The following is a 288,358-nucleotide window of genomic DNA, read 5'->3' as shown; positions in this document are numbered from 1 at the left end:
TACTTCTTTGGGAAAATTTCACTTAGGTCAATTCTACTTGCAAAAACCTAATCAATCCACTAATTCGTTTCTATTTATTCGCCCAAAATAATCTACAACCAAATCACATACTTACCATGCTTGCAAAAATGACTCTCTTTGAAATGTGGAAAATGGCCTTTGAGGGTAGAAAACTTGCAGCGAAGAAACATATTTCCAATTTTCCTTTTAAGCTTTCACTTTTACCTTGCTGCCTTAAGTACTTTATTTTAATCTTCAGGAAACATTAAGAGAAGTTGCTCGAGAAAAATGGGGCCCGCTTAGGTACTTTACTTCTCTATTTGGGCTTTTGTGGAGATTTGCCTTTGGGGTGTGAAATCCGCCAGAAGAGAAGTTTTTTTTGAATTTTTGGACACTATTTATTCTTTCCTTCTTTAAGCCTGTGGATAGCATTTATAGATTGCTACGGAGTTTCACCTTCTGGCTGTGACAACTTGCAATGAATAAGAGGAAACTTGTTTTCCTGCCAAAGCCAATTGTTTATTTCCTTTGCTCCATTCATTTTATTTTAAACTTTTGGAAAACACAAAGCTGACTTCAAAAGTTAGGGGTGGGACCCATTGGCTTCTGTAATTCCTTTACATATATCTCTTTGGAAAACTGAGAACTAACTTCGGAGTCCATTACGGAAAAGCTTTTTTATGGTTTTTTGCCAATGTTTATCCTTATCATTTTCCAAGTTTTTAAATGGCTCTCGCTATGAAATCATGATGTCACTTGAACGATCTTTTCTTAGCATGATTCACTTTACTTCAAAGAAGTTTACCAATAGCATTTACCAGTCTTGTAGAAATTTACCTTTGGGGTGCAAAAACCCGCCAAGGAGAAGTCAAAACTTAATTTTCCACCAATGCTATTTTCTATGTTTCCAACTTAAATGGGCTGTAGGAAAAATGAACAATGTAGCACAAATCAAGAATCTCCATCGAGGATGACTCTAAACTACCCCTAAGACTCATGATAATGAAGAAAATACCCACCCAGGCCATATGTGATATGGGAGAAGGGAAAAGATGAAAACCCAATGGAGAAACTCAGCACCTAAAGAAGAAAGACCTATTGACCCAACTTGACAAATCATGACTTTAGTTTACTTTCCACTTTGCAAAACTTGCATATGCTGAAAAGTGGGGTAATAGTTGGCTCTGACTAGGGACTTGGGTAGAGTATACCCAAGCAAGGAATTCAAAATCTCTGGTTTCACAAAAGAAAATAAAAGGTGGCAACACAACCAAAACAAACAAAACAAGGAAAGTGAGGGAAAGACACCGGAAAGGAAAAAATAAGAGACACACAACACTAATTCTAACTATAGTACATTACAGGGGTTACCTATTTTCAATTTGTAACTTGGTAGAGCTTGAGATCCTAACCATTATAAGTTAGGGGCAGTTCTTCACCATCTTCATATGCTAATTTGAAAGAATTATTTTCAAATGCTTTTTGAATTCTGAAAGGACCTTTCCATAGAGTATCAAACTTCTTATGTATTCCTTTTGGAGCCTTTCTTATGTCCCAGAGTAACACCATATCTCCTGCCATAAATTTCTGAGGTCTTGTTTTCTTGTCAAAAATTTCTTTTACTCGCATTTGGTGTTGTATGATATGATCAACAATTTCCATCCTTTCCTCTTCCAGTTTATTCAGATACATGATTCTCTTCTCTAGACCATCCTTATAGACATCATCTTCAATTATTGTTCTGAGTTTTCTTGTAGCCAAATCCAATGGTAGAGGTAGATTAGCTTCAGTTCCATAAACCAATTCAAAAGGGGATATACCAATTGCTCTCTTGGGCGTCACTCTGTCTGCCCAGAGTGCCTCATGAATCTTTTTGTGCCAATTCTTCTAGTTATCTAACACTAGTTTCTTTACGATATTGATCAAGTTTTTATTGCTAGATTTTGCCTGGCCATTCCGTTGAGGGAAATAATTGGATGAATGACTAACAATGATCCCAAACTCAAAATAGAAATCAGTAATCTCAATTGAAGAAAAATAGGATGCATTATCCATCACTAATTTAATGGGAACGACAAATCTGACCAAAATATTTTTTTTAATGAATTCACATACCACCTTAGAATTAGTCTTCTTTGTAGCCTTAGCTTCTACCCACTTGGTGAAGTAGTCAGTTGCAGTTATAATGTATTGATGACCAGCAGTGGATGCAGGAGTAATTGGATCGATGAAATCAAGACCCCGTTGTTGAAAAGGTCCTTCAATTATAACAAGTCTGAGTGGTAGTGCAACTAATTGAGGGCGTCCAAAAAACATTTTACACTTTTCACACTTTGCTACCCATGAATATGCATCTTTGAACATCCCAGGCCAATAATAGCATTGCCTTAGTATTTTGAAAGCTGTAACTAAAGAAGAGAAATGTCCTCCACAGGCCTCATCATGAAATGCTTTCAGTAGCTTTTCTTGTTGCGGCTTATCCACACACCTTAGGAATGTACCATCAATAGCCCTTTTGAAAAGCTTGCCATCCCAAATCACATACTTGGTTGCTTTTAATCTAAGATCTCTTCTTTGTTTTATATTCAAACCTTCTAGACATTCACCATATGTTAAGAGGTAAGAAATGTTCTCAAACCATGAATCATAGAGCCCTACTGCCAGCACCAGTTGCTTCTTATTTGATTCTTCTAATTCATTAGTGATTTTGTTTTCTGCAATTTCTCTACATAGAGCATTCCCTCTTATCAGCTTGGTACGTTTAATCTCAATCTCATATTCCTGTATCTTTGCCACCCATGTTCCTTTGACATTGCAACCTAATTCTTGTTGTGTTAGTACACTTTTTAGTGCTGTGTTTGGGACGAAGACAATAGAGTGTGAATGTAGAACATAAAAATGGAAATTCTTAAGTGCCTTGACTATTGCATAAGCATGCTTTTCAATTTGGGAATATTTCAATTCGTGATTTTTCAAAGGTATGGTCATAAAAGCAATGGGGGCTTGTATTCCTTCACCATTCTCCTGCACAAGAATAGCTGATAATGTATGTTCTGAAGCATAAAAATAAGTAATTAAATCTTGCTTATAATTTGGGTGACATAACATTGGGGCATTAATGACAGTAGTTTTTATATCTTGAAAAGCTCACTTTCCTTCCTCACTCCATTTAAAACTTGAATTTCTCTTCATCATATCGATTATATGCTTAGTAGTTTCTGCAAAATTGGGAACAAACCTCCTAAGGAAATTTACCTAGCCAAAGAAAGATTTAACCCCTATTTTGTTTATAGGAAAACTTAGTCTTTGGATGGACTCTACTCTGTCAGGATCAATTTTAATGCCCTCTTGTGACACTATGTGTCCAAGTAATTTTCCCTCAGTTACACAGAATACTGACTATTTTGGATTGAGGGAAATTCCATGCTCCCTGCATCTTTGTAACACTCTTCTAAGATCTTCCATATGATCTTTCCTTTTCTTTGAGAACACTACAAGGTCATCCAAGTATATGACTATTATTTGATCTTTCATATCAACGAAGGTCTCACTCATACATCTTTGGAACGTAGCTCCAGCATTGATCAGTCCGAAAGGCATCTTGTGATATGCAAATGTACCCCAAGGAGTTGTGAATGTTGTTATATGTTGATCTTTCTTTTCCACTTTGACCTAGTTATATCCTAAAAATCCATCGAGCATAGACATCATCTTAGATCTTGCAACTATTTGTAACAAATGATCCATGTTCGAGAGAGAAAAATTATCTTTGAGAGATGCCTGATTCAAATTACAGAAATCTACACAAATCCTTATCTCTCTGTTCTTCTTCCTGATAGGCACTATGTTGGCCACCCAGGTAGAGTGATGGATAGGGTAAATGATTCTTGCTTTTAACATTTTATCAACTTCTCAAAAAATAGCATCTACAAACTTTGGATTATAATTTCTTTTCTTTTGCCGAAAAGGTATTGCATCTGGTTTGAGAGGAATCTGATGTTTCACCTCTCCTCCTCTATAGCTCTTCAAGTCTTCATAATTCCAAGCAAAGACATCTCTATATTCTTCAAATAATCTCTTTGCAATTTCTCTCTCTTCAGGAGTACAACATTTTCCAACATTAATCATTTTGGGACTATGGACATCTCCAATATTCAATCTATCATATTCACCCATGGTTGGTCCCTTTTCTATTCTTTTCTGCTTAACATAAGCATCATGTCTGTTAAATAACTTTTCCAGAGCTACAAAATATGGGGGAATAATATTGCTTTTTAGTTGAACCTTTCTACTTTTGTTATGTTCATCATCCTCACAAGACTCAGTTTCAAAACTAGCCTTATCATTTTCTAGAAACAGTTGCAAACTCTTATCATCCTTAAAGACTTGCCAGGACTCTATATTATCTGGTATAGAAGATCTATTTATAATTTCAACTTGATATTTTTTATCCTTAAAATTCGGGTGAGGGAGTAACAAGGAAGCAGAGACTACCAATGGGTCAGCCTTTGTATTAATTTCTCTTGGCACGACTCTAATGGAGAAGGCGTCTAAACCTTCTATCTTATCCCACACCCTATTCTTGTAATTTTTTAGTTTATGTTTCTTCACAAAGTACTATACTTTGATTTGTCTCACAATAAGCTCTACATCACCTTGGGCCTTTAAAACTTTTATCCCTCTTTCTTTTGCAGTAAATATCCCCAATATTAAAGCTTCATATTCTGTTGTATTGTTTGTGTTACCAAACTCCAATTTGAAGGCTAGGGGCTCAGTTTCTCCTTCTGGGCATATCAACACTATGCCAGCTCCAAAACCTGGGGAAGAAAAACTTCCATCAAATTTGAGTTTCCATATGTCAGAAGCCTCTTTTTTTTCATTAGGAACCTTCTCGGCTTGATTCTTGTTCATTTGTTTACCTAAATCATCTTTAGTAAATAACATATGATTACCGAATTCTAATTCCTGATATAAAATTTGAGCTTTGGGATCATCTGATTTCAAGACTGTGAATTTTGCTTTTTCTTCAGGTTCCAATTTGACCTTTTTATTACTAATAGGTATCATAGCTTGGGACTAGTCTAGCTTGATTTCTCCTCCTAAGTCTCGGCAGAAACTTTTGCTTAAAAAGAGTCCATAACTTGCAAGAATATCAGCTACCAAAATGGTTAATAGGAGCTTCTTTTCTGGATATGAGGCTAGAGCTACTTGCGCATCTTTAATTTGTCCAAGAAAAGGGATTTCTTTGGCATCCATAGAATAACATCTCCCATGCACTTTAGTAAGATTCAATCCCAAGGATTTGCCTACGGAGTATGGCATAACATTATCTGATGTGCCTGAATCTATTATGCTAAGTTTACATCCATTAATATACCATAAGATATAAAAAGGTTTAGGCTTTTGTCCAGGGGAGGTTGCTAAAATAGTAGCATCTTCTTGATTAAACAAGCCAGACGTTAAGGTTTCATCTTCAATTTCAATAGTCACATTATGATTCAAGTCTGAGATACCTCCTTTACATTTATCTACTAACCTCTTTAGTTTAGAAGGATGTGACTTTAAATAATCAATAGTAGAGATTTGAACCTTTGACTCTTCACAAAATTTGATGAAATCAAAAGATTTATTGTCCTTACCTATTTGTGAAGTGGATATTCCTTGATCAGTATGTATCTTACTCATAGAAGGACCAGAGTCATCTCTATGAGTATGACTAGAGGTTTGATTCTTCATTCTTTGTCCATGGGTAAGTACTTTGTATGAGGTTCCATCAATAGTTGCATAACATTCACCTTTTGATTCAGAGTCTGATTCATATTCCAAAAATAAATTTCCAGAGTTGCCGTTTGAACAGGAATCAAGTTCTGAACATGGAGTTGTAATATTCAATTCATTAGTAGATAGAAATTGCATCATACGAATAGTCTCCAAAAAATTCTCACTGTCATGATCTATACCAAAAATTTGCAGACCTTTGATTAATCATTAAATTTCATACATATAGGATTCGAGAGATGACTGTTACAATAGGAATATCAATCGGTTCATCTTCTTAGATGACAAATGGCAAGATGCCAGTTTGTCAAATTTCAAAATTTACAAAAATTTATAACATTTACATCAGAAAATAGAAAAGGAGTATTGAATAAGTCATTTAGACTTCTTTCCCTTTTCATTTTTTGCCCTATATGTTCTGGCAGCCACTATAATTGGGATCATCTCCTCGTGACTAGGCACATGTACATTGGTGAATCTTAAGAGCCACTTTGAATGCTCCTAAGCCAATTCCTTTATTGCACCCAGCTGACTTGTCAATTCTCCAGCAGCTGCATGTACGCATCCGCCAAGTGTTTGCAATTCTACCACTCTATTTTGACTACTTGAAATCATCCTAGACAGATTATTCAAGTATGTAGAGAAGTTATCCTTCATTACGTCTATCCCAATGAGAGCCTTTCCTTGCCTGCTACTTTGTGGATCTATGTGTAACCCTTGCATGAGCTCAAATGCTCTATTTTGGATCTTCTTCACCTTTTCCTTTGTTTCTTTGAGTCCTTCCTCTACCTCTTGAATCATTTCATGCTTGAACTGCATGTTCTAAAGCCATTCGAATAGAGGTTCAGTCCGCTTTTTCAAAATATTTGCTTTGATTGCCTCTTTTGCCTTCATTTTAATGACCATATTTAGGAGAGAAACAGATTCCTCACACCTTGCCTTTTTTGCAGCTAAAGTGTTATGATTATAAGTGATATTATCCTTCTCAATTTCTAACTGAAGGATAACATTTCCAATCTGATCAATCAGAATAGCTCCATCTATTCTAAGCTTCTCAATCCATTCTTTTTTGATCTGGCCATAATGTCTATCCTTTTGGAGTTGTGAGATGAAGGCTTGCACCTCCTCTGCAATAGGGTTCTCAGTAGCAGGCACACCAATAATGGTTACCAACGGAACAACTAGTTGCCCGATGAATCTTTTTAATTCCTCAATCTCTACTTTCATTCTAATTTTTGACAATTTGAGATCCTCCAATTGTTCCTCTATCACCTCATTAGTCGATCTCCATAGGTCTTCTTTTGTATCATGCCTGGCTTCCCTGAGATCAATTGAATGCAGAGTGAAGTCTTCTGGCGTCATATCTTCAATTCGCCCTGCCTTGTTTTGCTTCACTACCTCCAGAGTTAAATGTCTTGTTTCTAGAACTTGTCCTAGAATTGACAAAGTCTTTTGCTTCTTAGCTTTCACCATAGCAGATCCTGAGCAAACCGCTTGGGATAAAACATCTCTCGAAGGAACACCTTCATCTTTCCTTTTTCTCTTCTTTTCCAAAGTATCCTCGAGCCAAAATGCTGTACTAATGACTTTGGAGGCTATTCCAAGTGACTCAATGCTAACCATCTTCTTCTTCACTAGAGTCGTTGTTGCTATAGTATAAGAAAAGGGGGTCTTTGGATCTCGAGAAATAAACTGAGATGAACCAGGGGCTTTCTCTTCTTTTTGGAATTTCTTTGCAACTTCATCGGAATCAGTAGATTCACTACTACTACTTTTATCATCTTCGACCTCTGCTATTTGAATAGGAGAACTAGTGGGATTTAGAAGGGGAGCACTTATAGATGGTGTAGAGCTACGATGAGGGGATAAAATAGGGGTGACATGAGGAGATGTTGTTGGAGAAGCTTGAGGAGATGGGGGTAAAGCAGTGTGTGGAGGTGAGATCAGAGCAGGGGATCCATCTTTTTGTTCTTTCATTCCCTTCTCAGCTTCAACTTGAGCCCCAAAGACTAGTAGTGATCCACCTTGATAGGTTGGGGCTATCAGAACATGCTTCTTTGGGGGCTGATCACGTCCTCTTGTAGATTGGGTTGGTCCTTGAGTAGTCGTGGCAGTAGCACTAGGGGTGACACTTTGAGATGAAGTAGGAGTAGCTACAGCTGGAGAAGCTTGAGTAGCTTTGCTCTTGCTTTGGCCTTTCTTAGATGTCCATTCAACCCCCTTCCCAGTTCTTTTGACAATTCTTGCCATCATGACATCAAAATTTTCTTCTATGTCAACATATGGTTCAAAGCTAACTGGAGTATTCCTCAATTTTGTCAAATATGTATTACTGTACATATTCTAACCATCATCCTCCAACCCTTCTACATCTAAATTTATTCCATATGTCTTTATTTGATGAATTATAAATCTAGCAAAGGCACGGTCTTGGCTCTCTAGCTCATCCATACAATCTGCCCAATAATCTTCCATGGTTGTTACATGTTTGATCACACTCCCAATCTGGAGTACATCCCTAGCATATCCATTAGGATCAAATAGGGGCCTTACTGCTTCATACTCTTCCAATTTGTATTTACTCTCAAATGCTTTGAGTATATTCTTTGCATCTGATCTGGTTTTGCAACTGTATGCTCCAAATTTTATAGGGAATTCATACCCTTTCTTCTTAAGACTAGAGCTCAACATGTTCACTTGTACTGCTTGCCTCACGATCTCCATGAGCACAATCATATCATTTGGATACTTGGGCAGCTTCAGTGGGAATTTGTCGAACGCTGCAAGATGAAAATAAGAAAATGATGAGAACAGGATGAAGTAATTGCCAAATTGGTTGATGACCACCATCGCCTCTGGAATGAATCTCCGCTCTAAGCATCCCTGTAGTTCCCTGCAAATCCTCATGGTCAATGTATCATTTACCCAGATGTATTTTGCATAACTATTCTATAATTGCAAGCATGGATAAAACTCATAACTTTTTACATTGTTAGGGAAATCCTCAATTCTAGGAATTCTTGGCCACAATTGAAGAGAAGCCAATATGTATATCAAGAATGAGGACATATAAAAAGAATTATAAAACTTAGCTACACTAAGAGCCCTAGAAAGTTGTTCACTAACCTCATGTGCCCAGTCAATATACTGTGTGTTTAAGAAAATAACCTGCACCAAAAAGAAGTATTGTTCTACAAAATTAAAAGCCTCTACCTCACCTTTAAGTTGATGCAATAGAACCAAAATGTCAACCATTTCTAGTTTGAGGTCTGTGCCAAAAAGAGTTTTAGGGACTTTACTCTTAGCTCCCCTTAGTTTCTGAAACCAAGACTGCATGATCTCCTTCCTCCAAACCATCTTCTTCAAAGAGTACTCAGACATGCCTCCACTCACTATCAAATCAAAGAACTCCTCCTATTATATAATCTACAAGCAATTCACTACTGATTTTCGATTGATTGAAATTAACACTGTCTGATCAGGCAATAAAATCTGCCTTGTATTCGGGTTGTAACAATTGATACATTCTAGAATCAACTCAGGGGCTTGTACTGCTATAGGGAACCTAGCCGCTTTAACTAATCCACTTCCCTAAAGTTTTTTCGTTATGGGATGAATTGGCTCTGATCTTAACCTCCTTTGAAAGTCTTGCATATCATAGAAGCGGAGCGAAGTATTCATGAATGTCGACCACTCTGACCTAATTCCACCCAAACTATCGAAACCCACAAATCTTGTTGCCATTTTCTATTATGTATGATAGCAATAGCTTGAACAATTACAATTGATATGAGGAGAAAACTCTGTAATTTAACAATTACTTGAAAGCACTATTTAGTACAACAGTATAACAATAAGATAGGAGTTTGAAACTCTATTACTTCCCTCTTTATAGAACATCCTAGATTTGCCCGTTGAATTTCATAAGTCATGCCACATGAGCGAAATTAAGGGTAAATTTGTTGGATTGGTGGATGCAGAAGTTCCAATGGATTTATCTTTGTCTTTTCACTGTTTATGTTGGCTCAATGGTAACTCTCATTAATTACCTATTTACTTCCCGTTTCTTTCATCTTTCGAAAGAACAAGAACGAAGTACTTCTTTGGGAAAATTCCACTTAGGTCAATTATGCTTGCAAAAACCTAATCAATCCACTGATTTGTTTCTATTTATTTGCCCAAAATAATCTGCAACCAAATCACATACTTACCATGCTTGCGGAAATGACTCTCGAAAATGGCCTTTGAGGGTAGAAAACCCGTAGCAGAGAAATAGGTTTCCAATTTTCCTTTCAAGCTTTCACTTTTACCTTGCTACCTTAAGTACTTTATTTTAACCTTCAGGAAACATTAAGAGAAGTTGCTCGAGAAAAATGGGGCCCGCTTAGTTACTTTACTTCTCTATTTGGGCTTTTGCGGAGATTTGCCTTTGGGGTGCGAAATCCGCCTGAAGAGAATTTTTTTTGAATTTTTGGACACTATTTATTATTTCCTTCTTTAATCCTATGGATAGCATTTATAGATTGCTTCGAAGTTTCACCTTCTGGGTGCGAAAACCCACAATGAATAAGAGGAAACTTGTTTTCCCGCCAAAGCCAATTGTTTATTTCCTTTGCTCCATTTGTTTTATTTTCAACTTTCAAAAAACACAAATTTGAATTCGAAAGTTAGGGGTGGGGCTCATTCGCTTCCTCAATTCCTTTACATATATCTCTTCAAAAAACTGAGAATTGAGTTCAAAGTCCACTACAGAGAAGCTCTTTTCTTGTTTTCTGCCAATGTTTATCCTTATCATTTCCCAAGTTTTTAAATGTCTCTCGCTGTGAAATCATGACATCACGTGAATGATCTTTTCTTAGCATGATTCACTTTAATTTGATGAAGCTTACCAATAGCATTTACCAGTCTTGCAAAAATTTATCTTTGGGGTGCGAAAACCTGCCGACGAGAAGTCAGAACTTGATTTTCCACTAGTGCTATTTTCTATGATTCCAGCTTAAATGGATTGCAGGAAAAAAAAATGATGTAGCAAAAATCAAGAATATCCATCGAGGATGACTCTAAACTACCCCTAAGACTCATGACAATGAAGAAAATACCCACCCAAGCCATATGTGATATGGGAGAAGGGAAAAGATGAAAACCCGATGGAGAAACTCAGCACCTAAAGAAGAAAGACCTATTGACCCGACTTAAAAAATTGTGACTTCAGTTTGCTTTCCAATTTGCAAAACTTGTATATGCTGAAAAGTTGGGCAATAGACTAATCTCATCATGAAATTTTTCACAAGGGGTCCTAGGTGTAGGGCCCATTTTTCATTGCACCAAAAGCCATGACTGTTAGTGAACATGGAACACCACATAATTAACCACCTGTGGGCAGGGGAGCACGTCGTATCACCCAACAATCTCCCCCTCGACGTGCATACCAGGTGCTTACGCAGGTCGGGAAGGCACCGGAGAGATTTGAACCCATGAACAGGCCAAAATCATGCTCTGATACCACTTGTAGGGCCCATTTGCCATTGCACCAAAAGCCATGACTGTTAGTGAACATGGCAAACCACATAATTAACCACCTGTGGGTAGGGGAGCATGTCACATCACCCAACACTAGGGCCCCTAGGGACAAATAGTAATCAATGATATTGGTCAAATGGGGTTGTAGGCTAACCTATGACCCCCTTTGAACTATCTCATCCTAACATATATCACTAGTGGTCCTAGGGCCATTAGGGACATATGGTAATTGATCATATGGGTAAAATAGAGTTATAGGCTAACCTATGACCCCCTTCAATCCCTCTCATCATGACATGTGTCCCTAGAAGTCCTAGGGCTCCTAGGGACATATCATAGTCAATTATATGGGGTCAGCCTACAACCCTTTTAGACCTAATTCATCATGACATGTATTCCTAGGGGTTTGGATGACCCTAAGGACATGTTTTAACTAATCATATGGTTTGAATGGGGTTTTCATTATGACATGTGTTCATAGGGGTCTTAGAAATCCTAAGGACATATGGTAATAAATCAAATGAGTTAAATGGGGTCTTACGATAATCTACGACCCCCTTCGACCCATTTCATTATTACATATGTCACTAGGGGTACTAAGACCCCTAGGAGCATATGATAATCCATCTTAAGTATCAAAGGGGGTCATAGGCTAACCTATAACCCCTTTGACCCTTTTCACCATGATATCTATCCCTAGGGGTCCTAGGACCATTAGGGACATATGGTAATCAATCATATGGTTTGAATGTAGTCGTAGGCTAACCTATGACTCCTTTTAACCTATTGCATCATGACGTGTCTGTAGGGGTCCTACATCCCATATGGACATATCATAATCTATGATATGGGTCAAAAGAGGTCGTAGACTAACCTGCAACTCCCTTTAACCTATTTCATCATGGCATCTTACCTAGGGGTCTAATCATATGGGTCAAAATGGAATATACTCTAACCTACAACCCCCTTTGATCCATTGAATCATGACATATGTCCCTAGGGATCCTAGTTCCCCTAGGGAGATATTGTAATTGATCATTTTAATTCAAGAAGGTCACATGATAACCTACGACAACCTTCAACACATATCATCATGACATGCATTACCGATGGTCCTAGAAAAAACTAGGGACATATGATAATCGATTGTATGGGTTGATTGGGGTCATAGGCTAACCTATGAACCCCTTTGACCTATTTCATCATGGCATGTGTCCTTAGGGGTGCTATGATCCTTGAGGACATATGGTAATTGATCATATGGGTGGAATGGGTTCATAGGAAAACTTATGACCCCCTTTGACCCATCTCATTATGACATATGTCACTAGAGGTCCCTGGCCCCTAGGGACATATGGTAATCTATTATAAGGGTTGAATTGGATCATACACTAACCTAGAACCCCCTTCGACCCATCTCAACATGACACATGTTCATAGGTTTCGAAGGGCCCCTAGGGACATATGGTAATTGATAATATGGGTTGAATGGGATCAAAGGCTAACCTACGACCCCCTTTAATCCATCTCATCACAACATGTGTCTGTAGTGAACCTTGGGCCCTTAGGGAGATAGAGTAATAAATAATGCATTGAATACATATGTATTTAAACCTACAACCCCCTATGACCCATCTCATTGTAACATGAGTCCATTTGGGTCCTAGGGTCCCTAGAGACATATCATAATCAATCCTATAGGTTGAATGGGGTTGTAGGCTATCCTAAACCCCCTTTTGACCCAATTAATAATGATGTATGTCCCCAGGGATCTCAGGGACCCTAGGGACATGTCATAATAGGTCATATGGATTGAATGGGGTTGAATGCTAAATAACGACCACCTTTGACCCTTTATATGCGATGTGTTCTTAGTAGTCTTAACACCCCTAAGAACATATGGTAATCAATTATATGGGTCAAATGGGGTCATCGACTAACTAAGACACATTTTGACCCATTTCAGCATGACATGTGCCCTAGGGTTCCTAGGACCCCTAAAGACATATGGTAATCATATGAGTTGAATTGGGTTGTAGGCTAACCTACAATTGCCTTTGACCCATTTCATCATGACATGTGCTGCTAGGAGTCCTAAAATCCCTAAGGACATATGGTAATCTGTCTTAATTATAGAAGAGTGTCATAGGCTAACCTATGACTCCCTTCAATGCATTTCATCACTGATATGTTTCTCTATGGGTTTCATGACTCATAGAGACATATGGTAATTGATCATATAGTTTGAATGGTTTTGTTGACTAACCTACAACCCCCTTTGAAACATTTCATTGTGACATATGTCCCTAGGGGTCCTAGGACCCCTAGGGACATATTATAATCAATCATATGGGTCAAATAGGATCATAGGATAATCTACAACACCCTTCAAACTATTCCACCTTGACAAGTGTTCGTAGGAATCCTAGGACCCCTACGAACATATGGTAATCCATCTTAAGAGTTGAAGGATGTCATAGGCTAACCAACAACCCCCAAGGACAAATGGTTAAGAAAGAGAGATTCCCTAAGAAGATCCTGCAACCCCATGAAAAAGTGTCATCCCTAACCTTCCAAAGAAAATTCTCCCATTACTAAGCATAAGTAGAGAAATAAAAAAATCCAAAGAGGCTATACATCTATCGAAACTTAGGACTAGAAAGGATAAGACCATCCAAAATGGGTGACAAAAATGACAATCAAGGTGACCCAAACAACTTGAAAGAATAGAGCACTTGATCCAAAAAATTAACCCTCTTGAGTGTGAAGTACACAAAAGTACTGAAGGGAAACAAAACAATAAACATCTTTTGGAGAAAAAGAAGTCCTTGACTTGGACATCCAACCCTTCACATATACTAGAACACCCAAACTTACCTCCAAAAATTTCCAAAAGAAATCCATAGAGATTAGAATTAGTTAATATTTAATTTAAATTTTATGAAATCTAAACATAAATATTAAATATCAAATCAACCTTTACAATTAACTTTACAATTTAAAATTTATTTTAAAAATAGTTAATTTTGTAGATAAAATTTTTGTCATAATATGTGATATAATAAATTTGAAACTAAAAATATATAAAAATATGTTAAATTAATTTTTCTATCAATAAAGAGTCAAAGCCAAAATAAATTTTATTTAATTTTTAAAAAAATTACATTTACGAACTCTATTCAGTGCATGTAATTGTAGGAAGGAACAAAGTGAAGAAAAGTTGTAGTCTTCTATTAGGACTTGTGAAATATTAAATATATGACTAAAGTACACATTTAACAATGTATCTAACCCAACCTTGTTTGATAATTTTCATTATCCTTACATGTCCAAAAAAATCTATGAAAATTTTGTGTCTTTAAAACAATCTTAATTTTTGAGGAATATCATATGAGATGACTGATTAGGGTTTGTGTCTAATTATGGTGGCAAGGTGGAAGACAGTGCAATCTATGTTATTGATGGCATTGGGAAGTGGTGTGCAAAGCTTGGTTTTCTCATTACCCATCCACTATTCATTCTCCCTCTAAACTTTTTTTTACTGATAGTGATTAGCTGTGATCTCTCCAACTATTGGATCACTTGTCACTATTCATAGAGTGAATAGGGTCATTTTTAGAAGTAACTTCATAGTGACAAATATTTTCACCAACAAATTTTTAGTGACTCCATTGAGGAAACAAGAATAAAGATTAATAGTCACCTATAATGAAGCGTGATGGTGCTTCCCCATAAGAACTTGTTTCTAGTTCCCCAACTGAATCTTGGTTTCCAAGATACACAAGAATATATTATTTCACATTTGAATACTTTAGCCTAGATGTGTATAAAAAGTTCTCAAAAATTTCACCACATGAATTTTGTTCTAGAAGAAAAAGAAGAGTTTGTGGAAATTTTGAAAAGAGATCCTATTGGTCAAATCATTGTGGTTATTGAAAGAATAGCTATTATTATAAGAAGGAACTAGAAAAATATTGGTCACATTCAAGATCAAGTCAACAATAGTTAATTTTCTACCTAATAAAAGGTACCTTCCTTGGAATGAAGGTTGGAAATTATATTTCAAAGATAGAATATTGGCAACTCTATCAAAAAGTGTAAATTTAGAATCATGGTTTGGTACATAGGAAAAGTTGAAAGTGATAGTGATATTGATAGTGATGATGAATATTTTGCATATCCAAAGAAGTAGACTCCTTATGAACCCACATAGGTAGATTTATGGAAGAGATGTTATGGTGGCTTATGACTTGATCCAGAAAAGATTCATCCATCTTCACTTCAGACTCTACAAGAGGTGGAAGAAGAAGATGGTAAAGATACTTAAATTTTCTCTTACAAATCAAGATCATTTCCACAAAGAAGTTCTCCATATGAGCATAAAGAAGACTTCATTCAAAATTATGATTCATACAAATAAAAGTTGGATGTTGTTGATCAAAAAAGTAGTTCAACACTACACTAATTTCTCAAAAGAATCATATTTCAAGCGATTCTAATCAAGTTCACTTTTTGAAAAGATTTATGATAATAAAAAACTTGCTTCAATAATTGTAGGATATTGAAAAAGAGATAAATGTGAGAATCACTTTCTTGTTGATGAAATATCTTATAAAAAAAATGTTGAGATAGATTCATCAAAAGATGCATGCCTAGAAGATGATCAAGAAGAAGTAAGTTAAAAAGAAAAAAAAATATTTATTGAGCCCTATGATAGGGATTACAAAGATCTTGAAAATATGATAGAAGTCATTCATGAATCTAAAAGCAAGGATCTTGGTGAGGAGGCATCCAATTTTTTACATATATGCTTACACCCAAAATTTGAAAAGAAGCACAAAGAGAGGGAGTGTCAGAAGATGAATCTTAGGTGGTCATTATTCCTAATTCATATCTTGATGCTCTGAATGATGAATTCTTATGTGGAGATGATCTTCTAATTCATCCATCATGAGCCTTTGAAGATGAGACAAATATTGATAAAAGTCAAGGTATGATATCATCTATATATTCCCCAAGTATGTTACTATTAATGAAATTCATGATGATCTTGTTGAAGTCAAGGAAAATATTAGAGAATTATTTTATCATAAGGAGTTAGAAGATATTTTTCCACTACAGTCATCTAAAATTATACATCCTAGCATTCGAAATAAATCTATAGATTTGAACAATGCTACTATCAAGGATGAGGAAGTTTTGTAAAGGATACACTCTTTTTCTACAACTAAATATATTGAAGACCATATCAAGGATTGTGATTAGAAAATTGTGAGTGTTGATAAGCTCGAAGAGGGTTGTGATAATTCCCAAAGCTATTCAATATTCCCCCTTGATCAAATTCCTAATGCTTCACAAAATGACTCCCTTTGTAATTCTTCTCAAGTTGTTGATCATGATAAGATTCATCATATAAAAAGGTACACACATTGAAAGAGGAATTTACTCCTAAGGGTACTATACAAATTGAAAAGAACCATGCTATTTTAAACTATTCACATTGAAGAGATAGTGCTATAGGAGCCTCACTTTAATTTTCACAAAGGTCAAAATTTCATGAACTATGTCCAAATAAAGAAGTACAAAAATTTGAAGATGAACTAGATGAGAAACCCACCCTCCCACACCCATAATAAAATTGTGAAGAATGATATCTCATCTTAGGTTTACATGATCTTGAGTCTTGACTAATGTGATTAATATACAAGGAAGATGTATCTTTTAACCTAAAGAATTCCTTAGTATTTTCAACAAGGACCATGAAAATTGAAAAAGAAGGCCTACATGTATCAAAAAAGAGCCAAAGAATTCTTGATGATGGACCATAGGAAATCCAAGAAAAGGGATTTTGAGATGGAGAAAAAGATTAAAATTGCATTCAAAAGCTTCATAATCTAATTCTACAAATCTTTCAAAATGAAATCATTGATGACATGCAAAAAGAAGATGATTTGATCCTAGATGTAGATATTTTATATGAGGCAAGGTTATTTGGATACATTCCCGTTTCTAAAGAAATGAAGAATGTTAGGAATCAAAAAATTTGAATCCAAGGAGCAAACCTACATTGGATTTCATGAGTTATAGAGAGTTGTTTCCTATTAAGCTTCCATGGCATATACTTTTCCTAGTGTATTAATGGGTTTCCATGAATCATTCGAAGCTATAACTATTAGAGGTAGTAGTTCCCTAGCTTGTACAAATGCTAGTTAGGAATATTTTTGTTCTTTTTCCTCCTTTTTGTTTGGCTTGTGTCCCAATTTTGGCATGCTTTGTTCTCTTTCATGTATTTCCTTTTAGTGTGACACTATATCCCTTGTGATAAAGTATTTCTCTTTCTTAAGTCTAGGTTTGGGTCAACATTGTCTGTAGTCCTTGTCCCCAAATAGTGCCAATTGTTGCCCTGATAGTTTTCCCAAGAAGTTAAAATGAGTTTTAGTCTTGGAATGAGAGAAAATTTGAAATGCCAAAACCTTCTCTCTCTACAAATGTTTCTCTCTCCATGTACTCAAACTATTCTCTCTCTAAGAACTTTTCTCTCTCCACATACCCAAACTACTCTCTATATACTAAATGTTTTCTCTCTCCATGTACGAAAACTAATTTTCCTAATCAAAACCTATTCAAGATCCCAATTTGCAATAGCAATGCACAGACACATTTGAAGTATTTGACATAATAAACTAAATGCTTGATGGTGTGACCTAACAATATCTTACTCTAATCCTCCATTTTTTGGATGCTCTCTAAAAGCCCTTGAAACATCATTGCAGTCATAGTCATTAGAGAAGGATGATCAAATTTGAGTCAAAGAATATCCAAGAAAATGCTAACTTGAAAAAATGTGAACTATTTGATAGAGTGTCTCAGAGAGACGTGACTTCTCATTCATCCCAAGCTTGATCCAAGCACATTAAACCTAAGAAGTGGCATTAAATCCTCTAATTTGATCAAAAAAGTTCTTGGTTAATTTCATTAGTAGTTTATGTTAATTTAGGGAAGCTTTGAAGTTGTGTGGTGCATTTGTCATCAATAGCTTTCTTTTGATATTCTCAGTTTGAATACATATTTATTTGAAAATAAATAATTACATCATACGAGGGAGTTCACCCTCTAAAACCTAGAGGAAGATTGTAATATGATAGTTATCAATTGTAATCTCTCCAACTATTTTAACACTTATCACTTGTCATAGGGAGAATAGGCTCAATTTTAGAAGTAACTTCACAATGAAAAATCTATTTACCAATAGATTTTTGGCTACTCCTTTGGGGAAACAACAAGAAAGATTGACAATCACTTATGATGAAGCAAGATAGTGCTTTGACATTAGAAATTCCTTTGGGTTCTCCAATCAAATCTTGGTTTGTAGGATATATAGGAAGACATTACTTCAAATTTGAATACTTTATCTTAGAGGCGTAGATGAAGTGCTCCACAATATCATCAACTGAGTCATGTTCTAGAAGAAGACAAAGAATTTAGGGAAATCTTGCAAAGAGCTCCTATTGGTCAAAACATTGTAGTTATTGAAAGGAGAGTTGTTATTCCAAGAAGGAACCAAAAAAGTCTTGGTAACATTTAAGAACAAGCCAAAAATAATCAATTTGTTGGGTAATAAAAGGTACCTTCCCTAGAATGAAGGTTGGTGAATCTATTTCAAAGATTGAATATTGGTGACTCTAGTGCAAAGTATGAAATTATAATCATGGTTTGGTACAAAGGAAAAGTTGAAAGTGATAGTGATGATAATATTTTTCATATCCAAAGAAGCACACTCCTAATGAACCCATATAGGTAGATTTCTAGAAGATATTTTATGGTGTCTTATGGCTTGATCCAGAAAAGATTCATCCATATTTACCTTAAACTCTACAAAAGATATATGGAGAAGATGGTAAAGCTAATCAAATTCTCTCTTACAGAAAAAATCATTTCCACAAAGAAGTTCTCCATAGGAGTATAAAGAATACTTCATTCAAAAGTATGATTCACATGAATCAAAGTTGGATGTTCTTGATCAAAAAATTAGTTCAATACCTACACTAGTTGCTCAAAAGAATCATATTTCCAATTATCAATTTTAATTTTTGAAAATATTTATGATAATTGAAAATTTGATCCAACTAAATTTAACTCTTCATAATGTAAGGAAACTTGCAAGAAAAAATATAACCATTTCCACATAACCTATAATAGATATGAAATAAATATACAATTAAAATTCACATGCAAGAGAATAGACAACATACCAAAAAAAATTGTGATACGAGATATAGTCTAGGAAACCCTCATTGAGGGAAAAATTTAGCATCCAAAAGCATCCATCACCATGTATTATTCAGAAAAACACCATTGCAATACAACCATGGAAGCCTTCAAAGTCATAGCCACAACCAAGAAATCCATGTGAACAAGCATGAATCCACACATCCCATGCCATGCTTCCAACCTTCACAATTGCTCCCTTGGCTAACCTATCAAGCCTTTTCCTACTTGACTATTTTGATTTTTCCCTTCTATCTTTCTGTTACAACAACTACCCTTGTTGTTTCTTATATAATAGCAAGTCCCACAAAACCACCAAGTGGTATTACATAAACCATACCATGTTCTACCTAACCATTGAACCCACAATTAATATTGAAAATTTAATCATTTTCCCCAATATTAAATAATTACATAAAATATTATCTCAATGTTACATTACAGCTCATCAAGTATATCTCAATGGAATCTTTACATGTTTCTCATCTATCTTGATGCAACATACATAATAAAATAAAATAATACAATATAACAATATCATGCAATGTGTGCAACACCCATTCTCTCAACAATCTCCCACTTGTTGTATGCATTGCATAGGGTCAATCTATAGCCACATAATTGAACAAGAGAATAATCCCTTCTAGCATATCCACCATCATGGATCAAAGTACACCATGTGCTCCATCCTAGCACCAACAACAAAATCAAAGTATCTAGATTCTCAAACATGAATGATCCCACCTCCTATTATGCCACAACCACTGGACATACATAGAAGCCATCCAAAGAGAAAAACACCCAACCTATCACATTAGAAGATAATAAAATCTTATACCAACTAAAATACTAAGCACAAAAAACCTGATCCAAAGGTAATCAAATGTATTTGTAGTTGTCAAAATATCCATAGCTATAATAACACCCACTGTAAGTACCAAACCCATCCAACTATCCATACCTCCAAAGGTATACCATGTGAATCTCATATCATTAACATATACAATCTGTAACCTACAATCATAAGCCTCAAGAGTAATACCTATCACTTATATACCAAGAATCTCCCATTGCAAAGAATAATGCCAAATCTATAACCAATCCACTCACAACATCTCAAAGAAGTGAATCCATGTAGTATCAAAGACATCCACAATACATAAACCAATAAACTACAAGAACAACTCTCATAAAAAATCTCAAATAGTCTCCCAAGCTCTTCACAACCAATAGAGAAAAGAGATACAGGAATAACCATGCCATCTCTCACATGACATAAATGAGTACAAACCAGTGATCACAATCTCTAACCAATCTCAAATTTAATGTAAGCAAAACCAAACATCTAGGAAGATAACCAAGACCAAAGAGAAAGGATGCAAATCATAAACTATATAATGTCCTTCTATGCACACCTTTAGATGTAAATTGTGCAAGTATGATCTCCTCCATAAAAACCCAACCAAGAAGCCACAACAACACCCAAACCATACCATATAACTAATCATGGATGTAAGAGTCTCACAAGAAGATCAAAACCATAAACCATTCCTAATCCAAGGAATATGACCAATATAAAACCATCTCCCAAAATCAACCAACATAAAAACATATGCGAATGGATATTACCAATGCTAAACCATCTCTCAAATGAACCCTCTAGAACTAATTTACCATAGCTCAAGATCCATATCCATGAAAGACAAGCATAAATATAATGCACCTAAGAGAAACAATGGTTTGTAGCTAGTGCCAAAATCATTGAGTAGAACAAGAGTGGAGAATGAGAATGCTCATCAAGATATCCAAGTCTCCAACCAAGACTCAACTAAGAAAAATCTCCTCTCAAATCCATATCAGATGAATGTGCCTCAAACTTCCTGCTAAAACAAAACAACTAACCCAAAAAATACTTCTCTAATCCAAGAGAAATCAACATCACTACCATTTCTAAGTATCCATGAGCACTTGTAACAAATCAATCCATGCCAATTCCAAATGCAACATAGCAATATCATGAAGTATCTAGCTTATGATCAATGTACTTGATACCAAGAAACTAAACCAAGATCAATGTCAAAGTTCTAACCATGGCCTCAAGAACATAAACATGATAACATGAGCTAACCCTCCCAAAGAAAGAGATAACATGCTCCATATAAACATACTATAACATATAAAAACCCTAAATATGTATCAAGAGTATACCATACACTACTACATTTAACATCATTTTTTGACCAAAAAATTTGACCATCAACTAAATAAATTTAGGGTGGTCGAAATGTAAAGGAAAAAATTTCATTTTTTTTACATATAAGACCCATGTTGGTCAAAATTTTGACCAACACAGGGCTTATACATCCGCAAAGTTCAAAAAACATTTTCCCAATTACATTTTTTGCGCTTGATTTCATTTGACATTTTTGGAGCATTTTCACATGGTTATCTTTGCATTTTCACATGATTTTCTATGAGCCCAGATTCGTTTTAGGTTTTCTCCACCCACTTGATTAATGATGCCTACTAGCCCTAAGAATAATATCAAAGGGGGCCCTACATTTGCGTCAATATATGGTGGGTGGAATAGTAGTTTGAAAATCTTGATATTGTCTTTCTTTCATTCTTCTTGATGTGCTCGACGTCAAAAGCTATTCCATTCACGACCTGTAATCACACCTGCATCTCTGGTGGTTGAGGAGAGGGATTTCTCTTCGAGCATATTTCCATAGGTACATGTGTATTTTTGTTGTAGGTTTTTATGATAATATTGAAGATGGAAGTGAATACTATTACTATCATTATTATTTTTTATGCCAAAGTTTAGCCATTGTTGTGTAATATAAATGGGAGAGTCTTTGCTCAAGTTTTTTTTCTCAGTGATGTTTTGATGATAAGTGTTAAAAAGAGTCTAGTTGCAAAACGAATGTAATGTACTTGTTGTTTCATTTTATTGAAAGTGTGTAGATGCAGATTTATCATTTGGAATGTTGGTCTATTGTAACAACTATTGTACTTTTTGTTATAGTAATGAAAGAAAAGAAAGGAAATGTATATGTAGAAGCTGCAGTTGTAAAAGCTTAGAAGAAATAATAATGAAAAATTTTTTGTTTTATAAATATAGTTGTGTTGGTATCATATTTTTCTTGTATTTTTGTTTTAATAATACATAATTATATTGTATCATTTAGAAAACAATTACATATTCAAAAAAAGAACAAAAAGAAAATAAAAATGAGTGTGTTTTTCTCTTCAACTCTAGAACATTCAACTTAAACATCAACACATAAAGATATTAATTTGAAATCTGGTGTATTTAGTGCTTGGAGTTGTACCCTCAATACCTAGGCCATGTGGGCTATAAAATATGATATTCATGTGATTCTATGTTAGATGATGATGATGATAATGAGTAATCACCGTCTACTACTAGCTCATGTAGTGATAAAAGGTCTTCAATGCACCTCTAACTACAAGTATGCCATGGAAAACTTGTGATGAAGATGACTCCTCAAACTAATAGACTATCATGGAAATTTTTTGATGAAGATGACACCTACAAATACTGGACTATCTTCAAAAACTTATGTTGAAGATGGCACCTAAATTTACTAGACTATAATTGAATTGATGTACTTTGGATCCTTCACCAAAAGTTTCTGTCAATTTGTTAGAAGATAATTTATCTTCTAGTTCAACCAAAAGAATCTCTCTCCTATATTTCAACATTACATTTAATTGTTGCATTGCAATTAGTTCTTCCTACAAGGGTTTCCATTTGGATGAATAACAAACTTGTTGGTGTTTTAAAACTACTAAGCAACAAAATTCTTAACACCAAGATGACAATACTCACACAGTCTAAAGACTAGCCAATTCTTATTATCAATTGTATGTGCACACCATTTGGGCCAAACTTCTACAAAACCAAGGGTGGTTTTCTACTCTTTTGGCTTTGCAAAACCAAGGTGGGTATACCCAAGGATGATACAAGACTGGGAAAACTGTATGAGAATTATCTTAGTTTCATTCTAATTCTCATCTCAAATTCTCCAATACATGTACAATTCTTGATACTTTAATAAACACATCCCATATAACAGATATGGCCAAAAATCTTCTATAGGTCTGCAGACGTTCTTAGCAATAATGGCTAACTAAAGCTAAAACATTCCATGCAAACAAGTAGAGGCCAAATTTGAAGATCTACAAGAAATAAAAGTAAATTTGATTATAATTATGCATTTTGACAATCAAATGTGACACATTTCTCTTTCAGCTAGATTAAATTTGATCAGTGCCTAATCCATTGGGGTTCAGAGTCTACTACAAATTTTATCAGCAATTCTTATCAAAAATTGTCATTCAAAATCCTTTCCACTACTGCAGCAACCTTATCAAATTCATCAAAGCTTTTACTTAATCCATTGAATTAATAGCCATGATAAACATATATACAACCTAATTGAACTACATTCAATTGCACAAGCCTTTAATTATACAACATCAAGATAACCATATAATCAAAAGGAGACAAAGTTCAAAAAGAACTAATATGGGGACAATTTATAATTTGTATTCATTTTCCTTGAAAATTGTATAAAATTTACAATAGACTCAGAATGACCTTTAGAAAGAAACACAGATCATTCTATATTCATGTATTCTCAAGAACTGACAGAGAAAATACATCATGAATTTTTGCTCAAAAATGGTGGACCAAAAATAGACTAATTGTATCACTTAGCAAATAGAATTTGAACCTTTTCTCTTGCCCTAGAATTTCACTTATATAGTGTAAATGCAACAAGATTCAGGCTAAGAGAAACTGACAGGTGTCTTTTACAAGGAATATCTACATACACTTATCACAAAATGACAAAACTATGGGTAATAGAAGATATCAAAATCAAATCATTCCTTTCGGTGGTTCAGCTTTTGTTACATGTTCTGATGTTGCTGAGTTGGATATTGATCTAATTCACCTTCATATGTAACTGCTAAATTGGCCAACGATGAAGCTTGTTCTGATGAGGGCACATTAACGTCCAACTACAGGCTTCCACCACCTTCATTTTTCATGGTAAGGACAACTTCTACCTTTTCATTTTCTTTAATTGTATTGGCATCTTGTGGTCCCGGTTCTGCAACTGAAAGTGACAGGTTTTTCTTGTCTTCTTCTTCTAATTGGGTTTGAGTAGTGATGGTATCAATGATTTGGACTTCCTCACCCCACACCTCATCACTATTAGTTTCATCTACATCAAACTATTCACTAGAAGACATTTTTGCCATCCACCTATTAAATAATGTGTCATCTGGCCAATTGAATTGCAAAATATCCTTCTATTTCTTTATCATATAATCAGCCTCATTATCAATATCTACAAATTCCTATTGTAAAGAATTAAAGAATATTTTGGCTTTCACCATTTCTTTTGTTGTGGTGGCCAACCGTGCATGCCTTCTTTCATTTATGACTTGATTCATTCTTAAACAGAATAAATCATCAAGTTCCTTTGCCCATTCCTCTTTGCTTTTCAAACTATTTTTCTTATCTAGGGCATGAGGAAATAAATTGAATTTTTGGATCTTATATTTGTCTAAGTAGCCTATTATTATCTTCTGTAAATGTATCCTTTTGCTATCAAAATCAGCAAGATCAAAAACAATGTCAAAGGTTTTATCAATCTGATCACAAGAATTATTTATAATAGATAGACACAATAAGGTTATTGCTTTCTCCCTTCTCACCCATTTGTTCACAATAGGCTTTAGAGCCTCATCATCTACTTTTAACTCCTCCCAGATGTTAATCACCCTAGCCAATTGATCATGCATTAGTGGCCATTCAACCTTGTCTCCTAGATATGTAAGAGCTATTCTTAGTTTATCTTCATATTTAGATTCTAGCTCTACATGTAAGGCCCACAATTTACTCTTTTCTTCTTCAAAATCCTTAGCAGTGTAACACTATGGCCCTTGGGGTGTGTCTAGTATTTCAATGAGGGGGGTAGATTTGAAAGGTTCAACAGGGGGGCGAGGGTATTTTATTTTAGGCTTGGTGGATTTTTCGAGTAGCTTGTTCTCAAGCTCAACTCTCCTTTTTACCTCTTTATTGTAGGCATCCACAACTACCTCATATTTACTTTGTAATTCAAACATTTCATTTTCCTCCCTTTTAGTAGTAGCCAAAGAAAGCTGAGAATAATCCACATTCATGTGGGCTGCCTAAGGTATCAACAACTCTCCTCACAATAATATTCCCTATCATTCCTGAACCATCAGGCTGTGCTAATACAATCCTGGATCCTCTTCTTAATGACCACATAACAAGAGCAATTTGATCATCACTAAAAGTAGTCTGTGAAAATTCCTTTTTATTTGGGTCTTGTAACTCCAGTCTATTAGAAATAGAGTTGAAAATTAATGCATCTGCAATATCCCAATTAGGCAACAATAGTATGTTAGAAGTTTTTACCATTTCCCTTCCCTCCTCAGGGGTAATGTTCTAGAATTCTTGCATCATTTTCTCCTTTATTTGGTTTTGGATGGAGGCTTCATCCATTTTTGGATGCTCTATTTTCACGTTCTTACATCTTTCCTCCAAATTGTGGATGTTTTCCCTCCAAGCAAATTGATGGAAAGCCCTAGACCTTACAAAATTGTCATCTAAAAAAAATTGTTGGCTGGCTTGTTCCAAAATAGGGTCCAATTCCCTTCCCTTAAAAATAGCTACAATTAGCTTGAGGCTTGGCATAGGAGGTTCCTAGGGGTTCTCTTCATTGATCTCTTCTTGAGTGACAAAAAGTCCCCCTTGTGATCCAATTTGTTCAATTTTCTCAATAGTGAGTTGCTCCTCCTTGGTTCTCAAAGGCGTCTATGAAGGTGAATACTCCTCAACATGAGAATCCTCCTCTCTTATTATTTTCTTCCTCTTAGGGGAGGGCTCATTAGGCCTCTCTTCAAAAACCCTACTAGTGGACTCAATTATTTGTTTGCCTTTGTCCATTGTATTCATTTCATTTTGAACAATAGTATATCCCGACCTTTTTTGGATAGTTAATTGACTTGCCCTTATATTGGGAGTAAAATCCAATCTTCCCATTACTTCCCTGACCTTATCCGGGTAGAACCTAATAAAGAATTTCTTCTTTTCATTCATTGCCTCTATTATTTCAAGAAAATTATTCATAAGTTTTCTCATCTTATCTACATTTGTAACTGCATCGTCCAAAGGACTATAATCTGGATCAAAACAATGAATGAAATCCAAAATTTTAGTAAAGACTTTCCACTTTTCTTTCCTAGTCTCTTGCTCCTTCAAGGAGTACTCATTCCATATTAAGTCTTTAGGAAAATAAAATTCATGCTCAATTTTACAAAGCTTAATTCTCTGCCTCAGAGCCAAATGATAAAATCCTTCAGAATCACAAAAACAAGGATGGGAAGTGGCCATCTTATAAGGATTCAAAATCTTGTGTAGAGAAAGCCAACCTCCTTTTGTGATTACAAAATGATGAGCCACTGTGCAAGTAGGAAAAATTGACCCCTTTTGTCTTTTCAATAGAAGGGCTTCCTCCACTCCTCCCAGCTACCACAATATCTCAGCAACTCCTACCTTCAAAGGCACTTGGTAGGGTAGAACGTGAGGGCTTCCTTTAAAACCATATATTCTAAATACAATAGAAATATAATATGAAATGACATCTCCCCAATTATATGAAACTTTCAAACCACTTGGGTTGTCCATAGGCCTAATGAGATTCATTAATGCTTTGGGGATTCTAGGATTGACCCTTAATAGGAGGCACCTCAGCTTTGAAGTGAAATACCTATCAAACTTGACAAAACTAGCATTCTCTACATCCCAAGTCATATCTGCACTCCACAATTGAACTGGCAATGCTTCCCCACTCTCTTCTTTGTCTAATTCCATTTCTTTACTAAAATATGTTACTCCCTTGAATAAGAACATGTGCATTAATAGAGAATAATGGCCAAATTTTTTTTTCACCTTACCCTTAGCAATTCCAATTAGTCCAATGTGAATCTCCTTAGCTAAGTAAGAAGAAAAATTAAAAATTATATCCACACCAAAAGAGGAAATCTATGTAATCATATACATAAAATCCACATGCATGAACTCTTCTTCATCTCTCCCAAAAACTTTACAAAAGGACCTATATATTTCTATAGCCCTAGAATTGAAGTATGCCCTTTTGAAAGGCTCCCTAGAGGATGCTATTATTATTGGCAACGTTCTAATTCTACCTATGTGTGCGCTCAGTGCTCCTTTCCTACCTGCATCTCTCTTAGAAATATACTCATTTTTTGACCCTTTCAAATCAATGGGCACATGATAATCAGTGATAGGCCCTAAAGTAAAAAATTCCCTAATCTCCTCTACGCTAATTTTAATCAAGATTTCACCATCAGTTCTCCTCACCACCCTAAGGGCTTGGTCATAATTCTTAGCTATAGCTTCCAAAAGATCATAATCCATGAAAACACTGGGAACCACCATTTTCCCTAGACCAAAATTCTAGATGTTGGCATGTGGGGTAGAAAGGTTCCTCTCTGAAAACCATTTTTTGAATAAAACAAGACCAGTCTATGAAGTTGTTGCATCCCTAACACAGTTTCCTTTGTCATACAACCCATCTGTTATTTTCAGCCTAGGGTTTAATGAAGTTAGCCTCTTAACTTCTACAATTTCAATAGTAGAAGAAGGGAGCAGTTCAAGCAAATCATCGTGGACATTCCTATCCAAATAGTTCTCTTGACTAGAAAATGATCTCTATTTTGGAGCCATTTTAATTAACTCTCGAAGGAATTGAAATAGCAGGAGGATTATAATGCAAGTACTTACTTTGAATTTCACTCTAGTTCTTCTCAGTGTTACTGCGATCTTTCTGTGAACAAACTGCTTCACAATCTTACCGAATCTAGCACGGTCTTCTCAACAACTATTTTTGCTTAGAAATGCTCTGAATCTTTGTTCAAGTATGGTGGAATTAAGAAAATATTCTGTGGTATACTCTATTTTTCTTCACATGTGAAGATTTCATCTCTCATAAATGCATAAGGTGGCATCACCTTCTATATTCAAATTTACACTGTGGATTTATGAAAAATCCTACGATCCAGGGATGCAAACAAAGATGACTCATGTTCCTCTTGAAAAGTTGGCAGTCAACCCAATGAAAATTTTCCATGTGTACCTTTACTTCATTGTTGGCACCTCTGAACTGGACCCACAAAACTCTGAGGACAAGTGTCACTTAGGTTCTATCTCGCTATACATAAAGAGTGAGCACCTTGCCATAGCAAGATAGTGCCTGTCATTGATCCTGATTTGATCATGTGGATAACATTTGATGCATTGCTCAAAAGAAATATGGTGGGCCCCTTGTCGCCATGTCGCTATTCGTAACCTTCGTGCAACTCGCCATAACAAGATAGTGATAATCATGGATCTGAGATAGATCTAACAATCAGTCTTTCATATATTTTGTGAATAGGGCATGGGTCCAATCATTGATGACGTGATGAAATCTTGGCTATATTACCTGCTGCTTGGGGCCCATATTTGTTTATTTCTCAGCTGAGCACTATGTCGCTAATGGCGAGAAGAACAAGTTCTCGATAGCGATATAGCGAATCTTGGTGTCTTTGCTTTTCTCAATGTATATGTGTAGCCCATTAGATGCCAGCATGTTCCAAAGCTTTACAATTGATATCTGATGGAGTACTTTTTGGGACCCAGTTATTCTGAAAAGTTGCTGCAGTACTACTTTTCGTCTAGGTGCTATGTCACTAACAGCGAGAGACACCAATTCTCTAATAGCAACATAACTCATCAAAATTTAGGGTCAGAAAGATAAATGTGAGTGAAGTCATAACTACCCTCGTTAATGCATCTGACACATAATAAAACAACACATGCACCATGCAGCTTGAAAAAACTTACAATCATCAAAAAATTTAAAAGTGACTGCTGGCCATTATTTTTGGTGAAGGCATCATGTCACTAACAGTGAAGTGCCCAATTTCTCCGATAGCGACAAAGCGACTAATCATAAAAGCTAAGATTTTTGTTGATGCCTTTTGTACCTTAATGTTGTAATTCATTGTCAGCTTCTGACATGTCTATTGTAAACATGATGAAATATCTCTAAAAAAATACAATCTTCGGTCACCATATTTCCACTTGACGGTACCACTTTTCAACTTAGTGGTGGTCGCTATGTTGCTAAGGGTAAAATAATTGTATCTTTTCATAGTGAGATAGTGATTACCGTAGATCTTTTAGGGATCAGGCGGTCAAAAAAACAAAAGAAAAGATGTGACTTAGGGCATGAAAAGTTTGAAAAGGATGGGAATATTTGCATATTTTTAGTTTTGCGCTCAAAAAATTTAAAAGAAAACAAGACCTAGGGTTTTGACAAAAGTTTGCTTCAAAAACCCACAAAATATGACTTGGCTAGAAACCTTATTCACCATAGGTGGATCCCAATCTGAATTCTTCTATACCTTGGACAAAGGAATTTGACTATGCAAAAATTCAGACCAATAAAACTACCATGGAAAAATTGTGACGAAGATGCCACCTACAACTATTAGACTATCATAGAAAAATTGTGATGAAGATGATATTAAAAACTATTGGACTATCATGTGTACAAGTCACAAAATTATTTCAACATATGAAATTAAGTGTACTACATAGGATAGTGATGACTAAATTTCTATGCCCTCCAAATTTGGAGGTTGTAACATTTTTACCAATTTCATTTGTGGGATACACACTCTTTAAATACTCCAGGCAATTCCTGAGTGTAGATGTTTCAATTCCTTAGTGTCAAAACTTGAATATATTTCATGCTTATCATTTCCTCTAGCAATTCTTACGTAAAACATCATTAAAATAATTGTTCCCTTTGAAAACATCAAAGAGTGTATATATACAATATTTTTGAAGTTGTTTTGTGCTAAATGAACCTTTTGTGATCAAGTCTTGTAAATATCTTGGTTGGTACAACTACATATTTCTTATTGGCTTTGTACTAGTACCCAAGATTAACATTGATGACATTAGTAGTAGAATTCCAAGTTTTTCTCTTGTATTCCTATTAATTGTACTTGATTGTTGATTATGTTAAAGAAGAAACAAATGCCAATTTAATTTACAGATTGTAACTGACCTAAATTGCTTGATGTATTTTTTAAATGTTGAGATGCATATACTAAGAATTTTTTGTTGCTGCAGGCCAAGCCACAACTGACAGATAGGTCAAAGCTTCCAACTATTGTGGATCCTATGATTAAAGAGTTTCTGAACTTGAAATATCTTCAGCAAGTAAGTTGCATGCAAAATATTTCTTTTGAAGGGAATTGACATTATTTTTAAAAATACATTCAGTTTATACAATTTTACTCATGTTTTGGTGGATAAAAACTTAACATTCTTCCACATTTCTTGCCTATTTTATTGCATATCTATAATAAGACATAATCTTGCCATTTTCCAATAGCTAAATGTCTTTAACTATAATTGGAATTTTGCATAAAATGTATTTTTTAGGTTAGATTGTAAGCTAGTTCTGGTTGATCGCCATTTGAAAATTAGAGGTGCTAATCCTTTCATTGAAGATAAAATTTATAGTGCACTACATATCATCACACTTACCCAAAAAAGTTGAGCCGAACATTTGATTATCTAGATTGAAAGTCATTGTCCACTTCATAATCTTAGCAAGAAGAACACCATAAGTGCTTGTGAACCAAGCTTTTATGATGAAGCAAGAAGGAAAGAATAATGAAAAAATGTGTTGAGTCGAGAGATAGACATTGGAAAGAAAGCCATTGATTATAAAAAGTATTAAGATCAAGTTTAAAAATAATGTTTTAATTGACAAGCACAAAGCAAGATTAGTAGCTAAAGAGCAACAAATTTCATCTTTATCAAATGAAGGAGCTTTGAGGGGACAATGATCATCTTCAATCGTTGACTTTGGCTCACTGCTTCAAATTTGTTAGAGGATATAGAAACTTACTGACTATAAACAATAGGTATGTTCTTAGGAAAAAAACCCATACTCATTGTAAATAGCAGGTATGGATGCATATTTCATGAGTTGTGGTTCATAAAAACCCATACTCATCAACTTGAATTGTTTGTTCAATACCCAATGCATTGAGGTGATGCTTGCAATTTGAATTCATAACAACCAACTTAAATTGTTTGTTTAGTACCCATTGCATTGACGTGACACTTACAAGGTTGAAGTATTGCAACTTCCTAGAAGGTCTACCTACTCAATTCCATGATGATCCAACTTTCCTTGATCCTTGGGAGAATGATGCAGGAGCATCGAGGTCAAGGTTGAAGGCATGAGAAGACATTAAGGTCTCAAGATAACCAACATGACCATGTTAGAATAGTTGATGCAATAAGACCCTGTGAAGGTCCTTTTTGATATGTTTGTAATCATTTTAGTTACATTTGAAAACATTAATTAAGAAAAATCATATGTGCAGATATAAAAGTTAAAGTTAATCACAACATGTCCAATTTATTTGTAGGTATATTTTCCTATGAAGAAAGACCATGCCTGACAATATGAATCTAGAAGAAAATAATGAGACAATGGCTGCATTGTGGGCTCAATTTTGAAGAAAACCTGATAAATGTTATTGTCCTTGCAAAAAGTGTAAGGGTTTAAAGAATCAAAGAATTCTAATCACAACATCGCAGAGTCATTGTAGGCAATATGGTCATGTTGAAGTGGGCCATGATTTTTGTCCATTGCTGAATGTGAATTTCCTACTGGAAGAACATGGAGGTGTGAATATCCAAGCTAAGGATAATCCTCCCATGGAAGAAGATGATAATGTGCTAGAGGACATGATTGAAGAAGATGGTATTGGGGCAAGTGATGAAGAGGCTCACAATGATGGTACTAGCAAATCTGATAATAATGATGAAGATGGTCTTGATATACCTTTACTTGAGAAGGCACATGAGCCCTTATACCTAGGCTCCCAAACAACTCTACTGTTGGCTATAGTGTTGTTTGTGAACTTAAGGGTTATGAATAGCATATCCAATGTAGCAATGTCATGTATGCTAAGGTATGTCATTTTTTTCATCTTTAAGGTTAGCATACAATTACTATTCATTATATTAACAATGCATATTTGTTGTTGTAGATTGATTAGTGGGTTTTTGTTACCACCATCAAACATTTTGCCTCATTCATACTGAGAATTATCTAACATTATAGATCATATTGGAATGAAGTATTAGACAATACATGTATCTCCCAACGATCACATTCTATACCATAAACAACATGAATTTGTAACAAAATGTCCTGATTGTCATGTTAGTAGATATCGGTCAGATCAAATAACAAAAAAAGTGCCTCACAAGGTTCTTCGGTACATTCCCATTATTCCACATCTGGAATGGTTATTCAAGTGTGCTAGCTTGGCACAATTTATGGATTACCATGCATGCAATAGAAGTCAAGATGATATTATGTGAATGCCTACCAATGGTTCTACATTTAAAGATATAGAAGAAACATGGTCACACTTTAAAGAAGAACCTCATAATCTAAAACTTTCATTGGTGGAAGATGGTGTCAATCCATATGGAGATATGAGATCTATTTACTCAGTATGACTTATTTTTGTTATTAACAATAACATTCCTCCTTGGATGTCCATAAAGAGGGAGCACATAATATTGTCAATGATTGTGCCAAGTATTTTTTTTCTATAGTTATCTAAATTAATTTATAAGTAGTGCATGAAAATGGTTATAATAATTATGTAATGTTTATGTTCATTCAATTTAAAGATATGAACATGTATATTGAGCCCCTAATTGGTGAGTTATTGAAGTTATGGAATGGCATCACTATGTATGATATCTCTAGACCAATAAGACATCGACAATTTCAATTTCATGCAATGCTTGTATGGACAATACATGATGCCCCTGGGCTAACTCATTTTTGTGGTATGTTATATTGTTAAGATCACATATTTTTGGTCTATTATAGTGCTTACACATTACTATCAAATGCTTAAGTTTCACATGATAATTTCATATGATCCAATTATACATGATCTTTTAGGTCTTTAGACAAAGTGAAAATTTGCATGTCTAGTTTGTGGTCTGAAGATGAAATGTCATCATTCAAGAAGTTTAGGAAAGCAAGTGTTTGATGAGTTTAGACACTTTCTCCACAATAATCATATGTGTCAAATTGCTGAAAAACATCTTTTCAATGGGAAAGAAGAGACATCATCAAGGCCATGAAGAATGACACCTCATTTATGGAAGTTAGGATACGATCAACTAAATCATCGAGGTAATGTCCAATTTGTTATCCAAAGTCTACAATTTGTATTTCGATATTGTCTTATATTTACTAATGCTCTAACTGATGCTCATGAAGGTCGTCAAGGCATCAATGACCAACTTCTTAGAGGAATGAAAAGTTATCCTACTCAATCTAGTAGGTTACCATACTACAAGGATCTCCCAATCACGCATTTATTTGATGCTATGCATATTGAAAAGAATGTAACAGAGACACTATGGAAAATGTTGCATGGAAGGCGTGATAGAGAACAAATTGCTAAAATTTGTACTGACATTCATGAATCTAATCATGCACTAAAATTTTTCATTGAGTCAAATAGGAATGGAGATCACATAAATACAAGTGTCATTCCTTGGTTATTAATGGAGCAACAAAGTGATGCATTAAAAGAAGTCATAAAAATAAAAAATTTCCAACAAGATTTGCTGCAAATATAAGCACTCTTCTATCAAAGAAAGGTGATTTTGGGCCAGGGTTGAAGACACATGATTTTCATATCTTCCTCAAGGTAAGTCATGTTTTCTATTTACAGTATATTTGTAAGATTGAATGTAGTACTAGTTGCATTATTTAATAATATATTGAAATGATCATTTTTTTAATGATTGCAGTTCATCCTACCTCTATCCCTTCCACAACAGTTTGATAATAGTATTAAATAAGTTATATATGATCTTGGAAAATACATGAGGTTAGAAGAGTGTTTTTTCTTAGATTTGTAGCTTTTTATCTAAAATCTATTGTATAATTTTATTTGAAATCTCCTCTATGTGTTTTTTATTGTTGAATCTCATTTAGGTGGTTATCATCTAAAGAAATTGATAAAAAAGATATAAAATATTGGAAGAGAAAAGTTCCACAGCTTGTGTGTGAAATGCAAAAGTGTCTACCTCCAACCTTTTTCAATGCTCAAGAATACTACCTCATACATCAAGTTGAGGAGATTGAATTGTGTGGACCTGTACAAGCTAGATCAATGTGGATGGTTGAGAGGCATTTGAAATTTATGAAGGGCTTGGTTCAACAAAGAGCATGTCTTGAGGGTTCTATGATAGAGGGATATATGATATACCAAACCATGGTGTATATTAGTAAATATCTTCCAAAGTTTGCAGTAGGTATCCATCTAGATTGCATTTGGGATCCCAACTGTAATGACAAATTCAAAGGGGAGTACCTAATGGGGAAAGGTAGATTGAGGAGGGTGAGAGGTAATTATAAGTTTTTTTTTATAATTTAACAATTCTTATCCATTATCAATATATATAAGTTGTTTCTAACTAGTGTAATTGTCTTCTTTATAGTTGGTCGTGAGTGGGATGCACTACACTTGTATATTGCAAACAATCTTGATTGGATGACAGTGTGGATTGAACAGTCTCAAGAAAATGGTCTCTCATTAACATGGGATGGTGTTGCATCATTGGTCAAAGAAGCTCATCATAATGGAGATCCCAATGTTATGCCAATGGTACTTGATCTAATATATGGCTTAAGAGATACAAAGGTATGCATAAGATTACTAATCATGAGACATAAGTTTAATATCAACTCATAGATCAATGAGAAGATTCTTGACATGTTTGAATAATTACAGGTCGAATAGTACAAAGCTATGTACTACCATGGCTATAAATTTTGTACACAAAAGTTAGATGAAGTGAAGAAAATGTGTGATTTTGGGATAAGTGCTATCTTCGCGGTCACCAATATTTCATCTAGAACTAACATACATCCTCAACAATCTGAAAATCGATACTATGGCATTTTGGATGATATACTTGAGTGCAACTTTAATTCATTCAAAAATTTTCTATTTGTCATCAAATGGTTTAGGTTACGACTAAATTGAAATGATCTCGATAGGAATGTTATTGAACACGATAGTAGATTTACTATGATTAATACAAGGTCATTTGAGCCAGTCAGAGATGAGCCCTATGTTCTTCCAAGTCAATGTGAGCAAGTGTTTTACTTTGGTGTTCCAGAAAAACTAGGTTGGTCATTTGTTGTTAGACATGACCCAAGAGGAAGGCCAGTAAAGTATAATGTGATCGAAGAAGAAGATATTGAAGAAGCACAAGAGGAAGTAAATGATTATCAGGAACAACAGTTACCCAGTGATGAAGAAGAAGAAGATGGTGATGATTTTGGTCATGCTAATGAAAATGGTGATAATGATGATGATGATGATGCTAATGATGATCATGATCATGGTGACAAAGATGGTGATGATCATGGCAATGATGGTCATGATGATGATAGTGATCAAGAGGATGATGATGGTGATGAAGATGGTGGTGGTGATGACGATGATCAAAATGACGAGTACGATGATGGTGATGATGATGATGATGATGATGATGATGACATGGATAATGGTCATGATGATCAATGAAATATTTAGGTATGATCAATGTCAACTATGATGGGGTCTTGTATGACCAAATGTTTCTTTCCAAACCATATGTGCACATATAAACATTAAGTAGAACATGCCAAATATTTATTTAGATATAAACATTAGTTATGCTAAATTTTTAACTTAAGACATGATTTACATATACAATCTACTTTCTTATTAATATTTTTTTTGGTAAGTCTATTACTTTAATTTTGCTATTGATTTCTAAGACTTACTAATTTTTTTCACAGGGCGATATGGATGCACCATGTCAGACACCTTCAGTAGAGGTAAACATTAATTATTGTAAATTTAAATCTTAATATAGAAAAAAAATGTCCTATTATTATGTTCTTTTCTTTATGGCTTTGGAGTTATTTTGATGAAAGTATACAAATATTTGATGTCACAACTGATAGGAAAAAGCTACAATGATTGCTGATCAAATGCAATCTAAAATACGGGTATCATATCTACATGACATTGGCCTTAGTACTTGCCCTCTATTCATCACCCAAAAAATTACACAAAGAGACACTGATGAGCTTGTTCAAATTATCATCAAGGGTGATAGAAGTGAGGAGAAAGAGGCACTGAGAATAGAATTGGATCGTAGAATCCAATCTTTGAAAGTAAGCAGTAATTTGACTAAAGTAGTAATAGAAGTTCAATAGATATTAATATTTTATAGTATCTTATGGATCATGATCTCTGATTTTATGTGTTCTTGTATAGACATATGTGCCAGTTGCAACATCACATGCTGAACATGGTCAGGGTTTTTTCACAGCACCTTCGTGTAAGTAACACTTTTTTTGTTTTGATCAACATTATAACACTTACCTTTTTTTTTTGTTGACGTTTCTCGCTAGTATCCCATTTGATCTTTATCCATTGCAAATGTCTTTGCTAACAATATTCTATTCTTTAGCTCATGATGAAATGCAGACTCCTCCTTTGGTTGGCGATCCACTATTGTTTGTTGCATTGTCGACAACAAGGACCATGCAAAAATCATCGTCTATGCCCAGTAGAACTGGTAAAACCTTTTTTTGCTATATTTTGTAATGTGCTATATTTTGTAATGTCTTTCTACAAGTTGATGAACAACGAAGTAGCACATTAGTGCTTAAATGATGTCTACAAAAGCTTGCATACACACAAACACATGCATACACACACCATACATACATACATACATACATACATACATACATACATACATACATACATACATACATACATACATACATACATACATACATACATACATACATACATACATACATACATACATATATATATATATATATATATATATATATATATATATATATAGCCACACATAGAGAGATATGGACATAGGCAAGGAGGTAGAACAATAAAGAGCAGTACTAAAATTGTCATTTAATTGTTATGATGTTTTAGTTGATAGAGCAACAAAGAGCAGTACTACTGAAGCTGATCCATTTCCTGGAGTAGTTCATGTGATTAGTACTGGTTCGTATGAAGGGACATTGTTGCTGAATAAGAAAACTATGCTTCCATTAAGAGCACAAAAGCTTCCAGGTGCTTTAAAATTGATATTTTTTAAAGTATAAATTTAGTTTACTTTTACATTACTCATTTTGGACTAATAAATCTTTTATGTTTTTGTAGGTAATAATGCTTTCTTTGAACATCTTTTTCATATGACATTGAGACTATTTGGACCCACCATATGTAAAAGGTACGTAGTTTCATATCATTGCTACATAATTTTTATTTTCTTCTATTTATTGTAATATATTAAAGTTATTGATCTAACAATCTATTAGTTTTTAAAAAGGTGGAATTAAAAAATTAGCTGATTGCATCCATTGAGGAGAAATTTGGGAAAAACATTTTTGACACTAGCCTACTTCTAAAAAGAGCAACAAAGCATATAAAGACTATGAGGGATTAATATAGAAGGGGTTTTAAGGATAACCCAAAGTATGACCATCCTCCTATGATTCCACCAATGGAGTGGAATGAAATAATAGAAGATGCAAAGGAGAAAAGGCTATGTGAAGATAGAGATAATGAAGCAGCACAGGGCAAAAAGAGGTATGTCATTATAGTATTAAGTACATTGTAATCAGGCACTAATTATTGATATTTGTAAATATATAATCTAAGATGTTTGAAATTGTTCATAGATTGTAGGGCACATCCATGGCTACAAAAGTGAGAAGAGAAAAGGTTGGCCAACACAAACTTGGCTCTGGTGGCTATATGAATCTGCAGTCTCAACTTGTAAGTAGAGCAATGAATTTTTTTATTTTTATTTTTAAATAATGTTGCTAATAGTTTTGTTTAATGAAACCATACATGGAAAAATAATGTTATAAAGCAAAAACAATAGGGCATAGATTTCAATGTGGAGGTCACAGATGAATATAGAAAAATTGCCTTGAAGGAAGGCTATAAAGTTGTGGTTGCACGCCTACATGAAGAATCTGTAAGCATTGCCCAAGAATCTAGTGCACCAAATGATATCTCACAGGTAAATTGGTCAAATGAAAAGTAAATGAAATTAAATAGTTGAGAATATTCTTTTTTGGTATTAGTTTTAAATGTAAATTGACTACATAACAATGTGCATAATATTTTACTGCAGTCTTCATATCCTACCACAGAACCTGCTCCTGACAAAGGCCGTGATGTGCATTATAGTGGTTGAGGTATTAATTTGCTATTGGAAATTAATTATGCAATTATGAATATAATTTAACATCTTCAATTGGAATTTGACGTGTATCCTTTTTTTTGAATATTTCAGAGCATGTTGAACATCATGCTAAAGGACTGGACCATGTTCCAAGTGTTCAACATGTTGACACGGTGGCAGATCAAAATGTTAATTTACATGATGTGGCATTCTTAGGTAAGAAAAATGCATTTTATGTTGTACTTGTACTTAATTAAAAACTTGTAACAGTTAGAAAAAGAAAAAGAGTATGCCAATTTATTGCATTCACTTGTTCTTGCAATAGAGCCCCCTTTAGTGCAACAACCTCCTGCTCCTCCAAAGAGAAGGAGCCATCATAATTTGACATTACATGTGCTAGAAGAGGAGGAGAATGAAGAAGATATGGATGTCCCTATGAGCCCTTTTTTTAAGAGAGCTCAGAAAAAAAAAAAAAAAAAAAATGTTTCTAAAATCTTCTTTGATAAACCTTGTTGGATAATGAAAGAACTTTGTTTTAAGTAATTATGTATCAATGATGTGTATTAATACAGATTTTTATTTTATGTTAATGAATATTGTTATGTGTTAATGAAGTTTTGATTAGTATTGTGTATTAATGATTTTTATATCATATTAATGAATGTTATGTGATTGTATTGATTGAATGTTATAGTTCATAAATGGATGAATGAATGAATGAAGTATGTAATTAGATGATAATGGGTACTTTATATTGATGTTAGGGGGAGGGGGGTGAGGCCATATGAGCTTCCACCTTCATGTGGTTGGCCTTGTTAAGTAGAAAATATTATAGTATTCTTGAAACCAAGTGAAGCTCAAATTTTTTAAGTCTTCAAACACACATCCCAATTCTCTTTAACAAGACTAAAGTTTTTTCACTTGTAATAGTCTCATTGTAGTCATATTTTGGTTCCTTGAACATATAGTTCTTTCTTAGTTTAAATCCCAATTATTAGATATTTTTCCACATTGGAGTTAGTTTGGCATAGAAACCTGCATATTTTATTATATATATTTAGTCAACTGAAAGCAATGTAGAAAGCATTCACATAGTTGATGTCTAACAAAAGAAGACAAGATGCATATACTATTTAGCATGGAAATCCTTGTAGGTGAATTGTGTGTGTATGTACACACACATATATATGTATGTATGTATATAAATTCAAACAAATGTGTAGACTCAATTAGCAAGAGACACCAACCTCAAATCCTGCAATGCAGAAGGAACTGACCTTTGAAATGCAAAGTGTTTATAATGTAGGTAGATTTGCCTTAGATCTCCTTTGAGGTCTTCAAAAAATCTGCCTTGTACTTATGAATAATCCACCAAGATTTGAAATATTTTTTTTCAATAAATGCTCTAAACTTGGAATATACCTTCATAAATTTTTTTCCTTAGATCTGCTCATCATATTCAAAATAAGCCTTCACATGTCTATTCACTTAGGTCTAATTTAGGTCTTCCACAAATTTGGCTTATAATTATGCTCTTGAATCTCTTAAAATCTTCTTTGTATTCAAATGATATTTAATGAATTGATTGATACAAATTTCCTCATACTTGAATCCAAATATCATTATCATTGTCAAACATAACACAAACATAAAATCATTTTTCTTATTCACTTGTTATACAAGTTAGTCTTATCTTTTTGGTTTTCACAAGTCATGCACTTATGCATCTTTGGGATATCCACAAGCTATTAGAGATGTTTGGATGGTTCATGTCCTTTTTTTTTTGTGTTGTTTGTAGGGTTTTTGCCATGAAGTCTAAGGATGGACATGTTGGATGTTTGTGATAGATATGTCCACCTATAAGAAAAGTATCAAATGTAGAAAAAATGTAAAGAAAATCTTGTAAGGGTTTTAGGTGTCTTTAGGCCTAGTACAACTCGTAAGGGTTTTAGGTGCCTTTGGAAGGGTTAGTGAAGTTATAAAACCTTTGGAAAGGTTAGTGAAATATATTAAAGGCATATATGATTGTAAGTTGTTGAAGTTGACACTTTGTGTCAACTAGACAACAAATTTTAGTTTATAACTAACTGGTAATAGTCAGATAGTTAGACAGCAATGGTTTTTTACTGTTGTTTGGTTATTTTGAAGGGATTTTTTGAGTGTTTTGGGGAGAGGTAGAGTTGGGGTGGTGAGACAAGGCATTGTGAAAAAATTATAATCAATAAAATAATCCTGTTCTCTACAATTTAGTCTCTGTCCCATGGAATAGTGAGTTCCTATGATATATCAAATTCATTTTGACTAATATTTAATGTGAGAACATTTTATTATTATTTTTATCTTTTCCACGTATTCTTTTAATTTTCATTGCGGGTTCAGTAAGGAATGATAGACTGGTGCATTCAAACCAGTGACTGGTTAGGCACAGTCAACTATACTTATTCTGAAGTTTCCAATGTAGATTCTCTCCTACCACCTGTAATCACTGTTATTGGTGGGAGACAATGAGGTTGTGATAATTTATTTGTACTATATTAACCAAATGTAGGAGAGTGGGAAAACTTTCTGGAAGTGTAGTGTTGGATGGTAATTGCTGATGGAGGTTTAGCCTAGATTAGACACCAGTCTAATAGACAGTGGATCATTTCATGTTTGAAGATGTTTGGGGGGTGAATCCTTCATGTTTGGGGGGTGTCTTTGTTACCAAAAACAAGATAGTAGAGCACTTCTAGTGTTATGATGGGAAAAATATTTCTTTCATTGTGATAGACTATTTCTAAGTTATTTGTGTTGTTTCTTGCTATTGTCAAGCAGTCTTTGTTTTCCTTGAGACCATGAACAAAATTATCTACCATTTTTGCTAATGATAAAATTTTGACTTGAAAAATGATAAAGTTTATTAGTAATCATTATAGTGGAACAACTTTTGACTTGTTCAAAAAATTTAGTCGAAGGTGTTGGAATTGATAGTGAACCCCAAGCTCCTAGAAATCAGCTGCAACCAAAATGCATGCTACATCTGTGTCTGAGAGAGAATATGATCCAAAAAGCATGCCTAATTTGGTGATTTGGCTATTATTGCAGCACTACAAAGTGTCTTATAGTGTTTCTCATTTTCTTAAATAATAGGCAATTAGTTCATGACTTCATCATATCTTATAGTGGAAAAACTCCAAGAATCTTGGGTAAATTGCTTGCTATAAGACTTTCTTGTATACGAAATTCAATAATGTGGGCTAAGTGGTGGGCACAAAGAGGAACAAGAAAGGATCTGTACAAGTGCATGGTGCAGTAGAATTCAAAAATGAAATTATCTTAGTTTCATTCTGATTCTCCTCTATTACCCTCACATACATACACAACTCACTTCAATTCTTCAATGCTCTCAAACATATACACATCCATTACTAGTAGATCTAGTCATAATTCTCCTAAAATTTAAAAATATTCCTAGAAATAGTAGCTACCTAAGACTTAGGAATTAGATATAAATGAGTTGAGAATAGCATTTATAATTCTTGAATAGGATTGAAAATAATTTTGATTTTGTAAGATGATTTGATATGTAGCAGTAGAATTCATGCTTGTTTACTTCTGATTTATAAGACCACTGCCTTATCCATTGGGCAAGAAATTGACTATTGGCAGGAGATCTAATTCAAATAACTTGTATAAGAATTAATCAATTGCAATCACCCATCTCCATTCTTATGCAATATCCCTTTTATTAACTCATAAACCCTACTGATTTATTGAAGCATTTATATAATTGCTTGAATTAATAGGAACAATTAAACCAACATACAACCCATCCAGACGGCATTTAGCCAAATAAACCTTATTTAAATGACTACAAAGTAAACAAACCCATAAACTGGAGACAAAAATTGATGATCCATAGATATAGTGTAAATACCCCTTTGTATTATCCTTTTCATATGACTAATACAATAACCACTAGAAAACAAATTCAATGCCCAGAATAGATTGCCATTTCTATCATTTCAATTTTCTTATCAGAAAGTACAATGGAAGCAAACTCAAAAACTTTGCATACTTTTGGATGGACTGAATATGTACTCTTCTTGAAAGAAACAAAAAATTGCACAAGTCTTGGACCATCACAATGCCTTGAAAACTCATTTATATAGCATGAGTTGCAACAAGCAAAGGGAAATTGTGATCTGACAAGTGTCCAAGCAACAAAGCATCATACAAAAGATAAAAACAATCACAACAGAATGCCAAGGGTATCAAATATTCCTTTCGGTAGGCCCGTTCCATTTTTTGTTGTGATTCATCAACTTTTGATTTGTCTCTCATTATTTTGGCTCCTCAGAATACGTGGCTACCAAGCTAGCCAAAGAAGGATGATCTTGTGCTACCTCCAAATTGGTTTTCTCCTATGGGTTCTCACTGCTTTCACCTTGAGCAGGCATTATTACCTTTTCCCCTTCTTCTTTTTTTAGTTCTGGTGTAGAGGTGTCAATAACCTGCACCTCACCTTCTAGTTTCTCATCATCATGTGAATTGTCCTCCTCTAACTGCTTGTCCAACAGAAGATTTGCTATCCAAATGTCAAGTTGTATATCATCTGGCCAGCTAAACTGTAGGATATCATTTTGCTTTTTCAAAATATAACCAGCCTCCTTTTCAAAACCAAAAAATTCTTGCTTCAAAGAATCAAAAAATAATTGGACTTTAACCTATTCCTCTGTCGTGGTGGCCCACTAGGCATGCCCCTTTTCATTAATAACTTTATTTATCCTTGTGTAGAAAAGGTCATCCAATTCTTTACTCCACTCTTCCTTATTTTTCAATTTCTTCTTTCTATCCAAGGCACAAGGAAATAGATCAATTTTTTTATTCTTGTACTTATTCAAATAAGAAACAATTTTTAGTTGCAGAGCAACTCTCCTATTATCAAAATCTGACAAGTCATTAGCAATATCATACAATTTTTCAACATGGTCATGGGAAGACTTTATAACTGAATAACATAGAAGGATGATTTCCTTTTCCCTTCTTCTCCATTTATTAACAATAGGCTTCAAGTTATCATCATGAGTTTTCAATTCCTCCCATATATCTATTACTTTTACCAACTGATCAAACAATAAGGGCCACTCAATTTTGTCCACTAAATACATTAGAGCCTTTCTAAGCTTATACTCATATTACATATTTAACTCTACATGTAAGGCCCATAGTTTTCTCTTCTCTTCTTGAAATTCCTCAGCTGTATAATATTCAGGCCTTTGAGGTGTGTCTGGTATCTCTACAAGGGAGGTGGATTTAAAAGGTTCCACTGGAGGATGGGGGTATGTTATTCTTGGCCTTTTGGATTTCCCCATTGCCTTGTTTTCAAGTTCAATTTTCCTTTTTACCTCCCTATTATAGCCCTCAAGAAGTGTTTCATATTTATTTTGTAACTCAGACATAATGTGTTCCTCCTTCTTAGCAGTGGCCAACACAAACTTAGAAGAATCCACATTCTAATATGTTGCCTATACATGTGAAGTGTCAGCTACCCTTCTTACAAGTATATTTCCCATCAACCCAAACTCGTCTGATTGTGATGGTGTGGCTCTAGATCCCTTTCTCAATGACCAACTAACCAATGCAGCTTGATCTTCAATGAATGAAGTGCCTTGGAAGTCTCTTCTATTTGGGTCTTGCAACTCCAATCTACTTGAAACAGAATTGTAAATTAATGCATCTACAATATCCCAATTGGGAAATAATAAAATGTTAGACGCCTTTATCATTTTCCTCCCCTCCTCAGGGCTTATATTCTGCAATTCCTTCATCATTTCTTTTTTAATTTGGTTTTTCATGGAAGTTTCATCCATTTCTAGATGCTCTATTTTCATCTTTTTACATTTCTCCTCGAAAACATTCATGTTTGTCCTCCATGCAAACTGTTGAAAAGCCCTTGATTTCACAAAATTGTCATCAGTCAAAAATTGATGACTTGCCTACTCTAATATAGGGTCCAACTCCCTACCTCTATAATTAGCTATTGTTAGATCCAAACTTGGGAGAGGAAATTCTGGAGGGTTACCCTCATCTAATTCTGCTTGAGTAATAAAAATATCTCCCTGTGATCCCATTTGTTCAACCTATTCACTAGTGAGCTGCTCTTCTCCAATCCTCAAAGGGGACTAGGTGGGTGAATATTCCTAATCTTGAGGCCTTTCTTCTGTCATTACCTTTTGCCTCTTAAGACTAGGCTCTTTAGGTCTCTCCTCTTGGGCTATACTGGTAGATCTTATTATTTGTTTTCCCTTGTCAACAGGAACCCTTTTATTCCAAATTATAGTATATCCGGGCCTCTTTTGTACAATTATTTTATCAGTTCTCACATTTGGAGTGAAAGACAACCTCCTCATGACCTCTCTGGCCTTATCAAGATATGAATCAATAAAAAAATATTTCTTTTCATTCATGACCTCCATTATTTTAGGGAAGGTATACATGAGCTTACTTATTTTGTCAGCCTCTATAATAGCATTATCCAAAGGATCATATTTATCATCAAAACAATGAATGAATTCTAAGACCCGGGAATAAACTCTCCATTTTTCCTTTTTAGTTTTTTGCTCCTGCAATGAGAATTCATTCCTTATAATATCCTCTGGATAATAAGAATCGTGCTTGACCGGTCCCAACTTGATTCTATAACTCAACATCTGATTGAAAAATCCCTCAGAATCACAAAAATGGGGATGAGAGACAGCCATCATATATTGCTCAAAAATTTTATGCAAAAAGATCTATCCCCCTTTTGTAATCACAAATTGATGGGCCACTGTGCAGGTAGGGAAAATTGACCCTAATTGCCTTTTCAACAAAAACATTTCTTTCACTCTCCCTAACTACCATAAAACTTCAGCCATTCCCACCTTCAAAGGAACTTGGTAAGGAAAAAATGAGGGTTCCCCTTGAAACCATAGATTCTAAAAATAGTTGAAAAAGGGTAGGGGATGATATCTCCCCAATTATGTGAAACTTTCAAGTCATGGGGGTTATCCATAGGCCTGATGAGACTCATTAGTACCCTAGGGATTCTAGGATTGTCACTCAATATGAGGCATCTCAATTTAGCAACAAAATATCTATCAAATCTGACAAAACTAGCATTACTTGCATCCCAGGTCATATTTGCACTCCACAACTAGACTGGCAGTATTTCCCCATTCTCCTCTCTATTTAGTTCCATCTCATTACCAAAATATGTCACTCCTTTGAACAAAAACATATGCATTAATAGAGAGTAGTGACCAAAAGTTTTTTCCACCTTGCCCTTCATAATCCCAACTAAACCAATGTGACTTTCTTTAGCCAAAAAGGAAGCAAAATCAAAAATAACATCTACACTGAAGGCAACAATCTGAAGCATCCTATACATGAAACCAATGGGCATAAATTCTTGCTCATCTTCACCAAAAACTCGGCATAAGGTCCTATATATCTCTATAGCTTGGGAAGTGAAAAGACTCTTCTTAAAAGGCTCTCTAGAGGCTGCTGTAATTACTGGAAAAGTTCCTATTGTACCAATATGTGCCCTTAGTGCACCTCCCCTAATTACATCCTTCTTTTCTTTATATTCATTCTCTAATTCTAGCAAATTTATTTGTACATGGTAGTCTGATAATGGTTCCAGGTGAAAAACCTCTCTAATTTCTTCAACAGTAATCAAGACCAGAGTCACACCATCCTTTCTTCTTACGACCCTAATGGCTTGGTCATAATTCTTAGCAATGGCTTCAAGCAAATCATAATCCATGAAAACACTTGGGACAACTAACTTTTGCAAATCAAAATTCCAGGCATTAGCATGCGGGGCAAACAACTTTCTTTTCAAAAACCACTTTTTAAACAAGATAAAGCTAGTTTGAGTAGTTTTTGCATCCCTAACCTAGTTCCCCTTGTCATATAGGCCATCACCAATTTTAAGCCTAGGGTTTAAGGAAATTAACTTTTTAACTTGTGCAGGCTGTATAGTAGATTCTAGGAGTAATTCTAATAAATCATCGTGAACATTCCTATCCACATAATTAATTTGACCAGAGAATGGTTTCTTAGGAGGCATTTTGATAGTATTGAGAGAATTGGAATGCCACAAAGGTTATAATATGAGTACTTATTTGACTTGCTAAACTTTTTCTTCTCTAAACTTCTAAAATTTCTCTTGAACGACAGAAGAATAGTTTTATGTCCTTACTAGGCTTAACAAGACACAATCAATTAGGCTCTTGTGCTCAAAAAATTTGCAATCTCTGTTCACGTGGGACTGGAATTAATGAAAATCTCTATGTTATACTCTGTTTCTCCAACACGTGAAGCTTTCACTTATCATAAATGCACCGAATAGAAAAATAGAGTGGCATCGCACTTTCTTTTTTAAACTTGTGCCATTGATCCTTGAAAAATCCTACGATCTCGGAATGACAACTAAGCTGACTCAACTTTCTTCTTAACACATTGACAGTCAAGCCAATAAAACACCTCCACCTCTACCTTCCTTCAAGGATGGCACTTCAAATTGGGCCCATGCATGACTGTGCACATGTGTCATCAACTTACTAACTCATTATACATAATTCTCGAGCACCTTTCCATAGCAAGCTAGCGATGATCACTGATCTTACTTTAATCGTGTGGTAGACAATTGAAACAACCTTTAAGAACATGATGGTGGGTCCATTTCTCATTAAATCGCTATACCTAATTTTTGCACATCTATTTATAGCGAGTCAATAAGCATCGTCGATCCAGACTTGATCTTGTGGACATCAATTTTACTTCAACAGTAGTGGGCCACACTCGCTAACTCACTATACTTAACTTCTAAGCACTTCTTCATAGTGAGTAAATGCCACCCTTTGATCTCGGCTCGATCTCACAATAAAAAATCTTCATACCTAGTACAAAGGAAGTGGGTCCATGATATCACTGTCCATGATATGGGCCCTATAGATTTCTACCAAGCATTGGTCAAAAGTTCAACCAATGAATGGCAGAAAATGCATTGACAACGCCAACATTTTTTGAGCACCATATTTGTTGAAGTTTTTACCAACCTATTGGATGGTGAAATTTTTGACCAAAAAGTTTTCAACTAGTGCCATCTAGTTTTCTACCATGCATTGGTCAAAATTTTGACCAATGCCCCGCAGATTTCTACCAAGCATTGGTCGAAAGTTTGACCAATGAATGGCAAAAAATGGCTCAATAACCTGGACATTTTTCGACCAACGTATTGGTCAAAATTTTGACCATCCAGTAAGTTCATCAAATTTTTGATCAAAAAATTATTAACCAATTCGTTGATCGAATTTGGTCGAAGATTGGTCAAAAAATGGGTCTAAATTTTGACTAATAAAGGTCAAAAAATGAGCCCAAATGTACTAGTGATAACATAATAATGAAACCATCCTCACACCAAGGATAACATGTCAAATAAAAGCATAAACCACACCTTTACCAAGAACCCCATTAGTCATCTTCACATACCAAGAAGATAACCAAGAACCCTATGAGTCCTTAAGATATCTTCACACACCATGAAGATAACAAGTGCATCATGTAAATGTCAAAGATGCTTCTACAGTAGTAGGATCTAAGACAAACCTCCAACATCTACAAACACTCAATAAATTTATCAATGCCCAAAAATCCAACTCAACTATGGCACCAAGTCACCCATGGCATCATAAAATTCATCTCCTACATGAAGATATTCTAGGTCTACACTCACAAACCAAAGTGTCAATACTAAGTGAAATGAAGATCTCCAAACTCAAGAAGATACAAACTAAAACCAAGAACTAATCCTATATTGTCACCTCATCATTGTCACAAGCTCCCACTAAACCATGTATCCAAGCTATTTATGACATCATGATGAAAAATCATTCTCTAACCATAAGAATCAACTAAGGAATCAAACCATTAAAGAACTCAAAGTGCAAATAATGAGCTCCTCAAAATAAACCAACTAACCATGATCCTCAACTAAGAAGATATACCACCATATCAAATTAGATATCCAAGCCAATTAACATCAATGATGTACCTATATATCCAATCATGTCATGCCAAAATCCATGGTACCATGATCACATCCATGAACCGAGCATCTAACTCTCAAAGTGTGCAATTTGTTAGCATAAAATAGTCAACCACAATTATCCACCATGACTATACCTAGTAAACACATCTCATCCCTTCTACATGACAAAAAAAATAGAAAATCATGTGACTTAGGGCAAAAAAAATCCAAATCCAAGCCATAAATCTTAATATGCATCAATAATGAAAGATCAATGGGCAAAGACATTCCATATCCAAGTGATAAATGCAACCTACAAGTATAGACCACTTACAACACTACACAACTTGTAGACCTAACAAGTCATCATACATATGATCCAACCCAAACAAAGATAACCATATCATTGTAAGACCAATCTAAAATATGAACTAAGTATATAATGACATCAAATCTTAAATCTTCAAACATATAATGTCATATAATTACAATGTTGCCATAGTCAATATAAATCATAAAATGTTTAGAATAATATATCTCCAAAAAAACCACGTCAAACCTACACCAAATTTGAATCAATGTGTAAAACTTTCCAAGAGCTTTTTGTCGACTACTCAAAGTCCAAAATCTAACTCCATATGCCCAATTTATGCCCTAATTTGTGCTCAAAATAAATAGTATATAACTTTTGTACCCTTAAAACCTGAGAAAATTTAAAAATTAGAGAACCAAGCCTATACCAAGTTATAGTGCTCTATATTAATTTCCAATGCCTATAAGAAGTCATAAATTTAATATCCTAAGAGAAAGTTATGGTCATTTTACAAAGATAGTTTTATGACCACTTTCATTGCGATATTTTTTTGTGATCAAAATTTAGACAGGATTAAGTTTGATGGTCACTACGGGCTGAAACTATATAACATATTTCATTTCCTTTAAACATGGCCAAAGTAGGGCATATTATATATCAAAATTTATGGAAACATTGACCTGGATCCAATGTTGAGATATATTTTTACCTAGGAGGTCATTTCTACAAGCTGCCACCTCAACCCCTCATTTAAATGAAACACTTGAAAAACACTTTTGTCCTATAATTTCACATGACAAAACTCTACCGATATCCCATCATAATAGCAAACCCAAAACCATCAAATTTGAAATAAATAACACATATATCTTGCGCTTTGTTTTATCCTCTCATACATTTTTATGGATACTATCTAGAGTTATAATAATAAAACCATACCTCTGATACCACTTGTAAGGAAACTTGCAAGAAATAATATAATAATTCCTACATAACCCATAATAGATATGAAATAAATATGAAATTGAAATCCACATGCAAGAGAATAGACAACATACCCACAAAAATTGTGACACAAGATATATGATGGGAAACACTCATTGGGGGAAAAACCCAGCCTTCAAAAGCATCCATCACCATGTATTACTAAAAAAAACACCATTCCAATACAACCATGGAAGCCTTCATAGCCATAGCCACAACCAAGCAATCCATGTGAACAAGCATGAATCCACACATCCCATGCCATACTTCCAACCTTCACAAATACTCCCTTGGCTAACCTATCAAGCCTTGTCCCACTCGAATCTTTCTCTTTTCCCTTCTTTCTTTCTCTTACAACAAATACCCTTGTGGCTGCTTATATAGTAGCAAGTCCCACAAAATTATTAAGTGGTATTACATAAACCATGTGCTACCTAACCCATTGATCCCACATTTAATATTTGAAATTTAATTCTTTTTTTTCAATACTAAATAATAATATGAAATATTATTGCAATGTTACAATACAACTCATCAAATATATTCTACAAGAATCTTTACATGTTGCACACCCATCTAGGTGCAACATTACATAATTAAATAAACTAATACAATATAAAAATATTATACAATGTGCGCAACACCCCTTGTCTCAAAACATTGCTTCAAAAATTGCAAAATATTGAAAAAGAAGATAAAGGTGAGAATCACTTTCTTGTTGATGAAATATTGATAAAGGTGCCAAATATTGGTGAAGATGACAAATTTTGATAAAGTCAAGGTACAGACTCATGTATTTCTTCCTCTAGTAAGTTACTAGATAATGAAAGATATGATGATATTGTTGAAGTTGAGGAAAATAATAAGAAAGTAGTTTATCATAAGGAGTTAGAAGAGATTTTTCCTTTAGAGTCATCTAAAATTATATATGCTAGTATTGAAATTAAATATCTATATTTGAATTATTCTAATATCAAGGATGAGGTAATTTTGGAAAGGATCCATTCTTTTTGTATAAATAAAGATATTGAAGAGAAACTCAAGGAATGTGTTCAAGAAAGTGTGAGTGTTGATTAGAGATTCTCTCTTGATCAAAGTCCTAATGCTTCACAAAGTGACTCCCTTTGTAATCCCTCTCAAGTTTTTTAGCATGATTATGATTCATCATATACAAAGGTACATATATCCAAAGAGACATTCAATCCTTAGGGTACTATACAAATTGAAAATAATCATGCTATTTTACACTGTTCACATGGAGGAGCTAGTGCTATAGAAGCCACTTTTCAATTTTCACAAAGGTCAAAGTTTGATGAAGTATGTCCAAATCAAGAAGTATAGAAATATGAAGATAAACTAGATGAAGACCCCACCCTCCCACACCCACAATCAAATTGTGAAGAGGGATATCTCATCCTACGGTCACATGATCATGATTCTCAACTAATGTGAGTCATATACAAGGAAGTTGTACCTTTGAACCAAAATCATTGCTTAGGATTTTTAACAAGGTCAATGACATTTTAATAAGAAAGGCCACATGTATTAGGAAAGATCCAAAGCTTTCTTGATGATCGACCACAAAAAATCCAAGCATAGGGATTTCCAAATGGAGAAAAATACTAGAATTGCATTCATAAGCTTCCTAGTCTCACTCCATAATTCTTTCAAAATGAAATCATTGATGAATTGCATCAAAAAGAAGATTTGATCCTACCATTAGATATTTTTTATGAGGCATGATTATTTGTATACATTCCCTTGTCCAAAATGATAGGGCATGTTAGGAATCAAAAAATTGGTATCCAAGGAGTAGACCTACATTTGACTTCATGAATAATAGAGAGTTGTCACCTATTAAGTCCACATGGCATATACTTTTCCCATCTAGTCAATAGGTTTGCATGATTTTGAGCTAGAACTATCAGAGGTTACGATTCCCTACCTTGTCTATATGCTAGTTAGGAGTTTTTGTTGTGCCTTTTCCTCCTTTTTGTTGGACTTGTGTTCCAAATTTTGGTCTTATTAGTCCTATTTCATGTAATTATTTCCTTGTAGGGTGATTCTATAGCCCTTGTGACATCAAAATTCTATATCTTAAGCCTAGGTTCATTGAGTATTATGCACAGTCTTTTACCCTAGATGGAGCCACTTGTTAAGTTTTGATAATTTTCCTAGGAAGTTATTAAAAAAATTAGTCTAGGAATGAGAGAAATTTTGAAATGCCAAAACATTCTCTCTCTATGAAATTTTCTTTCTCCATGTACTCAAACTATTCTCTCTCTGCAAAATTTTCTCTCTCTACGCACCCAAACTACTTTTTCTCTACGTTCTAAATGTTTCCTCTCACTATGTTCTAAAACTATTTTTCCTAATCCTAACCTATCAATTTCAAAGATTCAAAATTTGTAATAGTAGAAGATAGACACATTTGAAGTCTTTGATAGAATAAACCAAGAACATTCTGGTGTAAACTAAGGGTATCTTGCTCTAATCCTCCATTTGCCAGACACCCTCCAAAATCATATTCAAAACATCATTGCAATTTTAGTCATCAGGAAAGGATGATCAAGTTTCAGTCAACGAATCTCCAAGAAAATGTGTTATGCTAAAAACATGTTAATTGTTTGATAAAGTGTCTCAGAGTGATGGAGCTACTAATTCTTCCCAAGCGTGATCCATGTACATTGAACCTGAGAAGTAACATTACATCTTCCAATTTGTGATGCTATTTTGATGCCATTTGATCAAAATAGTTCCACTTTGGCAACATGGTATCTAGTCATCAACCTTTTCATATGTCCAAGCCTATCTTTATAAGGATGTCCTCAAGTGTTGAAATTCTTTTAGATCAGGAACAAGAATGGCCAATATGAAATCGATAACAAAAAAAAGTTATTGGAAAAACATATGTGTCCAATACACAAGATAATGGAATCATATGAAGTATTTGACAAACTGTCACAAATGCATGCAATGACTTCGAATGAAATGACACCATAATTTCCAATATTTCATCATTAGTTCAGGATGGAAGTGAATCCCACCATGAAATGTAGAACCATGGGGGGTAATGAGATAAAATATCACAAAGGTATAATAATTGTGAAATAATGGTTGCATGCTTGAACTGAGTGGTGAATATGTTTTAAGAACTTCAAGTGAATGTAATTATCTATGGTAGAGTAAAAATTTACCAACCTTGGCATCCTATCACACCATAATATAGTGGGCCCTAGATGTATGATAGAGTATGAGAAATATTTTTAGAGTCACCTATTTCCATAGATATCTACACCTAATGAGACACCTGTAGTGGTTGGACATGATAGGAGAGAACACATGAGGAGATGGAGTAAAAGAGTGTGTAGAGGTAGAGGTGAGGGAGGGGATAATGGCAGTAGTGATGAGGATGATGATAGAGGCTAGAGAGGAACATGGATTTGGGTTGGTATGGTTAGAGGGTTGATACTAGTTCATCAAGCTACAATGCAAAGAGAGGTTATCATACAGGTTCCTAGGGAAGAACAATAGGGAAAGGAGGTAGAAAGTGTTGGAAATATGGCCAAATAGATATTTTTATAGTCATCATTTATGGTGACATGTACTCAACATTTCATTTATGCATTTAGAGATAGAAAATTATCTAAGTGTTAGACATTTTGCAATAATATAGAGAGTAGATGTGATGTGTATGGATGAATAATTGAGATTAAGCTTATTCATAATTGAGGAAAGTTCTATGATAGTATCATGATGATGTATACCATTGTATAGGTGTGTATAGATAGTACAATGCAATAATGATTGAAATACCAGTATAGGTATTTAATAGAGTAGAACAAAGAATATCAGCGAATTGGATTGTATGACTTAAGGAATTATTTTGGTGAAAAAATAATTACTAAATCATAATGAGATGACTATGTAGATATTATTCCATAAGTCATTTCATATTATGCCAAGTGTGTTGAAAAATGAAGGCCAACTAACTAGTGAATTATGAATATGACAGACATAAGTAAAGATCTTATCTTGTAAAGATAAGTGTGTGACATATGTATGATCTATGTGATATTTTTGATTGATGAAGTTGATGAGATGATATGTGAACTAAATTTGATGTATGATTAGAGCAAGTGCAAAATATAGAAAACAATAAGTATTGTATGTATATCTATTCTTGTGAAGAACTAAATTGTATTATTTCATGTTATGGTAGTTTGCTCTTCTTCCATAAATTATATTTGATCCACCAAATCCTAACAAGGTAGAAGTAAGTCTTAATAGGGTTGAGGATTCTAACAAGGCCTCGTCCTATAAAAAGCACTTGAGACGCTATATGTATTTCACAGATTCCTAATAGGGTCAATATCCTTAACAAGTTGTTATTGTTTAGTGAATCATCTTGTGGGTATCATCCTCTCTAGGGTTTTCTTTTGGCTAGGGTTTCCCTAGTTAAAAAATAGTGGTGTTATGAGTTCTCTATGTGTATGGTTATATTTACCATTCAAAATTGTTGGTTTACTTTCATAAGAAAGTTATAAAGTAATAAGCAATATTCAATTGTTGGAAAAAGTTTGTAGAATATTGATTCACCCCTCCCCCCCTCTCAGTATTATCTATTTCTATTAATTGTTATCAAAATTTAGTTACTTAAAAGAAGTTTAACAAATTGATTAAGATCCCTATAGATATGGAATAGTTGAAGAAAAAAATTGACAAATATCTTGAGCATATTTACCTTCTTACTAAAGAAAGAGATAACCTAAAAGATAGATATGAAGATGCAAAAGTTTTCATCGGTAGATTTAAAGACAAGATTGATGATCTTAAATCTAGCAAGGAAAGACTTGTGATAATGAGGACGTAGGAAATCTCCAAAAATAAAATGATATTTTGAAATAGGAACTAAAAAAAAATTGAACTTATGCTGAGTATGAAGAAAAATGGTGGCAAGAATGAGCCTGAACCAAAAACTAAGAATGTAGACCATAGATCCTAGTTAAGTCAAGTTACTTTTGAACTAGATACTATCAAGATTGAGCATGAAAAATTAGAAAGGTATAATATCATTGTGAAAGGAGAACTGAGACAAGCTAAGAAATAGTTAGAGAAACTTTATTCCAGTAGTAAGAAGATAGATGTAAAAATATTTCACCAGAGACCTTGTTATGACAAGAAAAGACTTGTATATCTTGTTGGAGAGAAATCAACCAAGAAAGTGGAAATCAAAAGAAAACCAAATCTAATTATTGAATCCCCTAAGGAATTTGATCTTAGTAAGGTAGAATCAAGCACATCCACTAAAGTATCAAAAGAAGTTGAATTAATTGATTTGTTAGTGAAGCATGAAGAACCTAAGAAAATGGAGCAAGTTTAGAAACCTAAGAAAGATGAAACACCTGAGGAAGTAAGACATGAGTTTAGAGGTAGGTGCTTCATATGTAATAAAGTTGGACATATGAAAAGAGATTGCATAGGTAAGACTTTTAAACCTATTACTAATTTATATTAGTATAATTGTCATGGTAATGGACATAAAGTAGTAGAATGTAAGAAACCTAAGTAATGGAAGAGGTAGATTACAGAGAAGATCCAATGATGGAGAGAAGTATAATGGAGAAAAGACCTAGTTTTTATGTTACAAGTATAACAATCCTCAACACATTGCAAGGAATTATAGAGTACTTGAGAATCAAAATGGAACAAATCAGAAAAGAAATGCACCTATATGTAAGTTATGTAAAAACATCGAACACACAATGAGATATTGTAGAATGGAGAGAAGAAACTTTAACAAGAATCCTAATTATAGAAGAAACTACAATATAAATGATAGAAGGAATGATAATGGTAGTGAAAATAGACAAAAAGAAGCAATTAAGGAACATGTTGATGAATTCAAAGAAGTATTTGTGATAGCTAAGGATCTAGAAAGCTCTAATATAGTTTTGGAGGAACAATATTTCAATGCACCTAATGAGAGATTAAAGTCACAGATTGTTTATGACTCATCCTAACTAAATTAAGTTATTTTAAAAGAGGTAGAGCACTAGTTAGTCAAAATTGATGTTAGAGAGAGATTTGGACATTGTCCATTGAACAAAAGGTACAGGACATAGAGAGAAAACTATGGTCAAGTGTGCAAGTCTAAATATGATCTCACTGAGAAGGAATTTAGAAAACAAGCTTACTAGTAAATAGAGATAGTATTTGAATTTATGGTAGATACACATTTAATGTGTAGTCTAATTTGAAATTATTTAAAGATCACAAACAAGATTGTGAGTACCATTTGTTCATGAAAAATGTCTTGAGTGAACTGAATAGAGATTTGACAATGAAGTAAAGTGCAAAGAGAAGTTTGTTAATCGCAAAGTTATAGAAGCCCTAAAATTCAATTTAAGGGTATTTTATAGACCTAGAGCTAAATTTCTTAGTGAATACAATTTAATTGAAATGGCTAGTCAGACCATCTATTATGTGAGTGGTAGACCATGATATGTGTTCAAGAAACACCTATTTATTTCACTTTATGATGATGCATTAGGAAAAAATTTTCAAGTTCCAAAGAATGTGCTTCATGTTGAGGATATTAGAAGTTATATCCACTACAATATTGAAAGCATAAGAGATGATGATATTCAAAAAGAATTGGGAACCATGTGTTACAGTGATTTATCCCTAAAATCTAAGTATGCACATCTAAGTGAGCTAAATTTAGTAAAATATATGCTTTATACAAAGTATGTTAATCATGATTGGACCTGAATTATTCTGAGTAGGTTACATGATAATTTGTTATGGCTAGGTGATGCATAATTAGTTATTGATAATTATCTAATTCACAAGGTCATATGTTTCAAAAATAAGGGATGCAATAACCTAATGCAAGATATCAAGGTACAAGTTTGACCATGTATTAAAGGTTAACTTCATATAAATAAATTTTTCATATGTGACTTATACAAAGGTAGTTCAAGGGAGAAAATTTAATCTATATGAGATTGTTAGGTTGCAAATGTTGGATAACATTGTGAAAGTGAAGAAAACAAAGAGTATGTATATTATATTTGAGTCCCTAATGACTCACTTATTTCTATATGCTACAAGGATTTTTCTTGCAGTAACAAATTGGGATAGAAATGAGTGTGCAATGGATATCGTGAATCAATTCTATAAATCTATGTTGAATTTTTTTAGAGATGGTGACATTAACAAAATGATGATAATGTTTCCAATCAGAAATGAAATAGAGGAATAGGATACCTACATCCATGGTAGAAAAGTATAAAGATGAGATATGTTTCATGATGGAGATAGATAACACCTATATGGAAGCTATGGTACCAAGGGTTAATTTCATCGAACCCATAGGATATGAGATGAGTGAAAAGCTCATAGAAGGGTATGTGCAGATCATACTCCAATCAAAGAAGGACAAAGAGTGCCCTAGATGGGGAACATATGAGGAGAAAATGAGAATAGTTTAGTCAAGACTATAAAACAAGGAAAGAAAGAAGAAAGTGGAAGAGGTGATAGATTCCATCCTCAAGGAATCAAGAATGACCATAGAGGAATTTGGTGAAGTCAAAGGCATTGTACTAGAAATGAAAGAAAGAAGACAGTCTAAAGTGATAGAAGCAACTCCTATTGCTATTGTAGGACCTTAAAAAGGTGTGACTATAGCACAACCATGTGTGTAGGCCCCTATTGCATCATATAAAGTAGTTGCACCACTACAACTAGTTAGAACAAGAGGTTATCAAACTAAGAAGCAATCAAAGGTGGAAGTACCTATTGCACAGAGAAAGTTAGTGAGTTTGATAAAGGTTAAGAAAGAATATGCACCATCAACCAAGTAAATGGTCAAGAAGAACACTAGTGGGCCAATTAAGATAAGGAAAACAATGCAAGTAAGTGAATCTGAAAGTTCTAAGGATGTAGCTAGAGATAGACCAGTAGTGTAGGATGCATAGGAATGAAAAATTACAACCAGAAAGAGAGCATAGAAACCAAAGGTAGCGAACCTAAACATGCAATAATTAATGATGATTCTTTTGTATAGTTAAAAAATTATTCTAATCTATATAGAAATATGGATAGAAGGAAATTATAAAATGCAATTGTATGAAACATGATTTTGAGAAATAAGAAGTTTGACAATATTCAGAATAAGATTCCTAAAGACCTATATATAATAGGTAAATAAAAAATAAGAAGAGAGTATTAGAAGAAGATTTGAATTTGAGGCACACAATGATAAACAAATTGGGTGAAGCTAACTCTAAGGAGGAATCAAACAAAATTTTGAAGGGAATTGAGCCCTTGTTGAGGAACAAAAGAAGAGAAATTCTTCAGATGGGAGGCAATTATGAGGATGTTAGGAAGAAGAAAAAGGAGGAAACTAAAAAATTCATGAACTCAGTGCCTAAGCTGAGCGCACAGTCAAAGCTTGAGAGCCTGGTGTATTAACACACACCATCCATTGTCGAGGTAGAAGTAGAAGAGAAATAATAGGCACTCTACCCACCACATATTGTTATGGGTACTAAATTCATTCAAGTGGATACTATGTACATAACTATAGATGCACAGGACAATCATTTTGTAGCATATGGAGTAGATATTGGTGGCAATATCAACAATATAATAGTATACTCTAGCTCTGATAAAGATGATGAAGAAGAGAAGAAGAAAGAAACAAAGAGGATAGCAAACATAAAGAGGATAGAAGAAGAGGAGAAGGGAAAGAAATAAGAGGAAGAAAAGAAAAATAAAAAAGAAGAGGAACTGAAGAAAGATGAAGAAGATGCAAGGAAAGAAGAAGAAAGATTGGAAGAAGAGAAGAAGAAAGATAAGGAAGAGAAGATGAAGGCATAACTGAAAGTAGTTACACATATTCCTATAGTAACTCCAATCAAAGCAGCAAAATCACCAATAGTAGTAGCAATGCCATCAAATGATGATAATGATTAGAAGGGATTAATGAGCTCACTAGAAAGTTAATTGAAAAGAATAGATTAGTAAAGGATTTGTAGAAGACTCTTACTAATGTCTTAGATAGAATCTAGAAGAAAATCAAAAAAACTTTAGTTAATCTAGACTTATAGGTAAACGCCAAGGAGCTGGTGAAGATCTTTGATGAAGATTTCACAACTCTAGTTGAAGTAGCTTCAGTGCAAGTACATGCAAAGCATGATGCATCATTTTTTGATACAATATGTACTAATGTAAGAAATTACTTGAAAGAACTTGATTGAAGCATCAAGGAACTCAAAAAACACATTGATTAAGGAAAGAAATTGTGTGGACAGTGTACACTATCATTCAAATAATTGACTAACTTTGAGAGTCAAATTATAGATAAGATGAGCTAATGCTAAATTTCTCAGTGAATACAATAGAATTGAAATGGCTATTCAAACCATCTATGATGTGAGTGATAGAACACAATATATATTCAAGAAATGTCTATTTATTTCTCTATTGGATGACATGTTGGGCACATTTTCACAAGTTCCATAGAATGTGCTTCATGTTGAGGATATTAGAAGTTATATCCACTACAAGATTGAAAGCATAAGAGATGAATATTTTCACAAAGAATTAGGAACCATGTGTAACAATGATTTATCCTTAAAATTTGAGTATGCAAACCTAACCAAGTTGAATTTAGTAAAATATATGTTTTATATAGAGTTCGATAATCACAATTGGACCTGAATTATTTTAAGTAGGGTATATGATGATTTTTTATGGCTAGGTGGTGCACAAATAGTTATTCATAATGACCTAATTCACAAGGTCACACATTTGAGAAGTGATTAATGCAATCTTGAAAATGAGAAGAATGCATGGAAAATGGTTGAGACAAACCTACACACTAGGTTTGATGGAAGAAACAGGAAGGTAGACTCTATTTTAGACAAAGGAATAAAGTTACTAAGAAATATATTAGGGTAAAAATTTAACCATGGATCAAGGGTTAACTCTGTACTATCTTGAATTCTACATGTAGCTTATGTAATGGTAGTTCAGTGAAGAAAATTTAATCTATGTGACATTATCAAACAACAGTTGTTGGATAACGTTGCCAAAGTGAAGAAAATATAGAGTGTAGTTTTTAGACTCGAGTCCCTACTAACTCACTTATTTTTCTATGGTATAAGGAAGTTTCCTAGAGTAAAAAATTAGGATAGCAATGATTATAGAATGAAGATGGTGACTCAATGAGACAAATCTAAGTTAGTTAATGCCAGAGATGATGAAAATATAGATTAATGAAAAGTTTCCAATCAAAAATGAAACATAGGTATAGGATACTTCTATGCATGGTAGAAAATTGTAAGAATGAGATATGTTTCATGGTGGAGATGGATAACACCTGTATGGAAGCTATGATAGCAAGGGTTAAGTTCATTGAACCCATGGGATATGAGATGAGCATGGAGCTCAAAGGAGGGTAGGCACAAATGATACTTCAATTAGAAAAGGACATAGACTATACTATGAGGAGAAAATAAGAATAGTTCAGTCAGAACTACATAGCAAGGAAAGCAAGAAGAAAGTGGAGAATGTGATAGATTCCATCCTCAAGCAATCAGACATGACCAAAGAGAAAATTTAATGAACTTAGAGGCATTACACACAAAATGAAAGCAAGGAGACACTTTGAAGTGATAGAACTACTATTTCTTTTGTAGAACCTTCATAAGGCATGACTATAGAAAAACCATGTGTGTAGGCCCCTATTACACCATATGCAGTAGTTGTAACAATGCAATGACTTAGAACAAGAGGTGATCAGCCTAAGAAGAAATTAGAGGAGGAAGTACCTATTTTGAAGAGAAATTCTATCACATTGGTAATGGTTATGAAAGAACCTGCACCTTCACCCAAGAAAAGGGTCAAGTAGACCACTAGTGGACCAGGAAAGAGAAGGAAAATGATGCAACAAAGTAAATCTAAAAGTTTTAAGGATGAAGTTGGAGATAGACTAGTAGTGCAAGATGCACAAGAAGGAAAACTTACAACTAGAAAGAAAGCATGGAAACCAAAGGTAGTGCACCTAAACATACAAGTAATTAATGATGATAATTTTATATAGTTTAACAAGTATTCTAATTTGTATAGTAATATGGATAGAAGGCAATTAAAAAATGTCATTGAAAGAAACAAGATTTTGAGAAATAAGAAGATTGAGAATATTTAGATTAATATACTTGAAGACCTATATAATAGGATAATGAATAGGAAGAAGAGAGTATTAGAAGAAGATTTGAAGTTGAGGCTCACAATGATAAACAAACTAGGTGAAGTTGACTCTAAGGGGGACTCAAATAGAATTTTGAAGGGTATTTAGCCCTTGCTAACAAACAAAAGAAGAGAAATTCTTTTGATGGGAGGTAATATTGAGGATGTTAAAAAGGATACAAAGGAGGCAATTGTATGATTCATGTACTCATTGCTTGAGCTAAGTGCATAGTTAAAGCATGATAACCTAGTGTATGAAGAACACACACCATCCAGTGTTGAGGTAGAAGTAGAAGAGAAACAACATGCACTCTACCCACCACATATTGTTATGGGTACTAAATTCATGCAAGTGGATAATATGTACATAGCTATAGATGCAAATGAGAATCTCTTTGCAACATATGGAGCAAATATTGGTGGCAATATCAGCAATATAATATCATACTCTACCTCTGATAAAGATGATGATGAGGAGAAGAAGAAACAAACAAAGAAGATAGTAGACATAAGAAAGCTAGAAGAAGAGGAGAAGAGAAAGAAATAAGAGGGAGAAAAGAAAAAGAAAGGAGAATAGGAAAGGAAGAAAGATGAAGAAGATGCAAGGAAAGAAGAATAAAGATTGGGAGAAGAGAAAAAGAAAGATGAGGAATAGAAGGTGAAGGCATAACTGAAAGTAGTTACACCAATTCCTATAGTAACTCCAATAAAAGTAGCAACATTACCAGTAGTAGTGCCATCAGATGATGATAACAATCAAAAGGGATTAATGAGCTCACTGAGCAAGTTATTTTTAAAAGAATAGATCAATAAAGTCTTTGTAGAAGACACTTACTGAAGTCTTGGATAGAATCTAGAAGATAGTCAATAAAACTTTAGCTAATATAGACTTATAGGTAAAGGCCAAGGAGTTGACCTGAAGATCTTTGATGAAGATTACACAACTCTAGCTAAAGTAGATTTAGTGTAAGTAGAGGAAAAGCATGATGCATCACTATTTGATAAAGTATGTACTAATGTAAGAAATTACTTGAAAGAACATGATGGAAGCATCAATGAACTTAGAAAACACATTGATGAAGGAAAGGAATTGTCTGGATAGTGTGCACTATCATTCAAATGCATGACTAACTTTGAGAATCAAATTATAGATAAGATGAGCTAAAGCTAAATTTCTCAATGAATATATAATAGATTTGAAATGGCTATTTATACTTTCTATGATGTGAGTGATAGACGGTGATAAATGTTCAAGAAACATCCATTTATTTCTCTTTTAGATGACACATTGGGCACATTTTCACAAGTTTCAGAGAATGTGTTTCATGTTGAGGATATTAAAAGTTATATCCACTACAAGACTGAAAGCATAAGAGATGAATATTTTCAAAAAGAATTGGTAACCCTAAGTAACCATGACTTATCCCTAAAATCTAAGTGTGCACACCTAAGTGAGTTTAATTTAGTAAAATATATGTTTTATGCAGAGTTTGATAATCACAATCGGAGCTAAATTATTTTAAGTATGGTATACAATGATTTTTTATGTCTAGGTGATGCGCAAATAGTTATTCATAATGACCTAATTCACAAGGTCACAAGTTAGAGAAATCATTGATGCAATCCTGTAAATGAGAAGAATGCAAGAAAAATGGTTAAGACAAACATATATACTAGGTTTGATGGAAGAAACATGACGGTAGACTCTATTTAAGACAAAGGAGTAAAGTTACTAAGAAATATATTAGGGTACAACTTTAACTATGGATCAAGGGTTAACTTTGTACTAGCTAGATTTTTTCATGTAGCTTATGTAATGGTGGTTCAATGGAGAAAATTTAATCTATGTGACATTATCAGGCTACAATTGTTGGATAACATTGCCAAAGTGAACAAAATAAAGACTATAGTTTTTAAATTTGGGTCCCTACTATTGAAATTATTTAGAATAACTTGGGGGGGGGGGGGGGCGGGGGGGGTGGCAGGGGGTGAATTAGTTATTTAAGGTCCAGATGTACAAATGAAACTTTTCTCTTATCTTAGTAAACCTATAAAACATTCACACTCATGCATGCATCCATACGATAATGGAATCATTAAAATGTTTAGGTTACTATAAAATCAACTTGTAGAAATTTAAACATAAAACATAAAAGATTCATCAACACACTTGAAACAATGATTTCACGTGGAAACCCAATTTAGGAAAAAACCACTAGTAACATGTTACTCCTTTTCACACTTCTGAAGTGATGCCTTGTGAAAGCCCAACCTTGGTAAAGGTTACAACACACACTATTAAATGTGACCTAGTTAATTAATTTCAATCACCTTGTTAGAAGTGAGCCTTGTTAGAGGACTTTAGGGTATTCACTTGGAATGCCACCATATTAAAGCATTTTCAAATGAATTTTAGGTCAACTTTAATCTAAAGGATTTACACTAAACTAATACAATTGTTAGAGAATAATAGTAGATCTTTGATCTGATATAAATTATAACTTCTCTTATAGATTATAGATGACTATTCAGTCCTCAATTCTTCTTGGCTTTCATACTATGCTGTTCTAATAGCTTGTTTACCATTCAACCATATATCTCTTTAAGCATTCTTGTTTAACACACCAATTTAGTCACCTTTTAGGTTGCTTGATGAAGCAGAGTCCTTAACTTCTTATCTTCCTTCTTTTCTCTATCCTTTCCTTGTCTTCTTTGACCATCTGTACTCATTTGCTTCATGATCAAACATTCCTTTTAGAGGAAATTAAGATACTTTGTCATTTTTTATCATCCATTTTAGGGTTTGGATAGATTAGGTAGGATACAATGTATCTACCCCATATCTTGTATGTCTTCTAGAAACATCTCCTAGAATCATTTTTAATTTTCCTAGACATGGTTTACAGTAATTTTTGTGGCACCATCTCATGAACCATATCTTCCACCTAGTTCACAAGTTTCAAGAAAACAAACTTCTCGATTAAGATTTGACAAATCTTTGATCTTTATCATAATGTAGTAGCTTGATATGATCATCCTTCTGATGCTCAACACATTCTGCATTTTTTGACATCAACTATAAAATTACTTAGCATTAACTAAAGTTTACTAATGCTTGGCATCAACTAAAGTTTACAGATGTTCAACATCAACTAAAATTTACATAGCATCAACTGGCTTGCTCAACATCCACTAGAATTTTCTTTTAATTAGCTCCAACTAATTTTTTCCTCAACTTGCACTAACTTTTCTTATCACCTACTAAAAACTCAGTCAAGCTTTGGCAGACAGTCTTTATGTAACTTGTTCTTCTAAAATTTCTAAGTGTAACCAACCTTTGTAACCTTAAGTAGATTATTAATACATTATGTCATCATTGTCTTAACTGATCCTTATACTTCATTACATAATCATAACTCAACCTTTCCTCTAAGTGCTATTGTTACATCTTATTGATCAAATCCTCTTCATCAATCAACTAATTGATAGTACTTGAATCTTATAAGCAATTGTGTTACTAGACAATAGCAAGTTTGACATCAATGACAAAATAATGATTGAAACACATTTTCTACTTCAATAATGTCCTTCTTTCAATAATATCTCTCAACAATGATCTCAACAATCTCCTTCTTTGGCATTGATGGCAAACCAAACTAATCAACCAAGTCACCTAAATGGTAAAATAATTTGTTCACCCAAATTGACTAGGTTAATATAGTTAGACAATACCAAAAGGAAAACTTGTATCAAAATTTCTCCCTCTATCAACAACTTCCATATTCTAATTAGATTACAAATACTTTCTTATGACTCCCTCTAAGTTTCTTCTTGTAACTCCCTCTTATTAGGTAGATGAAAAGTTATCCCTTTTCATTATTCTATATCTTCCTCATCATACATGTGTTTTCCTTTGATCAGCAACATCAACAATTAACTCCCTCTAAGATAGTAATCTCTTGATATCTCTAGATATCTTCCTCTAATATACTTTCTTCCTTTTGATTAGTAGAATATCTCTTGTAGCTCCCTCTAATGATGATTAGTTTAATGATCTTTCTCTCTCTTTCACAATAATTCCAAAGACATATCATCTTTTCATTAACATGCATATATAGATTTTTGTAGTTTCTCCAATTTCTCCCTCTGTTCCCTTGCTTGTGACTATTATGGAGTTTTAGCATTTTGATTACTTCATATAGCTCCTAAAATAGGATCCTCTACATCAATTTCTAATATTTAGCAATCAACTTGTTTGATGCAAGGAAGTCCTCTTGTTACTTAGATAGCCTTTGATAGGGGTATTAGCCCTAATTAACCTGTTAGATATTCATGAGAATCCTTAGGTAATGGTTTTGTGAAGATATCAGCAATTTTCTCCTTAGTGTTAACATATTCCATCTTCACCTCTTTTTCATGAACTAGCTCTCTCAAGTAATGATACTTGATTGCAATGTGCTCTATCTTAGTGTGCATCACTAGATTCTTTGATATATTGATAGCACTTGTATTATCACAATAAAGTATCACTAGTTCTATTATTTCTTCTTTCATTCCTTTGAGTAAATGCTTGATCCATAAGATGTTTGTGTAGTTTATAGAAGCAACAATATATTTAGCTTCAATTGTAGACTGTATGGTAAACCTTTGTTTCTTACTAGTTCATGTAACTAGTATCTTACCCAAGAAAATTGCTCCTTCATTGGTGCTCTTTTTTCCATCTATGTTGCCAGCCTAGTAGCATCACTATAGGTTCTCAAGGAAAAATTTTCATTCTTCTTGTAGTATAGGCCAAACTCTTCTATTCCTTTCAAGTATCTCATTATTCTTTTCACAACCACTAAATGATTCTCTCTGAGGTTTACAGAGAATCTTGCAACTATCCCTATAGATAATGTAATATCAGGTCTATTATGTACAACATATTGCAACTTACCAATCATAGACCTATACATTGTTTGGTTTACTTCAATTGAATCATCATTCTTTGATAGTTTGTGTCTTTTTATCATAGATTTATTTGATAGTTTTGAATCCTCCAGTCAAAAAGTTTTCAATATTTCCTTAATGTATTTTGACTGAGTGATATATATGCCATACTTCATCTAATATACTTCCAATCCCATAAATAATTTAATTTCTCCAAACATTAGCATTTCAAATTCATGCTTCATGTGATTTGCAAAATCCTTCCATAAAGCATCTTGACCTCCAAATATTATATCATCAATAAAAAATTTAGATAATAGAATACCTTTACCTTTTTTCTGTCGTTATGTATAGATTTCAATTATCATTTGTTCTTCCAAATCTAATCTTCACAAGATACTTATGAAGTCTCTTCTACCATGCTCTTGGTGCTTGTTTCAAACCATATAGAGCTTTGTGTAGTCTACATAGCATATTCTTATTGTTATCATCAAAAAAATCTTATGGTTTTTCTATATAAACCTCTTCTTCTAGTATTCCATTTAGAATTCCAAATTTAACATCGATCTGATAGACTTTGAATCTTTGTATGTAGCACAAGCAAGTAGAGTTCTTACTCCTTCCAATCTTGCAACAGGGGCAAATGTCTCTCCATAGTAAATTCCTTCTTCTTGTGCATATCCTTTGCAAACTAATCTTTCTTTGTTTCTTGTGACCTCATTATTCTCATATAGCTTGTTTCTAAATACCCACTCGGTGCCAATCACATTTTTGTCTTCTAGTCTAGGAACTAGACTCCAAGTTTTGTTCTTCTCTATTTGTTCAATTTCTTCTTCCATAGCTTTGTACCAATCCACATTTTTTAATGCATCTTCCACTATTTTGGGCTCATTCATTCTTAAAAAACATTATTTACTTCTCAATATATTTCCTCTCATTGGCCTAGCATTCTTATCTCCAATGATTTGATCAATATGATGATGTCTTTTGACATATTTGGTCAATCTTGGCTCAGATCTTGTTTTCTTATTTTGTCTTCCAATTTTAGAATCACTATGTATATCACTATCAGGTATCTCAACATCTTTTCATGTACGCTAACCTCAAAATAAAAATGTACAACTTCTTCATTTTGTAACTCTACATCTAAATGTAGCTTGGTTCCTGAGTTTAACTTGACATTCACATGGTGTGACTCGATAGTCACTAAAACTTGCCATTAATTTTCCACTTGATTTGCAATATCTTTTTTAGTAGGCATTCCTTCATAAAAATATACAAATTATTTGTATTCTTCTATCTTTCTCATGGATTCATTCTCATGTAATTTTGTGTATTCATCAAAGTTCACATTCACACCTTCCACAATTTTGTTAATGTTACTATTTAAACACTTATAAGCTTTACTTCATGTGTAGTAGCCAAGGAATATACCTTCTTCACTTTTTGCATCAAGTTTACTATTTCTAACATAGTTAAGAATGTAGCATTTTCTTCCAAATACCTTAAAATATTTTACATTGGGTGAGTATTCATATCATAGTTGGGTATGTGCAGGATAATGGTGTGCCAAAAAGTGGTGATCTAAAAAATCTATAGTTTTGAAATATCTCAAACCATTTCAAAATCTATTCCAACTTTTTTCCCACCCACTTTGATACTAAATGAAAATAATTAATATCTTTATAAGGTCTACTATATATTTTGATACCAAACCTATATGGTCAACTTTAAAAACATCCTAACAAGTGCTTTTAGCTTGCTTTTATGTGATTTTTACTTCAACATGTAGTTGATGACTTTTTTTCTTACCAAAATTTGATGAAATGAAAATGGTTTCTTAAAAATGTTCTTATCTTTACATAAATGTAACGTTTGTCAAATTATGAGTTTAGTAAGTAATTATTACTTATTTTCTAATGGAGTTATGTATAAAGTCTTGATGACACACTACTTGAAAAACAACTATAACTTTCAAATGGTACAACATTTTTTAAATCTAAAAGATGCATCATAGTCTATGTTTCTTCTAATATAAGGAAAAATAATGAAAAATTGACTTTTGTAGAGTTTTGAATTAGTTAAGGTGGTTAGACACGAGAGTTTTTTTATTCCAAAAAATCTAAAGTCAAAAATTAATTTATTATTATTTATTTAGAATAAAAATACCCAAAAATATGTGTCACATCCAGGCATGAGTCTACTACTTATATCTAGATATTATTAAAAATTATTATCATTTGATTTTGATTAAGGTGGTAAGACATATGCCTACTTCTTATTTTTGTTCTGAAATTTTTGTAATATTACATTAAAATTCAAAATTTTGACCAGTCAATTTTTAGTTTTTTGAGAAAAGTCCTAGTAGTTTATGAACTAGATTCAATTTCTTAGAGATTCTTTTTCATCAACTTTTTGATATAGAGTTAATAACAAGTAGAAAATTGCATGTCAAGTTGACATAACCTTAATTTTATAATTTTTTGTTGTCACTTAAGAGCATAGCTTGGTTGACCATGATCCTGCACATACTCAGTTCAAAAGATTTTAAATGAATACCTTTCTTGATTCACACACAGTTTAGGGTATAGATAGCTATACTTATAGCTTCTCTCCAGTATTTCAAAGCAACATTCTTCTCCATCATGAGTGTTCTTGCACAATGCATTATAGATCTATTTCTTCTTTTAGCAATTCAATTTTTTTGAGGGGTTCTAGGTGTAGATGTCTATCTTTTGATTCCTCTATCATTATAGAACATTTCAAACTTATTTGATGTGAATTTGCCTCCTCTATCTAATCTTAAAAATTTTAGATTTTTACCTAATTCTTTCTCAACTCTTATCAAGAACCACTTAAATATTTGAAAAGAATCAAATTTCTATTTTAGAAACAATACAGTCATCATTCTAGAATAATCATCTACAAATAACATTATGTACTTGTCTCCCTTGTATCTTTGCACTTCAGTTGGTCCACACAATTTATTATGAACAATCTCTAGTATTTCTTTAGTGGTATAATTTTATTCTCAAAACTTGACTTTGTCATTTTTCTTAGCTGAAACTATTTGTATATCATATTATCATGCTTTTTCAACTTAGGAAAACCTCCAACTTTCTTCATGTTACTGATGCTAACCAAGTTATCAAAGTTACCATGACATAACCTTTTGTACCAGAGCCATACATCATCAAATTTCACAATAAGAAAAGTAGCATTCTCTATATCAAGATAGAATAGATTACTTCTAGTTTGATCACCTTTTCTAATTAGTTTCCCATTTGTGTCATATATCTTAGCAATCTTGTTTTCAAATTGAACCTTGCATCCCAAATTGTTTAGTTGTGACACACTTAACATATTATAATTTAGTCCTTCAACATAGTAAGCATTGTCACATGAAATCTTATCTGTGAGTTTGATAGAACCTTTTCATTTTACCAAATCTTACACTATTTCCATCATAACAATTTAAGGTAATGAACTTACTTTTATCTCCAATCATGTGATGTGAGCATCCATTGTCAATGATTCATCTATCATTCTTATTTACACAAGTCACAAGTGTAGTTTTCTCATCTTCATCAGATTCATCCTTCATTGCAACATAAACAACTTCATCATCATGTTCATCAGAATCATCCTCTTCAACAATGTAGCATTTCTTACCTTTGTATTTGAAATCCTTGCTATCCTCATTTCTTTTGCCTTTGTATTTATCACTTCCTTTGTAGATCCTCTTCTTTGGACATCTAGCAGTAATATGACCAATTTCATCAGAATTGAAATGAATGATGGGTAACTTACCTTTGAACTTTCCTTTACCTTTTTGGTATCTTCTTGCCAGTAGTGCTTCCAATTGTTCAACATCTTCTTCATCTGTATCGCTATCACTAGACACATGTTTCATCTTTCTCTTCTTCTTCTTCTTCTTCTTCTTCTTCTATTTTACTTCATCAAAATCCTTCAATAATAACTTAGATTTGAAAGCATATTCAAGATTCTAAGGTTTGTAATTATCAAAGTTAGATAACTCAAAAGGGTATGTGTAGGATCATGGTCAACCAAACTATGCCCTTAAGTTGCAATAAAAAATTAGAAAATCAAGGTTATGTCAACTTGAAGTGCAATTTTCTACTTATTATTAACTTTATATCAAAAAGTTGAGAGAAAAGAATCTCTAGAAAATTGAATCTTGTTTCTAAACTACTAGGACTTATCTCAAAAAAAATAAAAATTGATTGGTCAAAATTTTTAATTTTAATGCAATATAACAAAAATTCCAAAAAAAAAATTAGAGGTAGACATATGTTTGACCACCTTAATCAAAATCAAATGATAATGTTTTTAAATAATATTCTAGATATAAGTAATAGACTCATGCTTGGATGTGACACATATTTTTTGGATATTTTTATTCTAAATAAATAATAATTGATTAATTTTTCAGTTTAGTATTTTTGGAATTAAAAAACTCTCGTGTTTAACCATCTTAACTAATTCAAAACTCTGTAAAATTCAACTTTTCATTTTTTTCCCTTATAGTGGAAGAAACATAGAATGTGATGCATCTTTTAGATTTAATAAATGTTGTACCATTTGAAAGTTATAGTTGTTTTTCAAGTAGTATGTCAGTCAAAATTTTATACGTAACTCTAGCAGAAAATAAGTAATAATTACTTACTAAACTCATAATTTGAAAAAACTTACATTTATGGAAAGATAAGAACATTCTTTAGAAACCTTGTTCATTTCATCAAATTTTGGTGAAAAAAAAGTTGTCAACTACATGTTTGAAGTAAAAATGACATAAAAATAGGCCAAAAGCATAATTTTTTATGATGTTTTTAAATTTGACCATATAGGTTTGGTATAAAAAAATATATTAGATCTTATAAAGATATTAATTATTTTCATTTAGTATCAAGGTGGGTGGGAAAAAAGTTAGAATATATTTTGAAATGGTTTGAGATATTTTAGAACTACAGAATTTTTAGATCACCACTTTTTGGCACACCATGATCCTACACATACCCAAAAGTAGTGAGTCTACCTACTAGACCTTCAAGAGCTAGATTATTTCTTGAATACATCTCAATTCTTGAACTATAAAACTCTAATAGCATGGATTAGAAATAATGTTCTCAAGACTTTGCTTAACATAGTATCATAATCTATATCACCAATAGCTCCTCTTAATGCACTAGCAACTTCTTTTATCCCAGTGACATATTGAGAAATATTTTCACCTTCTTCCATTCTCATGTCATCAAACTTACCTCTGAGGCTCTATGATTTGGCTCTTTGAAAATTTTGTCTCCTTCATAGATAGTGTGCAGGGCATCCCACATTTTCTTTCTAGTGTCACATCCTTTGATATCATAAAAGTTATCATAGCTTAGGGCTGAGGCAATCTCCAACATTGTCTAATTGTGTTCTTTCTTTTTCTTGATATCTTCATCAATTAAAGCTTTAGATGGATCAACATGTTCCACTATGATGTTAGATTGTGCATTATCTCCTGGTCCTCCAAGATGTAGCTTCATCAAATTTTGTCATGCAGGAAAGTTGTCTCTATTCAGCTTGGGTACATCTCTTTTTGACATCTTGATCTTTGTGCTTTTAGTACCTTCAAACTACTTCTCTTAAGAAGATGTCTCGAATACCAATTTTTAAAATTCTTTAGAATAACTGGGGAGGAGGGTGAATCAGATATTCAAGGTCCAAATGTACAAATAAAACTTTTCTCTTAGCTTATTAAACCTATAAAACATTCATACTCATGCATGCATCAATAGGATAATGCAATCATTAAAACTTGTACATCACTGTAAAATCAACTTGCAAAAATATAAACATGAAACATAAACGATTCATCAACACACTTGACACAATGATTTAATGAGGTTACCCAATTTGGGAAAAAAAGCACCATTAACCTACTACTCCTTTTCACTCTTCTAAAGTGATCACCTATGAAAGGCCAACCCTATTAAAGGTTACAACACACATTCTTAAATGTGACCTGATTAAGGGATTTCAATCACCCTATTAGATGTGAGCCTTGTTAGAGGACTTTAGGACATTCACTTGGAATGCCACCCATTTAAAGGATTTTACAATGACTATTACGTCAACCTTAATCCAAAGGATTTACTCTGAACTAATACAATTGTTAGAGAGTAATAGTAGAGCTTTGATCTCATATAACTTACAACTTCTCTTGTAGATTACATATCACTATTTAGTCCTCAATTCTACTTGGCTTTGATACTATGTAGTTTTGATAGATTGTTCAACCTCTAAGCATATATCTCCTTAAGCCTCCTTGCTTAGGACACTAATTCAGTCACCTTTTAGGTCACTTAATGAAGAAGAGTCCTTGACTTCATGTCTTCCTTATTTTCTCTATTATTTCCTTGTCTTCCCTGACCCTCTCTACTCATTTGCTTCATGACCAGACATTATTTTATAGGAAATTAAGATACTTTGTCATTTTCTATCATCCATTTTAGGGTTTGGATAGATTAGGTAGGATAAAATATATCTACCCCATATCTTGTATGTCTTCTAGAAACTTCACCTAGAATCCATTTAAATTTTCCTAGAAATGGTTTACAATAATTTTTGTGTCACCAACTCATCAACCTTATCTTCCATCTTGTTCACAAGTTTCAAGAAAATAAACTTGTCCAATTAGATTTGACAAATCTTTGATCTTTATCATAATACGACTTGGCATTATCATCCTTTTGACGCTTGACACATATTTCATTTCATAGCATCAACTAAACTTTAGTGAGCATCAACTAGCTTTCTCGACATCCACTAGAATTTTCTTTTACTTGGCTCCAACTAATTTTTTGCTTGACTTGCACAAACTTTTCTTGACACCTACTAACAACTTGGTCAAGCTTTGGCAAATAGTCTTTGTATAACTTTTTCTTCTAAAGTTTCTAAGTGTAACCAGCCTTTGTAACCTTAAGTAGATTGTCAATACATCATGTCATCATTTTTTTAACTAATCCATGTACTTCATTACATAATCATAACTCAACCTTTCCTCTAGGTGCTTTTGTTACATCTTATTGATCAATTCATCTTGATCAATCAACTAAGTGATAGTTCTTGAATCTTATAAGCAATTGTCTTACCATAAAATAGTAGGTTTGACATCAATGACAAAACAATGATTGAAACACATTTTCTTCTTCAACAATCCCCTTCTTTCAATAATCTCTTTCAACAATGATCTTTTCAATCAAATCTCAACACCTACTAACTCATTTATTTTTCTATGCTACAAGGAAGCTTCTTAGAGTAAAATATTGGGATAGCAATGATTGCAAAATGAAGATGGTGACTCAATACTATAGATATAAGTCAAATAATGTCAAAGATGATCACATTATAGATTGATGAAAATTTTCTAGTTAAAAATGAAATAGAGTTATAGGATATCTCTGTCCATGGTAGAAAAGTATAAGGATGAGATATGTTTCATAGTGGAGATGGATAACACCTGTATGGAAGCTATGATACCAAGGGTTAAGTTCATTAAACCCATGGTATATGAGATGAGGGTGGAGCTCAAAGGAGGGTATGCACAGATCATACTCCAATCAAAAAAGGACATCGAGTACCCTATGAGAAGAAAATGAGAATAGTCCACTCAGAACTACACAAAAAGGAAAACAAGAAGAAAGTGGAGAAGGTGATAGATTCCATCCTCAAGGAATCAGAAGTGACCAAAGAGGTATCTAATGAAGTCATAGGAACTAAAATAGAAGTAAAAGAAATAATACATTATGATGTGATAGAAGCAACTCCTATTGCTATTGGAGCACCTTTAGAAGTTTTGACTATAGAACAACCATGTGTGCAGGCCCCTATTGTACCATATCTAGCAGTTGTAACAACACAATGAGTTAGAACAATAGGTTATTAGCCTAAAAAGAAATCAGAGGAGGAAGTACCTATTGTGTAGAAAAATTCAGTGAGATTGGTAAAGCTTAATAAAGAACTTGCACCTTCACCCAAGAAAAGGGTCAAGCAGACCACCAGTGGACCATGCAAGAGAAGGAAAATGATGCAAGTAAATCTAAAAGTTCTAAGGATGAAGCTAGAGATAGACCATTAGTGCAAGATGCATAGGAAAGAAAAACTACAACTACAAAGGGAGCATGAAAACCAAAGGTAGTGAACCTAAACATACAAATAATTAATGATGATACTTTTATATAGGTCAACAAGTATTCTAATTTGTATAGTAATATAGATAGAATGCAATTTGAAAATACCATTGAAATAAACATGATTTTGAGAAATAAGAAGTTTGAGAATATTAAAATTAATATACTTGAAGACCTATATAATAGGCTAATAAATAGGAAGAGGAGAGTATTAGAAGAAGATCTGAATTTGAGGATCACAATGATAAACAAGCTAGGTGATGCTGACTCTAAGGAGGACTCAAATAGAGTTTTGAAGGGTATTGAGCCCTTGTTGAGGAACAAAAGAAGATAAATTCTTGTAATAGGAGGCAATTATGAGGACATCTGGAAGGAAAAAAAGTAGGTAGGGTAAAAGCCAAAACCTATCTCACTCTTTTGTAGAGGAAAAGGATAACAAAAGTATAACTATTCACCTTTAATGACATATAACTAGTATTATTATTTTGAATTTGTAAATAAAGTAAACTATTGAAATATGTAGAAATGGATGAATTTTAGGACTATAATTTTTAATAATTATTTGGAATAAGAATTCATATATTTTCCTAATATTTATAGATAAATTTTTAGGTGCTGAGAAATGCTAAAAATTGGGAGTCTAGTTCACACCACAAAACTATATGCAAATAAACTTATTTCCCTTCAATCTTAGACAATGTTATAGAAAATATATATATCTAGAATAATAAAAAATAAAAATCATCTTCAGAACTATATTTTCTCTTTTATAAGGATTGAAATTTCAACTCACCTAAAATTGATAGTTTTCATCTCCCACCACAATTTTCAAAACAAATCTATTCTAACTAGGAGATAAATTATACATTCTAGAAGAGGACTCTCTCCTCTAGAATGTCATATAATTTTTAGATTTTTTTGATATGATTTAATATTTTTCTCTTTCTCAAAACTGACATCTTATTGAGTTTTAAAATATGTGGCTATAGAATTTTTAATTTTCAATATACTATATCCAATTAAAACACTCTATAATCTACATGAGAATATTCTTGACTCTGAGCTCTATAAAATGGTGTTTATATGTTATTAAAAAAGTATCAAAAAAAATAGTAAGAGTTATTGAAACACCACTTTTCTAAAATAATTTTATTTCTTTAGTAATTGGATAAAAACTAGTACAAAACGTGCATTTAATAGTCATTTCCAATTGAAAATGTGTGAGACCATATATAATGAATTTATCTTGGTCATATATGTTTAAAAAAAAATTAATTTTAGATAGAAATACTCAAATTCAATCATTCTGATAAATTAGACTAAAAGGTGACACGACTTTGTACTTTTACCCGATAATTGTACAATTCATAAATTCAATGCCTAAGCTAAGTACATAGTCAAAGCCTAATAGCCCAATATATATGGAAGAATACAAACATCTAGTGTTGAGGGAGAAGTACAAGATAAATGATAGGTACTCTTTGCACCACAGATTTTGATGGTTACTGGATTCATGCAAGTGGATAGTATGCACATAACTGTGCATGCAAAGGAGAATCCTTTTGCAGGTAATGGAGCAAATATTATTGGCAATATCAGCAATATAAAAACATCCTCTAGCTCTGATAAAGATGAAGAAGAAGAAATAAAGATAGAGGATAACAGAGGTAAAGAGGCTAGAAGAAGAGGAGAATAGAAAGAATGAAGAGGAAGAAAAGAAAAAGAAAGAAGAAGAGGAAAGGAAGAAAAATGAAGAAGAAGAAACATTGGAAGAAGAGAAGAAGAAATCTAAGGAACAAAACATGAAGGCATAATTAAAAGACATCACACCAATTCCTATACTAAATCCAATCATAACAATAACATCACTAGTAGTAACAGTGCCATCTAATGATGATGATGATCAAAAGGGATTAATGATCTCACTAAGCAAGTTATTTGAAAATAAAAAATGGAATGTAGAAGACAGTCAACAAAACTATGGCTAATCTAGAATTAGAGGTAAAGGCCAAGGAGTCGGTGAAGATCTTTGATGAAGATTTCACAACTCTAGTTGAAGTAGCTTCAGGTATAGGCAAAGCATGATTCATCACTATTTGATATAATATGTACTAATGTAAGAAATTACTTGAAAGAACTTGATGGAAGCATCAAGGAAATCAAAAAATACATTGTTGAAGGAAACAAATTGTGTGGACGATGATGATGTCATTCAAATACCTAATTGAGTTTGAGAGTCAAATTATAGATAAGATGGTCTAAAGCTAAAATTCACAATGAATACAATAGAATTGAAATGGCTAGTCAAAATTTTTATGATGGTGATAGATCACGGTATGTGTTCAAGAAACATATGTTTATTTCTCTTTCAAATGATGTGTTGGGCACATTTTTGCAAGTTCCAAAGAATGTGCTTCATGTTGAGGATATTAGAAGTTATATCCACTACAAGATTTAAAGCATCAGAGACAAAGATATTCACAAAGAATTGGGAACCATGTGTAATAGTGATTTATCACTAAAATGTAAGTATACACACCTAAGTGAGCTGAATTAAGTAAAATATATATTTTATATAGAGTTTGATAATCACTATTGTACCCAAACTATTCTAAGTAGGGTACACAATGATTGTTATGGCTAGATGATGCAGAAATAGTTATTGACAATGAATTAATTCACAAGTTCACAAGTTTGAGAAATGAGGGATGCAATCCTATATATGAGAAGAATGTAAGAAAAATGATTGAGACAAACCTACAGACTAGGTTTGATGGAGGAAACATGAAGGTAGACTCCATTCAAGGAAAATGAGTAAAGTTAGTAAGAAACATATTAGGGTATAGGTTTAACTATGGATCAAGGGTTAACTCTGTACCAACTCAAACTTTACATGTGGCTTATGTAATTGTAGTTCAAGGGAGAACATTTAATCTATGTGAGATTATCAGACTGTAATTGTTGTATAACCTTTCCAAAGTGAAGAAAAAAAAGAGCACAATTTTTAGGTTTGAGTCCCTACCAACTCACTTATTTTTCTATGCTATAAGGAAGTTTCCTAGAGTAAACAATTGGGGTAGCAATGAGTGTGCAATGAATATGGTGACTCAATGCTATATATCTAAGTTGGAGAATGTCAAAGATGATGATAGTGATAGAATGATGAAAATTTTCTAGTCAAAAATCTAATAAACGTATAGGATACCTCTATCCATGGTAGAAAAGTGTAAGGATGATATATGTATCATGGTGGATATGGTTAACACCTATGTAGATTTTGTGGTTCCAAGGGTTAAGTTCATCGAACCCATGGGATATGAGATGAGTACAAAGCTCATAGAAAGGTATGCATAGATCATACTCCAATCAGAGAAGGACATAGAGTACCCTAGATGGGGAACCTATGAGGAGAAAATGAGAATAGTTCAGTCAAAACTACATAGTAAGGAAAGAAAGAAGAAAGTGGAAAAGGAAATAGATTCCATCCTCAAGGAATCCTGCATGACCAGAGAGGAGTTTAACGAAGTCAAAGGCATTATGCTAGAAATGAAAGCAAGAAGACAACTTGAAGTGATAGAAGTAACTCTTATTTCTATTGTAGCACCTTTAGAAGGTTTGACTATAGCACAACCATGTGTGTAGGCCCCTATTGCACCATATGCAGCAGTTGCACTAGTGCAACCAATTAAAACAAGAGGTGATCAACCTAAGAAGCAATCAGAGGTGAAAGCACCTATTGTGTAGAGAAAGTTAGTGATATTGGTAGAGGTTAAGAAATAACCTATACCTTCACCCAAGAAAAGGCTCAAGTAAACCACTAGTGGAACATGAAAGAGAAGAAAATGATGCAAGTAAGTGAATCTCAAAGTTCTAAGGATGAAGTTGGAGATAGACTAGTAGTGTAGGATGAATAAGAAAGAAAAATTGCAACTAGAAAGAGAGTATGTAAAACAAAGGTAGAGAACCCAAACATGCTTGAATAATTAATGATGACAATTTTCTATAGTTAAACAAGTATTATAATCTATATAGAAATATGGATAGAAGGTAATTAGAAAATGCCATTGTAAGAAAAATGATTTTGAGAAATAAGAAGTTTGAGAATATTCAAGATAAGATACTTAAAGACCTATATAATAGGCTAATAAATAGTAACAAGATAGTATTAGAAGAAGATTTGAATTTGAGGGTTACAATGATATACCAACTGTGTGAAGCTGGCTATAAGGAGGACTCAAATAGAATTGTGGAGGGTATTGAGCTCTTGCTAAGGAACAAAAAAGAGAAATTCTTATGATGGTAGGAAAATTTGAGAACATTAGGAAGGAGATAGAGGAGGAAATTGTACAATTCATGACCTTATTTCCTAAAGTAAGTGTGCAGTCAAAGCTTGATAGCCCAGTGTATGTGGAAGCCTACACACCATCCTATAATGAGGGAGAATTAGAAGAGAAATAGTAGGCACTCTCCCCACCACATACTATTATGGATACTAAATCCATGAAAGTGGACAATATGCACATAACTATAGATGCAAAGGAGAATGCTTTTATAGGATATGGAGCAAATATTGTTGGCAATATCAACAATATAATAGCATACTCTAGCTCTGGTGAAGATGAAGAAGAATAGTAGAAGATATAGACAAAGAAGATAGTAGAGGTAAAGAGGCTAGAAGAAGAGGATAGAAAGAATGAAGAGAAAGAAAAGAAGAAGAGTAACTCCAATCATAAAAACAACATCAGCAATAGTATTAGTGCCATTAGATGATGATGATGATCAAAAGGGGTCAATGAATTCATTGAACAGGTTTTTTGAAAAAGAATAAATTAGTAAAGTATTTGGAGAAGACTCTTACTTAATTCTTTGATAGAATATGTAAGACAATACATTTTTTTTAGCTAATACAAACTTATAGGTAGAGGCCAAAGAGCTAGTGAAGATCTTTGATGAATATTTCACAACTCTAGTAGAGGTAGCTTCAACAAAAGAATGGGTGAACCATGATGCATTGTTGTTTGATATAGTATACAATAATGTGAGAAAAGACTTGAAAGAACTTGATGGAAGCATTAAGGAACTCAAAAAAAAGAAAAAAAGGAAAGTGTCATGCCCTAAATTTAACAAGGTAATCACAACCAATTTTTTTTTATAACTAAGGTAATATGAATAGATCTTTACTTGTTATAAATGTCCTATCGAACTTTGACTATCCAAATAAATCAATTCATTTTTCCTCAAGGATGTTAGAAAGTTACTAAGTCAATCATTGAGTTTGAAGGTGATAAAATTAGTTGGTGCAAAGGAATTTTTTATGTTAAAAAATCTAGGCTGCAAGTTTTCCATAAGAGGCCACCCAGTCTTCTATTATTGGTTGAAATTCTAAATCATAACGAAAGAGTTAGATGATGTTATTGTTTCAAAATTTCACCTTCTATACTCCAATTAAGAAACTTTGTATATACAAGTGAAGTACAAATTTTGAATTAATATAGTTGCAATGATCAAAGGTTTGCAAATGTAGAGATGTTTTATAGTTATTCAAATGTTCTAAATACTAGTCGCCCTATCACATAGATATATATGCAACCTTATTGCATGCCTTGTCCATTTATCTTCCATTTCCATTTATGAGTACATATATATCCCCTTTAAGGATCTTCTCACATCTTATTCTTTTTTAGCTACGATCATATCGATAATTTACTAATTTGGTAGTTTTAACTAGGTCTTTTGATTATTTATTAATTATTTATTTGATTTATTTTTAATTAATTAATTAATTATTAATTATTATTCTTTTAAATTACTAAAATACTATGATTCCATGTCTATTCACTACAAGTCTATTAATCTATGCTTTTCTTTTATTCACTCAAGTATACCGACTTTATTATTTGTACCAACATATAACTTGACATTCCACCAAACCTTTTTAATAAATTTTTTTTTTCTAAGTAACCTAATTTACCCAATTAATAAAATATATTATAGCTCAACTTATCACCTAACCATAACTTTAATTTCTTAAGTTTAAAATCTATTCCTATGTCCTAACACTTACCTCTAGAATAAGCTACACATACCCCCATCCCAACTTAACATTGTTTACCTTATTAAATAAATAAAAATCCCTACATTCTCAAATATTCTCTACAAGTTCCTAACTTACCACCTAAATTTTACCTTTTTTCCAATGCATTAACCTTGATCCCAAAACATCTCATAACCCTTTCTTTAACCTATGTCTAACGACCTTTCCCAAGGTAGCTACTCCATAGGTGGGCTATCTTCTTCCCATTGCCCAAGGTGGATGCCCAAGGAATCATTTCTTGACTTTATGTCAGTGTCACACCTTAGTACATGAGCTTCTAAAAAAAACTAAGAAGAAATGAAGGTGCTGACTTAAGTTGATTCTTTTATATTTTTTCAAAACTTTTTTATTAATGTTATTATGCCCCCTCACACTCGGCACCTAGGAGGTGAAACCCAATTAGTTTGAAGCCACCTTTTTCAAGGTGCCATCACACTCTCTCCTACGAGGATGCACTTAGGGATAGGGACTAAATTTATGTCAATGGATGCCCCACTTCCTCCCTTTCATAATACCTTGTCTTATGTGCTTGGAAAGGAAGGTGCTTAGGATTGCATTATTTCTTTCATTTGTATAAAATTTTATTATTTTAAATGTTATTGGGTGATCTTTTTCCTTAACTCCTAGTGTTTAGGGATGGGTACTAGCATAGCCTTTGGCCTAGCACAGTGTTAACTAATATTTATATCTTTTTCCTTTAAGAAATATGACAAGGGTCACATGACTCATATGAGTCTCCATTTGCAAACGTATAGAATAGGTATTTGTTATGTTAAAGTTTTTCCCTTAGGATATATGTTATGCTATTATATTTTATTGTACTAGATTCTAGGGTATATTCTATTTATTATTTCATTCCTATGTATTTTGGGGAATGATTTATTTTCTCCCCCCCCCCCATACATTTTCTAGAGAACATAATATGCTCTTACATCAAGTTTTCTCTTATGATTTTTTAACTATGTCATTTCGGATTTATTTTCCTCTACTCATAACATAAAAGGCTATTTTTAGGAGTTATTATTGATTTATTTCAAACTTCACTATTAATTCTTAAATTTCAAGTGTATATTATTATAGCATCTATCTCATCTAAGGGTCTATTAGATTTATAATCTAAATGAACTAATATTCATGCATGTAAGATGAGCTAATAATTTTCTTCCATTATATCAAATGCATAACCTATGATTCTACAATGCAATCATCCATATTAAATCAACTATATCAGAAGAAATCTTATACACAACAACTTTGCAATTTTCCTAACAAATCATTTATAGATCATCAAAGGAAAGAGGGTTTTATTTCATAATTTTCTCTATATTACATCCACTCACATAATGTGGAAAACTTACAATAAATATTTCCTTTCAAGTAACTATATACAATTTCTCAACTTCTCCTTACACAATCTCAACAATATAAAATGATAAACAAATCTCTTTTACATCACATTCAAATAACAATGGAGACATGAAATCACAACACATTTGAGATGCCATGGAACACTAGCCTCTCTTTGCACACTTAATTTTTTAAAACTTTTTCAAGGGTGAAAACCCTAATATCTTCAAGGAATCCATCTACACAAAACTTGCACACAAACAAACTAGGAACCATGGAGGTTGACCTCCCATCCTGGGCTTCTATGAAGCTACCAACAAAGCATGGGAACCAAGGTCTAAATGGAGTATACACATACCACATATGATAATGCATGAGAACATACAAGAAAACACAACACTCCCTTCCAAGGTTTACACAATGATTCACCATCGGAATCATTATCACATTGGGTGAAGGTGGACTCTTCAAACATGAGATGCCATAACCAAACATAAACATCATATTGCAATTTCATTTTTCCTCTCAAGGACATCATAAAAATATTCTCCTTCTTATACACAAAACTCTTCATATCTACCAAAATAACAAAAGTATATGGCTTCAATGGAGACCATACTCCATGAAAAAAAGAACAACTCCTCATCAAGAAGTTTTCTCAAGTACAATGTTGAGCCCAACTAATCCCTTTTCCCAAGGCTTCTCTACCCTCCCAAAGGGTATTGAAGCCTTCAAACCCATGACAACATTCAAACTTCAAATCAAACAATAAAATCAATAAGGAAAGCCAAGAAATTTACAATAACACAATACACATTCACATTGTCATAGCACAATACCAAAATCTACAATACAAGGATTCACCACACAATGCATGATTCCATGATACACACTCCATGCTTGTAGATTAATTATGAATTCCTAAAGAAAAGTCAATGAATATGGTTTGAGCCACCAACCTTGGTCCAAGCTAAAGACAATGATGGTTGTAGTAGGGCTCCCTTAATCTCTCTCCAAACCCTAGCTATCTCTAAACTTAGAGAGTGGGTGAAAACCCACTAATTTGACCAAGACTCTCTAATAAGGCCTTCCCACAAACTATTTTAGCAAAGACACCAAACCACTCCCTATATGTTTGCTATTTATGACTTACTGGAAACATGGCAGAAAATACATGTGACAACTTCAATTTCAAATTGATGAAAGAAGACATGGGTAAAGAGGCCCCCTAGGCTGTCTAGGTACTCACATGTTCAAAATTAGGTCCCTAACATGATATACTATCATATGGATAACTTATTTTCACCTAAAAGAAACTTCGAGACATCTTAGTGACCCTTCAAAACCCTAGCCAAGTCTAAATTTTAATTTCTATTGATTGTGACCCATCCTACCCCTAGTCAAGTGGGTTTACTTACTCATTAACAAGGTAATTTGTCTTAGGGTAAATTGCCACCATGACCAAAACCCTAGATGAAATGTCATTGCACACAAAACCACAAGTGTCAAGTGACAGATAAAAGCACATTCTACATCGACAGATAAAAGCACATTCTACATCACCAAGACATGTCCTTAATGCATCTTTATGATTAAACATTTCCACAGACAATAAAAATTATATTCACTAAATAGAACACATCACAATGAGGCTTTTTGAATCTTCCAAAGATTCACCTTGGTTAAACTATGTTCACCTAGGTTTGGAACTTGTTTCCCCCAATAATTTCCATGGTTCCACTTCCTCCACATTAAACTCGAGCATCAGTAATCCAAGGAGATCATATAAAAAAATATATATCATAATTGCATATACTTTCAAATTTTATTGCATCCCCATTAACATAATTGAAATTATGTTTCATTTCCTAATCATTTCAATTAAATTATTCAAGATATTAGAATATCAAATTTGCATATCATAAACCATCATAATCAATTTAACATCTACATATCATAAATCATCATAATAAAATTACCATTTCACATCACATTATAATCTAATACTATCATGTCATAAAACTGCATCCATATGTGTTTGATAATTTCATACACAATATCAGGTTCTGAGTGCATAACATAGATGCAATACACTACTGTTATGTCAAAATCAATAGATAAAACAATCCATTATCCATGTAAGTCTTGAATAACTATCAAAATATCATAATCTCAAATATCAAAATGCAAGTAAAATATCTATGCTATGACAGGTCGAGGTGAGGTCTCACATCCTCCCCCCAAAGCATGAATTTCCTAATGGAGTTCATCAAAAAGATATGGGTATTGAGTCTTCATCTAAGTTGCATCCCCCCATGAAGCCATGGCCTTGTCATATAAATCTCAATAGACCCTAACCTGGTCCAACTCTCTATGTCAAAAGGTGAGGTTCCATCCAACCAAAATGCAAATGGGTTCCAATGCTATCTTTCCATCTAACTCCACCTATAAAGCATCCCAATCTATGATGTGAGACTCATCATAAATATATTTTATTAATATAGATACATGAAATACATCATGAATGTACAATAGGCTAGGTGGAAAGGATAAATGACAAGCAATTAGTCCTATCTATTTCAAAATCTCAAAGGGACTGACAAAGTGAGGTGTTAACTTGGAGCCTTTTCCAAAATAGATTGGGCTATTATGTGGTCACACTCTCAAAAATACTCTCTCACCAACCATGTACTCTCTATCCACCCTCTTCACATCTAAATATTTCTTCTATCTATCTTACGCTTCTCTAAGGCATTGTCTAATCAATACCACTTGTTGCTCCATATCCTTAACTAACTATGGCCCTATAGATATCCAGTCTTCAATCCTATCCCAATTTAGGGGCATCCTAAAAGGCCTACCATACAAGGCTTGATAGGGTGGCATGCCTATGGAAGTGTGATGTTGATTATTGTAGGAAAATTTTGCAAGATTGAGGTACTCTTTTCACTTGGACTAGTGGTCTATCACATGCATCCGCAACATATTCTCTAGGATCTGGTTAACTCTCTCTATTTTTTCATCTATCTGAGGATGATAGGTAGTGCTAAAGTTGAGCTTAGTACCCAATGATGTCTAAAATTCCCTCCAAAATGATGAAGTACGTAAGGAATCTCTATCTAAGATTATCTTATGAGGAATACCATGGAGTCTAATAATGTCTCACAAGAAAACATGTGCCACTGCAAGTGCTATGAAGGTAGTGCAAATAGGTGAGAAGTGGGAAACTTTGGTCAAAGTTTCCATCATCACCATGGTGGCATTGAGATGATGAGAAGACATCGAAAGAACAACAATGAAATCCATGGAGATAGTGTCCCACTTCCACTTAGGTATCTCATGTTGCTACAAGAGTCCACCTGGATGTCTGTGTTCTACCTTAACTCTCTGACACTCTAGGAATTTGGCTATGATGTTGGCAATCTAAATTCTCATTCCTAACCAATGATATAGTTATCTTAAATTTTCACGAAGTTTCTTAACACTTGGATGTGCTGCATAGGGTGCTCTATGAGCCTCCAAAATGATGAACTCATGTAAAACACTTGAGGATGGTACATAGATACACCTTTTATGATGTAGTAATCCATCCAAACCCAATAAAAAATTAGAAAATCTTACCTCTAGGGGTCTCTGAGAGCGGACTAACTGAATTTTTTTAGCATAAAATACATCTTCAGGAAGGTGGTGCAGTATGCACTCTCTCAAATCTATCTTAGTAATCATTGAAGATATCCCATGTCATATTCTACTGAAGGCATCTATGACTAAATTTTCCTTTCCCTTAATTTGATGTACATCAAAATCATATTCACATAAGGATTCCATCCATCTACTCTATTGAGCATTCAGATTTGGCTGTGTGAAAATGTACTGCAAACTTTGGTGATCTAAATGAAGCTCAAAGTGATTTCCTAGAAGAAAGTAGCACCATCTTGCCAAGGCATGAAGTACTATTTCAAGCTATAAATCATGGGTACAATAGTTGAGCTTATGATTCTTGAGTTTCCTAGACTCATATGTTATGACATGGTCATTCTGCATGAGAATGACTCTAATACCATCTAGTGAAGCATCTAAGCATACTACAAAATTTGATGAAGGATCAAGTACTACTAGGATTGGTGTGCTAGTGAGTTCCCTCTTGAGTTCTTGGAAGGCCCTCTCACACTTTTATATCCATTCAAACTTCTTCCCTTTCCTCTAAAGGGAGGTGATGGGATGAGCTACTCTAGAAAATCTTGCCACAAATTGCCTATAAACCCTGCTAATCCCATGAAGCTAACTTCTAAAACATTAGTCAGTGCTGGCTAATCCATGATGGCTTATATATTGGATGGATCCACTGTGATTCCATCTCCTGATATCACATGACCTAAATAATGCACTTCTTTCTTGAAGAATGCACACTTGGACAAATTGCCATAGAGCTAATTTGCCCTTAAGCTTTGCAATTCCTGCCTCAAGTGCTCTTCATGTTCCTTGTCATCAAGTGAATATATAAATATATCATCAAGGAACACTACTACAAAATTATCCAAAAATGTATGAAACACCCCATTCATAAGGCTCATGAATACAACTGAGGCATTTGTAAGACCAAATGGTACCACTGTGAACTAGTAGTGGTCATACCTTGTATGGAATGTGGTCTTATGAATGTCACTTTCCAAAATCCACAATTAATGATATCTCGACTTAAAATCTATCTTGGAGAATACTTGAGCACCCTACAATTGATCAAACAAGTCATTTATTATAGGGAGTGGGTATCAATTCTTGATCATTACCTTATTCAATTGTTGTTAGTCAATACACAATCTAAGTGATCCATCTTTCTTTTTCACAAAGATCACTGGAGCACCTCAAGGTGATACATTGGGATGGATATGTCCCTTCTCCAAGAGTTCCTCCTATTGAATCTTAAGTTCATTGAGTTCATGCGTAGCCATCCTATATGGAGATCTTAAAATGGGCTTAGCTCCTAGCACCATATCTATGCAAAAATCAACTATTGTAGGTGGCTGCATACCCAAAACCTCTAAGGGAAACACATCCTTATATTCTTGTAGATTCAGTTAGTCATCTAGAGAAGGTTCCCTCTCATCATCTTCCTCCTTATTACTAATAGATACTACAAACAACATACATCCCTTTCATAGAAACCACTTAAGCTACATGGTAGAGATCATACAAAGAGACACTAAGCTTTGCACCCCTAAAATCACCATAGGAGTACCACAATCATCTAAAAACTTAACCTTCTTCTATATATAGTAAATCTTAGCATTATGTGCACATAGCCAATCCGTACCATGACTACATCATATGATCATAGTGGGTTAACTTGAAGATCTACAGTCTCACTCATGTCTCCAATTTGAATCTAACAATCATGTATAAGGAAATTAAGTATTACCTTAGTGCTGGATGCCATTCAACTTCCCAATTATCATTATGCATAGTTAACACTAGCCCATAATGCTCCACTACAAAAGGAGATATAAAAGAATTGGTGGATTAAAAATTGAACAATATAGAAACTCTAATAACTCTAATCATACCTGTAGCCTCAATAACTATAGCCTGATGCTTAGCCTAGCAGTTATTAACCACTACAAATACCCTATGGGACCTACCCATGTGTCTTATTGTAGGCTCTGATATGGATCCCAGCTAATTACTAGCTGTCAGTCCCTTTGGGCACTCTCTGGCTATATGACCCCTACCACCACAAGCATAACAAGGCCCATGAGTATGAATCTAAACACCCTTTGGCCTAGGTTTCTCTTGACCACCTATCTTGTTGGATCCACTATAACCACCATGAAAGGACTCCTAAGTCCTACTTTGCTATGCATATGGAGCTTGTGGCCTCTGATCCCATCAAGACCCCTAGGACTGTCACTGCTTGGGCTTAAAGCCCTAATACCCCTGTGCTGACTTGTGCCTATTATCCTATTGTGACTTTTACTATACCTATGGGGCCTTAGATGATCCTATTGACTAACCCTAATTACCATTCCATGAGGGTTTATGTTGTCCTAAATTTTGGGAGTAATTACGATTGTGGGACCTATCACGGGATTCATGTTTGTTGTGAAGATCTTCTGCAACCAATGTTATCTCAAATGCCTCCATGAAGGTGCTCAAAAAATCTAGGCATACTAAAGTTTCCAGAGACAAGTTAAGAACCTTTGTAAATTGAGAGATTTATAGCTTCTCCTCCTTCATGTACTTGACATAAGGAAGGAGCCCTAAGAATTTTCTCTCATACTATGCTACAGTAAGGCCCCTCTACTAGAGGTCATGGAACTCCTCAATCTAACTCTGTCTCAAATTCTCTAAAAGATACCTATCCCTAAAATTTGGCCACAAATGCCTCCCAAGTAAGTTTGTCTCTTCTTACTCCACCTATTCTCTCCTCCTATTTCCACTAATTGGAAGCATTGTCTTGTAATAAGTGGGTAGCATGTCAGGCCTTCTGATTGCTCCCATATGGTTGCAACATGAAGCACCTCTCTAAGCTCTATAACCATGCCTCTTCATGTGTGCCATATTTGGTTCTTTTGAAAAGAGTTGGCTTGATTTGAATCAAATCCATATTCTCATTCCCTATTTCCCTTGGTGCTCTCACTACTGCTGGTGGCTCTATGACTGGTGGTGGATCAATCTAATGAACTGAGGCCTCTTCCTAGTCCACTTGTCCCTCTACATCTCTATGTGGGGGAATCTTGCTTCTTTCCCTATTATCAACTCTATGTTCCCCTATTCCCTGCTATTTGAGCTATGGAATTATAGGTGGCATCCTTTCCTTCACTACTCTGATAAGATTTTGAATAGATGTAAAGAGTTGATTAAGATTTTGAGGTTGCTTAGGTGTAGGCTCACCAATTACATGCCCTTCCCCACTAGATGCCACTTGTGCACCTTTGGGGCCTCTATCCCTCTAAAAACCATTACAGACAATGATAGGAATCATACACACAAGTTTTAGTTTCAATGAGTTAAGTGTAATGGGTTAGGCTCTAGTGTTGTAACCAATTGCTCTGATACTAGAATGTCATGCCCTAAATTTAACAAGGTAAAACACAACCATTTTAATTTTTTTTAAAACTAAGGTAATATGAATAGATCTTTACTTGTTATAAATGTTCTATTGAACTAAGAGGTATCCAGATAAATCAATTCATGTTTCCTCAAGGATGTTAGAAAGTTACTAACTCAATCATTGAGTTTGGAGGTGATAAAGTTAGTTGGTGCAAAGGAATTTCTTATGTTTGAAAATCTAGGCTTCAAGTTTTCCATAAGAGGCCACCTAGTCTTCTATTATTGGTTGAAATTCCAAATCATAATGACAAAGTTAGACGATGTCATTGTTTTGAATTTTCACCTTTTATACTCCAATTAAGACACTTATTATTTATAAGAAAAGTACAAATTTCATATTAATGTTGTTGGAATGATCAAAGGTTTGTAAATGTAGAGATGTTTTATAGTTATTCTAATGTTCCAAATACTAGTTGTCCTACCACATACATTTATATGCAACCTTATTATGTGGCTTGTCCATTTATCTTCCATTTTCATTTATGAGTACATATATATCCCCTTTAATGATCCTCTCACATCTTATTCTTTTTCAGCTATGATCATATTGGTAGTTTATTAATTTGATACTTCTAACTAGGTCTTTTGATTAATTATTAATTATTTATTTGATTTATTTTTAATTAATTATTATTATTCTTTTACTTTACTAATTAGATCCTACAATTCCAAGTCTATTTACTACAAGACAATTAATCTATATTTTTCTTTAATTCACTCAAATGTACCAACTTTATTTTTTGTACCAACATAGGACCTTACATTCCACCAAATGTTTTAATAATAATTTTCTCTAAGTAACCTAATTTACGCAACTAATAAAATATATTATAATTTAAATTATCACCTAACCATAACTTTAATTGCTTAAGTTTAATATATATTCCTATGTCCTAACATTTACCTCTAGCATAAACTACACATACCCCCATCCCAACTCAACATTGTTTACCTTATTAAATAAATGAAAAGACCTACATTCTCCTCAAATATTCTCTACAATTTCCTAACTTACCACCTACATTATACCTTTTTCCAAATGCATTAACCCTGATCCCAAAACATGTCATTACCCTTGCTTTACCCTAATTCTAACCCCCTTTTCCCAAGGTAGCTACTCCCTAGGTGGGTAGCCTTCTTCCCATTGCCTAGGGTGGATGCCTAGGGAAGCTTTTCCTAACTTTATACTAGTGACACACCTTAATAAATGAGCTTCTAAATTTTTTTAAACAGGGATGAACATGCTGATTTAAGTTGGTTTGTTTTTTTTTTTTTAAACTTATTTATTAATGTTATTATTCCCCCTCACACTTGGCACCTAGAAGGTGAAACCCTATCAGTTTGAAGCCACTTTTTTCAAGGTGCCATCACACTCTCTCCTAGGAGGATGCACTTAGGGATAGGGACTAACTTTATATTAGTTGTTGCACACCACCCCCCACCCTCCCCCCCCCCCCCCCCACACCCCCCGCCCACCCCCTTTCATAATACCTTGTCTCATGCACTTGGAAAGGAAGGTGATTAGGATTGCATCTTTATTTTTTTGTATAACATTTTATTATTTTAAATGTTATTAGGTGGTGTTTTTCCTTAACTCCTAGTGTTTAGGGATAGGTACTTGGGCACTAGCATAGCCTTTGGCCTGACATAGTGTTAACTTATATATATATATATATATATATATATATATATATATATATATCCTTTAATTAAATGTAACAAGGGTCACGTGTCTCGTATGAGTCACCATTTGCAAACTTATAGAATAGATATTTGTTGTGTTAAATTTTTCCCCTTAGGATATATGTTATGCTATTAATATTTAATGTACTAGATTGTAGGGTATATTTTTATTATTAGTTTATTGCTCTATATTTTGGGGAAGGAACTATTTTCTTCCCCCCCACTCCCCAACATTCGAGAGAGAGCATAATATGCTCCTACAACAAGTTTTCAACTATGTCATTTAGGAGGCTATGTTTAGGAGTTATCATTGATTTATTTCTAACTTCACTATTAATTCTTAACTTGCAAATGTATATTATTATAACATCTATCTCATCTAAGGCTCTATTAGATTTGGAATCCAAATGAACTAATATTTATGCATGTACAATGAGCTAATAATTTTCTTCCATTATATCAAATGCATAACCCATGATTCTACAATTCAATCATCCATATTAAATCAACTATATTAGAAGAAATCTTGTACACAACAACTTTCTAGTTTTCCTAACAAATCATTTATAGATCGTCAAAGGAAAGAGTGTTTCATTTCATAAATTTCTTTATATCTAGTCACATAATGTGGAAAAATTACAATAGATATTTCCTTGCAAGTAACTATATACAATTTCTCAACCTCTCCTTACACAATCTAAACAATATACAATGATAAAAAATCTCTTTTACATCACATTTAAATGACAATGGAGACTTGAAATCACAACACATTTGAGATGACATTAAACCCTAATATCTTCAAGGAATCCATCTTCACAAAACTTGCACACACAAACTAGGAATCATGGAGGCTCACCTCTCGTCCTAGGCTTCTATGAAGCCACCGATCGAGCAGGATAACCAAGGTCCAAATTGGGTGTACACATACTAAATATGATAATGCATGAGGACATACAAGACAACACACAACACCCCCTTCCAATGTTTACACAACAATTCACCTTTGGAATCATTATCACATTGCGTGAAGTTTGACTCTTCAAATAGGAGATGCCATAACAAAACATAAACATCATATTGCAATTGTATTTTTTCTCTCAAGGCCATCATAAAAATCTCCTTCTTACAAAAAAAACCCCTCATATCTCCCAAAACAACAAAGGTATGTGGCTTCAACATATCCCACAATCGATCAAAGAAAGAACAACTCCTCATCAAGAGGTAAGTTTTCTAACCTACAATGTTGAGCCCAACTAATCCCTTCACCCAAGGCTTCTCTGCCCTCCCAAGGGTGAGTGAATCCTTCACACCCATGATAACATTCAACCATTCAAATCAAAAAAGAAAATCAAGAGGGAAAGCCAAGAAATTTACAATAACACAATACACATTCACATTGTCACAATACAATATCAAAATCTACAACTCAAGGAGTCACCACACAATGCATGATTCCATGATACACACTCCATGCCTATAGATTAATTATGCAATCCTAATTAAAAGAAATAAATATGGTTTGAACCACCAACCTTGGTCCAAGCTAAAGCAATGATGGTTGCAATTATTTTTAGAGTAAATTGCCACCATGACCAAAACCCTAGATGACATGTCATTACACACAAAATCCACAAGTGTCAAGTGACACATAAAACCACATTTGACATCACCATGAAATGTCCTGAATGCATCTTTATGATCAAACATTTCCACATATAAGAAAAATTATATTTACTAAATAAAATACATCACAATGAGGATTTTTGATCTTCCAAATATTTATCTTGGTTAAACTATGTTCACAGAGGTTTGGAACTTGCTTCCCCCAAGAATTTGCATGGTTCCACTTCCTATACATTAAACCCAAGCATCATTAGTCTAAGGAGGTCATATAAAAAAAATCATAAATGCATATACTTTCAAATTTTACAACATCCCTATTAACATAATTCAAATTAAATTTCCTTTCCTTATCATTTCAATTAAATCATTCAAGATATTAGAATATCAAATTTGCATATCATAAACTATCATAATCAATTTAACATCCATCTACATATCATAAATCATCATAATCAATTTAACAGTTGTCTACATATCATAAATTATCTGATAATCAAATTACAATTTTGCATCGCATTATAATCTAATACAATCATGTCATAAAATTTTATCCATATGTGTTTGATAATTTCATACACAATATTAGGTTCTTAGTGCATAATGTAGATGCAAAACACTACTATTATGTCAAAATCAATAGATAAAACAAGCCACTATCCATCTAAGTCTCAAATAACTGATAAAATATCAAAATATCAAATATCAAAATGCAAGCAAAATATATATATGCTATGACAGTTCAAGGTGAGGCCCCACAAAAAGAAATTATGTGGATAGTGCGCATTTCCATACAAATACCTAACTGAATTTGAGAGTCAAATTATGGAGAGTAGCATTGAAGAGTGTGGGAAAAAAGTAGAGAATATCCATAGTGTGATTAGAAGCTTGTAATTTAACATGGAAACTACAGCAAAGAGATTCTCTAGTCTTAGAGAAATTATGTCACCTAAGATAAGTACTTTACAAAGACATCTAGAGGAATGTCTTGTAGCAAAGACTTCCTATGACAAGTTTGCATATACTAACTTGAGTGCAGTTAATGTGGAATCCTATGCACTATGTGCTCTAATTAGTATTTCTAATTCTGTAAAGGAAAACTGTAAGAAAGAAGTGAATAGGATAAAACTTTTTTATGTAGATTATTTCTCCAGAATGACAAGTTGATTAGAAGTAGGCTACCCAGTTTTGAGAATATAGTTTTTGACACCTTTTCCATTGATGTTAAAGGGAGAGTAATATGCAGAAGGAAAATTATATGTATTACATATGTAAAGGAGAGTACACTTAAGTACATATGTATCAATGTAAAGGTTTGATAAGGAATTTAATGATCCATCAAAACATTAATAAAATTATTATGTTTTGAAGGCAATTTTTTTTTAGTTTTTTTATTTGTTTTGTTATGTATGACATCATTTTGGAACTTAGTTATTTTTCCCAAATGTTTCCATCAATTCCAAAATGGGAGATTTCTAGAAATATGGTTAGATAGATGTTTTGATATTTTTCATTTATGGGAACATGTATTCAACATTTGATTTATACATTTAGAGATAGAAAATTGTCTAAGTGTTAGATAGTTTGCAGTAGCACAGAGAGAAGATGTGATGTTTACTAACAATTCATTGAGAGTTAGCTTATGTGTAGTTGAGGAAAGTTCTATGATAGTATCATGATGATGTGTACTGGCACACAAGTGTATATGGACAATAAAACATGAGTTATGATTGAAATACTTGTAAAGGTATTTAATAGAGCATAAGAAAGCATCTTAGTGAATTGGATTCTATGACTTGAGGAATTAGTTTGGTGGATAAATAATTACTAAGTCATGATGTGATAACTATGTGGATATTATTCCATAAGTTATTTTATATTACACCAAAAATGTGAAAGAATGAAGGCCAACAAAGGAGTAAATTATTAATATGAGAGGTATAAGTAAAGATCTTATCTTGCAAAGATAAGTGTGAGACATATGTATGATCTATGTGACACTCTTGATTGATTTGAAGTTGATGAGATGATATATAAGAACTACATCTAATGTATGATCAGAGAAATTGTGAAATACAATAGAAATAAAGTATTTTATGTATATTTATTCTTGTGAAGAACTAAATTTTATTATTACATGTTATGGACATGGGCTCTTCTTACATACATTGTATTTGATCCACCAACTCCGAACAAGGTTGAAGAAACTCATAATAGGGTTGAGGCTTCTAACAAGGACACAAGACACTATATGTATTTCATAAACTCCTAATAGGGCCAATATGCTTAACATGATCCTATTGTCGAGTGAATAATCTTGTGGATATCATCCCCAATAGGGTTTTCCCTTAGCAAGGGTTTCCCTAGTTAACAAATAATGGTGTTAGAAGTTCAACATTGTTGGTTTACTTTCATATGCAATTTATAAAGTAATTAACAATATTCAGTTGAGGGAAAAAGTTTCTAGAATATTGATTCAAAACCCCCCGCTCTTATTATTATCTATTTTTAATAGAGAGACCAATGTAGGATGATCTCATATAGGTTTTCTTTCAAGATGAGGAGATGGGGGAGGATGATGTTTATGTCTAGGGTGGTGATGAGAAGGAGGAGTTAGAGTAGGTTGTAGAAGATTTTATTGAGGTAGAGAGTTAGATAGAAAGAGTGCCTCAACTAGACTAGTAGATAGAGCAATTTAAGAGATTAGGGGAAGCATTGGAGTAGATGGAGATAGATACGATAGTTGATCCAAACATAAAGAGCATGATGTTGATGCTATAGATGGGCATAAAGATTACATACTAAAGGGAGGCTTACAAGAGGGTTGTCCTTGAGCATCAATGGGTGGGGAACTTCAAAAAGAACTTGTATTATGGTTAGATGTCTAGTAGAGCACGCAAGAAGACCGATGATGTGGCATCAAGACCACCTAGACCAAATAAAAGTAGAATGGGTGGTCAAGAAGAGGGTGCAAAACCTTCTATCTTTAGACACTGAGATCAGCATATAGAGTTTGGTGGTAGTGCCAATTAGATTATTTTTATACACTTAGAATAGACATTTTGTACTTTGATGGAATATGTATGTTGAGACATGGTTTTTATTATCATGGTATATCGTCAACTATTGGAAATTGTATATGATTTTTTATCATACCTAGACTTAGGATTATGAAAATTGGACACTTATTATTTTTTTGACTATATGGATTTTCTATGATGCTTATTTATGATGGATACTGACACACTATTATGCAGGTTATGAAATGACATGATTTCACATGTTTTTATTTGAATTTATGTGCATGCTTCCTGATGTTCTTATGATGTGATGTAATCTAATTTTAGATTATGTTCTAGATGGTTTATTATAATGAGATGAAAATGTGGTATATGCAATCTATATTATGTAGTGTTTCTACAATGATTTATGCTAGATGCTATGTGGTTTATGGGTGCATTTTGTTATACCATGAATGGATGCCTAAAATGACAAATAATAATGGAAACTAAGTAAAAAGTAAGGATAATGATAACTTAGCCTATAATGATAATTGGATACAAAAAAAATATATAGAGTGAACAAATCTTCTAATGGTGAAAATATATATGAAATGCATATGTTCTGATTAATGTTCCAATAGCTTCAATATGGATAATAACAAAGTCTTTTAGTAGAAGACCTAATGGAAGAAAATAAAAGTTCTATACGAGTTAACTCATAATCTATAAAAGGAACCTCACATACTCAAAATGAAATGACAATGGATGGAATGGAAAATGAATATGGATAAGTAAATGCAACACTAAATTTCACATTCTCCATTGCATTGTAACACCTCAATTTTGAGGGTAACATGAATTTTTATCATCATTGGACTCTTTATTGTTGTAAGGGAACATGAGAATCATGGTATAGTTAAACTAGGATGACCATAGAAAACTTGACAAGCATCTAGGTATAATTGAACCAAGATGACCTAAGTGTTAATAATTAATTGAAAATAGATGTTGTGGAAGGAGATTGTTAAAAAGAGAGACTATATGTTTCAATCATTATTTTTTCACTAATGTCAAACCTACTATTTGTTGGTGAGACAACCACTTATAATATTTAAGTACTATCACTTATTTGATTGATAAAGAGGATTTGATCAAAAGATGTAACAATAGCACCTAAAGGAAAGGTTAAGTTATGGTTATGTTATCAAGTATAAGGATCAGTTAAGATAGTGATGACATGATGCATTGATAATATATTTAAGGTTAGAAAGGCTGAAAAAGTTTAGAAGAACAAGTTACACAAAGTTTTCTATTAAGCTTGACTAAGTAGACAATAGGTATCGAGAAAATTTAGTACAAGTAGAGTAGAAAATTAGTTGAAGCTGAGTAGAAGTTCATTCTAGTATATGCCAAGCAAAATAGTGAATCCTAAGTAAAGTTTAGTTGATGTTGAGCAATAGTAAACTTTAGTTAGTGCTGAGTAATTTCACAATGGATGTTGAGCAACACAGTATGTGCTAAGCATTAGAAGCTAGATAATACTAAGCTATTGCATTGTTTAAATGATCATGAATTCGATCAATTTGAGCCTACAAGTTCTTTTTCTTGGAATTTGTGAACTAGGTGGAAGATAAGGTTGATAAGATGGTGGCATAGAATTTAAGGTGAACCATTTCTAGGAAAATTCAAAGTGGATTCTAGAAGAATTTTCTAGAAGAGATATGGAATATGGGGTAGATTCATTTTATCCTACCTAATTTATCCTAACCCTAAATTGGATGATGGAAAATGAGTGGCCAAATATCTTAATTTCCTATTTATAGGAATGCCTACTCATGAAGCAAAATAGTTGAATGCAAGAACCTAAGGAAAACAAGGAGTCAATGGCTTTGCTTCATCAAGTCACCTAAGACGAGACTGAATTGGCATGCTAAGCAAGAAGGTTTAAGGAGATGAATTCTTGAAGGGTCAACAAGCTATCAAAATTGCAAAGTATGAAGGCCAAGTAAAATGGAGGACTAAAATGGTGATCTTTAATCTACAAATGTAGTTGTAAGTTGTATCAGATCAAGGCTTACTATTGCTCTCTAACAATTGTATCTGTCTAGGGTAAATCCTTTGGATTAAGTTTGACCTAATAGTCATTTATAAATCCTTTAACTAAGTAGCATTCCAAGTGAATGGTCTAATGTACTCTAACAAGGCTAATTTCTAACAAGGTGATTGGAACCATTTAACAGGGTCATATTTAATAGTGTGTATTGTAAGCTTTAACAAGGTTGGCCTTTCATAGGGCATCACTTCAAAAGATTGAAAAGAGTACATGTTACTGATGATTTTTCTTAAATTTTATTTCCACATAAATCATTTTGTTAATTGTGTTGATGAATTTTTTATGCTTTATGTTTTACATTTATACAAATTTATTTGACAGTAACCTACAAGTTTCAAGTGATTGCGAAATCTTATGGATGCATACATGAGTATAAATGTTTCATGGGTTCACTAAGATGTGAAAAGTTTTATTTGTACATCTAGACCTTGTATAAATGATTCACCCCTCTCTCAGTTATTCTAAAGTATTCCAAAAATTGGTATTAGAGCCATCTACTTAAGAGGACTAGTTTGAAGGTACTAAAAGCACAATGATCAAGATGTCTAAAAGAGAACTGTCCAAGCTTAATAGAGATAACTTTCTTGCATAGAAAATTTTGGTGAAGCTACACCTTAGAGGACTTGGAGTTCATGCACAATCTACTATTACCACTAAATATGTTGATCCTCTTGAAGCCCCAACTGCTAAAGATATGAAAAAGAAGAAAGAACACAACCAGGCAATGTTGGAGATTGTCTCTACCCTAAGTTATGTCAAATTTGATGATATGAAAGGTCTTGGTAGTGCAAATAAAATGTGGGATGCCCTAGAAACTATCTATGGAGGTGATGTAAATGTTCTAAGAGCTAAAGCTGAAAGTCTCAGAGGTAAGTTTGATGATATGAGGATGGAAGAAGGTGAGAATATTGCTCAATATGTTGCTAGGATAAAAGAAGTTGTTAATGCAATAAGAGGAGCTACTAGTAAAATAGATGACGATATTGTACTATGGTAAAAGCACAAAACTATGTCACCCTTTTGTAAAGGAAAAGGCTAACAAAAGTATAATTGGCCACCTTCAATGATATAAAACTTGTATAATTATTTAGAATTTAAAAATGATGTAAACTAATGAAATGTGTAAAAATTGATCAAGTTTAGGATTATAATTTTAAACAAATATTTTGAATAAGAATTGATATGCTTTCATAATTTTTACAGAGATTTTTTAAGCTGCTGAAAAATGCTAAAAATTAGGGTTCTTATTCCCACCACAAAACTATATGGAAATAAACATATTTCCATTTGATCTCAGACTATGTTATAGATTACATATATATCTCGAACATTCAAAAATATAAAAATTCTTTAGAAATATATTTTCTCTTTTATAATGATTCAAATTTCAACTTGCTTGAAATAGATAATTTTCATCTTAGACCACATTTTTCAAAACAAATATATTTTGACCAAAATAAGAACTGCACATTCTGGAAGAGGAGACTCTCCTCTAGAACTTAATAAAAGTTTCAATTTTTTTTAATATGATTTAATTTTTTTCATTCTCAATATTGACATATTTTCAAGTGTTAAAATATGTACTTGTATATTTTTTAAATTATAATATACTATGTCTAATTAAAACACTATAAACTCTGTATGATAAGGTTTTGATTAAGTAAAAATAGGTTTTAAAGGACCTAAAACCTATTACATAAAACTAGAATTCTAGAGATAAATGAGGGAAGTAAACAACATAGAAAAGAAGCACAAGACAACATGAGAAAAACCTCCAAAAAGAACAAACATGAGGTCACCTGAGACAAAGCTAGAAAAGACAACAAAAGAATAGAAAAAACAACAACTGATCAACTAAGAAGTCTTTATTAGGTCAACAGTCTGATCTTCCAAAATATGCATATTTTAAGCAATAGCCTTGACCTTATCCTCTTTAATAACATCCTCATTCTTCTTATAATGAGCTCGAGTGCATTTGTTGGGCACTTAAATCTCTGCCACCAGAGGAGAGTCCTACCCTTTGTCATGCTCAAGCTACTTCAAGAGGTTACTCACATTATCAGCCATTTGTTTGAATAACTTTTCCAAATTTCCTAGCTTAGCATCCATTTTAGACACCTTCCCCTAAATACCACTAATTCCTTTATCTAGCACCTTGTGTTTTTCCTCAAGCTGTGGTATCTTATGCATAAGGTTTTTAATTCCTTCTGCATTCCCAATAACCTCCAAAAGTCTGTCTATGTGTTGGCCAAGTGTACACTCACCTCTGGTAGTTTTACTGACATGCTCAATTTCCTTGCCAACTATCTATATTTTTTTCTTGAGGAAGCCAATCTCCTTCAAGATTGTACCAAGGTTAACAAAAAGAACTTTGGATGACCCGAGCCCACTATCAATATTATCATCGAAATCTAGAAGATGCCCCCATTCCCCAACATCCTCATTTTCTAAATCCCCATTCTTCATAGTCTATAATCTCTCCTCTTATCACCTTGAAGATTTTCTTTTCCTTTCCAACTAGTGATCCAGAGGCTCATTATTAGAAGGGGGAGAGGTCCAATCATTTTGAAAGCCCTTAGTACCCTTTCCTTTACCTCCACTCCTCTTATTGTAGTGATCTCTCACTAATTCCTCCATGAAATCACTTTCCCAGTCAGAATCACAGTCAACACCCATCTTTTTCTACTTTTTAGAACTATAACAAGAGCCCTTTTTCAAACTCCCCATACCCCCTCAGCTTCATCTTGGGTATCCAAATCAATAACCCTTATCCAGGAGACTCCCTTCCATATCATGGTCTGCCCCTTTCAAACTACCCCTGGGTTACACAGTCTTCTTAAATTTTAACACATTCATTATAAGGACCATAAGACCCTCAAGCCAAACATGCTCACCATTTGGGTCCTTCTAAATAGCCTGACTAGAAATGCTAAGAGACTTCATTAAGTAAAATGGGAAGTTGATCCTAACATCATGCCTAAAGTGATTTGCCAATATGAAATGGTACCCATACAGCTTAGTAAATCTCCCATCTAAAGTGAGATATCCCATTATCACAAAAAGAAAAAATCACCATGGTCGAGAAACAAAGGCCAGGTTGAAATAAAAATTACCTATTTTCACCAAGCAACTTCTCTCCTACTCTATCTCCAAAAATTCATCTATGGCCCTATTCAAGAGCTTCCTATCCTGATAAAAGTTAATCCCATCCATGTCCAACCCCTTGGCCTTTGCAATTACTTCTTTTGTAACATCCATTTTCTGGTTACCAACCATAACAAATCCATCCCTCCAAGATTTAATAAATTGATGTTTAATGGCAGGATTGTTACCTTTAAGACTTTCCATATACCCTATGAAATTTTTGCACCTTAAAATATCCCAGACCTTCATCTTGTTCCTCCACTCTGAGAAGCTTGCTAGCTCCACCCTTTTCCTTTTTCCTCCCATATTCCCTTCACCAATTTTGATAGTTTTCTTTCTTTGAAACCCCTAATTCACTCTATGACAAAAGGCCACACCATAATCGAAGAGAGAAATGGAAAAAGCTACCCATAATCCATGTGAATAAATGCTCAACTTTCTAAAAATCATTACCCAAAACACTTCCTAAGAGTTCTTCTCATAATTACAAATTACTAACACCATCATAATTTAAAATATTTTTTCCTAGATCTCCATTTATCATAATCGATAAATTGGTGGCCATCTAGAGGTAAGGACTCATAATAATCCCAAATGATTTTATGATCACTAAATAAAGCCACATTCATAGCCCAATTAGAAATATGGTTGGCTTCTCTAAAATTATGAGTTATAATGCATGTTTAAAAATAATTTATAATGTGAATGGCCTTGAAGATAATATTGCTAATAGTCCACGATGGCTTAGTGATTTTATTTAAACAATTAATAATATTGAGGGAGTCACCTTCCACCCATATCTTCCTTAAATTCATACTCTTACAATAGAGAAGACCATGAAGAGTGGCACAGGCTTCAACCACATGATTGGTTTGAACCCCCATTAGAATAGTCATGCATCCCACATAGTCACCATTATAGTTTCTAATAAAAAATCAACACCCTGCTTTGCTCGAGTTCCCTTTCGAGGCTCTGTCAAATTTTATCTTGAACCACTTCATTAGAGGACAGTCTCATCTAGCATTATCCCTTGGATTAGGTTCCTAAATATACATTCCCAAACTCCTTAGGTTCCAACAAATAAACACCCAATCTTACCACTTATTACAAAGTTGCTGTCTAGAACTAGTTATTTTAATATTCTCAATTATAAGGCCCTTAATTTTATAGAAAACCTAATCACGACTGGATTAAACTCTAAAAATTCTATCATTGAACTCCTTCCAAATTCCCCAACATAGATAAAGAGGAATGAAGTTCCACAATTTGACAATTAAAGCATTCTTGGAAGGGGTCATCCAACTAGTGAAGAATAATTGAATAGTAGCATGGAAAACCCAATCCACTTTCAATAAGCTATAAACTATAGCCCAAAGCTTCTTGGTAAAGGGGCAATGTAGCATGATATGATCAACTGATTCCCCATCATTATTGTAGAGAACACATCAATTTATAATGATGAAATCTCTATTCTTAAGATTATCAAGAGTCAAAATTTTATTCTATAGAAGAATCCAAAAGAGGATATTAACTTTGGGTGTCATGCCTTTTACCCAAGCCTTGGCCCAACAAGGTTCATCATGATCATCAAAATAATTAGCATAGGTAGAGGCAATAGAGTACATTCTACTGGGGTCAGTTTTCCATATTAGATCATCCTCTTTATATTTTAAAAAGAATGCATTCAAGCACTTACCAAGCTCAACCAAGTTGTGGTCCACACTGTTAAGATCCACCCACATATCATCCTTCCAATAATCAACCACAAAAGTACCAATATGATTCTTACATTGCTCCATATACTTGTTCCACCTTGGATCATCACAAAGTGGGTGGCCCAAGATCCAAATGTTTTCCCAAAAAAGAACTCTTCTACCATTACCCACCTTCCATTTAACCCCTTTCCTTAAAATATTTTTGAACTTTTGAGCATTCTTCTAGATCATAAACCCCCCTTGTTCTAAGTCACTATTAAGGAAATGATTAAAATCAAAGTGTTCCCTATTATATTTATTAATCAAAATGTTCTTCAATTCCCCCTCCTCCTCAATCCATTTGCATAATAGTTTTTCCAATAAGAATTTATTCATTGTAGTAACCCTTTCCTAGCCAAGCCCTTTCTTCTCTCGAGGCATACAAACATTTTCCCATGCAATCAGAGGAAGTCTTTTTTTTATTGTCCATTCAAGTCCACAAGAAAGTCTTCTAAATTTTCTCATTAGAAAGATCAAAGTTTCTTAGAATTTTGAAAACACTCAAAGCATAAAGCATAACACTTTGCAGGATAGACTTCAAAACAATAACCTTACCATCCTGACTAAGGCTTTCCAACTAGCAAGTTTCGAGTGGATTTTATCAATCAACGAGTTCCAAAAGCTATTGGGAGGGGCTAAACCCAAAGTTAAACCCAAATAGGATCCAGGAAGAGAGCCAATCTCATAGCCAATTATCCTTTTAATCTTATTTTGCCTTGCCTCACTAACATTAATAAATTAGATTATACTTTTTCTCTAGTTAATGATTTGACCAATGGCCATCCCATAGTCATCCAAAGCCTTCTTAATGTTCCGAGAATTTCTCACTAAATCCACCCCCATAACAATAGAATCATCAACAAATTTTTGGTGAGAAGAGCATCAAAGCACAAGATGAGGGATTAAGCCCCACAAAGTCCCCTTTCAACAACATATTATTGACAAATCTCCCCAAACATTTAGCCAAAATAAAAAAAAGAATAGGAGAGATCGAGTCTCCTTTTCTAAGACCCCTAGAAGCCTTAAAGAAGGAAGTAGGGGAACCATTAACAAGCATCAAGAAGGAGGCCAACAAAATGAACATGAAGATAAGATCCTGAAATCTCTTATTAAAGTCAAATGCTTCTAGCCCATAGAGAAGAAAATTCTAGTCCACTCTATCATAAGCTTTAGAGAGATCAAGGTTAAGAAGAAATCCTTCCTTCTTAGACACTAAAACAGAATGAATATTTTCATGAACTATAATAATGGAATCCAAGATCTGTCTCCTAGGAAATAACACATTTTGTTGCCTTGAGATGATAGCTAGAAGAAGGGATAAAATTGTGAGGGTAAGTACCTTAGACATAATCTTATAAAAAGAATTACACAAGCTAATAGGCCTAAACTGATCCAATCTATCCATGCCAAACTTCTTTGGAATAAGAGAAATGAAGGTGCCATTTAACTCTTTAAGGATATTTCTGATACCAAAAAAATCCTTCACACCATTACAAATATCAACACCAATGATATTCCATTACTTATGAAAGAACAAAAAAGGAAACCCATCAGGATCAGGGGCTTTGTCACCCTCAAAAGACTAAAAAACCTTAGAAATCTCATCTAAGGAAGGAATAGAAGTGAGGAACAGATTTTGATCCTTAGAGATACTAGTTGGAATGCACTATAGAAACATATTCTGCTTAACCAAATCTAAGTTGGGGTCACCTTGAAGCAATTTTTTGAAAACTCCATAGCCTCCCTTTTGATAATCTCTTCATTATCAATCAAACCCTCATCTATATTGGGTCTAGATATTCTATTATCCATCCTATGCTTTAAAGTAGTCACATGAAAGAACTTAGTATTTTGGTCACCTTCCTTCAAAAAGACCTCTCTAGAACATTGTCTCCAGAACATCTCCTCCTTGGTAATAAGGTCATGAAGTTCAACTAGTTTTCCACTTTCCTCCTCCCTTGAGACCACCTCTTAACCATCAGTCTAAATCCTATCTTGTATATCTTTAAGTTCCTCCAAAATCTTTTTTTGTTCTCAAAGATATTGCCAAAGGTATGTTTATTCCATTTCTTAATATTCTTCTTGACATTTTTCAATTTAGTTGCCACTATAAACATAGTTGTACCTTCCACTTTAATACCCCACCAATCCTTAATGAGAGTCTCCAAGTTCAAATGAAAGGTTCACATGTTCTCAAATCTAAAGGGGAAATTTTTATGAAAGTTGAACTTATCAGTAACTAGAAAACTAGGGTAGTGAACTGATCCCACCTAAACTTGAGCATTAAGTGCACATTTATAATTTAGGAAATAGCCATTACCAATAGGAATATGATCTAACCTAACTTGAATAAGATACTTACTAGTTATTCTATTAGTCCAGGTGTACTCAATACCATGCAAGTCAAGATCAGGAAGAAGATGATGATCAATAAAGTTCATTAAATCTAATCTATTATTTAGATTGGTCTGTCTTCCCCACCATTTTTCAAATTATTTTTAAAGGGGTATTGAGGTCCCCCATCACCATCTAGTTCTCCTTAACAAAAAGCTTTCTCTCATTAGAAATTTCTTCCCACAAGGCCTTTCTTCCCCATTTGGAGTTGAGGACATAAACATTAGTAAGAACCCAGCTAAAATCATCTTTTGAGTTAAATAATCTAACATTCATCATATTTCTATTTTGAGAGATAAGATCCCCTTGAATCCATCTATTAATCCAAAAAACAACCTTCTCACTTGAAGTTCCTTCGAGATCATTTCCAATAATCTTTCCTCCCTTGAAAATAGGAAGACATTCCATTGTATCTTTCAGCATCTTGGTTTCTTGAATAATAAAAGTGTCCAACCTATTGTCCCTAAACATATTTTTCAAAATATCATGTTTATGAAGGTTATTTAACCCTCAGATATTCCAAGAGATTAGCTTCATAACTTATGAATTTTTTTTATATTCAAGGATTGTTCTCTAACTACCATTAGCAATGCCTCCATTTTCCTCAGTTCTTCTTTTCTACAAATTGGATGGTCTTCCAACCAATGAGGTGGAAGACCCAACATCACCATTCTTGAGGGTAGTCCCAGTAGGTATAGAAGAAGAACATCCATGTCTACCCTTAAAAGTTTTAGACTCCCCTTTTTTCGAGTCTACTTTGGACCCTTTCTTATTGTTTTTGGATCAAGCAGTCTCCTCATCTTTTTTACCACCTTTCTTCCTACCTTTAGACTATTTTCCCACTGAGATCCAATTGGCATCAGAAGTACCCTCTTCCCACATTGCTTCCTCATCATGAGAAATAGTTAGAAGATCCTCAACTTCTCCTCTAACAAAGTTTTCAACCAACACAGTCTCCTAAGCCATATGCTCTATAGACACAACTATGTCCTTTTGAGTCCCCTCTTTGACATTATCCCTTCCATCCTTGGTCATAATCACCTTATCTTCTAAGATCCTCTTTGAACTATCAGTTTTAGGGATCTCTAAAATATTCTGGATAGAGGCAGCCAAGCTACTCTCCTTCTCCATAGGTGAATCTAAACTAGGATGGGGAGCCCCCACATCATATTTTGTGCTCTCTAACTACTCTTGAATAGGGGCACCATCACCCAAAGATCTTGGGGGACCTCCACACCCTTAGTCGCACCCCCAACTACACCACCATCTGAATATTTAGACTATTCCTATGGGGGGGAAACTCCCCTGAATCTGCCCCATCACCCTTAGAGGCATCTAAAATGCTATTCTTTTCCTTTCTCACCCACACTTTCTTGACCTTCTTAGCCTTTCCTTCCAAAGAAGGACATTTCTTGGCCTAGTGACTATCTTTTTTACAATGAAATCATGCAAAAGGAATAGACTCAAACTCAATCCATTGGTCCTAGATACCAAGTTTAGATTTTAAAGATATATTTTCAAGTAAATCTAGCCCTCTTGAAACTCCAACACAAAATCTAGAAAAGTTCAGTCTCATCCTAGAAATAATCACAAGATCTAAAGAGAGAAGATCCCTAAAAGTATTGGCAATGCCCTTAAACACATCTTCCACCTAGAACTCAAGAGTGAGACTAGGTAGTCTTACCCAAATAGGGGCTTGAATAGTAGTTTCATCTAAAAAGTAAAGGTTAGGGGTCCATTTCTATAATAGAAAGGTATGCTTCCCCATAACCCAAGGACTAATATAGAGGATATCCTGCTTATCCTCCTCACAGAAAAAACAAAAGGAGAGACAACCTTTGGCCATTGCTAAAATGTCAACTTGTCCTTTAAAAATCCATTTTTTATGAACAAAGGCTCACACATCTTTAATGTTGGGTTTGGCCCCAATGAATCTCCCCACCAAGGTCAAATCCATATAGGAAATGTTTTTTGTCAATAATCTATTCAGGGATTTCAATGGAGTACATACATTTATCCCTCGAAAAAATATCCCTAACCAATAGAAAAGCATACTTGCCAGTAGGGCATACACCAAATAAGCAGGACCACTTTTTAATCTACTTGGGTCCCCCTCCCAAGTCCTCCAAAGTCCTACCATCATCAGCATCCCAAAATTAACCATCCCTAATTTCAATAAAGGAATCTCCAACTGATGCAAATCACTCTCCCAATACAAAGGAATTCAATTTGAATTCTTGTTTGGACACTTCTCCCTACTCCCAATCCCACTCCTACTCACCATAACAAATTCAAACACGCATTGATGTATTGCCCACTCTATATGATAAGATTGATGAGTTAGTGGCATAGAATTTAAGGTGAACCATTTTTAGCTACATTCAAAGTGGATTTTAGAAGAGATATGGAATATGGGGTAGATTCATTATATCCTACCTAATCTATCCTAACTCTAAATTGGATGATGGAAAATGAGCAAAAAAATATCTTAATTTCCTATTTATAGGAATAGTTGGTCATGAAGGAAAGAGTTGAATGCAAAAACTAAGGAAGACAAGGAATCAAGGGCTTGCTTCATCAAGTGACCTAAGAGGAGACTGCATTGGCATGCTAAGCAAGAAGAGGAGATGAATGCTTGAAGGGTGAACAAGTTGTTAGAACTACAAAGTATGAAGGCCAAGTAGAATGAAGGACTAAAATAGTGATCTCTAATCTACAAATGATGTTGTAAGTTGTATTAGATCAAACCTTACTATTACTCTAACAATTGTATTAGTCTAGGGTAAATATTTTGGATTAAGGTTGACCTAATAGTCATTTATAAATCCTTTAACTGGGTGATATTCCAAGTGAATGGTCTAAAGTCCTCTAACAAGGCTCACTTCTAATAGGGTGACTGAAATCCTTTAATAGGATCACATTTAACAGTGTGCATTGTAACCTTTAATAGGGTTGGCCTTTCATAAGGCATCACTTTAAAGAGTGAAAAGAGTAGCATGTTATTGGTGGTTTTCCCAAATTGGGTTTCCACATAAATTATTGTGTCAAGTGTGTTGATGAATCTATTATGTTTCATGCTTTACATTTGTGTGAGTTGATTTGATAGTAACCTACAAGTTTTAAGTGATTGTAAAATCTCATAAATACATGCATGAGTATAAATATTTTATGGGTTCACTAAGCTGTGAAAAGTTTTATTTATACATTTGGACCTTAGATAATTGATTCACCCCCCCTCTCAGTTATTTTAAAGTATTCCAACACTAAGTTTTTTTTTCATGATCAATAGACAAGGAATATTTTCCAATGCACCATATGGAAAAAAAAAATTAGGGAAAGATATGTGTGATTCTTTATGATCAATGCAATAGTGTGATAGTCAATTTTTTTAACATAGCGTGCTCAATAGATGCATGAATGTCATTAGGTACAAATATCCCAAACCAAAATTTCAAATAGTACAATTGGAAACAGCCCACAAAAGGAAAACTAAGAAAAGATATCATGTTCCATCCTAGCTATAATAGTCACAATGATAAATGGGGGCAATTAACTCTTACTAGTGAGACATCCTAGAATAGCATAGGAGATTTAAAATAATAAAATCAAATTGATGAATTCATGTTCTCTAATAGAAATAAAAAATTGTCACATGATGCAAAAATATGTTGCCAAAGATTGTGTTATGATGTTAATGTAGTTATTTAGATTTCTAGATAAGTTAAAGTTTTGGTATAGGTAACAATGTTATTGAGCATTACAAATTATGAGTCAATAGTTTCAATCCATTGATAAGTACCACTTTTTTTTTGTTTTTTTTTTGAAGATTGTTAAAAAAAATTCCTTTCTCATCATCTTTTTTGACATTGCATGTCGAAGATCCACTTCAAGAACTAGGTTGAGCAAACTTTATTATGGTTATTATTGTAGTCCAATAACAACCCATACACATAATTTTCTTAGCCAATGAAATGTCACTCGAGTGTGACCCACATATGCCCTCATGTGCTTCTTGTAAAGTAGTTTGAGACCCATTATCTTCAAGACAAGATAAGAGAGTATCATCAACTTCTCATCAATATAGGGTGTCAAGAATTAGGGTGTAATGAGATGTTTGGTGTAGAAATTTTGTCTTTTAGTTTTGTGATAAATCAAGCATTAGGATATTGTCTTTTAGATAGGCATAGATTTTTCCATAAATTTGGGAATCCCAATTCACCAAATGATATATGATTGAAGTGTAATGCGTGAACATGGAACCCAAAAGAAATTAATCTAAAGTTTTACTGAGTTGTCCAAACTTTTTTTTTTGAAAGATAATAACTTAACAACTTATTTAATAGAGTAGAAGCAATAATATACACACATCCATAAGAAACACATAAGAAGATTACATCTATTAAGGGTCCCATGTCATTGAATAACATTTAAGTTTAATTAATACTAAATCCATTATATAGAAACTCTAAATCAAGAATAACTACAAGTATGAATCCATTTAAATAATATACAATCATAGGATGTCACTTGGCAATAATAAAAAATGCACAATCATCAATTGTACAAGTCACAAGGTATGAAAAGCTAGAAGAGTATACATCACAAAATAGATTACATCATCTCATAAGATCTCTGAAATTAAATATAATACAATAGAGTACAACCATCCATCATAGTACACAAGAACAAAAAGAAAGGAAGAGTTACGTAGGTACATCTAACAACGACATCCAACTATCAGATCCCAATGGTATAAGTGAATAGAGCTATCACCCAACCTCATGGTAACCTAAATGGTCTACTCCTACCATGCAAAGGAGATAAACAAAAGTCCCAAATGGATAAGAAATCAAAAGTCATAACCAACATCTAGGTCATGGAAACACCAGAAAGAAAACTATCTAAAAGGGTACCAAGACACAAGTATCATCTAATCCCAAAGGCAACAAAGACACATGGAAAATTTACTATGTAAGAGGAAAAGTGTCATCGCATGAGCCAACTCTAAGGTTATCCTAGCAGCCTCTCTAGACTCTGGCCCCTTAGTGTCTCTATGTGACACCAATATCATTTCTTATAGAAAAGGAATACCAACAAAGAAAGGTCACAACCAAGAATCCTCTCTACTCCTATCCTATCGTATACTAGCACTCGAAGCATGGGTGAGGAAAAATAATGGCTCTTGTTAATTCATTTTAAAACCCATTTAATGAAATGTTATCACTTATTAAAATAACTTACAATGGGTTACCTAGGCAACCACTCTAGACTCTAGCCTCCATAGCAAGCCACTTCCCAACATACACAGATTACCTAACCCAGGCTCATAAAATGTACAATTCAAAGAATCATAGTTTTCACCTCAGCCCTTTACAAGCAACTAGAAAGCACCTATAGGTAAACAATAGTATTTACCTCAGTCCTTTACAAGTAATTGTGAAGCACCTAATGACCAATTATACTATCACCTTAGACCTATACAAGCAATTGGAAAGCACCAAAAGATAGAACACAATAATCACCTCAGTCCTATGCAAGCAACTAGAAAGCATCAAAAGATAACACACAATAATCATCATAGTCCTAGGCAAGCAACTAGAAAAAATCAAAATATAACTAATCAAAGATTAAAAGGTTACACTAGAAAAGTCACACCATTCACCTCAGTTCTACTCAAGAAACTAGAAAGCAATAACAACCAAAAGATCAAACTCATCATAGAAGAGATGTGACTACATCACAATGGTCAAGTATAGAATATCCTATAAATAACATCATCATAGAACAAACACCCCCAACCCTATGCTAAACATCCTGGTTTGGTCAAAGTACTAAGTCAAACCAAAATGTGAACCCCAAATCATACAATACAACATACATCCAATCAAAATTTTAACAATTGTTTTCATAGTTCAATATGTTTTCAAATATAAGAGTTTAGTATAGAAACAGGGTTTTAGTTTTTACATTTTCAAAGTATTATAATTACTAAGTTTTTCAAATGATAAAAAATGTAATAAAATTCCATTAAAACATTTTTATATGAAATTCAACCATCAAGCACAACCCAAGTTTGCTAAAAATAACCATTTTCCCCAATTTACAATTATCAATTTTACTTAACTGAAATATTATTAATAAAGTAACTAATGATATGTTTAATAAAGAAGTCTATTATTAAACCATTAATCTATTTAAATATTATTATCAATAAATTAAATAACCATTATTAATTATTAATGATATTATTTATTATCTTAATAAAATAATATCTTGATATTAAATTATTATTAATAAAAAATATTTAAATTTCATAAAATAATGACTACATCTTAAAATTAAAAATAATAATATTATTGGATTAATTATTATTCATTATACTAAATTATAATATTTAATTTAAATTAAATATAATAATAATAAACTGAAAAGTAATAACCCTATGCTATTATGGCCCATCGATCTGTTGTACAAGTCATTGTGCACTATTGTATGCAGTGCAGGCTACATAGCAACTGCGGCCTACTTACAACACCTGCATGTTGCTTGGTAGCTATTGAACACATTGGAGGGAGAAACGAAGGGGTGGTGAGGTGGTGAGGTGGTGACCTGCCTCCCACCAAACATTATATATGTATGTATGTATGTATATTGTTGTATGTAGTCATTATGCACTGGTGTATGTAGTCGCAAGCTACCATGGCAACTATGGTATGCTTACAACACCTGCATGTTTCTTGGCAGCTATTGCACATGTAGGAGGGAGAAGCTAAGGGGTGGTGAGGTGGCGACGGTGGCCCACCTCCCACCAAACATTGTGTGTGTGTGTGTGTGTGTGTGTGTGTGTGTGTGTGTGTGTGTGTGTGTGTGTGTGTGTGTGTGTGTGTGTGTGTGTGTGTGTGTGTGTGTGTGAATATTTTTCAATTAGATCTGATAGGAAATATACATACAATCAAACACATCTATATAAAACATTCCTGATTCTTTATCCCAAACTCTACTTATATCATAATATTTTTCTTTAAAAATTCACAAATGAGGGTTACAAATTCTCAATTTATATACAAATGATTTCAAAAACAAAGAACAATGAAATTTGCAAGAAGGGTTTTAACCCAGATGAAACTTTGAAAATAGAAACATGACAAACAAAGTGAAGATAGAGAAATCAAAGAACAAAAAAAACCATTGTGCTAAATCCACAAGATCCTACTTAGATCAGATGCTAAAACCACAAATGCATGGAGCTCTCAAGTGAATCCATTTTCCTTCGAATATCATCTTCTCAGAAATTAGCTCCTCCAAATATCGGTATGAAGAAATGAACTCTAATTTCCTAATAAAGACTTTTTCTCCAAATTAATTTGGTTGTACAATCATGCAAAACTCCTTTTTCTTAATTACTTTACTATATTTTAATTTCATGCACTCACTTTTGGAATTTTATTAAAGTAATATTTATTAATCAATTCCTTTTTCTCTTTAAATATTTCAAGAGAAATTTTTTAATAATATATTTATAAATTCAACCAATAATATTATTTAGAGTTTATTATTAAAATAAAGAAATATAAACACGCCAAAACTAGAACTTTAATAAATTTTTTAAATTAATTTTTTTATTTAAATAATTTCTCAATTAATTAAATATAATTAAATATTTATTTTTCATTATAAAATTTTGATTAAATTAAATCATTAAATTATCCTTTAATTTGATTTAATTATAATAAAAAATCATTAGAGACTCATAAAGCTATATACGAAAGCTCAACTAAAGGATAAAGCACATATTCAAACTCTAGGGGTCAAAATCATGAATTCAAGTCACTTGATGAATTTGGACTCAAGAATTATTTTTCCACTTTTAACATTGAGATAATGCAACATGGCATGCTACTCCTAATAATTTAGGGAAGTCGATGTCTAGTACCTGTAATCTACATAATATCCATATATGTAAATACACATATATTCTAGACTAAATAGGCAATAGAAGGAAGTGGTGCATCATGTAGATCCCCACTAGTAGGTGACTATGACTCCCTCCCTCACCCATATCAAAAATTTCATGCATAAAGTGAAACACACAAGTACACCATACACATAAAAGTATGGGATAAGTAACCATAGAACTACATATAAATAATACATCTACTATCATCCGAGATAATTGAAAATCACCAAAGGAACCTACATATATCATCATTGAAATAATCATAACATATGAAATAACTAACTCATTAGATAAATTAATTGAGTATGCAATAATATCTAATCAATTCTAGTAACCAAGCACTACTAATCCTAAAACAAAACCATAGAAATGACCTAAAAGATTCTAACAATACAACATAAAAAGTTAACAAGGGTTAGGCATTAGAGGAAGACTCAAGGTCATCATAAGATAAAGGTTCCACTAACAACTCAAAATGAGCTTGATTGTTTTCCATATCAAGAAAAGAAGCAATAGTTGCCATAACATTTGTAGCTTTATTGTCCTATCAAGGAATCTTCTCAAATGTGATAACTGTAAAATACTCTTTCGAGTCATCTCCCAATCATTTATATGTTAATAACATGTCATATTTTTTAACATTCATTATTAATTTTATTAATGATCAATTGGTAATCTCCATAAACATTCAACTCTATTATTTTCTATTCTACTACCATTTTGAGTCCTATGAGCAATGCTTCATATTCAGCCATGTTATTCATAAAAGGATATAATAGTTTGTAATGCTTGGGTATTGTGCATCCTTGTTGTGTAACAAAGAATACTCCTTCTCCTAAACCATTTTGGGTAAAAGAACCATCAAAATACAATTTCTAGGTTTGTGTTTATAATTGCATGACTTTAGCAATTGGGAGCATAACATGTATTGGATGCTCATCTGATAGCAAGGAATCTGCTATAACCTATCCCTTTATGGTTGTTTGATCCACATACTCCATGCCAAATTCACTTAGTACCATAACCCACTTTTCTATTATGCCTATTAATGCTGATTTGCTAAGTAAATACTTGAGAGGATCAATCTTTGCAATTAGTGTGAATTTATGGGATAGCATGTAGTTTCATAGTTTTTCTAAGGAAAACACTACTACAGGATGTGCTTGTTAATTTGATGAATTGTTAAGCTCATATCCCACCAAAGTGCGACTAATATAATAAATAGACTTTTTTTTCCTTCAAGGTCTTGCTATGCAAATAAGGCTTCCAAAAAGTTTTCAATTATTGAGATATATAATAAGAGTGGTTTTCCATGAATTGGTGACATCAAAGTTGGTGGATTTTTCAAATAGTGTTTTACCTTGTCAAAAGCTTCTTCACATGCAACATCCCAATGAAATGGTACATTCTTATCTAATAGGTGCATGAAAGGTGTGTTATGTTAGCCAAGTATAACACAAACCTTCTAATGGATTACAATCTTCCTTGTAATGATCTCAATTGACTTATGTTTTTTGATGGTGGCATTTCCATGATTACCTTGACATTATTAGGATCCACTTCTAGTCCTTTTTCTGAAAATATTTATCCCACTAGTTTTCTAGATGTATAGTTGAAAGCACATTTCTTGGGATTTAATCTAACATTATATTTTTCTAGTCTAGTGAATATCTTGTCCAACACTTGTAAATGATCTTTCCTTGGTCTAGATTTTCCTAGGATATGATCAACATACTATTCCATTATGGTATGATCATGTCATGAAAAATTGTAGTCACAACCCTATGGTATGTAGCACCTTCATTTTTTTAGACCTAAAGGCATGACATTCCAATAATAAGTACCCCGAGAACATGTGAAGACAGTTTTCTCTTGATCATCTAGCATAATTTTTATTTGATTATTACTAGAAAATCTATCCATTAAAGATAACATTTCATTTCTAGTTATAAGATCTATAATAGTGTCAATGTTTGGTAAAGGAAAATCATGTTTTGGACAAGCTTTATTGAGATCTCTTAAGTTAGTGTATACCCTCATAGACTTGTCTAGTTTTGAAACATGAACAGTGTTTGGTATCCACTATGCATAATCAATTGCTATGTTAGAACCAACATCTGATAGTTTCTTTAGCTAATCTTTGACTAGGAGTGACATGTAGGGATGCATCTTTCTAATTTATGTTTCATTGGTTTGACTCCTGGAGATATATATAAATGGTGCAGTATGAGATTTGGATCTAAACCCATCATATCAGTGTATGAACATACCAAATTAATTTGTTTAGATCGGAAAAAATCTATAAATACATCTCTTTCTAACTCTGACAAAGATGCAGCTACTTTTCAAATGCATTGAGATTCTTTTATTCCAATTTTGATAGGAACAGGTGGTTCAATGAGTATTACCAATTTCTCTTGATATAAATAATTGGTTAGAGTGTTGATCCTTTCATCTTTAGGTGCCTCGAAGATGTTTCCACCCTTAGATGTGTCATTTCTTTTAACTAATTTTGGATCTAATACTACCACATACAAGTTTTCACCATTAAATCTATTGATTATTTTCATACTTTTACGATTAAAAGGATTGGCATTCTCACTGAAAGAAGTGATGCCAATGACTTCAATAGGGAACCTTTTCTTAGAAAAGTAGCATAGAAAGTAATTGGAAATTGTATGATGGAAAAAGACAAGATTACTTTGTTAAGGGTAGTAAAAATAATTTGAAATCCATCATTGTGAATTGGTAAACTATTTGCAATGGATCATAACTTGGGCACTTATAGCACTTGGATGGAAAGGGGTATTTCATTTAAAAATTATCTTGTCTATCTTTCATTGTGCCATTTGCATATGAAAGTTAAATTGGACAAAGTAATCATTGTTGCATAAGATTGAAGATGAAGAAATGTTTGATCAAATTTCAGTTGTGGTAGAAACTCATGTGGTACACATGTTTCTTAAATGTGCTCCACATCCTTGAAAAATAAGAATTAGAGTTTCTCAAAGTCTAAAGGAGGATATTTTTGGTGATATTTGTTTAAATTATGAAGAATTTGGAACCAAAAGTAACATGTGATGGACTCTGTTATGCTTTGAAATTTCAACACTTTGTGGAAAGAATTAGTCATAATTCAAAGTCGAAGGTTTATATAATGGTTCAATTGAAGAAGAAAATTTGTTGAATTTATATAAATTGCTTGATATAATAACAAAGGCATATTATCTAATGGAAATGAAAGATTGTAAATGAATAAAAAGTTAGATTGTTTCAAAGGTTCTATAAAGCTACTAATAGCCCAATTCCAAAGTATGAGAGTGTGAGTAACAATTATGAAAGTAGAAAGACTACGTGGATGGACATATTGAGGCATGGTTGGATACAATATTTTACTGAAGAGAAAACTAGTTGGAAGAACTTATAGGTTTTGAAGCATGAATATTTTGATGTATGGTCACACTTTGTGGTATGGATGGAGAGCTGATAGTAGGATGATTATACAAGAACACGAAAAGTATGTAAAGATAGAAGGCTACATCTACAAAACCAATCACATGAATATCTTTAAAGGCTACCTCTACAAAACCAATCACATGAATATCTTTAAAATTGCATATTTTAAGTTCTAGTTGTGTCATTTGTGACTCATAAGTTAAAATTTTAATGTTGGATTTGTAGAAAGGTTAGAGTTGATTGTAATATGCATTTCAAATATCTAAACTCTAACTTTTGAGGTAGTTACCAACACAGAAAATTGGTTATGCTAGAATAGCTATAAATAACTGAATCTCATGGTAATAAGGGACTTATCTTTGTTGATAAGATTTTTTTTGGAAAGAATGTACATAGGTTATTTATGTAATCAAAGTTGGAATGTGTAGTTGGGTTCTTTTTCGACTTCTAGTGTAATGAGTATTTTCATGGTATCATAAATATTGAATTAGCATTAATTTAATGATAGCCTTCAAGCATAGTTCTTGGTTGTTAGTCCCTGCCTTGTATAAGGTAGGGTACTAATATTTTTGGTAGTGGTCGCCATCAATTTTTTTTCCAACGAAAGCTAATAAATCTCTAAGGTTGAAAAAACCTCATATGTTTTAATTAATTTTCAATCAAAAATTCTTTTTTTCTCATTGGCTAGTAACAATCGTGCTAGTAGTGAAAATATTATTTCACCAATAATTAGAGAAAAAGGTTTTTTGGAAACTTCTTTCCAATTTTCAAATTCATTTCAGCCAAAAACATTAGTTTTACAGTTGATTCAGGATAGGTTGCCTCCATTCTTTCCATGAACTCCAGTTCACCTGTAATGTCCAGGTAATCCGGCAGCCACGACAGGCTCTGCATAGATGTGGTATGGCCCAACACAGCTCAGAATGAGTTGCGTTCTACTACATAGAGCCAAAATTGACAACGGCAGTGCCCCTTGACCGACCCATTGCAGGGTTTCTCCCAATTTCTCTCAGTTTCATCTTGCGATGCTGATTCTTCTTAGCCCCTGTCCATCCGGCTGCTCCAGATGGGTTAGAAATTCTCTCACAACATACTTTCCTATGAATCCTGAGGCGGCGAGAATTACTGCGTCCAACACATCTTTGTTCCATCTCGGCATTCATTGTCCAACTCTTCCACTGTAATCTATCGGAATGCTTTTGTTGGGCTAAAAGAACTAAACATGTTTCGAGCCCGAGATACCAAAAACAATGAGCAAAATAGATTTATTCAAATAAACATAAGCAATTGGAAAAAAATCTTTTCATATATTTTCTTTAAAAATTAATAAAGTAAAAATAGTTTCTTTGATTTTTTCATGTAAAAATAGTTTTTTTGATTTTTTCTTTATATTTTTATACTAAGTAAAATAATAGTCAAAATATTTGTTATTGTTATTCTTATATATTAAAATTTTTTATTACTAATTTCATATATATGAGTAAATGACATAATCAAAAAAATAAATTTTACTTTTTACATTTTAATTTTAAGTTTAATTTTACATTACTATAAATAATCAAAAAATTAATTTTCATAATTTTTCTATTATTTATTTTCAACTTTCTATTCAATATGATTTTACTTTTTCTATTTTAAGATGATTTTAAAAAATAATAATAATAATTTACGTTAAATATTTATAAAAGTTTATATTTAATTTATCTCGGTGTCACTTGCAACAACTATGCTAATCATAAAATCTCTACCATAGCTTCCATGTAAATATTTCAAGATGATACTAAAAGGCAGGGACTCTAGCTTGCAAAGAGCTCTTGTTTTCATTAGTGTTTACATTAATCTAAGGAGCATTATCAGCAATATCTTTCTTCTGATCTTCTAAATTTGAATACATTTTTATTTGAAAATCGAAAATTACATCATACAAGGGAGCTTCCCCCTTAAATGCAAAGGAAGATTGTAGTTTGACACACTTGTTAATGTTCACAGGACAAACAGGGTTATTTCCAGAAGTAACTTCACACTGACAAATCTATTTACCAACAGTTTTACATTTTACAATTCTTCTCGATTTTGTTGAAGCTCTAATGGATGATTATTACCACACAAAAAATAATGCTATCAATGATCTTCATAGAACATTAAATCAGGTGAAGGAACAAGATGCAGGTAAAGTTTTTAGTTGACATACATTTCATCACCCGGCGTCCCCTCATACGATATACTTTAATATTAGAACATGCATATTCAATTTGAAGAATTATCACCAAACTTTGAGCAGGCTAGGACACTCGTATACTTAAATGGAAAATATATTTGTAGCGCTAGAAATAGTAATGCAAAGGGAAGGGATAACTTTGATGAAGATTCTCCTAGAGAATCTTCATCATCTGGATTTGCTACAGAATGCTTTTCATATAGGCCACAAACAAATTGAAACATATATGCTACTTTTGTATTGTGAAAAATCAACTATTGCAATCACTGATTATTAATCTCCTATCATAAATGATTATTAAACTGCTGAAAACAAATTCTCAGCCAATATCAAAAAATAACACAACTGCAACTTCACTTAAAATACGAAAAGAAATGCGCAACACAATGAACACAATATTTTCGGACAAATTGTCCTTGGAAAAACCCCTAAGGGAAAACGAGTTCTACAAATGAGGAATTATATTAAACTTCAGCAAATCAAGAGATACAAAATTCCTTGCCTCTCACTGGCAGAACTCCGACAACTTCCTAATTTCTCCTGCTGATATTCCTCACTTCTATCCTTGTGCTAACACTGTGCCCTTGCTAACACTTCAAGACTGTTTGCTAACACTGCAAACTGCTTCTCCAAAAGCTTCCCACTGTGCCCTTGCTAACACGGCAAGACTGTTTGCTAACACTCCAAATTGCTTCACCAAAGCTTCTCACTATGCCCTTGATAACACTGCAAACTGCTTCACCAAAGCTTCTCACTGTGCCCTTGCTAACACTACAAACTGCTTCACCAAAGCTTCTTACTGTGCCCTTGATAACACGGCAAGACTGTTTGCTAACACTGCAAACTGCTTCACCAAAGCTTCTTACTGTGCCCTTGCTAACACTGCAAGACTGTTTGCTAACACTGCAAACTACTTCACCAAAGCTTCATACTGTGCCCTTGCTAACACTGCAAACTGCTTCACCAAAGCTTCACACTGTGCCCTTGCTAACATTGCAAGACTGTTTGCTAACACTGCGAACTGCTTCACCAAAGCTTCTCACTGTGCCCTTGCTAACACTGCAAGACTCTTTGCTAACACTGCAAACTGCTTCACCAAAGCTTCTTACTGTGCCCTTGCTAACACTGCAAGACTGTTTGCTAACACTACAAACAGCTGTCCAAGCTACCCATAAAATAGTGCTGCTATTTTCAGGTCAAAAATAACAGTTGTCCAACTAACAATAATTAACATGTATTGCAGTTAATATTATAATAAGGTAGAGTCATATTACTATGTAATTATAGTCGATGCAAATGTTAAAGATGTGATCCCCTTGTGCAAATTGGTCATTTACTGTCATTTCAAGAAGAAGATAAAGCACATAAAAAAGGATGGAAAAGAAAACAAAAGGGAATAAAACCTAAAGGCAGATAGAGGAGGCCGAGTGCCACGCAGCTACTGCTAAAATATCAATTCCAAAGATTCAAAGCCAAGGGCATGCATACCATTGAGGATGTTGCAGAAGATCTCTGTTTATTTAAAATATGGACATAGTATATTATGCAAGGATGATAATTTGTAGATCTTCTAATGTTTGTGACTTATTAGATTAAAGAATGAAATTTCTTAACTTTCGTTATTCAATGATTGTTGAAGGATAAATCTATAATAATATTATAAATATATATGTACATGTTTGTGTGTATATATGTATGTGTGTGTGTGTATATATGTATGTATGTATGTATGTATATGTATATATATACATACATACATACATATATATATGTATATATATATGTATATATATATGTATATATATATGTATATATATATATGTATATATATATGTATATATATATGTATATATATATATGTATATATATATGTATATATATATATGTATATATATGTATATATATATATATATATATGTATATATATATATATATATATATATAAATGTATATATATATATATATGATTGTGTTAACTTATTCATGTCATTAAATTATTATCTATAATAAATATTTATTTTAATTAGACTTATATAAACAGATGCATAAATATCACATTTTTAATATTTATTTTAATTGAATTTACAAATAAAATAAAATCCTTGTTTTTTACAAACATTTCTATTTGAATGAAAATATTTTACTATTATTCTTTATAAAAGCAGGATATCTCAAATAAATCTATCTAATTACTACATCTAAAATTATTTATATTTCCTTTATTTCTATTTATTTAATTGTTTATTAACTTAAACTTTTCATTTTATTTTTTTTAAATGGTTTATATCTCAAAATATTATATATTATAATTTAAATAAATATTTTATGTAGTAATTGTTAAAATTATTTTTAAAAATATATTCTATTTATAACATGATTTAAAATTTTGACATGTAGATGGTTGTCAAATTTAACCTTTAAAATAAAAGTTAACATTATCTTCATTAATTATTTTAGAATAAATTATTTATTTATTCAACTTGATTGACTAATACACAAATATTTTATATAATAAATTTTAAATATTCTAAATATTTATTTTAAATATATTTTGGAATAAATATTTTATTTAATTTTTTTGAAGTAAACCATTTATCATATATGAAATTTAACAGAAAAAATATGTAATTTTTATTTTTTTTTACTTCAAAGTAAGTCATAGAGAATGTTATAGAGAAATGAACTAATAAATCTTATCTAATGATTTAACATTCTGTGTTAGTCAAAAGTAATATAAGAGTTTTTTAAATTATTTCTTTTGAATGGAGCTACACTAGGTGGCAAGAAGAACTCCTACCCTTAAATAACTAAAAATTTGAAAACAGAGGGATTTAAGTGATAACAACCTGAAGAGACCCCTTGCACAAGAATAAGGAGAGAGAAGGAGAAAACTCTAGATCAAACCCATTATCCAATTGTTACAACCAACTAACAATAAATAACCGACCACAATAGGGATTGAATTATCCTCAATGTGACTCTTACAAACAATAGACCACAAAGTCCCACAAAGAGGAGGGCCAAACAAGAAGAGGTATTTGGTCAGCCCCAAAATATATTGAGTAAAAGCATACCAATAAAGAGAAATATTTATCCTCTAAATAGAAAGGCGATGGTGATATCCAACCTATACGAATATAATAGGAAACCAAAATCCAACTATAGAGTCTAGTGCTAAACTATAAACTATAAGTCATGAGAAAATAAAGACAAGGATGCATCAAAAAAAGAAAGAAGTATCACAATACAAGGTTTTAGAAAAGAAATACCAAGAGACCAACAAAAAAAACCCACCATGACCTACATCCATCTCTTTATATCATTAGAAATAATCACCAAGGCCTTAAGGGCCATGCTGGTCGGAATAGTTAAGAAAGCAAGATTCCCTAAGAAAAGAGTCATTTGTATGTTGTTCTTGAAGTTTGATTTGTGAGGAGTGCATCCACCAGAGGGTTGCAACTACTCTAAGGCCTTGGATACTATGTTCTTGGTCTCTGATGGGTTGTCATCTTGCTACATCTCTATGGTTTTTGACCCCTCTACTATTTTTTCTGGGACTTCTCTCATACCCTTCACCACTGGCCATCATTATTAGTTAATTCTAATTGACGTGTATGCCTTTACTAGTTTAACCTAAATTTTACACTCTTCGTTTTCATTTTAATTTGTTCTATTCATGACTGTCCATCAACAAATTTTTTTATGATAGCAACTTTGTCTTCAACCACACCCATAATGAGAACTCTAAAGATTAAATAGTTACATATTTAAAATCTCTAAAACTCTACTAGGAATATAATCTTAATAATATTTACCGCATAGATTGGTGGCCTAACATGCTGCCAACCCCATCAGTAGGTAACGGTACAACTAGAGGTTTCAACGTTCTAGAGATATTGGCAAAATCAGTATAACAACTTGTTGATAGTATTCAAAATCATTCTCACATGTATTCAAATTCTGAGTTGTATAACCAGTTGGTATTGGCAAAACCAGTTTCAAGTGAGAGATATGTATATGTAAGATTATCTTGTAAACATTGAAGTTTAGTAGCTCAAGAATTTAATCTCTGAACGCAATAAGCGACAATGGGAATAATGGTTTTAGCTGAAAGATGATGTAACCATTATTTATGGCATTATACATTTAATATTGCATAGGTTAACGTTTGACCTATTTAGTAGTCGATATTAAGTACGTTTATATAAGATATCTTTGTTTTTTTTTATTAGAGCTGAACAACACAAGAAACAAAAAGAACTACATAGTTTTATCCTAGTTCACAAGTTGATCTAGCATCTGAGATAAATCAAGGGGAAGCATCTTAGGATCAAGAATGTCCCAAGCTGGCCCCTGCTCAGAGGCCCATTTAGTCAAACAATCAGCCACACCGTTCCACTCACGAGGGATATGCATAAAGGAAACAGAATCTAGAGAATTGCATAACTGAAGGATCTGCTGAATAACCAGAGCCAAATGCCAATCAGGCCCCTACTCAGAGGCCCATTTAGCCAGACAATCAGCCACACCATTCCACTCATGAGAGATATGCATAAAGGACACAGAATCCAGAGAATTGCATAATGTATAAGATATCTTATTGTAAGATGATATATAGAGTTTTCAATGATGCTCATCATATCTTTTGGTCGTAAGTCATCACTGCAGTTCAAATTCCATTCCAAACTATCCAGAAAATTATCTTTGCGCATGCAGAGTACATGACTACGCCGCTGGGAATCGAACTTTCACTGTACGTTCTTTAGCACCAAGTTCCCACATTTAATGTCCATGTCTGCATATTCGACTTTATGTGCTACAATAATGTACTTTCGCAAAATTGCAAATTAATTAATAAACATGATACGAAAAACTTAATAGTGGACATTTATTAATATTCATATTATTATTTAAGGCATTTTTAGCAATAGAGAAACAGAGCAATAGATAAACAGAACATTCATTAATAATACACACTCAAATGGCTCACGGTTTTTGTTTTCTAAATAGCATTGGCAGTGTCATTTCTTATGTAATAATTAGTGCTGTAACCCAATATTAATTAGGTTGTTCGAATTATATAACCATTTAAAATGAAGCCTCACAAATCAACAGTATTAATCATTCTTTCATCTTAACAAAATAAAACTAATGAACCATCCTGTTATCTTAGCAAAATAAAACTAATGAAAGAGATGCCAGTACTCTTAACTGTACTAATTTATCAAATGATACTTTATTACATCAAAGAAATATTAACAGTTATTCAAACTGCAATGCTCTCCCCTTCATTCAATCTTCTTAACATCGTTTGTGAACGACAGCACCACAAAGGCCTGGATTTCCTTTAAAGCTTCAGCCCGAAACAAAACATACAAAAAAAGCAGGTTAAATAAAAACATGCAAGAAAACCAAGTTAACTCCAAGTTATATGGTTACTATAGGTTAATAGAACTAATAAAACACAAATACAGCTAATAAATAAATAAACCATATATCAGATCCAAATTTTGAAAGTATTAAAAGAATTCATATAGTCAATAAATAAATAAGCTACCTATTAGATCCAAATTTTGAAAGTGCTCCTCCTGTCGGAACTGGGCCACTGAGTTGGTTGTCTGAGAGATTTCTGACACATTGAAGCCATTACAACCAAAAAATCAAAGTTAGTGATGGTTATTTCGACCAAATGTTCCTGACCACATAACTCCAAAAACACAAATTAAAAACCTTCAATCAGACGAAAAGAAATCCAACACAGATATGGAACACAAAACAGCATTGGCATTCCATTCCTTCTACGATGAAAACATACACAACGATGAATGAGACCACAAACATAGTAATGGCAAAACAATCTTTAAACCTAGATGCAAATCGTACATTGTTGATACATTAGTAACAGAGACTGTAAGATTTGTGAAATACATTTAACTTGTGACAATGGAAAAACGCTAACAAAATGCAGACTTACAGAAAACGGAGGTTGGAGAGTTGGACAAGCGAGGCGGGTATTTTTCCACTAAACTTGTTGCCACTAAGATTAAGAGCAATCATATTTTTCAAATTCCCCAAACTTGCTGGTAAGGTTCCGCTCAATGAGTTGCGGGATAAAAGCCTATAAGAACATTAATTATTCTTAAATTTAAGGGTTAAAGAAAACTTAGATTAATCGCAAACATATTCATTCTTAAACTATGTATTTAGTACACTTACAGGACTTCTAAGTTGGGAAGATCACCGATCCGTGGTGAGAGTGTTCCAGAAAGGCCGCTCAACAACAAATCCCTGTAAAAATTTTAGTGCAAGTCATTCTCCAAGAAAATATTTCCACTAGATGATTGCAACGTTTCTATGATATAAGAAAGATATAATTAGACTTACACCCTTGTTACATGGTCGTTGTTGTTACAGGTGACACGAAACCATGTGCAGGGATTCACTAGAGATGGATCCCAGCTTTGCAACACATTTTGCGGGTCGTGAAGCATCTTCTTCACATCCATCAGTGCATCTACTTCTGGATTGGCATTGCATTGAATCGAAAGGAAGTTGCATACAACAAATCCTCCTAAAAGAAAGTACATAACTATCAACTTGGAGATTAATGCAAGGGCCATGGCAATATCTCAATTCTCGTCCTCTTTAATTTGAATTCAAAGACGATATGGTTTATTTACATTGCTTTCGTGTTGTGACCATGTAAATTTATAGCTAATTATCAGTCCCTACTATTCAAGTCTGGCACACTAATTAATTAATTATATGTGGCCGATTGTTATAAATAAACATTTAATAAATGCAAATTATTGTGATTTATTTAATAACACATTAACATTTTTTAATACATCTTTATCTTAGTATCTCGGTGTTACTATGTAAATTTATAGATAAGTAGTAGTCCCTAAAACTCGAAGCTAGCACACTAGTTAATTAATTGTCTCTCACTATTGATAATAAACATTTAATAAATTCAAAATTTTCTTATTTATTTAAGAACACTTTTAAATTTTTTTAATAGATATTTATCTACCATGTAAATATATACCTAATTATGAGTTGTAAAATTGTAAGGCTAGCACACTAATTAATTAATTGTCTCAAGCCCACTACTGAAAATAAATATTTAATAAATGCAAATTATTGTTATTTATTTAAGAACTCTTTTACACTTTTTAATACATCTTTGTCTCTACAATCCTATATTTTTTTGCACTCTAGCTGAAATAGTATTTTATTAAATGTTTAAAGACATAATTTTTGTCAAACCTATTTTTATTGATTTATGATTATCTATCTATATATATTGAATATATAAGATAAATGATAAATATTTTATATTAGTATTTTTTTATACTGTGACAAGCTAATATTTAATTTCTTTTCTTTTTTTCTTTTAATGATCAATATATTCAATTCTATATATTGAAAATAATGAAATACTTTTTTATATTTGAAATTTATTAATTTTGTAAAATTATATAAAATATCTTAATTTAATTTAGATTAACATTTTTATCGATTATTTCTTTCACAATAAGTTTAGTTTAAATTTTTGTGTAGTGAAAGATTTTGCCAAGGACTCGAAGGAAATGAAGGATCTTATGAAGATGGGTGCCTATTATGAGCCTACTTCTTTTAAGAAGTTGTGGAGGTTTGTCCTAAGGAAAATTATTTCCTATATAACACTCAACAACAAGTTTTACAGGATCCAAACCCACCATTTCACTATTCTAAATCATTTTAGGTATGGTACTAAGATTTTCATTCCCTACTATATGTTTTTCTCTGCTAATAAGAGTATAATGGGTTATAAGAAGAAAGTATACTCTAACCCTAGCTTCCATGAGGGTTTGTTATTATGCTTATTGGAGAATTTTAAAGTTCAAACTCATGGAAGGGTTGTTGCTCATAAGGTGGTTTCTTTCAAGGAAATAGAGAGCTCCTACCTCCTGTCAGACATTGAGGATAGTATAGGCATGCACTCAAAAGAAGAAGAGGAGGTGGCAAAAATAATGAAGGATATGGGTAAGAAGAACAAAAAGAAGCCAGGGAGAGATTTAGAGAAAAAGATAAAGCAGGAGGAATCAAAGGATGAGTATAATGATGAGGAAGAGGGGATGGACATAGATAAGGAAGGCAATGTGAGAGAGGAAGGGCCTAGTAAGGCATAGAAAAGAAAGAAGGTGGAGAGATCGATCAAAAGGAAAAGAGGAGGGGGGAAGGAAGCTGAAAGGGCTCATGGAAAGGGTAAGGAGAGTTCTTTTGAAGCTATGAAAGGGAGCAAGGAGGAAGAGGGCTTAGTAAAAACCACAATTTCTCAGGACGAAAAGGGAAGAAAAATTGTATGGAGGAATTTCCATGCTAGTATAGTGAAGATGGGGCTTTTTAGAGAACACATTAGCCTCCAGTTTGCCAATTTTGACATTGTCACCCACCCCTTCTAGTCTTTCTTGTCCATGCAACCTGAACTTAATGTTGACAATTTCATGAAATATCTATTTTATGGGACAAAAATTGTCCACGATATTGTTTCCACCATTATTCAAGAGATTCGTACCCATTTCCTGGGCATTTTCGTTAAGAATCACCATGCCTGAATCAATGAGCTCTTCTAGTCAAATTTTTCCATTCCATGCTTCACAGCTTGGCTAGTTAAAGCCTTAGCATAATTAAAGGTTTAAATGACAACATCATTTAGTTGCACGAGATGATGGAGGAAAATAAAAAGGGGAAGGAGGATAAGGACATAGAGGAAACCAAGGTGATTGAGGGGCAGGTGTCTTTGCAGGATGAGAGCCTGAGCAGAAAAAAGAGAGTGGAAAATAAAAGGAGGGAAGAGGTGGCTTCTCAAGATGATAGTCAAGAGATGGAGTTAAAGAAATAGGAGCTAGCTAAAGATCTTGTCCCCTGATTGCTCTTCTTGGTTTTTTCTTGTTCCCTAGCTTTTGGCCTTTTGGTTTTTGCTTTGGTTTATTGGTCGATTAGGCCTATTATTTTATTTTATGCTTGGTAGTTAGATCTAAACTATCAGGTTTTTATGTTGTTAACTGGTGGGTTTTAGGAACCCCTGTAAAAAACCTATTTTACTTAATAAAAAATTTTGGTTTAAATTCATATATTTAGCTTATTTATAATTCAACATATTATTATTTTAGACTTTATATTTTTCAAGAAACAAAGAAATGTGACAAAAAAAAAAAAAAAACACAAAAAAAATAATTTATATAATTTAACCTAAATTTTTTATTGATTGCTATGTTTTTTTATATTTCTTACTACTTTAAAATAAATTTTGTCATATTTGATTTAAAGGGTAAAACTAATTTATTTTTTTGGATAAAGGTAAAAATAGGTTTTATAGTACTAAAATACAAAAGTCAAAACATTTAGGATAAAATTTTAAGATTGCACATTAACATGTCCAGTAGCCAAAACCAACAACCAACAAAAAATATTAATAAAGAAAAATAACAAAGAAAAAATAAATAGAAATGTACCTAAGTCATCTCTATGAGAACACTTTCTTAGCCTGAATGTCAGTGAGCTCAGGGACTCCCTCCATTGTCCTTGAACCACCCTCAATCTTCTTCTTGTTGATTCTTCTATGGGCCCTTTTTCACAGGCATTGGATGTCCTCACCCTTCTCATCACCAATGAGATCAATTTTCATCTTGATGCCTTCTTGCTCATAGTTTAGTAGTTTCCAAACTAGGGATTAAATCTTCTTGGTCACTCTCATTGATAACCCTTTTGAATTCTCTCAATTTACCTAGATCATCCTCCTCCTTTATGCTCTACACTTCCTTATTGAGGTCCCTTTGCAACTCATTGACCACAAAATTTTGAGAAACAATCACATGATGAACATAATAACCAAAGGTATCAATGGACTCCTTTTTTTCTTTAGTTTTCTTAGCACCAGCCGGGGTATGACAAATGCCTTTAGAGTTAGAAGTAGAGGAGCCCCAAAATCTTGCAATCATATTTCTAACATCCTTACTCAAAATGTTAGCACTAAAACCCTATGTATCTTGAATCAATTTTTCAAACCTCACACTGGGATCTCCTTCTCATATTTATGTTATTTTATAAGTGATGCATCATCAATCTCATCCCATCTCTATTCTCTCTTGAGTGTATTCCCATAAATTGACCAAAACTATATTGTACATATAGAAATATATAATAATGCCTAAATAATCAATCTAAGATAATAAACACATACACAATGAAAGATTACAAATTAAAATTGAATATTTATCTTTCCTTATCACCTATAATGTTCCTCCATTGCCCTCCTAATCTTGAGTTTCTTGATTTCATGAGCCCTCAAATCATGATCAACTCTTTTTTTTTCATGAAACTTGAAGGATTTGGAGATTGTAAACTTCAATGTAAGATTTTTCAAATGATCCTTAAATTCTAAATGTAGATGATGAAGAATGATGAAAGACTTAAGATTTAAATGATATTTTAGGAACAACTACGAAGTTGATGACTAATTGCTTGTAAATACTCTAATGCTAATTCAAAATGTGAAGTCCAATTCTTTTTCTCAAATTCTAGATGTTTGTATGAGGAGATAGAGGATCCTTTTATAAACTCTGGGAAGAACCCAACCTAGGCAGGAACATCCAATGATGGAGAGACAATTTAGGACACATGGATAGATGAGATTGACTTGGTAGGAGAGATGGAGGAAATCAATCATTTAGTTGATATGTGAGAGAAAATTTAAGGAGAGGAAAGATATTTGGCAGACACCTCATCAAGACCTCTTGAGAGGACTCTAGCTTTAGGAAGGACTACATCAACAAGTGTCTCATGATCCTCTATTGACTACATGATGTGGATCTAATGACTCCAAGTCACTAGAGGAAGTAAAAGAGGACTTAGTCACCCAGAGACATGTGTCTTTGACGTTGAGCTAATAAATATCACATATCCTCTCTTAGCCCCATAAAATAGGGCATATGGGTGAGAATAAAAAAATATTTATAATAATTAATTAAAATTACTTATTTGTGCAACTATGAGGTGGCACATGACATGGTCTAATTAGGTGGACTAAAATACTTAGTAATTTAAGTGACCAGATAATTAAGAAATTTAAATAAATCAGTTAATAAGATGACTTAGAAGACTTAGGATAGTGTATTTAACTTTGGTAAATTAGTTTAATAAATTAATTAGTTTATTAATACTAATAGAGGAATAATATTAATTAAATAAAAAATATTAATTAATTAGAAAAAAGTGGATAAAATTAATAAGTTAAATTATTTTATTTTATTTTTTAAGGCAAAAGTAGCTGAGGCTACTAAAATTATATATAAAATAATAAAACCTAGTTCAAAGGCTCCACAAGGAAAGAACTAGGAAGAAAACCCTGCATCTTAGCCCCATTACAATAATTACATTAATTTATAATTCTCAAAGTGAGAACATATAACCCAATACAAATATTATGCAAAGCATAACTTGGAAAGACTCGACACAGAAGCTAGCATTTGACGATACTTGGTACAAGAGCCGATCTTACAATCACACTTAAGGGGAGTAAAGCTCTCTTCTAATTATATCATTTAATTCCCTGTTAATACTATTACAATCCACCACTATGATTAGTTCAATGTTTATTGAATCACATCCCATATTCGAGAGGTAATCAGGAACATGATTACCTTCCCAATAGGTATGGGAAATGAAACAACTTTTAAATGCATCAAGAAGTCACCAGATCTGATTGAAAATATATCCAATACTCCTATTAGATAATATTTTGTTAATGCATGCTTGTATCACTATAAGTGTGTTACCTTCCACATGGATGCATTCAAATCCTAGAGATTTGGCAAGAACTAACCCTTGAAGTAAAGCCGACGCTTAAGAAATATTGTTTTTCCTAGGTAAAATATCAGAAGATTTCATAGCAATTAGATGCCCAAATTCATGTTTCAAACACACCCCAATTCCCGACTTACCTGAATTCCTTGAAGAAGCCCCATCAAAATTAACTTTGATAAAACCATGATCTGGAGGAAGCCACTTGACCTTATTCCTATCCACTTTCTTGGAGTAGTTGTTCATATTAAAAAAGGATGGTAAGGTTATATAGCTCCATTCCTTGAGCATTGCATCATCCAAATCAAGGATGGTGAGCAATTCCATATTGGAGCAAGAAGGGAATTGGCCTAAACTATTGGCTAGGATTCAAATAATTCATGTAGTAAATTGGGAAGTGGCATAGCATAGTTCAAGTTTTTTAATCACTAATTTCCAACATTCCTGTGCAAATTCACATTGTAGAAAAGCATGATCTACATCCTCAAACTCTCCCTGACAAAGTAAATACTTAAATCTTTGTGTAATATTGAAATTTTCTAGCCTATCACTAGTTAAAGGTCTCCTTCTAAGGGTGAGCCATGCAAAAAAACTAGCATTTGGTAGCATACAATTATTCCAACATAAGGTATATGCTTGACTTTTAGTTCTAGCAATTTCTACATTATCATATGCCAAGGTTCTTGCATTAATCAAGTAGTTACCATCATGAGATGGGGCCCAAAACAAGCTGTCCTCAAAAGACTAAAAGAAAACTTGTCTAACATTTACTACTTCTTTAAATAGATTGCATATGATCTCAAGAATTTAGAGTAGTGAAGGATTTTTCCAAACCACTAAATGTGAATGGGAGCTCACATGATCCCCATAATGACAAACCTTAATCCTCTAGTGTTGTTTACAAATAGGAATAAGAGCCATTAACTAAGAATTATTTGGCAAGTGGTGGTAGCCCATTCCATGAATCCTCCCAAAAGTTAGCATTTTGTCCATTGTTGATCTCCCAAGAGACATAATCTGTAATAACATCTCTCAAGGCTACCATAAAATTCCAAATCTCTAAACCTTTTGGAAGGGAGGCTGCTAAAATGATATGATTGGGGTCCGAGGAATCCAGGTATTTCAACTACGTAATAATACATGATGTGATGTTTGGATTCTTCATCATTTGCTAAACCAATTTCCTCCCATATGCTTTGTTATGATGTTCTATGTCATGAAGGCCTGCACCCCCTCTTTATTTGTCTAATTCCATCACCTGCGTGGATATTACTGGAATTTTTCTTTGACCTATTATATTGCTACACCATAAAAGGCTTGAGATGATATGTTTAATCTATTTAATCACCCCTGGTGGCGCATGAAGAACTAAAATAAAATAGTATAGGATGGTAAATAATACTGATCTGATTAGGAGAATCCTGCTAGAAAGAGAAAGCCACCTCACCTTCTAGGCAGAAAGTCTATTTTTAATCCTATCCACAATTTATTTCTAGTAGCCTACCTTATTAGATTTGGGGGCACTAATTCTTTGTTCAGAGATCGTAGTATATAAATCTAACACTTTCCTGATTGCCTTTGCTTCTTGCACTACTGTATGACTAAAAAGTAATGTATCATCTGCAAATACTGAGTGAGTAATAGCAATAGAAGTACCTGGGAATGGAACCCCCATCCAAAGACCTTGACCATGTCTCAAGGAAAGAATCCTACTAAATGCCTCGATCATGACCATAAAAAGATAGGGGGGAATGGGATCGCATTGTCTAACCCGCTGGGTTGATGAAAAGAAGGCTGAAGTGACCCCATTAATCATAACTGAAAAAGAAGCCCCTGATATACATGCCTTAATCCAGTTACAACATTTTTCTGAAAAGCCAAATTTCTAGAGCACTTTCATTAGAAAATTCCAATTCAACTTGTCATAAGCTTTCATCATGTCTAGTTTGACAACAAAAGAAGGAATATGATGGGTGTTAATGGAGTATAACACTTTATATGCCACTAATACACCTTCCATTGTCTCTTTCCCTAGCACAAAATCTCTTTGTTCTATAGAAATAATCTTGGGTAACAACTTTTGTAGCCTCATATAAATGGCTTTTGTAAAAAAAAATTATATAGTATCACAAAGAGATATCGGCCTAAAATGTACAAAGTTTTTTGGTGACAAAGACTTTGGTATTAAGGCTATGATAGTAGTATTAAGTTTTTTCAACGTAGCTCCATGTTTTTTGGATTCTTCCAATGCTAAAAGTAGGTCATAGGAAATAAAATCCCAACATTTATGAAAGAAAACAACAGTGAATCCATCCAGTCTAGGGGCTTTATTGGGTGGTATTGAGAATACAACTTCTCTAACCTCTAGAAGTGTAAAAGGCTTCAATAAACTAGCATTATCTTGAGGTGAAACTAATGGTGGTATAACTAATAGTAGTTCTTCTTCCAATGTAGAAGGAAACTAATCTTGGGGTGGAGCTAATAGGTTTGAGAAGAATCTAACTTCCTCCTATTGGATGTGTTTGACATTCATTAACAAATTACCTTAAACCTCATTCTCAATTTGAAAAACATAATTATTTGTATGCTTTTTTTTGACTGACATATGAAAGAACTTAGTATTTTTGTCCCCTTATTGAAGCCACAATTCTCTAGACTTTTGTCTCAAAAATTCCTCCTCTTAGCCACAAAGTTCTTCCATTTAGCTCATAAAATATTTTTCTTAACAAATACTTCTGAATTTGGACCATTCTGAATGATATAACACTAGATCTACTCTTGTTCTTTAGAGACCTTCTCTTTTTGTGAGAGAATGTTCTTGCAAGCATGTTTATTCCAGATCTTATTTTAGCTTTGAGGTATTTTATTTTTTTATTAAACTAAAATATTCTTGTACCTTCTTCAAATGGGGCACTAATCCACCTCTATTTGAGAAGTGGCAAAAAATGGGGGTGTCTAAACCACATGTTCAAAAATTTGAATGACACTTTCATCCTAGTAACTTGAGGGCCCACTGAAATATTAAGAAGTATTGGGTAATGATGTGACCCTATAAAAGGCATAACCTCTTTATTAGCTATGATATTTAACAACTTCTAACTTTGAGTGGCTAAAAACGTATCCAACCTCTCAGCTATTTGTAAGAAGCCAGCTCTCCTATTATTCCAAGTAAACTTACCATTCGATGGGATAATGTCAATCAGACTACTAGCCTAGACAAAATTTTGAAAGTCATTAATGACTCTAAAGGGAGGGAAATTCCTCCTTGTTTCTCATCATTCAACACAATTGCATTGAAATCCCCTTCGAGGATAATATTTGCATCAACATGATCTTGCATAAGTTGAGCTAAAACTGACCATAATCTAAATTTGTCATTAGTTGTTGTTGGCCCATAAACATTGATTACCGTAAAAGCTAAATTAAAATGAGTAAAGCTAATGAGCTACTAGTAATGTTCCTATTGAATAAGATGACCAGAAGTTGTCTTTGGATTCCATAACACTGTCAAGCCCCTAGAAGAACCCTCCCGTTGTATATGAGCTACTTCTCATAAGGGCCATTTTCCAACTATCTTATAAAATGAATCCTTTGAAAGTTTTATTTCTTGCAATAACACTATATATGTTAAGATAGAGTCTAATTTCTATTTGACTCTATATCTTTTGTCAGAGGCATTAATACCTCTAATATTGCAAGATAGGATCTTCATTGGTTCCAAGGAGAACCCCTAGTCATCCTCGTGACTGTTCTAGATGAAGGAAACTTCTCATCAAGAGCTGATTGCAAACCTACTTCAATTTCCTCTTTTGGTTTTAGGTTTTTCAATTTCCTACCTCTCTTCTTAGGAGTTTTAACTATTTCCTTTACAACTAATGATGATTTTAAGATGAGAGTTTTTGTATGTAATCAAATTTTGATCCAATATTCTTGATATTTGTATCTTTCTACTCATATTTAGTTTCCATCAAATCTAGTAGTGTGTCTAAAGTCATAATCTTGTGTAAAAAATTATTATGTTCCTCAATGAGCTAATAATCTTTCTACAATTCCCCTAGAAAGGGATCATAAGATGATTCCATTACTACCATCACATTAGCAGCAATAGTTGAGGGGGGTGTTAATCCCATCTCACAATCTTGAATCTCTAAAGGAATAGTTAACGGTTTTGAGGAAGTAGCCAAATCTTGAATAAATGAATCTGAAATGTGATCCTTAAATTGCTGCTCCTTTTGTATTTGTTTTTTTGAGATCCTTTGACCAAATCCCAAATCAATGCTATCTTCATGAACTATTTCATTAAATAGCTAGCATGCAATATAAACAAAGATATGACTTGCTACAAACTTAAGTTCTACCTCCATTGGTTTAGTAAATTTGGCCTTATTTTGCAAAGCACAACGCATGTCCTCCCAGTTGTAATATTTTTCCAAATCATGACAGTTTTGCTCTATGATATATTGCTCCATCAAATAGTCTTGATCTTGAGGTAACCCTTGAACATGGGAGGTCAATAGAAGGTGATTGGTAGATGATCATTGTATTCCAAAGGAAAAGAGGGAAATGCTACCCTTATAGGAAAGAAATGATAGATTATTAAATCTAGGTTAAAGTTGGGTGTCCATAATATTGTAAACAAACCTAAGCCCTTGCAATACCATCCCTTATGTTTATGAACTATATCTCTATATATTGCTGATTTGAAAATAGACACAGAAAATTTGCTAGCCAAACCCATAAAGAAGATTTATTTTCAAACCTTCTAGTTTTTATGAGCCCAAGGAAAAATATCAAAAACAAGGAGTGAAGAATCTAAGAACTTACCTATCAAAGTAGGTTTCCTAAGAGAATGGACATGATTGCTGATTTGATGATCTGGAAAGGAGATTCTCAAATTGTTTTCCTTGTCTAATTAGCATAAGTTCTTGTGTGGCTCTAGAATAGGGGGATCTTGCACGGGGGGCATGAACCTTGTTTTTTCCTTCATACCAATTTAGTGTTCAATTGTTTAGGAGTAGCTAGACCTACACTTTTTGGATTGAGGGGAGCTCTTACCAGTTGATCTAGCTAAGTCTGCATGGCATTAGTCACCACTGGGGAATCTTTATCTTCCATCAGAACTTTAGGAGGCAAATTCAGAGGTGTATTGCAATAGATATTGAATGGGGGTTGCTTCCTACACCCATTCAATTTTATTCCCTATCTATGCATCTTAGGGTTATGAGGACAAATTTTTTCCTCCCTAAAGTGAGTTTTTGAGTTTTGAAAATTAGCGCCTCTTTGAGCTCCTACATTAGAAGTCTTGCCTACCTCATAACTAGAAGCTGGAACTATCTTTGGTAATCCTACATAATCTCCTTTAGCTGCTAAGGAATCCATTTGGTGACAATCAAATCTCTACATTTGAAATCGTGGGTTAATGAAAAATGGTTTTGCAAGTTCAATAGTAACCTTCCTAGAGAAGATCTAAAGTTCATAATCTTCAACATTGGTCCTATTGTCTCTTGGCTTATGATAAAATTTAGTGTAGAACTAATTTTTCTAGAAACCCTTCTTAGACCAGTCCACATTATAAGTTGGTTGGACAATTGGGGTACTTGCAAAAATATCCCTAAATGAGATTCGTGTTTTTCTATCATTTCCATTGTTGCCCTTGCCCTATCTCGAATAACCATTATTGCCATTACCCTAGTTTCTACATTCAGCCCTCCTGGCTACCCTCACCTGCTTGTTGTGGTTGGTTTCCATTGAGGTAGTGTATTGATAGAATTGCACATATATATCAGTTTTTATAATGAGGATGAGATGGATCCAAGAGAAAATGAGGAGAGAATGCACTATGGAAACTCATTTAACATTTTTGGCTTCCATTATGGTAAGCTTTGAACTTGCCAACTATTTCCACCACATTGTCTCTCTTTAAATAATATCAATTTTCACAAGACCAAACAATTCACTGTCATTTTGTAGTCATGGGTTTTTTAACAACACAATACATTCTTCTATGACAAGTCCACATGCTACTAAGGCATTCTATCAAACACTTTGTTAGCATAGTATCCATGAGAAGAACACATGCTATTGAGGTATTTTGTCAAGCACTTTTTTAGCATCTTATCCATGGCAATGACACATGCTATTGAGGCATCCTATTAAATATAATTTATTAAAGTTAATAGATTAAAATTTATTAATTAAATATTAAATTTTTAAATTAATTTACTTGACAATTTTTATGTGTAGACAATACATTATTTCAAATACAACTAGCATTTGACCATGTTGCCCCTACCCCAAGATTTTTAGCTACGTAGACTGTATACGATGCCCCCTCAAAAGATTGATATGTTGTTTATGATGGATTTTGTTGTTAAGTTGAGAAATCTTACTATAAGAAACAACAAGGAATTATCAATGTGATAGAAAATGATTATAAGCGATCGGTATAGTAACATACCCAAAGCAATGTGTCTCATGGCTATAAATAGGAAAAAGACAAGGTGGATGAGTCATCATTTATACACTTGGCATTCAAAGATTGAAGGAGAGCGTAGGATAGCAACAATTTCATTCATGATTACAGAGCATTGTTTCAAGCAAGTTTGGATGCTTTAGTGGCCACCCAACTAGGGAGAGCTAGTGAGTGATCAATCTCTCTCAATCAATTGATAGTTGTAGCATGAAACTTTGGTGGACCGGATAGATTTTGATAGGTTTCTGATAGGTTGATAGGATATCTTAGATTTTTTTTGAATTTTTCTAATTGCACGGATGGATGTACAATTGTGGCACAAAAATTCATAGGTATACTACATGTGTTTCCATAGTTGTTCAAATTGCGCATATTTGTATGACAACACTATAGATATAGAGAAGAAAATGTCTATTTTGTTAAAGTTATGCATTGGTAAAATACTTAGACACATTTAGATAAGAATGTTATACAATTGTTCAAGTTTTATTTCTGATTAGGGTTGATGAGAAATTTTTTAGGGATGTTGCACATTTGTGAGAAATGAGTTTAGGTTAAATTCTTGACTTCTTTGGTAGCTGATATCTGCACAAGTATTGAAATTGCAAAAACATGGTAGGGAAATGAACATTTACTATCTAGAACCATGCTTATATTTGGATTGAGGAATGGTAATAAGTGATGTATTAAGATATCTGATGTGGTAGAGTGATAATAGGTCTATTTGATAATGATAACTGGAAAGACTAATGTAGGTGTCATTATAGCAATGCTATCTAGAAACCCTAGTAGGCTTAGAAAAATGATATATTTTTTCATAAAAATGTAATAACATGTGAAAAAAATAATTGTAAGATAAAACAAGAACATTTCAACGCTACATAATAGTTATTTAGGACAACTAACTACATGTTTTGTCTGATGTATGTAGGAGGATTTGTCAGAAATATTGATGTCAAGGGAGATATTCCTAGACTTAAAGTGATTATATTTTTATTGCCACATGAAAACTATATCATGCTATTTATTAGCTTGTGATCAAGGCCAACCTTGAGTTATCAACAACATTAGCAAAGAAATAACACATTGAGATGAGTTCCTTCCATCTATACATAGAAGATGAGCACTACATTGGAGGATGTCTATAGGATACTTAGACTTCCTATTAGTGGCAAGTTGGTTAAGGAGGATCAACACTATTGGTTAGAGTGTTGAGATGTATTTAGAGATGGGGATCTAGATGATTATTAGATTAGCTGAGATTTTTTGGTCAAGGCACATGATCCATTTCCAATAGTATTAGTTGGTATGATATCAGGGTACATTTGTAAAAAAAGGAGATTGAGGGATTCTCCATGGGATGGGAATGATTGTAGATGATGATGGAGGATGGGACCCATTTTACTTGGCGAGTGTATTTTTTAGTAGACTTATATCATGATCTACATTAGGTGGTGTGTAGTAGTGGTGCATCATTCTCAATAGCTGTGACTCTATTACATGTGTGGGTTTGGGATCACATATCTATATTGTAACTAGTTCATATGAGGTTTAGTGGTGGTAGAAAGGCCTATGTGCATCTATATTCTTCTATTTTTTCTCAAACTAAGCAAAGGCAATTAGATTAATAGAGGTATGCACTAGATACAGTGGACTCAATTACATGGACATCTTATTTGGATTATGAGGATTGTGATGGTGAGAGAGTGTTGGTATACTATTTCAAGAATACATGGTTGATTGGGTGGACTTATCACATGCTAAAGAGATAATTAGTAGGTTGGGTGATGAGATAGTTTGGGAATTTATAGGGGATGCCTCGAGGTGTTGTAGAGTTTAATCATACTCATTGAAAACAAAGAGATTGGGTTCTGATGGATTCAAACAAGGTTACACTATAGGAGTTTTGACATATTCCCTTCTAGGCATAGATATTATAGAGAGATATAGTGAACCTTGGATGTATGATAGAGTGTAAGAGGTATTTTTAGAGTCATCCATTTCCATAGATATCTACACCTAATGAGACACCTCTAGTGGTTGGGTGTGACAGGAGAGAACATAGGAGGAGATGGGGTAAGAGAGAGTGTACAGGTAGAGGTGAGGGAGGGGATAATGGTGATGGTGATGGGGGTGATTATAGAGTTCAGAGAGGACTGTGGTCCTGGGGTGGTGTAGTTAGAGGGTTGATACTAGTTCGTCAAGCTACAATATGAAGATAGGTTATTGTATAGGTGCCTAGGGAAATAGGATTGGGTGAAGAAGTTGAGAGTGTTGAAAATATGGTCTAGTAGATGTTTTGATAGTTATCATTTATGGTAACAAGTATTCAACATTTTATTTATGCATTTAGAGATAGAAAATTGTCTAAATATTAAAGAGCTTATAGTAGTACAAAGAGTAGATGTGATGTGTACAAATGAATCATTAAGAGCTAGCTTATGCACAGTTAGGAAAGTTCTATGATAGTATCACCATGATGTGTACTCGTGTTCAGGTGTGTATAGATAGTACAACAAGAGTTGTGATTAAAATACCAGTATATGTATTTAGTAGGGTAGAACAAAGAATATTAGTGAATTGGATTGTATGACTTGAGGAATTATTTTGGTGACAAAATTGTTGGAATTACAATAGAAAAGGTAAACTTTGACTCATTTTAAAACATTCACCACACATCCATCTCATACATTTAATAAATAAACTAAAATACCATGTAAACCATATACATCTAAATAATTTAAACAAATAAACATTCACACATAAATGAGACTAGATATGATTACACAGAAACTCTCCAATGAGAAGGTAAAACTAGGGTAGGGATAATGCCCAAAAATATTCACTATTGCAGTAATAAAATGTATCTAATGAAGGTTACAATATTTGATCATGAAACATGATCTACCCTATGAAAGGTCCACCCTATAAAAGGCTTACAAAGACTATTAGGTCTTACCCCGCTAAAGGATTTCAACACCCTATTAGAAGTGTGCTTTGTTGAAGAAATTTCACTGACAATTAAGTAAGCACCCTGTTAAAGGATTTAAATATAGTTTGTTAGGACTACTTTGTTAAGAGATTTAAATGATTCACCTACTAGAATGACTTAGCATTAATCCTGCAGTTACACTTGGTTGCTTGATGATAGATCATCTTTAGACTGATGTAGTCTCGATCCTTCTTGATCATATGTCACTCTGTTATATGCTATTTCCTTCCTTTATTCTCCTTTAATTGATTCTACAATGCAATTTCAATTCACAATTTCTAAGCCACCATGAATGGTCTATTTGCACATGCAAAACTTCTCTCTTTACATCTTCCGTGCATATTTGAATTTTAGTTTTTGTCCACCTAAAGAAGACATAAGTCACTTAGAGTTAGGTATGAATAAACAACTGTGATTCATTCATTTTTCTACTTAAACCTTTCCTTTTCCTTATTAGCTACATGAAATTAATAGGGATTCTAACTTAATATTTTTCCTTATCTCCAAAATATCATAATTCAATCTTTAAGTTGGCTCAAAAATGGTTTACATAGTAGTTTGTGCCATTATAAACAACTATGTCAAAACTATCTTACTCAACATCTGAAGTCTCTAGTGCTCAACATGTATTGACTTCTATACTATGATTCAGCATCTAAATAACTTGGAATGCACTACTTGCTTAGCTCCTATATCACTCAGCATACACTATCTATTTGGCACTTGAGTGACTCGGCACTCACTTTGGACTTGGCATGCAGTCTCTTATACATGTGCTCAGCATGAACTAAGTAAATGACTTAGGTGTATAAACACTCACTTGTAAAAACCAATATGAGATCAACAATATCCTCCTTTGACATGAGTGTCAAAAACACTTGGGCATGGATTGATATCCTTATTCTTACAAGCATTACATATCTCTTATTCAACTTTTATACAAAATTTCAAAAAGTATCAAAATTTTGCAACAACTTATACCTCAAAATTTGATAACCCCCTTAAGTTGATAGGTCTATTCTGTATTCAAAATTTTGTACTCCTACTAAGTACATATGCTTCAACTAATACTCATTCACTTCGTGTTGTTTAGTGTTGTTCTTTGCTTGCTCTATTTCATTCCATTGTACTATCTCCTCCTTTTCTTTTCTTTTCTCCCCCTTTTTCTTTACTGTGTTATTTCTCCCCCTTTTTGAAACTTATGTCAATGGGATAAATACAATGATAGTGCGTTTATCCAAGAAAATATTATGGACCTCTACTATAATCTTAAGAGCTGCATCCCAATTTTCACATGCTACGTCCAAAGACTTAATTTGGATGGCTAGCTTGACAAAAAGATGGACTAGGACATCTAATCTAGAAAGATTGGAGTCTTTCTTCATAATATTTTTTACATAGCCTAACTCCTTATGCAAAATCTCCATGTGTGGGGTCAATGTGGTTTGGATGCTAATCATTTTCTCCCTTATGTTTGCTTCTTTAGTAGATAATGTTGCTATCTAACTCTGGATTTGCAACAAAGTTCTACGATGTTTCTCACTTTGAGCTAGAGTCATAGGCAATTTTGCACCTAATGCATTAATTTGACTTTCCAAACTCAAAATGTGACTCCTTGTTTCTTGTGTGAAGAGTGTAGGGTTTCACAATTTGGTTTATAGTGAGAAAATATTCTCAAGTACCTTCTTCACACTCTCTATCTTAGTTGCCAATGCAACTTGTGTAAGTGCTATATCACCTGATATGTTCTCATTCACTTTACTTTGAAATTTCTTTTCAAACCATTCTAATAATTTTGCATTTGTGTTAAGGTTCACATCACTAACCTTTTCCACTATAATTGTTAGTTTTTCAATCAATGGCCTGGTTTCATCCAAAGTAGGTAGACTGAATGCATCCTGAAAGATGTCTTTGATATCTAGCAATACTTGCTTCTTCCTATGCTCCCTTCTGAGTAGTTCCTAATGCTTCTTTCTAGCTAGGGTTTCTTGCAATATACCCATATGCTCTATTGTCATTGTATCATAATAATACTTTGGTAACACAATCTCTTCATCAAGGCTTATATCTCCATATGTAATTACCTCTTCTATCTTTGATGAGGTTGGACTCAACATTGAGATTTGTAATGGTGTTCCATCTATGCTTGGCTTCTAAAGAGTGTGACTTGAAGGAGTGTCAAATTTTGGTAAGGTTACTAGTGCTTGAATGGTTAATTATTTCTTTAGCTTTGGTGTCAACTCAATCTCTTTAAGCTTGTCCTTATTTTAAACAATGCCTTGACTTACACCGTATACTTGTATTGGAGGTGTTGATAGATTTATCTGACATAATTGACTATGTTCTTCAGTAGTGGCTTGGGTTTCCACTATATCCTTTCCAATTGTATCAACCTTTGTTGGTGTAGCTTCTGGGACTTTATCTAAAGGTTGCACATGAGTGGTGATGGTAGGTGGTTCTTGTGTTTTCAACTTTTCCCTTGTAGTTTTAGTCACTATTTTCTATATTTCATCTACACTCACTAATACAAGATTATCACATAATCTATCCTACAATGTAGATTGATCAAGTATATTTTTCAAATCTTCCTGTATTAGGGGGTTAATCTTCTAAGAAGTCATACCAATAATATCCTTCACTTTATTTTTTTAGTATTTTCACTTGTTATATGTTGAGGGATGACATTAGGAAATTGTGTATCTTGTACACTCTATTCTTTGTTGTTTTACCTTAGCTGTTGCCTTGTCATCTATATTCATTTTTGTACCTCCCTTAGCTATGTCTTCATTTTTATCATCTTCTTCATCATCTTTTACCTCAATAGGTTCCTATTCCCCTCCTTTTACTTTAGCAAGCCCATATGTAACCTTCCAAATCTATGTGGAATTCTTCACAACATCTTCAATATTATTTTGCAATATGTTGAAAGGCTCTATATTTTGGAACAAATCTAATGACCTATTTCTTCATAGTCTTAGCAATTTGCGCCATACTAAGTTTAGGCATAACTTGTGCAAGTCTCCCTTATTTCCTTTTCTAAATTCAAACAATAATGTCATATCTACTCAACTCTTTCATACAAGATTTTAGGTATAGAGTTAGTAATCTCTAGTGGGGCTTTCTTAAAATTTACCATCATGGCATATATAGATTCCTCCACTTGACTCTTTTCAACTTTACCAAGATTATCAAAATCAATATGATAAAAACCCTGATAGATCTGCACTATTCTTAACATTTTCACATAGGTTTTCTAGATTTGAAAATGGATTGTGACTCACCACTTTGAATTAGTTATTGTCATATAATTTTGTTCTTTCCTTGTCCAATTCAACTTGTGCAATGTATTTCCTCCTTGGCTTTTTCAATACTCCTCCTTCCTACTCTACTAGTTTGATCTTTTCTTTTTCCTTTTGTGTAGTGACACATGTACTAGCCCCTATAGTAAGTGCAATAGGTTTGGGCTAGCTTGGATTAGTAGTATTCTTGATTCTTATCACTAGTTGAGCCTTACCCTTTCTCTTCTTTTGATTAGTAGGAGTAGATGCTTCCTTGGCTTCTTCTCCTTGGGTACCTTCTATAATTTTAATCTCTTCCTCTTACTAATCTTCTTCGATTCCTTGTGTTAATGCAAGTGTTGCTTGGATCTGGATGTCTTCTTCCTCTTCATCCTCCTCTTCTTCATCCTCTTCTTGCTCAACACCTTCACTAATTTTAGCTTTTAATTTCTTCACCAACTTCTCCTTCTTTTTTATAATAGAGGCAGTCTTTAGTTCCATGGTAATTTTAGATTTAGCCATCTCATAATTACCAAATGCAAGTTAGCATTTTTATCTATATCTTCAACAACTAATGCAATTATTTCCGCAAAGGCCTCATCTACATTGATTTCATAGCCTAATGGCCTTAGCTATCTTACCCTTGTAGTTGCTGCTTGAACATATGTATAATTAGCTTCAAATAGGAAACAAACATCATCATAATATTTTTCCACCAATGATATTGGATTTCTCAATCTTTTCTTCATAGATTGCTTAAAGTCCTCAAAGTAACCTTTCATTCAAGACTCAAAATTTTCACCCAATTGTTCAATGAACTCACTTATTTGTACTATCACTAACTTGTTTGTTTTCCATGTCACAATGCCAAATGTGGGAAATGTGTTTTGAACATAAAATAAAATACATATTAAAATAGAACCAAATTTGCACTGAGCACTCTTTATTTTCCCTATTTCTTCTAGGTTTTCAATCAACTACTATGGTTGTTGCTAGGGAAGATCATATGTGTGATCTTTCTTGTAACCCACATCTACTGTAATACAGGGAACATTGTTCAATCTATTGGATTGGTAAAACTTGTGTGAAAATTCTATCAATGGATCTATGATGGTGTCAATTGGCATTCCTCTTTTATTTCACATGGTTCCTATATTCTTTTCAATAACCTCATTTGAATCACTTCTTAAAGTCTTAGGCCAATCTACGGTTGGATACCTTGTTTCCCTATAGATTATTATTTTGGTTATTTTGATAGGCCCATTGTCTAACCAAAGTGAACTATCATGAATTATGTTAGAGTAAATAATTAATATTTAATTATTTATTCTATTGCTTAAGTTTACTTAGGTCATGCATTTATTTAATATTTCATATTTAATGCATGTTGTGACAACACGGGAGTTTGTTCCCTTCTAGTTGTCACACTTATCTTCTAGCTTGTTCTACAAGCTTCCATGAGCTCTTTATATTCGAGCTCTCCTCATTGTATTTTAACATACATTGTGAAGCCATTTCTTATTGTAAATACATTTCTTATTGTGTTTGCATTTTTGGCTCTCATGTCCGTTTAGGGTTTTTGCCCGTGCTCCATGCTCCTCCCCTTCTATGGCTTCTCTTTGACAGGTTCGCATGCAGGTGATCTTGGCGTCTTCGGAGTTGGCTTTCCTCAACTCCAACATGGTATCAGAGCCTTCCTGCTGCAGCTTTGTTGAAGAAATTTTGAAGCCATGATTTGAAGTCACAAACCCTAGTTTGTTTGTGCAATTTTTCTTCAAATCAGGGGATCAGCGATTTTTCAGAGCACTTTGGGACCAAACAGACATCACCATTGGATCCGGAAGGCCGTTTGCAGTCAGGATTCATATAAAACTTGTCATTTTTGGAGACAGGGCAATTTTGGCAATTTTTTGAGGAGTCCAAGAGTTTGCCGTACGGATCGTACGGACGCAGAGCGTAAAAAATTTCAAAAAAAAGAGGGTTTTCGGGCGCCGCCGCCGCGCCACCGCGGGGCCGCCATCGTGCCACCTGCGCGCCGCCCACAGTGGCTACAGCAGGCAGCGCCGCCCGCGCTCCGCCGCTGCCCGGCCGCCGCTCGTCCGCCGCCCTCCGCCGGCGGCTCCTCCCAGCTCCGCCGCCCTGCGGCCACCTCCGCCAGCGGCTCCTCCAGGCTCTGCCACCCTGCGGCCGCCTCCGCCTGATAACTCTGCAGACGCGTCAGCACTTTTTCGGCCACTGCGGGGGTGACACGTGGCATGGGCACCACGTGGCACCTTGCCACGTGGACCCGCCACGTCACCCCTGCCACGTCAGCACTGCCACATGGCAATGCCATGTGGCACTCTTTTTTTGCTGCCACGGCCTCCAAGCCGTCAAATTTAATCAGCTGACTTGCTGACGTTAGCACTGCATCAACCTTGCTTGCACTCTCCTTCAAGTTCTCTTTTGGACCTACTTGTGGTTTTTTGGCCATAACTCTTGCATACGGAGGTATTTTTCCGATCCGAAAGAAGCACCGGAAAGCTGGTTCCGAGATGGAGATTTTGGTGCAGGTATTTTTAGGTTTTGATTCTTTTTTACTGCTTGTTTTTTCTGTTAAAGTTTGAAGTTCTATTTTTGACTCCGGCATGCATATCTTTTGCGTCCCATGTCTGTTTTTTGAAAACTTTATATTTCTGGAAAGCTAGTTCTGTGTACTTTTCATAACTGTCATCATTTTTCCTCACTTTTGGCCTCTTCTCTTTCTATCATAGTTTTGGCATTTTTGCTCTATGGTTGATGTTTTGAGTGTTTTAGGCCCGAGGATCGTTTTCCTGGCATGGTTTGCTTTATTTTTGGCTGTACTTTCTTTTGTTGCAGCTCTTTTTTAGTTCTGATCATTGTACCTATCCTTTTGAAGCACTTTTCTTTTTCGCACTGAGATAAACTATCACCTTTACATTCTGGGAGTCATGAACGTTGTTTTGAGTCAGGTGTACTTGCACTATTTCATAAAGCACCATGGGGGGGATTATTTGTTTGTTGTTTTAGGCATTCTCCCTTTGTCAAGTGAGTGTCCCTTCCACGACATTAGCCCCATGCAGAGTCAGTTAGACCGTGTCTTTATCAGTGTCTGTACTTCTTTTCCTCTCTCCTCGTTCTTGGTTCGTTTGCAGAAGATTTTGGCTCACCTTCTCAGTTGCCTGTCATCACACCCCGTCTGCATTAAGGGGGGATTATGCTGTGTTTTAATGCATCCTTGGTTCGATGGTTCGATAGTGTGAACTATGTATTCAGTGGTTGATCCTACATACAAGGCGATTGCAGTGGCTGGCTACCTATGCATTTCGGTGAGATGGATCATCTACCATATAGACATGCTCGGTTCGTGACTTCTTCTTCCATGGAGGTTTCTTCAGATCAGCAGTTTGACAGATTTGCGGCTCTTCATGCTTCAGTGATGCTGCTTCTTCATGATCATTCCTTGTTCCTGATTTAGGGGACATTTTCCCTAGTTGGAGACTTCTTCAGCTCTTCACTGGGTTCTTACCTCTTTTTAGGGGAGAGTTTTTCCCATGTGGTTTTCTCTCTTTCCCTGCTTACAGAGGTTTCATCTTCTTGCACTGTACTTGGGTACCTAAAATGGCCTCGTTGCCGGGACCCATTATGCATTTCATCTTAGCTTTGTGAGCTTAAGGCATTTCCCTAAGTTGCACTTAAGGGGGGGTGTTAGAGTAAATAATTAATATTTAATTATTTATTCTATTGCTTAAGTTTACTTAGGTCATGCATTTATTTAATATTTCATATTTAATGCATGTTGTGACAACACGGGAGTTTGTTCCCTTCTAGTTGTCACACTTATCTTCTAGCTTGTTCTACAAGCTTCCATGAGCTCTTTATATTCGAGCTCTCCTCATTGTATTTTAACATACATTGTGAAGCCATTTCTTATTGTAAATACATTTCTTATTGTGTTTGCATTTTTGGCTCTCATGTCCGTTTAGGGTTTTTGCCTGTGCTCCATGCTCCTCCCCTTCTATGGCTTCTCTTTGACAGGTTTGCATGCAGGTGATCTTGGCGTCTTCGGAGTTGGCTTTCCTCAACTCCAACAAATTACACTCAATACAATCCTAATCCATTTGGTTTTGAAAACATTCATGAAATCTAGGGCACTAGTTAACCCTTTCTTCTCTACAATTTTGAATTCTTTTCTTAACACCCCATTTTCACATAGTCTATCATATGCTTTTCTAATCTCCATGTCTCTAATACTTCCAATCTTATAGTTGTAACATTTCCTTACATCTTGAACCATTCAAAATTCTAGTGGTATCATGGATAACACACCGAAGGGGTCTTGTTTATATGGAATATCAGTTATGGCCTTGAAAATTGGTTGTTTGACCTCATTGCTAACTAGTTGAACATTCAAAACCTTGTTACCATCTACATTATTTGAACTAGATTCCATTTTATGAAACTAGGGTTTTTGAAAACAAAAACAATGTTGTTGGACACACAATAAATACCTTGCAAGATCTAACAAAGTGGTGTCAAATTGTTGTTCAAAACTTCTGCAAATGCTTCTGATGAATTTCCTAATCACCTTTATCTCTCCTTTTTTTTCTTGATTTTTAAAAGATGTAAAATGAGATTAAAATTGATCAAATACCCTTTTGAAAAATTGCAATTAATGTTGAGGGCTTACACTGCTCTAAGCTTGGCATCAACCAATGTTAGGCTTACTCAATCATTCGGCAACTCTTATGAGCTCCACATAAACTAGCTAGTCTATTAGCTTGGCATCGTCTAGTATTTCAATCAGAAATCATAGGAAAAATTTTATGCTCAACAATAACATGAAAAGCTTCAAGATTTTTCTTTGATTCATAATAACATCTTGCATCTTTACTCATGCTTATGTAGACTTTTCAATACTAAATTCTTTTGGAGCTGATTTTTGATATAACCTATAAATATCAGTCCCACATACCTTTTGATTTCTTAGTTTGATGAGGTGTGTTCACCTGACCTACTCAATAATGTGATCCCTTCTCCACTTGATGTGTTGCAATCCTCCTTTTTCTTCCATGTCTTGTTGATTTCATTTCTGACATCTTCCAATATTATTAAACTCACAACTTGGTGCCTTTGACATTGTTGGATAATGGCGACTAATGTGACCAATCTTCAAATAGCTACAACATGTGGTTTGACTTAACCACCTTTTCTAGTCACTTCTGAAGTGTTTCGTAATACAATTCTTAGGAACATGTCCATTCTCTTGACAATAATGATAGCTATATCTTGTATTATAATACTAGTTGTAAGAGTGTCCATTGTACTTTACCTTTTTTTGTCTGTCTAATGACCATATGGGTTTGGATTTGCACTCAAAATCTCAATTTCCATACTTTTGACAATTATAACAATATCCTTCAAATCTTTTGGCATACATGGTCATAGTTCTACATTTATATTCCTAATGACCTTATTTGTTGCACTTATGGAAATGATCCATGCTCTTATGCCTAAGATTCTGATTTATAGTCTTCCTCCTACACACATTAGTAGTAGGTCCTTTCTTACCACAATGATGACAAGTAGGTTTGAAGTTCTTACCTTTTTATTCCTTTCTTCAACACTTTTAGATGACTCTCATTCTTTAGTACTTGTGTATCCCATTCTAGGTGTATCATTATGAGATCTAGGGGATGTCAATAATTGCTCAAAGTATTTTATGGCTTCACTTGATTTATTGAAAATTTCAGCAATATTCCTTTTCTCTTTTTTTGTCATTATGCAATTTCTCATTCTACAACTTCAATTATGTTATCTCAATGTCCTTGATATTTAATTCATAGTTGGCATTCATCATTTGACTCAGGGTATCCAATTACATGTTGGAAATCTTGGTTAGCTCTAATGATTTCTATTCCACTCTATTGGTCAAAACTCTTTTTTCTTCTTTAATCATGGCTTTGTCTTCCAAAGCTTTTTTCTACTATTCAATCATTTTGCATAGTAGTATGGCTTGTGATTCTTGCTCCAACTTGAGCTTTATGATTTCCTCTATTAGAAATGCTTTAGAATAACTTGAGCTTTATGATTTCCAATTCAAAATTTTTCACTAAGTGTAGTGAGCCCATTCAACTAATCATTCATCCAAGCTTAAACTTTCCTACTTAGCAAGTTACTATAAATCAACATGCAAGCATAAGATATGAAGAGTCAACACATAATACAATGATTTATGTGGAGACCCAATTTGGGAAAAATCACTAGTAACATGCTACTCAATTCTCACTCTTCTAAAGTGATGCCATGTGAAAGGCTTTCCCTATTTAAGGCTACAACACATTGTTAAATGTGACCTAGTTAAAGGATTTAACCACCCTGTTAGAAGTGGGCCTAGTTAGAGGACTTTAGAACATTCACTTGGAATGCCACCCTATTAAAATATTTACAAATGGCTATTAAACCAACCTAAGTCCATAGGATTTTACTCTAACTGATACAATTTCTAGAGAGTAACAATAAGGGGCTTTGACCCAATTACAACTTATAACTTATCTTGCAGATTTTAGATCACTTCTTTAGCTCTTCACAATTTTCCTGACTTTCAATCTCTACAACTTTGATAGCTTGTTCTCCCTCAAGCTTTGTATCCTTAAGTCTTCATGATCATTGTACTAGTGCAATCTTCTTTTTGACCACTTATCAAAGTAGAGTCTCTGTGCTTTGTTCTTCCTTCTCCTTGACACCATTCATCCACTTCACAATTTGGCATACTAGAAACTCTAGCTTCTTGGCATGTGACTACTTAAATGGAAGTCTAGAATTGTTTTTCCCACTTAATTATTCCCTCCATTAATTTCAGTTTGAATGGATTAGGTAGGATTCATTGAATCCAACCCATATCTTGTTTCTTCTAGAAACATCTTGAAGAATCCTCTTGAATTCGCTCAAAAAGGTTTATCTAAACTTTTGTGCCACTAGCTCATCATACTTATCTTGTAACTGATTCACAAAATTCAAGGTAAAAACTTTTTTGACTTAGATCTGGTGAATCTTTGACTTTTTCAATAATGTAATATCTCGGCACTATTGAAATTCTGGTGCTCGACACATACTATGTTACTCAACACCAAATACGTTTTACTGATGCTCAATACCTATTGTGGATTCACTCGGCATTCACTAAGTTTTGTTAATGCTCAACACCTATTACTTTATGCAGTAGCTAAATACACTTAGCTCCTTCTATATCACTTGACATTCACTAAATTTTGCTTTTGCTCGACTCTAACTAGTTTTTGCAGCACTCACAAGTGAGCTTAGTTTAAGCTTTGCAGTCAACCTTGTTACAACTTATTCTTCCTTTGATTCTAAGTATGACCAACCTCTGTATCTTCAAGTATATTATTAATACATCGTTTTTCCAATGTCTTAATTGATCCTTGCACTTTATTACAAAACCATTACTCAACCTTTCCGTTAGGTGCTTTTGTTACATCTTGTTGATTAAATCATCTTCATCAATCAACTAAGTGATAGTACATGGATCTTATAAGCAATTTTCATTTCTACAAATAACAGGTTTAACATCAATGACAAAACAATGATTGAAAATATTCTTTATCAACAATTTTCCTTCTTCTCAACAATCTCCCTCTTTGATAGTGATCTTTTTCAATCAAATTTTCAACAATCTCCCTCTTTGGCATTGATGGGAAACCAAATTAAGCAACCAAGTTAACAAAATGCTAACTAGGTTAAAATAATAAATCAAATACCAAAAATAAATTGTATTAAAATTAGTTTTAACATCTCCCTCTCTGATCTATATCTTGATTACTTTAATTCTACTTCTCCCTCTTAGCTGATATTTCCTTTCTATTTCCTTTTTGCTATATCTTCTTGAACATCCTTTCTTTCTCTCTTTTCTATCAATTACCACTGTTCATTTTGATCTTGTACTACTTCTGACTCCCTCTTTCATTCTTTCTCCCTCTTTCCATTTGGTTAAGTAGATTTGATTACTTTCTTACTACTTCTCCCTTTATCCAATTGAATTGCTATTGATCAATTTTCCTCAAATGTTGTTGATCAGTTTATATGATCTTTCTCCCTCTTTGACAACAATGCCAAAGACATAATATTTTAGCATCTTAACATGCAAGTGTAGCATTTGTAGGTACTCCAATTTTTCCCTCTGTCACCTTGCTTGTGACTAATTTGGAACTTCAACACTCTGATTATTTTAGGGATGATCCTAAACTATATATCCTCTACATCAATTTGTAATATGCTAGCAATCAACTCATTTGATGCAGGACAATCTTGCTCTTTCTCAAGTAGCCTTGGCTAGGGGTATCACCCCTAATTTACCTCTAAGATACTCAAATGCATCTTTAGGTAATGTTTTTCTAAAGATATCAACAATCTATTCTTTTGAACTGATGTATTCCATCCTTGCTTGTCTTCCACCAATTCTCTTACATAGTGATACTTAATTGCAATATGGTTTGTTTTGGTGTGCATCACAGGCTTCTTTGATATGTTGATGGCACTTGTATTAGCACAATAAAGTATCATAGATTCATTTACCTTTTCCCTCATACCTTTCAATAGGTTTTTGATCCATACAATATTAGTGCAGCTTGCACAGCTACAACATACTCAGCTTCTATTATGGACTGTGAGGTACAACTTAAATTTTTGTTGGTCCAAGTAACCAATATTTTACCTAAGAATAGTGCTCCTCCATTGGTTCCTTTTCTATCCTCAATATCTCCTCCCCAATTTGCATTAGTGTAGGCTCTCAACTCAAACTTTTCACTTCTCTTGTAATACAAGCCAAAGTCATCATTTCCTTTTGGGTACCTCAGTATTCCTTTTACTTCCATTAGATGATTTTCTCTTGGATTTACAGAAAATATTGTCACTATTCCAACTACTAATGCAATGTTTGGTCTACTATGTACAACATACTTCAACTTTGCAATTATTGATCTATACATTGTCTAATTTACTTCAGCTGACTCATCATTCTTGGATAACTTATGTCCACTTACCATTGGTGTACTAATTGGTTTTGAGTCTTCTAATCGAAATTTCTTAAGTATCTCCTTAATATATTTTGATTGGGTCACAAATATGTCATGCTTCAGTCGCCATACTTGCAATCCAACAAAGAATTTGATTTCTCCAAATATTGACATCTCAAACTCATGTTTCATTTCATCAGTAAAATGTTTGCATAAGCCATCTTTTCCACCAAATATTATATCATCAACAAAAATATCAAATATCAAAATGTCTTTACCTCTTTCTACATTGATATACAAATAGTTGTTGTCATTTGTTTTCTCAAATCCTATCTTCACACGGTCTCTATGTAGCCTCTCATACCATGCTCTAGGTGCTTGCTTCAAACCATAGAGTGCTTTATGCAATTTGCAAACCATATCCTTGTTGTTGTCATCAACAAATCCCTCTAGTTGTTCTATGTAGACTTCCTCTTTCAATATACCATTCAAAAAAGTAGATTTGGCATCCATCTAATAGACCTTGAAACCTTTGTAGGTAGCATATGCAAGTAGTGTTTTGACTCCTTCCATTCTTGCAACAGGGGAAAATTTGTCCCCATAATCCAGTCCTTCTTGTACATAACCTTTGCAAACCAGTCTAGCTTTATTTCTTATTATCTCACCATTCTCATCGAACTTGTTCCTAAAGACCCATTTGTTACCAATTACATTCTTATCAGATGATCTAGGAACTAGAGTCCAAGTTTTGTTCTTCTCAATCTGATCTATCTCCTCTTCCATAAATTTACACCAACTTTCATCTTGTAATGCATCTTTCACTATTTTGGGCTCAACCTTGCTCAATAGACATGATTCATTTCTTAGTATGTTCCTTGTCATTGGTCTAGCATCCTTGTCTCCAATGATCTATTCTATAGGGTGATATCTTCTCATATATTTGGATAGTCTTCATTTTTTCCTTCTTTCCATGTTTGGTTCTTCGGTTTCAAAGTCACTTTGCATATCATTGTCTGGTATTTCATCATCTCTTTCATGTTTGCTATTTTTAGAGTCAAAATGTGCATTTTCTTCATTCTGTAACTCAGCTTCTGAATGCAGCTTGGCATACACTAGTTGTGACTTGGCTAATACTATAACTTGTTGTTTATTCACAATTTGGTTAGCAACTTCATATTTAGTAGGCATTCCTTCATAAAAGTATACTTTGCATTTGCATTTGCACTCTCCACATTCTTGTTAGTGTTAGCATTCAAAAACTTGTATACTTTGCTTCTAGTGGAGCATCCAAGGAATATGCCCTCATCACTCTTTGCATCAAACTTTCCATTTCTAATATCTTTAAGAATATAGGATTTACAATCAAATACTTTGAAATATTTTGCATTAGGTGAGTGACCATACCATAGTTCAAAAGGTGTTGCATTTGTACCTTTCTTGACTTGTACCCAATTTAGGGTGTAAACAATAGTACTTATAGCTTCTCTCTAGTATTTAAGAGCAATATTTTTCTCCATCATTAAACTTCTAGCATAGTCTATCACTAATCTATTCCTTCTTTTTGTAATGCTATTCTAAGGTGGAATTCTTGGTGCTAATCTTTGTCTCTTGATTTCTTTATCATTACAAAATATCTCAAATTTCTTTGTTGTAAATTCTCCTTCTCTATCTGATCTTAAGCACTTTAGACTCTTTCATGTTTCCTTCTCAACTCTAGCCAAATACCACTTGAACATTTGAAATGCATCAGATTTTTGCTTCCAGAGCATGGTAGTCATCATCCTAGAGTAGTCATCCACAAATAGCATTAAGTATCTATCTCCTTGGTAGGTTTGCACTTCTATTGGACCACATAAGTCTGTATGCACTAACTTTAGTACTTCTTTGGAAGCGTAAGTTTTTCTTTTAAATCTAGACTTGGTCGTCTTTCCTAGTCGACATCATTTGCACATTGTATTTTTAGGCTTCTTCAACTTAGGAAAACCTTTGACTTTCTTCTTTCTATTGATGCTAATCAAATTCTCAAAGTTAACATGACATAACCTTTGGTTCCATAACCATACATCATCAAGTTTAACAATGAGATAGGTTGTATCTTTCATATCTAGGTAAACTAGATTACTCCTAGTTTGTTCACCTCTTCCTATCAGATTTCTATCAGTGTCATAGATTTTGATAGTTTTGTTTCCAAATTCTACTTTGCAACCTACATTGCCTAATTGTGATACACTCAACCATATTGTAGTTCAATCCTTCAACATAGTATGTATTATCACATGAGATTTTTTCTATAAGTTTAATAGAACCTTTTCCTTTGATTTGACATGGAGCATCATTACCAAATCTAACACCATTTCCATCATACTAGGTAAAGGTAATAAACTTCCATTTGTCTCCTGTCATGTGATGTGAGAATCCATTGTCTATTATCCACTTGTTATTTTTGTTCACATAGTTTATTAGTGTTTTTGCTTCATCTTCATCTAATTCATCCTTCATGGCTACATAGACTACTTCATCATCATTCTCATCAGAATCTTCTTCAACAATGTAGCATCTTTTTCCTTTGTCCTTGTAATCTCTGCTATCATCTTCTCTTTTATTCTTGTACTTATTTATTTCTTTGTAGTTCTTCTTCTATGTACACCATGCAACAATATGACCCAACTCATTGCAATTAAAAAAAATGATAGGCAACTTACCCTTGAATTTACCTTTTCCTCTATGAAATCTTCTGGCTAGTAATGCTTCCAATTAATCCACATCTTCCTCATCTATGTTGTTGTCACTAGATGCATGATTTCCTCTTCTTCTCTTCTTCTTTGATTTCACCTCCTTAGTTTCTTTCAATGTCAACTTGGCCTTGAAAGAAGATTCAAATTTGTAGGTTTGTAGTTATCAAAATTGGACAATTCAAATACAGTGAGCCTTCACACTATACCTTCAAAGGTTAGTGTGTTTCCTAGTACACATCTTAGTTCTTCAATGGATGAAACTCTAATAGAATAGAGGGGAAGTAGGGCTCTTAAGTATTTACTATTGATAGTTTCTTATTCCAAATGACCACTCAAACTTCTTATTACACTTACCACTTCTTTCATTCTAGAGGCATATTGAGCAACATTCTCTCCTTCCTTCATTTTCATGTCATCAAACTTTCCTCTAAGGCTTTCTCTCTTTGCTCTTTGAACATTTTGATCTCCTCCATAAATATCTGACAAATCTTTCCACATCTTAAATGTAAAGTCACATCCCTTGTTTTCATCAAATTTAGCATAACTGAGTGCAAAGGAATTCTCCAGCATTGCCTGGTTGTGCTCCTTCCTTTTATTCAAATCATCTATAGAAAGGGGTCTAGTTGGGTCTACATGTTCCACACCAACTGAGGTTTTTGGCATAATCACCTAATGATCCAAGGTTCAATTTCATTAGACTTTTCCATGCAGTGAAGTTTTTTTTTTTTAGCTTGGGAACTTCTCTTTTGGACATCTTGATCTTTCTACTTCTATTACTTGTAAACTAAATCAATAGATGACTCTGATACCAATTGTTAGAAATACTTTAGGATAACTAAGGTGGGGGGGGGGGGGGGGGGGGGGGGGGGTGAATTAGTTATTCAGGGTCCAATGTCCAATTTAAACTTGTTCGCTAAGTGTAGTGAGCCCATTCAACTACTCATTCATCCAAGCTTAAACTTTCCTACTTAGCAAGTTATTGTAAATCAACATGCAAGCATAACACATGAAGAATCAATACATAACATAGTGATTTACGTGGAAACCCAATTTGGGAAAAACCTCCAGTAACATGCTACTCAATTGTCACTCTTCTAAAGTGATGCCCTGTGTAAGGCTTGCCCTATTAAAGGCTACAACACATTATTAATGTGACCTAGGTAAAGTATTTAACCACCTTGTTAGAAGTGGGCCTTATTAGAGGACTTTAGAACATTTACTTAGAATGCCACCCTATTTTAGGATTTACAAATGGTTGTTAAACCAACCTAAGTCCATAAGATTTTACTCTAACTAATACAATTGCTAAAGAGTAACAATAAGGGGTTTGACCTGATTATACCTTATAATTTATCTTATAGATTTCATATCACTTCTTTAGCTCTTCACAATTTGCGTAGCTTTCAATCTCTGCAACTCTGACAGCTTGTTCCCCTTCAATATTTGTCTCCTTGATTCTTCATGCTCATTATACCAGTGAAATCTTCTTTCTAACCACTTATCAAAGTAGAGTCTTTGTGCTTTGTTCTTTCTTCTCCTTAACACCCTTCAACCACTTTGCAATTTGGCATACCAGCAACTCTAGCTTCTTGGCCTATGACTCCTTAAATGGAAGTCTTGAATTAATTTTCCATCTTAATTCTTCCCTCCTTTAGTTTCAATTTGAATGGATTAGGTAGGATTCATTGAATCTAACCCATATCTTATTTCTTCTTGAAACATCTTGAAGAATCCTCTTGAATTTTCTAACAAATGGTTTATCTAAAATTTTGTGCCACTAGCTCATCATCCTTATCTTCCAACTAGTTCATAAAATTCAAGGTAACAACTTTTTTAGCTCAGATCTGGTGAATCTTTTACTTTTCCAATAATGCAGCAACTCAATACTATTGAAATTATGGTGCTCAGTACATACTGTGTTACTCGACACCAACTATGTTTTACTAATGCTTGGAACCTACTGTGGATTCACTTGACATCCACTAAGCTTTTCTGATGCTCAGCACCTATTACTTTTCTCGACACCTAAAAATGCTTAGCTTCTTCTGTATCACTCAACACACACTAAATTTTTGTTTTTCTTGGCTCTAACTAGCTTGCTTGGCACTCACTAATGAACTTAGTTTAAGCTTTGCAGTTAACCTTGTTACAACTTATTCTTCCACTGATTCAAAGTGTGACCAAACTCTGTATCTTCAAGTATATAATCAATACATCATTTTGCCAATGTCTTAACTGATCCTTGCACTTCATTACAAAATCATAACTTAACATTTCCCTTAGGTGTTTTTGTTACATCTTGTTGATTAAATCCTCTTCATCAATCAACAAAGTGATAGTACTTGGATCTTATAAGAAATTTTTATTCCTACAAATAGTAGGTTTGACATAAATGATAAAATAATGATTGAAAATATTTTTTATCAAAAATCTTCCTTTTTCTCAACAATCTCTCTCTCTCTTTTATAATGATCATTTTCAATCATATTTCCAGAATCCTTAGCTTGGGCTCTATTATTTTCCATTAGATCTGCAACTACTATATCAAATTCTTTGGAGTCTCCATTAGCAAATAGCTTAGTAGTGTCTATCTCTTTGTATTGTGTGTCATTCTCCTCAATGGAAATTTCCTTCCTTCTCTTCAAATATTCCTTTAGTTCTTCTCTTGCTTCATTCAGTGGATATAGAATGAGTTGTATTTCAATTCCCTAATTCTCAATGATTTTTCCCAACCCGTAGACATTCATTTCAATATCTTTCCTCAAAGCTATAAAGCTTCCCCTTATAAGAACCTAGCTCTAATACCAAGTGTTTGAATTACATTAGGAAAGGTAAACTTTTGGAGCAGGGGGAGGGGGGCGGGGGGTGGGTGAATCAATAGTTTAAACATTGACTCATAAAATACTCACCACACATCCATCTCATACATTCAATAAGTAAACTAAAATACAATGTAAAGCATATACATCTAAATCATGTAAACAAGTAAAAATTCACATGTATGACACCAGATATGATTACCCAAAAACCTTCCAATGAGAAGGTAAAACTAGGGTGGGGGTGACACCAAAAAATCTTCACTACTATAGTAATAAAGTGTATCTAATGAAGGTTACAATGTTTGATCATGAGATGTGATCTAACTTGTCAAATGTCTACCTTGTTAAAGGCTTACAATGACTGTTAGGTCTTACCATACTAAAGGATTTCAACACCCAATTAGAAGTGTGTCTTGTTAAAGGAATTTAACTCATAATTAAGTAAGCACCCTATTAAAGGATTTCAATATAGCCTGAACATGATCCTGTAGTTAGCACTTGGTTGTTTCATGATAGATCACCTCTACACTAATGTATTCTTGATCCTTCTTGATCAAATGTCTCTCTATTGTAAGCTATTTCCTTTCTTTGTTCTCCTTTGACTAATTCTATAATGTAATTTCAATTCACAATTCCTTAGCCACCATGAATGCTTTTTTTGTACATGCAAAACTTCTCTCTTTACTTCTTCCATGCTCATTTGAAGTTTAGGGTTTGTCCTCCTTAAAAAGACTTAGGTGAGTTAGGTTAAGGTATGAATCAATCGCTATGATTATTTTTCCACTCAAACCTTCCCCTTTCCTAATTGATTGCATGAAATTCATAGGGATTCCAACTTAATATTCATCCTTATCTTTAAAATATCATAATTCAATCTTTAAGTCAGCTCATTGATGGTCTACATAGTAGTTTGTGCCATTATGAACAACTATGTCAAAACTTTCTTACACGGCATCTGAAGTCTCTCATGCTCAGAATGTATTGATTTCTATACTATGACTTAGCTTTTAAATAACTCGGCATGCACTACTTTCTTCACTCCTATATTACTCAACATATATGACTTGTCACTCACTGTGGACTCAGCATGCACTTTCTTATACATGTTGTACTCAACATGAAATACGTAGATGACATAATTACAAACACTCACTTGCCAAAATCAATTTGAGATCAACAAAAATAATCACTAATTGATGATGAGTTGACTATGTGGACATTATTCTATAAGTTATTTTATATTATGCCAAGTGTACAAAAGAATGAAGGCCAACTAAGTAGTGAATTATGAATATGATAGGCATAAGTAAATATCTTATTTTGTGAAGATAAGTGTGTGACATGTGTATGATCTATGTGATATCTGTGATTGATGTGAAGTTGATGACATGATATGAAAACTAAATCTAATGTATGATCAAAGTAAGTGCAATATACAACAAACAAAAAGTATTGTAGGTATATCTATTCTAGTGAAGAACTAAATTGTATTATTTCATGTTAGGGAAATGTGCTCTTCTTGCATACATTTTAATTTATCCACCAACTCCTAATAGGGTTGAAGTAACTCCTAATAGGTAGGATATTTTTTAGTGGCTAATATTCACTAATTGGCTAATTTTAGGAAATTTTAACTAATAATTTAGTTCTTAAAAATATATAAAATCACCAAATTTTTATTAAATTTAGTTATAAAATATATTTAAATAGTTAAAGATTCTCCAATTAATAATAGAAATTATTTTTATTTTTTGAAATAATTTACACTTTGCCAATATTTTTATATCTCTTTTTCGAGGGTTGTTGCTTAAAGTTTACCTTGCTAACAGGATTGAGGCTTCTAGCAAGGCTCCGTCCTCTAACAAGGACTCAAGACACTATGTGAATTTCACAAACTCCTAATAGGGTCAATATCCTTAACAAGATCCTATTATGGTGTTATGAGTTCTCTATGTGTATGTTTATATTTATTATTCAACATTGTTGGTTTACTTTCATATGCAAGTTATAAGGTAATTCACAATATTCATTTGTGGGAATAAGCTTGTAGAATATTTATTCACCCCACCCCCCACCTTCTTATTATTATCTATTTCTAAAAATTGGTATCAGAACTTAGTTACTGAAAGGAAGTTTAATAGCTTGAGTAAGATCCCTATAGATATGCAATAGTTGAAGAAAAATCTTGAAGAAGATCTTTATCATATTGACCTTATTATTGAAGAAAGAGATAACTTGAAAGATAGATATGAAGATACAAATTTCTTAATTGGTAAATTGAAAGACAAGATTGATGATCTAAAATATGGCAAGGAATAAATTGTGCAAACTCTTGACAATGACAAAGTAGGAAATGTCTAGAAAGAAAATGAGATATTGAAACATGAACCAAAAATTGTTGAACTTATGTTGTATGTTAAGAAAAATGGTTGCAAGAATGAGCCTAAACTAAAAACTAAGAATGTAAAGATTAGATACCAGTTAAGTCAAGTTACATTTGAACTAGATACTATCAAGATTGAGCATACAAAATTACAAAAAGTATGTAATATCATTATGAAAGGAGAATCAACACAAGCTAAGTAATAGTTAGAGAAACTTTATTCTAGTAGTGAGATAATAGATGTACAAATATATTATGACAAGAAAGGACTTGGATATCTTATTGGAGAGAAATTAGCCAAGAAACTTAAAATCAAAAGAGACCTAGATCCAATTATTGAACTCCCTAAGGAATATGCTCTAAGTTAGTTAGATCGAGTGCATCTATTGAAGTATTAGGAGAAGTTGAATTAATTGATTTTGTCAGCAAAAAATGATGAACCTAATAAAATAGATCAGGTTGATAAACTTAAGCAAGATAAAACTCCCTAGAAAGGAAGACGTGATGAAGTTGGAAATATGAAAAGAGATTGCATAGATATGTATTTTAAACCTATTACTAATTTATATTGTTATAACTATCATGGTTATGTACATAAATTAGTAGAATGTGAGAAACCTATATTTGATAATAATAACCTAAATAGTAGAATGTTTAGGAATACTGACCTTGTATGTACTAGAAGATGTAGATCATAGATAAGATCCAATGATGAAAAGAAATATAATGGAGAAAAGAACCAATTTGTGTATTGTAAGTGTACCAATCTTGGACACATTGCAAGAAATGACAGAGTACTCAAGAATTGGAATCGAACAAATCAGAGAAGAAATGAGCTAGTATGTCAGTAATGTAATAACTTTGGATACATCATGAGATATTGTAGAATGGATAGAAGGAACTTTAATTGGAATCCTAATTATAGAAGGAATTACAAGGGTATGTACAAGATTATGGTCAACCAAACTATGGCCTTAAGTGGCAACGAAAAACTAGCAAATCAGGGTTATGTCAACTTGACACATAATTTTAAAGTGGTTTTGGACTGTATATCAAAAAGTTATAAGAAAATAATCTATAGGAAGTTGAATGTAATTTCTAAACTACTAGGCCTTATCTAGACAAAAAAATAATTGATTGGTCAAAACTTTTGATTTTAATGCAATACTATGAAAATTTCAGAGTGAAAATAAAAAGTAGGTGTATGTCTGACCATCTTAATCAAAAATCAAATGATAATATTTTTTTAATACAATTATAGATATAAAAAGTAGACTCATGCCTAGACATGATGCATATTTTTGGGTATTTTTATTCCAAATAAATAATTAAATATGAATTTTCTACTAAATTTTTTTTGAAAAAAAACTCTCATGTCTAACCACCTTAACTAATAGAAAAATTTACTAAATTTTATTTTTATTATAATAGCTGAAGCATGGAATATGATATAACTTTTAGATTTAAAAAATGTTATATCATTTAAAAGTTATAGCTATTTTTCAATCATTATGGCAATCAACACTTTGCAATCATCTTCATTGAAAATTATCTAATAAATACTTATTGAACTTAGAATTTGATAGAAAATATAATGATGGAATCTCGAGAGTGTTATAAAAAACCTTTTTTTGTTTCACCATGACCAAAACCCTAGATGACATGTCATTGCACACAAAACCACAAGTGTCAAGTGACAGATAAAAGCACATTCTACATCACCAAGACATGTCCTTAATGCATCTTTATGATTAAACATTTCCACAAACAATAAAAATTATATTTACTAAATAAAATACATCACAATGAGGCTTTTTGAATCTTCCAAAGATTCACCTTGGTTAAACTATGTTCACATAGGTTTGGAACTTGTTTCCCCCAATAATTTCCATGGTTCCACTTCCTCCACATTAAACTCAAGCATCAGTAATCCAAGGAGGTCATATAAAAAATATATATCATAATTGCATATACTTTCAAATTTTATGGCATCCCCATTAACATAATTGAAATTATATTTCCTTTCCTAATCATTTCAATTAAATCATTCAAGATATTAGAATATCAAATTTGCATATCATAAACCATCATAATCAATTTAACATCCATCTACATATCATAAATCATCATAATCAATTTAATATTTATCTACATATCATAAATCATCATAATAAAATTACCATTTCACATCACATTATAATCTAATACTATCATGTCATAAAATTGCATCCATATGTGTTTGATAATTTCATACACAATATCAGGTTCTGAGTGCATAACATATATGCAAAACACTACTGTTATGTCAAAATCAATAGATAAAACAAGCCATTATCCATGTAAGTCTTGAAGAGCTATCAAAATATCATAATCTCAAATATCAAAATGCAAGTAAAATATCTATGCTATGACAGGTCAAGGTGAGGTCTCACATCCTCCCCCCAAAGCATGAATTTCCTAATGGAGTTCATAAAAAAGATATGGGTACTGAGTCTTCATCTAAGCTGCATCCCCCCATGAAGCCATGACCTTGTCATAAAAATTCCACTAGACCCTAACCTGGTCCAACTCTCTATGTCAAAAGGTGAGGGTCCATCCAACCAAAATGCAAATGGGTTCCAATGCTATCTTTCCATCTAACTCCACCTGTAAAGCATCCCAATCTATGATGTGAGACTCATCATAAATATATTTTATTTATATAGATACATGAAATGCATCATGAATGTACAATAGGCTAGGTGGCAAGGATAAATGATAAGCAATTAGTCCTATCTATTTCAAAATCTCAAAGGGACTGACAAAGTGAGGTGCTAACTTGGAGCCTTTTCCAAAATAGATTGGGCTATTATGTGGTCACACTCTCAAAAATACTCTCTCACCAACCATGTACTCTCTATCCACCCTCTTCACATCTAAATATTTCTTCTATCTATCTTACGCTTCTCTAAGGCATTATCTAATCAATACCAATTGTTGCTCCATATCCTTAACTAACTATGGCCCTATAGATATCTAGTCTTCAATCCTATCCCAATTTAGGGGCATCCTACAAGGCCTAACATGCAAGGCTTGATAGGGTGACATGCCTATGGAAGTGTGATGTTGATTATTGTAGGAAAATTTTTCAAGATTGAGGTACTCTTTTCACTTGGACTAGTGGTCCATCACATGCATCCGCAACATATTCTCTAGGATCTGGTTAACTCTCTCTATTTTTTCTTCTATCTCAGGATGATAGGTAGTGCTAAAGTTGAGCTTAGTACCTAATGATGTCTACAATTCCCTCCATAATGATGAAGTACATAAGGAATCTCTATCTAAGATTATCTTATGAGGAATACCATGGAGTCTAATAATGTCTCACAAGAAAACATGTGCCACTGCAAGTGCTATGAAGGTAGTGCAAATAAGTGAGAAGTGGGAAAATTTGGTCAAAGTTTCCATCATCACCATTGTGGCATCGAGACGATGAGAAGACATCGAAAGAACAATAATGAAATCCATGGAGATAGTGTCCCACTTCCACTCAGGTATCTCATGTTGCTACAAGAGTCCACCTGGATGTCCGTGTTCTACCTTAACTCTCTGACACTCTAGAAATTTGGCTATGATGTTGGCAATCTAAATTCTCATTCCTGACCAGTGATATAATTATCTTAAATTTGCATGAAGTTTCTTAACACTTGGATGTGCTGCATAGGGTGCTCTATGAGCCTCCAAAATGATGAACTCGTGTAAGTCACCTAAGGATGGTACATAGATACACCTTTCATGATGTAGTAATCCATCCAAACCCAATAAAAAATTAGAAAATATTACCTCTAGGGGTCTCTGAGAGCGGACTAACTGAATTTTTTTTGCATAAAATACATCTTCAAGAAGGTGGTGCAGTATGCACTCTCTCAAATCTATCTTAGTAATCATTGAAGATATCCCATGCCATATTCTACTCAAGGAATCTATGACTAAATTTTCCTTTCCCTTAATGTGATGTACATCAAAATCATATTCACATAAGGATTCCATCCATCTACTCTATTGAGCATTCAGATTTGGTTGTGTGAAAATGTACTGCAAACTTTGGTGATCTAAATGAAGCTCAAAGTGATTTCCTAGAATAAAGTAGCACCATCTTGCCAAGGCATGAAGTACTATTTCAAGCTCTAAATCATGGGTACAATAGTTGAGCTTATGAGTCTTGAGTTTCCTAGACTCATATGTTATGACATGGCCATTCTACATGAGAATGATTCCAATACCATCTAGTGAAGCATCTAAGCATACTACAAAATTTGATGAAGGATCAAGTACTACTAGGATTGGTGTGCTAGTGAGTTCCCTCTTGAGTTCTTGTAAGGCCCTCTCACACTTTTATATCCATTCAAACTTCTTCCCTTTCCTCTAAAGGGAGGTGATGTGATGAGATACTCTAGAAAATCTTGCCACAAATTGCCTATAAACCCTGCTAATCCCATGAAGCTAACTTCTAAAACATTAGTCGGTGCTGGCTAATCCATGATGGCTTATATATTGGATGGATCCACTATGATTCCATCTCCTGATATCACATGACCTAAATAATGCACTTCCTTCTTGAAGAAGGCACACTTGGACAAATTGCCATAGAGCTAATTTTCCCTTAAGCTTTGCAATTCCTGCCTCAAGTGCTCTCCATGTTCCTTCTCATCAAGTGAATATATAAATATATCATCAAGGAATGCTACTACAAAATAATCCAAAAATGTATGAAACACCCCATTCATAAGGCTCATGAATACAACTGAGGCATTTGTAAGACCAAATGGTATCACTGTGAACTAGTAGTGGTCATACCTTGTATGGAATGTGGTCTTATGAATGTCACTTTCCACAATCCACAATTAATGATATCTCAACTTAAAATCTATCTTGGAGAATACTTGGGCACCCTAAAATTGATTAAACAAGTCATTTATTATAGGGAGTGGGTATCAATTCTTGATCATTACCTTATTCAATTGTTGTTAGTCAATACACAATCTAAGTGATCCATCTTTCTTTTTCACAAAGATCACTGGAGCACCTCAAGGTGATACATTGGGATGGATATGTCCCTTCTCCAAGAGTTCCTCCTATTGAATCTTAAGTTCATTGAGTTCATGTGTAGCCATCCTATATGGAGATCTTAAAATGGGCTTAGCTCCTAGCACCATATCTATGCAGAAATCAACTATTGTAGGTGGTCGCATACCCAAAAGCTCTAAGGGAAACACATCCTTATATTCTTGTAGAATCAGTCAGTCATCTAGAGAAGGTTCCCTCTCATCATCTTCCTCCTTATTACTAATAGATACTGCAAACAACATACATCCCTTTCATAGACACCACTTAAGCTACATGATAGAGATTATACAAAGAGACACTAAGCTTTGCACCCCTAAAATCACCATAGGAGTACCACAATCATCAAAACACTTAACCTTCTTCTATATATAGTTAATCTTAGCATTATGTGCACATAGAAAATCCATACCATGACTATATCATATGATCATAGTGGGTTAACTCGAAGATCTACAGTCTCACCCATGTCTCCAATTTGAATCTAACAATCATGTATAAGGAAATTAAGTATTACCTTAGCCCTAGATGCCAATTCAACTTCCCAATTATCATTATGCATAGTTAACACTAGCCCACAATGCTCCACTACAAAAGGAGATATAAAAGAATTGGTGGATTAAAAATTGAACAATATAGAATCTCTAATACCTCTAATCATTATTGTAGCCTCAATAGCTATAGCCTGATGCTTAGCCTAGCAGTTATTAACCACTACAAATACCCTATAGGACCTACCCATGTGTCTTATTGTAGGCTCTGATATGGATCCCAGCTAATTACTAGCTGTCAGTCCCTTTGGGCACTCTCTGGCTATATGACCCCTACCACCACAAACATAACAAGGCCCATGAGTATGAATCTAAACACCCTTTGGCCTAGGTTTCTCTTGACCACCTATCTTGTTGGATCCACTATAACCACCATGAAAGGACTCCTAAGTCCTACTTGGCTATGCATATGGAGCTTGTGGCCTTTGTCACTTCTTGGGCTTAAAGCCCTAATACCCCTGTGCTGACTTGTGCCTATTATCCTATTGTGACTTTTACTATACCTATGGGGCCTTAGACAATCCTATTGACTAACCCTAATTACCATTCCATGAGGGTTTATGTTGTCCTAAATTTTGGGAGTAATTACGGTTGTGGGACCTATCACGAGATTCATGTTTGTTGTGAAGATCTTTTGCAACCAATGTTATCTCAAATGCCTCCATGAAGGTGCTCAGAAAAGCTAGGCGTACTAAATTTTGAAGAGACAAGTTAAGACCCTTTGTAAATTGAGAGATTTATAGCTTCTCATCCTTCATGTACTTGACATAAGGAAGGAGCCATAAGAATTTTCTCTCATACTATGCTACAGTAAGGCCCCTCTACTAGAGGTCATGGAACTCCTCAATCTAACTCTGTCTCAAATGCTTTGAAAGATACCTATCCCTTAGATTTGGCCACAAATGCCTCCCAAGTAAGTTTTTCTCTTCTTACTCCACCTATGGTCTCCTCCTATTTCCACTAATTGGAAGAATTGTCTCACAATAAGTGGGTAGCATGTCAGGCCTTCTGATTGCTCCCATATGGTTGCAACATGAAGCACCTCTCTAAGCTCTATAACCATGCCTCTACCTTTGTGCCATATGTGGTTCTTTTGAAAAGAGTTGGCTTGATTTGAATCAAATTCGTATTCTCATTCCCTATTTCCCTTGGTGCTCTCACTACTGCTGGTGGCTCTATGACTGGTGGGGGATCAATCTGATGAACTGAGGCCTCTTCCTAGTCCGCTTGTCCCTCTAAATCTCTATGTGGGGGACTCTTTCTTCTTTCCCTATTATCAACTCTATGTTCCCCTATTCCTTGCTATTTGAGCTATGGAATTATAGGTGGCATCCTTTCCTTCACTACTCTGATAAGATTTCGAATAGATGTAAAGAGTTGATTAAGATTTTGAGGTTGCTTAGGTGTAGGCTCACCAATTACATGCCCTTCCCCACTAGATGCCACTTGTGCACCTCTGGGGCCTCTATCCATCTAAAAACCATTAAAGATAATGATAGGAATCATACACACAAGTTTTAGTTTCAATGAGTTAAGTGTAACGGGTTAGGCTCTAGTGTTGTAACCAATTTCTTTGATACTAGAATGTCATGCCCTAAATTTAACAAGGTAAAACACAACCATTTTAATTTTTTTTTAAACTAAGGTAATATGAATAGATCTTTACTTATTATAAATGTTCTATTGAACTAAGAGGTATCCAGATAAATCAATTCATGTTACCTCGAGGATGTTAGAAAGTTACTAACTCAATCATTGAGTTTGGAGGTGATAAAGTTAGTTGGTGCAAAGGAATTTCTTATGTTTGAAAATCTAGGCTTCAAGTTTTCCATAAGAGGCCACCTAGTCTTCTATTATTGGTTAAAATTCCAAATCATAATTACAAATTTAGACGATGTAATTGTTTTGAATTTTCACCTTTTATACTCCAATTAAGACACTTTGTATATACAAGAAAAGTACAAATTTCATATTAATGTAGTTGGAATGATCAAAGGTTTGCAAATGTAGAGATGTTTTATAGTTATTCTAATGTTCCAAATACTAGTTGGCCTACCACATACATTTATATGCAACCTTATTATGTGGCTTGTCCATTTATCTTCCATTTTCATTTATGAGTACATATATATCCCCTTTAATGATCCTCTCACATCTTATTCTTTTTCAGCTATGATCATATTGGTAATTTATTAATTTGATACTTCTAACTAGGTCTTTTGATTAATTATTTATTATTTATTTGATTTATTTTTAATTAATTATTATTATTCTTTTACTTTACTAATTAGATCCTACAATTCCAAGTCTATTTACTACAAGACTATTAGTCTATGTTTTTCTTTAATTCACTAAAATGTACCAACTTTATTTTTTGTACCAACATAGGACCTTACATTCCACCAAATGTTTTTAATAATAATTTTCTCTAAGTAACCTAATTTACCCAACTAATAAAATATATTATAATTTAAATTATCACCTAACCATAACTTTAATTGCTTAAGTTTAATATATATTCCTATGTCCTAACATTTACCTCTAGCATAAACTACACATACCCCCATCCCAACTCAACATTGTTTACCTTATTAGATAAATGAAAAGACCTACATTCTCCTCAAATATTCTCTACAATTTCCTAACTTACCACCTACATTATACCTTTTTCCAAATGCATTAACCCTAATCCCAAAACATGTCATTACCCTTGCTTTACCCTAAGTCTAACCCCCTTTTCCCAAGGTAGCTACTCCCTAGGTGGGTAGCCTTCTTCCCATTGCCCAGGGTGGACGCCTAGGGAAGCTTTTCCTAACTTTATGCTAGTGACACACCTGAATACATGAGCTTCTAAAAGTTTTTAAAAAGGGATGAAGGTGCTGATTGAAGTTAGTTTGTTTTTATTTTTTTTAAACTTATTTATTAATGTTATTATTCCCCCTCACACTTGGCACCTAGGAGGTGAAACCCTGTCAGTTTGAAGCCACTTTTTTCAAGGTGCCATCACACTCTCTCCTAGGAGGATGCTCTTAGGGATAGGAACTAACTTTATATTAGTTGCTGCACACCCCCCCTCCCCCCCCCTCCCCCCCACCACCCCCTTTCATAATACCTTGTCTCATGCACTTGGAAAGGAAGGTGATTAGGATTGCATCTTTTTTTTTTGTATAAAATTTTATTATTTTAAATCTTATTAGGTGGTGTTTTTCCTTAACTCCTAGTGTTTAGGGATAGGTACTTGGGTACTAGCATAGCCTTTGGCCTGACATAGTGTTAACATATATATATATATATATATATATATATATATATATCCTTTAATTAAATGTGACAAGGGTCATGTGTCTCGTATGAGTCACCATTTGCAAGCTTATAGAATATATATTTGTTGTGTTAAAGTTTTCCCCTTAGGATATATGTTATGCTATTAATATTTAATGTACTAGATTGTAGGGTATATTTTTATTATTAGTTTATTGCTCTATATTTTAGGGAAGGAACTATTTTCTTCCCCCCCACCCCCCAACATTCGAGAGAGAGCATAATATGCTCCTACAACAAGTTTTCAACTATGTCATTTAGGAGGCTATGTTTAGGAGTTATCATTGATTTATTTCTAACTTCACTATTAATTCTTAACTTGCAAATGTATATTATTATAACATCTATCTCATCTAAGGCTCTATTAGATTTGGAATCCAAATGAACTAATATTCATGCATGTACAATGAGCTAATAATTTTCTTCCATTATATCAAATGCATAACCCATGATTCTACAATGCAATCATCCATATTAAATCAACTATATTAGAAGAAATCTTGTACACAACAACTTTCTAGTTTTCCTAACAAATCATTTATAGATCGTTAAAAGGAAAAAGGGTTTCATTTCATAAATTTCTCTATATCTAGTCACATAATGTTGAAAAATTACAATAGATATTTCCTTGCAAGTAACTATATACAATTTCTCAACCTCTCCTTACACAATCTAAACAATATACAATGATTAAAAATCTCTTTTACATCACATTGAAATGACAATGGAGACTTGAAATCACAACACATTTGAGATGACATGAAACATTGATCTCTCTTTACACACTTGTTTTTTTAAAATTTGTCAAGGGTAAAAACCCTAATATCTTCAAGGAATCCATCTTCACAAAACTTGCACACACACACACAAACTAGGAATCATGGAGGCTCACCTCTCGTCCTAGGCTTCTATGAAGCCACCCATTGAGCAGGATAACCAAGGTCCAAATGGGGTGTACACATACTACATATGATAATGCATGAGGGCATACAAGACAACACACAACACCCCATTCCAATGTTTACACAACAATTCACCTTTGGAATCATTATCACATTGGGTGAAGTTTGACTCTTCAAATAAGAGATGCCATAACAAAACATAAACATCATATTGCAATTGTATTTTGTCTCTCAAGGCCATCATAAAAATCTCCTTCTTCTTACACACAAAACCCCTCATATCTCCCAAAACAAAAAAGGTATATGGCTTTAATGTAGCCCACACTCGATCAAAGAAAGAACAACTCCTCATCAAGAGGTAAGTTTTCTAACCTACAATGTTGAGCCCAACTAATCCCTTCACCCAAGGCTTCTCTGCCCTCCCAAGGGTGAGTGAATCCTTCACACCCATGATGACATTTAACCATTCAAATCAAACAAGAAAATCAAGAGGGAAAGCCAAGAAATTTACAATAACACAATACACATTCACATTGTCACAACACAATATCAAAATCTACAACTCAAGGATTCACCACACAATGCATTATTCCATGATACACACTCCATGCCTATATATTAATTATGCAATCCTAATTAAAAGAAAATGAATATGGTTTGAACCACCAACCTTGGTCCAAGCTAAAGCAATGATGGTTGCAATTATTTTTAGGGTAAATTGCCACCATGACCAAAACCCTAGATGACATGTCATTACACACAAAATCCACAAGTGTCAAGTGACACATAAAACCAAATTTGACATCACCATGACATGTCCTTAATGCATCTTTATGATTAAACATTTCCACATATAAGAAAAATTATATTTACTAAATAAAATACATCACAACGAGTATTTTGGATCTTCCAAATATTTATCTTGGTTAAACTGTGTTCATAGAGGTTTGGAACTTGTTTCCCCCAAGAATTTGCATGGTTCCACTTCCTATACATTAAACCCAAGCATCATTAGTCTAAGGAGGTCATATAAAAGAAATCATAGATGCATATACTTTAAAATTTTACGACATCACTATTAACATAATTCAAATTAAATTTCCTTTGCTTATCATTTCAATTAAATCATTCAAGATATTAGAATATCAAATTTGCATATCATAAAGTATCATAATCAATTTAACATCCATCTACATATCATAAATCATCATAATCAATTTAATAGTTGTCTACATATCATAAATTATCTGATAATCAAATTACAATTTTGCATCGCATTATAATCTAATACAATCATGTCATAAAATTTTATCCATATGTGTTTGATAATTTCATACACAATATTAGGTTCTTAGTGCATAATGTAGATGCAAAACACTACTATTATGTCAAAATCAATAGATAAAACAAGCCACTATCCATCTAAGTCTCAAATAATTGATAAAATATCAAAATCTCAAATATCAAAACGTAAGTAAAATATATATATGCTATGACGGTTCAAGGTGAGGCCCCACAAAAAGAAATTATGTGGATAGTGTGCATTTCCATACAAATACCTAACTAAATTTGAGAGTCAAATTACGGAGAGTAGCATTGAAGAGTTTGGGAAAAAAGTAGAGAATATCCATAGTGTGATTAGAAGCTTGGAATTTAACATGAAAACTATAGCAAAGAGATTCTCTAGTCTTAGAGAAATTATGTTACCTAAGATAAGTACTTTACAGAGACATCTAGAGGAATGTCTTGTAGCAAAGACTTCCTATGACAAGTTTGCATATACTAACTTGAGTGCAGTTAATGTGGAATCCTATGCACTATGTGCTCTAATTAGTATTTCTAATTTTGTAAAGGAAAACTGTAAGAAAGAAGTGAATAGGATAAAACTTGTTTATGTAGATTATTTCTCCAGAATGACAAGTTGATTAGAAGTAGGCTACCCAGTTTTGAGAATATGGTTTTTGACACCTTTTCCATTGATGTCAAAGGGGGAGTAATATGCAAAAGGAAAATATATGTATTACATATGTAAAGGAGAGTACACTTAAGTACATATGTATCAATGTAAAGGTTTGATAAGGAATTTAATGATCCATCAAAACATTAATAAAATTATTATGTTTTGAAGGCAATTTTTTTTAAGTTTTTTTATTTGTTTTGTTATGTATGACATCATTTTGGAACTTAGTTAGTTTCCCCAAATGTTTCCATCAATTCCAAAATGGGAGATTTCTGGAAATATGGTTAGATAGATTTTTTGATATTTTTCATTTATGGGAACATGTATTCAACATTTGATTTATAAATTTAGAGATAGAAAATTGTTTAAGTGTTAGATAGTTTGTAGTAGCACAGAGAGAAGATGTGATGTTTACTAACAATGCATTGAGAGTTAGCTTATGTGTAGTTGAGGAAAGTTCTATGATAGTATCATGATGATGTGTACTGCCACACAAGTGTGTATGGACAATAAAACATGAGTTATGATTGAAATACTTGTAAAGGTATTTAATAGAGCATAAGAAAGCATCTTAGTGAATTGGATTCTATGACTTGAGGAATTAGTTTGGTGGCAAAATAATTACTAAGTCATGATGTGCTAACTATGTGGATATTATTCCATAAGTTATTTTATATTACGCCAAAAATGTGAAAGAATGAAGGCCAACAAAGGAGTAAATTATTAATATGAGAGGTATAAGTAAAGATCTTATCTTGCAAAGATAAGTGTGAGACATATGTATGATCTATGTGACACTCTTGATTGATTTGAAGTTGATGAGATGGTATATAAGAACTACATCTAATGTATGATCAGAGAAATTGTGAAATACAATATAAATAAAGTATTGTATGTATATTTATTCTTGTGAAGAACTAAATTTTATTATTACATGTTATGGACATGGGCTCTTCTTACATACATTGTATTTGATCCACCAACTCTGAACAAGGTTGAAGAAACTCATAATAGGGTTGAGGCTTCTAACAAGGACACAAGACACTATATGTATTTCATAAACTCCTAATAGGGCCAATATCCTTAACATGATCCTATTGTCGAGTGAATAATCTTGTGGATATCATCCCCAATAGGGTTTTCCCTTAGCAAGGGTTTTGATAGTTAACAAATAATGGTGTTAGAAGTTCAACATTGTTGGTTTACTTTCATATGCAATTTATAAAGTAATTAACAATATTCAATTGAGGGAAAAAGTTTCTAGAATATTGATTCAAACCCCCCCACTCTTATTATTATCTATTTTTAATAGAGAGACCAATGTAGGATGATCTCATATAGGTTTTCTTTCAAGATGAGGAGATGGGGGAGGATGATGTTTATGTCTAGGGTGGTGATGAGAAGGAGGAGTTAGAGTAGGTTGTAGATGATTTTATTGAGGTAGAGAGTTAGATAGAAAGAGTGCCTCAACTAGACTAGTAGATAGAGCAATTTAAGAGATTAGGGGAACCATTGCAGTAGATGGAGATAGATACGATAGTTGATCCAAACATAAAGAGCATGATGTTGATGCTATAGATGGGCATAAAGATTACATACTAAAGGGAGGCTTACAAGAGGGTTGTCCTTGAGCATCAATGGGTGGGGAGCTTCAAAAAGAACTTGTTTTAAGGTTAGATGTCTAGTAGAGCACGCAAGAAGAGTGATGATGTGGCATCAAGACCTCCTAGACCAAATAAAAGTAGAATGGGTGGTCAAGAAGAGTGTGCAAAACCTTCTATCTTTAGACACTGAGATCAGCATATAGAGTCTGCTGGTAGTGCCAATTAGATTATTTTTATACACTTAGAATAGACATTTTGTACTTTGATGGAATATGTATGTTGAGACATGGTTTTTATTATCATGGTATATTGTCAACTATTGGAAATTGTATATGATTTTTTATCATGCCTAGACTTAGGACTATGAAAATTGGACACTTATTATTTTTTTGACTATATGGATTTTCTATGATGCTTATTTATGATGGATACTGACACACTATTATGCAAGTTATGAAATGACATGATTTCACATGTTTTTATTTGAATTTATATGCATGCTTCCTGATATTCTTATGATGTGATGTAATCTAATTTTAGATTATGTTCTAGATGGTTTACTATAATGAGATGAAAATGTGGTATATGAAATCTATATTATGTAGTGTTTCTACAATGATTTATGCTAGATGCTATGTGGTTTATGGATGCATTTTGCTATACCATGAATGGATGCCTAAAATGACAAATACTAATGGAAACTAATTAAAAAGTAAGGATAATGATAACTTAGCCTATAATGATAATTGGATACAAACAAAATATATAGAGTGAACAAATCTTCTAATGGTGAAAATATATATGAAATGCAAATGTTCTGATTAATGTTCCAATAGCTTCAATATGGATAATAACAAAGTCTTTTAGTAAAAGACCTAATGGAAGAAAATAAAAGTTCTATAAGAATTAACTCATAATCTATAAAAGGAACCTCGCATACTCAAAATGAAACGACAATGGATGGAATGGAAAATGAATATGGATAAGTAAATGCAACACTAAATTTCACATTCTCCATTGCGTTGTAACACCTCAATTTTGAGGGTAACATGAATTTTTATCATCATTGGACTCTTTATTGTTGTAAGGGAACATGAGAATCATGGTATAGTTAAACAAGGATGACCAAATAAAACTTGACAAGCATCTAGGTATAATTGAACCAAGATGACCTAAGTGTTAATAATTAATTGAAAATAGATGTTGTGGAAGGAGATTGTTAAAAAGAGAGACTATATGTTTCAATCATTATTTTTTCACTAATGTCAAACCTACTATTTGTTGGTGAGACAACCGCTTATAATATTTAAGTACTATCACTTATTTGATTGATAAAGAGGATTTGATCAAAAGATGTAACAATAGCACCTAAAGGAAAGGTTAAGTTATGGTTATGTTATCAAGTATAAGGATCAATTAAGATAGTGATGACATGATGCATTGATAATATATTTAAGGTTACAAAGGCTGAAAAGTTACACAAAGTTTTCTATTAAGCTTGACTAAGTAGACAATAGGTATTGAGAAAATTTAGTACAAGTAGAGTAGAAAATTAGTTGAAGCTGAGTAGAAGTTCATTCTAGTATATGCCAAGAAAAATAGTGAATCCTAAGTAAAGTTTAGTTGATGTTGAGCACTAGTAAACTTTAGTTAGTGCTGAGTAATTTCACAATGGATGTTGAGCAACACAGTATGTGCTAAGCATTAGAAGCTAGATAATATTAAGCTATTGCATTATTTAAATGATTATGAATTCCATCAATTTGAGCCTACAAGTTCTTTTTCTTGGAATTTGTGAACTAGGTGGAAGATAAGGTTGATAAGATGGTGGCATAGAATTTAAGGTGAACCATTTCTAGGAAAATTCAAAGTGGATTCTAGAAGAATTTTCTAGAAGAGATATGGAATATGGGGTAGATTCATTTTATCCTACCTAATTTGTCCTAATCCTAAATTGGATGATGGAAAATGAGTGGAAAAATATCTTAATTTCCTATTTATAGGAATGCCTACTCATGAAGAAAAATAGTTGAATGCAAGAACCTAAGGAAGACAAGTAGTCAATGGCATTGCTTTGTCAAGTCACCTAAGAGGAGATTGAATTGGCATGGTAAGCAAGAAGGTTTAAGGAGATGAATGCTTGAAGGGTCAACAAGCTATCAAAATTGCGAAGTATGAAGGCCAAGTAAAATGGAGGACTAAAATGGTGATCTTTAATCTACAAATGAAGTTGTAAGTTGTATCAGATCAAGCCTTACTATTGCTCTCTAACAATTGTATCAGTCTAGGGTAAATCCTTTGGATTAAGTTTGACCTAATAGTCATTTATAAATCCTTTAACTAAGTAGCATTCCAAGTGAATGGTCTAATGTACTCTAACAAGGCTAATTTCTAACAAGGTGATTGGAACCATTTAACAGGGTCATATTTAATAGTGTGTATTGTAAGCTTTAACAAGGTTGGCCTTTCACAGGGCATCACTTCAAAAGATTGAAAAGAGTAGCATGTTACTGATGGTTTTTCTTAAATTGGATTTCCACGTAAATCATTTTGTTAATTGTGTTGATGAATTTGTTATGTTTTACATTTTACATTTATACAAGTTGATTTGACAGTAACCTACAAGTTTCAAGTGATTGCAAAATCTTATGGATGCATACATGAGTATAAATGTTTCATGGGTTCACTAAGATGTGAAAAGTTTTATTTGTACATCTAGACCTTGTATAAATGATTCACCCCTTTCTCAGTTATTCTAAAGTATTCCAACAATTGGTATTAGAGCCATCTACTTAAGAGGACTAGTTTGAAGGTACTAAAAGCACAATGATCAAGATGTCTAAAAGAGAAGTGTCCAAGCTTAATAGAGATAACTTTCTTTCATAGAAAATTTTTGTGAAGCTACACCTTAGAGGACTTGGAGTTCATGCACAATCTACTATTACCACTGAATATGTTGATCCTCTTGGAGCCCCAACTGCTAAAGATATGAAAAAGAAGAAACAACACAACCAAGCAATGTTGGAGATTGTCTCTACCCTAAGTTATGTCAAATTTGATGATATGAAAGGTCTTGATAGTGCAAAGAAAATGTGGGATGCCCTAGAAACTATCTATGGAGGTGATGTAAATGTTCTAAGAGCTAAAGCTGAAAGTCTCAGAGGTAAGTCCGATGATATGAGGATGGAAGAAGGTGATAATATTGCTCAATATGTTGTTAGGATAAAAGAAGTTGTTAATGCAATAAGAGGAGCTACTAGTAAAATAGACGACGATATTTTACTAGGGTAAAAGCACAAAACTATGTCACCCTTTTGTAAAGGAAAATGCTAACAAAAGTATAATTGGCCACCTTCAATGATATAAAACTTGTATTATTATTTAGAATTTAAAAATAATGTAAACTAATGAAATGTGTAAAAATTGATCTAGTTTAGGATTATAATTTTAAACAATTATTTTGAATAAGAATTGATATGTTTTCATAATTTCTACAGAGATTTTTTAAGCTGCTGAAAAATGCTAAAAATTAGGGTTCTTGTTCCCACCACAAAACTATATGGAAATAAACATATTTCCATTTGATCTCAGACTATGTTATAGATTACATATATATCTAGAACATTCAAAAATATAAAAATTCTTTGGACCTATATTTTCTCTTTTATAATGATTCAAATTTCAACTTTCTTGAAATAGATAATTTTCATCTTAGACCACATTTTTCAAAACAAATATATTTTGACCAAAATAAGAATTGCACATTCTAGAAGAGGACTATCTCCTCTAGAACTTCATAAAAGTTTCAATTTTTTTTAATATGATTTAATTTTTTTCATTCTCAATATTGACATATTTTCATGTTTTAAAATATGTACTTGTATATTTTTTTAATTATAATATACTATGTCTAATTAAAACACTATAAACTCTGTATGATAAGGTTTTGATTAAGTAAAAATAGGTTTTAAAGGACCTGAAACCTATTACATAAAACTAGAATTCTAGAGATAAATGAGGGAAGTAAACAACATAGGAAAGCAGCACAAGACAACATGAGACAAACCTCCAAAAAGAACAAACATGAGGTCACCTGAGACAAAGCTAGAAAAGACAACAAAAGAATAGAAAAAACAACAACCGATCAACTAAGAAGTCTTTATTAGGTCAACAATCTGATCTTCCAAAATATGCATATTTTAAGCAATAGCCTTCACCTTATCCTCTTTACTAACATCCTCATTCTTCTTATAATGAGCTCAAGTGCATTTGTTGGGCCTTTAAATCTCTGCAACCAAAGGAGAGTCCTACCCTTTTTCATGCTCAAGCTACTTCAAGAGGTTACCCACATTATCAGCCATCTGTTTGAATAACTTTTCCAAATTTCCTAGCTTAGCATCCATTTTAGACACCTTCCCCTAAATACCACTAATTCCTTTATCTAGCACCTTGTGTTTTTCCTCAAGCTGTGGTATCTTATGCATAAGGTTTTTAATTTCTTCTGCATTCCCAATAACCTCCAAAAGTCTGTCTATGTGTTGGCCAAGTGTACACTCACCTCTGGTAGTTTTACTGACATGCTCCATTTCCTTGCCAAGCATCTATATTTTTTTTTCTTGAGGAAGCCAATCTCCTTCAAGATTGTACCAAGGTTAACAAAAAGAACTTTGGATGACCCGAGCCCACCATCAATATTATCATCCAAATCTAGAAGATGCCCCCATTCCCCAACATCCTCATTTTCTAAATCCCCATTCTTCATAGTCTGTAATCTCTCCTCTTATCACCTTGAAGATTTTCTTTTTCTTTCCAACTAGTGATCCAGAGGCTCATTATAAGAAGGGGGAGAGGCGCAATCATTTTGAAAGCCCTTAATACCCTTTCCTTTACCTCCACTCCTCTTATTGTAGTGATCTCTCACTAATTCCTCCATGAAATCACTTTCCCAGTCAGAATCATAGTCAACACCCATCCTTTTCTACTTTTTAGAACTATAATAAGAGCCCTTTTTCAAACTCCCCATACCCCCTCAACGTCATCTTGGGTATCCAAATCATAACCCTTATCCAGGAGACTCCCTTCCATATCATGGTCTGCCCCTTTCAAACTACCCCTAGGTTGCACAATCTTCTTAGATTTTAACACATTCATTATAAGGACCATAAGACCCTCATGCCAAACATGCTCACCATTTGTGTCTTTCTAAATAGCCTGACTAGAAATTCTAAGAGACTTCATTAAGTAAAATGGGAAGTTGATCCTAACATCATGCCTAAAGTGATTTGCCAATATGAAATGGTACCCATACTTCTTAGTAAATCTCCCATCTAAAGTGAGATATTCCATTATCACAAAAAGAAAAAATCACCATGGTCGAGAAACAAATGCCAGGTTGAAATAAAAATTACCTATTTTCACCAAGCAACTTCTCTCCTACTCTATCTCCACAAATAGCTTCCTCTTTAGATAAAAGTTAATCCCATCCATGTCCAACCCCTTGGCCTTTGCAATTACTTCTTTGGTAACATCCATTTGCTGGTTACCAACCATAACAAATCCATCCCTCCAAGATTTAATAAATTGATGTTTAATGGCAGGATTGTTACCTTTAAGCCTTTCCATATACTGTATGAAATTTTTGCACCTTAAAATATCCCAGACCTTCATCTTGTTCCTCCACTCTGAGAAGCTTGCTGGCTCCACCCTTTTCCTTTTTCCTCCCATATTCCCTTCACCAATTTTGATAGTTTTCTTTCTTTGAAACCCCTAATTCACTCTATAACAAAAGGCCACACCATAATCGAAGAGATAAATGGCAAAAACTACCCATAATCCATGTGAATAAATGCTCAACTTTCTAAAAATCATTACCCACCACACTTCCAAAGAGTTCTTTTCATAATTACAAATTACTAACACCATCACAATTTAAAATATTTTTTCCTAGATCTCCATTTATCATAATTGTCAAATTGGCGGCCATCTAGAGGTAAGGATTCATAATAATCCCAAATGATTTTATGATCACTAAAGCAAGCCATGTTCATAGCCCAATTATAAATATGGTTGGCTTCTCTAATATTATGAGTTATAATGCATGTTTAAAAATAATTTATAATGTGAATGGCCTTGAAGATAATATTGCTAATAGTCCACGATGGTTTAGTGATTTTATTTAAACAATTAATAATATTGAGGGAGTCACCTTCCACCCATATCTTCCTTAAATTCATACTCTTACAATAGAGAAGACCATGAAGAGTGGCACAGGCTTCAACCACATGATTGGTTTGAACCCCCATTAGAATAGTCATGCATCCCACATAGTCACCATTATAGTTTCTAAATACAACTCCACACCCTGCTTTGCTCGAGTTCCCTTTCGAGGCTCTGCCAAAGTTTATCTTGAACCACTTCATTAGAGGACAGTCTCATCTAGCATTATCCCTTAGATTAGGTTCCTAAATATACATTCCCAAACTCCTTAGCTTCCAACAAATAAACACCCAGTCTTCCCACTCATTACAAAGCTGTTGTCTAGAACTAGTTATTTTAATATTCTCAATTATAAGGCCCTTAATTTTATAGAAAACCTAATCACAACTGGATTAAACTCTAAAAATTCTATCATTGAACTCCTTCCAAATTCCCCAACATAGATAAAGAGGAATGAAGTTCCACAATTTGACAATCAAAGCATTCTTGGAAGGGGTCATCCAACTAGTGAAGAACAATTGAATAGTAGCATGGAAAACCCAATCCACTTTCAATAAGATATAAACTATAGCCCAAAGCTTCTTGGTAAAGGGGCAATGTAGCATGATATGATCAACTGATTCCCCATCATTCTTGTAGAGAACACATCAATTTATAATGATGAAATCTCTATTCTTAAGATTATCAAGAGTCAAAATTTTATTCTATAGAAGAATCCAAAAGAAGATATTAACTTTGGGTGTCACGCCTTTTACCCAAGCCTTGGCCCAACAAGGTTCATCATGATCATCAAAATAATTAGCATAGGTAGAGGTAATAGAGTACATTCTACTGGGGTCAGTTTTCCATATTAGATCATCCTCTTTATATTTTAAAAAGAATGCATTCAAGCACTTACCAAGCTCAACCAATTTGTGGTCCACACTGTTAAGATCCACCCACATATCTTCCTTCCAATAATCAACCACAAAAGTACCAATATGATTCTTACATTGCTCCATATACTTGTTCCACCTTGGATCATCACAAAGTGGGTGGCCCAAGATCCAAATGTTTTCCCAAAAAAGAACTCTTCTACCATTACCCACCTTCCATTTAACCCCTTTCCTTAAAATATTTTTGAACTTATGAGCATTCTTCCAGATCATAGACCCCCCTTGTTCTAAGTCACTATTAAGGAAATGATTAAAATCAAAGTGGTCCCTATTATATTTATTAATCAAAATGTTCTTCCATTCCCCCTCCTCCTCAATCCAGCTGAATAATAGTTTTGCCAATAAGAATTCATTCATTGTAGTAACCCTTTCCTAGCCAAGCCCTTTCTTCTCTCGAGGCATAGAAACATTTTCCCATGCAATCAGAGGAAGTCTTTTTTTAATGTCCATTCAAGTCCACAAGAAAGTCTTCTAAATTTTCTCAATAGAAAGAGCAAAGTTTCTCAGAATTTTGAAAACACTCAAAGCATAAAGCAGAACACTTTGCAGGATAGACTTCAAAACAATAACCTTTCCAACCTGACTAAGGCTTTCCAACTAGCAAGTTTCGAGTGGATTTTATCAATCAGCGAGTTCCAAAAGCTATTGGGAGGGGCTAAAGCCAAAGTTAAACCCAAATAGGATCCAGGAAGAGAGCCAATCTCATAGCCAATTATCCTTTTAATCTTATTTTTCCTTGCCTCACTAACATTAATAAATTAGATTATACTTTTTCTCTAGTTAATGATTTTACCAATGGCCCTCCCATAGTCACCCAAAGCCTTCTTAATGTTCCTAGCATTTCTCACTGAATCCACCCCCATAACAATAGAATCATCAACAAATTGATGGTGAGAAGCACATCAAAGCACAAGATGAGGGATTAAGCCCCACAAAGTCCCCTTTCAACAACATATTATCCACAAATCTCCCCAAACATTTAGCCAAAATAAAAAAAAGAGTAGGAGAGATCGAGTCTCCTTTTCTAAGACCCCTAGAAGCCTTAAAGAAGGAAGTAGGGGAACCATTAATAAGCATCAAGAAGGAGGCCAAAAAAATGAACATGAAGATAAGATCCTAAAATCTCTTATTAAAGTCAAATGCTTCTAGCCCATAGAGAAGAAAATTCTAGTCCACTCTATCATAAGCTTTAGAGAGATCAAGGTTGAGAAGAAATTCTTCCTTCTTAGACACCAAAACAGAATGAATATTTTCATGAACTATAATAATGGAATCCAAGATTTGTCTCCTAGGAAATAACACATTTTGTTGCGTTGAGATGATAGCTAGAAGAAGGGATAAAATTGTGAGGGTAAGTACCTTAGAAATAATCTTATAAAAAAAATTACACAAGCTAATAGGCCTAAACTGATCCAATCTATCCATGCCAAACTTCTTTGGAATAAGAGAAATGAAGGTGCCATTTAACTCTTTAAGGATATTTTTGATACCAAAAAAATCCTTCACACCATTACAAATATCAGCACCAATGATATTCCATTACTTATGAAAGAACAAAAAAGGAAACCCATCAGGATTAGGGGCTTTGTCACCCTCAAAAGACTAAACAACCTTAGAAATCTCATCTAAGGAAGGAATAGAATTGAGGAATAGATTTTGATCCTTAGAGATACTAGTTGGAATGCACTCTAGAAACAAATTTTGCTTAACCAAATCTATGTTGGGGTCACCTTGAAGCAATTTGTTGAAAACTCCATAGCCTCCCTTTTGATAATCTCTTCATTATCAATCAAACCCTCATCTGTATTGAGTCTAGATATTTTATTATCCATCTTATGCTTTAAAGTAGTCACATGAAAGAACTTAGTATTTTGGTCACCTTCCTTCAAAAAGACCTCTCTAGAACATTGTCTCCAGAACATCTCCTCCTTGGTAATAAGGTCATGAAGTTCAATCAGTTTTCCACTTTCCTCCTCCCTTGAGACCACCTCTTAACCATCAGTCTAAATCCTATCTTGTATATCTTTAAGTTCCTCCAAAATATTTTTTTTTTCTCAAAGATGTTGCCAAAGGTATGTTTATTCCATTTCTTAATATTCTTCTTGACATTTTTCAATTTAGTTGCCACTATAAACATAGTTGTACCTTCCACTTTAATACCCCACCAATCCTTAATGAGAGTCTCCAAGTTCAAATGAAAGGTTCACATTTTCTCAAATCTAAAGGGGAAATTTTTATGAAAGTTGAGCTTATCAGTAACTAGAAAACTAGGGTAATGATCTGATCCCACCTGAACTTGAGCATTAAGTGCACATTTATAATTTAGGAAATAGTCATTACCAATAAGAATATGATCCAACCTAACTTGAATAAGATACTTACTAGTTCTTCTATTAGTCCAGGTTTACTCAATACCATGCAAGTCAAGATCAGGAAGAAGATGATGATCAATAAAGTTCATTAAATCTAATCTATTATTTAAATTGGTCTGTCTTCCCCACCATTTTTCAAATTATTTTTAAAGGCGTATTGAGGTCCCCCATCACTATCCATTTCTCCTCAAAAAAAAGCTTTCTCTAATTAGAAATTTCTTCCCACAAGGCCTTTCTTCCCCATTTGAAGTTGAGGACATAAACATCAGTAAGAACCCAGCTAAAATCATCTTTTGAGTTAAATCATATAACATTCATCATATTTCTATTTTGAGTGATAAGATCCCCTTGAATCCATCTATTAATCCAAAAAACAACCTTCTCACTTGAAGTTCCTTCGAGATCATTTCCAATAATCATTCCTCCCTTGAAAATAGGAAGACATTCCATTCTATCTTTTAGCATCTTGGTTTCTTGAATAATAAAAGTGTCCAACCTATTGTCCCTAAACATATTTTTCAAAATATCATGTTTAAGAAAGTTATTTAACCCTTAGATATTCCAAGAGATTATCTTCATAACTTATGAATTTTTTTTATATTCAAGGATTGTTCTCTAACTACCATTAGCAATGCCTCCATTTGCCTCAGTTGTTCTTTTCTACAAATCAGATGGTCTTCCAACCGATGAGGGGGAAGACCCAACATCGCCATTCTTGAGGGTAGTCCCAGTAGGCATGGAAGAAGAACATCCATGTCTACCCTTAAAATTTTTAGACTCCCCTTTTTTTGAGTCTACTTTGGACCCTTTCTTATTTTTTTTGGATCGAGCAGTCTCCTCATCTTTTTTACCAGCTTTCTTCCTACCTTTAGACTATTTGCCCACTGAGATCCAATTGGGATCAGAAGTATCCTCTTCCCACATTGCTTCCTCATCATGAGAAATAGTTAGAAGGTCCTCAACTTCTCCTCTAACAAAGTTGTCAACCAACACAGTCTCCTAAGCCATATGCTCTATAGACACAACTATGTTCTTTTGAGTCCCCTCTTTGACATTATCCCTTCCATCCTTGGTCATAATCACCTTATCTTCTAAGATCCTGTTTGAACTATCAGTTTTATGGATCTCTGAAATATTCTAGATAGAGGCATCCAAGCTACTCTCCTTCTCCATAGGTGAATCTAAAATAGGATGGGGAGCCCCCACATCATATTTTGTGCTCTCTAACTACTCTTGAACAGGGGCACCATCACCCAAAGATCTTGGGGGACCTCCACACCCTTAGTCGCACCCCCAACTGCACCACCATCTGAATATTTAGACTATTCCTATGGGGGGGAAAACTCACCTGAATCTGCCCCATCACCCTTACAGGCATCTAAAATGCTATTCTGTTCCTTTCTCACCCACACTTTCTTGACCTTCTTAGCCTTTCCTTCTAAAGAAGGGCATTTCTTGGCCCAGTGACTATCTTTTTTACAATGAAATCATGCGAAAGGAATAGACTCAAACTAAATCCATTGGTCCTAGATACCAAGTTTAGATTTTAAAGATATAGTTTCAGGTAAATCCAGCCCTCTTGAAACTCCAACACAAAATCTAGAAAAGTTCAATCTCATCCTAGAAATAGTCACAAGATCTAAAGAGAGAAGATCCCTACAAGTATTGGCAATGCCCTTAAACACATCTTCCACCCAGAACTCAAGAGGGAGACTAGGTAGTCTAACCGAAACAGGGGCTTGAATAGTAGTTTCATCCAAAAAGGAAAGGTTAGGGGTCCATTTCTATAATAGAAAGGTATGCTTCCCCATAACCCAAGGACTAATATAGAGGATATCTTGCTTATCCTCCTCACAGAAAAAACAAAAGGAGAGACACCCTTTGGCCATTGCTAAAATGTCAACTTGTCCTTTCAAAATCCATTTTTTATGAACAAAGGCTCACACATCTTTAATGTTGGGTTTGGCCCCAATGAAACTCCCCACCAAGGTCAAATCCATACAGGAAATGTTTTTTGTCAATGATCTATTCAGGGATTTCAATGGAGTACATACATTTATCCCTCAAAAAAATATCCCTAACTAGTAGAAAAGCATACTTGCCAGTAGGGCATACACCAAATAAGCAGGACCACTTTTTAATCTACTTGGGTCCCCCTCCCAAGTCCTCCAAATTCCTACCATCATCAGCATCCCCAAATTAACCATCCCTAATTTCAATAAAGGAATCTCCAGCTGATGCAGATCGCTCTCCCAATATAGAGGAATTCAATTCAAATTCTTGTCTGGACACTTCTCCCTACTCCCAATCTCGCTCTTGCTCACCATAACAAATTCAAGCATGCATTGATGTATTTTCCACTCTATATGATAAGATTGATGAGTTAGTGGCATAGAATTTAAGGTGAACCATTTTTAGCTACATTCAAAGTGGATTCTAGAAGAGATATGGAATATGGGGTAGATTCATTGTATCCTACCTAATCTGTCCTAACTCTAAATTGGATGATGGAAAATGAGCAAAAAAAATCTTAATTTCCTATTTATAGGAATAGTTGGTCATGAAGGAAAGAGTTGAATGCAAAAACTAAGGAAGACAAGGAGTCAAGGGCTTGCTTCATCAAGTGACCTAAGAGGAGACTGCATTGGCATGCTAAGAAAGAAGAGGAGATGAATGCTTGAAGGCTGAACAAGTTGTTAGAACTACAAAGTATGAAGGCCAAGTAGAATGAAGGACTAAAATAGTGATCTCTAATCTACAAATGATGTTGTAAGTTGTATTAGATCAAACCTTACTATTACTCTCTAACAATTGTATTAGTCTAGGGTAAATCTTTTGGATTAAGGTTGACCTTATAGTCATTTATAAATCCTTTAACTGGGTGATATTCCAAGTGAATGGTCTAAAGTCCTCTAACAAGGCTCACTTCTAATAGGGTGACTGAAATCCTTTAATAGGATCACATTTAACAATGTGCATTGTAACCTTTAATAGGGTTGGCCTTTCATAAGGCATCACTTTAAAGAGTGAAAAGAGTAGCATGTTATTGGTGGTTTTCCCAAATTGGGTTTCCACATAAATTATTGTGTCAAGTGTGTTGATGAATCTATTATGTTTCATGCTTTACATTTGTATGAGTTGATTTGATAGTAACCTACAAGTTTTAAGTGATTGTAAAATCTTATGGATACATGCATGAGTATAAATATTTTATGGGTTCACTAAGTTGTGAAAAGTTTTATTTATACATTTGGACCTTAGATAATTGATTCACCCCCCCTCTCAGTTATTTTAAAGTATTCCAACACTAAGTTTTTTTTTTATGATCAATATAAAAGGAATATTTTCCAATGCACCATATAGAAAAAAAAAATTAGGGAAAGATATGTTTGATTCTTTATGATCAACACAATAGTGTGATAGTCCAATATTTTAGCATAGCGTGCTCAATAGATGCATGAATGTCATTAGGTACAAATATCCCAAACCAAAATTTCAAATAGTACAATTGGAAATAGCCCACAAAAGGAAAACTAAGAAAAGATATCATGTTCCATCCTAGCTATAATAGTCACAATGATAAATGGGGGCAATTAACTCTTACTAGTGAGACATCCTAGAATAGAATAGGAGATTTAAAATAATAAAATCAAATTGATGAATTCATGTTCTCTAATAAAATTAAAAAACTGTCACATGATGCAAAAATATGTTGCCAAAGATTGTGTTATGATGTTAATGTAGTTATTTAGATTTCTAGATAAGCTAAAGTTTTGGTATAGGTAACAATGTTATTGAGCATTACAAATTATGAGTCAATAGTTTCAATCCATTGATAAGTACCACTTTTTTTTTGTTTTTTTTTTGAAGATTGTTAAAAAAAATTCCTTTCTCATCATCTTTTTTGACATTGCATGTCGAAGATCCACTTCAAGATGGTAAAAACATAGATCTGTGTCACCGTTTGTGATACAGAAACCTATTTTGGTCAAATCTCATTTCTCTATCAAAACTCAATTTTTGAGTGTTTTGATTAGTTATAATATGCTATAACCTAAAAATATTATAAGTCGATATTTCAACATTTCAGAAGATGCTCTCTCAAAAAATGAAAAAAAAATAGTAAATCATATCAAAAAAATAAAAAAAAATATAGTTATCACTAGAGGAGAATCCTCTTCATGAATATGTAATTTTTTTTCAAAAGGGTATAGATTTGATAGGGAAGTTTTGACGGGAGGAAAAATCTGTTGGATTCTGACAAGGTCGAACTTGAGTACTTATAACAAAGAAAATATACATCAAAAATAATTATTTCTTTTTTGACGTGAACTACATCCTATATTTTTTACAGTTAAAAAAGGAACTTCAAAATAAAATAAAATGAATAAATTCTTAGTCAAAAAAATAATATAAATTATAGGCATAAAATTCATACAATTCTACACATTTTATCAGTTTACATCATCTTCATATTTTAAACGCAAATACCACTTTTTTTGTCATTAATGTTGAACTGTCACATTCTGATATCACTTTTCTTTATAAAAGGTGACACAGGTTTGTGCTTTTACCCAAGAACTAGGTTGAGGAAACTTTATTATGGTTATTATTGTAGTCCAATAACAACCCATACACATAATTTTCTTAGCCAATGAAATGTCTCTCGAGTGTGACCCACATGTGCCCTCATGTGCTTCTTGTAAAGTAGTTTGAGATCCATTATCTTCAAGACAACATAAGAGAGTATCATCAACTTCTCATCAATATAGGGTGTCAAGAATTAGGGTGTAATGAGATGTTTGGTGTAGAAATTTTCTCTTTTAGTTTTGTGATAAATCAAGCATTAGGATATTGTCTTTTAGATAGGCATAGATTTTTCCATAAATTTGGGAATCCCAATTCACCAAATGATATATGATTGAAGTGTAATGCCTGAACATGGAATCCAAAAGAAATTAATCTAAAGCTTCACTGAGTTGTCCAAAGTTTTTTTTTTGAAAGATAATAACTTAACAAATTATTTAATATAGTAGAAGCAATAATATACACACATCCATAAGAAACACATAAGAAGATTACATCTATTAAGGGTCCCATGTCATTGAATAACATTTAAGTTTAATTAATACTAAATCCATTATATAGCAACTCTAAATCAAGAATAACTACAAGTATGAATCCATTTAAATAATATACAATCATAGGATGTCACTTGGCAATAATTAGAAATGCACAATCATCAATTGTACAAGTCACAAGGTATGAAAAGCTAGAAGAGTATACATCACAAAATAGATTACATCATCTCATAAGATCTCTGAAATTAAATATAATACAATAGAGTACAACCATCCATCATAGTACACAAGAACAAAAAGAAAGGAACAATTACATAGGTACATCTAACAACGACATCCAACTGTCAGATCCCAATGGTATAAGTAAACAGAGCTATCACCCAACCTCATGGTAACCTAAATGGTCTACTCCTACCATGCAAAGGAGATAAACACAAGTCCCAAATGGATAAGAAATCAAAAGTCATAACCAACATCTAGGTCACAGAAACACCAGAAAGAAAACTATTTAAAAGGGTACCAAGACACAAGTATCATCTAATCCCAAAGGCAACAAAGACACATGGGAAATTTACTATGTAAGAGGAAAAGTGTCATCGCATGAGCCAACTCTAAGGTTATCCTAGCAGCCTCTCTAGACTCTAGCCCCTTAGTGTCTCTGTGTGACACCACTATCATTTCTTATAGAAAAGGAATATCAACAAAGAAAGGTCACAACCAAGCATCCTCTCTACTCCTATCCTATCGTATACAAGCACTCGAAGCATGGGTGAGGAAAAATAATGGCTCTTGTTAATTCATTTTAAAACCCATTTAATGAAATGTTATCACTTATTAAAATAACTTACAATGGGTTACGTAGGCAACCACTCTAGTCTCTAGCCTCCATAGCAAGCCACTTCCCAACATACACAGATTACCTAACCCAGGCTCATAAAATGTACAATTCAAAGAATCATAGTTTTCACCTCAGCCCTTTACAAGCAACTAGAAAGCACCTATAGGTAAACAATAGTATTTACCTCAGTCCTTTACAAGTAATTGTGAAGCACCTAATGACCAATTATACTATCACCTTAGACCTATACAAGCAATTGGAAAGCACCAAAAGATAGAACACAATAATCACCTCAGTCCTATGCAAGCAACTAGAAAGCATCAAAAGATAACACACAATAATCATCATAGTCCTAGGCAAGCAACTAGAAAAAATCAAAATATAACTAATCAAAGATTAAAAGGTTACACTAGAAAAGTCACACCATTCACCTCAGTTCTACTCAAGAAACTAGAAAGCAATAACAACCAAAAGATCAAACTCATCATAGAAGAGATGTGACTACATCACAATGGTCAAGTATAGAATATCCTATAAATAACATCATCATAGAACAAACACCCCCAACCCTATGCTAAACATCCTGGTTTGGTCAAAGTACTAAGTCAAACCAAAATGTGAACCCCAAATCATACAATACAACATACATCCAATCAAAATTTTAACAATTGTTTTCATAGTTCAATATGTTTTCAAATATAAGAGTTTAGTATAGAAACAGGGTTTTAGTTTTTACATTTTCAAAGTATTATAATTACTAAGTTTTTCAAATGATAAAAAATGTAATAAAATTCCCTTAAAACATTTTTATATGAAATTCAACCGTCAAGCACAACCCAAGTTTGCTAAAAATAACCATTTTTCCCAATTTACAATTATCAATTTTACTTAACTGAAATATTATTAATAAAGTAACTAATGATATGTTTAATAAAGAAGTCTATTATTAAACCATTAATCTATTTAAATATTATTATCAATAAATTAAATAACCATTATTAATTATTAATGATATTATTTATTATCTTAATAAAATAATATCTTGATATTAAATTATTATTAATAAAAAATATTTAAATTTCATAAAATAATGACTAAATATTAAAATTAATAATAATAATATTATTGGATTAATTATTATTCATTATACTAAATTATAATATTTAATTTAAATTAAATATAATAATAATAAACTGAAAAGTAATAACCCTATGCTATTATGGCCCATCGATCTATTGTACAAGTCATTGTGCACTATTGTATGCAGTGCAGGCTACATAGCAACTGCGGCCTACTTACAACACCTGCATGTTGCTTGGTAGCTATTGAACACATTGGAGGGAGAAAGGAAGGGGTGGTGAGGTGGTGAGGTGGTGACCTGCCTCCCACCAAACATTATATATGTATGTATGTATGTATATTGTTGTATGCAGTCATTATGCACTGGTGTATGTAGTCGCAAGCTACCATGGCAACTATGGTATGCTTACAACACTTGCATGTTTCTTAGCAGCTATTGCACATGTAGGAGGGAGAAGCTAAGGGGTGGTGAGGTGGCGACGGTGGCCCACCTCCCACCAAACATTGTGTGTGTGTGTGTGTGTGTGTGTGTGTGTGTGTGTGTGTGTGTGTGTGTGTGTGTGTGTGTGTGTGTGTGTGTGTGTGTGTGTGTGCGTGTGTGTGTGTGTGTGTGTGTGTGTGTGTGTGTGTGTGTGTGTGAATATTTTTCAATTAGATCTGATAGGAAATATACATACAATCAAACACATCTATATAAAACATTCCTGATTCTTTATCCCAAACTCTACTTATATCATAATATTTTTCTTTAAAAATTCACAAATGAGGGTTACAAATTCTCAATTTATATACAAATGATTTCAAAAACAAAGAACAATGAAATTTGCAAGAAGGGTTTTAACCCAGATGAAACTTTGAAAATAGAAACATGACAAACAAAGTGAAGATAGAGAAATCAAAGAACAAAAAAAACCATTGTGCTAAATCCACAAGATCCTACTTAGATCAGATGCTAAAACCACAAATGCATGGAGCTCTCAAGTGAATCCATTTTCCTTCGAAAATCATCTTCTCAGAAATTAGCTCCTCCAAATATCGGTATGAAGAAATGAACTCTAATTTCCTAATAAAGACTTTTTCTCCAAATTAATTTGGTTGTACAATCATGCAAAACTCCTTTTTCTTAATTACTTTACTATATTTTAATTTCATGCACTCACTTTTGGAATTTTATTAAAGTAATATTTATTAATCAATTCCTTTTTCTCTTTAAATATTTCAAGAGAAATTTTTTAATAATATATTTATAAATTCAACCAATAATATTATTTAGAGTTTATTATTAAAATAAAGAAATATAAACACGCCAAAACTAGAACTTTAATAAAAATTTTAAATTAATTTTTTTATTTAAATAATTTCTCAATTAATTAAATATAATTAAATATTTATTTTTCATTATAAAATTTTGATTAAATTAAATCATTAAATTATCCTTTAATTTGATTTAATTATAATAAAAAATCATCAGAGACTCATAAAGCTATATACGAAAGCTCAACTAAAGGATAAAGCACAGATTCAAACTCTAGGGGTTAAAATCATGAATTCAAGTCACTTGATGAATTTGGACTCAAGAATTATTTTTCCACTTTTAACATTGAGATAATGCAACATGGCATGCTACTCCTAATAATTTAGGGAAGTCGATGTCTAGTACCTGTAATCTACATAATATCCATATATGTAAATACACATATATTCTAGACTAAATAGGCAATAGAAGGAAGTGGTGCATCATGTAGATCCCCACTAGTAGGTGACTACGACTCCCTCCCTCACCCATATCAAAAATTTCACGCATAAAGTGAAACACACAAGTACACCATACACATAAAAGTATGGGATAAGTAACCATAGAACTACATATAAATAATACATCTACTATCATCCGAGATAATTGAAAATCACCAAAGGAACCTACATATATCATCATTGAAATAATCATAACATATGAAATAACTAACTCATTAGATAAATTAATTGAGTATGCAATAATATCTAATCAATTCTAGTAACCAAGCACTACTAATCCTAAAACAAAACCATAAAAATGACCTAAAAGATTCTAACAATACAACATAAAAAGTTAACAAGGGTTAGGCATTAGAGGAAGACTCAAGGTCATCATAAGATAAAGGTTCCACTAACAACTCAAAATGAGCTTGATTGTTTTCCATATCAAGAAAAGAAGCAATAGTTGCCATAACATTTGTAGCTTTATTGTCCTATCAAGGAATCTTCTCAAATGTGATAACTGTAAAATACTCTTTCGAGTCATCTCCCAATCATTTATATGTTAATAACATGTCATATTTTTTAACATTCATTATTAATTTTATTAATGATCAATTGGTAATCTCCATAAACATTCAACTCTATTATTTTCTATTCTACTACCATTTTGAGTCCTATGAGCAATGCTTCATATTCAGCCATGTTATTCATAAAAGGATATAATAGTTTGTAATGCTTGGGTATTGTGCATCCTTGTTTTGTAACAAAGAATACTCCTTCTCCTAAACCATTTTGGGTAAAAGAACCATCAAAATACAATTTCTAGGTTTGTGTTTATAATTGCATGACTTTAGCAATTGGGAGCATAACATGTATTGGATGCTCATCTGATAGCAAGGAATCTGCTATAACCTATCCCTTTATGGTTGTTTGATCCACATACTCCATGCCAAATTCACTTAGTACCATAACCCACTTTTCTATTATGCCTATTAATGCTGATTTGCTAAGTAAATACTTGAGAGGATCAATCTTTGCAATTAGTGTGAATTTATGGGATAGCATGTAGTTTCATAGTTTTTCTAAGGAAAACACTACTACAGGACGTGCTTGTTAATTTGATGAATTGTTAAGCTCATATCCCACTAAAGTGTGACTAATATAATAAATAGACTTTTTTTTCCTTCAAGGTCTTGCTATGCGAATAAGGCTTCCAAAAAGTTTTCAATTATTGAGATATATAATAAGAGTGGTTTTCCATGAATTGGTGACATCAAAGTTGGTGGATTTTTCAAATAGTGTTTTACCTTGTCAAAAGCTTCTTCACATGCAACATCCCAATGAAATGGTACATTCTTATCTAATAGGTGCATGAAAGGTGTGTTATGTTAGCCAAGTATAACACAAACCTTCTAATGGATTACAATCTTCCTTGTAATGATCTCAACTGACTTATGTTTTTTGATGGTGGCATTTCCATGATTACCTTGACATTATTAGGATCCACTTCTAGTCCTTTTTCTGAAACTATTTATCCCACTAGTTTTCTAGATGTATAGTTGAAAGCACATTTCTTGGGATTTAATCTAACATTATATTTTTCTAGTCTAGTGAATATCTTGTCCAACACTTGTAAATGATCTTTCCTTGGTTTAGATTTTCCTAGGATATGATCAACATACTATTCCATTATGGTATGATCATGTCATAAAAAATTGTAGTCACAACCCTATGGTATGTAGCACCTTCATTTTTTTAGACCTAAAGGCATGACATTCCAATAATAAGTACCCCGAGAACATGTGAAGACAGTTTTCTCTTGATCATCTAGCATAATTTTTATTTGATTATTACTAGAAAATCTATCCATTAAAGATAACATTTCATTTCTAGTTATAAGATCTATAATAGTGTCAATTTTTGGTAAAGGAAAATCATGTTTTGGACAAGCTTTATTGAGATCTCTTAAGTTAGTGTATACCCTCATAGACTTGTCTAGTTTTGAAACATGAACAGTGTTTGGTATCCACTATGCATAATCAATTGCTATGTTAGAACCAACATCTGATAGTTTCTTTAGCTAATCTTTGACTAGGAGTGACATGTAGGGATGCATCTTTCTAATTTATGTTTCATTGGTTTGACTCCTGGAGATATATATAAATGGTGCAGTATGAGATTTGGATCTAAACCCATCATATCAGTGTATGAACATACCAAATTGATTTGTTTAGATCAGAAAAAATCTATAAATACATCTCTTTCTAACTCTGACAAAGATGTGGCTACTTTTCAAATGCATTGAGATTCTTTTATTCCAATTTTGATAGGAATAGGTGGTTCAATGAGTATTACCAATTTCTCTTGATATAAATAATTGGTTAGAGTGTTGATCCTTTCATCTTTAGGTGCCTCGAAGATGTTTCCACCCTTAGATGTGTCATTTCTTTTTACTAATTTTGGATCTAATACTACCACATACAAGTTTTCACCATTAAATCTATTGATTATTTTCATACTTTTACGATTAAAAGGATTGGCATTCTCACTGAAAGAAGTGATGCCAATGACTTCAATAGGGAACCTTTTCTTAGAAAAGTAGCATAGAAAGTAATTGGAAATTGTATGATGGAAAAAGACAAGATTACTTTGTTAAGGGTAGTAAAAATAATTTGAAATCCATCATTGTGAATTGGTAAACTATTTGCAATGGATCATAACTTGGGCACTTATAGCACTTGGATGGAAAGGGGTATTTCATTTAAAAATTATCTTGTCTATCTTTCATTGTGCCATTTGCATATGAAAGTTAAATTGGACAAAGTAATCATTGTTGCATAAGATTGAAGATGAAGAAATGTTTGATCAAATTTCAGTTGTGGTAGAAACTCATGTGGTACACATGTTTCTTAAATGTGCTCCACATCCTTGAAAAATAAGAATTAGAGTTTCTCAAAGTCTAAAGGAGGATATTTTTGGTGATATTTGTTTAAATTATGAAGAATTTGGAACCAAAAGTAACATGTGATGGACTCTGTTATGCTTTGAAATTTCAACACTTTGTGGAAAGAATTAGTCATAATTCAAAGTCGAAGGTTTAAATATAATGGTTCAATTGAAGAAGAAAATTTGTTGAATTTATATAAATTGCTTGATATAATAACAAAGGCATATTATCTAATGGAAATGAAACATTGTAAATGAATAAAAAGTTAGATTGTTTCAAAGGTTCTATAAAGCTACTAATAGCCCAATTCCAAAGTATGAGAGTGTGAGTAACAATTATGAAAGTAGAAAGACTACGTGGATGGACATATTGAGGCATGGTTGGATACAATATTTTACTGATGAGAAAACTGGTTGGAAGAACTTATAGGTTTTGAAGCATGAATATTTTGATGTATGGTCACACTTTGTGGTATGGATGGAGAGCTGATAGTAGGATGATTATACAAGAACAAGAAAAGTATGTAAAGATAGAAGGCTACATCTACAAAACCAATCACATGAATATCTTTAAAGGCTACCTCTACAAAACCAATCACATCAATATCTTTAAAATTGCATATTTTAAGTTCTGGTTGTGTCATTTGTGACTCATAAGTTAAAATTTTAATGTTGGATTTGTAGAAAGGTTAGAGTTGATTGTAATATGCATTTCAAATATCTAAACTCTAACTTTTGAGGTAGTTACCAACACAGAAAATTGGTTATGCTAGAATAGCTATAAATAACTGAATCTCATGGTAATAAGGGACTTATCTTTGTTGATAAGATTTTTTTTGGAAAGAATGTACATAGGTTATTTATGTAATCAAAGTTGGAATGTGTAGTTGGGTTCTTTTTCGACTTCTAATGTAATGAGTATTTTCATGGTATCATAAATATTGAATTAGCATTAATTTAATGATAGCCTTCAAGCATAGTTCTTGGTTGTTAGTCCCTGCCTTGTATAAGGTAGGGTACTAATATTTTTGGTAGTGGTCGCCATCAATTTTTTTTCCAACGAAAGCTAATAAATCTCTAAGGTTGAAAAAACCTCATATGTTTTAATTAATTTTCAATCAAAAATTCTTTTTTTCTCATTGGCTAGTAGCAATCGTGCTAGTAGTGAAAATATTATTTCACCAATAATTAGAGAAAAAGGTTTTTTGGAAACTTCTTTCCAATTTTCAAATTCATTTCAGCCAAAAACATTAGTTTTACAGTTGATTCAGGATAGGTTGCCTCCATTCTTTCCATGAACTCCAGTTCACCTGTAATGTCCAGGTAATCCGGCGGCCACGACAGGCTCTGCATAGACGTGGTATGGCCCAACACAGCTCAGAATGAGTTGCGTTCTACTACATAGAGCCGAAATTGACAACGGCAGCGCCCCTTGACCGACCCATTGCAGGGTTTCTCCCAATTTCTCTTAGTTTCATCTTGCGATGCTGATTCTTCTTAGCCCCTGTCCATCCGGCTACTCCAGATGGGTTAGAAATTCTCTCACAACATACTTTCCTATGAATCCTGAGGCGGCGAGAATTACTGCGTCCAACACATCTTTGTTCCATCTCGGCATTCATTGTCCAACTCTTCCACTGTAATCTATCAGAATGCTTTTGTTGGGCTAAAAGAACTAAACATGTTTCGAGCCCGAGATACCAAAAACAATGAGCAAAATAGATTTATTCATATAAACATAAGCAATTGGAAAAAAATCTTTTCATATATTTTCTTTAAAAATTAATAAAGTAAAAATAGTTTCTTTGATTTTTTCATGTAAAAATAGTTTTTTTGATTTTTTCTTTATATTTTTATACTAAGTAAAATAATAGTCAAAATATTTGTTATTGTTATTCTTATATATTAAAATTTTTTATTACTAATTTCATATATATGAGTAAATGACATAATCAAAAAAATAAATTTTACTTTTTACATTTTAATTTTAAGTTTAATTTTACATTACTATAAATAATCAAAAAATTAATTTTCATAATTTTTCTATTATTTATTTTCAACTTTCTATTCAATATGATTTTACTTTTTCTATTTTAAGATGATTTTTTTTTAAAAAAATAATAATTTACGTTAAATATTTATAAAATTTTATATTTAATTTATCTCGGTGTCACTTGCAACAACTATGCTAATCATAAAATCTCTACCATAGCTTCCATGTAAATGTTTCAAGATGATACTAAAAGGCAGGGACTCCAGCTTGCAAAGAGCTCTTGTTTTCATTAGTGTTTACATTAATCTAAGGAGCATTATCAGCAATATCTTTCTTCTGATCTTCTAAATTTGAATACATTTTTATTTGAAAATCGAAAATTACATCATACAAGGGAGCTTCCCCCTTAAATGCAAAGGAAGATTGTAGTTTGACACACTTGTTAATGTTCACAGGACAAACAGGGTTATTTCTAGAAGTAACTTCACACTGACAAATCTGTTTACCAACAGTTTTACATTTTACAATTCTTCTCGATTCTGTTGAAGCTCTAATGGATGATTATTACCACGCAAAAAATAATGCTATCAATGATCTTCATAGAACATTAAATCAGGTGAAGGAACAAGATGCAGGTAAAGTTTTTAGTTGACATACATTTCATCACCCGACGTCCTCTCATACGATATACTTTAATATTAGAACATGCATATTCAATTTGAAGAATTATCACCAAACTTTGAGCAGGCTAGGACACTCGTATACTTAAATGGAAAATATATTTGTAGCGCTAGAAATAGTAATGCAAAGGGAAGGGATAACTTTGATGAAGATTCTCCTAGAGAATCTTCATCATCTAGATTTGCTATAGAATGCTTTTCATATAGGCCACAAACAAATTGAAACATATATGATACTTTTGTATTGTGAAAAATCAACTATTGCAATCACTGATTATTAATCTCCTATCATAAATGATTATTAAACTGCTGAAAACAAATTCCCAGCCAATATCAAAAAATAACACAACTGCAACTTCACTTAAAATACGGAAAGAAATGCGCAACACAATGAACACAATATTTTCGGACAAATTTTCCTTGGAAAAACCCCTAAGGGAAAACCAGTTCTACAAATGAGGAATTATATTAAACTTCAGCAAATCAAGAGATACAAAATTCCTTGCCTCTCACTGGCAGAACTCCAACAACTTCCTAATTTTTCCCGCTGATATTCCTCACTGCTATCCCTGTGCTAACACTGTGCCCTTGCTAACACTTCAAGATTGTTTGCTAACACTGCAAACTGCTTCTCCAAAAGCTTCCCACTGTGCCTTTGCTAACACAGCAAGACTGTTTGCTAACACTCCAAATTGCTTCACCAAAGCTTCTCACTATGCCCTTGCTAACACTGCAAACTGCTTCACCAAAGCTTCTCACTGTGCCCTTGCTAACACTGCAAACTGCTTCACCAAAGCTTCTTACTGTGCCCTTGATAACACTGCAAGACTGTTTGCTAACACTGCAAACTGCTTCACCAAAGCTTCTTACTATGCCCTTGCTAACACTGCAAGACTGTTTGCTAACACTGCAAACTACTTCACCAAAGCTTCATACTGTGCCCTTGCTAACACTGCAAACTGCTTCACCAAAGCTTCACACTGTGCCCTTGCTAACATTGCAAGACTGTTTGCTAACACTACGAACTGCTTCACCAAAGCTTCTCACTGTGCCCTTGCTAACACTGCAAGACTCTTTGCTAACACTGCAAACTGCTTCACCAAAGCTTCTTACTGTGCCCTTGCTAACACTGCAAACAGCTGTCCAAGCTACCCATAAATAGTGCTGCTATTTTCGGGTCAAAAATAACAGTTGTCCAACTAACAATAATTAACATGTATTGCAATTAATATTATAATAAGGTAGAGTCATATTACTATGTAATTATAGTCGATGCAAATGTTAAAGATGTGATCCCCTTGTGCAAATTGGTCATTTACTGTCATTTCAAGAAGAAGATAAAGCACATAAAAAAGGATGGAAAAGAAAACAAAAGGGAATAAAACCTAAAGGCAGATAGAGGAGGCCAAGTGCCACGCAGCTACTGCAAAAATATCAATTCCAAAGATTCAAAGCCAAGGGCATGCATACCATTGAGGATGTTGCAGAAGATCTCTGTTCATTTAAAATATGGACATAGTATATTATGCAAGGATGATAATTTGTAGATCTTCTAATGTTTGTGACTTATTAGATTAAAGAATGAAATTTCTTAACTTTCGTTATTCAATGATTGTTGAAGGAAAAATCTATAATAATATTATAAATATATATGTACATGTTTGTGTGTATATATGTATATGTGTGTGTGTATATATGTATGTATGTATGTATGTATATGTATATATATACATACATACATACATATATAAATGTATATATATGTATGTATATATATATATATATATATATATATATATATATATATATATATATATATATATATATATATATATATATATATATATATATATATATATATATATATATATATATATATATATATATATATATATATGATTGTTTTAACTTATTCATGTCATTAAATTATTATCTATAATAAATATTTATTTTAATTAGACTTATATAAACAGATGCATAAATATCACATTTTTAATATTTATTTTAATTGAATTTACAAATAAAATAAAATCCTTGTTTTTTACAAACATTTCTATTTGAATGAAAATATTTTACTATTATTCTTTATAAAAGCAGGATATCTCAAATAAATCTATCTAATTACTACATCTAAAATTATTTATATTTCCTTTATTTCTATTTATTTAATTGTTTATTAACTTAAACTTTTCATTTTAATTTTTTTTAAATGGTTTATATCTCAAAATATTATATATTATAATTTAAATAAATATTTTATGTAGTAATTGTTAAAATTATTTTTAAAAATATATTCTATTTATAACATGATTTAAAATTTTGACATGTAGATGGTTGTCAAATTTAACCTTTAAAATAAAAGTTAACATTATCTTCATTAATTATTTTAGAATAAATTATTTATTTATTCAACTTGATTGACTGATACACAAATATTTTATATAATAAATTTTAAATATTCTAAATATTTATTTTTAATATATTTTGGAATAAATATTTTATTTAATTTTTTTGAAGTAAACCATTTATCATATATGAAATTTAACAGAAAAAATATGTAAATTTTTTTTTTTTTTTACTTCAAAGTAAGTCATAGAGAATGTTATAGAGAAATGAACTAATAAATCTTATCTAATGATTTAACATTTTGTGTTAGTCAAAAGTAATATAAGAGTTTTTTAAATTATTTCTTTTGAATGGAGCTACACTAGGTGGCAAGAAGAATTCCTACCCTTAAATAACTAAAAATTTGAAAACAGAGGGATTTAAGTGATAACAACCTGAAGAGACCCCTTGCACATGAATAAGGAGAGAGAAGGAGAAAACTCTAGATCAAACCCATTATCCAATTGTTACAACCAACTAACAATAAATAACCGACCACAATAGGGATTGAATTATCCTCAATGTGACTCTTACAAACAATAGACCACAAAGTCCCACAAAGAGGAGGGCCAAACAAGAAGAGGTATTTGGTCAGCCCCAAAATATATTGAGTAAAAGCATACCAATAAAGAGAAATATTTATCCTCTAAATAGAAAGGCGATGGTGATATCCAACCTATACGAATATAATAGGAAACCAAAATCCAACTATAGAGTCTAGTGCTAAACTATAAACTATAAGTCATGAGAAAATAAAGACAAGGATGCATCAAAAAAAGAAAGAAGTATCACAATACAAGGTTTTAGAAAAGAAATACCAAGAGACCAACAAAAAAAACCCACCATGACCTACATCCATCTCTTTATATCACTAGAAAAAATCACCAAGGCCTTAAGGGCCATGCTGGTCGGAATAGTTAAGAAAGCAAGATTCCCTAAGAAAAGAGTCATTTGTATGTTGTTCTTGAAGTTTGATTTGTGAGGAGTGCATCCACCAGAGGGTTGCAACTACTCTAAGGCCTTGGATACTATGTTCTTGGTCTCTGATGGGTTGTCATCTTGCTACATCTCTATGGTTTTTGACCCCTCTACTATTTTTTCTGGGACTTCTTTCATACCCTTCACCACTGGCCATCATTATTAGTTAATTCTAATTGATGTGTATGCCTTTACCAGTTTAACCTAAATTTTACACTCTTCGTTTTCATTTTAATTTGTTCTATTCATGACTGTCCATCAACAAATTTTTTTATGATAGCAACTTTGTCTTCAACCACACCCATAATGAGAACTCTAAAGATTAAATAGTTACATATTTAAAATCTCTAAAACTCTACTAGGAATATAATCTTAATAATATTTACCGCATAGATTGGTGGCCTAACATGCTGCCAACCCCATCAATAGGTAACGGTACAACTAGAGGTTTCAACGTTCTAGAGATATTGGCAAAATCAGTATAACAACTTGTTGATAGTATTCAAAATCATTCTCACATGTATTCAAATTCTGAGTTGTATAACCAGTTGGTATTGGCAAAACCAGTTTCAAGTGAGAGATATGTATATGTAAGATTATCTTGTAAACATTGAAGTTTAGTAGCTCAAGAATTTAATCTCTGAACGCAATAAGCGACAATGGAAATAATGGTTTTAGCTGAAAGATGATGTAACCATTATTTATGGCATTATACATTTAATATTGCATAGGTTAACATTTGACCTATTTAGTAGTCGATATTAAGTACGTTTATATAAGATATCTTTGTTTTTTTTTATTAGAGCTGAACAACACAAGAAACAAAAAGAACTACATAGTTTTATCCTAGTTCACAAGTTGATCTAGCATCTGAGATAAATCAAGGGGAAGCATCTTAGGATCAAGAATGTCCCAAGCTGGCCCCTGCTCAGAGGCCCATTTAGTCAAACAATCAGCCACACCGTTCCACTCACGAGGGATATGCATAAAGGAAACAGAATCTAGAGAATTGCATAACTGAAGGATCTGCTGAATAACCAGAGCCAAATGTCAATCAGGCCCCTACTGAGAGGCCCATTTAAGCAGACAATCAGCCACACCATTCCACTCATGAGAGATATGCATAAAGGACACAGAATCCAGAGAATTGCATAATGTATAAGATATCTTATTGTAAGATGATATATAGAGTTTTCAATGATGCTCATCATATCTTTTGGTCGTAAGTCATCACTGCAGTTCAAATTCCATTCCAAACTATCCAGAAAATTATCTTTGCGCATGCAGAGTACATGACTACGCCGCTGGGAATCGAACTTTCACTGTACGTTCTTTAGCACCAAGTTCCCACATTTAATGTCCATGTCTGCATATTCGACTTTATGTGCTACAATAATGTACTTTCGCAAAATTGCAAATTAATTGATAAACATGATACGAAAAACTTTAGTGGACATTTATTAATATTCATATTATTATTTAAGGCATTTTTAGCAATAGAGAAACAGAGCAATAGATAAACAGAACATTCATTAATAATACACACTCAAATGGCTCACGGTTTTTGTTTTCTAAATAGCATTGGCAGTGTCATTTCTTATGTAATAATTAGTGCTGTAACCCAATATTAATTAGGTTGTTCGAATTATATAACCATTTAAAATGAAGCCTCACAAATCAACAGTATTAATCATTCTTTCATCTTAACAAAATAAAACTAATGAACCATCCTGTTATCTTAGCAAAATAAAACTAATGAAAGAGATGCCAGTACTCTTAACTGTACTAATTTATCAAATGATACTTTATTACATCAAAGAAATATTAACAGTTATTCAAACTGCAATGCTCTCCCCTTCATTCAATCTTCTTAACATCGTTTGTGAACGACAGCACCACAAAGGCCTGGATTTCCTTTAAAGCTTCAGCCCGAAACAAAACATACAAAAAAAGCAGGTTAAATAAAAACATGCAAGAAAACCAAGTTAACTCCAAGTTATATGGTTACTATAGGTTAATAGAACTAATAAAACACAAATACAGCTAATAAATAAATAAACCATATATCAGATCCAAATTTTGAAAGTATTAAAAGAATTCATATAGTCAATAAATAAATAAGCTACCTATTAGATCCAAATTTTGAAAGTGCTCCTCCTGTCGGAACTGGGCCACTGAGTTGGTTGTCTGAGAGATTTCTGACACATTGAAGCCATTACAACCAAAAAATCAAAGTTAGTGATGGTTATTTCGACCAAATGTTCCTGACAACATAACTCCAAAAACACAAATTAAAAACCTTCAATCAGACGAAAAGAAATCCAATACAGATATGGAACACAAAACAGCATCGGCATTCCATTCCTTCTACGATGAAAACATACACAACGATGAATGAGACCACAAACATAGTAATGGCAAAACAATCTTTAAACCTAGATGCAAATCGTACATTGTTGATACATTAGTAACAGAGACTGTAAGATTTGTGAAATACATTTAACTTGTGACAATGGAAAAACGCTAACAAAATGCAGACTTACAGAAAACGGAGGTTGGAGAGTTGGACAAGCGAGGCGGGTATTTTTCCCCTAAACTTGTTGCCACTAAGATTAAGAGCAATCATATTTTTCAAATTCCCCAAACTTGCTGGTATGGTTCCGCTCAATGAGTTGCGGGATAAAAGCCTATAAGAACATTAATTATTCTTAAATTTAAGGGTTAAAGAAAACTTAGATTAATCGCAAACATATTCATTCTTCAACTATGTATTTAGTACACTTACAGGACTTCTAAGTTGGGAAGATCACCGATCCGTGGTGAGAGTGTTCCAGAAAGGCCGTTCAACAACAAATCCCTGTAAAAATTTTAGTGCAAGTCATTCTCCAAGAAAATATTTCCACTAGATGATTGCAACGTTTCTATGATATAAGAAAGATATAATTAGACTTACACCCTTGTTACATGGTCGTTGTTGTTACAGGTGACATGAAACCATGTGCAGGGATCCACCAGAGATGGATCCCAGCTTTGCAACACATTTTGCGGGTCGTGAAGCATCTTCTTCACATCCATCAGTGCATCTGCTTCTGGATTGGCATTGCATTGAATCGAAAGGAAGTTGCATACAACAAATCCTCCTACCAGAAAGTACATAACTATCAACTTGGAGATTAATGCAAGGGCCATGGCAATATCTCAATTCTCGTCCTCTTTAATTTGAATTCAAAGACGATATGGTTTATTTACATTGCTTTCGTGTTGTGACCATGTAAATTTATAGCTAATTATCAGTCCCTACTATTCAAGTCTGGCACACTAATTAATTAATTATATGTGGCCGACTGTTATAAATAAACATTTAATAAATGCAAATTATTGTGATTTATTTAATAACACATTAACATTTCTTAATACATCTTTATCTTAGTATCTCGTTGTTACTATGTAAATTTATAGATAAGTAGTAGTCCCTAAAACTCGAAGCTAGCACACTAGTTAATTAATTGTCTCTCACTATTGATAATAAACATTTAATAAATTCAAATTTTTGTTATTTATTTAAGAACACTTTTAAATTTTTTTAATAGATATTTATCTACCATGTAAATATATACCTAATTATGAGTTGTAAAATTGTAAGGCTAGCACACTAATTAATTAATTGTCTCAAGCCCACTACTGAAAATAAATATTTAATAAATGCAAATTATTGTTATTTATTTAAGAACTCTTTTACACTTTTTAATACATCTTTGTCTCTACAATCCTATATTTTTTTGCACTCTAGCTGAAATAGTATTTTATTAAATGTTTAAAGACATAATTTTTGTCAAACCTATTTTTATTGATTTATGATTATCTATCTATATATATTGAATATATAAGATAAATGATAAATATTTTATATTAGTATTTTTTTATACTGTGACAACTAATATTTAATTTCTTTTCTTTTCTTCTTTTAATGATCAATATATTCAATTCTATATATTGAAAATAATGAAATACTTTTTTATATTTGAAATTTATTAATTTTGTAAAAATATATAAAATATCTTAATTTAATTTAGATTAACATTTTTATCGATTATTTCTTTCACAATAAGTTTGGTTTAAATTTTTGTGTAGTGAAAGATTTTGCTAAGGACTCGAAGGAAATGAAGGATCTTATAAAGATGGGTGCCTATTATGAGCCTACTTCTTTTAAGAAGTTGTGGAGGTTTGTCCTAAGGAAAATTATTTCCTATATAACACTCAACAACAAGTTTTACAGGATCCAAACCCATCATTTCACTATTCTAAATCATTTTAGGTATGGTACTAAGATTTTCATTCCCTACTATATGTTTTTCTCTGCTAATAAGAGTATGATGGGTTATAAGAAGAAAGTATACTCTAACCCTAGCTTCCATGAGGGTTTGTTATTATGCTTATTGGAGAATTTTAAAGCTCAAACTCATGGAAGGGTTGTAGCTCATAAGGTGGTTTCTTTCAAGGAAATAGAGAGCTCCTACCTCCTGTCAGACATTGAGGATAGTATAGGTATGCACTCAAAAGAAGAAGAGGAGGCGGCAAAAATAATGAAGGATATGGGTAAGAAGAACAAAAAGAAGCCAGGGAGAGATTTAGAGAAAAAGATAAAGCAGGAGGAATCAAAGGATGAGTATAATGATGAGGAAGAGGGGATGGACATAGATAAGGAAGCCAATGTTAGAGAGGAAGGGCCTAGTAAGGCATAGACAAGAAAGAAGGTGGAGAGCTCGATCAAAAGGAAAAGAGGAGGGGGGAAGGAAGCTGAAAGGGCTCATGGAAAGGGTAAGGAGAGTTCTTCTGAAGCTATGAAAGGGAGCAATGAGGAAGAGGGCTTAGTAAAAACCACAATTTCTCAAGACAAAAAGGGAAGAAAAACTGTATGGAGGAATTTCCATGCTAGTATAGCGAAGATGGGGCTTTTTAGAGAACACATTAGCCTCCAGTTTACCAATTTTGACATTGTCACCCACCCCTTCTAGTCTTTCTTGTCCATGCAACCTGAACTTAATTTCGACAATTTCATGAAATATCTATTTTATGGGCCAAAAATTGTCCACGATATTGTTTCCACCATTATTCAAGAATCACCATGCCTGAATCAATGAGCTCTTCTAGTCAAATTTTTCCATTCCATGCTTCACAGCTTGGCTAGTTAAAGCCTTAACATAATTAAAGGTTTAAATGAAAACATCATTTAGTTGCACGAGATGATGGAGGAAAATAAAAAGGGGAAGGAGGATAAGGACATAGAGGAAACCAAGGTGATTGAGGGGCAGGTGTCTTTGCAGGATGAGAGCCTGAGCAGAAAAAGGAGAGTGGAAAATAAAAAGAGGGAAGAGGTGGCTTCTCAAGATGATAGTCAAGAGATGGAGTTAAAGAAATAGGAGCTAGCTAAAGATCTTGTCCCCTGATTGCTCTTCTTGGTTTTTTCTTGTTCCCTAGCTTTTGGCCTTTTGGTTTTTGCTTTGGTTTATTGGTCGATTAGGCCTATTATTTTATTTTATGCTTGGTAGTTAGATCTAAACTATCAGGTTTTTATGTTGTTAACTGGTGGGCTTTAGGAACCCCTATAAAAAACCTATTTTACTTAATAAAAAATTTTGGTTTAAATTCATATATTTAGTTTATTTATAATTCAAAATATTATTATTTTAGACTTTATATTTTTCAAGAAACAAAGAAATGTGAAAGAAAAAAAAAACACAAAAAAAATAATTTATATAATTTAACCTAAATTTTTTATTGATTGCTATGTTTGTTTATATTTCTTACTACTTTAAAAGAAATTTTGTCATATTTTATTTAAAGGTTAAAACTTTTTTTTTTTGGATAAAGGTAAAAATAGGTTTTATAGTACTAAAATACAAAAGTCAAAACATTTAGGATAAAATTTTAAGATTGCACATTAACATGTCCAGTAGCCAAAACCAACAACCAACAAAAATTATTAATTAAGAAAACTAACAAAGAAAAAATAAATAGAAATGTACCTAAGTCATCTCTATGAGAACACTTTCTTAGCCTGAATGTCAGTGAGCTCAGGGACTCCCTCCATGGTCCTTGAACCACCCTCAATCTTCTTCTTGTTGATTCTTCTATGGGCCCTTTTTCACAGGCATTGGATGTCCTCACCCTTCTCATCACCAATGAGATCAATTTTCATCTTGATGCCTTCTTGCTCCTAGTTTAGTAGTTTCCAAACTAGGGATTAAATCTTCTTGGTCACTCTCATTGATAACCCTTTTGAATTCTCTCAATTGACTTATATCATCCTCCTCCTTTATGCTCTACACTTCCTTATTGAGGTCCCTTTGCAACTCATTGACCACAAAATTTTGAGAAACAATCACATGATGAACATAATAACCAAAGGTATCAATGGACTCCCTTTTTTCTTTAGTTTTCTTAGCACCAGTCGGGGTATGACAAATGCCTTTAGAGTTAGAAGTAGAGGAGCCCCAAAATCTCGCAATCATATTTCTAACATCCTTACTCAAAATGTTAGCACTAAAACCCTATGTATCTTGAATCAATTTTTCAAACCTCACACTGGGATCTCCTTCTCATATTTATGTTATTTTATAAGTGATGCATCATCAATTTCATCCCATCTCTATTCTCTCTTGAGTGTATTCCCATAAATTGACCAAAACTATATTGTACATATAGAAATATATAATAATGCCTAAATAATCAATGTAAGATAATAAACACATACACAATGAAAGATTACAAATTAAAATTGAATATTTATCTTTCCTTATCACCTATAATGTTCCTCCATTTCCCTCCTAACCTTGAGTTTCTTGATTTCGTGAGCCCTCAAATCATGATCAACTCTCTTTTTTTCATGACACTTGAAGGATTTGGAGATTGTAAACTTCAATGTAAGATTTTTCAAATGATCCTTAAATTCTAAATGTAGATGATGAAGAATGATGAAAGACTTAAGATTTAAATGATATTTTAGGAACAACTACGAAGTTGATGACTAATTGCTTGTAAATGCTCTAATGCTAATTCAAAATGTGAAGTCCAATTCTTTTTCTCAAATTCTAGATGTTTGTATGAGGAGATAGAGGATCCTTTTATAAACTCTGGGAAGACCCCAACCTAGGCGGGAACATCCAATGATGGAGAGACAATTTAGGACACATGGATAGATGAGATTGACTTGGTAGGAGAGATGGAGGAAATCAATCATTTAGTTGATATGTGAGAGAAAATTTAAGGAGAGGAAAGATATTTGGCAGACACCTCATCAAGACCTCTTGAGAGGACTCTAGCTTTAGGAAGGACTACATCGACAAGTGTCTCATGATCCTCTATTGACTGCATGATGTGGATCTAATGACTCCAAGTCACTAGAGGAAGTAAAAGAGGACTTAGTCACCCAGAGACATGTGTCTTTGACGTTGAGCTAATAAATATCACATATCCTCTCTTAGCCCCATAAAATAGGGCATATGGGTGAGAATAAAAAAATATTTATAATAATTAATTAAAATTACTTATTTGTGCAACTATGAGGTGGCACATGACATGGTCTAATTAGGTGGACTAAAATACTTAGTAATTTAAGTGACCAGATAATTAAGAAATTTAAATAAATCAGTTAATAAGATGACTTAGAAGACTTAGGATAGTGTATTTAACTTTGGTAAATTAGTTTAATAAATTAATTAGTTTATTAATACTAATAGAGGAATAATATTAATTAAATAAAAAATATTAATTAATTAGAAAAAAGTGGATAAAATTAATAAGTTAAATTATTTTATTTTATTTTTTAAGGCAAAAGTAGCTGAGGCTACTAAAATTATATATAAAATAATAAAACCTAGTTCAAAGGCTCCACAAGGAAAGAACTAGGAAGAAAACCCTGCATCTTAGCCCCATTACAATAATTACATTAATTTATAATTCTCAAAGTGAGAACATATAACCCAATACAAATATTATGCAAAGCATAACTTGGAAAGACTCGACACAGAAGCTAGCATTTGACGATGCTTGGTACAAGAGCCGATCTTACAATCACACTTAAGGGGAGTAATGCTCTCTTCTAATTATATCATTTAATTCCCTGTTAATACTATTACAAGCCACCACTATGATTAGTTCAATGTTTATTGAATCACATCCCATATTCGAGAGGTAATCAGGAACATGATTACCTTCCCAATAGGTATGGGAAATGAAACAACTTTTAAATGCATCAAGAAGTCACCAGATCTGATTGAAAATATATCCAAAACTCCTATTAGATAATATTTTGTTAATGCATGCTTGTATCACTATAAGTGTGTTACCTTCCACATGGATGCATTCAAATCCTAGAGAGATGGCAAGAACTAACCCTTGAAGTAAAGTCGACGCTTAAGAAATATTGTTTTTCCTAGGTAAAATATCAGAAGATTTCATAGCAATTAGATGCCCAAATTCATGTTTCAAACACACCCCAATTCCCGACTTACCTGAATTCCTTGAAGAAGCCCCATCAAAATTAACTTTGATAAAACCATGATCTGGAGGAAGCCACTTGACCTTATTCCTATCCACTTTCTTGGAGTAGTTGTTCATATTAAAAAAGGATGGTAAGGTTATATACCTCCATTCCTTGAGCATTGCATCATCCAAATCAAGGATGGTGAGCAATTCCATATTGGAGCAAGAAGGGAATTGGCCTAAACTATTGGCTAGGATTCAAATAATTCATGTAGTAAATTGGGAAGTGGCATAGCATAGTTCAAGTTTTTTAAGCACTAATTTCCAACATTCCTGTGCAAATTCACATTGTAGAAAAGCATGATCTACATCCTCAAACTCTCCCTGACAAAGTAAATACTTAAATCTTTGTGTAATATTGAAATTTTCTAGCCTATCACTAGTTAAAGGTCTCCTTCTAAGGGTGAGCCATGCAAAAAAACTAGCATTTGGTAGCATACAATTATTCCAACATAAGGTATATGCTTGACTTTTAGTTCTAGCAATTTCTACATTATCATATGCCAAGGTTCTTGCATTAATCAAGTAGTTACCATCATGAGATGGGGCCCAAAACAAGCTATCCTCAAAAGACTGAAAGAAAACTTGTCTAACATTTACTACTTCTTTAAATAGATTGCATATGATCTTAAGAATTTAGAGTAGTGAATGATTTTTCCAAACCACTAAATGTGAATGGGAGCTCACAAGATCCCCATAATGACAAACCTTAATCCTCTAGTGTTGTTTACAAATAGGAATAAGAGCCATTAACTAAGAATTATTAGCAAGTGGTGGTAGCCCATTCCATGAATCCTCCCAAAAGTTAGCATTTTGTCCATTGTTGATCTCCCAAGAGACATAATCTGTGATAACATCTGTCAAGGCTACCATAAAATTCCAAATCTCTAAACCTTTTGGAAGGGAGGCTACTAAAATGATATGATTGGTGTCCGAGGAATCCAGGTATTTCAACTACGTAATCTTACATGATGTGATGTTTGGATTCTTCATCATTTGCTAAACCAATTTCCTCCCATATGCTTTGTTATGATGTTCTATGTCATGAAGGCCTGCACCCCCTCTTTATTTGTCTAATTCCATCTCCTGCGTGGATATTACTGGAATTTTTCTTTGACCTATTATATTGCTACACCATAAAAGGCTTGAGATGATATGTTTAATCTATTTAATCACCCATGGTGGGGCATGAAGAACTAAAATAAAATAGTATAGGATGGCAAATAATAGTAATCTGATTAGGAGAATCCTGCTAGAAAGAGAAAGCCACCTTACCTTCTAAGCAGAAAGTCTATTTTTAATCCTATCCACAATTGATTTCTAGTAGCCTACCTTATTAGATCCCATAAAGAAAGGAATCCCTAAATACACTAAAAGGAGAAACTCTTGCTAGAACCCGAAGATCTTAACAATTGTAGAGACAATGAGTGCATTTGTAAAAAATATATAAACTTTAGATTCGGGGGCACTAATTCTTTGTTCAGAGATCGTAGTATATAAATCTAACACTTTCCTGATTGCCTTTGCTTCTTGCACTACTGTATGACTAAAAAGTAATGTATCATCTGCAAATACTGAGTGAGTAATAGCAATAGAAGTACCTAGGAATGAAACCCCCATCCAAAGACCTTGACCATGTCTCAAGGAAAGAATCCTACTAAATGCCTCGATCATGATCATAAAAAGATAGGGGGAAATGGGATCACATTTTCTAACCCGCTGAGTTGATGAAAAGAAGGCTAAAGTGACCCCATTAACCATAACTGAAAAAGAAGCCCCTGATATACATGCCTTAATCCATTTACAACATTTTTCTGAAAAGCCAAATTTCTAGAGCACTTTCATTAGAAAATTTCAATTCAACTTGTCATAAGCTTTCATCATGTCTAGTTTGACAACAAAAGAAGGAATATGATGGGTGTTAATGGAGTATAACACTTCATGTGCCACTAATACACCTTCCATTGTCTCTTTCCCTAGCACAAAACCTCTTTGTTCTATAGAAATAATCTTGGGTAACAACTTTTGTAGCCTCATATAAATGGCTTTTGTAAAAAAAAATTATATAGTATCACAAAGAGATATCGGCCTAAAATATACAAAGGTTTTTGGTGACAAAGACTTTGGTATTAAGGCTATGATAGTAGTATTAAGGTTTTTCAACATAGCTCCATGTTTTCTAGATTCTTCCAATGCTAAAAGTAGGTCATAGGCAATAAAATCCCAACATTTATGAAAGAAAACAATAGTGAATCCATTCAGTCTAGGGGCTTTATTGGGTGGTATTGAGAATACAACTTCTCTAACCTCTAGAAGTGTAAAAGGCTTCAATAAACTAGCATTATCTTGAGGTGAAACTAATGGTGGTATAACTAATATTAGTTCTTCTTCCAATGTAGAAGGAAACTAATCTTGGGGTGGAGCTAATAGGTTTGAGAAGAATCTAACTTCCTCCTATTGGATGTGTTTGACATTCATTAACAAATTACCTTAAAGCTCATTCTCAATTTGAAAAACATAATTATTTGTATGCCTTTTTTTGACTGACATATGAAAGAACTTAGTATTTTTGTCCCCTTATTGAAGCCACAATTCTCTAGAATTTTGTCTCCAAAATTCCTCCTCTTAGCCACAAAGTTCTTCCATTTAGCTCATAAAATACTTTTCTTAACAAATACTTCTGAATTTGGACCATTCTGAATGATATAACACTAGATCTACTCTAGTTCTTTAGAGACCTTCTATTTTTGGGAGAAAATGTTCTTGCAAGCATGTTTATTCCAGATCTTATTTTAGCTTTGAGGTATTGTAATTTTTTATTGAACTAAAATATTCTTGTACCTTCTTCAAATGGGGCACTAATCCACCACTATTTGAGAAGTGGCAAAAAATGGGGGTGTCTAAACCACATGTTCTAAAATTTGAATGACACTTTCCTCCTAGTAACTTGAGGGCCCACTGAAATATTAAGAAGTATTGGGTAATGATGTGACCCTATAAAAGGCATAACCTCTTTATTAGCTATGATATTTAAAAAATTCTAACTTTGAGTGGCTAAAAACGTATCCAACCTCTCATCTATTTGTAAGAAGCCAGCTCTCCTATTATTCCAAGTAAACTTGCCATTCGATGGGATAATGTCAATCAGACTACCAGCCTAGACAAAATTTTAAAAGTCATCCATGACTCTAAAGGGAGGGAAATTCCTCCTTGTTTCTCATCATTCGACACAATTGCATTGAAATCCCCTTCGAGGATAATATTTGCATCAACATGATCTTGCATAAGTTGAGCTAAAACTGACCATAATCTACATTTGCCATTAGTTGTTGTTGGCCCATAAACATTGATTACCATAAAAGCTAAATTAAAATGAGTAAAGCTAATGAGCTACTAGTAATGTTCCTATTGAATAAGATGACCAGAAGTTGTCTTTGGATTCCATAACACTGTCAAGGCCCTAGAAAAACCCTCCCCTTGTATATGAGCTACTTCTCATAAGGGCCATTTTCCAACTATCTTATAAAATGTATCCTTTGAAAGTTTTATTTCTTGAAATAACACTATATATGTTGAGATAGAGTCCAATTTCTATTTGACTCTATATCTTTTGTTAGAGGCATTAATGCCTCTAATATTGCAAGATAGGATCTTCATTGGTTCCAAGGAGAACCCCTAGTTATCCTCGTGACTGTTCTAGATGAAGGAAACTTCTCCTCAAGAGTTGATTGCAAACCTACTTCAATTTCCTCTTTTGGTTTTAGGTTTTTCAATTTCCTACCTCTCTTCTTAGGAGTTTTAACTATTTCCTTTACAACTAATGATGATTTTAAGATGAGAGTTTTTGTATGTAATCAAATTTTGATCCATTATTCTTGATATTTGTATCTTTCTACTCATATTTAGTTTCCATCAAATCTAGTAGTGTGTCTAAAGTCATAATCTTGTGTAAAAAATTATTATGTTCCTCAATGAGCTTATAATCTTTCTACAATTCCCCTAGAAAGGGATCATAAGATGATTCCATTACTACCATCACATTAGCAGCAATAGTTGAGGGGAGTGTTAATCCCATCTCACAATCTTGAATCTCTAAAGGAATAGTTAATGGTTTTGAGGAAGTAGCCAAATCTTGAATAAATGAATCTGAAATGTGATCCTTAAATTGCTGCTCCTTTTGTATTTTTTTTTTTGAGAGCCTTTGACCAAATCCCAAATCAATGCTATCTTCATGAACTATTTCATTAAATAGCTAGCATGCAATATAAACAAAGATATGACTTGCTACAAACTTAAGTTCTACCTCCATTGGTTTAGTAAATTTTGCCTTATTTTGCAAAGCACAACACATGTCCTCCCAGTTGTAATATTTTTCCAAATCATGACAGTTTTGCTCTATGATATATTGCTCCATCAAATAGTCTTGATCTTGAGGTAACCGTTGAACATGGGAGGTCAGTAGAAGGTGATTGGTAGATGATACTTTATTAGCATTTACATACTAGCCATAGAGTGAAAAGAACAACTCCCTCATAAAATTTTCTAGAGATAAATAATCTAGATTATTGTGTGAGTTCTATTTCTGAGGAGAGCCAACCACCTACGATCAAGTAATAAAGTGTGTAATAAAGTGTTCTAATTTTTTTGCCATTGATCAATAATCTTAGCATCTTGTAGCTTAATCTATTGTTTCCATGAACCCCACTTCGAAGTAAGATTTATTTCCTATGGAATAGGCTTTGCCCAGGAGACAAGTATGCAAACTCTAGTTTTAATGTGTGGATATTCTAAAGGTATTAAATCATGTCTAAGGAAGATTCCCAATCAATTAGCAATGATTTCCACTAACTCTAGATCATTGTATTCCAAAGGAAAAGAGGGAAATGCTACCCTTATAGGAAAGAAATGATAGATTATTAAATCTAGGTTAAAGTTGGGTGTCCATAATATTGTAAACAAACTTAAGCCCTTGCAATACCATCCCTTATGTTTATGAACTATATCTCTATCTATTGCTGATTTGAAAATAGACACAGAAAATTTGCTAGCCAAACCCATAAAGAAGATTTATTTTCAAACCTTCTAGTTTTTATGAGCCCAAGGAAAAATATCAAAAACAAGGAGTGAAGAATCTAAGAACTTACCTATCAAAGTAGGTTTCCTAAGAGAATGGACATGATTGCTGATTTGATGATCTGGAAAGGAGATTCTCAAATTGTTTTCCTTGTCTAATTAGCATAAGTTCTTGTGTGGCTCTAGAATAGGGGGATCTTGCACAGGGGGCATGAACCTTGTTTTTTCCTTCATACCAATTTAGTGTTCAATTCTTTACGAGTAGCTAGACCTACACTTTTTGGATTGAGGGGAGCTCTTACCAGTTGATCTAGCTAAGTCTGCATGGCATTAGTCACCACTGGGGAATCTTTATCTTCCATCAAAACTTTAGGAGGCAAAGTCAGAGGTGTATTGCAATAGATATTGAATGGGGGTTGCTTCTTACACCCATTCAATTTTATTCCCTATCTATGCATCTTAGGGTTATGAGGACAAATTTTTTCCTACCTAAAGTGAGTTTTTGAGTTTTGAAAATTAGTGCCCCTTTGAGCTACTACATTAGAAGTCTCGCCTACCTCATAACTAGAAGCTGGAACTATCTTTGGTAATCCTGCATAATCTCCCTTAGATGCTAAGGAATCCTTTTGGTGACAATCAAATCTCTAGATTTGAAATCGTGGGTTAATGAAAAATGGTTTTGCAAGTTCAATAGTAACCTTCCTAGAGAAGATCTAAAGTTCATAATCTTCAACATTGGTTCTATTGTCTCTTGGCTTATGATAAAATTTAGTGTAGAACTAATTTTTCTAGAAACCCTTCTTAGACCAGTCCACATTATAAGTTGGTTGGAAAATTGGGGTACTTGCAAAAATATCCCTAAATGAGATTTGTGTTTTTCTATCATTGCCATTGTTGCCCTTGCCCTATCTTGAATAACCATTATTGCCATTACCCTAGTTTCTACATTCAACCCTCCTCACTACCCTCACCTGCTTGTTGTGGTTGGTTTCCATTGAGGTAGTGTATTGATAGAATTGCACATGTAAATCAGTTTTTATAATGAGGATGAGATGGATCCAAGAGAATATGAGGAGAGAATGCACTGTGGTAACTCATTTAACATTTTTGGCTTCCATTATGGTAAGCTTTGAACTTGCCAACTGTTTCCACCACATTGTCTCTCTTTAAATAATATCAATTTTGACAAGACCAAACAATTCATTGTCATTTTGTAGTCATGGGTTTTTTAACAACACAATACATTCTTCTATGACAAGTCCACATGCTACTAAGGCATTCTATCAAACACTTTGTTAGCATAGTATCCATGAGAAGAACACTTGCTATTGAGGTATTTTGTCAAGCACTTTTTTAGCATCTTATCCATGGCAATAACACATGCTATTGAGGCATCCTATTAAATATAATTTATTAAAGTTAATAGATTAAAATTTATTAATTAAATATTAAAGTTTTTAATTAATTTACTTGACAATTTTTATGTGTAGACAATACATTATTTCAACTACAACTAGCGTTTGACCATGTTGCCCCTACCCCAAGATTTTTAACTGCGTACACTGTATAAGATGCCCCCTCAAAAGATTGATATGTTGTTTATGATGGATTTTGTTGTTAAGTTGAGAAATCTTACTATAAGAAACAACAAGGAATTATCAATGTGATAGGAAATGATTATAAGCAATCGGTATAGTAACATACCCAAAGCAATGTGTCTCATGGATATAAATAGGAAAAAGACAAGGTGGATGAGTCATCATTTGTACACTTGGCATTCAAAGATTGAAGGAGAGCTTAGGATAGCAACAATCTCATTCATGATTACAGAGCACTGTTTCAAGCGAGTTTGGATGCTTTAGTGGCCACCCAACTAGGGAGAGCTACTAAGTGATCAATCTCTCTCAATCAATTGATAGTTGTAGCATGAAACTTTGGTGGACCGGATAGATTTTGATAGGTTTCTGATAGGTTGATAGGATATCTTAGAATTTTTTTGAATTTTTCTAATTGCACGGATGGATGTACAATTGTGGCACAAAAATTCATAGGTATACTACATGTGTTTCCATAGTTGTTCAAATTGCGCATATTTGTATGACAACGCTATAGATATAGAGAAGAAAATGTCTCTTTTGTTAAAGTTATGCATTGGTAAAATACTTAGACACATTTAGATAAGAATGTTATACAATTGTTCAAGTTGTATTTCTAATTAGGGTTGATGAGAAATTTTTTAGGGATGTTGCACATTTGTGAGAAATGAGTTTAGGTTAAATTCTTGACTTCTTTGGTAGCTGATATCTGCGCAAGTATTGAAATTGCAAAAACATGGTAGGGAAATGCACATTTACTATCTAGAACTATGCTTATATTTGGATTGAGGAATGGTAATAAGTGATGTATTAAGATATCTGATGTGGTAGAGTGATAATAGGTCTATTTGATAATGATAACTGGAAAGACTAATGTAGGTGTCATTATAGCAATGCTATCTAGAAGCCCTAGTAGGCTTAGACAAATGATATATTTTTTCATAAAAATGTAATAACATGTGAAAAAAAGAATTGTAAGATAAAACAAGAACATTTCAACACTACATAATAGTTATTTAGGACAACTAACTACATGTTTTGTCTAATGTATGTAGGAGGATTTGTCAGAAATATTGATGTCAAGGGAGAGATTCCTAGACTTAAAGTGATTATATTTTTATTGCCGCATGAAAACTATATCATGCTATTTATTAGCTTGTGATCAAGGCCAACCTTGAGTTATCAACAACATTAGCAAAGAAATAACACATTGAGATGAGTTCCTTCCATCTATACATAGCAGATGAGCACTACATTGGAGGATGTCTATAGGATACTTAGACTTCCTATTAGTGGCAAGTTGGTTAAGGAGGATCAACACTATTGGTTAGAGTGTTGAGATGTATTTAGAGATGGGGATCTAGATGATTATTAGATTAGTTGAGATTTTTTGGTCAAGGCACATGATCCATTTCCAATAGTATTAGTTGGTATGATATCAGGGTACATTTGTAAAAAAAGGAGATTGAGGGGATTCTCCATGGGATGGGAATGATTATAGAGGATGATAGAGGATGGGACCTATTTTACTTGGCGAGTGTATTTTTTAGTAGACTTATATCATGATCTACATTAGGTGGTGTGTAGTAGTGATGCATCATTCTCAATAGCTGTGACTCTATTACATGTGTGGGTTTGGGATCACATATCTATATTGTAACTAGTTCATATGAGGTTTAGTGGTGGTAGAAAGGCCTATGTGCATCTATATTCTTCTATTTTTTCTCAAACTAAGCAAAGGCAATTGGATTACTAGAGGTATGCACTAGATACAGTGGACTCAATTACATGGACATCTTATTTGGATTATGAGGATTGTGATGGTGAGAGAGTGTTGGTATACTATTTCAAGAATACATGGTTTATTGGGTGAACTTATCACATGCTAAAGAGATAATTAGTAGGTTGGGTGATGAGATAGTTTGGGAATTTATAGGGGATGCCTCGAGGTGTTGCAGAGTTTAATCATACTCATTGACAGCAAAGAGATTGGGTTCTAATGGATTCAAACAAGGTTACACTATATGAGTTTTGACATATTCCCTTCTAGGCATAGATATTATAGAGGGATATAGTGAACCTTGGATGTATGATAGAGTGTAAGAGGTATTTTTAGAGTCATCCATTTCCATAGATATCTGCACCTAATGAGACACCTCTAGTGGTTGGGTGTGACAGGAGAGAACACAGGAGGAGATGGGGTATGAGAGAGTGTACAGGTAGAGGTGAGGGAGGGGATAATGGTGATGGTGATGGGGGTGATTATAGAGGCCAAAGAGGACTGTGGTCCTAGGGTGGTATAGTTAGAGGGTTGATACTAGTTCGTCAAGTTACAATATGAAGATAGGTCATTGTATAGGTGCCTAGGGAAATAGGATTGGGTGAAGAAGTTGAGAGTGTTGAAAATATGGTCCAGTAGATGTTTTGATAGTTATCATTTATGGTAACAAGTATTCAACATTTTATTTATGCATTTAGAGATAGAAAATTGTCTAAATATTAAAGAGCTTATAGTAGTACAAAGAGTAGATGTGATGTGTACAGATGAATCATTAAGAGCTAGCTTATGCACAGTTAGGAAAGTTCTATGATAGTATCACCATGATGTGTACTCGTGTTCAGGTGTGTATAGATAGTACAACAAGAGTTGTGATTAAAATACTAGTATATGTATTTAGAAGGGTAGAACAAAGAATATTAGTGAATTGGATTGTATGACTTGAGGAATTATTTTGGCGACAAAATTGTTGGAATTACAATAGAAAAGGTAAACTTTGACTCATTTTAAAACATTCACCACACATCCATCTCATACATTTAATAAATAAACTAAAATACCATGTAAACCATATACATCTAAATCATTTAAATAAATAAACATTCACACATAAATGAGACTAGATATGATTACACAGAAACCCTCCAATGAGAAGGTAAAACTAGGGTAGGGATAATGCCCAAAAATATTCACTATTGCAGTAATAAAATGTATCTAATGAAGGTTACAATATTTGATCATGAAACATGATCTACCCTATGAAAGGTCCACCCTATAAAAGGCTTACAAAGACTATTAGGTCTTACCCCACTAAAGGATTTCAACACCCTATTAGAAGTGTGCTTTGTTGAAGAAATTTCACTGACAATTAAGTAAGCACCCTGTTAAAGGATTTAAATATAGTTTGTTAGGACTACTTTGTTAAGAGATTTAAATGATTCACCTACTAGAATGACTTAGCATTAATCCTGCAATTACACTTGGTTGCTTGATGATAGATCATCTTTACACTGATGCAGTCTCGATCCTTCTTGATCATATGTCACTCTGTTATATGCTATTTCCTTCCTTTATTCTCCTTTAATTGATTCTACAATGATATTTCAATTCACAATTTCTAAGCCACCATGAATGGGCTATTTGCACATGCAAAACTTCTCTCTTTACATCTTCCATGCATATTTAAATTTTAGTGTTTGTCCTCCTAAAGAAGACATAAGTCACTTAGAGTAAGGTATGAATAAACAACTGTGATTCATTCATTTTTCTACTTAAACCTTTCCTTTTCCTTATTGGCTACATGAAATTAATAGGGATTCTAACTTAATATTTGTCCTTATCTCCAAAATATCATAATTCAATCTTTAATTTGGCTCAAAAATGATTTACATAGTAGTTTGTGCCATTATAAACAACTATGTCAAAACTATCTTACTCGACATCTGAAGTCTCTAGTGCTCAACATGTATTGACTTCTATACTATGAGTCAGCATCTAAATAACTTGGCATGCACTACTTTCTTAGCTCCTATATCACTCAGCATACACTATCTATTTGGCACTTGAGTGACTCGGCACTCACTTTGGACTTGGCATGCAGTCTCTTATACATGTGCTCAGCATGAACTAAGTAAATGACTTAGGTGTATAGACACTCACTTGTAAAAACCAATATGAGATCAACAATCTCCTCCTTTGACATGAGTGTCAAAAACACTTGGGCATGGATTGATATCCTTATTCTTACAAGCATAACATATCTCTTATTCAACTTTTATACAAAATTTCAAAAAGTATCAAAATTTTGCAACAACTTATACCTCAAAATTTGATAACCCCCCTAAGTTGATAGGTCTATTCTGTATTCAAAATTTTGTACTCCTACTAAGTACATATGCTTCAACTAATACTCATTCACTTCGTGTTGTTTAGTGTTGTTCTTTGCTTGCTCTATTTCATTCCATTGTACTATCTCCTCCTTTTCTTTTCTTTTCTCCCCCTTTTTCTTTACTGTGTTATTTCTCCCCCTTTTTGAAACTTATGTCAATGGGACAGATACAATGATAGTGTGTTTATCCAAGAAAAGATTATGGACCTCTACTATAATCTTAAGAGCTGCATCCCAATTTTCACATGCTACGTCCAAAGACTTAATTTGGATGGCTAGCTTGACAAAAAGATCGACTAGGACATCTAATCTAGAAAGATTGGAGTCTTTCTTCATAATATTTTTTACATAGCCTAACTCCTTATGCAAAATCTCCATGTGTGGGGTCAATGTGGTTTGGATGCTAATCATTTTTTCCCTTATGTTTGCTTCTTTAGTAGATAATGTTGCTATCTAACTCTGGATTTGCAACAAAGTTCTAAGATGTTTCTCACTTTGAGCTAGAGTCATAGGCAATTTTGCACCTGATGCATTAATTTGACTTTCCAAACTCAAAATGTGACTCCTTGTTTCTTGTGTGAAGAGTGTGGGGTTTCACAATTTGGTTTATAGTGAGAAAATATTCTCAAGTACCTTCTTCACACTCTCTATCTTAGTTGCCAATGCAACTTGTGTAAGTGCTATATCACCTGATATGTTCTCATTCACTTTAGTTTGAAATTTCTTTTCAAACCATTCTAATAATTTTGCATTTGTGTTAAGGTTCACATCACTAACCTTTTCCACTATAATTGTTAGTTTTTCAATCAATGGCCTGGTTTCATCCAAAGTAGGTAGACTGAATGCATCCTTAAAGATGTCTTTGATATCTAGCAATACTTGCTTCTTCCTATGCTCCCTTCTGAGTAGTTCCTAACGCTTCTTTCTAGCTAGGGTTTCTTGCAATATACCTATCTACTCTATTGTCATTGTATCATAATAATACTTTGGTAACACAATCTCTTCATCAAGGCTTATATCTCCATATGTAATTACCTCTTCTATCTTTGATGAGGTTGGACTCAACACTAAGATTTGTAATGGTGTTCCATCTATGCTTGGCTTCTAAAGAGTGTGACTTGAAGGAGTGTCATGTTTTGGTAAGGTTACTAGTGCTTGAATGGTTAATTACTTCTTTAGCTTTGGTGTCAACTCAATCTCTTTAAGCTTGTCCTTATTTTAAACAATGCCTTGACTTACACCGTATACTTGTATTGGAGGTGTTGATAGATTTATCTGACATAATTGACTCTGTTCTTCAGTAGTGGCTTGGCTTTCCACTATATCCTTTCCAATTGTATCAACCTTTGTTGGTGTAGCTTCTGGGACTTTATCTAAAAGTTTCACATGAGTGACATGAGTGGTGATGGTAGGTGGTTCTTGTGTTTTCACCTTTTCCCTTGTAGTTTTAGTCACTATTTTCTATATTTCATCTACACTCACCAATACAAGATTATCACATAATCTATCCTACAATGTAGATTGATCAAGTATCTTTTTTAGATCTTCCTGTATTAGGGGGTTAATCTTCTAAGAAGTCATACCAACAATATCCTTCACTTTATTGTTTTAGTATTTTCACTTGTTATATGTTGAGGGATGACATTAGGAAATTGTGTATCTTGTACACTCTATTCTTTGTTGTTTTACCTTAGTTGTTGCCTTGTCATCTATATTCATTTTTGTACCTCCCTTAGCTATGTCTTCATTGTTATCATCTTCTTCATCATCTTTTACCTCAATAGGTTCCTATTCCCCTTCTTTTACTTTAGCAAGCCCATATGTAACCTTCCAAATCTATGTGGAATTCTTCACAACATCTTCAATATTATTTTGCAATATGTTGGAAGGCTCTATATTTTGGAACAAATCTAATGACATATTTCTTCATAGTCTTAGCAATTTGTGCCATACTAAGTTTAGGCATAACTTTTGCAAGTCTCCCTTATTTCCTTTTCTAAATTCAAACAATAATGTCATATCTGCTCAACTCTTTCATATAGGATTTTAGTTATAGAGTTAGTAATCTCTAGTGGGGCTTTCTTAAAATTTACCATCATGGAATATATAGATTGCTCCACTTGATTCTTTTCAACTTTACCAAGATTATCAAAATCAATATGATAAAAATCCTGATAGATCTGCACTATTCTTAACATTTTCACATAGGTTTTCTAGATTTGAAAATGGATTATGACTCACCACTTTGAATTAGTTATTGTCATATAATTTTGTTCTTTCCTTGTCCAGTTCAACTTGTGTAATGTATTTCCTCCTTGGCTTTTTCAATACTCCTCCTTCCTACTCTACTAGTTTTATCTTTTCTTTTTCCTTTTGTGTAGTGACATGTGTACTAGCCCCTATAGTAGGTGCAATAGGTTTGGGCTAGCTTGGATTAGTAGTATTCTTGATTCTTATCACTAGTTGAGCCTTAGGCTTTCTCTTCTTTTGATTAGTAGGAGTAGATGCTTCCTTGGCTTCTTCTCCTTGGGTACCTTCTATAATTTTAATCTCTTCCTCTTACTAATCTTCTCCAATTCCTTGTGTTAATGAAAGTGTTGCTTGGATCTGGATGTCTTCTTCCTCTTCATCCTCCTCTTCTTCATCCTCTTCTTGCTCAACACCTTCACTAATTTTAGCTTTTAATTTCTTCACCAACTTCTCCTTCTTTTTTATAATAGAGGCAGTCTTTAGTTCCATGGTAATTTTAGATTTACCCATCTCATAATTACCAAATGCAAGTTAGCATTTTTATCTATATCTTCAACAACTAATGCAGTTATTTCCGCAAAGGCCTCATCTACATTGATTTCATAGCCTAATGGCCTTAGCCATCTTACCCTTGTAATTGCTGCTTGAACATATGTATAATTAGCTTCAAATAGGAAACAAGCATCATCATAATGTTTTTCCACCAACGATATTGGATTTCTCAATCTTTTCTTCATAGATTGCTTAAAGTCCTCAAAGTAACCTTTCATTCAAGACTCAAAATTTTCAGCCAATTGTTCAATGAACTCACTTATTTGTACTATCACTAACTTGTTTGTTTTCCATGTAACAATGCCAAATGTGGCAAATGTGTTTTTAACATAAAATAAAATACATATTAAAATAGAACCAAATTTTCACTGAGCACTCTTTATTTTCTATATTTCTTCTAGGTTTTCAATCAACTACTATGGTTGTTGCTCGAGAAGATCATATGTGTGATCTTTCTTGACAATCTTGTAACCCACATCTACTGTAATACATGGAACATTGTTCAATCTATTGGACTGGTAAAACTTGTGTGAAAATTATATCAATGGATCTATGATGGTGTCAATTGGCATTCCTCTTTTATTTCACATGGTTCCTATATTCTTTTCAATAACCTCATTTGAATCACTTCTTAAAGTCTTAGGCCAATCTAGGGTTGGATACCTTGTTGCCCTATAGATTATTATTCTGGTTATTTTGATAGGCCCATTGTCTAACCAAAGTGAACTATCATGAATTACACTCAATACAATCCTAATCCATTTGGTTTTGAAAACATTCATGAAATCTAGGGCACTAGTTAACCCTTTCTTCTCTACAATTTTATATTCTTTTCTTAACACCCCATTTTCACATAGTCTATCACATGCTTTTCTAATCTCCATGTCTCTAATACTTCCAATCTTATAGTTGTAACATTTCCTTACATCTTGAACCATTCAAAATTCTAGTGGTATCATGGATAACACACCGAAGGGGTATTGTTTATATGGAATATTAGGTATGGCCTTGAAAATTGGTTGTTTGACCTCATTGCTAACTAGTTGAACATTCAAAACCTCGTTACCATCTACATTATTTGAACTAGATGCCATTTTATGAAACTAGGGTTTTTGAAAACAAAAACAATGTTGTTGGACACACAATAAATACCTTGCAAAATCTAACAAAGTGGTGTCAAATTGTTGTTCAAAACTTCTGCAAATGCTTCTGATGAATTTCCTAATCACCTTTATCTCTCCTTTTTTTTCTTGATTTTTAAAAGATGTAAAATGAGATTAAAATTGATCAAATACCCTTTTGAAAAATTGCAATTAATGTTGAGTGCTTACACTGCTATAAGCTTGGCATCAACCAATGTTAGGCTTACTCAATCATTCAGCAACTCTTATGAGCTCCACATAAACTAGCTAGTCTAGTAGCTTGGCATCGTCTAGTATTTCAATCAGAAATCATAGGAAACTTTTCATGCTCAACAATAACATGAAAAGCTTAAAGATTTTTCTTTGATTCATAATAACATCTTTCATCTTTACTCATGCTTATGCAGACTTTTCATTACTAAATTCTTTTGGAGCTGATTTTTGATATAACCTATAAATATCAGTCCTACATACCTTTTGATTTCTTAGTTTGATGAGGTGTGTTCACCTGACCTACTCAATAATGTGATCCCTTCTCCACTTGATGTGTTGCAATCCTCCTTTTTCTTCCATGTCTTGTTGATTTCATTTCTAACATTTTCCAATATTATTAAACTCACAACTTGGTGCCTTTGACATTGTTGGATAATGGCGACTAATGTGACCAATCTTCAAATAGCTACAACATGTGGTTTGACTTAGCCACCTTTTCTAGTCACTTCTGAAGTGTGTCGTAATACAATTCTTAGGAACATGTCCATTCTCTTGACAATAATGATAGCTATATCTTGTATTATAATCCTAGTTGTAAGAGTGTCCATTGTACTTTACCTTTTTTTGTCTGTCTAATGACCATATGGGTTTGGATTTGCACTCAAAATCTTTGTGTCCATACTTTTGACAATTATAACAATATCCTTCAAATCTTTTGGTATACATGGTCATAGTTCTACATTCATATTCCTGATGACCTTATTTGTTGCACTTATGGAAATGATCCATGCTCTTATGCCTAAGATTCTGATTTATAGTCTTCCTCCTACACACATTAGCAGTAGGTCCTTTCTTACCACAATGATGACAAGTAGGTTTGAAGTTCTTACCTTTTTATTCCTTTCTTCAACACTTTTTGATGACTCTCATTCTTTAGTACTTGTGTATCCCATTCTAGGTGTATCATTATGAGATCTAGGGGATGTCAATAATTGCTCAAAGTATTTTATGACTTCACTTGATTTATTGAAACTTTCAGCAAAATTCCTTTTCTCTTTTTTTTTCATTATGCAATTTCTCATTCTACAACTTCAATGATGTTATCTCAATGTCCTTGATATTTAACTCATAGTTGGCATTCATCATTTGACTCAGGGTATCCAATTACATGTTGGAAATCTTGGTTAGCTCTAATGATTTCTATTCCACTCTATTGGTCAAAACTCTTTTTTCTTCTTTAATCATGGCTTTGTCTTCCAAAGCTTTTTTCTACTATTCAATCATTTTGCATAGTAGTATGGCTTGTGATTCTTGCTCCAACTTGAGCTTTATGATTTCCTCTGTTAGAAATGCTTTAGAATAACTTGAGCTTTATGATTTCCAATTCAAACTTTTTCACTAAGTGTAGTGAGCCCATTCAACTAATCATTCATCCAATCTTAAACTTTCCTACTTAGCAAGTTACTATAAATCAACATGCAAGCATAAGATATGAAGAGTCAACACATAATACAATGATTTATGTGGAGACCCAATTTGGGAAAAATCACTAGTAACATGCTACTCAATTCTCACTCTTCTAAAGTGATGCCATGTGAAAGGCTTTCCCTATTAAAGGCTACAACACATTGTTAAATGTGACTTAGTTAAAGGATTTAACCACCCTGTTAGAAGTGGGCCTAGTTAGAGGACTTTAGAACATTCACTTGGAATGCCACCATATTAAAATATTTACAAATGGCTATTAAACCAACCTAAGTCCATAGGATTTTACTCTAACTGATACAATTTCTAGAGAGTAACAATAAGGGGCTTTGACCTAATTACAGCTTATAACTTATCTTGCAGATTTTAGATCACTTCTTTAGCTCTTCACAATTTTCCTGACTTTCAATCTCTACAACTTTGATAGCTTGTTCTCCCTCAAGCTTTGTCCCTTGAGTCTTCATGCTCATTGTACTAGTGCAATCTTCTTTTTGACCACTTATCAAAGTAGAGTCTCTGTGCTTTGTTCTTCCTTCTCCTTGACACCATTCATCCACTTCACAATTTAGCATACTAGAAACTCTAGCTTCTTGGCATGTGACTACTTAAATGGAAGTCTAGAATTGTTTTTCCCGTTTAATTCTTCCCTCCATTAATTTCAGCTTGAATGGATTAGGTAGGATTCATTGAATCCAACCCATATCTTGTTTCTTCTAGAAACATCTTGAAGAATCCTCTTGAATTCGCTAAAAAAGGTTTATCTAAACTTTTGTGCCACCAGCTCATCATACTTATCTTGTAACTGATTCACAAAATTCAAGGTAAAAACTTTTTTGACTTAGATCTGGTGAATCTTTGACTTTTTCAATAATGTAATATCTCGGCACTATTGAAATTCTGGTGCTCGATACATACTATGTTACTCAACACCAAACACGTTTTACTGATGCTCAATACCTATTGTGGATTCACTCGGCATTCACTAAGTTTTTTTAATGCTCAACACCTATTACTTTATGCAGTAGCTAAATACACTTAGCTCCTTCTATATCACTTGACACTCACTAAATTTTGCTTTTTCTCGACTCTAACTAGTTTTTTCAGCACTCACTAGTGAGCTTAGTTTAAGCTTTGCAGTCAACCTTGTTACAACTTATTCTTCCATTGATTCTAAGTATGACCAACCTCTGTATCTTCAAGTATATTATTAATACATCATTTTTCCAATGTCTTAACTGATCCTTGCACTTCATTACAAAACCATTACTCAACCTTTCCCTTAGGTTCTTTTGTTACATCTTGTTGATTAAATCCTCTTCATCAATCAACTAAGTGATAGTACTTGGATCTTATAAGAAATTTTCATTTCTACAAATAACAGGTTTAACATCAATGACAAAACAATGATTGAAAATATTCTTTATCAACAATTTTCCTTCTTCTCAAAAATCTCCCTCTTTGATAGTGATCTTTTTCAATCAAATTTCCAACAATCTCCCTCTTTGGAATTGATGGGAAACCAAATTGAGAAACCAAGTTAACAAAAAGCTAACTAGGTTAAAATAATAAATCAAATACCAAAAATAAATTCTATTAAAATTAGTTTTAACATCTCCCTCTCTGATCTATATCTTGATTACTTTAATTCTACTTCTCCCTCTTAGCTGATATTTCCTTTCTATTTCCTTTTTGCTATATCTTCTTGAACATCCTTTCTTTCTCTCTTTTCTATCAATTACCACTGTTCATTTTGATCTTGTACTACTTCTGACTCCCTCTTTCCATTTGGTCAAGTAGATTTGATTAGTTTCTTACTACTTCTCCCTTTATCCAATTGAATTGCTATTGATCAATTTTACTCAAATGTTGTTGATCAGTTTCTATGATCTTTCTCCCTCTTTGACAACAATGCCAAAGACATAATATTTTAGCATCTTAACATGCAAGTGTAGCATTTTTAGGTACTCCAATTTCTCCCTCTATCACCTTGCTTGTGACTGATTTGGAATTTCAACACTCTGATTATTTAAAGGATATCCTAAACTAGATATCCTCTACATCAATTTGTAATATGCTAGCAATCAACTCATTTGATGCGGGACAATCTTACTCTTTCTCAAGTAGCCTTGGCTAGGGGTATCACCCCTAATTTACCTCTAAGATACTCAAATGCATCTTTAGGTAATTTTTTTCTAAAGATATCAGCAATCTATTCTTTTGAACTGATGTATTCCATCCTTGCTTGTCTTCCACCAATTCTCTTACCTAATGATACTTAATTGCAATATGCTTTGTTTTTGTGTGCATCACAGGCTTCTTTGATATGTTGATGGCACTTGTATTATCACAATAAAGTATCATAGATTCATTTACCTTTTCCCTCATACCTTGCAATAGGTTTTTGATCCATACAATATTAGTGCAGCTTGCGCAACTACAACATACTCAGCTTCTGTTATGGACTGTGAGGTACAACTTAAATTTTTGTTGGTCCAAGTAACCAATATTTTACCTAAGAATAGTTCTCCTCCATTGGTTCTTTTTCTATCCTCAATATCTCCTCCCCAGTTTGCATTAGTGTAGGCGCTCAACTCAAACTTTTCACCTCTCTTGTAATACAAGCCAAAGTCATCATTTCCTTTTGGGTACCTCAGTATTCATTTTACTTCCATTAGATGATTTTCTCTTGGATTTACAGAAAATATTGTCACTATTCCAACTACTAATGCAATGTTTGGTCTACTATGTACAACATACTTCAACTTTGCAATTATTGATCTATACATTGTCTGATTTACTTCAGCTGACTCATCATTCTTGGATAACTTATGTCCACTTACCATTGGTGTACTAATTGGTTTTGAGTCTTCTAATCGAAATGTCTTGAGTATCTCCTTAATATATTTTGATTGGGTCACAAATATGTCATGCTTCAGTTGACATACTTGCAATCCAACAAAGAATTTGATTTCTCCAAATATTGACATCTCAAACTCATGTTTCATTTCATCAGTAAAATTTTTGCATAAGGCATCTTTTCTAGCAAATATTATATCATCAACAAAAATCTCAAATATCAAAATGTCTTTACCTCTTTCTACCTTGATATACAAATAGTTCTTGTCATTTGTTTTCTCAAATCCTATCTTCACACGGTCTCTATGTAGCCTCTCATACCATGCTCTAGTTGCTTGCTTCAAAACATAGAGTGCTTTATGCAATTTGCAAACCATATCCTTGTTGTTGTCATCATCAAATCCCTCTAGTTGTTCTATGTAGACTTTCTCTTTCAATATACCATTCAAAAAAGTAGATTTGGCATCCATCTGATAGATCTTGAAACCTTTGTAGGTAGCATATGCAAGTATTTTTTTGACTCCTTCCATTCTTGCAATAGGGGAAAATTTGTCCCCATAATCTAGTCCTTCTTGTACATAACCTTTGCAAACCAGTCTAGCTTTATTTCTTATTATCTCACCATTCTCATCGAACTTGTTCCTAAAGACCCATTTCTTACCAATTACATTCTTATCAGATGATCTAGGAACTAGAGTCCAAGTTTTGTTCTTCTCAATCTGATCTATCTCCTCTTCCATAACTTTAAACCAACTTTCATCTTGTAATGCATCTTTCACTATTTTGGGCTCAACCTTGCTCAATAGACATGATTCATTTCTTAGTATGTTCCTTGTCATTGGTCTAGCATCCTTGTCTCCAATGATCTATTCTATAGGGTGATATCTTCTCATATATTTGGATAGTCTTCATTTTTTCCTTCTTTCCATGTTTGGTTCTTCAGTTTCAAAGTCACTTTTCATATCATTGTCTCGTATTTCATCATCTCTTTCATGTTTGCTATTTTTAGAGTCAAAATGTGCATTTTATTCATTCTATAACTCAGCTTCTGAATGCAGCTTGGCATACACTAGTTGTGACTTGGCTAATACTATAACTTGTTGTTTATTCACAATTTGGTTAGAAACTTCATATTTAGTAGGCATTCCTTCATAAAAGTATACAAAAGAATCTATAATCTTCTGATTTCCTAGTTTCAGCAACTTGAACTTCTAAAAGCTCATCAAAATTTACATTTGCACTCTCCACATTCTTGTTAGTGTTAGCATTCAAACACTTGTATGCTTTGCTTCTAGTGGAGTATCCAAGGAATATGCCCTCATCACTCTTTGCATCAAACTTTCCATTTCTAATATCTTTAAGAATATATCATTTACAATCAAATACTTTGAAATATTTTGCATTAGGTGAGTGACCATACCATAGTTCAAAAGGTGTTGCATTTGTACCTTTCTTGACTTGTACCCAATTTAGGGTGTAAACAACAGTACTTATAGCTTCTCTCGAGTATTTAAGTGCAATATTTTTCTCCATCATTAAAGTTCTAGCATAGTCTATCACTAATCTATTCCTTCTTTTTGTAATGCTATTCTAAGGTGGAATTCTTGGTGCTAATCTTTGTCTCTTGATTTCTTTATCATTACAAACTATCTCAAATTTCTTTGTTGTAAATTCTCCTTCTCTATCTGATCTTAAGCACTTTAGACTCTTTCATGTTTCCTTCTCAACTCTAGCCAAATACCACTTGAACATTTGAAATGCATCAAATTTTTGCTTCCAGAGCATGGTAGTCATCATCCTAGAGTAGTCATCCACAAATAGCATTATGTATCTATCTCCTTGGTAGGTTTTCACTTCTATTGGACCACATAAGTCTGTATACACTAACTTTAGTACTTCTCTGGAAGTGTAAGTTTTTCTTTTAAATCTAGACTTGGTCATCTTTCCTAGTTGACATCATTTGCACATTGTATTTTTAGGCTTCTTCAACTTAGGCAAACCTTTGACTTTCTTCTTTCTATTGATGCTAATCAAATTCTCAAAGTTAACATGACATAACCTTTGGTTCCATAACCATACATCATCAAGTTTAACAATGAGAGAGGTTGTATCTTTCATATCTAGGTAAACTAGATTACTCCTAGTTTGTTCACCTCTTCCTATCAGATTTCTATCAGTGTCATAGATTTTGATAGTTTTGTTTCCAAATTCTACTTTGCAACCTACATTGCCTAACTGTGATACACTCAACCAGATTGTAGTTCAATCCTTCAACATAGTATGTATTATCACATGAGATTTTTTCTATAAGTTTAATAGAACCTTTTCCTTTGATTTGACATGGAGCATCATTACCAAATCTAACACCATTTCCATCATACTAGGTAAAGGTAATAAACTTCCATTTGTCTCCTGTCATGTGATGTGAGAATCCATTGTCTATTATCCACTTGTCATTTTTGTTCACATAGTTTATCAGTGTTGTTGCTTCATCTTCATCTAATTCATCCTTCATGGCTACATAGACTACTTCATCATCATTCTCATCAAAATCTTCTTCAACAATGTAGCATCTTTTTCCTTTGTCCTTGTAATCTCTGCTATCATGTTCTCTTTTATTCTTGTACTTATTTCTTTCTTTGTAGTTCTTATTCTATGTACACCATGCAACAATATGACCCAATTCATTGCAATTAAAAAAAATGATAGGCAACTTACCCTTGAATTTACCTTTTCCTCTATGAAATCTTCTGGCTAGTAATGCTTCCAATTAATCCACATCTTCCTCATCTATGTTGTTGTCACTAGATGCATGATTTCCTCTTCTTCTCTTCTTCTTTGATTTCACCTCCTTAGTGTCTTTCAATGTCAACTTGGCCTTGAAATAAGATTCAAATTTGTAGGTCTGTAGTTATCAAAATTAGACAATTCAAATACAGTGAGCCTTCACACTATACCTTCAAAGGTTAGTGTGTTTCCTGGTACACATCTTAGTTCTTCGATGGATGAAACTCTAATAGAATAGAGGGGAAGTAGGGCTCTTAAGTATTTACTATTGATAGTTTCTTATTCCAAATGACCACTCAAACTTCTTATTACACTTACCACTTCTTTCATTCTAGAGGCATATTGAGCAACATTCTCTCCTTCCTCCATTTTCATGTCATCAAACTTTCCTCTAAGGCTTTCTCTCTTTGCTCTTTGAACATTTTAATCTCCTCCATAAATATTTGACAAAGCTTTCCACATCTTAAATGTAAAGTCACATGCCTTGATGTCATCAAATTTAGCATAACTGAGTGCAAAGGAATTCTCCAGCATTGCCTGGTTGTGCTCCTTCCTTTTATTCAAATCATCTATAGAAAGGGGTCTAGTTGGTTCTACATGTTCCACACCAATTGAGGTTTTTGGCATAATAACCTAATGATCCAAGGTGCAATTTCATTAGACTTTTCCATGCAGTGAAGTTTTTTTTTTTTTAGCTTGGGAACTTCTCTTTTGGACATCTTGATCTTTCTACTTCTATTACTTGTAAACTAAATCAATAGATGACTCTAATACCAATTGTTAGAAATACTTTAGGATAACTAAGGGGGTGGGGGGGGTGAATTAGTTATTCAAGGTCCAATGTCCAATTTAAACTTGTTCACTAAGTGTAGTGAGCCCATTCAACTACTCATTCATCCAAGCTTAAACTTTCCTACTTAGCAAGTTATTGTAAATCAACATGCAAGCATAACACATGAAGAATCAATACATAACATAGTGATTTACGTGGAAACTCAATTTGGGAAAAACCTCCAGTAACATGCTACTCAATTCTCACTCTTCTAAAGTGATGCCCTGTGTAAGGCTTGCCCTATTAAAGGCTACAACACATTGTTAATGTGACCTAGGTAAAGGATTTAACCACCTTGTTAGAAGTGGGCCTTATTAGAGGACTTTAGAACATTCACTTAGAATGCCACCCTATTTTAGGATTTACAAATGGTTGTTAAACCAACCTAAGTCCATAAGATTTTACTCTAACTAATACAATTGCTAGAGAGTAACAATAAGGGGTTTGACCTGATTATACCTTACAATTTATCTTATAGATTTCATATCACTTCTTTAGCTCTTCACAATTTGCCTAGCTTTCAGTCTCTGCAACTTTGACAGCATGTTCCCCTTCAATATTTGTCTCCTTGAGTCTTCATGCTCATTATACCAGTGAAATCTTCTTTCTAACCACTTATCAAAGTAGAGTCTTTGTGCTTTGTTCTTTCTTCTTCTTAACACCCTTCAACCACTTTGCAATTTGGCATACCAGCAACTCTAGCTTCTTGGCCTATGACTCCTTAAATAGAAGTCTTGAATTAATTTTCCTGCTTAATTCTTCCTTCCTTTAGTTTTAATTTGAATGGATTAGGTAGGATTCATTGAATCCAACCCATATCTTATTCCTTCTTGAAACATCTTGAAGAATCCTCTTGAATTTGCTAACAAATGGTTTATCTAAAATTTTGTGCCACTAGCTCATCATCCTTATCTTCCAACTAGTTCATAAAATTCAAGGTAACAACTTTTTCTGCTCAAATCTGGTGAATCTTTTACTTTTCCAATAATGCAGCAACTCAGTACTATTGAAATTATGGTGCTTAGTACATACTGTGTTACTCAACACCAACTATGTTTTACTAATGCTTGGCACCTAGTATGGATTCACTTGACATCCACTAAGCTTTTTTGATGCTCGGCACCTATTACTTTGTTCAGCACCTAAACATGCTTAGCTTCTTCTGTATCACTTAACACACACTAAATTTTGGTTTTTCTTGGCTCTAACTAGCTTGCTTGGCACTCACTAATGAACTTAGTTTAAGCTTTGCAATTAACCTTGTTACAACTTATTCTTCAACTGATTCAAAGTGTGACCAAACTCTGTATCTTCAATTATATAATCAATACATCATTTTTCCAATGTCTTAACTGATCCTTGCACTTCATTACAAAACCATAACTTAACATTTCCCTTAGGTGTTTTTGTTACATCTTGTTGATTAAATCCTCTTCATCAATCAACAAAGTGATAGTACTTGGATCTTATAAGAAATTTTTATTCCTACAAATAGTAGGTTTGACATAAATGATAAAATAATGATTGAAAATATTTTTTATCAAAAATCTTCCTTTTTCTCAACAATCTCTCTCTCTCTTTTATAGTGATCTTTTCAATCATATTACCAGAATCCTTAGCTTGGGCTCTATTATTTTCCACTAGATCTGCAACTGCTGTATCAAATTCTTTGGAGTCTCCATTAGCAAATAGCTTATTAGTGTCTATCTCTTTGTATTGTGTTTCATTCTCCTCAATGGAAATTTCCTTCCTTCTCTTCAAAGATTCCTTTAGTTCTTCTCTTACTTCATTCAGTTGATATAGAATGAGTTGTATTTCAATTCCCTAATTCTCAATGATTTTTCCCAACTTGTAGACATTCATTTCAATATCTTTCCTCAAAGCTATAAAACTTCCCCTTCTAAGAACCTAGCTCTAATACCAAGTGTTTGAATTACATTAGGAAAGGTAAACTTTTGGAGGGGGGGGAGGGGGGTGGGGGGCGGGTGAATCAATAGTTTAAACATTGAATCATAAAATACTCACCACACATCCATCTCATACATTCAATAAGTAAACTGAAATACAATGTAAAGCATATACATCTAAATCATGTAAACAAGTAAAAATTCACACATATGACACCAAATATGATTACCCAAAAACCTTCCAATGAGAAGGTAAAACTAGGGTGGGGGTGACAACAAAAAATCTTCACTACTATAGTAATAAAGTGTATCTAATGAAGGTTACAATGTTTGATCCTGAGATGTGATCTAACTTTTCAAATGTCTACCCTGTTAAAGGCTTACAATGACTGTTAGGTCTTACCGTACTAAAGGATTTCAACACCCAATTAGAAGTGTGTCTTGTTAAAGGAATTTAACTCATAATTAAGTAAGCACCCTATTAAAGGATTTCGATATAGCCTGAACATGATCTTGTAGTTAGCACTTGGTTGTTTCATGATAGATCACCTCTACACTGATGTATTCTTGATCCTTCTTGATCAAATGTCTCTCTATTGTAAGCTATTTCCTTTCTTTATTCTCCTTTGACTAATTCTATAATTTAATTTCAATTCACAATTCCTTAGCCACCATGAATGCTTTTTTTGTACATGCAAAACTTCTCTCTTTACTTCTTCCATGCTCATTTGAAGTTTAGGGTTTGTCCTCGTTAAAAAGACTTAGGTGAGTTAGGTTAAGGTATGAATCAATGGCTATGATTATTTTTCCACTCAAACCTTCCCCTTTCCTAATTGATTGCATGAAATTCATAGGGATTCCAACTTAATATTCATTCTTATCTCCAAAATATCATAATTCAATCTTTAAGTCAGCTCAATGATGGTCTACATAGTAGTTTGTGCCATTATGAACAACTATGTCAAAACTTTCTTACACGGCATCTGAAGTCTCTCATGCTCAGAATGTACTGATTTCTATACTATGACTTAGCTTTTAAATAACTCAACATGCACTACTTTCTTCACTCCTATATTACTCAACATACACTATTTGTTTGACAATTGAGTGACTTGTCACTCACTGTGGACTCAACATGCACTTTCTTATACATGTTGTGCTCAACATGAACTATGTAGATGACATAATTACAAACACTCACTTGCCAAAACCAATCTGAGATCAACAAAAATAATCACTAATTGATGATGAGTTGACTATGTGGACATTATTCTATAAGTTATTTTATATTATGCCAAGTGTACAAAATAATGAAGGCCAACTAAGTAGTGAATTATGAATATGATAGGCATAAGTAAATATCTTATTTTGTGAAGATAAGTGTGTGACATGTGTATGATCTATGTGATATCTGTGATTGATGTGAAGTTGATGACATGATATGAAAACTAAATCTAATATATGATCAAAGTAAGTGCAATATACAACAAACAAAAAGTATTGTAGGTATATCTATTCTAGTGAAGAACTAAATTGTATTATTTCATGTTAGGGAAATGTGCTCTTCTTGCATACATTGTAATTTATCCACCAACTCCTAATAGGGTTGAAGTAACTCCTAATAGGTAGGATATTTTTTAGTAGCTAATATTCACTAATTGGCTAATTTTAGGAAATTTTAACTAATAATTTAGTTCTTAAAAATATATAAAATCACCAAATTTTTATTAAATTTAGTTATAAAATATATTTATATAGTTAAAGATTCTCCAATTAATAATAGAAATTATTTTTATTTTTCGAAATAATGTACACTTTGCCAATATTTTTATATCTCTTTTTCGAGGGTTGTTGCTTAAAGTTTACCTTGCTAACAGGATTGAGGCTTCTAGCAAGGCTCCATCCTCTAACAAGGACTCAAGACACTATGTGAATTTCACAAACTCCTAATAGGGTCAATATCCTTAACAAGATCCTATTATGGTGTTATGAGTTCTCTATGTGTATGTTTATATTTATTATTCAACATTGTTGGTTTACTTTCATATGCAAGGTATAAGGTAATTCACAATATTCATTTGTGGGAATAAGCTTGTAGAATATTTATTCACCCCACCCCCCGCCTTTTTATTATTATCTATTTCTAAAAATTGGTATCAGAACTTAGTTACTCAAAGGAAGTTTAATAGCTTGAGTAAGATCCCTATAGATATGCAATAGTTGAAGAAAAATCTTGAAGAAGATCTTTAGCATATTGACCTTATTATTGAAGAAAGAGATAACTTGAAAGATAGATATGAAGATACAAATTTCTTAATTGGTAAATTGAAAGACAAGATTGATGATCTGAAATATGGCGAGGAATAAATTGTGCAAACTCTTGACAATGACAAAGTAGGAAATGTCTAGAAAGAAATTGAGATATTGAAACATGAACCAAAAATTGTTGAACTTATGTTGTGTGTTAAGAAAAATGGTTGCAAGAATGAGCCTAAACTAAAAACTGAGAATGTAAAGATTAGATACCAGTTAAGTCAAGTTACATTTGAACTAGATACTATCAAGATTGAGCATGCAAAATTACAAAAAGTATGTAATATCATTATGAAAGGAGAATCAACACAAGCTAAGTAATAGTTAGAGAAACTTTATTCTAGTATTGAGATAATAGATGTACAAATATCTTATGACAAGAAAGGACTTGGATATCTTATTGGAGAGAAATTAGCCAAGAAAGTTAAAATTAAAAGAGACCTAGATCCAATTATTGAACTCCCTAAGGAATATGCTCTAAGTTAGTTAGATCAAGTGCATCTATTGAAGTATTAGGATAAGTTGAATTAATTGATTTTTTCAGTAAAAAATGATGAACCTAATAAAATAGATCAGGTTGATAAACTTAAGCAAGATAAAACTCCCTAGAAAGGAAGACGCGAGTTCAAACGTAGACCTGTGCTTCATATGTAATGAAGTTGGAAATATGAAAAGAGATTGCATAGATATGGCTTTTAAACCTATTACTAATTTATATTGTTATAACTATCATGGTTATGTACATAAATTAGTAGAATGTGAGAAACCTATATTTGATAATAATAACCTAAATAGTAGAATGTTTAGGAATACTGACCTTGTATGTACTAGAAGATGTAGATCATAGATAAGATCCAATGATGAAAAGAAATATAATGGAGAAAAGAACCAATTTGTGTGTTGTAATTGTAACAATCTTGGACACATTGCAAGAAATGACAGAGTACTCAAGAATTGGAATCGAACAAATCAAAGAAGAAATGAACTAGTATGTCAGTAATGTAATAACTTTGGATACATCATGAGATATTGTAGAATGGATAGAAGGAACTTTAATTGGAATCCTAATTATAGAAGGAATTACAAGGGTATGTACAAGATTATGGTCAACCAAACTATGGCCTTAAGTGGCAACGAAAAACTAGCAAATCAAGGTTATGTCAACTTGACACATAATTTTAAAGTGGTTTTGGACTTTATATCAAAAGGTTATAACAAAATAATCTGTAGGAAGTTGAATGTAATTTCTAAACTACTAGGCCTTATCTAGAGAAAAAAATAATTGATTGGTCAAAACTTTGGATTTTAATGCAATACTATGAAAATTTCAGAGTGAAAATAAAAAGTAGGTGTATGTCTAACCATCTTAATCAAAAATCAAATGATAATATTTTTTAAATATAATTATAGATATAAAAAGTAGACTCATCCCTGGACATGATGCATATTTTTGGGTATTTTTATTCCAAATAAATAATTAAATATGAATTTTCTACTAAATTTTTTTTGAAAAAAAACTCTCATGTCTAACCACCTTAACTAATAGAAAACTTTACTAAATTTTATTTTTATTATAATAGGTGAAGCATAGAATATGACATAACTTTTAGATTTAAAAAATGTTATATCATTTAAAAGTTATAGCTATTTTTCAATCAGTATGTCAATCAACACTTTACAATCATCTTCATTGAAAATTATCTAATAAATACTTATTGAACTTAGAATTTGATAGAAAATATATTGATGGAATCTCGAGAGTGTTATAAAAAATCCTTTTTTGTTTCACTCAATTTTAAAAAAAATAACATTGTCAAATGGCTACCTAAAGTCTGAGTGTCAGTGAAACCCTTCTCAAACACATTTTTTGGATTGACCAAATAGGCTTGGTAAATACCAAAACTAATTAGATACCTAAAATAAAATTGGATATCCAATCAGGTTATTTTTCAATTTAAATTTTAGAGGGAAATTCAAGAGGAAAGATATTCCAATTGCAATATTGGAGGGAGGGAAATTTAGGAGGAAATAAATTTGAGAGGCAAACTTTAGAGTGTTTTAGAGAGGAATTTATTTGGGGGAAGTGTGGAGATTGATATTATTATTATTAACTATTATTATTATATATGATTATAATTATTATTATATTATAGTAATATGTATGATTATTATTATTAAATATAATATAGTTATAAATATAATATGGTAATATATGTGAGGCCTCACCCCGACCCATCGTAGCATAGTGATACATTACTATTATTTTGATATTCATGACTCGAGATGTCGAGACATGTTAGAAGTTGTAATCTTTCCTTGGTGTGTTTATAAACCAAGGTTAGACCTCCTTTATTCATTATTATAATATATTAGGATATAAGCCAAGGTATCCTAATATATTTCTTTTTTGTCCTTTTTCCACTACATCTTACTTTGTCATCTAGTGGAATATGTGAGGATAAATATGTATTGTAATTTCTAATTTTAGATTATTCCTCCTTAAGAGGAATCTCACACTTGGCCTCACACACTTATGAATGGTGGCATTCATAGACATGGGAGTTACATTCTAACTCCTCTCTCTCATCTCTATTTAAGAGATGACCCTCTTCTCTCATTTCACAACAATGAGGTTTCTTCCTCTTCTTAATTATTGTATGAGCATTGCTCTCTATCTCTCTCTCTCTCTCTTCCTTCTTAGGCTTTTCATGCCTCATTCATAATATCACAAGGGGTTTTCTTTGCTTTCCCCTTTCCAAATATCTTGTCTCATGGTGTTGGAGCTTGCAGCTTTCTCTCTCCTATTTTATGGTAATATCTTTTCATGCATTTACTCACTTAGATTCTTTCCTGGTTTTTCTTATTTACAGATTTCTTTTTCCATTTCTAACATGGTATCAGAGCAGTTTAATCTTTGTTTTGAGTGTTTGCATGAAGGTACGATTCGAAGGAGACTCTTGAGAGAAATTTCACTAATTTCTTCTTTAATCTTTTTAAGATGGAAGAAATTGAATTTTTTTTGGATTTGGCTGGTTTACCGCCAAACCCGATTAACTTTTGTGTGCTCTAATTTGTGCAGGTTACTTCTTATTTTATATTAGTTTTTCATCTAACCCCCTTTGGTAGGCTTTCCGCCAAAAGGGTTTTCCTATCTAGATATCTTTTTTTTACTCTTGTTTTGATATATTGTTGATAAAGAAGTTTTATGCAATTCATCTACAAGACAATCCACAATTGGGGCTCATCAAGGTTCAGGACAGATAACTTGCTTCTGGCTCATATCCTTGTGAATACCACTTCTTTGTCTTCGTCTTGCCTTTCTGTCTACGTGGCATTCTTGACTAATAGTTATAGGAATCTCTTGCATGTCCCAAAAATTCCTTGCCCAAATCTCCATTAATCTTACAGTCTCAACTTCAAATATGCAAATTGCACAACTGGTTATTGTACAGTTGGTTGCTGAAGATGGAGATCCTTCGCCCTCCTAGACAAACCCGACTGCAGAAGAAGAAAACGAAAGAGAAATTTTGCAGAACAGGGTAAAGAGAGAGGGTTTGAGGTTTGAATCCTCCTCCTCTTGACGTTTTGGCTTAGCAGCAGGTGCTTTTGGCTTGGCAGCCTTCTTCTTTACCGCAGGCTTCTTTTTTGCCGCAGGCTTTGCAGCTGCTGGGGCCTTGGCAGCCGCAGATCGGCTTTATATTTGTCGCCTAGAAATTTATTCTATTTCTTGTGCGGATTAAATCATTTGCCCTTTCATGCTTTATTTTCATATACCTATATAACTGCTGTAATATTTCTTATTGGATTGTGTTCACTTTCTGGATCACTAGCTTTTTGTGTTCGCTGCCTAGGCCCTCAGTGTCAAGTTTGGCGGAGCATCCTTTTCGCTTGGTCCGCTAGCTGATCCGTCTAATATCATCGATGCATCTCAACCTTGCACAAAATAGTCAAGGAAGTGAAGTCTGAGTAGTCCGACAGCTTAGGTGATGTCTTTCTTTAGATAAAAATCAATTTTCTTGACTTTGTTAAGTCCAGTATGTATTTGAACTTGTTTATTCCTTGAGCATTTTTGTTGTGAAACTTATATGTAGATGCACTACTCTGATTTGACCTCGCAGCTTTAAAAGTAAAATGATTAAAATCCAGACTAGTGTGCTTCTGTTTGTTCGTCCAACCTGCTACTGCCTCTGCTTTTACCTCTGCTTTACAGCAACGAACTCTACCTGAGTGCTAGAACTTGCTTGTTTGTTCACATTGGCAATCAGATTTGGTTGAAACCTCTTTGCCGCTCAGTACTTCCACTCGGATTTCTGGGCGGGTGAATTTGCTTAACATCTTTAAGAATCACGCCACTTCCTTCCATGTTGCAATTAATCTCGTCCATCGCAAATCCTTGCATGGGATGTCAAAACTTTTTTTAGCATGCAAGCAAAACTTTTTTTAGCATGCAAGATTCTTTTCTTTTTTAAGCTCTTGATAGGAGCATCATTTACTTTCTCATTGCCTCTTGTCAACCAATTTTTAGCATGTAATCATTCCTTGTCAGAAAAGTGCAATATTCTCTTACACATTACAAGCTTTTATTCAAATTTTTTTTAGAAAATTTTTTTAACTCTTTTTAGTATATTCTTATTTGCCAGATCTGAACTCTATCATTAATTACTAAGTTTTTTTAGTAATATCTTTCTTAATGTTTTATTTTAAAAAAAATTCTTTTTGAATCACTTCCAATCTTGAAGGCATAGTATGAGAAAAATGGGGAGATCTTTTCTCACCCCATGACTTTATGTTCTTATTACTTTGAGGTTATATTTTTGAACCAAGGTAAATATTGTGACTTTCTAAAATATTAAGTATGGAAAGGTGATTATTTTCTTTAACCAATCTGTTTTCATATATTTATTTGAGTATATATGGGGGCCCACATATATGCCTAGATAAATATATAATTTATGACTATAATATTTCAGAAATTAATATATACCTTTGCAAAATGAAGTAAATACTCATGTTTACCCTTAATGGAGTTTTATACCTGATATCTATATTTAGTTGATCTTCCTTAAATCATTTTACATAATTGGATTATGAGTAATCTTACACATTTTCCTTCATTTTGATATTTTGTTGTGCCCATAGTTGCACTTTTATGCTTTTATAGCATTGTTCTATGCCCATGTTGGCACTTTATGGTTTTATACCATTGATATACATGATTTATATGATTTTTTTTTTGAGTTGCATAGGGAGCTTAATATTTTTTTCAAGGTTAACTATGTAGGTCCCCTCAGTATAACTGATACATAGTTTCCTTATCTGGCCCATGGAGTATACCTCCATCCTATATTGGTATGCACTCATTTTATATGGAGTTTCCCTCCATTTGATCCTATCTATTCCATTTTGATAGGATAATATTTTTATGGAGTTTCCCTCCATGTTGTTCCATTTTTGTTCCTCCATGAAGAGGATGCTATTATTGGATTTTTCCCTCCATATTCAGATGATTTGATCCAATTTGAAGGCAATATGTCGTTATATCCTCATACTCCATTCTTTTGATTATCCTAACAAAAATCATGATAATTCTACTTTGATCAACATGTCTCTCCTTTATGTTATTTTCATATATTAATGTGATAATGATCTACATACTTTATTTCGTAGATCATGAGTCATACATGTTATGGAGGGACGCCCCCATTAGCTTGCAGTGGGATGATTCATTAAGTGGACTGTCTATATCCACATGATTGATGCAATGTTGATGCACATTTCATTAGTTGGCCTTCTCTGTGGTCATTTGTGCATTAGTATAATATTCTTTTCATGAGAGCATTGATCAAGCTTTTTATTCAATTTGTCCTTGTTGACAATTTTTTGAGCATATAATTTATCTTGATATCAGGTTATCTCCATTATTTTGTGGTAACATATTTTACTCATTGTTTCTCTATGAGAGTTTTATTATCCTTATTCAAAAGGATTTTGAATTTCCATTTCTAACAATTTTCATATATGATGTCATTCTACTTGTGGATATTTGTCTTGTTGTTCTTTTTTTCAGGTGATCCATCAAGGAACCTTCTTGGTTTTCCACATATGAAGAGGCGTCTATGCTTCCACTTGATCACATTCAAAAGACTCTTGTATTTCTCTTGGATCTGCAAATGTACCATATGACTTGAAGACAATCAAATTACTTCATATTGAAGATTAAGTTGCAGATTTTTGTAAAAATTATGGGTTTAATACCCTTTGATGTAATTTCCCCAAGTAAAGATTAAAGGGGGGTGTTAGAAGTTGTAATCTTTCCTTGGTGTGTTTATAAACCAAGGTTAGACCTCCTTTATTCATTATTATAATATATTAGGATATAAGCCAAGGTATCCTAATATATTTCTTTTTTGTCCTTTTTCCACTACATCTTACTTTGTCATCTAGTGGAATATGTGAGGATAAATATGTATTGTAATTTCTAATTTTAGATTATTCCTCCTTAAGAGGAATCTCACACTTGGCCTCACACACTTATGAATGGTGGCATTCATAGACATGGGATTTACATTCTAACTCCTCCCTCTCATCTCTATTTAAGAGATGACCCTCTTCTCTCATTTCACAACAATGAGGTTTCTTCCTCTTCTTAATTATTGTATGAGCATTGCTCTCTATCTCTCTCTCTCTTCCTTCTTAGGCTTTTCATGCCTCATTCATAATATCACAAGGGGTTTTCTTTGCTTTCCCCTTTCCAAATATCTTGTCTCATAGTGTTGGAGCTTGCAACTTTCTCTCTCCTATTTTATGGTAATATCTTTTCATGCATTTACTCACTTAGATTCTTTCCTGGTTTTGCTTATTTACAGATTTCTTTTTCCATTTCTAACAAGACATTATCTGATTCTTAGAACATACTATATTATTTCATGTTGTGTGATGTTACTTTCAAATATATTTTATGCTTGTCATTTAATGTTTCATGTATATGTATGTTGATAAAATCAGTAAATGTAGGATTGAGACTTTGATTTAAGAGATTTTAAATGGTTAAGAATTAAGTAGGATGAAGAAACCCTTATTGATGTATGTTTCAATTTATGTGGATTTCTGATAAAAGTGTGTGTGTGTGTGTGTGTGTATATATATGTACATGTGATTTTCTAGGACTATTGATGTCTGCAATGAGTGTGCAGATATTTAGCCGAGAAACCCTACGGAGGAACAAAACTGATCTCTGTGTGCTAATTTTGGAAACCTTGTTGTTCATAATTCTAGTATTGTATTGTGAGATGTATGTATGTATCTTTCTATGTTCAGTGAATGTTAGTGTTTGTAACTATGTTCTTTTAGTGTCGCTTGACACTCATAAATTGTTTATGTTCTTCAGTGTGCTGATTAGGATTAGTTGTGTAACCTTTGGACCCAAGTTGATATAAGTTAGTGTCAGTTTGCTATTTGGTTCTTAATCAGGCTTAGTCATCCCTTAATCTAGATTAGTGCTTAATCTGCATTGTTAGAGTTGTTAGATGGTCTTATTTTATTCTTAGCTTTTGTTTGGCTCTAAACCTATTCCCTAAGGCTTAGAATATGAAATCATTATACCCAAAGGGTATGGGTATGGGTTAAAGGTCATTTCCAACCCTTGAGCCCCTTTTTCTAACTTTTGAGGTCACTCAAAAAGTCTCATTTTGCCTTTGTGCAAAAATTGACTATGACTATCATGAGTTACCTCACCTCCATTTAGTGTTTAACCCTAGTGTCGGTTGAGTTAGGAGCTTCTAGATTTGTAGGCGGGTGGGTGAAGTTATTGATCCCTTTGGTGGTTGAGTTTGAGACTTATTTACAGGCCCTTCTTCGACTAATGGAGGTTGTTACCCAATCTCTACATTTAGAGAGGAGTCTTGGAAGATTGGAGCAAGGAAGGGAAAAGCTCTACTCAAACTTGTTCATTGCCATTACCTCTTTGTGAAGGTAGGAATTCTCATCTTCCTTGTGTAGATTTTCATGTTTGTTTCATGCATATGCTACCTTGATGTTATGTGAATGTTTGTATGATTTTGGTTATGTTGGGAAGATTTTAAAATCATGTTATTTTGGATGATTTCCTTTCATGTTTATGTTTGCAATTTTGAGATTTTTCTTGCATGGGTGTTTTGGTATTACTCACCCTTGGATAGGGTAGAAGTGACCAATTTTGGGAAAGGTTTGTTTAGTTGGACTCCAACCAGTGTAGAGTCTCTTCTTAGGATGAGAAGAGGGAGAGAGGGTAGGGTGTTATGGGCCCCTACCCGTCAGCACACACCTCGTATAAGTATGGCATGTTTAAATGGAAGAACGAAAGTTCTTGGTTAATAGCCCCAATTGGGCATCTAATTTGGTGTTGTGCTTCACTTCTCCTATTGGAAGAATCCACCTTTCCCTAGCGTTGATTCATTGTGAATCATATTGTCAAATCCTTGTATGAATATGCATGTTTAAATTGTTCTTAGTCATGGTTTTGGTCACCTGATCAGATTATGTTCCCTCCATGATTCTTGAATGTGTTGCAGAAATTGATATGAATCCCTTGATGAGGGTCATGAAGAAAATTCAATTAAATTGTTGTAATTGGGATTGATATCCTATGTAATTTGTATTTCAAACTTTGTTTTAATAGCAACGTAGCCAGGTTTTCTTCCTTGTTCTTTCCCGGCTGAGCCTTTGAATCAGGTTTGCCAATAAAATTGGTGTTTGAGTATAATTGGATATCATGTGATTTAATCATGATTTAAATTTAGATGGGTGCATATCAAAAATAGGATAGAATTGATGTTTATTTAATATGGCAAAATTTCAAGTTTTCTTATAGGTTGAAAACGAAAATTTTGATCATATATGGAGTTTTAGTTTTTTGATTACTAGAATCAAACAATTATTGCATTATTGAACAAAATGAATAATTCAAATTCTTGGTATGTTAAGGTTGTAACAAGTCTTTATAGATTTTCATTAAAAAGAAATTAATGACAAAGTTCAAATTATTCCAAATTAAGTCATATAGGAGATCAGTTGATTTTGGTGTCATTGTGACTCAAGCTATGGTATAAATGTTTTAAATCTATTCAAAAAAAAAAACCTTAACATATAGACCAATATATATATATATATATATATATATATATATATATATATATATATATATATATATATACATACATAAACTTTTCCATGTAATCTATACTTAGAAATTTTTTCAAAAAATACACTGCTAGGAGCAAAATTGCTCACTAGAATTTCTATGGGAGACCATTTTAATTTGAAATGGAACAACAGAGAATATTCCTATAATTATCCTTTTCATTTAAAATTTGAAATAAAACAAAATAGAGGAAAACATAGATATACTTGATAAATTTACAAAGAAATTCAAAAAATATATCCATAACATAATATCCTAAATATCTACTTTCTTACCTATAAAACTTTATTTCATCAATGCATTATCTTCTCTCTATGCACGTCAGTTTCCATGATACTTGAATAAGGTTTGTTTTAAGAAATTTAATTGCAAAGTTTGTTTTTGTCATCATTATGATGATGTCATCCATGTCCCATCCCCCCACCTTTTTCTCCTAAGATTTTGAGTGCTCACCTTTGGTTGCAAGTGGACATGTTTTTATAAAAACAAAAGATAAATTGGGGCTTGCATTTTATTTTGGGCGCCTCCCTTTTGATTAGGTCTGCATGTTTTTAATTGGGCAGAGCACTATCCCAAGGACAACACTTGGGAAGTGCTCCATGGGAAGCACTACCCATGTGGAGGGATTTAGGGTGGGGTATAAGGATAGGATATGGTGTAGGTAGGGTTAGGTGTTAGTAGGTTAAGGGGGTTAGTAGTTAGTGTTAAATTATTTTTTTAATTGTGTTTAGTTAGTGATTGATGTTAAGTTTTAATTTTGGTTAGTTGTTAATTAATGTAGTTTAAGTTTCATAGATTTAGTTGATGATATTAAAATTAGCATTAGTTAGTAAATGTTTTATTTAAGTTGTTTTAGATTTTCACATTTATTTTAAAAGTGTTTAGTTTAAAATTAGTTTAGATAGGTTGCTTCTATAAAGTATTAAATTTAGTTAGTTTCTTTTTATAATTTAAGATTAATAGTATTTATAGTGTTAGTTAAGTTATGGGTTATTATAAGAAATCAATTAGTTTTATTTTTAAAATATAGATGGAAGTTAGCTTGTTTTGATTTTTTCAATTTTAGATATTATGGATGTGACTGTTAATTTAGATTTGATTTTTTAAAACCTTTAATGTATTTAGTTGGTAAGTAAAGTTAGATTTAGTTAGTTTTATTTATTTATTTGATTAAGTGTCTTTTCAACATCAGATAAATTATCAATCGATAGTTGTCTAAGAGTTTTATAGTTGAACTTGATTAGATATTTTAAATTAATTTTTAAAACTGAATTCATTGACATTGTTATTTTTATAATTTTTTTATATATTGTTGAGAAATAAATGAAGTAACATGATTAATGATTGGTATCAACCTTTTTACGAAAGTTTCAAAATCTTAATGATGTATTCATACTCTAAAGTTTTATCGTAAGATGTAATGTAGAGAACCTATAATTTAACTGTGAACGCAACTTATCAAACTTGAGCCTTTTAAAAAAAAAAATTGTGTGTTTTTGCCCTCATATTTTTGGCATGACATTTTGGTATCACAGCCTATATTTCAACACTAGGAACCTTAAACCATTGTGCTTCCTAACTTAACTCAAACTTTTAATTGTGTAGATGCCTCCTGTTACTCGTAGTCGGCGAGGAAGAGGTCGTAGGGCTAGGGGTGGTAGGGTGGGACAAGAGGATGGACCACCTCCACCACCACCACCTCCACCTCCACCACCACCGAACCCGAACCAGAACATTATAGATGCACTTCAGACTTTGATCAGTGTAGTTTAGCAGAGAGTAGTACCTGTAGTTCAGCCAGTTTAGCAGATTCTAGTAGTGGAAGCAGAGGGACCTAGAGGAGGCAGACCCAGAGTCAGAGAGAGGACTAGGAGTCCCCAACCAAGACAGATTGAGGGTTAGGGTGAGCATGAGGAAGAGTCAATACACCAAAGAGGACCCCCATTTGACAAACTTCCTAGACATGTAGGAGATGATATCAGGGAATTGATTCAACTTGGGCCACCATTATTTATTGGTTCCACTGAGGGAACAGTAGCAAAGGCATGGTTACAGAGCCTACAGTGGTGCTTTGGGTTATGCCCTTATGGGAGTAATCTAAAGGCATGCTTAGCAGTTCATTAGTTGAGAGGGGATGCCTCCAACTAGTGGCATCAGGAGGAGGTCATAGGTGGAGTGAGGATGGACACCCTCAGATGGGAATCTTTCCTAGAAAGATTCTAAGAGAGGTACTTGTTAGAGAATTTTTGACAGAAACAGATAGAGGAGTTCCATTCTCTTTATCAGAGAGGCCTTACAGTGGCTCAGTACAAGAGCAAGTTTCTTGAGCTCCTTCCTTATGTGGAATATATGAAGGATGAGAAACTACGGGTGCATCACTTTATCATGGGTCTGAATTTCTCACTTTAGGGCACAGTTTGGATGGCCTTCCCTACCACCTTTAGACAGGTAGTGGAGATAGCACTAGTTACTGAGGATACTCGAGGTAGGCTGGAGTCACGGGATCAATCTCAGAATTGAAACTCTTCCTGGAAGAAACCCCCTTGGAAAGGGAATCAAAACTATACAGCAGGGTCCTCTAAGGGCCAGCAATCTCAGCAGCTAAAACCCTAGCAATAGCAGCAGAAACCTTCTCAGGGTTATCAAGGCTCCAAGCCCAAACAGTGGCAGTCACAGGGTCGTAGGTAGGATTAGAAAGTACACACCCCACAGTCACAGTCAGTGAAGACTCAACAGTCTTCTAGGGGTGGATACAACAGATCTAGTAGGTCAAGAGGCCCATAGTAGTTTGGATCACAGGGTGCATGATCTTATACTTGCAGACCATGCTACACTTGTGGTGGCATGGGTCATATAGCTAGGGAGTGTCCATAGTGATACACATCCATTTTTTCAGAGTAGGGCTTTTCTAGAGCCGACAGTTGGTGACATGGGTAGATCCCATAGAGTTTTTGTAGTGGTTGACAACCGCTAGGTTGAACATCAGGCCATAGTTATTGAGGCTATAGGTATTATACAAGGCCATATGGTTGCAATTTTATTTGGTTTCAGGGCTACTGACTCTTTTATATCTCCATTTGTGTTGGAGCAGTGCAGGCTAGTGGTAGTTAGATAGGATGTTAGTTGAGAAGTAGAGTTAGCCTCAAGAGTCAGAGTGTCAGTTAGTTCTATGGTGCAGAGTTGTCAGATGCAGATTGGAGACATATCTACTAGGACTGATCTACACATTACCCCTTTAGATTCTTATGATGTTGTTCTTGGCATGAATTTTCTTTATACCCATAGCGCCAAGATGGATTGTCAAAAAAAGAGGGTGGAATGTGTGGATGATGATGGTATCTCTAGGGAGATCTTCAGAGTGAAGAGGTCGATGTCCCTTCATATGATTTCTACTATGCAACTTAGATGGTGTATGCAAAAGGGTTGTCAGTTGTTTGCTATCACCATTAGTGATAGAGAGGAGGATTCAGAGAGGGAGCCATCCCTTGATGATTTTCGAATCCTATAGGAGTTTGCAAATGTGTTTCCTTCAGAGCTTCCTAGTATGCCTCCACCTCAAGCAGTGGATTTTTACATAGACCTAGTGCCAAGAGCCGAGCCCGTTTTGAGAGCACCATACAGGATGACTACTCATGAGCTTAGTAAACTAAAAGCACAATTGGAGGAACTTTTAGAGAAGGGGCATATTTGACCTAGTGTGTCACCTTGTGGTGCACCAGTGATCTTCGTCAAGAAGAAGGATGGATCACTTAGGTTGTGTATTGATTATCAAAAATTGAACAAAGTGACCATCAAGAACTGATATCCTCTTCCTAGGATCAATCATCTCTTTGATTAGTTACAGGGTGCTCGAGTATTTTCAAAGATTGATCTAAAGTCGGGTTACCATTAGTTGAGGATTGTGGATAGTGATATCCTCAAGACTACTTGCACTAACTTCAGAGTTGAGGATTGTGGATAGTGATATCCCCAAGACTACTTGATAGTGATGCCTTAAGTAGAAGGCACCATGAGCTTTCATCTATGACTACTTGCACTAACTTGAGAGAGCGGATCTTATAGCACTTACCAGCCGATGAGCTTTATGTAGAAGTGAATCAATTAGTACATTCTTAGAGACCCTTGGAAGGGAAGTTTGTAGAGTATTCCTTGGAGTCCGATGGACTTTTGCATCATAGGGGACGTATGTATGTACCTTCCATTGGGGGTTTGTGTGAGCTCATTGTACTTGAGGCTCATAGAGCACCTTATGCAGTGCACCTCGGTGTTAAGAAGTTACATGCAGATTTGAGGCAGTTGTATCATTGGCGAGGCATGAGAGTGCAAATTGCTAGCATGGTTGCGAGATGCCTCGAGTGCCAGAGGGTGAAGGCAAAGCACTATCTAACTATTGGGCTTCTCTAGCCACATGAGATTATAGAGTGGAAATGGGATACCATATGTCATCTCATCACCATGATGCTATTTTGGTGATAGTTGACACATTGTCCAAGGTTGCCCATTTCTCACCCATATGTACTATATTCACAGCATGAGATATAGCTTAGGTGTTCTTGCGAGACATTGTCAAACTTCATGGTGTTCCCTATAAGATCATCTTCAATAGAGACTCATTGTTCACTTCTTCATTTTGGAGAGAGTTGCAGTTAGCTTTGGGCACTAGGCTCAATTTTAGTACAGCATACCATCCTCAGACTGATGGCCAGACTGAGTGAGTGAATCTAGTTTTTAAGGACATGCTACGTATGTACGTGATGGACCATCAGGTCAAGTGGGAGGAATACCTACATCTTGTCAAGTTTTCCTATAACAATGGACACTATTCTTCCATAGGTATGCTGCCTTATGAGGCCTTGTACGAGAGACCGTGCAAGACACCCTTGAGTTGGGATAGGATCGAGGATTGAGTATCTATTGGTCCCCAGTTAGTAAAGGTGATGGAGCAGCAGATGACCCTAATTAGACAACACCTGAGAGAGGCACAGGATAGGTAGAAGAAGTATGCTAATGTGAAGAGGACAGATTGAGAGTATCAGGTTGGTGATAGAGTGTTCTTGAGGGTGCGACCACACAGGAGTTCGATTCAATTTAGAAAGGGCTCTAAGTTGGCACCCCATTTTGTTGGGCCATTCAAGATCCTTGAGAGGATAAGACCTGTTGCATACCATTTAGCTTTTCCACCTAGCCTGTCATGCATCCACGATGTGTTTCATATTTTTGTACTTAGAGGATACATTTATGATGAGTCTTATAGTATATATTGGGATGCTTTACAGGTGGAGTCAGACGGACAGCTAACATTGGAGCCTATCTGCATTATTGCCCGACGAACCCTAGCACTTCGAGGCTGAGAGCTGGACCAGGTTAGGGTCCAGTGGGATTGTTATGATGAGGTCACAGTGTCATGGGAGGATGCAACGCAAATGCGATCTTGGTATCCTTATCTTTTTTATGAACTCCAGCAGGAAGTTCATGCCTAGTGGGGGAGGATGTGAGGCCTCGCCCTGACCCATCATACCATAGTGATACATTACTACTATTTTGATATTCATGACTCGAGATCTCAAGACATTATCTAATGCTTAGAACATACTATATTATTTCATTTTGTGTGATGTTACATTCAGATATGTTTGATGTTTGTCATTTAATGATTCATGTATATGTATTTTTATGAAATTAGTAAATGTAGGATTGAGACTTTGATTTAAGAGATTTTAAATGGTTAAGAATTAAGCAGGATGAAGAAACCCTTATTGATGTATGTTTCAATTTATGTGGATTTCTGACACACACACACACACACACACACACACACACATATATATATATATGTACATGTGATTTTATAGGACTACTGATGTGTGCAATGAGTGTGCAGATATTTAGCCAAGAAACCCAACGGAGGAACAGAACTGATCTCTATGTGCTAATTTTGGAAACCTTGTTGTTCATAATTCTAGTATTGTATTGTGAGATGTATGTATCTTTCTCTGTTCAGTGAATGCTAGTGTTTGTAACTATGTTCTTTTAGTTTCGCTTGACACTCGTAAATTTTTTATGTTCTTCAGTGTGCTGATTAGGATTAGTTGTGTAACCTTTGGACCCAAGTTGATTTAAGTTAGTGTCAATTTTCTATTTGGTTCTTAATCGAGGTTAGTCATCCCTTAATCTGAATTAGTGCATAATCTGCATTGTTACAGTTGTTAGATGGTCCTATTTTATTCCTAGCTTTTGTTTGGCTCTAAACCTATTCCCTAAGGCTTAGAATATGAAATCATTATACCCTATGGGTATGGGTTAGGGGTCTTTCCCAACCCCTAAGCCCCTTTTTTTGACTTTTGAGGTCATTCAAAAAGTCTCATTTTGCCTTTGTGCAAAAATTGACTATGACTATCATGAGTTATCTCACCTCCATTTAGTGTTTAACCCTAGTGTGGGTTGAGTTAGGAGCTTCTAGATTTGTAGGTGGGTGGGTGAAGTTATTGATCCCATTGGTTGTTGAGTTTGAGGCTTATTTAGAGGCCCTTCTTGGACTAGTGGAGGTTGTTACCCAATCTATACATTTAGAGAGGAGTCTTGGAAGATTGGAGCAAGGAAGGGAAAAACTCTACTCAAACTTTTTCATTGCCATTACCTCTTTGTGAAGGTAGGAATTCTCATCTTCCTTGTGTAGATTTTCATGTTTGTTTCATGCTTATGCTACCTTGATTTTATGTGAATGTTTGTATGATTGTGGGTATGTTGGGAAGATTTGAAAATCGTGTTATTTTGGATTATTTCCTTTCATGTTTATGTTTGAAATTTTGAGGATTTTCTTGCATGGGTGTTTTGGTATTACTCACCCTTGGATAGGGAAAAAGTGACCAATTTTGAGAAAGGTCTTTTTAGTTGGACTCCAACCAGTGTAGAGTCTCTTCTCAGGATGAGAAAAGAGAGAGAGGGTAGGGTGTTATGGGCCCCTACTCGTCAACACAAACCTCGTATGAGTATGCCATGTTTAAATGGAAAAATAGAAGTTCTTGGTTAATAGCCCCAATTGGGCATCTGATTTGGTGTTGTGCTTGACTTCTCCTATTGGAAGAATCCACCTTTCCCTAGTGTTGATTAATTGTGAATCATATTGTGAAAACATTGTATGAATATGCATGTTTGAATTGTTCTTGGTCATGCTTTTGGTCACCTAATCAGATTTTGTTCCCTCCATGGTTCTTGAATGTGTTGTAGAAATCGTCATCAATCCCTTGATGAGGGTCATGAAGAAAATTCAATTAAATTGTTGTAATTGGGATTGATATCCTATGTAATTTGTATTTCAAACTCTGTTGTAATGGCAATGAAGCCGAGTTTTCTTCCTGGTTCTTTCCCGACTGAGCCTTTGAATCAAGTTTGCCAATAAAATTGGTGTTTGAGTATAATTGGATATCATGTGATTTAATCGTGATTTAAATTTAGATGGATGCATATCAAAAATAGGATGGAATTGATGTTGATTTAATTTGGCAAAATTTCAAGTTTTCATATAGGTTGAAAATGAAATTTTTGATCATGTATGTGGTTTCAGTTTTCTTGGTTACTAGAATCAAACAATTATTGAATTATTGAAAAAAATGAATAATTCAAATTCTTGGTATGTTAAGGTTGTAACAAGTCTTTATAGATTTTCATTAAAAAGAAATTAATGACAAATGTCAAATTATTCCAAATTAAGTCATATAGGAGATCAGTTGATTTTGGTGTCATTGTGACTCAAGCTATGGTATAAATGTTTTAAATCTATTCAAAAAAATAAACCTTAACATATAGACCAAATATATATATATATATATATATATATATACATATACTTTGCCATGTAATCTATGGTTAGAATTTTTTTCAAAAAATACACTCCTAGGAGCAAAATTGCTCAATGGAATTTGTATGCGAGACCATTTTAATTTGAAATGGAACAACAAAGAATATTCCTTTAATTATCCTTTTCATTTAAAATTTGAAATATAACAAAATAGAGGAAAACATAGATATACTTGATAAATTTACAAAAAAAATTTAAAAAAACTATACATAACATAATACCCTAAATATCTACTTTCTTACCTATAAAACTTTATTTCATCAATGCATTATCTTCTCTCTATGCACGTCATTTTCCATGATACTTGAATAAGTTTTTTTTTAAGAAAATTAATTGCAAAGTTTGTTTTTTTCATCATTATGATGATGTCATCAATGTCCCATCCCCCCACCCTTTTCTCCTAAGCTTTTGAGCGCTCACCTTTGGTTGCAAGTGGGCATGTTGTTTTTATTAAAAAAAAAAGATAAATTGGGCCTTGCATTTTGTTTTGGGTGCCTTCCTTTTGATTAGGTCTGCATGTTTTTAATTGGGTAGAGCGTTGTCCCAAGGACAGTGCTTGGGAAGCGCTCCTTGGGAAGTGTTGCCCATGTGGAGGGATGTAGGGTGGGGTATAAGAATAGGGTAGGGTGTAGGTAGGGTTGGGTGTTAGTAGGTTAAGGGGGTTAGTAGTTAGTGTTAAATTATTTTTTTAATTGTGTTTAGTTAGTGATTGATGTTAAGTTTTAATTTTGGTTAGTTGTTAATTAATGTAGTTTAAGTTTCATAAATTTAATTGATTATATTAAAATTAGTATTAGTTAGTAAATGTTTTATTTAAGTTGTTTTAGATTTTCACATTTATTTTAAAAGTGTTTAGTTTAAAATTAGTTTAGATGGGTTGCTTTTATAAAGTATTAAATTTAGTGAGTTTCTTTTTATAATTTAAGATTAATAGTATTTATAGTGTTAGTTAAGTTATGGGTTATTATAAGAAATCATTTAGTTTTATTTTTAAAATATAGATGGAAGTTAGTTTGTTTTGATTTTTTCAATTTTGGATATTATGGATGTGACCGTTAATTTAGATTTGATTTTTTAAAACCTTGAATGTATTTAGTTGGTAAGTAAAGTTAGATTTAGTTAGTTTTATTTATTTATTTGATTAAGTGTCTTTTCAACATCAGTTAAATTATTAATCGATAATTGTCTAAGAGTTTTATAGTTGAACTTGATTAGATATTTTAAATTAATTTTAAAAACCAAATTTATTGACATTTTTATTTTTATAATTTTTTTATATATTGTTGAGAAACAAATGAAGTAACGTGATTAATGATCGGTATCAACCTTTTTACGAAAGTTTCAAAATCTTAATGATGTATTCATCCTCTAGAGTTTTAACTTAAGACGTAACATAGAGAACCTATACTTTAACTGTGATTGCAACTTATCAAACTTGAGCCTTTAAAAAAAAAAATTGTGTTTTTTCCCTCGTGGTTTGGGCATGACAATATATATGATAAATATTATTATTATTAAATATATATAGTAGTATTCTATGACTATTATTATATATAATAATATATATGGTTATTATTATTAAAACTATAATCTAGTAACATATATGATTATTATTGTTATATAATCTAATAATATATTATTATTATATTAAAATATAAAATATTATATTATTATTAAATATAATATTGTCATAAAATGCATCAAAAGGGGTCATAGGTTAACCTATGACCTCTTTTGATGCATTCCATATAGATCCCTAGGGGTCCTAGGGAAATACATTGTCATGAAAAGAGTTGAGAGGGGTCATAAGTTAACCTACGACCTCTCTCGATGCATTGGAACCAACCAAATGCATCTCTAGCAGTCCTAGGACACCTACGGACATAGGTTGTGATAAAATGTGTGGAAAGGAGTCAAAGGTCATCCTATCGCCCCTTTCAACACATATAAATAATTATAATATGTCCATGTCATAATAGAATGCGTCAAAAGAGGTCATAGGTCATTATATGACTCGTTTTGACCAATATAAACAATTATAATATGTCCCTAGGGGTCCTAGGAGCTCGTGAGACATATGTTGTAATAAAATATTTTGAAAGGAGTCATAAGTCATCCTATGGCCCCTTTCAACCCATATAAACAATTATAATATGTCCCTAGGGGTCCTAAGAACCCTAGAGACATATGTCATCATCGAATGTGTCGAAAAAGGTCATAGGTTATCCTATGGCCCCTTTTGATGCATATATATGATTGCAATATGTCCCTATGGGTTCTAGGACCCCTAGAGACATATGTTGTAATAAAATGTGTCAAAAGGGTCCATATGTCATCCTATGACCCCTTTCAACCCATATAAATAGTTATAATATGTCCCTAGCAGACCTAGGATCCCTAGTAACATATGTTGTAATAAAATTTGTCGAAAGGGATAATAAGTCATCCTATGGCCCTTTTCGACCCATTTAAACAATTATAATATGTCCTTAGGGTTTCTAAGACCCCTAGAGACATATGTTGTAAAGAAATGGGTCAAAAGGGGTTATAGGTAATCCTATGACCCCATTCAACCCATATAAATCATTATAATATGTCCCTTGGGGTACTAAGACCCCTAGCGACATATGTTGTAATGTAATCCCCTAGCGACATATGTTGTAATGTAATGTGTCAAAAGGGGTAATAGGGCATCTTGTGGCCCCTTTCAAGCCATATAAATGATTATAATATGTCCCTACGGGTCTTAGGACCCTTAAAGATCATGCTATGGCCCCTTTTGACCCATATAAATGAATATAATATGTCCCTAGAGCGCCTAGGACCCCTAGAGACATATGTCATCATGGAATGTGTTAAAAGGGTTCATAGGTCATCCTAAGGCCCCTTTCAACCCACATAAACAATTTCAATATATCCCTAAGCATCTTAGGACCCCTAGAGACATGTTTTAATAAAATATGTCAAAAGGGTTCATAGGTCATCCTATGGCCCCTTTCGACCCATATAAAAGATAATAATATCTTCCTAGGTGTCCTAGGACCTCTAGAGACATATCTCATCATAAAATGTGTCGAAAGGGGTCATAGGTCATCTTTCGACCCATATAAATGATAATAATATGTCCCTAGGGGTCTTAGAACCCCTGGAGACATATGTCATCATGCAATGTGTTGAAATGGGTCATTGGTCATCCTATGGCCCCTTTTGACCCATATAAATGATTCTAACATGTCACTAAGGGTCCTAGGACCCCTACAGACATATGTTGTAATAGAATGTGTTGAAAGGGGTCATAGGTCATCTTATGGCCCCTTTCAAACCATATAAGTGATTATAATATGTCCCTAGGGGTCCTAAGACGCCTAGAGACATATATCATCATGGAATGTGTGGCAAAGAGTCAAAGGTGATCCTATGAACACTTTCAAATCATTTAAATGATTGTAATTAGTCCCTACAGGTCCTAAGACCCCTAGAGACATATGTCATCATGGAATCTGTTGAAATGGGTCATAGGGTGACCTATGACCTTTTTCGACCCATATAAATGATTACTAAATGTCCCTAAGGGTCCTATTATACCTAGAGAGATGTTGTAATAAAATGTGTCAAAAGGGGTCATAGGTCATCCTTTTGACCCACATAAACAGTTATAATATGTCCCTAGGGTTCTTAGGATCTCTAGAGAGATATGTTGTAATGAAATGTGTCGACAAGGGTCGTAGATCATGCTGTGGCCCCTTTCAATCCATATAAACAATTATAATATATCCCTAAGGGTGCTAGGACCCCTAAAGACATGTCATCATAGAATGTGTTAAAAGGGGTCATAGGTCATCATATGGCCCCTTTCAACTCATATAAACAATTATAATATGTCCCTAGTGATCCTATGACACCTAGTGACATATTTTGTAATAAAATGTGTCGAAAGGGGTGATAGGTTATCTTATGACCCCTTTCAACCTATATAAATGATTATAGGATATCCCTATGGGTCCTAGGAACCCTAGACACATATGTCACCATGGAATGTGTCAAAAAGGGTTATAAGTCATGGTATGGCCCCTTTCCACCCATATAATTGATCATAAAATGTCCCTACGGGTCTTAGGAACCCTAGAGACATATATGTCATCATGGAATGTGTCGAAAGGGGTTAGAGGTCATCTTATGACTCCTTTCAACCCATATAGATAATTATAATATGTTCCTAGCAGTCCTACGACCTCTAGAGACATAAATTATAATAAAATATGTCTAAAGTAGTCATTAGTCATCCTATGGGCCTTTTTGACCAACATAAATGATTATAATATGTCCCTAGGGGTCCTAAAACCCCTAAAGACATATGTTGCAATAAAATGTGTCGAAAGGGGTTGTAGGTCATCCTAAAGCCCCTTTTGACCCATATAAAAGATTATAATATGTACCTAGTGGTCCCTAGGGCCTTTAGAGACATATGTCATCATGGAATGTACTGAAAGGGGTCATAGGTCATCCCATGGCAATTTTTGACCTATATAAATGATTCTAACATGTCCCTAGGGCTCCTTCAACCCCTAGAGACATATGTTATAATAAAATGTGTCGAAAGGGGTCATAGGTAATCCTATGGCCCCTTTCAACCCATATAAATGATTATAATATGTCCTTAAGGGTACTAGGACCCCTAGAGACATATGTTATCATTTAATATGTTAAAAAGGGTCATAGGTCATCCTATGGCCCCTTTTGACCTATATAAATGATTATAATATGTCTCTAGGGGTCCTATGACCCCTAGAGACATATGTTGTAATAAAATATGTTGAAAGGGGTCATAGGTCTTCGTATGGCCCCTTTCAACCTATCTAAATGATTATAATATGTCCCTAAGAGTCTTAGGACCCTTAGACACATGTCATCATGGAATGTGTTAAAAATGGGTCATAGCTCATCCTATGGCCCCTTTTGACCCATATAAAAGATTTTAATTGGTCCTTAGCGGTCCCATGACCTTTAGAAACATATTTTGTAATGAAATGTGTTAAAAGAGGTCATAGGTCATGATATGGCCACTTTTGACCCATATATAAGATTATAATATGTCCCTAGGGGTCCTAGGACCCCTAGTGACATGTTTTCATGAAATGTGTTGAAAGGGCCCCTTTTGACCCATATAATTGATTCTAATATGTCTCGAGGGGTCTTAAGACCCATAAAGACATATAATGTAATAAAAAGTGCAGAAAGGGGTCATAGGTCATTCTATGGCCCCTTTCAACCCATATAAATTATTATAATATGTCCCTAGGGATCCTAGGACCCCTAGAGACATATGTCATCATGGAATGTGTCTAAAGGCGTCATAGGTCATCCCATGGCCCATTTCAACCCATATAAATGATTATAGTATGACCTTGGGGGTTATAGGATCCCTAAAGGTAAATGTCATCATAAAATGTGTCAAAAGGGGTCATAAGTCATTATATAACCACTTTTGACCCTTATAAATGATTTCAATATGTCTTTATGGTTCCCATGACCCCTAGAGACATATGTTGTAATAAAATGTGTCGAAAGGGGTCATAAGTCATCTATGGCCCCTTTGAACTTATATAAATGATTATAATATATCCTTAGAGGTCCTACGACACCTAGAAACATATGTCCTCATGGGATGTCTCAAAAGGGGTCAAAGGTCATCCCATGTCCCTTTTCAACCCATATAAATGATTAAAATATGTCCTTAGGGGTTCTATGACCCCTAAAGACATATGTTGCAAAAACATGTGTCGAAAGGAGTCATAGCTCATCCTATGACCCCTTTCCACCTATATAAATGATTGTAGTATGTCCTTAGGGGTCCTAGGAACCCTCGAGACATATGTTTCCATGGAATATGTTGAAAGGGGTCATAGGTCATCGTATGGCCCCTTTCAACCCATTTAAATGAGTATAGTATTTTCTTAGGGGTCATAGGACCCTTAAAGACATATGTGATCATGGAATGTGTCAAAAGGGGCCATAGGTCATCCTATGACCCCTTTCGACCCATATAAACTATTATAATATGTCCTTAGGTGTCCTAGGACCCCAAGAGACATATGTCATCATTGAATGCATAGAAAGGGGTAGCAAGTCATCCTATGGCCCCTTTCGACCCATATAAATGATTATAATATGTCTCTAGGCATCCTATGACCCCTAGAGACATATTTTGTAATAAAATATGTCAAAAGGGGCCATAGGGCATCCTATGGCCCCTTTCGACCTATATAAACAATTACAATATGTCCCTAGGGGTCTAAGGACCTCTAGAGACATATGTTGTCATGGAATGTGTCAAAAGGGGTCATACATCATCCTATTGCCCCTTTCAACTCATATAAATGATTATAATATTTCTTTTGTGGTCTTAAGAACTTTAGAGACTTATGTCATGATCAAATGTGTTGAAAGGGGTCATAGGTCATCGTATGGCCCCTTTCAACCCATATAAATGATTATAATATATCCTTAGGGGTTGTAAGATACTTAGAGACATATTTCATCATGGAATGTGTCAAAAGGGGTCATCGGCCATCTCATGGCCCCTTTCAACTCATATAAATTATTATAATATGTCCCTAGGGGTCATAAGACCCCTACCGACATATGTCATCTTAGAATGTGTTGAAAGAGGTCATATGTCATCCTATGGCCCCTTTCGACTGATATAAATGATTATAATATGTCCCTAGTAGTCTTAAAACCCCTAGAGACATATGTCATCATGAAATCTATCAAAAGACATCATAGGTCATCCTATGACCCCTTTTGACCCATATAAACAATTATAATATGTCCCTAGGGGTTCTATGACTCCTAGAGACATATGTTGTAATAAAATGTGTCGAAAACGCTCATAGGTCATCCTATGGCCCCTTTTGAACCATATAAATGATTATAATATGTCCCTAGGGGTCTTAGAACCCCTAGAGACATATGTCATCATAGAATCTATCGAAAGAGGTCATATGTCATCCTACAACACCTTTCAACCTATAAAAACTATTATAATATGTCCCTAGGGGTCCTAGGACCCCTAGAAACATATGTTGTAATAAAATGTGTCGAAAGGTGTCATGGGTCATCCTATGACTCTTTTCAACTCATATAAATGATTATAATATATTCCTAGGGGTCCTAGGAACCCTAGCGACATATGTTATAGTGGAATGTGTCTAAAGCGGTCATAGGTCATCGTATCACCCCTTTCGACCCATATAAATGATTATAAGATGTCCCTAGGTGTCCTAAAACCACTAAAGACATCTCATCATCAAACACATCGAAACCAGTCATAGGTCATCCTATGGCCCCTTTCAACTCATATAAATGACTATAATATGTCCTTAGGGGTCTTAAGAACCCTATAGACATAGGTCGTGATAGAATGTAAGGAAAAGAATCATAGATCATCCTATGATGCCTTTCAAACTATGTAAACAATTATAATATGTCCCTAGGGCTCCTATGAACCTTACAAACATATGTTGTAATAAAATGTGTCAAAAGAGGTCATAAGTCATCCTATGGCCATTTTTGATGCATATAAATGATTATAATATTTTCCTGAGGGTCTTGGGGCCCTTAGAGACATATTTCATCATTGAATGTGTTAAAAGGCATCATAGGTCATCCTAAGGCCCCTTTCGACCCATATAAAATATTATAATGTCCCTTAGGGTCCTAGGACCCCTAGAGACATATGTCATCATGGAATGTCTCGAAAGGAGTCTTAGGTTATCCTATGACTACTTTTGACCCATATAAATAATTATATAATGTCCCTAGGTGTCCTATTACCCCTAGAGACATATGTTGTAATAAAACATGTCAAAATAGGTCATAAGTCATCCTATCACCCATTTTGATCCATATAAACAATTATAATATGTCCCTAGGGGTCCTAAGACCCCAAGAGACATATGTTGTCATAGAATGTGTCAAAATGGGTCATAGGTCAGAATATGGCCTCTTTTGACTCATATAAATGATTATAATATGTACCTAAGGGACTTAGGACCTCTACAGACATATGTCATCAAAGAATGTGTCCAAAGGGGCCATAAGTCATCTGATGACCCCTTTCAACCCATATAAATGATTATAACATGTCTCTATATGTCCTAAGACCCCTAGCGACATATTTCATCATTGAATGTATCAAAAGGGGTCATAGGTCATCCTATGACCTCTTTCAACCCATATAAATGATTATAATATGTCCCAAGGGGTCCTATGATCTCTAGAGACATATGTTGTAATAAAATGTGTCAAAAGGGTCCATAGGTAATCATATGGCCCCATTTGACCCATATAAACTATTATAATATGTTGCTAGGGGTCTTAGGACCCCTAGAGACATATGTTATCACAAGGTGTGTCAAAAGGGGTCATAGGTCATGCTATGACACCTTTTGACCCATATAAAGAATTATAATATGTCCCTGTAGGTTCTAGGACACTTAAAAACATATGTTCTAATAAAATGTGTCGAAAGGGGTCATAGGTCATCCTATGGCCCCTTTCAACCCATATAAATTATTATAATATGTCCCTAGTGGTCCTAGGACCCCTAGTGACATATATCATCATGAAATGTGTCGAAAGTAGTCATAAGTCATTTTATCGACTCTTTCAACTCATATAAATGATTATAATATATCCCTATGGGTCTTAAGATCCCTAAAGACATATATCATCATGGAATGTGTTAAAAATGGCCATAGGTCATCTTATATCCCCTTTTGACCCATATAAACTATTATAATATGTCTCTAAAAGTCCTAGGACTACTAGAAACATTTGTCATCATGGAATGTGTCGAAAGGGGTCATAGGTGATCATCTAACCCCTTTTGACCCATATAAATGATTATAATATGTCCCTAAGGGTCCTATGACCCTTAGAGACATATGTTGTAATAAAATGTGTCAAAAGGGGTCATACATCATCCTATGGCACCTTTCGACCCATATAAATGATTATAATATCTCCCTAGTGGTTCTAGGACCTCTAGAGACATATGTCATCATAGAATGTGTCGAAAGGGTCATAGGTGATCCTATGTCCCCTTTCGACCCATACAAATGATTATAATACGTCCCTAGGGGTCCTAAGTCCCCTTGAGACATGTTTCATCATGAAATGTGTAGAAAGGTGTCATAGGTCATCTTATGGCCCCTTTCAACCCATCTAAACAATTATGATATATCCTTAGGGCTCCTAGAACTCGTAGAGATATATGTCATCATAGAATATGTTAAAAAAGGCCTTAGGTTATCCTATAACCCCTTTTGACCCATATAAATTATTATTATATGTCCCTAGGGGTCCTAGGACCCCTAGCGACATATGTCATCACGAAATGTGTCAAAAAGTGTTAAAGGCCATCCTATGCTCCCTTTTGACCCATATAAATGATTATAACATGTGCCTACGAGTCCAAGGACCCTTAGAGATATATGAAATCATGGAATGTGTTGAAACGGCTCATAGTTTATCCTATGACCCCTTTTGACCAATTAAAATAATTATAATATGTCCCTAGGGGTCTTAGGACCCCTAAACACATATGTTGTAATAAAATGTGTCGAAAGGGGTCATAGGTCATCCTATGGCCCCTTTCAACACATATAAATGACTATAATATGTCCCAAGGGATCCTAAGACCCCTAGAGACACATCATTATGGAATGTGTCGAAAGGGGTCATAATTCGTCCTATGGCCCCTTTCAACTCATATAAACAATTATAATATGTCCCTAGTGGTCCTAGGACCCTTAGAAACATATGTTGTCATAGAATGTGTTGAAAGGGGTCATAGATCATCCTATGGCCCCTTTCAAATCATATAAATGATTATAATATGTCCCTATGGATCTTAGGATCCCTAGATACATATGTTGTCATGGAATGTGTCAAATGTGTCATAGGTCATTGTATGACCTCTTTGAATCCATATAAATGATTATAATATGTCCCTAGGGATCCTAGGACCCATAAAGATATATGTTGTATCAAAATGTATCGAAAAGGGCCATAGGTCATCCTATGGCCCCTTTCAACCCATATAAATAATTATAATATGTCCCTAGGGGTCCTAGGACCCCTAGAGACATATGTTGTAATAAAATGTGTCAAAAGGGCTGATAGGTCATCCTAAAGCCCCTTTTGACCCATATAAATGATTATAATATGTCCCTAGGGGTCATAAGACTTGTAGAGACATATGTCATCATAGAATGTGTTGAAAGTGGTCATAGGTCATCTTATGGCCCTTTTTGACTCATATAAACAATTAGAATATGTTTCTAGGTGTCGTAGGACCCCTAGAGACATATGTTGCAATAAAATGTGTTGAAATGTGTCATAGGTCATCTTATGGCCCCTTTTGACCCATATAAATGATTATAATATGCCCCTATGTGTCTTAAGACTCTTAAAGACATGTCATCACGAAATGTGTTGAAATTTTTCCCATATAAATTATTATACTATTTTCGTAGGGATCCTAGGATCCCTAGAGACATATGTCATCATGTTATATGTCGAAAGGGATTATAGGTAATCCTATGACCCCTTTTGACATGTATAAATGATTATAAAATGTCCCTAGGGGTCCTAGGACCCTAGGACCCCTAGAGACATGTTGTAATGGAATGTGTCAAAAAGGATCATAGGTCATTCTATGACCCCTTTCAACCCATATAAATGATTATAATATGTCCCTATGGGTGCTAGGACTGCTGGAGAGATATGTCATCATAGAATGTGTTGAAAAGGGTCATAAGTCATCCTATGACTCCTTTCAACCTATATAAATAAATATAATATGTCCCTAGGGGTCCTAAGACCCCTAGGGACATATGTCATCATAGAATGTGTTGAAAGGACCTATGACCCCTTTTGACCCATATTAACGATTATAATATGTCCTTAGGGGTCCTAGGACTCATAGAGGCATATGTTGTAATGGAATACGTCGGCCTTTCGACCCATATTAATGATTATAATGTGTCCATAAGGGTCCTAGGACCCTTAGAGACATGTCATGGAATGTGTCAAAAGGGGTCATAGGTCATAATAATAATAATAACAACAACAATATTATATGTTGGTATAGTATCAAATAAAAATAATATATTAAAAATATAATAATATAGTAAAAATAAAATATCATATAATAATCATATATATATATATATATATATATATAATAATAATAATAATAATAATAATAACATAATATATTGTTATATATTAATATCATAGGTCATAATAATAATAACAACATATAAATTATATTATTATATTTAATAATAGTAAAAATAATATAATATAATAATAGATTATAATCTAATAAATAACTCATAACTCATTATACATAATATATATTTTGATAATAATATAATATAGTATACTCATAACTCGTTATTGATAACTAATTATACATTATAATCTTAATATTAATTCTTATTTCCCTCTAAAATTTTGTCCTCCATATCAGGTATCCAATCTGAAATCGGATATCCGATATGAAACAGAGTATCTTATATGAGATCGAGTATCCACGGTTAAATTGGATACCCAATTTTATTGGCATGATTTTCTCAAAATATTCCCTATGACTGTAGACCCAAAAACATCACTTTTTGTGGTCCATTTTCATGTATTTTGGGAAAAGTCACGTTTTTGGGCCTAAACGATAAAAAATATTTTAATCATATATCATTAGGTTTCAATATTGTCATCTAAAATGGGAGTAGCAGTCATTGAATGGTTAAATGCAAAGGGAAGGTATCCAATGAAGACATCATAGCATATAGGAAAATGGAAAAAAAAGTAAAACACCAAAGGAAAAGACAAGGTATGTTAAATGTGAGTCAAGTTGATGAATTAGTCGAAGGTGAAATCATAGATTCAGATAATGAATATGTGCAGTTGGGGAATGAAAATGTACCAATTGAAAATGATATTGCTAGGATTGAAATTTTAGAGAATGAAAATTTAGGGGATGAAATGCTACCAGGTCATAATGTAAATTGCACAATTAACCATGCCGAACATGACAATGCACAAGAACCTTACATATCTCCTAATTATAATTGACACGAAGGTTCTAGAACACCAAAATGGATAATTGAAATTGATGAAATGATTATTACCAATTTAGAAGGGAAAAAATTACAAAGAACCATTCAATTATGGGCTTCAAGACTATATAAGATGTTTTTTGACAACAGGACAGTGGTGGAGCAATGTCAACTTTTTATGCACTTATTAAAGATGCAAAAGATTAGACCTATGATTTCCAAATTAAAGATTTGTGTCAATCAAAAGGTGGAAAAAAATGCTATTACTATGAATAATCTTTTCAGTGCTCTCAATAGCATTGGAAAAAATAGTAGGGAGAAGGATAAGAGAGCTGCTCAAAGGGTTATTACAACCTCTTTGATAATTCATCATTTGGGAAAGGGTAGATATATGAGACAAACTTATATTGACTTGAACCTAAGTCATACTACTTTGAGAAGAGCACTTAGTAGATGAGAGAGAATTGATGATCCTATTCAAAATGAAACATGGATTTTCGATGGGAGACTTCCATGTTTTGATAAGAAGCTATCCAATGATGTGAAGGAAGAAATTACACAATTTTGGTACTCTAGCTCATGAGTATCACCCAATGCTAAAGACTTGTTAAAGTTGAGAATTGGCATCAAAGACTGCACACCACATCCTAAACACTATTTGGAGGTAATTCAAACTATGTTGTTCAAACGATTTAGACAGAGACATCCAAATCTTCATATATCACAAAGGGTTTTTGAATCTTTGAATCCATTTTATTGTGTGCCACTTAAAATTTGAAATACATGTTGCAAATATCATGTTGATTTTTCTATGCACCATGAACTATTACACTCCATTCATTCTATTTTGCATAGTAAAGAAATGTTGGAGAATTGTGGTGCTAGTGGGCTTCCAAAATCATCAAGAGACTTGTTAGATCAATTTTTATGTCATAGAGTTGATGGTTGTTTCTTTTATAGAAATTCTTGCTTAAATGAGAAGTTTTCAAAATGTGGTGGCTTATTCAAGTTTGACACATATTTCCATGAGGAGTGCAAACAAGCTCTTGGAAAGACAATAGTAAAAAAAAAATGTATACGAAATGGTAAAATACACATTGAAGAGTGGGGGTGAGGGCTCTAGATGTGAATTGGTTGCAAAAGAAATCAGTGTGGCTAGTTTTATTTTAGATTTCAAGGAAAATCTTTTCTACAAGTATGCAAGACATAGTCATAGGTCTCAGTGGTTGGATCAACAATTTAGAGTGTGTAAGGAGACTTTTCCCATTGGCACTATTATGTCAATTATTGACTTTGCTAAGAACTACAGATTGCAACCTCAAAATGAGACACAATCTCAGTATTATAACTCCATTTAGATTGCTATTTTTATCTACATAACATATAGACATGCCCCTGATAGTGTGGAAGATAATCAAAAGATTATTATAGAGTATCATTTTTATATGAGTGATGATAGATCTCACTCTCACAAGTTTGTGCAACATTGTTTCAAGAATTATTTTGATTTCTTACAGGAGCATGCAATTGTTATGGATAGACATATCATTTGGTCAGATAACTATACAGGTCAATTCAAGAATGCTCACATGTTTTATTAGTTGTGTAGGATGCATGTAGAGATGGGGGTGCCTCATATTTGGAGTTTTTTTTAGTCCAACCATGGGAAAAGGAAACATGATGGAGCAGGGCCATGTGTGAAGAGAGCTCTAGTTAAGAATCAATTGAAGATTTTAGTAGCAGAGCTTCTTGATGCTCGGAGCATTATTGATTGGTGTAGTTTAGCATTATCATAGGGGAAGAATCTCAATTTAGTGGTATGTAGGTTCTTTTGGTTGGTTAAGGAAGGGTCCATAGGTGATAGATTAGATTGTGCTACACTGAGAGACTGATAAAAAAATGCATTCATTCTGGAGCTTTGATTCTAGTACATGGACCATTTGGACATGACAGCTAGCTTGCTTTTGTCCTAGTTGTTTTCAGTGTGATTGGGATCACTATGAGTCGAGTGAGTGGGTGGACAAAGGGCTTCACATTATCTTACTCCATTATCTATCATACCCTCTATTAGAAATGATGACATGAAAAGTTCACTTCAACATAACCATCTATCAAATCTTCTTCAGCCAGAACATGTCTTTGCATTGGTTTCACCATAGGGGAATGATGAGAAATCTGATTATCAGTTAGCACGTTGTGTAAGAGGTAAATTAAATCTTGCAAAACCAATCACAGATGATGATGGATTCACATATCCTATTAGTTCAGTGGTTGTTACTGGAACATGGCTATGGACATACATGCTTAGAAGGAATGGAATTCTTGCATTCAAAGACTATCAAAAGCATAAAATAATTCTCATATAGTTGCATTTTATTATAGCAACAAATGTAAAGTTTTTGAAGCATCAAGGAAGACCAAAAGTAAAGGAACTCTCTACTATTACTAATTCTGATCATGAAGCCCTATTGGAGACCCTAAAATAGAAAGAGGACCCTACTGGAATACTCGACTAGGTATATTTTCTTCTTATGTTATTTTCTTCATAATGATTCAGTGAAGCAATGATTATCTTTTTTAATACAATAAGTTACTAATTTTTTTTATGATATTAGAATGTAGGTACATCATGAAGAGTAGCTAGGCATGAAGATAGAAAGCTAAATAACGAGTAGAATGAAGACAAATCTATTATATTTTTGACACTAAAATTTTTGACAATAGTTTTATTGATACTACAAGTTTTGACACTACTATTTATGAGACAACGATTTTTAGTAGCTATGTATTAATGAAATAATGATGAAACACTATTATTTGCAAGTCCTCATGCTAAATTAACAAAGAATGTGCATCCTTTCATCATCATGGGATGCCCATGATTATCAATGAAGAAAAGGGAATAAAATTGATTGGTTGGCCCAACAATGTTCATGCAAAATAAATTTGTCAATCATTCACATACCAAACACATCTCAAAAAAAAAAGAGTTTCCTTGCAATATATCATACACAATCACATACCATTGCATGCACATGCTTACATGGAACACAAAGGGAGTTGTAACAACACCATCGATGCATTTACAAGAGATGGTAGATACCGATGCATTCCAAGAGTGGGAATAACACACATTAATCAACATCTTTCATTAAATTATATGCACGCATTAGGTTCTACATTGACCCAATGTCCTTTTTGCCACATTGATCTATAAGTATGCTTTGTTAATGTTCTTATTAAAATTATTGTCATTGTGATGTATGTGAATGATGTATGATGTTGATCTTTTTGTATGCCTTGTAACTAGAAACTTAATCAAGCAATGCAACACATATTTTCAAATACACATCCATAAAAGTTCATAAAAATAACATTCTATGACATTAAAAGATGATAGTCCATTTGCACACACTCTTTAGTGTCTCCAAATGAGCTATTCATTAATATGGTGATTTAACATCACCAAAACATGTTGAGCTCTTAGGCCCACCCCTTGAAACAAGAATAAAATCGACAAGAATCTCTTTGCATGCAATCTCAAGCCTCCCCAAATGAACTAGTCATCATAAGGTGATTCAACATCACCCATTAGTGTTGAACCCTTAGGCCTACCCTTCCAACTAAGAGGAAAACTAGTTCTTAGTCCAATAACATTAACAAAATACAAGGTTGTTGATCATTCACATACCTAGTACATCTAATAAAAAGAGTTTTCAAGAATGCATGACATATTTCAAAATGCATCTCCATAAAAAATGCACAAATATGAAATTCTACAATATTAAAGGATGCTAGTCCCGTTTCATACACCCTTTAGCATCTCTAGAAGAGCTAGTGATTTATGTGTGGATTCAATATCATGCAAGAATGTTGAGCCCTTAGGCCCACCCATTTGAATTAGTAGGAAAATTGATTGGTTATCCAAAAATGCTCATGCTAAGAAAGCTTGTTAATTGATCACATACCAACCACATCTCATCAAAAAAAAAAAAAATCAAGTAATGCACAGTTGAGGTATGCACAATCACTAACCATTCCATTTAATTTTTTATCACATCAATACATGGAACACCAAGCAAGTATACATGAGATTTGTAATGACACCATTGGTGAACATACGTATTCACAAATATTGTAGTGCCACCCACACCTCACTTCTTGTGAAGGTAATGTAGCCACAAACTCTAGCTTGGATGTAGAAAGAGATAATCATAACTATTATACCACTGTACTAGTGTTAATGTATAGCCATTTTATAATTGTGAATGAAATAGTACCTAGCTACATTAATGGATTCCCTTTAATTGGCAGGGATGAGCTAGCATACCCAAAAAGATATATAGTAATCGATATGGTGGTTAAATGTGGAGTTAATCAAATGACCAACTAATTTCCTTATCCATAATTATAATTGATGGTTTGGGAAAAAATTGAAATATTTTTTAGTTTGGCATATCATTTACCAAGTGGTAATAATTGAAGCCCTCACTTCCTATGTTGTGGTTCCAAACTGGTTGCATCATCTAATGTATGATGCGTGCAGTGGTCTCAAGTTAGCATGTGAGTTCATTTAAGCATTGGTTCCTCATGTGTTGATTTTTTGATATGCTTTGTTTCCTAGTCTTAATTTTTCTATTTGGGGGTCTTGACTTTATGTGATTTTTCATCTTGTGTATGCATTTGGTACATGTCACGATAATATATATGCACTTGTCTCTTGTAATGCCTCAATGGTTCTTTACTAAATGTGAATTTGTAAATGTGCTTTGTTAATTTTCTTATTAAAATTATTGTCATGGTGATGTATGTGAATGGTGTATGATGTTGACATTTTGTATTCCTTGTAACTAGAAACTTAATCATTTTTTGATCAATTGCATGCCAAGAACAACACAAGAAATGCAACACATATTTCCAAATACACATCCATAAAAGTGCATAAAGATAACATAATACAACACTAAACCACAACATAACTTTGAAATTATTGATCTTAGCATCAAATAGTCAGTGCCATTAGCTTTGGTGGGTAGGTAAACCCTAGTTACACCATTTTTCCTGCCACGGAGACCCTCCATCATCCACAGCTACCTTGTACTAAGGAGTCTCCAAGGTACTCTAAGTGTGTTTCGAGGTCAATCTTCTGAGAGTAGTAACTTGGAGCTCGTGAGGGCTATCAATGAATCATTAAATGTTATAGTATGATGATATCAAGGCCTATAATAACCTATGTCATTTTTGAGATATCATATTCCATTTGGATTCGATACAATGATCTCACTCGATACCAAAACTTGCAGTGTGCCTTAGTTCATAGGTGCACCATAGCGTAACTTTGAAACTGCTAATCTTGGCATCGAATCATCAGCGTCATTAGCTCTAGATGGGAAAGTGAACCCTAGTGAAACCCTTATTCTAGCTATGGGGACCATCCATCATCTATGACCACCCTATACTAAGGAGACTCCAAGGTGCTCTAAGTGCATTTCGAGGTTGATCTTCTGAGGCTCGTAACTCAAAATTTGTGAGGGCTATGGATGAACCGTCAAATGCTATAGGAAAATGAGCTATAAATTTTTCTTACAAAGTGAAAATGAGTGTAAAGACTTAGTTTGAGGTTTGAGCATGACCATACAAGATTGGAACACCTATATAAGGTGTGGAATGATAACTTGCATTAATAAAGCTAGTTTGGTTAAGTGGATCATTATGGATAATCTAATCAATGTGAGAAATGTATACATGTTATTCATATGGATATGGTATTGGGGAACCAAGTTAAAAAGGTTTGATCCAATCAAGTCTCTTTATTTGGGATATTTTGAGGTTATGTTGAAATTGAAAAGTTGTAGTATGAGGATAGTAACAAAGTGAAGTGCTAGTTATCAAAGATTATGAGTCTAGGAATGAGTTTGTGGTTGGGAATAGAATCCATGGTTGAGGAGTGGAGTCCTTAAGTGTGTTAAGATTAGATTTTAAGCCTTGAATTAGTTTCAAGGTTGAAGGTGGAGTTTAAAATCAGATTTGGGGTTATGTGAACCTTGTGTAGGAGGTTAACAAGTGTGTTTATATCATGATAGCACTTCCAATTAAACATTGCATCCAAATTTGATAATAAAGGTTGTTAAAATGTTATTAAAAAAATATTTCTCTTGAATTGAATATAAAAAAACATGGTCAAAATTAATGATATTCCATAAACATGAACAATACACATGATCCATGATAAATTGAATAATACTAGATATAAATTAATATGTATATCATTATGAACATAAATGAAAAAAAAAAATCAAAATACATGTATCCATAGAAAAATTACACAAATATATATCAAAGATCATGTATCCATAGACAAAGTACACAAATATATATCAAAATACATAGATCCATATACAAAATGTGGCTGATCATGCCATCATAAGGTGTATAATATCAATGTTTCTATAAACAATGTGGCATATGCCATCTCAAAATGTCTCATGATGCATCCTACAATAACCATACTATCCTAGGGTGCTGGTGGATGATCAACATGTAGCCTCTTCACTGCACTAGGTGGATCAAATGCCTCCTACATAAACGAAAAAGGAAAACCCAAAGTTAGAATACTAAATTTATATGATTCTTTGTATCTAACATTGAATTACTCAAATGCATAATGATATTTTTTTTAATGAAGCTTTATACTATTAAACTTTCATAATAAATACCTCTCTTTTTGACCTACTGTGCCAATCAGGAGTCCTCTCGTATGCCCCTGGCAATGCTTGTACCTTGCTGATTGTGTCTTCTGTATGTTCAAATATGTTTTTCAGATGAATCTACAAATTAAACTATAACATTATAATTCATAGCATGCTAAATTTATAACATATTTAATCATGAATTCAAACTACAACTTACTAGTATAGGCTCCTCCTCAAGATATAGTGGTTGCATCATCAAATCTACAAAACTCTTCCATTGAACCTTGTGTGCACTAGGAGCCTCCTATGAGATAAAAATAGTAGTTGTTAATATCACTGAAATCAGTTTTGAATTTATTTATGAAGATAAGAAAAATAAAAAATAAATGATACTTATACATAAAATGGGGCTCTTGGTGCAAATTGAAATGCCTGAGCATCTACAACACAGAATCTATATGGGCTCATTGCTAGTAGCCATGCCCTATATACAACAAAGAATTAAATTAAATTTCGTTACCAAAAACATTTTACAAGAATGCATTGATATTTAATCAAATAGAAAGCACATAATTACCTTTCTTTTGTTAATGGTGCTGGCTCATCCCCCACACTTTGTCCCCTAGGGACAGGTGATACCTACAAGATAAAAGAAAGATTAGCAACCATATATGCTACAATATCAAATAGAAAAAAATAATGAGAACACAACATAATGTACCATAGATGTCTCAAGGCAAAATGAAATTCCTGAGAGCATGGCACCATCAACTTGTCTCAGCTCCTCCTTGGTCATCAACTAAACATGAATGAGGATCACATACATGTATAAGTTAGTATGGCTTAAAAATTAAAATTTCTCTATTATAAAAATTAACTGTAAATTTCATATTTCATAACAAAAAAATGTATACATGTACCGACATAGAAGGATTCCATGCCTCTGCATTCCCCTCCTCTCTTGCATTAGGGTTTGTAGCCTTTGTAAATGTGTCTGGTGTATCCTCATCTAATACAAAATGATACTTAAGAAGATCACCTATGGGATGCAAGAAAATATTCTTGCATGCAATGCAAGTGTGAGGCACACAAACGTGTGATGAGATAGATAATGATGAACTAATGCCAGCATCATCAACATGAGGAGGCAAGACTGATCTAGTCTAAGATATCAACAGGCTACTTAGTCTATGAATGGATCTAATGGTCTAAGAGCTAGCCTCTACCATAATAACAGGATGCTACACTTGAGGGGGACAGGGGGGGGGGGGGGAGAGACATTAGTAGGGGGGACAAAACTGTTAGCTTTCTTCCGCTGGGAAGAGGATCTATCCTGAGGAGCTCCTAGTCTTACACCCATGTTGGGCTTCATGCTCCAATTGTTCACTTTGAATTTCAACACAAATTCTGTATACAATTTTCAAACAAAATAAAATGGCACCTCTAAATTGCTATGTGGAGGGATATCAAAAACCATCTACCAATGATCCCAAAAGTTTTCATCTATGGCATCATCTATGCACCATTTAATCGATAGTTTGAAGTTTTTGTGGTCGACTATATAATAGTTTATGTGTTTTCCAAAAGGCCAGCCAAATCATCTTTGGTTATATTGAAGGCAACAACTTCATTATAGTCGAAGCCATCATCAAACATCTCATGCATTTTTTCATGCCAACAAAGAGCAGCATTTTGTTGGTTGGTAATGGTTTCAATGTTATCCACTATGGTGTTTAACATGGGTACATTATTATATGTTGTTTGCAAAGCCCTCAATTGCGTGAGATTTTATATTATCAAATCCTCAATTCGAAGAGGCTTTTGAGGAGGTAAAGGATAGTTTGGTGGATGATTTTGTGGGGACACTAGATCATTTGTTGGGGGGTTACAAGGAATAGTATTCCTTTCCTCATGTTCATCATTTTGATCAACCATTCCTATTAATTTGTAAGACATAATTTATATTAAAAAAACCCTAAATTTTAACAATTTCTATCAAAAAACCCTAAATTCTAACAAATTCAACTAAAACTAAAAATTTTATAATAAAATGTATTAAATTTATATTAAAATTGATTAAAAAATTCTAAAAAAAACTTATATCATGTATCCGATTGAAAACTTGATATTCGTGCCACAAAACCCAATATATGACTATGAAAACAACCCACGGGTTGTGGTTTTTTTTTAAGAACACTGACAGATATCAAGTATCCAATATAATATTAGATACCTGATATTATTGGATAGCCAATATAATATCGGGTATCCAAGTATATCTAATATCTAATAATATCGAGTATCCGATATCAAATCAAATACCCAATAAGGGTTGGGCCTTGCTTTCTAGGTTTGGTATTTGGATGGGTGAAAAAAAGATAGAGCAGATTTTGGAATGCTTTTAGACATTTTCAAACTCTATTTTTCACATCACCACTTTTTGGCACACCATGATCTTGCATATACCCACAATAGAAATGATAGGTGGAATGATAATGGTTGTGACAATAGTAAAAAGAAAGCAATTAAGGAACATGTTGATGAATTCAAAGAAGCATTTGTTATAGCTAAGGATCAAGAAAGCTTTTATACAATTTTAGAAGAACAATATTTTGATGCACCTAATGAGAAGTTGAAGTCACAAATTATTTGTGACTCATCCTACTTGAATTAAGCTATTTGAGAAGAGGCGGAACATTAGTTGGTTAGAACTAATATTAGAGATTGAGTTGAAAGTTGCATAGTGAATAAAAGGTAAAGGCCATAGAGAGAAAGCTATGGTCAAGTGTACAAGTCTTTATATGATCTCAATGAACATGAATTTAGAAAAAGAAGCTTACTAGTAGACAATATTTGAATTTGTGGCAGATACACATTTAATGTGCAACCAAATTTGAAATGATTTAATGATCACAAACAAGATTCTGAGTGCCATTTTCTCATGTGAAGTGTCTTGATTGAATTAAAGAAAAATTTGATATAAAAGTAAAGTGAAAAGAGAAGTTTGCGAACCACAAATTTATATAACCCTAAAACAAAAATTTGAGGTATTTTATAGAGCTAAAGCTAAATTTCTTAGTGAATAGAGTAGGATTGAAATTTCTAGTTGTACCATCTATGATATGAGTGATAGATGATAGTATGTGTTCAAGTAACATCCATATATTTCTCTTTTGGATGATGTGTTGGGTGCATTTTTGCAAGTCTCATAGGACGTGCTTCATGTTGAGGATATTAGAAGTTATATCCACTACATGATTTCAAGAATAGGAGATGAAGATATTCACAAAGAATTGGGAAACATGTGTAACAGTGCTTTATCCTTGAAATTTGATTATGTGCACTTAAACGACCTGAATTAAATAAGATATATGTTTTATATTTTGAGGATACACAATGATTTTTAATGGCTAGGTGATGTACAAATAGTTATTTACATTGAACCAATTCACAAGGTCATAGGTTTGAGAAATGAGAGATGCAATGACCTAATGCAAGATATTAGCGTACAATTTCAACCATGGATTAAGGGTTAACTATGTATCAACTAGATTTTTACATGTGGCTTATGTAATGATAGTTCAAGGGAGAAAAGTTAATCTATGTGAGATTATTAGACTACAATTATTGGATAACATTGCCAAAGAGAAGAAAATAAAGAGTGCAATTTTTAGATTTTAGTCCCTACTGACTCACTTATTTTTCTATTCTACAAGGAAGTTTCCTAGAGTAAAAAATTGGAATAGCAATGAGTGCATAATGAATATGGTGAATCAATTCTATAGATCTAAGTTGGAGAATGTAGAGATGATGAAATTGATAGAATCATGAAAAGTTTCTAGTCAAAAATTAGATATAGGTATACAATACCTACGTCTATGGTAGAAAATTATAAGGATGAGATATGTTTCATGGTGGAGATGGATAACACATGTATGTAAGCTATGTTACCAAGGGTTAATTTCATCAAACCCATGGGATATGTGATGAGCATAGAGCTCATAGAAGGGTATGTATAGATCATACTCCAATTAGAGAGGGAAACAGAGTGTCCTATATGGGGAACCTATGAAAATAGTTTAGTCAAAAGAAAGAAGAAAGTGTAAGAGGTGTTAGATTCCATCCTTAAGGAATCAAGAAGGACTAGAGAGGAATTTAATGAAGTCAAAGGAAATTTCCTAGAAATGAAAGCATGAAGATAGTCTGAAGTGATAAAAGAAATTCTTATTGCTATTGTATGACCTTCAAAAGGTGTGACTATAGAAAACCTATGCGTAGAAGCCCATATTGCACCATATGCAGTAGTTGTACTAGTGCAACTAGTTAGAACAAGATGTTATTAGCCAAAGAAGCAATTAGAGGTGGAAGTACCTATTGCACAGAGAAAGTTGATGAAATTGGTAAAGGTTAAGAAAGAACCTACACCTTCACCCAATAAAAGGGTCAAGTAGACCACTAGTGGACTAGGCAAAAGAAGGAAAATGATGCATGTAAGTGAATCTAAAAGTTCTAAGGATGAACTTGGAGATAGACCAGCAATGCAGGATGTGCAAGAAGGAAAAACATTAACTAGAAAGAGAGCATGGAAACCAAAGGTACTTAACTTAAACATGCAAATAATTAATGATGATAATTTTATATACTTAAATAAGTATTCTAATCTATATAGAAATATGGGTAGAAGGCAATTAAAAAATACCATTCTAAGAAACATGATTTTTAAAAATAAGAATTTTGAGAATATTCATAATAAGATACCTCAAGACCTATATAATGGGCTAATAAATAGGAAGAAGAGAGTATTAGAAGGAGATTTGAATTTGAGGATTATAGTGATAAAAAAATTAGGTGAAGCTAACTCTAAGAAGGAATCAAACCTAAATTTGACGGGTATTGAGCCCTTGCTGAGGAACAAATGAAGAGAAATTATTATGATGGGAGGAAATTACAAGGACATTGAGAAGGAGACAAATGAGGCAATTGTACAATTCATGAACTTAGTGCCCAAGCTAAGTGCATATTCAAAGCTTGATAGCCTTGGGTATATGGAAGAACACACACCATCTTGTGTTTAGGAAGAAGCATAAAAAAAACAATAGGAACTGTCCCCACCACATATTGTTATGGGTACTAAATTCATATAGGTGGATAGTATGCACATAACTATAGTTGCAAAGAAGAATCCTATTGAAGGATATGGAGAAAATATTGTTGGCAATATTAGTAATATAACAACATACCCTAGCTCTGATAAATATGAAGAAGAAGAGAAGAAGAAATAAATGGAGAGGATAGAAAAGGTAAAGAGGCTAGAAGTAGATGAGAAGAGGAAGAAAAGAAAAAGAAAGAAGAAGAGGAAAGGAAGAAAGATGAAGAAGATGAAAGGAAAGAAAAAGAAAGATTAGAAGAAGAGAAGAAGAAGGCTGAGGAAGACAATATGAAGGCTAAGTGAAAGTAGTTACACCAATTCCTATAGTAACTCTAATTCTATCAATAACATCACCAATAGTACTAGTGCCATCAAATGATGATGATGATCAAAAGAGATTAATGAGTTCACTAAGAAAGCTATTTGAAAATAATAAATAAGTAAATTCTTTGTAGAAGACTCTTATTTAAGTCTTGGATAGAATGTAGAAGATAGTGAACAAAATTGTAGCTAATCAAGACTTATAGGTAAAGGCCAAGGGGCTAGTAAAGATCTTTGATGAACATTTCACAACTCTAGTTGAGGTAGCTTCAGTGCAAGCACAAGAAATGTATGATGCATCATTGTTTGATATAGTATGAACTAATGTAAGAAATGACTTGAAAGCACTTCATGGAAGCATCAAAGAACTCATGAAATACATTGATGAAGGAATGAAATTGTGTGCATAGTGGACATTTTCATTCAAATACCTTATTGATTTTGAGAGTCAAATTACATATAAGATGAGCTATAACTAAATTTCTCAATTAATACAATAGAATTAAAATGTCTAGTCAGACCATCTATGATGTGAGTGATAGACCATAGTATCTATTCAATAAAAATCCATTTATTTCTCTTTTAGATGATGTGTTGGGAACATTTTCACAAGTTTTGGAGAACATGCTTCATGTTGAGGATATTAGAAGTTATATCCACTACAAGATTGAAATAATAAGAGATGAAGATATTCACAAATAAATCCCTAAAATATGAGTATGCCTTCCTAAGTGAGTTGAATTTAGTAAAATATATATTTTTATAGGGACTTTCATAATCATGATTGGACATGAATTATCTTGAGTAGTGTACATGATGATTTTTTATGGCTATGTGATCCACAAGTAGTTACTGAAAATGACCTTATTCACAAGGGACACTTTCCTTTAAATGAGAAGAATGTAAGAAAAATGGTTGAGAAAAACCTTCATACTAGGTTTAAAGAAATAAACATGAAGGTATACTCCATTCAAGACAAAGGAGTAAACATGCTAAGCAAGATATTAGGGTACAATTTTAACCATTGATCAAGGATTAACTTTGTACTAGCTAAAATTTTACATGCAACTTATGTAATGGTAGTTCAAGGGAGAAAATTTAATCTATGTGATATTATCAAACTATAGTTGTTGGAGAACATTGCCAAAGTGAAGGAAACAAAGAGCCCAATTTTTCAATTTGAGCCCATATTGACTCACTTATTTTTCTATGCTATAAGGAAGTTTCCTAGAGTAAAAAATGGGATAAAAATAAGTTCACAATGTATATGGTGTCTTGATGCTATAGATCTAAGTTGGAGAATGTTAGAGATGATGACATTCATAGAATGATGAAATGTTTCAAGTTGGAAATGAAATAGAGGTATAGGATGCCTCTATCCATGGTGGAAAAGTATAAAGATGAGATATGTTTCATGGTGGAGATGGATAACTTGTGAATGGAAGTTGTGGTACCAAGGGTTAAGTTCATTGAACCCATCAGATATGAGATGAGAACAAATCTCATAGAAGTGTATGTGTAGATCATACTCTAATCAGAGAAGGACACAAAAAACCTTAGATAGGGAACACATGAGGAGAAAATGAGAATAATTTAGTCATAACTGCACAAAAAGGATTTCAAGAAGAAAGTGGAAAAGGTGATAGATTCCATCCTCAAAGAATTAGTCATGACCAAAGAGGAATTGAATGAAGTCAAAGGCATTGCATTGGAAATGAAAGAAAGAAGACAATCTAAAGTGATAGAGGTAACTCTTGTTGCTATTTTAGAACCTTTAGAAGGTGTGACTATAGCACAAACATGTGTGTAGGCCCCTATTGCACCATATACAACTATTGTATCAGTGCATCTAGTTAAAACAATAGGTGATTAACCTAAAAAGCAATCAGAGGTGGAAACAACTTTTACACAGAGAAAGTTAGTGATATTGGTAAAGGTTAAGCAAGAACCAATACCTTCTCCTAAGAAAAGGGTAAAGAAGACCACTAGTGGACTAGGAACAATAAGGAAAATGATGCAAGAAAGAGAATCTAAAAGTTATGAGTATGAAGCTGGAGATAGACCAATAGTGAAGGATGCAAGGAAGGAAAAAATACAATTGGAAAGAGAGCATGTAAACCAAAGGTAGTAAAACCTAAACATGAAAATAATTAATGATGATAATTTTTATAGCAACATGGATAGAAGGCAATTAGAAAATGTCATTGTAAGAAACACAATTTTGAGAAATAAGAAGTTTGATAATATTAAGAACAAGATAACTCAAGACCTATATAATAGGGTAATAAACAAGAAAAAGAGAATATTAGAAGAAAATATGAATTTGAGGATCACAATGATAAACAAACTAGGTGAGGATAACTCTAAGGAGGACACAAATAGAATTTCTAAAGGTATTGAACCCTTGCCAAGGAATAAAAGAAGATAAATTTTTCTTATGGGAGGCATTTATGAGGACATTGAGAAGGAGACAACAGAGGAAAATATACAATTCATGAACTTAGTGCCTAAGCTAAGTGCATAGTCAAAGCTTGATAGCCCAATGTATATGGAAGAACACATACCATCAAGTGTAGAGGGAGAAGTAGAAGATAAACAATAGGCACTCTCCACACCATAAATTGTTATGGGTACTGAATTCATGCAAGTGGATAGTATGCACATTACGATAGATGCAAAGGAGAATCCTTTTGTAGTATTTAAAGTAAATATTGTTGGCAATATCAGAAATATAACAACATACTCTAGCTTTGATAAAGATGAAGAAGGAGAGAAGAAAAAATAAACAAATAGGATAGAAGAGGTAAAGAGGCTAGAAGAAGAGGAGAAGAGAAAGAAAAAAGAGGAAGAAATGCAAAAGAAATAAGAAGAGGAAAGGAAAAAAGCTAAAGAAGATGCATTGAAAAAAGAAGAAAGATTGGAAGAAGAGGAGAAGAAAGCTAAGGAAGAGACAATGAAGGCATAACCAAAAATAGTTACTCCAATTCCTATAGTAACTCCAATAATAGCAATAACATCATTAGCACTATCAATGCCATCAGACGATGATGATGATCAAAAGTGATTAATGACCTCACTAAGTTATCTGAAAAGAACAAATTAGTAAAGTCTTTGTAGAAGACTCTTACTGAATTCTTGGATAGAATGTAGAAGACATTCCATAAAATTGTAGCTAATCTAGACTTATAGGTAAAGGCCAAGGAGCTCGTGAAGATCTATGTTGAAGATTTCACAATTCTAGCTAAAGTAGCTTAAATAGTGCAAGCACATGTGAAGTATGATGCATCACTATTTGATACAGTATGCAGTAATGTAAGAAATAACTTGAAAGCACTTGATGGAAGCATCAAGGAAATCAAAAAACTTATTGATGAAGGAAAGAAATTGTGTGGATAGTTTCTACTATGATTCATATAACTGACAAACTTTGAGTGTTAGCTTACAGATAAGATGAGCTAAAGCTAAATTTTGTAGTGAATACAATAGAATTAAAATAGCTAGTTAGACCATCGATGATGTTAGTGATAGACCACAGTATGCATTCAAGAAACATTCATTTATTTCTCTTTTGAATGATGCATTGGTCAATTTTTTGAAAGTTCTAGAGTATGTACTTCATGCTGAGGATATTAGAAGTTATATTCTCTACAAGATTAAAATTATAAGAGATAAAGATATTCACAAAGAATAAATTCTCAGTATCCAAATTTCAAAAATATAAAATTTTACTTCTCACTATCCTAATTTTAAAAATATTAATTTGAGTTCTCGCTATCTTGATTTAAAAGATATAAATTTTATAATGTTATAATTTTATTCACTATTTTTGCATTATTTTTAAATCAAAGATAATACCTAAATTTAAAATAGAGAGGCTCACTAAAACTTCAATAAAAATTTTATGTTATGGTTAATGTTAAATTAATTTATATGTCATCAATCTACATACAATTATTTTGAAGTTCAATTTTTTTCTAAAGTGAAATTTTCGTCAAATTATGGTGTCCGTACACAAGAGGTTTTAAAGTTTAACTTTATAGCCAAATAAAAATTAAGGAAAAATATTTTCATCAATATTTGGTGTGTTATTTAACCTCCTTTCAAATGATTTACAATAGTTCATTTACTCAGGTCAAATTATGGTGTTCATACACAAGTGTGGTATAGTCCTAAAACATGCATTTTGTAAAAGTGGTTTTGAAAGATCCATATCAAATATAAAATCTATCATATGGGTACACAAATAAATTACATATTCAAATAGTATATTCCAAGAACTAAAATCTTTATTTCTAAAGTTTTTTATATTTAATTACTAAATGCCTCAAACTTTGATATCAATTAACAAGAAATTAAAAGAAAAGGAAAAATGATTCAACTTTTTTCCCAAAAGTGAGAGCCAACTTCATGTACTTACGCAGCTGATAAGTTCTCCATTCTAAATGATATCTAGAAAAATCGCTAAAGTGTGACACATTTTATCTAAATCAAATTTAGATAATGCCAAGTGTCTTATCTCTATATTAAAGATTATACCATGTAGATCTTTAACAATAAATTAGTTTATTTTTTCCTTCTATGAAATTATCATTAATTGGATGTCTACTTCTATCTCATCTTTTCTATTGCTCAGTATCCATTGTTTACTCAGCTCTTGTGTCACTTAGCATAGTCTATATGCTCGTCTTTTTTGTTACTTAACATATATTGTTTGTTCGGCACTTGAGTAACTTGGCACATGAGTGACTTGACACTTACTATAATTTGGCTTGGTCTAATATTTACATGTTGTGCTCAGCATGTACTACTAGTTTGGCAAGAACTAAGTGACTTAAGTATGTTGATTCTTACTTGTCAAAACCAATCTAAGATCAATAATCTACCCCTTTAAAATGAGTGTCAAAAACACTTCAATATACATTAATATCCACATTCTCTCGAGTATAACATATCCATAACTCGGCTTATATACAAGACTTCAAAATTTCAAAATTATGTAATATCTTACATACCTCAATTTGATAGCTCCTCCTTGAGTTAGTGTGTATGTTCTATACCCAAAATTTTGTACTCCCTTTGAGTAAATGTGTCTCTACTAATGCACTTTGACTTCATGCTCTATTTTGTTTGTTGATACTCTTTCATTTGATATTTCTTGTTTCATTCTCCCCCTTTGTCATTTCCTCAATTTCTCACCCTTTTTAAATTCTCCCCAATTCTTATTTTTCCCCCCTATTTACATTCTCCCCCTTTTTTACACTTATGTCAAATGGGCTATACACTTATTGTGTGTTTGTCTAGAAAAGGTTTATGAACGTCCAATATTATTTTGAGGGCCACATCCCAGTTATCACATGCAACATCCAATGACTTGATTTGGATGAAAAGCTCGGTAGCAAGGTGAACTAGACCATCTAAAGTAGAAAGATTGGGATCTTTCTTTAATAAGGTCTCAACATAGCCTAGTTCCTTGTACAATAGTTCCATATGGGGAGTGAGGTTTCTTGAATACTAGTCAATTTGGCCCATATCTTGGCCTCTTCTATTGTCAATGGAGCTATATGACTTTTTGTCTAAAGCAATGTCCTGAAATGCTTCTCACTCTAAGCTAGATTTGATGGCAGTCTTGCACCAAATGTAGAAATTTTTCTCTCTAGACTTAGACTATGACTTCTAGTCTCTTGGGTGAAAAGTGATGGGTTACACAATTTAGTGTACAATAAGAATATGTTCTCAAGTAACTTCTTCACATCCTCAACCTTAGTTGCCAATGCAACTTGAGTTAGTGCTATGTTGCTAGATATTTTCTCATTTACCTTGTGTCAGAACTTCTTTTCTGACCATTCTAATAGTTTGGCATTAGTATCAAGGTCTTCATTACTAAACTTCTCCACTATATTTGTTTGTTGTTCCCTTAGTGGCTTGGTCTCTTCAGGAGTTGGCAGATTAAATGCATCTAAAAAGATGTCTTTGATGTCTTGTAGAGCTTGCTTCTACCTATGTTCTCTCCTAAGCATTTCTTGGTGCTTTTTACTTTCTAAGGCTTGTTGTAATATGCCTATTTGTTCTAATGTCATTGTATCATAATCAAATTTTGGTATGATGATTTCTTCATCAAGTCTTACATATCCATAAAGTATTACCTTTTCAACCTTTGATGAGCTTGGGCTTGGCAATGAGATCTATAGTGGAATAGCATCTGTACTCAGCTTCTAAAGAGTTTTTGTAGAAGGAATGCCAAACATTGGTAAAGCTACCAAATCTTGAATGGAAACTTTTTCCTTCACCTTAGGTGTCATTTGTGTCTCTTTAGGTTTTCCCTATTCTCCAATAGTGACTTGACTTACACCTTGTCATTATGTAAATAGGTTTATCTGACTTGTTTCCTTTTATCGTGCAACAATGTCTTTCTCTTTTGCTATTTTCTTCTCAATTGTATCAATCTTAATAATTGAATCAATCTTGGTAAATGTATTTTTTGGCATTTGAATCAAAGATTTTAAATTAGTAACTAAAGGGATGAGAGAAGGTTGTTCTTGTGGATTCACCTTTTTCCTTGTAACATTAGTTACTATCTTTTGTAGCTCATCTACACTTACCAAAACTAGATTATCACAAAGTTTAGCCTGTAATGTAGACTGATTTAAAATTTTCTTCAAGTCATCTTCAATAAGTGGATTGATGTTCTAAGCTAATGGATCAAAAACATCCTTGATATTTATAAACTAAGTAGTCTTAGTTGTGTCATGTGGAGGACTAACACTTTGCAATTATGTGTCTTACACATCCTATTCTTCTTACTATTCAGGCTTGTTAGTGTAGTTTTTTATTTTTCTTATTTTGCTAGGTTTTCCCTACACTTTTAATAATCTCGCTTAGGTTAATAAAGCATGTCTTATTAGGTGAATGGTTGTGAGGTGTCACCTTCCTACATGTGAGCATCTATTAGCTATCTTGGGAAGATACTTTGCTATCTTTAGTCCGGTAGATGGTTGCTCCTCATTGGTTGGTGTTGCCACCTCCTCCCTCTTCCTAGCCTATATAAGTATGCTACCTGGCTTGTATTTGTATCTCTTATTTTTGCATCCTCTTAATGCTATTTTGCTTCCAGCATTTGCATTACTCTCTTGGAGACTAACTCTATGATGCTATTTTGATTTTGTATCATTTTCATTCATAGTTTAGATATTTACTCTTTGCACTAGTTTTCTGGATTATTAATCTTTTCAGATTCTAACATGGTATCAGAGCTTTTCTATGTGCAAGAGTAGATTTTAGTTTCCTTATTTGAGAGATTTGGGAGGGGCAAATAAACTTTATTGTAGTTTTTTGAAAAAAGAAGTATGCTCTTCTCTTGCATCTTTGGATGATCCTGAGAATCAGAAAAGTTTTGACAAAGACAGTTTTTCTCTGGGGTTTTAATCTCAAATCTGACAACCAACTTGCATATTTGGAGTTTTCAATCAGTTTTGCAGGTTCCAGCATGCCATTGATGGACTTAAGAAGCTGATCCAGCATTTGCATGTCATATTTTGGTTGCTGGGGTCATTTTTTGATTTTTGGAGCCGTTTTTTACTATTAAAGGCGTCTGATTTACACTACAACAACACCTTCTGTACATCAACAAGAAAAATTCTTTCTGGGTTTTGTTTGTAGCCCCGAAAAACCATCTGGGTATCTTTTAGATTTTGCATGCAAGCTGTATATTTTTCAGAATCGAGCATGCAAAGCTACAGCCATACCCCTCTCCGTTGGCAGTCACAAATTTGAATGCAGTTTTCAAATATCTCGTTCTTACTCATACGGACTCCGATTTTGATGATTCTTGCGATGAACTTGGCTATTTTTTTGTGCTCTATCCACTAGTGGAGTTGGTTTTTTATTTTCATGCATGAATTCTTCAAAAATTGCAGATTCTTAGCCGTGACTATGCACAGTTCTCATTTTGGAAACTTTGGAGGATCATAACTTTCTCATACGACCTTGTATCGAGGTGATTCTTTTTTTGAAAGTGCATGATTTTTTGAGTAGATCGCAGTGGTACTATATGTTTCCTTGATTATTGTGCCCAAGTTTCACTTTTAGCATATGCTCTTAATGAGGAGGCCCTGTCAATTTTTCTTTCATAACTTGAGCCTATGGACGTATTTTTTTGATCCAAAAAATTCATCAAAAAGATGGTTCTAAGACAGAGATGATGGTATAGGTGTTTTTGATTTTTGCTATAGTCTGGTTGCCTATTTTGGCAGTCAAAGCCAAATGTTCTATTTTTCCTTCTGGGAACCATATCTCACTCATTCAGACTCTTTTCTGGGCTCGCCAGATATCATTGGAAAGCTAGTTCTATGAGTTATTCAGTTACAAAGATCTTTTATCCAGATTCTACTCCAGGTTCTTTCTCCTCCGAATTTTGTACTTTCGCACTCTGGTGGATTACTTGGATTCTACAGGTCCTGGAATCTCTTCTTCTGTTCTTTTGGCTCACTCTTGTTTCTAACTTCTGAGCATTGTATGCTTCTATTCTATTGCATTCCTTTTTCTATAAACACACTGAGATAAAGTGCCTACTTTTGCATATCTGGGATCTTGTACACCTTGTGTTTGTCTGTACTCACACTCAGTTATAAAGTGCCATGGGGGGTCATGATGTTTTCCCATTTTTTGCTCATCCACCTTTGTCAAGTGAATTTTTCTTCCATGACATTAGCCCATGTAGTGTGTCAGTGACACCGCCCTTTATCCTGTGCTTGTACTTCTATTGCACTATTGGTGTTCCTAATTCTTCTTCTTGCAGATGTTTTTGGCATTGCATTTCAGTGTTCCTGTCACCCCTCTCCCTGTTCAACATTATGGGGGGGTTCACTTTTTGTTCTATGCTTCTTTGGTTGATGGTTCGTGCCTTCTATTTCCATGGAGGTTCTACAGATCAGCATTTTGACAGAGTTTGCAGCTTGATGCTTCGGAGATGCTTCATGCTCTTTTTTGTTCCTCTCTTTGGGACATTTCCTAGATTGGAGGCTTAGTTTCCTTCATCTAGTTCTTTTTCTTGTATTGGGTACCTGATCCGGCCTTGTTTTCGGGACCCATTTCTACATCCACCTAAGCTTCGCTTATGGGGGGGTGTTAGTGTATTTTTTTATTTTTCTTATTTTGCTAGATTTTTCCTACACTTTTAATAATCTCGCTTAGGTTAATAAAGAATGTCTTATTAGGTGAATGGTTGTGAGGTGTCACCTTCCTACATGTGAGCATCAATTAGCTATCTTGGGAAGATACTTTGCTATCTTTAGTCCGGTAGATGGTTGCTCCTCATTGGTTGGTGTTGCCACCTCCTCCCTCTTCCTAGCCTATATAAGCATGCTACCTGGCTTGTATTTGTATCTCTTGTTTTTGCATCCTCTTAATGCTATTTTGCTTCCAGCATTTGCATTACTCTCTTGGAGACTAACTCTATGATGCTATTTTTATTTTGTATCATTTGCATTCATAGTTTAGATATTTACTCTTTGCACTAGTTTTCTGGGTTATTAATCTTTTTAGATTCTAACAAGGCTCAACTATGACCTTGTCATCTTCTTTATTTTCTATTTCTTCTCTAATTGTATTATATTTTTCATTATCCTCTTTTTCATCATCTTCTTCATCATCATCTTTAGCCTCTAGGAATTCAAATTCTCCTTTCTTTATTGTAGTTAACCCATAAATGAGTTTCAATATTTGTGTTGATTTCTTGACAACATCTTCAATATTATTTTGTAAAATGCTAAAGGTTCTATATTTAGATGTGAACCTAATTGTATATGCCTTTATAGCCTCAACAATTTGTCCCTTGGTTAACTTAGGCATTACTTGAGCTAGTGTAGTCTCCCTAATTTGTCTTTCCATATTTATGCATTAATGCTATTTTTTCTAACTATGTCATATAGACTCTTAGGTACAACATTGGAAAATTTTAGTGGTGTTGTTTTAAATTTTGACATTATGGCATATAGGGCCTCTTCCACTTGCTTTATCTCTACTTTACCCAATTTATCAAAATCAACATGGCTAGAACCTGGTAGATCTACATTGCTCTTAACATTTTCACATAAATTCTCAAGATTTACAAGAGGAATATGACTTACCACCTTAAATTGGCTAATTTCATCTGACACTATTTTCTCTTCATCAGAATCTTGTTGTTCCACATATTTTCTTCTTGGTCTCTTCTTCTCTTGACCTCCTTATTTCATTTTCTTTGTCTTTTCCTTGGCCCTTTGAGTAGATGGATGCATGTTGACCCTTGTTGTAGGTACAGTGGGCTTTGACTAACTTGGTTTAGAAATTTTCTTGGTTCTTGCCATAGGTTGTGACTTAGCCTTCCTCTTCTTTTTCTTAACAG

The sequence above is a fragment of the Cupressus sempervirens genome, chromosome 3, assembly GCF_028749045.1.
Source record: "Cupressus sempervirens isolate cs-2001-9-10 chromosome 3, ASM2874904v1, whole genome shotgun sequence".
NCBI lineage: Eukaryota > Viridiplantae > Streptophyta > Pinopsida > Cupressales > Cupressaceae > Cupressus > Cupressus sempervirens.
This window is presented reverse-complemented; position numbering follows the sequence as displayed.